The 288,358-nt window shown below is 32.2% G+C and overlaps 8 protein-coding genes and 4 long non-coding RNA genes across 19 annotated transcripts; 4 read left to right on the forward strand and 8 right to left on the reverse strand.

The window, feature by feature from the left end:
* Nucleotides 1-6,064: 6,064 nt before the first annotated feature.
* Nucleotides 6,065-8,396, reverse strand: LOC136272525 (uncharacterized). The gene is made up of 3 exons (XR_010710529.1): nt 7,508-8,396; nt 6,442-6,650; nt 6,065-6,286 (listed from the first exon to the last, which is right to left on the reverse strand). It is a non-coding gene; the product is annotated as an uncharacterized lncRNA (long non-coding RNA).
* A 2,474-nt stretch (nt 8,397-10,870) lies between these two features.
* Nucleotides 10,871-171,763, reverse strand: LOC105320971 (cyclic GMP-AMP synthase-like receptor). Of its 3 annotated transcripts, none has more exons than XM_066073640.1 (2): nt 171,165-171,763; nt 10,871-12,885 (listed from the first exon to the last, which is right to left on the reverse strand). In XM_066073640.1, exon 2 carries the CDS (start codon nt 12,686-12,688, stop codon nt 11,615-11,617), a length of 1,074 nt encoding a protein of 357 aa, XP_065929712.1. In that variant the 5' UTR covers nt 12,689-12,885; nt 171,165-171,763; the 3' UTR covers nt 10,871-11,614. The 3 variants fall into 3 exon arrangements, with proteins under 3 accessions (XP_065929712.1, XP_065929711.1, XP_065929710.1); XM_066073639.1 differs by lacking the exon at nt 171,165-171,763 and adding an exon at nt 14,651-14,844; XM_066073638.1 differs by lacking the exon at nt 10,871-12,885 and adding an exon at nt 163,760-165,887 and having other exon boundaries at nt 171,165-171,426.
* On the reverse strand, nt 29,636-120,108 carry LOC105338984 (uncharacterized). 3 transcript variants are annotated; one of them, XM_066073246.1, is made up of 14 exons: nt 119,732-120,108; nt 104,679-104,736; nt 99,381-99,579; nt 99,146-99,265; nt 98,733-98,811; nt 98,337-98,437; nt 88,207-88,254; nt 68,026-68,061; nt 61,460-61,495; nt 60,852-60,887; nt 48,257-48,525; nt 42,471-43,212; nt 39,823-40,680; nt 29,639-32,045 (listed from the first exon to the last, which is right to left on the reverse strand). In XM_066073246.1, the coding sequence occupies exons 1-14, from the start codon at nt 119,779-119,781 to the stop codon at nt 31,660-31,662; spliced, it is 3,018 nt and encodes a 1,005-aa protein (XP_065929318.1). In that variant the 5' UTR covers nt 119,782-120,108; the 3' UTR covers nt 29,639-31,659. The 3 variants fall into 3 exon arrangements, with proteins under 3 accessions (XP_065929319.1, XP_065929320.1, XP_065929318.1); XM_066073247.1 differs by lacking the exon at nt 88,207-88,254 and having other exon boundaries at nt 29,636-32,045; XM_066073248.1 differs by lacking the exons at nt 42,471-43,212; nt 48,257-48,525 and having other exon boundaries at nt 29,637-32,045; nt 119,732-120,104.
* Nucleotides 63,063-65,713, forward strand: LOC109618813 (uncharacterized). Its single transcript, XR_010710319.1, has 3 exons — nt 63,063-63,268; nt 64,445-64,531; nt 64,913-65,713. It is a non-coding gene; the product is annotated as an uncharacterized lncRNA (long non-coding RNA).
* Nucleotides 152,231-152,797, reverse strand: LOC136272437 (uncharacterized). Its single transcript, XR_010710441.1, has 2 exons — nt 152,579-152,797; nt 152,231-152,382 (listed from the first exon to the last, which is right to left on the reverse strand). It is a non-coding gene; the product is annotated as an uncharacterized lncRNA (long non-coding RNA).
* LOC136272476 (uncharacterized) lies at nt 155,488-162,867 on the forward strand. Of its 2 annotated transcripts, XR_010710489.1 has the most exons (5): nt 155,488-155,554; nt 156,526-156,588; nt 157,013-157,051; nt 157,354-157,398; nt 162,327-162,867. It is a non-coding gene; the product is annotated as an uncharacterized lncRNA (long non-coding RNA). The 2 variants fall into 2 exon arrangements; XR_010710488.1 differs by lacking the exon at nt 155,488-155,554 and having other exon boundaries at nt 155,634-156,588.
* Nucleotides 171,764-173,915: 2,152 nt separating the features above from the next.
* LOC105347716 (secernin-2) lies at nt 173,916-180,598 on the reverse strand. 3 transcript variants are annotated; one of them, XM_011456892.4, is made up of 7 exons: nt 180,509-180,598; nt 180,089-180,237; nt 179,269-179,456; nt 178,944-179,149; nt 178,286-178,507; nt 177,593-177,793; nt 173,916-176,840 (listed from the first exon to the last, which is right to left on the reverse strand). In XM_011456892.4, the coding sequence occupies exons 2-7, from the start codon at nt 180,233-180,235 to the stop codon at nt 176,542-176,544; spliced, it is 1,263 nt and encodes a 420-aa protein (XP_011455194.3). In that variant the 5' UTR covers nt 180,236-180,237; nt 180,509-180,598; the 3' UTR covers nt 173,916-176,541. The 3 variants fall into 3 exon arrangements, with proteins under 3 accessions (XP_011455194.3, XP_011455205.3, XP_011455210.3); XM_011456903.4 differs by having other exon boundaries at nt 180,530-180,584; XM_011456908.4 differs by lacking the exon at nt 180,509-180,598 and adding an exon at nt 180,329-180,456.
* Nucleotides 180,599-180,770: 172 nt separating this feature from the next.
* Nucleotides 180,771-184,283, forward strand: LOC105347733 (large ribosomal subunit protein eL27). Its single transcript, XM_011456917.4, has 5 exons — nt 180,771-180,821; nt 182,266-182,348; nt 182,602-182,771; nt 183,463-183,573; nt 184,203-184,283. Exons 2-5 carry the CDS (start codon nt 182,268-182,270, stop codon nt 184,249-184,251), a joined length of 411 nt encoding a protein of 136 aa, XP_011455219.1. The 5' UTR covers nt 180,771-180,821; nt 182,266-182,267; the 3' UTR covers nt 184,252-184,283.
* Nucleotides 184,284-186,489: 2,206 nt separating this feature from the next.
* LOC105347743 (MOB-like protein phocein) lies at nt 186,490-192,570 on the reverse strand. Its single transcript, XM_011456930.4, has 8 exons — nt 192,419-192,570; nt 192,076-192,138; nt 190,842-190,942; nt 190,430-190,472; nt 189,568-189,654; nt 188,766-188,845; nt 187,857-187,968; nt 186,490-186,783 (listed from the first exon to the last, which is right to left on the reverse strand). Exons 1-8 carry the CDS (start codon nt 192,485-192,487, stop codon nt 186,658-186,660), a joined length of 681 nt encoding a protein of 226 aa, XP_011455232.2. The 5' UTR covers nt 192,488-192,570; the 3' UTR covers nt 186,490-186,657.
* Nucleotides 192,571-196,872: 4,302 nt separating this feature from the next.
* Nucleotides 196,873-208,174, reverse strand: LOC136272467 (AAC-rich mRNA clone AAC4 protein-like). The gene is made up of 3 exons (XM_066074076.1): nt 207,844-208,174; nt 201,592-201,751; nt 196,873-197,493 (listed from the first exon to the last, which is right to left on the reverse strand). The coding sequence occupies exons 1-3, from the start codon at nt 208,096-208,098 to the stop codon at nt 197,123-197,125; spliced, it is 786 nt and encodes a 261-aa protein (XP_065930148.1). The 5' UTR covers nt 208,099-208,174; the 3' UTR covers nt 196,873-197,122.
* Nucleotides 208,175-211,366: 3,192 nt separating this feature from the next.
* On the forward strand, nt 211,367-214,096 carry LOC136271982 (uncharacterized). Its single transcript, XM_066072625.1, has 4 exons — nt 211,367-212,027; nt 212,468-212,572; nt 212,972-213,955; nt 214,092-214,096. The coding sequence occupies exons 1-4, from the start codon at nt 211,367-211,369 to the stop codon at nt 214,094-214,096; spliced, it is 1,755 nt and encodes a 584-aa protein (XP_065928697.1).
* Nucleotides 214,097-227,644: 13,548 nt separating this feature from the next.
* Nucleotides 227,645-241,853, reverse strand: LOC136271983 (uncharacterized). The gene is made up of 3 exons (XM_066072626.1): nt 241,755-241,853; nt 228,485-228,674; nt 227,645-227,853 (listed from the first exon to the last, which is right to left on the reverse strand). The coding sequence occupies exons 1-3, from the start codon at nt 241,851-241,853 to the stop codon at nt 227,645-227,647; spliced, it is 498 nt and encodes a 165-aa protein (XP_065928698.1).
* Between the last annotated feature and the right edge of the window lie 46,505 nt (nt 241,854-288,358).

A 288,358-nucleotide genomic window follows, 5' to 3' on the forward strand; every position in this document is an offset into this window, starting at 1 on the left:
AGTGGTCGTAATGAGCGGAAACATTTTCAATGCGATATCTATACTTATGGATTAAGACTTTTTGCCCTTAATCTAAAAATTCCGGAGTAATTGCTTACACCTTTGGTATTTAATTTAACCATTGGTTTTAGATTAATTAAGGTTTAAGTATGTTTGACGGAGGTATAAATTGATAAAAATCCTATATGACGTCATCATATTTCGTGTCGTGCCTTTTCATAAGCAAGTAAATTAAAATATTTATTTCAAAGCTGCAATTCGCCCAGTGCGCCGTATACGAAAATTTATTGAACAAGAATTGTAAAATCCTTTCGCGCATTCTATTGTGATACTAATTTCTTAACTTGTTAGATCAAAATTAATCAATATTACATGTAAATCATATCTGTAAGCATTAAAAATAAAAACTTAATGTAAACTATCGAAGTTCTTAGGAACAAGGTAACATATTTACCTGTATTTCGAATATATTAAATCGTACGCGAGTGTATACTTGCGTAAACATTAATTTCTATGCAATATAATGTGTGTTTTATGCAACATGTTTTACAGAAACAAAAGTACCGGTATTTATGATATAATTAATATTTAATTAAAACCAGAGTTGAACCCGTTATTTTCTGTGTGATAGTTGATTTTGGGCTGAAATGTTCTCGGCAATCGGCTAGGGTGTGTGGTAATGAAAACAATGATAGCAAATCGTACGCAGAATGTGAACCTGCGGAAATATTTATTTAACTTGTATGAAATATAATTCGTTTTTAATGCATCATTTTCTCACACAGAAAGAAATGTATTTATGACAGATTTTATATTTACTTAAGCAAGAGTTTGATTTTTATAATTGAACCCGCTATTTTCCGTGTATTTTGATCTCGGGCTGAAATATTCGCGGTGATCCGCTAGGGTGTTCGGTATTGAAAACATTGATAACAATTCATAAGATTTTTTGATTATTTAAGCTCATAATTTAAGTGAAAAAATTAACTGGTCATTTTTATACATTCTGTAAATAATGCAGCGATGACTAACAATTCGGCAATTATTACTAAATAGAATTTCCACGTAAATCTTTATTCGTGCGTGTTCTTTCTCAAATTCTGCCATTCGTGTAAACCGTTTAAAGCGATTATACGTTTATCATGAACATCGTTTATCCTTTCATTTCGTGTATCAATCCTATCCTATCGTGCGTGTATACTGTTCTATTGTGCGTTAATGCTATCCTATCGTGCGTGTATATTGTTCTATCGTGCGTTAATGCTATCATATCGTGCGTGAATCCTATCCTATCGTTTATCTTGTAAAAAATAACGTTGCGGGTACTGTACATACGAAAATGAAAAAAATATATATGATTTGACTTCGTTATAAGCGTAATTCGTTATATCCGTCAAGTTTACAACATGTTATATAGTCTCGGGGAATGAAAAATACTTCGCTGTAAGCGTCAATTCCTTGTAAGCGTGTTCGCTATAACCATGTTTTACTGTAATTTGTTCTGCCCTAGATATTTGAATGAAATTTTTAAGATAAAGAAAAAAGACATTTACCACAGCGTTTGTTTAAGGGGTCATCTCAAAGTTTGTTAATTTTTAACATAGGACCCTTCATATATAAAGCACAGATAAATTCACTTTTGTTGGAGCTCCACCTTCCGCCCCGACCGAGGCTTGAACTCACGACCTCTGGAACCCATTCTGCTAGCAGTGAGTGGCCACCGCGCTCACCACTCGGCCATCTAGGCACGACAAAAATCTTGCTTTTGATGACGAACGGAACCTAGCGCGCTGCACTTGCGATGCACTTGCGCATCGAGAAAATGCACACAAGGCTACATGTACATTGGGGCATTGACCGAATATTATGGAACGCCATAGCTGCCTTATGGTCAATTTCATATTATATGAATTGGTATATTTTTTTTATTATATGCAGTGCTCAAATCATTATATGCAGTGGTACAAATGTAACATCATTATATGCAGTGCTAACATCATTATATACAGTGGTAACATCATTATATACCTTTATTTTGCCATTATATTCAGGGGTAATGTATTTATATGAAGTGGTAACATCAATCCGTTATGTCGTAAGATCATTATGTGCAGTAGTTTATTCATTTTATGCTATGAATAAATTTTTATACGATGTGATAAACTCATTTCATACAGAGCTAAACTCATAATGAACTATTGTTCAATCGTTATGTTATATGGTATACTCTTCATGAGCAAAATCCTATTATGCAGTGCAACTTCTTGACATTAGGTGATAAGTTCATTATATGCAGTACTAACATCATTTTATGGTGTATTAAAACCGTTATATATGGTGGTAAAACCTTAATTAATGTATTGTGGTGAAAGCTTTACATGCAATTGTAAATCCTTTATATGATGTGACAATTTTATAATATGCCGTTGTTGAGTCATTATACATGTATTATCAGGTTAGTTCTTTACATGATGTGATTATTTCATTATATGGAGTGGTAACTTCTTTATATGCAGTCGTAACTCTTTATGATGAGGTTGTAAACTGGTTCTCGCTGAAAAGTTTTAATGGGGAGGAGGCCCAGTTTTAATTTGAAAAAGATGCCGCGTTCATTGTGACGATGCACATTTCCTGGTCAACTTGTCGTTTGTATTGGAGAGAGAGAGAGAGAGAGAGAGAGAGAGAGAGAGAGAGAGAGAGAGAGAGAGAGAGAGAGAGAGAGAGAGAGAGAGAGAGAGAGAGAGAGAGAGTTTCTCCGTTCTTGATACATCGATGTGTGATAAATCGAGTGAATTTTTAGTAGAGTACGCGTTTAATTTTAACAGTAAAATAAATTTCAAAAAATGATTGTACTTTGTAAAAATTTAATACCCCCCCCCCTCTGCTTCTAGATCCGCACATACAGTTAGGAAGATCCTTTTATGTATCTTGATATTAACATAGAACAATTTGATTTCTACTTGCTATCGTATTTTAAATAAACATGTAATTCTTTGGAGCTTTTTAAATTAATAAATCTAATTCTGTCTCTTCAAAAACGTTTAAATTGAGGAAGTACTTTGCTCTTGATTGTTATTTAAAATAATTTTAATAGCATCCATATAAACCGTAGTGCTTGGAACAAACTTATCCGTATTTTGCTGATTCATACATTATTGCACGGCTTGCTTTTAACGATGTCGAACAATATATGTATATATTTTGAAAACGACATATTCTACAAAAAAATACATTAACTTTATCGATTAATGCATTACTTCCTCGTTCAGCAGCAAATGTTTACAATTTATGTAAACAAAGTCGGTAACGTTGAAAAAATCAGCACACATGTAAAATATTACAATGACAAGCGTTTTGAAACTTATTTATCCCGACATCATTTATTTTCAAAACTATCGGAATAGGGGTATTACTTTTTCAACAAGAATAGAATTCCAGGGTCCCCCGCCGGTCAAGCAGTATACTAGTATCGACCAAGGCTGATTTAGGAACTTGACCAAGGTATTAGTGGTATAAACATTTGGTATAAATTTCATGAAAATCCGTCAAAATTTGTAGGCATGAGACGGCTTACAAGGTCAATTTTTTGGATACAACGGAGTCAATATTGTGGTCAAAGTCCCATAACTCCAACAAAAAGTATCGACCAATGCTGATTTTCAAACTTGACTAAGGTAATAGTAGTATAAACATTTGGTATAAATTTAATGCAAATCCGTCAAAATTTGTAGGCATGAGAGCGCTAACAAAAAAGTGGGACGGACGGAAACACAGACGCACGGACACACGGACCCAGGGACCCACGGACACACGGACCCACGGACACACGGACCCAGGGACCCACGGACAAACGGACCCACGGACGGACGCCCGGCATTTCTATGTCCCCGCTCCGCGTTGCGGCGGGGGACACAAAATTAATTTAAAAAATCCCAAGCAGTTAGTCTCGGTGATTATTCGGACATCCTGCGTAACCACTCGGCTATACTAGACACGATGAAGTTTGCTAAGATTTAAAACACCGTTTTTTTTAACTGCAGAGGTTTCTTTTTCGAAGTTTAATCTTTTAAAATATGCCTGTTTGAAACAAAAATCGGATATGCCATGAAACCAATCACATTTTCCAGTAAAAACCATTTTACAATTTGTTTAATGCATGGGGGTCTTGAACGGGGGTGGGGGTGGGTCCCGGGGAGGATCCCGCCCCAGAAAAATTCAAATTTCTCAAATTTCCATGAAGTTACCAAAAATTTGCCTCGGACCCACCTCCCCCCACCCCTTAGGCAAACTTCAGTATTCATCGCACCCCCCCCCCCCCCCGAAAACATTTTCTGGATCCGCGTAAAAAATGGTCCTATAAAAATGATATGAAGATATCTGCAACAGCTTTATGGAAAATAGCACAGGAACTGAAACACCTTTTTTGTAGGACTTAAAATACAAAAATGCATGCCCGGTGGGCTTAAAGTGGATGAAACAACCATAAAAAGAGGTTAAGACCAGCCAATTTCTATATTATTTCTTAAAAATCAAATTAATTTTTAAAAAAATGAAAAATAATTTTTTAATATGTCTATGAATAAAAATCTGTCTATTCCTTTTGTGTTGGAGGCATTGTTCAGCTAGGAATAGCACCTACCTGGTACATTGAAACAAAGGTCTATTGACTTTGATTTTAAAACGCTTGCTTCATTTTTTGTAATTTCTTTTACTCTTAAATTAAAAGCATACACTACTAATAATATATTCGATTTTTCACACAAAATTGGTTCAATGATTGATATTATGATATCGATGTTAAAGGACATATTCTCTCTCTCTCTCTCTCTCTCTCTCTCTCTCTCTCTCTCTCTCTCTCTCTCTCTCTCTCTCTCTCTCTTCAAAACAAATGACAAGTTGACCAGGAAATGTGCATCGTCACAACGAACGCGGCATCTTTTTTTAAAATAAAACTGGACCTCTTCCCCATTAAAACTTTTCAGCAAGAACCAGTTTACAACCTCATTATAAAGAGTTACGACTTCATATAAAGAAGTTACCACTCCATATAATGAAATGATCACATCATTTAAAGAACTAACCTCATAATAGTACGACTCAACAACGGCATATTATAAAATTGTCACATCATATAAAGGATTTTCAATTGCATGTAAAGCTTTCACCACAATACATAAAGGTTTTACCACCATACATAATGGTTTTAATACACCATAACATGATGTTAGTACTGCATATAATGAACTTATCACATAATGTCAAGAAGTTGCACTGCAAAAAGGGATTTTGCAACTGCACATGAAGAGTGTACCATATAACATAACGATTGAACAATAGTTCTTTATGAGTTTAGTCTGTATGAAATGAGTATATCATATCATTTTATATTTATATAATATTTATTCATAGCATAAAATGAATAAACTACTGCACATAATGATCTTACGACATAACGTAATGATGTTACCACTTCATATAAAGATTTTACCCCTGAATATAATGGTAAAATAACAGTATATAATGATGTTAGCACTCCATATAATGATGTTAGCACTGCATATAATTATGTTACCACTGCATGTAATGATATTACCACTGTATATAATGATATTACTATTGCATATAAATGAAATACCAGTTCATATGATATGAAATTGACAATAAGGTTGTCAATGAGATTAAGCGTATTCCGGGTAATAAAAATCCGCCTTAAAACATACGGGAATCCGGCTTAATCGTAGGTGGAATCCACCTTATAATAAATTGGAATCCGCCTTAATATAAGGCGGATTTCGCAAAATCCCGCCCTAAAATAAGGTGGAATCCACCTAATTAAAAGGTGGAATCCGCCTTAATACAAGGTTGCGTCCGAATCTGCCTTAGGGTAAATATGAACACTTTTTACAACGGACAGAAAAACTTCTTTTCATTTATTCTTTTGAATTCGGTGACTAAATCCTTTTAAATTTGCACCGGATGGGGTGGAATCAATGCCTTCATTTCTTTTATAAATCACTGGCCAGAATTAAAACATAAAACCATCTACAATCCCTGTGTATTTCCTTTTTTAAACACATCATAATACAAATATTACATCCAGAATATCTTTCTATTTTCCTAATGTTTGCCTTCCACTTTAAAATATATTAAAATTGAACTTTTTGATTTACAGTCCACGTTTTCACTCTTTTGTACAGGTAGTTCCTTGAAAAGTTTCTAGAGTAGCTCAGATCTTCCTAGAATCTTTTCGGTAATTGCATCACTAAAAATACTTCTCTCACATAATCTGAAAAAATACACGTAATTTGATAAAGCATTACTTATAACCAAACACTCGATCAAATATAAATATATCAATATACATATATACCTTTTTGTTATTATCATGATAAAGAATACCTTTCAACAATGTGAACAAATAAAAAGAGATCCAATCCTTACCTTTCAAACCTTTGATTTTGGTAGGGTTCATGTAAATGGTATGACTGACATTCTACTTTTTAATGTCCCATGTCCATTGTCCATCTGCTTTTGAGCTAGTTTTTGGGAGTTGGTTTTAATCAACTCTCCTATGCAGTCACTCTGGCAAACCGAAAGTGAAACAGTGTTTGGACCTAAGCACAAATCATCACCGCTGACAAGTCTTAGTTCTAAAAAAATATAAAAGAAAAATTCGATGTAATGTATGCTGAAGCATTGTTTTTTCAAGGAAACTTATCTATAAACACTTTAAAAATAATAAGATTTTATATAATACGAACAATTTAGATATTTTATATAGTCTCATGTATTCCTACGCCAGAGTTTAATATAGTCTCGTTCAACCAGACGCTCGGCTGTCTCCGTAAACGCTTGTCGGAAATTAACGGAGACAGCTGAGCGTCTGGTTGAACGTGCTGGAGTTTAATATCAATAGTGCTTGGATCCATACAATTTTTTGAATTGTTTCGATTACTAATACATAGTTTGAAATATATCTTTAAATATTACACAACATGATTCATATGGGGTTTCTCTAAATTCTAGTCTGAAAAGTCTAATTAAAATTCATATTAATATTATAAAAAAGTGCGTTATTTAAATACAGACTAGAAACTTATTGCCACGCAAGATAAGTTGATTTTAAAATAAATGATAATCGATAAAATCAACTCCCGTCAGTAAAGCAGTACTTTGATTATTTTTATCAGGCAGTTTCTCAATGCTCATACTAGGACAGCGTAAATATAAGAAGGCAGCTTTCCACCCTCCCAATGACTTGTTGGTATTGTTGCTTTCCTTGTTTTTTAATTGTTTAGCATAATGTCAGTTGTTTTTAACAGCTTTCAAATCTAAAGGAATGAAGGGATTTCTATAGTTTATACATTGTGTGACATTTACGCACTCACGGTCTTAATGACAAATAGTTTAAACCTATTTTTTTCACATACAATTAGCACAATTTTAACTGTACTTTAGTACTATTATTGATAAAGCATGAACTTAATTGAAATTTATATTGACTTACTTTCGATATTAACATTATAAGGTTCCTGTGTTCTTGTCTTTTAGTCCATGCACATAACGCGCACACTTTGCTTAACTTCATAAGACTTGGTTTACATCAAATAGCGGTAAATAATTTCCGCTGTATTTCCCCCAAAATAATCCTCATAACGGTTTACACATGTCTAAATTTTGTAACACAAAGATGATCAGGAAAGTTAGGTGTGACCGTTGTTGCCCTGAAATTCAAAACTCACAAAGCGCGAGCCTCTGAGGCCAGAAATATGATAAGGGGTAACGCTGATTTTATGTTTACAAGTGCTTGATGGCCATAGTAAAACAATGTTTAGTAGCAATTTAAAAGTACAATAAATATGCTAACGTGTTCATAATTCATTCCTGTCTTTATATTGATTAAACATTGCGGCTAAAATAGTATGTACATGTTTAAAATTATAATAGAAAAAAGATTTTCCCTGTTGACGCCCCTTTGCAATACAGGGAGAGGCTGCGGCTCTTGCCTGTTTACAAATGGCAGCCTGTGTATTGAGGTCAAGATAAAATTAACCAGCCTGTGTGTAGAACATACATATATAACCTGTTTCATATAGTGTCATCGGATTATCAATTTGAATTTAAGGTTACAAACCATTGTTTCAAATTGTATGTTTGTGTCATTTGAAGATTTTAAATAAGAATGAGCTATTTATAGCACATAAAATGAACTGTTGTGCGCCTTTAACACGATTTGGCCAAGTTATAGCCGTAAATTTTAAATTATAACTTGCAAAGAATTGCCAATTAGCTAGGTTAAGGCGGAATATTTTATGATGGTAAGGGGGGAAACGGGCAGTGAGAAATATTACAGTTAACTTTAACAGAAAACGGCTAGATGCTGAAAATACGGCTAAGGTTTGAGGCTAGGTCCGGTTATGAATAAGATGGAATCCGTCTAACATTCAACGCGTTTTCCATGTACACCTTTGATACTCCTAAGTACGGCTACATTTTAACCGGAATACGTCTAAGTTTACCCTGAGTCCAGCCGGAAAACGGCCAACATTTTCGTACGTATGAAGACTCAATGTCTTGCTTCACACAGGAATTTGAATCAGAACACAATAATATTGTTTTAACATCTTAAAGTACTGTAACCCTTTTTAATCTATTTATCTACAATTTCTCCAGCTCTGGTCAACTTTTTATCCCTGTAATGTATTATGACTTGAAAAAGTTGTAGAGCAAAGTACAGAACGAAATCTGTATAGTTTCAAATTTTGTGTGATCACGAAATTTTACTCGATCCTTTTTAATAATTCTAAACTTTGTGAATTGAATACTAAATTACTAAATAACTTGAAAGTCTTTAGTGGATTTTTTTTTTCATGTAAAGATTATTTTTGTGTAAGTCAAAGCTGTAACTTGTAGTTTAAGGAAGGAGTCTTTTTATTATCAAACATACTTCTTATAATAAGAAATGCATGAAATTTTGACACAGTCAAACGGATCATACTACTTAATGATTCTATCAGTTTAATTAAATTTGACCTTTTTGTTTTCGGATAAAGGTCAGGTCAAGGTCACTACCTTTTTCCTCAACGTAAAGAGTGATAAAAATAAGTGTAGCTCTTTATACTTCTGTAGACATTTGTTTAAGATTTGAAGATTCAAATCTTCAATGAAATCCTAGACCATGAGAGTGTCTATCAGTTATACTACTAAATTGGAATAAATATTTTTACTAAAATTGATATTGCTTAGCCCGCATTTCCTCTCATTTTCTTAAATTTTGAAGAAATTTTGATTATTTTTTTATGCTTCCAATAATAAAATATTTCTAATTTTTATGTATTATGAAGACTTTATATAAAGATATAAATTGACAGAAAAGCTAATATATTGACCGTTTCATAAGAGAGAAAAACTGATTTTAGTGATTTTTTCACAAAAATCAATGTATAGAATGGGCGCTTTAAAAAGCTTATAAAAATGTTATTTGATAGGCAAATCATATTTTAAAAACATATTCTGAAACCCAAGTATCATATTATTAGTTCACATTAGTAAAAAAAAATCCAACATTATTGTTATTGTTTTTAAAATGATAAAACAGACTCATTATATATATATAATCTGCTGCAATTCTGAATTGCGCAACATGTGATATTTTCCTACGCCAAAAATATAGTCCTTGTTCCATACTAAACATTGATTACATTTTTCTATGCCAAGTTGTATGATAGTAAAAAAGAAAGAAAAATATACTATTTTAATTTCCTTTCATCTTGATTTAATGGACAATTAATCAAATTTACGTTTGACAAGTCGAAAACCAGAAAAGACTCCTTCCTTAACTATATAAAACTATGATATAATATATATGATAGCTTTATTTTTTGCATCTTATTTCTGATTCTAACGTACTTTGCATACTAGTATGTTCACATTCTTTGACTCGAGAAATCTGTCATACTAAATCTTATCTTTTAAATCATGAAATTTTATAAACATGTCTTCAAACACATCCAGTTCCAATTTTAAGACACTGATGTCTTTGTAACCTTAGTAACGTGAACCTTCCAACAGATTTTGCCTATGTGAAAATATCAAACTAAAATTAACATCGGGCAATAAATGAGATAGCTGTGTAAAGCAACACTATCACAAAATCCTTATCCAGCGCCACATTACACAAGTGAGATTCCTGTGTCCAATGCATAGTTTAAAATCCACTTTCAGAGGGAAGAGGGCAAGAATATTTAGTTATTAACGTTGGAAGTCCATTTGAGAGAACTTTAATAACAAATGTTATTTCATGTTTTGATTAGAGTTGTCTTGAAATATGCTTTGACATACGTTTTTAAGAGATTCAAATTAAAAAAACCACATCAAGCGAGATTTCCAATCCAAACGTAGTAACCAGATACTTTCTAACTGTATTTTTGTAAAAATTGCTGGATAGTAACTGGTTTTAGGGGAATATATGCATGGTGACATTCAGGCGTTGAAAGTTTAAAACACTTCCTGCTTTGATAGTTTTAAACCCCTTATCAATCTCATGTGTGTATTTGTCAAGGTACTTGTTACCTGATAAATCAAATATTGCGAATTTTAAATCCAATTTACGCTATAAAAAGCGGTTTGACAGAAAACAAATCGATGTTAAGTTTGAAGATTAAAACTCCCTTACTTGCTCTTAAGGATTTAAAAAAAAGGAAAAAGAAACAAAAGTAATATTCTTTATTATGATAAGGATCTATTATTCCTTTACCTGTTTGTCAATTTAGAATACTGTTCATGCATAATTACTCTCAATGAAAAGAATAACAAGCAAGATGTTCTCTAAAAAAAGAATCTTGAATCAAAACTGATGTTCATCTCTGCAAAAAAATCATAATTTTGGACATATATTATTGTCAGTTTACCTATATTCCGACTGCACAGAATTTAATATTGTTTGATGTCTCTTTCTTTATGCACATGTAGGACGTCCTCTCATATTCAGAAATTGCAAGTGTCAGACTTTGAATTTTGAGGTTCAAACTTTGTAGTTGCCGTTTTGCAATATTCATAGTGTTGACGTGGTCATTGAATGTGCCCTTTATCTTCATTACAATGGAAGCTGCTTTAATTTAGAGGTCAAGGGTCATTACAGAAGATTCTGAATCAGTTCTCAGTAACTGAATGAACATTCGTTCTTTTGCATATAAGAATGCAGCAATTCTATTGATATTGCAGTTTTTGAAATGCTACCGATTGTTGTAAACCTGGCGTAATAATAAGGCATCGCTTTTACATGAGGACGTGTGTGGCATAAATACATTAGAGTGTCTACGAACATCGAGATTGATAAACGTATTATTTCCTGCCTCAAATGCATACTGATTATTTAAAACCAAACTGTTCAAGGCCCTCATATCAAAAGTTTATATTTTTGCAGCTCGTCCACCAATTCCGTGTACACGGGAATGTCGAGAGCTCATATCACCTTCCTGTGATATTTTCTTAATGTCATCACATCAAACTGAGGCGCTGCTACCAGCCAATTAATCTTCCAGTCTTTCAGCCTTTCCATATAAAATTGGTTACTTTTGGAGTGGACATTATTTATTAAACTGAAAGCAAAGTCTTAAGCCATGGATGACTCGGCTCTACAGAACAGTACTATAAACAGAATCATCATCCGACGCCAGAATTCCATGATTACTGCCACATTCCACGCAGGGGAGCAAGAGGGATCTTTGAGTTCATCTTTGTCAATACGCTCTATAATTTGTCTCTTCACATGGTAATAGTACAAGAATTTTGTGTCCCAAATATTTTGTGTGCGATGTTCAATGATGTTTTTCCACACGTTTGTTTTGGTCAAAAAGTAGGTTGGCATGCAAGTTTGATCAAAACACTTCGCAAAATGTATGAAAATGTACAAAAGAAAATCTAATTCATTGTTAAACTCTTTCTTGGACTTGTACATCATTGCATATTTCAGTGCATAGGATGTAAGAAATCCAGACTTGCCCAATAAGTCATCGGTAAACATCTGTTTTAAAACACGGTGGCATTTCTTTTTTCCTGCGTCCATCTTTCTAATCAATTCACTCTCCGCATGCGCAAATGAATTATGCCAACACTTTCCCTCGTAATAATGTTCACATGACCTCGGAATTAAGAAGCAAGCTTGATTAGGTCCAATCTCGTGCAATCTGGTGTCCGTGCAAGCCTCGTGCAATGTTGTTGGAAGATCTCTGTAGATCACAGGAAAAGCCGGCATAATGTCCACTGCAATGTCAATTTTAAAACCATCTGCATCTTTCCAATACAAATCGAATGTTCTCTTTCTCCTCTTCCAGCCATGCAATGTTCCTGATGGTGTGGTGATTGGTTCGATGTCTGCTATTTGTGATGGAAGCAAGCTTTCAAATTTCCTCATACAAATGTGTGGGGACAGATAAAGTCCTTGGCAGCAGTCTAACCACTCTTTAGAAATTTCCTTTACACGGATTTTGGTAAAACCAGGCCGACACCCGGGTTCTAAACCAAATATTTGTTCACCAATAACATCATAATCAAACACTGCAAAAAAGTCGAACTCGTTGGGTACCGAAATCTTCGTTTCTTCGTACATGCTTCCTATCAACTGTAGAGACCTGATTTTAAAGCGATGATCTTTTTCAGAGGATTGTATGATGATATTCTCAACCATACGAGTAACGGCTTGAGTAATGTTATACGCCTCGGTTTTAAACAGAGTTTTGTCGTGTTTGAAATCGATAAAGTCCGAGACAGCCCGGACGGTCCTCTGTGTGAAACGTCTTGTGCCGAAGAATTTGGTATGTTGGTAAATTGCTTATATCTAGAAACTGAAACGCGGAGCATTGACGTTCTCCGGTATAACTTGGCCTGCAAATTAAAAACAAAAGACTGAGATTGAAGATTTTCATAATTAAGTAAGTCTGTGTAATCCAAATTAGTATTTTAAGGTACATCACTACTCCTCGACTGAAACTTTTTAAGATACCAATTTGAATATTTTGTTAAATTATTTGTGTAAATCAATTTGTTTGAACATCGTCATGGCTCAGAGGTTTAAATTATCGGGGTTATGAATCGCAGACCATGAGTTCAAATCCGTATGGTTTTTTGTTCACATTTATTGATTAAATTTTTTTATCCTAAAATTGCTCCTATTTCGCCTATTTGACTTACAAAGTAACCCCTTATCCACCATGCTATCTTACATTTATCAACTTATTCTCTGTGCTGATCTATAAAAACTAGTTCAATGTGTATAGTGAACCACCTATAAAACATTCTTAGAGAGGTATTTGCCATATTTTTCTGATCAAAGTTTCGCCATATGCCTTAACATATAACTTATCTGAAAACTACACATTTGAATTCAAGAATGATATCGTGTTCCCTAGCTTTTAATAATTTATTTTGTTCGAACCCCCCCCCCCCCCCCTAAATTATGAGGATTTTATTATAATTGTTTTCCGCTTGAATCGCCATTTGGGTCGCCATTTGGGTCTTTATTTTTCTTAATAACGGCTAACAACCCCATGAAATGACTAAAACAAGTGATGATATTAGTAATAAGGATTTTATTATAATTGTTTTCCACTTTAATCGCCATTTGGGTCCATTTGGATCCATTTGGGTAAATCGACGCACCCGAGATCTCGCTACTAGGTAAACATGGCTGTCATAAGGCGAGTTTTTTATTTCGATGACATTCCAAGGCGAAGGATGGCCGTTGTGAACCATTGAAAGGAAAACAAAGTTAGCAGAGTTAGGGTAAACTATATGTTTAATTAATAAATCCAATTTTTTAGGCGGTTGAATGCTTTTAAAGTTGGATATAATTCCCGAAGCGAGCGACACAAAAACGGCGGCGTAAATCGGAGGTTTTTACAACGCTTGGAACTGTAGCTCTCTGGTTTGTCTATCCGAATTTTTTCAACCAGAGAGCTACAGATCTGCAGCTAACAATATGCAGTCATATGTGTTTAAAGGGACCTAGACTCGAATTCAAATGAAAGCTTTTTATAAATCTCTATGTATAAAATGATTTGCTTGTGTATTTTGAGCGATTCACCAAAGTTTGTATGTTAGAAGTCAAGTTAAAAGCGAGACACAGTCATAAAAGAAAATGTTGTGATGAAACGAGACTCGATCGAGTCTTATATTTGTTTACAAATAATGTCAAGTAAAAAATTTACTTTTTTTTTTTGGACAAAATATCTAATTGTGGTAGACAAGAGAACCTGATTAATAAGTTCATAAATGCTGTTATCGACAACCAACGAAAAACACATTAGATTGAAATGTTATTTTAACCAATACAAGACATATGTAAATAATAACAGGACGAGCTTACTTTACAAAATAAAAAAAAAATACAACCTCTTTAACGTTCTTTTTACTCGATATTTCAATTGAAAATTTTGGCAAAGCACTAAAAACATACATGTTGATTACATTAGACATTAAAATGAGAAAAAAAATTAAGATGAATTTTTTTTTTTTAAGCTTTAATCGTATCTAGGTCCCCTTAAAGGCTTAAACATAAAAAGTCTCTCTCTCTCTCTCTCTCTTTCTCTCTCTCTCTCTCTCTCTCTCTCTCTCTCTCTCTCTCTCTCTCTCTCTCTCTTAAGATATTTACCTTTAAAGTGTATCGTCAGGGTAAAGACGTTGTTTTCCTAAATTCTGTAAGTGCTTTTTTCGGCTTTATTTTTATTTAAAACGCAAGATTTGGTAACGCATCTATTTCACTCCACCAAAATCCAATTTTTTACGATATTAAAACATTGAGTTACAAACGTCTTTTCCGCTATACAAGAAAAAATAAATAAAATGAAAGTCAATGGGATTTCCTTTATTCTATAAATAACAAAATAGATTTCACCATAGCGCAACATTATTCATTGCCACGCGAAATAAATTCAAGGGATTTATTTTTCAATTCAGGTCATTTAAATATTTCGATTATTTTTCTAAATCGCAAAGCATACAATCTATCGCAAATGAGTCACTAAAAAACGTAGTTTTCATAAGTACTCTAGACTACAGAAAATAAATTGACTAGATATGTGGAATATTTGTATTTAAAAGGAATATCTGACCAATGTTGTAATCGAGTTGAAAAAGAAACCATGAGGCGTGGTGTTTCTTTTTAAAAAATGAATCTCTGTGTAAAAACATTCATTAAGAAAATAACGGATTATGGTTTACCGGGAGTTTCAACGCGTCCACTCAGTGGCGTTGGAAGCAAATTGAAGTGTGTGTGTGGGGGGGGGGGAGAGACAAATTCTTAAAAATCTTGACAAGCAAAGGAAAAAACCCCAAAAAACTTTTTCCCAAAATCATGAAAATCCTAATCGGGGGGAGGGGGGGGGGGTATACCTATACATGTAGTTCCAACAAAAATTCTTACCTACCATAACCCCCCCCCCCCCCCCCCAAATCATGAAATTCATAATCCGTGGTGGTGGGGGGGGGGGGAGGCTAGTATACCTATGACTCCAACTTCTCAATATTTCCATCTTTTCACTTCTCAATATATCCATCTTTTCAAGGTAAATTAAGGAACAATTATCTTTGCTGCGAGAAAAAGTGTGTGTGTGTGTGGGGGGGGGGGGGGGGGGGGAGGGGGCTGAACCCTATATGATGCTATGTGCCTAATGGCTAGGTCTAAATTTGCAATAAAATTGGGATGGGAGGGGGGCTAAGCCCCACTAGCTCGCCCCCTTGTTCCGAAGCCTAAGCCACCTATAGCCCGTGTCGTCTCTAACAGTAGGGTACATATCAGTTTTCTATCAGATAATTCATAATTCTAAGAGAAATAGTGGATTTTTCTATCTATTGGAGAAGAAGAAAAATACAAACTATTTCCATTAATATTCGTTTAAAGAATTGAAATCAGATAATTTCGGCGGAATTTTATGATTGAAAGGGTGGATAATTTGTGTACGGAAACTTCCAAAATCTGATTTTATAGTCTCACAAAATTTTTTTTTTAAATTTTTTGAAAGAGAACCTGATTTTTTATGGGTAAAATCATTGATTTAAGCCAGAATCTGACATCATAGATGCAATATGCAATATTATGATAACATGCTTATTTATGTGAACATGTAAGTTAGTTATGTTAACATTCAGGGTATTTATGTGAACATGCGAAATTAATATGTTGACATGCGACTTATTCATGTTAACATGCAAATCATTATGTTAACATGCAAGATATTTATGTCAACATGCGAGATAATTATTCATATTTACATTCCACATATTTTTGCGTGTAAAGTGTGTTGAAAGCTACGGCAGTTATAACATTGTAATGCACACAGGGTACTCAAAGGTTAAAATGACGAGTTTTATTATGACGTCACAAACGTTGAACGCTGTAAACTGCAACGTCACAAGCGAAAATCAAAGTTCACACTTGTGGCTGTTACTGTGGCTCTTCCATTAATATAAACTTACCCTTAGGATACGATAGGAATTTTGAGGTATAAATCACATTTGGAGACAAGGCATGCAGTTAAAAAAATGTAAATATAATCATTTAATCATGAATTTTTGAAGTATACAGTCTCATAACTGCAGCGATGTGTGCATACAAATTTTCATAACGCGCTAACGCGCGTTACTCGATTTGTATGCACACACCGCTTCAGTTATGAGACTGTATACTTCAAAAAATCATGATTAAATGCTATAATATTTACATTCCGAATATTTTTGGCATGTAAAGTGTGTGAAAAGATACCGCAGTTATAAGACCGCAACACACACAGGGTACCCAAAGGTTAAAATGACTAGTTTTATAATGACGTCACAAACGTTGAACGCTTTAAAATGCAACGTCACAAGCGAGAATCAAAGTTCACGCTTTTAGCTGTTTCAATGGTTCTTCCATTAATTTGAACTTAGAATAAATCAGAAATTTTTTAATTAATTTGAACTTAGAATAAATCAGAAATTTTAACGTATAAATCACATTTGCAGACAAGGAAAGAAGTTTAAAAAATGTAAATATAAGCATTAAATCATTATTTTTTGAAAGATATAGTCTCATAACTGCAGCGGTTTGTGCATACAAATTTTTATAACGCGCTAACGCGCGTTACTCAATTTGTATGTACACACCGCTGCAGTTATGAGACCATATCTTTAAAAAAATAATGATTGAATGCTTAAATACCTGCAAGATATTTATAAACTAATTATTAACTTGCATTTGACATAAATATCTTGCACGATAACATAATTAACTGGCATGTTGACATAAATAAGTCGAATGTCGAAATAAATAAGTCGCATGTCGACATAATTAACTCGCATGGCAACATAAATACCTTGCGTGTTAACTTAATTTACTTGCATATTAACATAAGTCGCATGTGAACATAAATAAGTCGCATATTGTCATGATTATGTTGCATGAAGACATAATTGTCTTGCATGTTCAACTTGACATAATTCATCTTGCATGTAGGGGGCAGAAATATGCCACCATATATGTCAGGTACGGGCGCTAGTAAGTGACTTTTCCCGTATAAAAATCCGATTCCCTAAATAAATTTGTAACTTGCATGTCAACTTAATTATTTTGCATGTCGACATAATCATCTGGCATGTTTACATATTTTCATGCATGTTGACATATTTTATCTAGCATGCAGGGCGCAGAAATATGCCACCATAATTTTGCAAACACTATGCATATGCATAGTCTTTTTTGACAATTTTTTTAGTTTTCAATTCCATTAACTTCGTGTATATTTGAATTTGCATTGCATGTTTTTTCATAATAAAAATATATATACCTATATTCATTGATGATATAGGTGCATGTGATATTTGAAATCGGCCGATATTGAAGGGGTACTGGTTTTTAGGGGTACAGGTTTTGAGAAGTTTCACTAGTTTGGACACCGAAGTAATTGTGAAAATCAAATTATCAATGAAAATGAAAAGGACAAGAAAAACCAGGAGAGACTTAACTTGATAATACACTGGAATTATAATTTGAACTCAGTGTACTGCTTTTTATATTGTTAAATCAATGTTAAAAAGTTTGTCTTTATCGTTTATAAGCATTTTTCAACATTTTTGTACTGCGTGCCATACGATTATCTTCATGAATAAGTGAGATAACAGAAAATATGCAAAATTACATTGACTAACAAATAAAATCTTAACTTTTGATAAACTGCTGCCAAAAATGTTTTGCTGAAAACAAAGTCTGACAAAATTAGTCCTTAATTCCTCTGTTTGCTATGAATCCACTTTAAGCTCATCAAGACGAAGTCGGGGGAGCTTATGCTATACCCCCTGGCGTCGGCGTCCGGACCTGGTTAAGGTTTTGTTGCAGGTCCTGTGTCTAAGTTATTACTTCACCAAACGTGCATGGATGATGCATCTGGACCTACTTATGGACTTAAAAGACTTGGATGCTGAATATGGGCCATGAATGGCAGATGCCGAAGGAGGTTAATTTTTTGGAGCAGGTTTAAGTTTTTGGTGCAGGTGCTTTTTGATGACCATTTCTAAGTTACTACTGCTCGAGCTCCTAACTTCACCAAACTTGCATGGATGGTGCGTCTTATGGTACACGTGTACCTGACAGGCTTGAATGCTGAATTTGAGCCAATATTAGTTTTTACTGGTTTTGACTTCACTAAACTTGCATGGAAGGTGCGTTTTATGATACTAATGCACCTGACAGGTTTGAATGCTGAATCTGAGCCATAGGTTTCGGATCCTGCAGGGGTTAAGGTTCTAAGAGCTGGTTAAATTTTATAAAGCAGGTGCCCTCTGATGATTATATCTTAGTTATTACTGGTCCTAACTTCACTAAACTTGCATGGATGGTGCGACTCATGATACTGATGCACCTGAAAGACTTGAATGCCGAATCTGAGCCATAGGTGTTGGATGCTGGATGAGGTTTATTATTTTGGAACATGTCACATGTTTAATAGATAATTGTACTATTTCAAACTTGCATTGTTGATTAAACTATATTATGAATGAATCGCAGAGCTATCTTCAGATGCAGAGCCTAATCTCCGTTATCAAGGATGCTAAAAAAAGTCCCACCTTACGCAAACTTGTTTGATGGATGTGTTTGTTGTTAATTGATATAACATGATTCCTTTGATGTACATGTGTAGTATTTAAGAAATAATGTATCATTTTTTATGTATATCGGGATATAAATACGAGTTGGTCACGTAATCAAATCCCATAAAGAGGGCTTTATGGAAGATTTGATCACATACCAACCTGTATTTATTTCCCGATATACATCCAACAAATTTTAATGATACCTTATCTCTTATATTTACATTTGTTGCAAATTATGACAATAACAATGCTACATACTTTCATTTTTATGATGACCTAGAAAACCGCTTCGATAAAGATGACGTAACAAACAATAGTACAAAAATGTTGTAAGTATTTGATTATCATTATCAATAAATATGACACTACTTTTACAAGACAATTTTGTTTACTTTGATAAAGGGAAACAGAACAAAAAACTCGCTGGTAAAATGAAAAAAAATATATTTGCTGAAGTCGCAAAGCGGTTGGAAATTTGAAAACAAAGCGATTAAAAGTTGAGTAAGGGTCTACTTAGGCATTTTCAAGGGGAAAGTCTACCGCAGAATCAGATTCAAGAGCATAATGATTTTCCTCCGATATTATAGAGGAAAGCAAATTTAACTTCTAATTTCTTTTTACGGAAAAAAAACGAACAGAGAAGCACAAGGAGTTAAATTTGATAGTGATCCGTCAGTGGACTATAAACACAAAAGGTCTGTGATATTGCGAATGCAATTTTGATATTGTTTTGTTATAAAGTCAGAAATGAATTTTAACTGGATTAACTCCTTTGACAAATTTCGATTGTAATTAAATTTTCAAGAACGCCTCATTACGATATCGATCCATAAATATTATTCTGTTTACATGCCTATCATACATGAATCATTTACCCCCTCGCACTAATAATATTATATTTTTAAGAAAATGATTGAATAAAACTTTTAAACAAGATAAAGCTTCGAATAACAAAATTCAGATACGTTTATTTTTTTTTATGTCTAAATAATGTTTTCAATACGATATGCAATAGGTGTGTTTCAGCACGGTTAGTTTGGAGCACATAAAAAAAAGTAGTAACCTAGATTATTCATGCGCTACTTTGACTTCTTGACCCCTAATGATGTTATGCAGGAATAACAGCAGATAGCACAAACAGTGTAATATAGTATGTTATGCAACACCTTTGTTTTATGTAATACAAGATTACATTATATGTAATATTGTAAAATATTATATGATACAATATGATATTGTATCAAATTGTTTTGTATATTCTTATATGATATTGTATCATGATATTGTTATGTATCATGATAGTATTAATACTATGATAAAATATTGTATAATATGATATTTAGTTTTATACTATTGTATCACATAATATTGTTTCAAATGATATTGTGATATATCGTATTGAATAATACGATATGATTTTGTATATTGTACAATATTGTATTATATGATACAAAATTGTCTAATATCGTATCATATGTATAAATATTGCCTGTATCATATGACATGATATTGTAAAATATGATATTGTAATATATTTTAAATTATGACATTGTATTATGAAAAAATGACAATAACAAACCGTTAACCATCTCAAAAATCCATAAAACGAAATACAAATTCAAAGCAGAGCAACACAGACCTCCAAAAATATAGAGGTAGAATCAGGTGCCTAGGAGGAGTGAGCATCCTCTGCTGACCGGTCTCACCCGCCGTGTGCTCTTTGTCGTAATCGGGGAAAACCCAAAAAACCTAAAAAAAAAAAAAAAAAAACAACAACGGAAAAGTCCGTAGACCATTAGGTGATTAATTATGGTCTTACAATAAGTAAGAAAAAACGTCAGTCAGCATGCGACAAAGTGGAAGATTGTATTTGCTGACTAGGTCGTTGTATCGACCATAGAACTTACGAAAAGATGACTTCAAATAAGACTTTTGATAGTCCTATTTTATTAACTTGCTTGTCAGTAGCTTGCCTCGAAACTGTTTATACGAAGAGCATGCCCTTGCGTATCGAATTAACTGAGAGACATAAACACTATATGTAGATGATGAAGGTATATTGCTACATTAGTAAGGAACTTTGACTATAGAAAAATTGAAGTTATCGCGTTTATTATAAATTTTGGTTGTTAAGTTACCATCAATGCCCATTTCCGGTAAAATATCCAAATATGAAACAGATGACGCAGACTCTATGATATCTTTTATTTCAAATTCACTGGGATATATCGAGGTGACGTAAGAAATGAAATACAGTTATTTTTTACTCGATACAGTATCATATCATATTATAAGATACCATATAATATCATCTTACAATATCGTATTGTATCAATATATATTACAGTATATTATTGTATCATATGAGATATATTGTATGATATCATAGGATGCAACATCGTATTTTTCATTATTGTATTGATAAACATTGTATCTTACAATACCATATTTAATGAAAATATAATTATCAAACAATATATTTTTAACATATGATATACATGTACGATATTTTGTCAAAATAGTATCCATGAATATCCGAGATCATTAACTATGATTTTCATATAATATGATAAAGGTGGTTTTAAAAGAGATGATGCCCCGTCTAGATGAGCTTTGTAATCTGTGATCACCTATGTTTGATATTTGTTTGAGCCTTGTTCCATAATATAGTATTAATTTTGAATGTAATGTCAACGATAATTCATTTCATAAATACTTTTTGTGTTTTTTAGAATAAATTTTACTTATGACATTAAACTTTATAACAATCCGAATTAGAAAGATCAAACCCTGAGTAAACAACACCAGTTTAAGAAAAGATGTCGCGCTAATATAATTTGTGTAACACGCTAATAGAAAAGTAACAGTAACAAATGAAATTGGTGTTTTCCCTGTATTAATTAGCAACAAAGGAAGGTTAGATATTAATTATTTCTGTTCCGGATGGAATGATAATTGGTGAAATATATTCAAGTTGTGACGGTAGAAGGCTTTCAAATATTCTCATGCACTTATGGGGAGACAAATAAAATCCTTGGCAACAGTCAGACCACTGTTTGGAAATTTCGTTTACTCGGATTTTGGTAAAACCTGGCCGACATCCAGATTCCAAACTAATTCTTCTATCGCTATTGATGTCATCATCGAAGACTGCGAAAAAATCGAACTCATTCGGTGCCAAAATCTTCGTTTCTTCGTACATGCTTCCTATTAACTGCAAATGGTTGACCTTAATACGAACGTCTTTTTCTGATGAATTAGGATGTTCTTCATGTGAGAAACGGCTGGAATAAGGTGATTATCTTCAGTTTTGAACAATGTGTCATTGTGTTTAACTTCAATAAAATTTGATACAGCACGGGCTGTCTTTTCAGTGAATCCCCGCATGCCATGCTTTTTTGCAATTTTGCTGACCAGCCTAAATCTATAAGGTGTAATACGAATTATTGCCATGCTCAATCGGAATTGGTGTCTGTAAAACAAAAACAATAATTATTGTACTTTTTCTATCGTAATAAAAAAGAAGAGCAACATTTGTCAAGTAATCTGGGTAAAAACACAAATACCAACATGAATAATTATGACAATTTTAAATATTAAAAAGCGTCAAGCTACATCCATTTTATTCCAATTACCTTTTTACGATCAATTTATTAATTTTGTAAAAGAGAGATGTGAATGTAAAAAATAAAATGCATTCTTTGGTGATTAATGCGTGTTATGAAGGTAGCGACCATTGCAGAATTTTTTTCTACAATGTCGCTACCTTCAGTACGTCACAACATGGAGATGTTAGCGCATTGTGAAACAGGTTAAATCACCTTATTTTACTAGGTTTTATAACAAGGTAAAAAAAGTAGGTTTTTTTTTCTATATATACCATAAATAAACTTTTTGTTTACATTACAAAAAGTTCGTCGAAATGTGTACTGTTGAACATAATTAAAACAACACTTTTCTCATTATGTTCGTATGACCTCAAAATCAATTGAAAACCTTTCATGAAGACTACTGTAATGATAAGTGCGGTTTTTTACTACTAATACTTAGTCCTATGTTGAGTCACGTTATGTCCACCGTCACGTTATGTCCGCCGTCACGATATGTCCGCTACTTTTTTGAAAAAAATCGTTACGTTATGTCTGCCATCACGAAATGTCCGCCACTTTTTTGAAAAAATCGTCACGTTATGTCCGCCATCACGAAATGTCCGCTACCTTTTTGAAAAAATCGTCACGTTATGTCCGCCAACACGAAATGTGCGCCACTTTTTCGAAAAAATCATCACGTTATGTCCGCCTTTACAGAAATTCCGTATATTCCCCCAACAGTCATTACCATATGTCCGCCGCCTTCAAATTTCAGAGAAATTGTATCAAATGCATGCACGTCGCTAAAAATTCCAGCATTGTTTTTTTGAAAATGTATGGGCTAATGTCCGCCACCAGTTTTGAACACACTACTCTCTCTATTATTTCTAAATATAATATTTGCTATCCCATTGTGTAATATTATGTTTGCCATTTATTGATCTGAAATTATTTTCAGAATGAGAATTATATGCATGTATACACTTTCTTTTGTAATTTACATTGATCGTATTTAACAATATACATAAATGTACACACTATCTCCAAACGTTGAAACGTATGTCCGTCAACAATACGGAAAGATCGTATCATGTCCGACGCGAAAATTTATTGCATAATGTCTGCACATAGGAATGCACGTTCAAATCGTCAGTCGGAACATTATGTATGCCACATTATATAATCTATTATTTCGTTTAACGCACACGATGCACACGCTAAAAATTGTGAAAAATCGGGACAAAATGTCCGCAAACAGGAATGCATGTTTAAATCGCTAGTCGCAACTTTATGCCCGACATTATTTAGTGCACTCCAATTTTCTAAATGTCGTTTTAAAATGTCCGCCGCTTTAACTTTTGGAGAAAACGTATTCTGTCCACGCTAAAATCTGTGAAAAATTATGCAAACATGAAAAGTGTCGCAACATTATGTCTGCCATTAAAAAAAAAGGTCACTTATATCTTTAAAAAGTCGTAAATTTTTGTTTGTCGCCTTTAAATTGAAAAAAAAATCGTTTGTATGCCTACGTTATAAATTGTGGTATAATGTCCGCCATCATGAATGCATGTTTAAATCGTAAGTCGTTATGTCGGACATAAAAATGTGTTATCAAAGTGTTGTCAAACTTTTTAAAAAGATGCACACGTATCACTAAGATTCTTCCATTTTAAATCCCCATAATACCTTTTTTTTAAAATTACAAATTATCCAGAGATAAACTGGTCGGGGTGTGGGGGGCGGGGGGGGGGGGGGTGTCAATAAAATAAGAAAACTTTCTGTATTTTATAACCAATATTGATGGTGATTGTATGGTAGCTTCTAATCAAGATGCATGAATTGTGACAAAGGAGTACCACAAACCGGTACCTTAAACTTGCTAAATATAACAAGAGGACAATAGACCTAAACTGTCACCTGAGTAGCATATTACCCATACATAAACCTGTCTAGGAGTCTCATATATTCATTTAATTGGGTTTCATTCCTGAGTAGTAAAATTATAAATTTGTAATGATGACCACCTACCTGCCTGAGATCTTTAAAAAAGAACTATAACCCAGGGGCCATGAATTTCACAATTTTGGTAGAGGGCTTCATGTACATCATAACCATGCAACCAGTTTTTTCCTCACACGTGTGGAAGTAGAGAAGAAGATTTAAAAAAAAAATAGACTTTTTTTTTGCATATTTGGCCCCACTTGCTGTGCCCCGGGGGTGGTAGAGCCACGAATTTAACAATTTAGATTCCCCTTACCATAGAGGTGCCTCACACCAAAAATGATAACAATTAGCCTTTTTATAAGAAGAAGTTAAAAATGTAAAATGTTAACGCACGACGCACGACGCACGACGCACGTCGCACGACGCACGATGACGGACGAAAATGGATAGCAATTGGTCACTTGAGTTTACTCAAGTGACCTAAAAAGTAATAAATTTGTACTCTTATCGGCTTCTGAAGGTGAATGAATCACAATCATGATATATCTCCATCTTCTTTTTTTTTTTTTATTGTAGAATATTATTAATTATTCATGGTTTGATAAATTATGATGTAGATATTTAAAAATCCATTATTAAGGACACATTTTAATAGAATAAAATGAACAGGTGTAAGGTATGGTATAGTAGTGGTAGCTTAGAGAAAGCTGACTGTTGAAAAAAACTTACTTGAGAAACTTTCTTTTTATTTGTAAACAGGTAATACTGCATGCGTTCACAATAATATTTTTTGTTAGATGTAGATCAAATACTAAACAATTATTTAATGCCTAAGCAGTCTATTGACTAGATTTTTTTCCCTTGGTTCAGGAAACAGCTCAATGTGTTCTTCTGCCGATGGCCTCGGACAATAGATCATACTGATACTGAGATGTTCTACGCACCTCGGGAAAACTTTTCTGGTCTATTGACTGTTAAGGCATTTTATAAAAATAATTGTTTACTTTGCCTAGCAAAATGCATCAAAAGGTAGCAGAAAAATTAATTAGTCAGAACGAGATCTCGGTTGAATATACAAATGAATTTTAGTGTTACAGTAGTACATTTTAGAAATTATCCTTACTATATCTTATCTTTGGTTTTTGTTCTGTTAAATGGATCGAATAAAAAATACCAAACAAACAAACTAATCAAATCAATGAATCTGTCACTTAAACCTGTTGGTACGAGTCACGAGTCCAAATTCATTACTTATAAACAAAAATGCAACTTTTTCATTCAATTTTTGTATAATCATATAAATGTAAATGCATCAAAGTATGGATCAAAGAAATATTAGCAAGAAAAAGAGATTGTTTACTAATATTACTGTTTTATTTTCCTGTTTGCATTCAAACTTGTTCACTTTTTAACAAACTTTACATAACAGTCGTTTAAATAAGTTAACAAAAGACATGAAGAAAAGTGTGTTGATAAGACAATGTCTCATAGTTGATATACACACAATAAACAGGTGTCTATATATAAAATCATATTGTCATATAAAATCGATCTTTCTACAGCGCCTTATAAAAAATAATGAATGCGTTGTATCAATTAATGAATATACATCAACGTTTCTCTTACAAAATGTGCATTTCTTCATTCAGCATTGGATTAATTTTTAACCGTTGCAGATAATACAATTTTTTTTCTCAGAACAACGATTAAAAAATACCCTTTATAAGGCATGTAAAGGTTGCCTATATAGAAAAGATACATTTACAGACACATGAACAAAAATTTCCATTGATAATCCATCAATTAGTTACTCACATCATTAACAATTAAACTCATTTCATAAACAAATGAATATCAGGTTTCATTATGTAATTTCGCTATTTAAATCTATTTAAATTTACGATCAAAAACATTAAATTTTAAGTTAATGTCTTCTAGTATTTAATGTCGTTGATAATATTTGAAGACGAACGTTTGAATTACATGAATAAAAAAAAAATTAAAAAAAGCGAACTCAATATGAAGTTTTCAAATATACACAAATGTTTACAACATAGCAAACAATCTACAACCCCATTCAAAAGTTAATAATAGGTGTATATATCTAACATTCTGTCGGCCAACATTTATCAGCAGCCTACTGTTACAATAATAAATAACAATGGTGAATAAAGTTTTTCGCTTTCCTGATAAATGAGACAAATTACCGGTTTTTCCTGAAAATGTGTGTATCATAATAAAATTTAAAAGGTAGAAGTAGACCCATTCCAGTATCTATAACTAAATTTCCGCTCGGAGACATTCTCGTAACATTCCGGATAATACCTAGCGGAAGGTCCTTTATTATTAAGTCGATCACAGGAATTTCGGACCAGGTCCGACAAACTTTCGCTCGGTTTCACCCAGAGAATGGCCATTAGAATTTTCGCCGCTACGGTGGGCTGCATAAGTCTTGCACTTAGCTCTGACTCCTTTTCCTTGGATAAGCAATTTCGAGGTCCTACAGCCGGAAGTAAGTGTCTTTTAATATTGGATGGACTTTTGTACAGACGACCAACGACTTTGCTGACGTCATTTGATGAGAAAGCCCCGAAAGCTAGTGCTGGATGAATTTGTGTTTGGGTGCGAATTGGGCGCTGACCGATTCCTGTAGAAACACACAAGTCCGAGAGAACGTTGGGTCCTCGGATTTTATGCAAGGATCTTCGAGTTCTGAAAGGCAACGGTCTAGATTCGTGTACATGTTGGAAATTATAATCCTGAATTTTCCGGTATGTCACATTAAAAACCATCTTGGTGTGCGTTAAATTCAAGAGAAACCACCAACTATCAAGAGTTTTCAATGGCAGAGCACGGGAATAAATAAAAAATAATCCCAAAGGGGCCCTTTATATCCCTTATCGAGTGCAGGAAGTTTTTACTCTTGCCTTTTATCTGATAGAATTGTTTGAACATTTACACAGACAGACATCTTAGACACAGATAAGGTGTACCCAATAAGATTCCTCAGACAACCTCCCTGCCAATCAGATAAAACCCCCAAAACCAAAAAACTAGGTCTATTTAACAATACCGGGGATAGACGTCCACCAAGGTTTGTTTTGGGATATATGATGCCACTTGTATGGGGAACCTCACGCCAGTTTCACCCGCGTTTACCGTTTTAAAACCCTTGACAGGTCTCTTATTATTTGGACAGTTGATTGCTCTTACAATGACCATTTATCTTCAGTCAAACACGGAAACACTCCAAATTCCACGCAACGCTGTAGAAGCAGGAAGACAAATTGGCCAGGTAGAAAAATTAAGTAAACCTGTCTCACCTGAGTTCGTTTTTTTTTTATTAGAAGATAAAAGTGAAGTGGTACACAATATTCTATTTAGTTTTTATGGGAAAATTTTGTCTCTGTTTTTATAGTGGATTGATCGTCTACAAATTAGCCGAAGAAGTAAAATAAAATTTAATATTTTGATATAACGATATCCTCGTAATGTAAATATTGCATTAAAAAGGCTGGATGGTCTACCTCTTAACCATGAAATTTACCTTGGAATACTCGATATGATATTTTTTGCCTTTAACTGCCATTAAGAATAGGTAAACTCCAAATATTTTAGATTTAAGATTTGGATATTTTTTCCTTAAATCTTTTTTTCGAGCTTTTCTTATCAAGGAAATTAGTATAGTTTTGAAATCCAGTCCTTTTAGATAAAAATCTATTGTAACATATGAAATATGATATGTAAGGGGCATGATTATGTTTTACAGATAGTAAGTATTGGCTTTTTTTAACGGACCAGCCTTAGTATACTATTGAATAAACGTGGTTCAACATTCAAGGTCTACGATAAGTGATAACTCGTTATTTTGTCATGCTATGAAGATGTAAATAGGAACAGGAACAACCAATTAAAATCCTAAGTGAAAATATGGATCATATTAATTACGGAAACAGTGGTAATTTCAAGTCAAACTTTTCCTCATTTATTATAACTGAATCATAATAATACTATTAAAAAAATTTTTTTTTTTAAATTCAAAATAGTGATAGACCTTATGATATTTCAAAACGTTTCAGAGCACATTCTTCCTAAATTGAAACCATCAAATTTAGATAAGAGTTAAACCGTTGGTTTAAAATATTATACATGATATTCAAATATGAAGAATGTTTGGTAGACCATCATATCAGCCAAGAGATTTGACTTTTATGGCATTATTTCTTTACAGGTTTACGTTTTTTAGTATCTTGAGTTTCGACCTCTGTCACCTGCGCTAATCATCATATCTAAATCTTTGATATGACCATTTCGTGATTTGATTGAATGTATGAGATACTAATTCTTCTATAGGACTTGGTTTTAATGCTCCCTTCAATAGAGAAGGTATATTCACATGTAGAAAACGTAACGTAATGCTTAATACAGCAGTATAGTTTAATTATATATACATGCATGCACTTAAAAATATATATCATTACGATAATGATGTGCTGATACTGTATATGCAGTATTTCTAAACAAAAAAAGTGCAGAGGATGTATACATTGGAGTCACTTTGAACATTTAGATTTATACAACGTTCGATCATTTGCTTTATTTAATATAAAACTATTTAAAACCTCTCATCCAACATTTTACACTTTTGCAAGTTCAGGAGTACTTAGGCTCGGTATTAACGAGTACGTCAAATGCTCAGATATGCTTTTATCTTGGACACTTGAAACTGAGGCGACATTAAAAGTCAATTCAACTACCTGTTTTTAGTTGGTTCATGTAAAACCAATTGCTTTTGGAAAATGCATCGTAAATCAATGAAACGACGACGTAAGAAGTGATAGTTCTCGGCGACTTTGCCGTTGAAATCACTTGTATCTGCGGATCCGGAATTATTACTAGGGGACAAAACTTCTAGAACTATTGTGTCCTATTTTAAGCGATGTGTCTTCCCTCGAGAACAGAAGGATGGTTTTGTAATTGTCGCCACAAATAACAGCCGCACAGAAAATAGATCCAATTAGATATATGTTTGATATTCATGTAATACTATGTTTTCAATTCATTGTTTGATGGTTTGAACATATTTTATTGCATAAACATATACAAATGGTTCGAACACAAGTTCTTACAACTTACGAGGTTCTTACCAAGTATAACAATTTACAACTGTATAGTAGTTTAAAATGGAACGTACATAGAAATTGATATTACTAATATAGTTAAGTTATTGAACAAACGTACATGTAAAAACAGTTCTGTTTGAATTTGGTCTAGGCAGTAATATTGAAATTACAAGAATCTACCACAATCTCTTAAAATCTTTAAACAGCTAAACTTCATGTATAACAGTTTTCGAAAAAATATAGGTTGCCAAGCAGGTCAAAAACTAAAACCAAATTGGCAAAGTGAATGATAATGTACATAGATACTGTAATTCATATGCATATGTGAAACCCTATGTTTAAAAGATTTTCAAGTATAAAGAATGTTTGGTAGGCCATCAGATTTACCTAGATATTTCGACTTTTAAGGCATACCAACTTTTTTTTACTGTCTTGGTTTCCTCTAAAAACTTATGTTAAGGCCTTACCTGCGCTAGTCGCCATATTTTAATCTTTGAGAGGATTTTTTTTTACAGTGCATTTAAGTTTCCGGGTTGTTTTTAAAGAGTTTTTGTAGTGCTGAAACCTAATTCATAAACCGTTGCAGAAATGTATAGTAATACTTTTGTAATGACAAGAAAGAGTTCCAAATGCAGTTTTATTTGTTTTTTGTGAATTTTTCATAATGTACACTCATGCAAAAAGCTTATAATAGAGATGGAGAGAAAAATTCTAAAGAAGTTTATACTCTTAACATTCTACATAATTATACACCGATAGCTTATAGCTTCACTCTTTAAGCAATGCAAAAACAGAGTATATTTAGCATAAACACATCACATGTATATACACATTAAACAGGCCGCAGGATCATGAAACATTTTCAGACTTAAGTCCAAATTTCAATCATTGATGAAATGAATACATCTCATAAGATTATGTTTGGAATTAATAATTTTCAACGTAATATAGAGGCTTTTTTAAAAACTTTTTTTTATTTTTTCGATTTATTCAGCCCCAAGGAAATATGAGAGTGTACACGTTTTGACTTAAGTCCAAGACAGATTCATGATCCTGGAGCTAGAGTATAGCATACACAATTAAGATAACAACAATGAATAATTTTAAACAAAATTAAAAATATGATTAAACATGGTTGCTGGTTTTTCTATACAAATTACTAACATTAATTTTATGTCTATAAAATCTACACGGTTAATACAACTGTTTGGGGACGAAAATATAATGTTGGTTGATTTTAACAAATCAACGAATTTATCGAACAATGAACACACATATACTTGACTAAATGTGACTTAAGAGGTCTGGATGGTCGTGACCGATTTAGACTATATCAATTTCCTTGAGAAGAAGAGCTACAGTTAAAATTTTAGGAAAAACTGAAACGTCAAAACTAAAATACATTGCATTTTTCTTTACTAAATAATAACTAATAATTTAGACAAAAATATTACCCAACTCAAGGTAGATCTGATGCCATCCAGCCTCTTTAAATGATTTGATTTCCATCCAGAAATACATGCTACAATTGAGCGTATTAATCTAAATACATGTTATACATTGGCATACAGAATATACAATATCATTGTTTATTAAAGTTGTAACAACACATGAGGCTTCTCGATAAGATCCACTTACTACAATGGTGGAATAAAATTGTGCTTTCTTTCTTTCTTTCTTTCTAATTGCTTGAATATAGGCATCTTCTATGAAAATAAGTTCAACTTTGCTTTCTTTTTATTTTTATTTCTGTTGCGATGTGGATGCCAATAAATAAAAAAGAAGCGCAAATTCTGAGAACTAAACTTTACGGAATTGTTTAATGGACAAAGCAAATTCAGTCATAAGTTATTAATACTAGTCTTGTTTTATTTTCTATTTCATACTTCCATCGGTTCTTCATTTTGACATACACTCAGGCCAAAAGCTTCAGTAATTTTGTCGATTCTACAAACAGCCGTATTGTGATTAATCAAAAGTTTAGCAAACGCTATACCGAGAGGTTTTGTTGGTTTTCCGTTTTCCATCAAGAAGACCCCAGACCCTGAATCACCTTTCTCGAAAAAAGGACGATCGATACTTTCAATGGAAAAGCATCTGGCAAAATAATAAAATCCACCAAAACTAAAGTCTTTATCTACGCAAACGGATAATGTATTTCCTGTCAAAAGGCCCTCCGTTTCTCCTGTTGATCCTCCTCTTTTCATTACTCTGCTCACATTGAACTGAAGAATGCTTTCGTCCGCAATCTGCAATTCACTATATTCTACAACACAAGTAAAATAAATTACATTTAAGATTTATTATGTGTACACTGATAAAAGACAAATATTTAATGTTGTTGCTGTAAATATTTTTAGAATAAAACGGTGAAATAAACCATTTTTTCTCAGGCCAAACAAGAGGTCCATGGGCCACATCGCTCACCTGAACAACAGTACCTTGTAAATTCTATTACATAGCATATGCTATTTCTATTTTAAACTTTGAACCTCGTTCTGGGGCCCCATTATTGGTCCGGGGGTTGGCTTAAACAATTTAGAATTTACACTATTTGAGGAGGATTGCTTAGTAATCTAAATAAATGTAGTAGTAAAGTAGTTCTTGAGAAGATATTTGTAAAATATTTTCCCAATATACTTGAGATGAAGATTTTTAAAACATTTTTCTATATATGTTGAACTTTAATCCCCGTCTGGGGTCCCAGTTTTGGTCCAGGGGTCGCGATTTTTCCAATTTAGAATTTTCACTATACATACAAGCTTTCGTGTAAATATTGGCATTTTTGGTGCAGTGGTTCTTGAAAAGAAAATTTTTAAACATTTTTTCCTACGGAATTCTGTGTTAAACTTTGATCCCCGTTTAGGCTCTCGTTTTGATCCGGGGGTCACGATTTTTACAATTAAGAAACTTCACTATATATATATATATACAACATTTTTTGTACGAGCTTTTGTATGAATATTAGCATTTCTGGCGCAGTAGCTCTTGAGAAGAATATTTTTTAAAAACTCACGCTCTATAGTCACTGCTTCGCAATTATGTCCCTTTTAAAAAGGGTTTAGCCCTTTATTTTAATAATTTAGAATTCTCTTTCCAAAAGGATGATTTGTACAATGTTTGGTTTAAATTTTAAAAATCGGTTTTGAGAAGTCATAAATGTGAAGTTTACTGACAGACGGACGAACAACGGACAACGGGTGATCAGAAAAGCTCGTTTGAACCTTTGGTTCAGGTGAGCTAACAAGAAAACTTAACGACAAATAACCGGAAATGAAACGTAAATTCTGACATCACAATCACTTTCTAAAAGGGAGAAAGAACTCTATATGCACTGAAATAAACAAATTCGAAATAAATTGCACCTGATACAACTAATGATTAACCAAGTTTTCTTCATCAACCATTAACAAATTGTGGTAATGCACTTGTATGCTGGGACGGATAAATTATGAGTAAGTTATAAAAAGAAACAAGACAAAAATGTTCTTCTTGTTTTTTTTTTTATTTCGTTCCAATTTTTATCATTAAGGTCTTCCGTTTCCAACGGAAGACCTTACTATTATTGTGCTAATATTATTCTTATTAAGGTCTTCCGTTTTCAACGGAAGACCTTATTGTTTTCGTTCTGTTTCTTTTTCTTCGCTATTTTTCTTTTTTTTCCAACAAATTTTGTGCACGCGATTTCTCAGAAACGACTCAACCGATTTTCATTAAACTTTCAGATATGATGGATACTGATCTAAACTTTATACGTAATTTTTTATTTTGATGACGTCATTTCCGTTTTTGATATAGTGATGTTTTAGCGATTTTCAGAGGGTCGGCTTGTCCTGGGATCTTCTCCTTAACGATTGAAGTTATTGAGTTCAAACTTTCAGGGATTGTAGTCGAAAGATTGTAGATGTGTCTTTAGGCATTCATTTTTATCTGATTCAAAAAGCGCTGAAGCTCACCTGGTACCGAAAATTGAGAGTTTAGAAACGTCGTTTTTTTTTTTTTACTGGTTTTCGTTCTTTATCTCCTTTCCTGAAAATCTTTTACCATAACATATAGAGCAAATGAAATTTATATTTACCAGAGCTTTCGTTTGATAACAAGAAAAAGGGACTGGTCCCTCAAATTATGGGCCAAAAGGGCTCTAAAGTCTTTCTTCCATAGCACTTTACTGAGAAATATTTTGTAATATGTTTAAGAAGCAAAAATGTTCATCTTTCACTAATAAAACTATACATTATAAAAATTTTATTATGCGTTACGTAATTATGGGTTTTAAGGGGTCAGAAGTCCAAAATTTCGATCGAATATATTTAAAAAAGGACAAATATTTTAAAAAGCAATATAGAATAAAAGATGCTTAGAATGATCTTTTAAACAATAATCAATCATAAAATTTTCGTAATCTGGCCCCAAAAAGGAGATTAGGGGTCGGCCCCTAAAATGTCTTATCCCAGATAGCTCTTAAACGGCAAAGAATTTCTAAACACTTGTTGAACAAAATATGTTTAATATCAAAAGAACTTTCGTATGATGCCAAGAAAAAGGGGCTGGCCCTTCAATTTAGGGACCAAAAGGGCTCTAAAGTCTTTCTTTCATAGCACTTTCCTGAGAAATATTTTGTAATATGTTTAAGAAGCAAAAATGTTTATCTTTCACTAATAAAACTATACATTATAAAATTTTTATTATGCGTTACTTAATTAGGGGTTTTAAGGGGCCAGAAGTCCAAAACTTCGATCGAATATATCTCAAAAAGGACAAATATTTTGAAAAGCAATATAGAATAAAAGATGCTTAGAATGATGTTTTAAACAATAATCATTCATAAAATTTTCGTTATCTGGCCCCAATAAGGAGATTAGTGGTCGGCCCCTAAAATGTCCTATCCCAGATAGCTCTAAAACGGCAAAGAATTTCAAAACACTTGTTGAACAAAATATGTTTAATATCAAAAGAACTTTCGTATGATGCCAAGAAAAAGGGGCTGGTCCTTCAATTTAGGGACCAAAAGGGCTCTAAAGTCTTTCTTCCATAACAGTTTACTGAAAATTATTTTGTTATATGTTTAGGAAGCAATAATGTTCATCTCACATTTATTTAACAATATATTATAATTATTTTATCATGTGTTCCGTATTAAGGGTTTTTAATGGGTTTTAAGGGGCCAGAAGTACAAAACGTTGATAACATACCTCAAACAGAACAAATATTTTAAAAAGCATCATTTTGAAAATCAATATAGAATAAAATGCTGAGAATGATGTTCCTAACAAAATTCAACCATACATTTTTTGTTGTTGCCCTGATAAGGAGATAAAGGGTCAAATATCAAAGTCAAAGTCATATAACCTTCAAAAAGTCGCACGGAAGACCTCCTCGTTGCTTGCAACGAGGTCGTGTCTAGTTTTTTTCTTCTTCTTCCTAGACGCGAACTTTGAGGCTTCATATCTTGCTCATTTCTAAACGGTTTTTGCTCAAATTTTCAGGGCTTATAGACATTACAAAACACTATCTATAACATTTCATAAACTTCAAAATTCCTCTTCCGTTAACGAGTTATTCCCCTTTTAATTTCCCATTCCCTGCTATCATAGTCTCGGAGCCTTTGTCTGGAAACCAAAGGCCCCGAGACTATGATAGCAGGGAATGGGAATTTAGCGAATTTGAATAACAGAGACATTGAAGTTGTGCACATCGATTTTTGCTTTTGGATTACGTTTTTTATTTAGAAAAAATTAGGGGGTCAAAAAATAGGATTCCAAAAAGTGCAAAAATTTAGACATATCTTTCTTTGTATCTTTAAAAAAAAATATTTTGTTAAGACATGTAGAATAAAAGTTGTGCAGAATGTTAAGGGCTTTCATTTGACACCAATAAAAAAGGGCTGGCCCCTAAAATTAAGGGCCAATAGCGCTTGAAAGTTTTTGCTTAATAACTCAAAAACGGTAAGGATTTCGATATGGCTGTCGCTGGAAAAGTTGTTTGTTGGGATCTCATAAAGGTTGTTACAATGTTATTTTGTTGGTGAATTGTGTTGTCTGAGTGTAAAAAGCTTTATATGTTAAATTGTACCTCGTTTAATTTGGCAAGTTAACGAAAGTCTATGTGCATGCAACTGGCATAAAGTTACCACAGAAAGTATGCTGGTTTATACAGGAATTTTTTTTTTTTTTTTAGAACAGATTTTTTATTTAAGGAGTTTATCTCAGTTTTGTTAAGTTCTTGTAGTGCACAATCCCTAAAACGAGAATCGGAAAAAAATTCTTCTTCCTTTGTATTAAAACACAAAGTACGGATTTAAAATAAATCTATGTATTACATTTGAGTTTTCATAAAATCTACCTTGAATCTGAGCCGTGTGTGTACCGTTACTTAAGCTATCCCTTACCCGCGGCCTAGAAAATCGGTCACCATGGTCGCGACGGGGCTAACTAGCGGTCAGCGGTTATCTAATACACGAGAGTCGCGTCTCTCATATATGAGTTTATTTAGCCGCGAACTCTAGAATTGTTTTAGTTTATATACCCGTAAATAAAATACAAGATCTGGTTTAATTTCTTCATGTTATAAGAGTTTTTCTATCTTGTTTTTATTTAATTAAACATTAGAGTGTAAATTAAGAAGACGTTCTGAAAATTTATAAAGGCGATATTACTACAAATCGGAAAATCGTCAGACTTAAATTAATGGTTGGTTCGTAGGTCTAAAATGTTTTTGAAATCTGTACAAATATTGTTTTAAATCAACAAACAACCCACAAATATTAAAACTATTAAATGATGATCATCCTTCGCACATGGCCGAGAATATCCCGCGCGAGTGGATAGGTTTGTGTTTTTCTACATGTACCTAATCACGCGTGCATGTTTCAGACTTTTGTACGAACACAACTATTTTCTTTTATTATGATTTAAACTATGATATTGGTTTAAGATGAAAAGATAAATGTATTTTACATGTACAGTTGCTTTAGCAATGATTAATACGATTGCGCAGAGGGTAGTTTAATATAATCAAAGTTCCAAGTGGCGGTAGGTGCTGGCACGATAAAAGGACGTCCTGAATTGAGGCATTCGGATTTTTTTTAATTGGCAAAATGGTAATCAGATTTGACGAAAATCATTTTATGGCGACTTCTTCTTATGTGTAACATTTTCACTTTCCCACCCGTTTGTTTATTTTGTCAGTCTGTGTTAATTTAATCGCAGCGTGCGACCGAAAATCTTGTGACGTTTCAGCGCACACAGCTGAGAACATCTATAGCCCCAGCCGGGTTATGTTTATGGCTGCAGATCATCAATTGTTATGTAATTGAGTAACAATGTATCGAAGGTTATCGAATATTATTGAGTATCCAAGTGTGCTTTCACTACAGTGGTCAATTGTTAAACAATAAGGCTATTATTCGAAGTCAATCATCTTCACATTATACATGTAGGTGCGAAATCGTAATCGGATAATGTTGCAATAAATCAACCTGATGAACACGCTAAACTTCTACAGATATGAACGGAATAATATATTATACTTAAAAGTTTTAAGTCAAAGGAAAATTGTTCTCGGATTAAGAAGTTATGAAATACGACTACATTATGCAACGCAGTCGGTCGCCATAGAAATCATCAAAGTACTGCAAGTGTCAGCAGATTTCTTGTTTCTTTGAAATACATGTACCATGATAGTTCACTACCAGAGTCCAGCTAGCCAGCAATCGCAACTTCTCGGGCCTTTCCGGCAAGCTCGGAAAAACACCTCGAATGTATTAACATTACCGGATGTTAGAATTTTATACAAAATGGAGTCGCTTCCCATTGAAATAAGTATCGGCTAGACAGCCTTATAAGTCGCTTCTATGTTATATTTTAGGGTATATCATTTACTTTAATGAAGTCTAGCTTACATCTCAACAGATCGTAAATTGTGTTGTATTTATATTAAGTTTTATAAGAAGGGGGGTTGTCATGGACCCCTAGGTAATACATTCGAGGTGTTTTTCCGAGCTTGCCGGAAAGGCCCGAGAAGTTGCGATTGGCTAGCCATTACTAAATCCAACGCACTAACAAAAAATTAGTTAAAATTATCGACTATTTTTCAAGCGTTTTCCGATCCCGATGTAAAACAACTAAAATTACTAGGCCACCTTGCACCCAAACTAGGACTTGTGCTCATAAGGTGAGCCCGGATTCCTCGGGGACGGATGTATCCTCGAGGATTCCGGCGCCAAATTAGGCATTAGTAACAACGATTTCCGGCGCCAGGGCGCGGAGCAGACCTTAAGTGAAAAAATTATTTCTGTAATGTAGCGTTCTAAACAAGGCGCCCTGCGCCCAAACTAGGACTTGTGCTCATTTGGTGAGCCTGGATTCCTCCGGGGACTGGTAATCCCTTGAGGATTCCTGCGCCAAATTAGGCACTAGTGACACCGATTTCCGGCGGCAGGGCGCGGAGTATACCTTAAGTGAACAAATTATTTCTATAATGTAGCGTTCTAAACAAGGTGCCCTGCGCCCAAACTAGGACGTGCTCATTAGATGAACCCGGATTCCTTGGGGGACGGGTAATCCCATGAGGATTCCGGCGCCAAATTAGGCACTAGTTACACCTATTTCTAGTGACACCGATTTCCGGCGGCAGGGCGCGGAGTAGACCTTAAGTGAACAAATTATTTCTGTAATGTAGCGTTCTAAAGAAGGCGTCCTCCAAACATTGAAAGATCTTACTTTACACAAAGATTGCCTATGACCTGTGAAGTGTGTGTTATGATTTTGTTTCAAGGCTATTTTGTGAAGTTCAAGGACATTGGCAGAAATTCCTTAAGTTGTGTCAGCTTTATACTGTTTTTAAGGAGAAACATTGGATATTGCTTTTTCATTTAAAGATTGCTGATGACTTGAGGATGTGTCACGAACTTGACCCAGGGGCAGTTGTGCAATTTCAAGGTCGTTTGAAAAATAAATGCTTCTTTCTTGTCTGTCATATCTACATGTAATATACATGGAAATGATTAGAAGCTAAAATTTGACACAAAGATTGCTTCTGACATGTACTTAAATATGTCCCGACTTGAACGATAAGTTTGTTCCCCGAAGCAAAAACGATGCTGAGTGCTTGCTTGGCCAAACGTTATATGGAGAGTTGTCCCTCCCACTGAGCACCTCTCGTACAGCGCACCCTCAGGTTGGAGAAGCCGTCATCGTTTATTTTTGGTTTTCTGAACTTACTTTATCATATTGACAATCCTGTCTGATTAAACTACCACCCTTCTGCTTACACTCATCAGTGTCTGATAGGTATCTATAACAATTCATCTTCACATGAACTCTATATTTGCACACAACCTATATAAATATATACCTCAATTACCAAATACTTGACTTTATCTGTTAATGAGAGGTGCAACTCTTCAATACTCAGTCTGGGGGTTACAGAGAAAGCAGGATTAAAATAATTTGCCTGTCTCCATTTAAAAAATTCCAATACATTTTCTAAAGCCCTGATTGGTCAGAATTTTAGGTCGGGTGAAGATGACCCCCTATCAATACCTGTCAGACCCTGTAAGGAGAAGAGGGTGCTTTTAATCAGACTTATTGACAATCCTTTTCCGACAGGAAGCTGCAACGGAAGACCTATTCGTTGCTTTGCAACGAGCTCGTCTCTAGTGTTAATGTAATCTTTGGTAATTTTTGATATCTTATCATAATAACTTACGCCGCGTTCGCCCCAACGGTCGCACCATTAAACATGCCAAATAATAATATAGGAAAAATTTACATTTTGATATTTTTTATAAACAAAGATGGGGACTATAAATAACACGATACCCAGATATGATGTATGCATTTGTCTGAACACGCTCTCATACGAAATGAGAAAAATGAATTATTCGGCTCCGATTTAAAAAAAAACATATTTTGTAATAGTAATCCTCATATTTTAACAACATATTCTGAAAGTCATTTTGAATGAAATCTGAGTACTTTTATGCGAGCTATTAAAGTTACTAAAACCTAGAAGATCTTTAAGACTGTACAATTGTGAATTACCTCCATCTTGTGGTTGGAAATTTTGAACAAACGCAGCATCCATCCCAATACCTTCCTCTCCCCAATTTCCGCAAAACGATTCCTTGACTTTTCCGATGATTTTGTAGTCCGTGAACCCGGGAAGTAACGGATGGACTATCTCATCTCCACATTCCCCTGTGACTAAATTTGACAATAATTCATTAAAGTCGTATAAATCAGTCCAATTTTTAGCTGCAACATGAGCAGCTGTCAGAAAACCAGTGACTGGCGATACAGAGCCCTTTAACTTTGCCAAAAATCCAGCTGAACCAATTCCAAATGAAGGTAACCCAATGCAACAACCAGGATTAGGATAAAAAATTTGTCGGCAGTCGAAGCATGTTCCAAACATGACGATGTCTTCCCTAACATCACAATGCCAACCATCAATAGTCTTTGGTAGTGGGTCCTCGCCGTATGGTATCAAATCTTTGTCTAAGCTATATATAACTATACATGGTTGCATCTCACCTTCGATATACATGCTACCTGCATCAAGTCCTACAATACTTGAATATTTTGCATACAGTTTCTCTGCATGTTTGTTAATTATTTCACCTAGTTTTGTTCTAACACGGCTCTCGTCTAAAATTGAGCTGTAGTCCATATGTTCTTTTTCCGCTTCGAATATTTCTTTAGATTTTTCGGCTACATTAACAAACTCCAAACATGTTATTTCCGGAATCTGTTTGAAAACATTCATTGCCTCTGTGTCGTCATGACTAAGATATACTTTTATGGCTGGGTTATTATCCTTCTGACCAGCGATATATTTCAAAACTGAAGGGTGGCTCACAAGTCCATGTAATTCTTCTCTTTTTTTCCATGTTTTTACAGCTATCAAGACGAGAAGAATGATAAAGCATAAAATATCACATTACAGGTTTTAATTTGTAAAGTACTTTTCAGATTGTATAATAGTTTGATAAAAAATGCATTTAAAATTCTATTAAAGAAAAAATTATAAAACTAAAGCCTTAGCGGTTTCCATTTCAAGACTAGTGGATCAGTAGCTGACGCAAATTCCACTAGATACATGTATCAAAACTATGAAAGAAAATAAAACTAGAGCAAAGCTCGTTGAAAAGAAACGAGGAGATCTTTCGTTCAGGATCGTTTCGAAAAATGAATCTTATATTGGTGTGTATCATGATATACTATGGGATCAACATTGTTCGTGCGGGACCAATGTTTGTGTTCGTGTTCGTTAAGTTGTCTTTTCCTTTGGCCTAATCCAGTTTTGAATTTACCGGAAAATGTTAGGGTTGTGCAGTGCTCTTGAACTAAAATTGTTTTAAAGAAGAAATTTAGTTCAAAGCACAGGGACTATTTGAGATGGGATTTTTTGAGGTGTTCATAGTCTAGATGATGTATAAGTATAAACTAAACGGAACAGAAGTAGATCAAACTAAACTCTACAATTTTTTTAACCGCTCTGTCTTTCTCTCTCTTTGTGGCAAAAGATTATTATAATTTGGCCTTTGCTGTGAAACCATATTATTCTGTTATTAAGTTTGACACATGTATTCAATAATCAACGATTTATCTAATTAAAAGAACTGAAATCGGGAACTACGTGTTTAATTTGTCCGTGAATGCTCTTATCACTGGAGTAGGATCTAAACAAGCTGTATAATACTTCTGAGTCATTAAATGATACTGGTATATCTATCATGGCAATCCCTTTTTTGAAATGAAGCTGCAACCGAAGATTTTCTCGTTCCTTGTAAATTCTATTTATGGAGCTGGAAGTATCCAATACCTTTTTAAGAGATAGCTTTATTTTATATTTTAACTTTGCAACATAAATTAAAAAAAACTCATTCAAACGCTTTCATTCATAAATTGAGCTATGACCATTTATCGTTCAAATTGTAACAGAGGCGAAAACACTTAAATCGATGATAATCATAAGATATGACAGTTTTGTAAAACAGTTGTACGACTTTATGACAAAGTTCGGTCTTAAGACATGTATAGTCATAAAATAGTTTTGTAATACGGCTTCTTGGTTTGGGTATAAAATTTTCAATTCCAAATTCTAAATGTAGAATGAACATAGCTAACCTACTGGGCTTCCGTAAGGTTTATTAATGCAATTTTTGGTTGATTCTCAGCAAGTGGGGTGGGGGGTTCAAAAATCTGTGACCTGATAATCAAGATGTAATTATTTAGCATGGGTTCAATTTGTAATGTTCTTTTGCGAAGGCTATCTATCAATAAACTCTCAGTGATGGTGCATGTTTTTGAGATTAAGTTTAAAAATTTTGTTTTTGAATTAAATTTTAAAATGTTAAATTTCTTTTCATTATGAAAATATGACAGCTTTGATGATTTAACATTATTTAAAATACACAAGCTTAATATTAGTCTGTTTTTTTAATCACCTTGACAGTTACTACTTTCCAGTATTTTTTTCGCGAATTACACCTGGAATTAAAACAAAATTGTATACACCTCTTTTAAAAGAGTACAATTAATTACTGTATTTAAAACACACTGTATACACTAAAAGCCTGAAATGCTGTTCATACTAATATTTCAACAACTTATTCCAAATTCATTTTCCTTTTTTGGAAAAAGAGAAAAAAAAGATACGCCAAGTTTTGTTTTTTCATAATACTTACCCTCAATCTGATCGTTAAGTTTTAATTCACTTATAGCCGTATTAAGTTTCAATGATACATTCTTCAAATCATCATCAGTGGCTGCAATCGCAGATAAGACGTCTTTCAAAATGTCATTTTTCTTACTAGAAATGTCCCTTGCGACATTTTCCCGCATTTCCTCAGAATTAACATTCATATTCTTACTTTCTGACCACGACAAATTGGATATGAGTATATGAATCAATACTCCGTGTATCCTGCGTTTCAAATTTAGAAGATGTAACGAATTGATCTGCGATTCAAAATGCTTTGATATCTCAGAATAAATTGTTGATCCAAGTTCTTCTAAAGTTCTTTCTAAAGTACTCAATATAAATTCTTTATTTTCTCCTAATGTTGAAATTTCGGGGAAGTCAGAAAAAGTTCTAGTCTTTTGACTAGGTGTTAATATATTTTCTTCTGTCAAAACTCTGTCCATGTCTTCTTCTAGAATGGTATTTAGACAATCCAGATTATTCCTTAAATTTTGGACAACACTACAAAGCCAAGTCATCTTACTGTGTGCACTCAGTTTTGAAATTTCTTCATAATCGTCATATACATGTTGCAGGAATATTTTACCTGAATCAATGACAGTTTTGTATTCTTTATAAACCTTTAACTTGGCTTCTATTACGCGCAGAGATTTGCTGTGGATCAAGATAACTCTAACTTGGTTTTCACGGTTGTCTTGTAGAAATCTTTCCCAGTCATCAGAATCCTTAAAGATAAATGAATAGTTTTCGTGATTTGTGGGATTTTGTTTATTTGTGGGGATGTTATATCGTTGAAGCGTCAGTTTCCAGTTCCATTAAAAAACTTATTTTTTCAAATTGTTTTGTCGAAGATGGAAATTCGAATTCGTGGGGTAAGGCTACCCACCTCGCGAAGAGAGGATTAATGGTAACACGTATATATAAGAAAATCAGTGAAAAATGAATGTTTAATCAGGGGTACTAAGGCCAAAAAAAATTTCTTCCAGCCCTGGGCGCTGCCATATTGGCAGCCATTTTGTTTTTAAAAAGTTAGTTCGATCATTGATTGACTGGTACTTTTCGATGTTTATTGCCCCTAAACTTGCTTTAATAAGTTCCAGTGTTTCAATAGAAGTGAATTTGAATTAAAAGAAATTAAAAAGAAAACTGAATAAGTTTCAATAGTGCTTCAATAAAGAAACACGACTTGTTCTATGTATGTCTTATCAAATTATCAGATGGAAAATAAATACATTAACGTCAAGGAACTGATCTTTTAGATACATGTACTGAACAAAGTATGCACTTTTATTACAGCGGCATTCATATGAATTAAATTGATGAACAATAAAAGAAGAAATAAAAAAAATTTGAATCACGTAACTGTCCCCGGCTATTTCCGAAGACAAAACTTAAACGTTTTACGTCTGAAATATGACGTCATAATGTAGACTGAGCACGCGACGTTTAGTTTAACTTTGACGAATGGTATGAATAGGCAACCATGCAGGCGGATCCTACTGTGTGCGTTTTAAATAGACTTTATCATACATAAATCAAATTGCACTGTGTTAAATCTGCGCTCGGTCCAACGGTCACACCGTTTACATATTAATTCTACGACTGCAATCAATTTTTGATTGATCATTAAGGTCTTTCATTTCCAACAGAAGGCCCTCTTGTTTTTCTTCGGTTTCTTTTTATTATTTTTTTTTCTGACTCCTTCTCGGCTTATTTTATCTCAAAAAGTTTTCATCCGATTTCAATGAAATTTTTAAAGCTTTTGTAAAGTTACCGTGCCTCTAAAATCTTAAAGTTTCAGCATGAACGTCACTTCAGTTCAAATTTTACGGCCATTTTTAATTTTTTAAAAAGTGATTTTGTCCGGAGGAAATTTCGATAAACTTTAAAATATATCGCTTTGTAATTTTTACTGATGATAGATGTATCAATTCTATGTTGTACTGGGGGGTTTAAAATTTAATTCATCAATTTCGCATAAAACCGAAAGTAGTTCAAATTTTTGGAAATTTTCATTTTTATTTAACAAAATAAGACAATACTAAAGTGTTATAGAATTTGCCATGGTGAATTTAAATCTGATATCTTTTTTAAAATCAGACCATGCATTGCAGAGATATTGGGGATTAAATATATCGTTTTTTCCGGAAATTTTGATTCCGGGTCTTAGGTTTAAAAAATAGCGTTAAGTTCAAAATGAAATTAACTCGTACCAAAAATAATTCGATTTTTGTAAAGTCTTACTTTTACACGTTCGGATAATTTTGTTAAGTCGTTCTTGAAATCGTAAAGGTTTTTGTTAATTCTAACTCAGGATAATTCGGATTTTGTTAAGTCGTACCAAGAATTATTCGATTTTTTTTATGTGTAAGTTACCCTTGTTATTGGTTTCTCTGAACTCTGCTTCCTACAGGAACATCTAGCTTTACTCTCGACATTAACGGAAGACCCACTCGTTGCATGGCAACGAGCTTTGCTCTAGTTAGAATTGCATTTTTAAAGCATTATAAACACTAAAAACAGAAAAAGAAATTGACCAAAATCGTGATCACGCCTCCCCTTTTTTTTTTTTTTTTACAATTTGAAGGTTTAACACAACATCAGAGGCCGTTATACGTTTTAAACAGAAAAGATTTAGTCGCAGGTACTATTAATAAACTAAGTTTCATCTGCAAATAAAATGTATATGCAAGATTTGTTGACTTCGATGTAACGATAAAAATTTTCGCGTAAAAAAATGTTAAATAATGGATGAAAATGTTCTCAAAGTCTTCAAATGTATTTGATGAGAAAAAGTCATGGCAATTTGATACATTTTATTAGCGATTACTCGTACCAAATATTTAACTGAAAATGTGTTACATGTACTTGAAACCAAAACAGGTTTTTCACTATTCGTAAAAAAAAAAATACAAAAATGTGTCTAATAGAGAAGAAATATGAGAAAAAAGAAATTGAATCGAATATGGTGAAATCTAAGAAATGTTGGTTATTTTCACAATATGACCGATCCCGACTAAATTCAAATATTCCTAATTTAAAATGCAAAAATTTTTTTAAAAAACAACATTGCTTCATTTGCAGTCAAGAAGTCATTAGAATGTAATGGTTCAATTGATTTACAAACCATATTACAACCAATTATTATAGATTACAAATTGGGGTTAAATGTTATATATTTAAATTTTCCATCATTCAAGTCGAGATCATTTCAACTTCATTCGGGTGTGGTTCAACTCGAAAAATTTGCAATTTTTTTTTAAATTTCCTGATTTGATTCAATATTTTTTTTCTGAAAAAAACCCGCAAAAAAAAACTATTGTCTTACATTTCATCTCTACAAGACATTTCTCATTAAAAATATTTATACGTTAACAAAACTTTTAAAGAAAAGAAGTTTTTTTTTCATAAATAGTTTTCCATTCAAAAAATAAACAGTCACATTGAAATAACAGGACATGACTTATTAGATATAAATACCATGCATTTATTAGCTTCAAGTTTTAAAGTGTACAGTGTTTTACCTGTAACCAAAATATATTTTCTATTTTCAACTTTGTTTTGAATATTGTGAAGCATATACATGTACACAGTGCAGGAATGGAAGTGGGCAGTTTCGGGTAACGCTGTTCGTTGAAGCGAGCGAACAAGTTGTTCCACGTACAGTACTGTTGTTGTGGAAAGTAAATTTAATCGTTGTTAGTCTAAAATGAGACATAATTTTATCGTTCTTGTGTACTTTTTAAAGATAAACTATTTCTGAGTTTTCCGATTAAAAAAATATAACAATTTTATTAGGAATATTAATTATTGGTTTAAAACTGTTCCAAACTTTACACCAAACACATTTCTCAGACGCTTTCCTGATCTTGTTTTACAAGAAGACGTAGTCAGAATTTGAAATGTTCCAATCTTTATACCAAACAAAGTTTTCCGACGCTTTTTTGAGTTTGTTTTACAAAAAGAGGTACTTGTGATTTAAAAACATGGTTCCTTATGATGTAAGGTATTAGGCCGATAGCTTGGATCGCTAAGCATTTGTTTACTGTATGGGTAGCGTTGCTATATTGTTTTTCAATTGTACGCGTAATCAAAAGAAAATAAAACAACAGAGATTAAGTAGCATATAATACAGATATATAGAAATTAAATTGCATTTAAAACAGAGATTTTTTTCATCATAACAAATGGGTAAAAACTGCTGTTTTTGCCATGTTGCATATTTTAGCAATCTATATACAAATGAACACAATTCAGGCCAATAATTACGTTAACATTATACATGTATTTTACGGATAATGCATTCAAAATTTACGTGTGTTCGACACTAAATAATTATACTTCTTGATATTCCAAAATAAAATAATTTCAGTATACCTTTTATTCATTCCGTTTAGTGTTTATTTTTTTGTAAAAGTTAATTTTGATATTTTGTACTATTTGTTCGATAAAATGTTGAAGGAAAAGGAATAATATTACAAAAATAACTTTTAGGTTGATACATGTATAGTTGCAGTATATGCGTCTTTGTACATAATGAAACAAAAATTTATCAAATCTTAAATATTTTAGGTAAATTTTTGGAAATTGCTTGTTACTAAAAAACTGATCATATTTTCAATGCTACATACACTTGTACATAGCGACGCAATAGAAACAATTTTATGCATTTGCAATGCTGCGTTGTCGAGATCTAATGCAATAGATAAAGCCTTACGTTTACGCCTCTAGTTATGCAGCCTTATGAATTTCAAATAACGCCCGACTAAGTTTCGTTATAAGTCCTTGGCCTAGACTAAAGTTAAGTCCAAAACTTAGGCCTCTTTATGAAACGAGCCTCTGAGCTACAGGTTGAAGTGAATTTTTCCAGTTAGAATTTGCTCGGTGTCTGCATGTCATTGTCATCTGTGCCATGTGGCAACGCATTTTGATAAAATTACGCAATTCTAAAAGAAATTTCAAAGTGCGATAATTTTGGGTCCAAATCAACGCACTTTGAAAAATGATTTTTACAGTGCGTTATTTTTCAAAGTGCGTTGTAACTCTGCTTCGAAATATATACAATGTAATATAGATATTAAGTCTTAAATGTTATGCTTTGTATTACAGATAAAAATGATGTTGTAAATGCAATTTTAAATGAATTTTTTTCACAAAACCACCCTATAATTTATACTCAAATCTGATTGCAGGTTAGGATAGAATAGGAAAGGATATGATAGGATAAAATTTGACTTAAGAATTTCTATCATGTATCGTGTATCCTATCCTGTCATAGCTTGGTCAACTGTTTTGATAGCATCACTGTACATGGGTTTTGGGCTTTAAATATCGTCTAGGATTTTTTACATTTTTTAAAACCTTTGATTTCAGAAATATTCAGAATAAAAAAACATAAAATCTGGGACTATTCAAAAATAGTGCACACTTAACTTAAAAATATTTCAGTGTTAATAAATCTTTTTCATGTTCATTTAGAATCATCAAATGTGGCTCAATGACATTATTTAAAATTTGTAAACTGTGGAAATAAAAATGTGAAGCATGTAATCTAAAAGGTTTACACGGAAAGCATAAAGGTTTACATGAATAACTAAACGGTTTACACGAAAGTTTTCTCGCAAGGAAGTCGCATATATTTTTATGAACATTTAGTACTACGCTTCATTCTTTTTAAAAGTGAGTCTTTGACATCTTTTCAATACATTGCATACTTCAATATTTTGCTTCGTTGCGAACTTTGTTTTGAAACAAACAAAAAGATGATACCTTTGGCTTGACGATAAGTTGTTTTTTTTCACAGGTAACCGTGACGTCAGCAACATACACTTTCCCTGGTTCGTGACTTTCTGTTGTTGTCTTAAACGTGTAATTTAGAGTAACTTTTCTTGAAAGTGATTTTACTTCAAACATGATAACATGGAAATTAACACAGTGGAGGAGTTTTGTGGCAAATGAAAAATCTGAAGTTAGCTGGTGAATATACTCGATCAATGAACCAACCAACTTCTCTATTACTTCTAAATCAACGCTGTGACCTATAAATAAGAAAAACAAAATTCAAACATTCATATAAACATAAAAAATGAAAATAAACAACCAACGACTGTTATGGCAACAAGGACATGACACTTGAATTAATTTAATTTAAAAAATATTTTATTACGCAATATATCACGGATGGAATACCAGTGTTGCAACCACTATTGAAATAAAACTACTATTGAAATAAATTATTTCAATAGTGGTTGGGAATGCATTTCATTAGAAAAATCACTTTGCAACCACTATTGAAATAAAACCACTATTGAAATAAATTATTTCAATACTTGTTGGGTACGTATTTCATCGGAAGAATCACTTTACAACTACTATTGAAATACAACCACTACTAAAATAAAATATTTAAATAGTGTTCTGGGATGTATTCCATTTTGAAAATCAATTTAGAGACACTGTTGAAGTACAACTACAATTAAAATAATTTTTTCAATCGTAGCTTAGAATGAATTTCTCCATTAATTTTTCTTTGAAAATTTACATTTTTTTCTTTACATTTCTCTTTCTACAAACATATCATGTCCGATGATATTGTATATTATTTGCACAATTGTGAACATCTTGTATATTGCCAGAACTTCTATTCAAACCCCCTGTATATTGAATAATTATTTATTGATAAATATTATTATAAATATCACTATGAATATAAATTATTTCAATAGGGGTTGGGGGTTACTTCACGATGACCACTATTGAAATATACTATTTCAATAGTGGTTAAGGATGCGATTCATTTCAACCACTATTGAAAAAAATTATTTCAATAGTGGTTGTGGATACCTTTCATTTCAACCACTATTGAAATAAAGTATTTCAATAGTGGTTGATGATGCATTTCAGTTTTATGTCTATTATTATGTCTGTTTGCAACACTTTCCTTTCTGCTAGGGGAGTTTCTTAAGAAAAGAAGTATGCTTTAAGAGATGATGAATTCCTTTTTGATTATGATGTTCTTTGATTTACCTCAATATGGTCATGTTTCCCATACCACCTGTCATCTAGAACCGAAAGTGTTATGCACAGTCGAAATAATAGGCATTAGAATAACATCCTACCACTATTAAAATATTTTATTTCAATGATGGTTGCAATGAACCGCATCCTTAACCACAATTGAGATAAATTATTTCAATAGTGGTTGTAATAAAATGTATACCTAACCACTATTGAAATAATTTATTTCAATAGTGGTTATAATGAAATGCATACCCAACCACTATTGAAATAATTTATTTCATTCAATATTGGTCTTAATGAAGTACATCCCCAACCATCATTGAAATTATTTATCTTAATAGTGATATTCATTATTACATAAATTTATAATGATATATAAGCTATAAATTATTTTTTAATATTCAGGGGTTATGAATAGAAGTTCTGGCAATTTACAACGTTTTCTTCTAGTACAAATAATTTACAATTTCCATAAAACATGATATATCTATAGAAAGAGAAAGGTAAAGAAAAATATGAAAACAATTCTATATGTTAATCTGCGAGGATTGGTTATTTTGCACAACAGTGAAAATCCTAAAATAAGCACATTTACATCATAGTCTTGATTACTATTACCATAAAATATGCAAGTCTTTAGTAATAAATTGTGTATTTGAATTGTTTGTTAAATAAAAACAAATGTATATGCATGTCTATCTGCGAGAATTGGTTATTTACTTCTACCATATCATATAAAACTTCTTTCTTTCCAAATTTGTTACATAATAGTGATTACATTGTTCTGATTATAAGTAATTCATTCCCATCTACAATTAAAAAGCATAAATTTAATAGTAGTTGAACTTAAATGGTGTCTGTAAAGTAGTTCTTATCATGAAATACATCCCCAACCTCTATTAAATCATTACTTCAATAGTGGTTGTATTTCAATAGTGGTTTCAAAGTGATTTTTCTAATGAAATACGTCCCCAACCACTATTGAAATAAATTATTTCAATAGTGGTTTTATTTCAATAGTGGTTGCAAGGTGATTTTTCTAATGAAATACATTCCCAACCACTATTGAAATAAGTTATTTCAATAGTGGTTTTATTTCAATAGTGGTTGCAACATACCAGGCATTGCCTATATAAATATTCTCCGACATACAAAGTCAAGGTCATATATACACAAGATTTAGTGCAATACAATATTGACAATAATATTATAATGTATTTTCTATTGATAAATATATGCATATATATTTAAAATAAATGATCAGAATATATGATCAGAAATTACGATATGTATAATGATACTTATAATGAAATCATTATTGGTAGTAACTACATGTAGTAATAATGGTAATTAGAAAATATACAAACAAAAGGTTATATACACAGGTGTAGGCTCTGTGGTATAGTACAATAAGAACAACTAGATGGATAATTTAAACCTCTTTCTAGATTTGATAAATTTATGTACATTTTTAAATATTGCAATATTTTGTTCATAAGTTAGACGAATATCACCATTAAGAATGAGATGAACTGGAAAAGGTATTTGCAGTCTTAAGGAATCTATATTTTGGATTAGTAAATGTCTTTGAACACATTATTTTGGACATTCAATAACAGTGTAAACATGGCTCATAATTGTTTCCACACATTTCACAACTTGGGATGTCACTCAGAAAATGAGTATATAAATAACTAGCTGAGACTGAGTTACTAAGTTAACAATGTATTATATTTTCCTTTGAAATTCCAACACCATAATTAAAGTATTTTTTGGTTTAAGAACAATACATATCTTTTATGTCATGTGTGAATGATGAGAGTGTTGAAAGACTACGGCTATTATATGGGAGTTCATTCTGAATTCTAATTATTGAGGATAAAAAACTTTTCATGTAAGAGGTTGTTTCAGCTTAGGGCGAGGAGCCATGATTTCAGCAATAACTTTGTTTCTTAGATCACGATACTTTTCCCAATGATGAGGGTTCTGAGTCTTAACAGCTTTTTTATGTATGCAATTTCTTTTCCTCATAAGCTTTTTAATAGAATTGTTCATGAATGCTTTGTTTCTAGGTCGAATTGCATGATCTTTATTAGTAATATATCTTTTAAATGCATTAGATTATAATATTTGTATATATAATTTATTTCAATAATACTTTTAGTACTCAAAACTTATTCCTCTCAATTTGTTGCAGTTAAATCAATGTTGAGACAACCATAATTGACATTATTTTAATCTCTTAGTACCCTCTGATAAGCAAGCTGTTTCATAATATGAAATGTAACTTCCACCTCTGTTTTAGAATGGGTATTACAACATGGTGGAATGACAAAATTATCATAAACAATACTAGTGTTATTTGTTATGATAAGGTCTATACACGTACCTTGATGTATAGTAAAATTGGTTGACTCATGTATTAAATTTAATTTGAGAGACAAAACCTTTGTAAGAGTAGCTTTAACTGCAAAGTCTGATGATGATCAAGCAAACAATTGACATCAAAATCTCCCAGTAAAGAAAATGAACGTTGCATTCCAAGATTTTTGCAATATTTGAACAAACTATGTTCCAATAATCAACTAAGGAGTTAGGTGGCCTATACAGTACACCTACAAAGAACTTTTTATTGGTAAGATGTATCTTAGACCAGATAATTTAATTTCTAGATTATTACTTTGTGGATCTCTACGTTCATAGATTACAAAATTCATTAGAAATATACATTGCCACGCCACATCCATGCCTATTTTTATCAAGACGCATAGGTGGATGAAAGCCACGGATTACTAAGGAGTTATTATCAATGCTGCAATCATGGTGTGTTTCACTAATTGCAATAATATCAAATTTGGATAATTCTGCAGCAGTGATATCAACTTATGGCAGTAAACTACACACTTTAGTACATAGTTATGTACTATTTTCAAGGAATTTAGTCTTGAATGATTTGCAGGACCTGGGTTTGTTTCAATGCAACCAAGTATTTTAAGATATTGAACCATATTAAGATAATAATAAATATCAAAAACAAATAGCCAAGTAAATCATAACGTACAAGGAGAAAAGTATAAAGCTGAAAAATACCCATGGCTTACAACCAGACTTCATATGTTTAATCATTGGAATCAAAGATAAAGAAACTATTGTGAAAAATTATAAGCATAACCGTGGGTTGCAAGCTGTGTAATATCGGATATTTATAGATTAACGCTAAATACAGAACCAAATCCGTACTAGCAAAAAAAGTGTGCATAATGATAGGTGAGAAAATATATGTACAAGCAGAGACATCGGGAAAAAATATGTTACAAGGCAAATACACGATTATATGACACTTGAATATTGAAAACGGGAACAAAATTTTACTTTTCATTACTTATAGATTTGTTTGTATGTGACTTAAACACAGAATTTCCTATTATACTAAAATTACAATTATCTGATTGTAATCACTTTTCATATTTTGAGATTATGTTTTATTTTCAGCTTTAACATTGTTTGCACATGGTTTGAAATAATGCTAAAAAAGTCGTAATCTGAAGGACTAGTAACTATTTTCTTGTTTAAACAGAATATTAGGTACGACATTTATAACTGTCTAGCTAAGACAAATACTACAGCCCGGTGCATGTAAAACTAGCTGCAAAGAAACTACTAATTTAATCATAACTACTCAGACGCTTGATTGTTCGTTAACATATTTGTTATCACAATACTTTGCTATGTGTAAATCAACGTGTAAATGAACAATAAATATTCGAAAACTTTGCAAAAAATCAAAATTGCTATAAAATGAATAATATTCTTCTCAAATACATAATTCTAAACTAGTATAAGAATCTATAATATTAATGAATATTATCAGCGCACCCATACCCGATTAACGAAACTTCCTGCCAATTTAATATTAATATATAATTAGTATCTGCATGTGGGATAACAAGGTATGATTTCTCGTTATTGCATGAATATCACACGAAGAAAACTCGATCCAATCCCAGTTAGGAAAAATCGCACACCAATAATAAAACCAAGTACACACGGTCTAAATGTGAGCAACGAGGAGGTCTTCCGTTCGATTTTAGAAGGTGATACGACATCATCGACTTTGATTTTCGACATCAAACATGATCTGGAAAAATGAGGGTAATACTAATGCTTTTCTTTATCTAAGTTTTCCATTAGGGAAAAAGGATTAAAATTTTGGATTTCTAGTCCCTTAAAATCTCTCATTATGAAAAACATGTACATGACTAGAGAAAAAGCTGTGGAATAAAAAGTTTAGCCCCCCCCTTCCCAGTCTGTAACTTAAAGGAAGGGTCTCATTTTGTACATTAAATAATTTTTTTTATAATTTTCAACATATTTTGGTCAACATGTGTTTATAAATGTATTACTGTTATTGAGTTTCCAGGAAAGAACATTTTAGGGACTGGCCCCTTATCTCCTTATTAGAGCCATTTAACGAAATGTTGGTGGTTATATACACTGAAGAGCATCTTTCTTACATTGCTTTATCAAAAACATGCATTTCTTCCCATTCAAATAGAAAAGATTAAAGATTTTTACCTCTGGCCCCTTAAATCCATTTACAACGTAACACATGAGAAAATTATTATACACATAACTGTATTATAGCCAATTTTGCTTCAATAATCTATTGTAAAATAGGTCTCAGTATAGGGTTATACATGTAGATAGAAAATTTAGAGCCCCCTAGGTCACTTATCTGAGGGGCAAGCCCGTCTTTGTTGATATCAAATGAAAAGTCATTTTATTTTAAACACATTTTGGCAAACGAAGTGGTTAGAAATTCGTCACCGTTCTTGAAATATATGGGAAAAAACGCTTTTGGGGCCGATCCCTTATCTCCTTTTTAAAAATTTTGAAGGTTGTATATTGTTTAGCACATTCATTTTGAGCATCTTTTCTTTTATTGTGCATTTCATTTTTTTTTCTCTGAAATATAGGTGATCAAAGATATAGACCGTTTACCCCTAGAAACCATTAATTACGCAAAACATAAAATAATCATTAAATTGTTAAGGTTCGTAACTGTCAGATAAACATTTTTGCTTTCCCTACCTTTCACAAAATATCTCTAGATAAAGGGATGTAGATAAAAGACTTTAGAGCCCATGGTCCCCTAATTTGAAGGACCAGTCCTTTTCTCTTGCTATTAAACGATCGGTTCTCTCTAAATTAAACTTTTTTACATGTTCAAAAAATATTTTTTTTTAGAAAAGAGATAAAGAAAACCTAGAAAAATTACATCTTTTAAAATCTCAATTCCCGGGTCAAGCCGAGCTTCGGCGCTTTTAAAGCCAGTTCAAAATGAAACTAAAATTATAAATCTATGATCCTTAATATACATGTACTATCTTTGAAAGTTACACTCACTATCTTTTAAAGTTAGAGACATTTCCATGGGTAATAAAACAAACCCTCTAAAATCGCTAAGACGTCAATCTCTCAAAAACGGAAATGACGTCATCTATATTAAAAAATCTATAAGATCACTATCTATTAATTAGATAAGAAGGTTGCATGAAAATCAGCCGGGCCATTTTTTGAAAAATCGCGTGTACAAAAAATAAATAAGAAAAAAAAACAGATAAAGAAAAATAACTAGACATGAATAAATTGCGAGCAACAAGGAGGTCTTCTGTCCGATTTCAGAAGACGGGTAACATGTATAATCTTGAATTTGCTACAAAACAGCTAAACATAAGATTTCGTAGATCCTATCATCCGTGAATTAAATCCACAACGAACTATTTGTTATAGATAATCTGTTTATTAAACAAGGAATTCCGCGAAATGTTGTGCCCATGAACTTATGTAAAGAAAATAGCAGTCTATGAATATTGGCTCCAAGAAATTAAATCCACAGTAAAGGAATTTAATCAGACATTTCTTCTTATTGTCAAGCATCCAAATATCTGCATTTGTAATCGTAGTTAGTTGTGGTGGGCATGAGCAGTACTGTCCCACAATTATAACCATGATTCAATAATTATGTTGTTACAACTGTCTCCCATCGATGAGGCTTGTATTACTCTTCTGTCTTCAAATTGGTAATACATGATCTTAAAGCTATTCTATTTTATCTTGTTATACTTTCATGTTAAATACTGAAATCTGATTGCTTAAGACGCAGTTAATAAAATTTTCGATTACCCTCAGCGTTAGTAACGCACTTAGCAACGGGTAACATTAAAAAAATGTTACATGCGCGAAAATTATGCGCGTACGGTTCGCTTTAGAATTCACGTTATTGATATTTAGTGAACATAATGTCATGAATAGCACTTGCTCTGTTTGCATATTTCATGATGCGCGCTATAGTATATTACTTATATTTGCATTTTACAATTTGCAAATACTCTGTATCAGCCTAGACCTGAAATAATCATACAAATTCAAAACTTCCCTGACATTGGAGACAATGAGTTCTCCTCATCTTCTGACCAGGTAAAGAAAAGTGACATTAGTCAGACGTTAATATCATTACAACTATTTCTCGGTACAAAGAAATTATCATTCAACAATAATTAACATTTAAGAAATAAACAACGTTATTTAGTGAACATGGCATTATGAATAGCAGTGTCTCTGTAGACATATTCCATGATGTGCGCTAGCACATCATAGAAAATATGCCAGAAGAGCAATTGCTATTCATAACGCCATGTTCACTAAATACTTTATTACTTATATCTGCATTTTACCACTCGCAAATACTCTGTATTAGCCTAAACCTTGACATTTAGCTATCGCATCAAAAATAAACATTCTGACTGTAATGTATCTTTTTAATTCACATAGATTTGTTAATAGACTCAATGATATGTTATAACAGTAATTCCTTTTAAAATGTTTTTAAAAGACATGTTTTAATTAAATACATCAATTTTATGGAGTTGGAGAAAAATACATGATGTATCGTATAGTGGTTTAAATTTATAACGTCATGGAAAAGTATATGACCTCACCATTTTATGATGTCATAGTATACGGACAGAGCAATAGCGATTTTAGAAAAATAATTGCACCTCCTCTGTATGAACTTGTAGTAGGAAAAACCAATAGATATGCAAATATAAAATGATGAATATAATTGCAATTACAATGTACTGTAAACGTGTTATATTTGGTGTGTACGACATTAGACGGAAATTAGTTTTTGAACAAGTTGGAGTGGATCTGTGTTACGGCATTTATATTTGTGACTATTTCTATACATATATGCATGACATTTAGCAAAATACTTGAATAAGCTGAAGCTGCATTCCGCCAAAAGCGCTAAATAGAATACACAGCGAAATCTAGTACGTTTACAGTAATTTAAAGCGTTGTGTTTTCATCCACGGAACAAATAAATCCAAAATTTACCCGACAGTGAACAGCCATCATTAGATGGTGTGGTATTAACTTAACAGGTAAATAAAAGTAAGATCAGTCTAACGTTGTTATATTTAAGACATTTATTTAGAAATGGACAGTAAGGTTTTTCCCTTTTCCATAATGTTTTTGTTTTTGTAATCAATCTGTTATCGGTTAACCTAGCAGAAAGCAGAAAACCTCTTTCTCTGGTGGGCTCAATGTCTGAATTGTTGGAATAATGAATATTGTGATGAAGATGCATTTCGTTTATAACCATTTTGTTTCTGTAAATAGTTGTAATTTTGATTTAAGTTGTGCTCTATAGGATATGTTAAGCATAACTTGTTTGTGAGGAGGGTGGTACATGTAACATTGCCGAATTTGATGTACAGTTTGATATGTATTGGCAAAATCCAGAATTTTGTGTTGATAACTGGTTGTCAAAGAGTCTATTTATCTGTGTGGGCATTTGTTTTACCCCAAACTAATTTGGTCAGTGATAGACATTCGAGTCTTGGACTGGAAACCGATTTTTGGTGTATCCAATACCAAACATTTAGGCCAAAATTTCAACTTTATTAAATAAAGTTAATTAGATGCGTTATTAATAACAGAGAATACATTTTACAGCTTGCATGTTTGAAATAACAGATAATGGCATTGATCGTATTGATTTAAATTAATTTGGTTTATTCAGGTATCTATATATTGTTATAGTTATGCTTTACCTGGTTTTAAAGCTGCAATCTGTTAAAAATGACAATTTAGAGCATTCACTATGCGTGGCTATTTTATAAATGTACTGATCCCCTTTAGAAGAAGAACCTAGTCAAAAATATAAAAAATACCCAAACTTAAAAGTCATCATTCATTTTCATTTTTAGTCTATAGTAGTTTATATTTAAATAAATCATATCTTAAAATTTTAAATAGATCTGAATTGTTAACTTGCTGACCACCAAATTTCTCAAATGTATAAAAATTCAAATCTAATTCATCGACAGTTTTGTTTTTTTCATTTTCACCTAAAAGTTACTTTTTGATAGTGACACTGTGTGGGTGAAATGATTTGATATCACGTTATCATCAATTGATATTCTATAATTATAAATTTGTTATAAATTATCTTTTTTTATTTGTTAACAAAGAATGTTTTCTGTTAATTTTAATTGTAATCGTTTCTCAATGATCTTAACAAAACTACTCTCAGTATATTCGATACACAAGGACATGTTCTTCATATGCACAGTTTTTAAGGCGAGGCAAACTACTTATATTCAAGTTGATATACATGTTACATGACTATCAAGAGTCTCGTTTGAAGTCAGCTTTTTGTTAGTTCTATGGTCGATGCAACGACCTTGTCAGCAAATACAATCTTTCACTGGTCGCAACTGATGTTTATCATACTAATCGTTAGACTATAATTAGTCACCTAATAGTCTATGGACTTTTACGTTTTTTTTTTTTTCGATTACAATAAAGAGCAACGGCAGGTGTGACCGGTCAGCAGAGGATGCTCATTCCTTCTAGGCACCTGATCCTACCTCTATCTTTTTAGAGCTCCGTGTTTCTCTGCTTTGAATTTGTATTTCGTTTTATGGAATTTCAAGACAGTTGACAGTTTGTTATAATTGTCATTTTTCATGCAGATAACAATATTCAAGGTCTTTCCTTTTTAAATTAATTTTTAATCAAATGATTCCCAAAGCAAAAAAAATACATGCAAAGTACACTGCACACACGGTACATATATGCTCCAGTGTATTCACATTGTATTATCTCTCTAAAATTCCGTAAATACTCTTATCATAAATACAATAAGTATGATTAGTTTCAAGATGTTCTATCAGAATATTTACATTCCAAATATTTTTTGCATGTAAGGTGTGAAAAGGTACTGCAGTTGTAAGACCGTAACACACACAAGGTACTCAAAGGTTAAAATGACGAGTTTTATTATGACGTCACAAACGTTGAACGCTGTAAAATGCAACGTCACAAGCGAGAATCAAAGTTCACGCTTGCGGCTGTTACAGTGGCTCTTCCATTTATTTGAACTTACCCTTAGGATAAAACAGAAATTTTGACCTATAAATCACATTTGCAGACAAGACAAGAAGTTAAAAAAAATGTAAATATAAGCACAAAATCATTATTCTTTGAAAGATATAGTCTCATAACTGCAGCGGTGTGTGCATAGAAATTTTCATAACGCGCTTGCGCGCGTTACTCAATTTGTATGCACACACCGCTGCAGTTATGAGACTATATCTTTCAAAAAATAATGATTCAATGCTTAATTGAATTCAAGCAATAAACCCCTTTCTCTGAAGTGCTCAATGTTTGAATTGTTGGAGGTATTATGATAATGAAAACACATTCCTTAAAAATTTTCTTTAATAATCAATTTCTTCACATGAATAAGGCCTTTTTGACATTGCGGTGGTTCATAAACCGTATAGGTAAATACTACTCAGAATTGCGTTCGTACTAAGTATTCTTTAAGGTATATTTCATAAGTGATTGCCTTTTTGTTATATCTTAGGGGTTGGTACATGAAGCACTTTAAAAACACTATTCGGGTATTTATTTAGATTTATTAAAAATTTACATAAATTAAAAACTTACCTAAGCGTTGACTAGGTCTGAGAGATAACGGGGACTCTCCAGTACTATTTTTCATAAGCGAATTTTATGATCACTTTCATCATTTATCATCATTTTAAACAAAAAGTTTCCTCAAAAAAATGTTTACTAGTATATTGCTAGTAAATTAAAATATATCACTTTAAAGCATTCAATCTATTCATGTCCTAATACAGTTTTCATTATTGCTCCCATAGGAATAAGTGCATTAAACAATATTTTCTTCAATTATCCCTAAGGGGCTCTGTTTTTATAAAGATTACATGAATTTCTTCACAGAAATACGGCCTTTTTGACATTGCGGTGGCTCATAAACCTTATAATTGATACTACTTAGAATTATAAGAGTACTAAGTATTTTAAAAGGTATATTTCATAGTCCATCGCTGTTTTGCTGAATCTTAAGGGTTAGTATATGTAGCACTTAAAAACAATTCGGGTATTTTATGAAAAGATGTCTTATTCACTGAAAATTTTACATAAATTCAAAACGTATCTAAGCGGTGACAGGTTGTAAGATATACCAAGATCTCTCTATATCCTAAACGTGTGAATAAAAGAGACATTAGTGTGACGTTGTTATATTTAAAACAGAAACAAAACAGAAAAAAACCTACCGGTACTATTTTCATAATTAAAAAAAAATGAATCAATGTCAACATCTTCAGAACTTTAAACATAATTGTCGGCAATAGTTTCTTCATAAAAGTTATATAACTAGTTTATTTCTAATAAATTAAAGTATATTAGTTAAAAGCATTCAATCTATTAATGTCATAATACAGTTTTTATTGTTGCTCCCATTAGTATACATGTAAGTGCATTTAATATTAATGGAAAACACAATAACCTTAGCAATTAATTTACCAGTACAGAATTTTCATCACAATGATGATTACCCTTAGCTTCTGTTTCTACTTAAAGATATAAGTTTCAGTCCGTAAATACTCTTATCATTAATTCAATAAGTTTGATCACAAGACTTAAAACAATAAACCTCTGTCCATTGTGTGCTTAATGTTTGAATTGTTGGAGGTATTATGATAAGGAAAACACAACCTTAGATATTTTCTTCAATTATCTCTGAGGGGCTTTGAATTATGGAAACAACATTAATTTCTTTACATGAATAACGCCTTTTCAAAATTACGAAAGTAACTAGTGTTTTTAAAGGTATATTTCATAGTTCATCGCCGTCTTGCTTTATCTTAAGGGTTAGTACATGTAGCACTTTGAAACAATTCGGGGTTTTTATTTAGAAAAGTTTTATTCCCTGAAAAATTTACATGAATTCAATACTTACCTAATGTTCGACGAGGTCCTTTTTTTCGGTAGAAGTCTATAAACAGGTAAATAAAAGTAACATTTGGTGACATTAGTGTGACGTTGTAATATCAAATAAACAACAACAACCAAAAACAAAAACAAAACAAAAACCAGTACTATTTTTCATAAGCGAAACTTATGATGACTTTCAACATTTATCATCACTTTAAACAGAAAGTTTCTTCATAAAAGTAATAATTAGTATATTGCTAGTAAACTAAAATATATCACTTTAAAGCATTCAATCTATTCATGTCATAATACAGTCTTAATAATTGCTCCCATAGGAATAAGTGGACTTAACAATTTTTTCTTCAATTATCCCTAAGGGGCTCTGTTTTATAAAGATTACAGGAATTTCTTGACTGGAATAAGGCCTTTTTGACATTGCGGTGGCTCATAAACCTTATAATTGATACTACTTAGAATTATAAGAATACTAAGTATTCTGAAAGGTTTATTTCATAGCCCCTCGCCGTCTTGCTTTATCTTAAGGGTTAGTACATGTAGCACTTTGAAACAATTCCGGTTTTTTATTTAGAAATGTTTTATTCCCTGAAAAATTCACATGAATTCAATACTTACATAATGTTCGACGAGGTCCTTTTTTTCGGTAGAAGTCTATAAACAGGTAAATAAAAGTAACATTTGGTGACATTAGTGTGACGTTGTAATATTTAATAAACAACAACAACCAAAAACAAAAACAAAATAAAAACAAAAACCAGTACTATTTTTCATAAGCGAATTTTATGATCACTTTCATCATTTATAATCATTTTAAACAGAAAGATTCCTCAAAAAAGTGTTTACTAGTATATTGCTAGTAAATTAAAATATATCACTTTAAAGCATTCAATCTATTCATGTCCTAATACAGTTTTCATTATTGCTCCCATAGGAATAAGTGCATTAAACAATATTTTCTTCAATTATCCATAAGGGGCTCTGTTTTTATAAAGATTACATGAATTTCTTCACTGGAATACGGCCTTTTTGACATTGCGGTGGCTCATAAACCTTATAATTGATACTACTTAGAATTATAAGAGTACTAAGTATTTTAAAAGGTATATTTCATAGTCCATCGCTGTTTTGCTGAATCTTAAGGGTTAGTATATGTAGCACTTAAAAACAATTCGGGTATTTTATGAAAAGATGTCTTATTCACTGAAAAATTTACATAAATTCAAAACGTATCTAAGTGGTGACAGGTTGTAAGATATACCAAGATCTCTCTATATCCTAAACGTTTGAATAAAAGAGACATTAGTGTGACGTTGTTATATTTAAGAACAGAAACAAAACAGAAAAAAACCTATCGGTACTATTTTCATAATTAAAAAAAAATGAATCAATGTCAACATCTTCAGAACTTTAAACATAATTGTCGGCAATAGTTTCTTCATAAAAGTTATATAACTAGTTTATTGCTAATAAATTAAAGTATATTAGTTAAAAGCATTCAATCTATTAATGTCATAATACAGTTTTTATTGTTGCTCCCATTAGTATACATGTAAGTGCCTTTAATATTAATAAAAAACACAATAACCTTAGCAATTAATTTACCAGTACAGAATTTTCACCACAATGATGATTGTCCGTTACCCTTCGCTTAAGTTTCTACTTAAAGATATAAGTTTCAGTCCGTAAATACTCTTATCATTAATACAATAAGTTTGATCAGTTCCAAGATGTTGGATCACAAGACTTAAGAGAGGCTGTCAGGAATCATTGAGCATTTTCTTTTAAAAAGTGGAAAGTGCAAAAATCAAGAATTAGAACGAAACTTTCACACGTTTGTGTACAGTGACAATAAATTATAAAAAAGTGAAAATTTACAAAAACTGCGCGTGTGTTTCTATGGCAACACACCGTGTTACCGTGAAATTCATGAAATGTTGTATTTTCAACTTTTTCCCGAATATCTATGAGTAAACAATATCTAAACAATCTTTAGAGTGATAAAATTAAGGAAAACAATTAAATTATTTTATTTATCTTTAAAAAATACATAGTTCTCTCCTTCTTCATAGAAAATATTTCATTAAAATATATAAAAATTAGCAAAATGGACTTTTTTTCAGACGCTATTTTTTCTGAGGCGCAACAGGATTGACATTTTTTCTATATGCCGTATTTTAGACAAAAATGTATGCTATCGATATAGTGAATAAAAGAAGTTAAACAATTTACTGGTTTTCTGTAAAACCCGAAACACTATACACATGTTCTTCGCATTTCACGTAATGATTACCCCCCTTGATGCGAACTCTCTAGAATTGAAGGAAGAAATGAATGAACTCTAATATTAGAAGAAGATGGAATGAATCACTGATCATTTTGATTTACCAGTATCAATCGAACATCGAAATAGGGGTTACAGCAAAGGTAAGACAAACAATTTTTATATATAATCCTGTTTCCTTTCGCCCCTCCGACCCTAATAGAATTTTTATTTGATCGGTAATTGCCAGAATTTCCTCGGAGAAGTGGAAGTCGCTGTCTTCTAAGTTAACGATCGTGCAAATTTTCCTTATTGGCAAAAACATGATAGTAAACTAATTTGATAGACATTTTCACTGCATGAATTAACACTGAAGTGATTTTTAACTCGCAACTATCCTATTTTCAGCATGTTCAGAGGTTAAAATACGTTAATACGGGCAACATACCTGTGCATTGGAAATGACAAAAACGGTGTTTATTATTACTTTTAATCCTGATATTACAGATAGTCGATAACGTTACTAGTTAATAACTCTACAATAAATGCTAAAATTTCCAAAAAAACTGTTTAATTATCTCCAAAATTAAACAGATCCTTTACCATTTGTTTACATAACGATATTAAGTGTATCAAAAGATTAGACTAATACTCCAAATACACAGAAGGACAGTGACTAATTTTATGAATATTGTCATTGATCTAACACAATAAAGAAACATTGATCTATTAAATGTGTAAATACGTTAATAGATTAAATTTGAGAGATAAGATAAGGTTTTTTTCTAAAGTTTCAAATTTTTGTTTGATATTTTTGTTTGCCTATACATGTACATTGACTACACATTGAGGATACATTACATGCAATAACAACACAAAGACCTTGTGGGAAATTTTAAATCTTTATTATTATTATTAATGAACTTGTGTCGTACTATACTGTGAATATACTGCTTTCCTCATTATTGCGCACATGTTCTGAGATTTTAGAATTTAAAAAAAAAAAATTCCCTCCCTACCTATGGTTTTTTTTTGGTCAGGGCACAGGGAACAGGGATATACACTTTCTTATTATATTAATAATTGCACCATAACTCAACAATAGGGAAATCCTTTAATTATCCCAGACTTACATGGCTGTGCATTTAACTTTCAAACAATAAATTTAGCACTGCAAGTTAAACGAATGGCAAACATTAAAACTACATCTTTATGTAATTATCAAGAGGTTTTTTTTATTTGTGAATCTACAATGTAGGTAGGGGTCACCACAATTTCTGAAATCATACATGTATTAAAGTGAATTAAGAGTTAGAAATCTCTCTTTTACATCATTCCAGGCTGAGGAAATGTATTCTAGAGTAGAAATAGATGCTGAGAAAGGTTCTTCTCTCTTGGAGGAAGCTGAGAATGAACAGTCTAATCAGGTAAAAGAATGCAAACATCAGAACTTTACTTTATAGGGAATCATAGTTTTATAAGGGAGTGCCGGTATTTGGGAATTAAGAAATCTTTTCAAAAGTTGCAAGACCACACTAAATCATATAATGAACATCTGTGGATGGTCATATTTGATATTTCACTCAAGGAATTCCTATGATCAGGAACTATGTCAAACTTTAATATTAATATTAGCACATTCTTAAGGATTATTCTGGTAATTATGCTGAGGTTTCAATCATTTTTAGGGAACACCTCTGGTTTTATCCATCAAAATATGCATAAAGTTTCTACCCACTAGCCCTTTATAGTCTATTCACTTTGTGATTCTTTGTATAGTTTTGACAGTTTTTTTTTTCCTTTTTTAGGAACAAGTGCATATGAATAGTCAAGATCAGGATGGATTATCACATGCTGGAAACAGTTTCAGACTTTGCACAATTTTCTGAGTGGCAAGAGTCTCAGAAGAATTATTACATCAAAAAAGCAAAGCAAATCATGCACCATGTTCTAGAAATTCCGATCTCGAACAGGAAGGGAAACTAGAAATGCGTTTTATTCAGAGCCAGATAGAGAAAAGATTGAAAACTAAACTTTATTTATTTTACAACGATTGATAAACAAGTTTTACAACTTAAATTAATATCTCTCATTGGCACGGATGTTAGCGCGAGGGAGTCATTGATGTAGGAGGAAGCCGGAGTGCCCGGAGAATACCCACGTGTCCAGTTGGATGACCACCATACACTATCACATACAACCACTGTCGATCACGGGAATCAAACTCGGGTCGCAACAGAGAAGATGTTAGATACTACTGCATACAGTAGTATTGCAAGTTGGGGAGCTCAGAGGCAGATTCTCAGTTTGTTAGTGCAAGACTAAAGCTACAGTGGTTTGAAAATATATATCCCTGAGTTGACTCATTATAAGTATTCTGCTGTACATAAACATGCTGTTGCAAATCCTTTCCTTGATAAAATAAACAACTGCGAGAAGAAGTTTCAAATGAACAATTAGAACATTTCCTTTATTTTATAATGTCCCTATCCATTATGACAGATGCACCTTTAGTATTGTCATTTTATAAGCTTCATGTGTATCTAAACTGATATTTAATAAACTACAGTGGCAGTTTTGAAAATTTTAAGAAACCTGAATTGTTATATTTTAGTTCTTATTTCAATGAAATGGGGGCTTGGGAAAAAATAATAGAACTTGTCGAATCTGGACATCAGTGGTTCCATATAAATTGGCCAGATTAGGCAATATTTCGGATTGGACAAATCTTTTATTTACAAAAATTAAATAATAATGTTCTATCGGTTAATACTTCAAAATACACAAATCTGGATTAGATACATGTATTTTAGTTCTACTCAATTTTGGTAGAATTAACTTGCAATTATCATGATTATATATGACAACAAATTCTGATAATTGGAAAGACCTTGATTTTATTCTGATGAAGAGGTATAGGTTGGAAAGTTGGAAGCAGTATGCATATTTTAAAAAGAAATTTTTTTTAGTGAAGATCTTTGAAGGCAATATTTTTTTTCATTTAATTTATTTGTTCATTTAAAATTAGAAATGATCAAATACAGTTTATGTTTTCTTTGGGTTCCTCCTATAAAAGCTTTCAGTAGTCATGGACCCATTTCAAAGCTTTGAAGGAGCCCATGCCCATAATTTGGATTCTTAGCTTACCTGAACATAAGGCATGCTTAAATGCATAGATGTGCCAGATATGCCAAGAATATGTCATTATTATTATATAATAAGTTAAATTGGACAAGATTTAAAATCAACTTCATACCTGTATCTCTGATTTGTTGAAATTCCAATTTTGACCCTTACCATACCATGTTCTTTAAATTACCATGTACATACATGTATCTAAGATCAATTAGGCATAACCTTAAGGTCAAGATGAAAGTCATGGAAGTGCACAATTCCTTTTCTTTCCCAACTGTGCTATCGGGAACCATGGCACCGTAGAGGATACATTACTTGTTACATGTATAATATGTATATTTATAGGAAGTTATCTAAATTCTAAAAATTTCATATTTTTGATTTTCCATGAGACATTTTTTTTTCTACTTAAACATGTAATAACAAAATAATATTACAGAGTTAATACTGTAAGCAGTACGTTATATGCATTTTTTTTAATAAAATGCCTTTAATTCAGCGATGTTTCTGTACAAATCATTGCTGTTTTTCTGTTGCCATAGTACATGTAACGGTAAATATTAATCCTTCATATTTGTAAACAGTGGACCTAAATTGATGTTTTTTAAAAGTAATTCTAAATAATCTTGTAAACAACATATAAGGAGGACACATACTCTTATTATGCTAACAGTTGCTGGTTTTGAATGTAAAAATTCATTCTGGTAACTAAGAAGATGCTTTTCCTTAGATACCACAAATTGATTAAGTGTGGTTGAAATCTACATATTTGTATTTTCTTGTTATTGTTGAAGTAAATGAAATCTGTTGAAGTCTGTTCTCAAAAGAAATCATTTGATTTTACTTTTCATAATAAGCTCAAAGCCATGTAACCTTTCTTTTTAATATGAAAATATAGCTGAATATGGTGAAAAATGGGATTTTTCGTCGGGCCAGGAAAAAAATAAGAAAAGTTGTTTAACTGATTTTATTTTTTGAAATAAAAGTTTAAAATGTGTTTTTTCTTCCTATATGAAAGATTGTACCATATCAAGTTGTGCCATTGAAAAATCGCAGCTTAAAAATTGGTTGTTTTATTGAATTTTCAGTTGTACAAAATGTCAGGTTATTTTGGTTTCCATGGCAGCCAAGTTTGGAAAAATAATTAAATTGTTTTTTAATAAATCTTTTTTTAATAAGTTCTGTTCATTGACCTTAAACTTATAAAAAATAGATTTTACAATTCCAACTATAAATAATTTGGCATTTAATGTGACATATTTGACGGTTTTTTCCCAAGACTCTGGAGCCGTTACCATGGTAACAACAAAACGATACATAAAATTGTAAGGAACGAGTTTAAATGTCTCACACTTGTGTTTATATTGAATAATCAATAATGCTATATGTAATCATAGGATTTTTTGATAAAAAAAATTTGCACTTTCCAAAAATTTCTCGATGATTACTGACAGCCTCTCTTAAAACAATAAACCTCTGCCCATTGTGTGCTTAATGTTTGAATTGTTGGAGGTATTAATATTATGATAAGGAAAACACAACCTTAGATATTTTCTTCAATTATCTCTGAGGGGCTTTGAATTATGAAAACAACATTAATTTCTTTACATGAATAAGGCCTTTTCAAAATTACGAAAGTAACTAGTGTTTTTAAAGGTATAATTCATAGTTCACCGCCGTCTTGCTTTATCTTAAGGGTTAGTACATATAGCACTTTGAAACAATTCGGGGTTTTTAGTTAGAAAAGTTTTATTCCCTGAAAAATTTACATGAATTCAATACTTACCTAATGTTCGAGGAGGTTCTGCAGTGGTCTTCACGTCTATAAACAGGTAAATAAAAGTAACATTTGGTGACATTAGTGTGACGTTGTAATATTAAATAAACAACAACAACCAAAAACAAAAAATAAAACAAAAACCAGTACTATTTTTCATAAGCAAAACTTATGATGACTTTCATCATTTATCATCACTTTAAACAGAAAGTTTCCTCATAAAAGTAATAACTAGTATATTGCTAGTAAACTAAAGTATATCACTTTAAAGCATTCAATCTATTCATGTCATAACACAGTCTTAATAATTGCTCCCATAGGAATAAGTGGACTTAACAATTTTTTCTTCAATTATCCCTAAGGGGCTCTGTTTTATAAAGATGCATGCCTTAGTGACAGTTCACGACAAAAATTTAATGACAAAATGGCAATCTTTTCCTTTTAGGACAATAGTCAAAATTCTAAAAGCACAGAATGAAATAAATGTTTAATGTAAAATTACTATACAACAGAACACACCCTTCTTATGTATTTCTTCAATTTTCTTCAAGTTTGTATTATTTAAGCAATATTAGTTTATTCACATATATGACGAATACTTAACATAAACTTTATAACAAAATAATATTTAGAATTCTGATAGTGTCATTTGTATACGTATAAAAATCATCATTTAAAACATGTAGCACTTTCAGAAAAAAAAATATTTTTCGGATGTAGTACTTTCAAAAACAATGTTTCAAAGAAGATGTTTGGTTTCCTGAAATAATCATAAAAATTCAAAACTTTCCTGGCAAAAATTCCATCTCACCTTCAAACCAGGTAAAGAAAAGTGACATTAGTCAGACGTTAATGTATTTACAACTATTTTTCGGTACAAAGAAATTATCATTCAACAATTATTAACATTTAAGAAATAAACAACGTTATTTAGTGAACATGGCATTATGAATAGCAGTGTATCTGTTGACATATTTCATGATGTGCGCTAGCGCATCATGGAAAATATGCCAGCAGAACAATTTCTATTCATTACGCCATGTTCACTAAATAGTTTATTACTTTTATTTGCATTTTACCACTCGGAAATACTCTGTATTAGCCTAGACCTTGACATTTAGCTATCGCATCAAAAATAAACATTCAGACTGTAAGGTATCTTTTTAATTCACATAGATTTGTTAATAGACTCAATGATATGTTTTAACAGTAAATCCTTTAAAATATTTTATAAGACATGTTTTAATTAAATACATCAATTTTATGGAGTTGGAGAAAAACACATGATGTATCGTATAGTGGTTTAAATTTATAACGTCATGGAAAATTATATGACGTCACACCTTTATGACGTCATAGTATACGGACAGAGCAATTGCGATTTTAGAAAAATAATTGCAGTTCCTACGTATGGACTTACAGTAGGAAAAACAATGGATATGCAAATATGAAATAATGAATCAAATTGCAATTACAATGTACTGTAAACGTATTATATTTGGTGTGTACGATTCTGTGGAATCATTAAATTTGGTGGGGGCCAATTTTCGTGGATTGCGTAAATTTTTCAGGTCCGTCGGGACGTAATGTCGTGTATTCTATTAAACCTACAAAGGATATATGACTTTATTACTCTTAATTATTAATTCTTGGAGGATGTTAAATCGTCAATGCGAGGTACCCACGAATTCCACGAAAATTGATCCACCACGAAATCTAATGAATCCACAGTATTAGGCGGAAATTAGTTTTTGAACAAGTTAGAGTGGATCTGAATTACCGTTTTTCTGTATGTGACTATTCCTATACAAATATGCATGACATTTAGCAAAATACTTGATTTAGCTGAAGCCGCATTTCGCCAAATGCGCTAAATAGAATACACAGCCAAATGTAGTACGTTTACAGAAATTTAAAGTGTTGTGTTTTATTCAACGAAACAAATAAATCCAAAATTTACCCGACAGTGACAAGCCATCATTAGATTTGATTTGAACATATTTTATTGCATTATATATTACAATGGGATTGAGCACAAGTTATAAAAACCTAATTCGCCCTCTCCCTCATTAGATGGTGTGGTATTAGCTAAACAGGTAAATAAAAGTAATATCAGTCTAACGTTGTTATATTTAAGACATTTATTTAGAAATGGACAGTAAGGTTTTTTTCTTTTTCCATAATGCCTTTGTTTTTGTATTCAATCTGTTGTCGGTTAACCTATAATGAATATTGTGATGAAGATGAATTTCGTTTATATCCGTTTTGTTTCTTTGACTTGTTTTATTCAATGGAGGAGCCTTGGCTGCTAGTCAGGAGTGTGGTAACATTGCCGAAATTGCTCTACAGTTTGCAAAATCTAGAATTTTGTGTGGATAACTAGTTGTCAAAGGTTTTGTTTATCTGTTTGGGCATTTGTTTTACCCAAGACTTGCAAGACGGGTTATATCTATTAAACAAGGTTTTTTTACGTCAATTGAAGTTTGAACGTACACGCAGTTGAGGAGAAGGTAGAGATACACTGACGGAGCAGGACGAAATGAACGGGAGTTCGACGTACTGAATGTTGTGGTTTGGAATCCTACATGTTGATTTTTGGTCAGTGATAGACCTTCGCGTCTTGGACATGAAACCGATTTTTGGTGTGTAAGGTACTAAACATTTAAGCCCAACTTTCAACTAAACCATATTAAATAATTTTTTTTAATTGCGTTATTGATAACAGAGAATACATTTTACAGCTTGCATTTGTGAAATAACAGATAACGTCATTGATCGTAATGATTTCAATTCATTTGGTTTATTCAGGTATATATATATTGTTATAGTTATGCTTTAACTGGTTTTAAAGTAGTAATCTGTTTAAAAAATGACTTTTAAAAGCACTCGCTATGCTCGGCTATTTTATAAATGTACTGAACCCCTTTCAAAGAATAGCCCAGTAAAAAAAAAACCCAAACTTAAAAGTCATCATTAGTTTTAATTTTTAGTTTATAGTAGTTTATAGGTAAACAAATCATATCTTAAAATTTTAGGTAGATCTGAATGTTAATTTGCTGATCACCGAATTTTTCAAATGTATTAAAATTCAAATCTTATTCATCGACAGTTTTTTTTTCATTTTTAACTAAATGTCACTTTTTGTTAGTGACACTGTGTTGGTGAAATGTTTTGATAACACGTTGTTATCATTCGATATTCTATAATTATCAATTTGTTATATGTTATTTTTTTTTTTTTTTGTTTTGTTAACTTTAATAGTTATCGTTTTCTCAATGATCTTAACAAAATTACCAAAAAAAAAAAAAAAAAAAAAAAAAAAAAAAAAAAGAAAGAAAGAAAGAAATTAAAACAAAAACTTCATCCCAAGCATGTTATAATTTCAAGACAAAAATGTGAAAGATGTAATACCTCTAGAGTATTTGTTAATTGTGTACAATTAACACTTAAAAATATAATTGGCATTGTTTTTTCAACATGGTGAACATAATGAACAAACTATAGTGTTTATCTGCCAAGGATATACAGGTTTGCCCTGATGATAAAGTTATTGTAGTTTTTGTGACAATACAAAAAATATGTATCCTCGCCGTTCCTGATGTTAGCACCAGAGGGTTTTTTTTCTGCAATTACGCATGCTTAAAACTTTAAAAAATTCTTATCATTTTCTTATCTACCTAATAGGTATGTCGGGCATCTCAGTAATTATATATAATTTACTGCCACACGTCACATATATCAGCGCGGGGAACTTCGAAATGTCACAAAACATAGATTGTTTCTGTAATTGGCTAATTCTGCAAAGCACACCAAGATCGAGAAAGATGCCAAAATTTGTAATGGAAGGAGTAAAATAATTTATTACTGAGTTTTCTTAAAAGATCATGGTATTGATAAAAAACAAATGTGAACTACATTGTCTTTGTAAACGTCTATTAAGGTCATCCATATTTTATTTGATTAAACTGTTTTGTATGCAGAAAGTTGATAACTTTTGTTGTTTAATGGGAACATTTCTTTCTTTAAAATTTTCATTTACAACGACATCTATACCTTTAAGAACTCAACAACTTATCGGTTACATGTTAGAAAATATTCGATTACAATCGATTTAGGACAAAAATTAGTGAACACGATTAATTATTAATTGCACAGAATTCCTTCCATATAATAGTTTATTGTTTGATGGAATTTTGAAGCAACGGTACCCGTGCGTGTTTCAAACAATTGCAATATGAAATGCCATCACATTTATAACTTGGATCTGTTGAACAAGGATGGCATGCGTTAACCACTGTCATTTCTGATAATGAATTTCAAGTTAGGTGGAAACTAAATGATTGCAGATCTGATAAAATGAAGAACAAGAGCAATATGACACTTTTTGAACATTGTTCGAAAGAAAGAAAGAAAGAAAGAAAGAAAGAAAGAAAGAAAGCGTGTGTGTGTACATTGTACCGTGCTTGCTGTTTAGATAAGGGGAAATGGGCGTGTCTTATACACCAATTGACGTTCGATACAAAGTTAAGGTCAATATAAAGTTTAGAATATTCCATTTAAGCGAAAACTTTTACAACTTCAATGTGCTTCATTGTATCATTTTGAGATGACTTCTAAAATGTGAACTTAATAATCGCCATCATTACTTTAAGAAATGAAGATAATAATTTTTCTATTGATCGACGTATCAAAGAAAAAATTGACCGGAAAACTTCATCAATGCGAGTTTTCCGGTCAATTTTTTCTTTGATACGTCGATCAATAGAAAAATTATTATCTTCGTTTCTTATCATTTGATAAAACATTTTCAAATAAAAAAAAATGTGAAGTGTTATTGATCAAAAAGGTAAAAAATGTAAATGAAGCGTATGAATACAAAACAACAACAGTAACAATATTCAAAATGGATGCGCCTTCAGCTGATGCAGAGCTATTGAGCTGAATTAAAGGATTAAACACAAATAGTGAGTTAAAATCTGAACCAGCTGAATTGAAAACGAAAGGAAAATACATGTGATAGCTTGTGATATTATTCACTATGCAGAAAAACTCGTAATAAAAGCGAGATCGCTGGAATATGCAACTGGACATAACTATCCAAGGAAAGGCGATCGTGGATGAAAATAGATTATATGTCGACAGAGAATAGTATGTATAAGCGACTTTGGTAAACGTTGTGGTAACTAGATAGCCAGTGATGTACTTAAAGGTATATCTGTCGCTTGGAATGCGCCGAAGGAGTTGATGCATTACTCATAGCTTTTCTTTACGACGCTTATTCTGATGACCGATGATGTACGTGTGTAAATTTAAAAATCTTCGTTACCAAATTTGAACAGCAGTGTTACCGTGAAAGTTTACAGGCCTATATGTTCGTTATAATATTCCTGGAATAGGAACAGCCAGCCTCGCTGTAAATGTTGATTGATCTCAAGCAGACGAAATCGTGAGAAGACGCTTAATTTTCTATTTCGTGAATCAAATAATGTTTGTTTTTTTTTTAAGGTTAAACTTTCAAGTTTTTATATTCACAAGGTTGCATTTTGTTTGCTGACAATAAAACAGACACAACTTTACATTCTGTTGAAAGTGTTTATCTTGGAAATTCCCGTTCTATAAATAGTGTTAGATCAGAACAGTTGAGAAAAGTAGATCCGGCTAAAATTTTTATTGATGCAGGTATCAAGGAAATTTTTCGACAAATCAGAAGCGCCGATATCTCATCAAACGAATAAATATTAAATGATATTAGGGTCCAAAGCCTTTTTAAATTTTTCTGACGGATATCAGGGATATTTAATAGGACTCCCCCGGCGTTTCGCGTTTTTTTTAATCTTTGTGCAAAACTTCAACGAACGAAAATATATAAATAAACAGATTAAGTGTTGTTTTTAAAAAAAATTGTTTTTTTTAATAAATGAAAAGCATAGCTATTGCAATGCTAGTGCTATTAAGTCTAACAATGTATATTGTGAGGGCCGAACTGATACTGGTTCTGCTTCTTCTACAAATAGCGAATGTTAGACGAAGTATATGGATGTTATTTTAAACAAGTAATAATAGTTATCCTAAAAGCGTGAATGACTAAACAAAATCATTTCATTGGAAGCATATATTATATACAGTAAAACACGGTTATAGCGAACATGCTTATAATGAATTGACGCTTACAGCGAAGTGAATTTCATTCCCCAAGTCTCCATATCATGTTGTAAACTTGACGGATATAACGAATTACGCTTATAACGAAGGTAAATTGGCCGTCCCTGGGACTTCGTTATAAGCGTGTTTTACTGTAATTATCTTAGCTGCATAAAAGTAGCTTTTGTCTAAAAAAAAATTCAGATTGACTACCATCCGAATTTTTCCAGACCGGGGCTAGAGACTAACATTAGAGAGGTTTAGCAGACAAACGTGTATGTGCACTTGTACGTGAAGGTTACAAGTGAGAACTACGCGTACCAGCTCACATTACTTTTCCTGTTTAGCAGTTGTAACATGTACCTGTACTTGTATAAATGATTTCTTGTAATTCTAGTAATCCTCTCCTACTGAGCTGAGAATTTTAGTCACAGTCGAAAATTGAGAATTCTGCATGTGTTAATTTTATTATACATCATTGTTTATATATGTATATTTTTATTTATCACAGATGAATAAAATAACAGAGCAATTGCATGTTTTTAAGGTAGAGATACGTGTATTAAAACTCCAAACCAATATAAGATTTTAATGAAAATTTATGTTTGTAGATATCAGTATTCGCATTAAATATTCGGGCTTAAGAAACCCCCCCACATATTTGTTTAAATGAATAGCCAACAGGGAAACAGAAGCGCGACCTTACGGGTACTTTGCAATTTACACGTATGTTCATTCGGGTATATACGTGTAGAAATTCGTCATTACATAATCTGATGACATAATGCACATATTTTTCTTTTTTCACGTACGCGTACGCCTACACGTTGCTTTGCTAAACCTCTCTTCTCTCTTTAATAAAACATTTTAAAATGTGCCGCTGTTCATATATTCATTAAAACGACGTGCAGAGTAGTCAAGTAGTAAAAAATCGATTGACATAGGATTTATAACGTCCATTATATTTTTTTCATTAAAATTATTTCAATACTTCAAGCTTGTCGGTAAAATGAAAACAGTTTGACATGTTATATTGCATCTATAAAGGTACCACAGAGTCTGCGTCATCTGTTTCATATTTGGATATTTTACTGGGCATGGACATTGATGGTAATCTAACAACAAAACTATATGATACGCGCGATGACTTCAATTTTTCTATAGTAAACTTTCCTTATTTATGTAGTAAAATGCCTTCATCGTCTGCATATGAGGTTTTTGTCTCTCAGTTAATTCGATACGCAAGGGCATGCTCTTCGTATGAAAAATTTCTAAGACAAACATGTTGATATAACCGGACTATCAACAGTCTCATTTGAAGTCAGCCTTTCGTTAGTTCTATAGTCGATACAACGACCTTATAAACAAATACAATCTTCCACTGGGTCGCATGCTGACTGACGTTTTTCATTCAAGACCATAATCAATTACCTAATCGTCTACGACCTTTTACGTTTTTTTCTAAATGCGACAACTAGCACACGGCGGAACTGACCGGTCAGCAGAGGAAGCTCACTTCTCCTAGGCACCTGATCCTACCTCTATCTTTTTAGAGTTCCGTGTTGCTCTGCTTTGAATTTGTATTTCGTTTTATGGATTTTTTAGATAGTTGACAGTATGTTGTTGTCAGTTTTCATACAGATAACAATATTCAAGGTCTTTCCGTCATTTTCAATTAAAGGATTCTCAAAACAAAAAAACAAATGCAAAGTAAACTGCACGCATGGTACATGTATGCTCCAGTGTATTCACATTGTATTGTGTCTCAAACATTCCTATTTTGGACTCGTCTAGTATAACTGCGTAAAAATTAATGAATGAGATATTCTGGCATGAAGTCTTGTTTTACCGTTTGTATAAATTAAAGGACTATGTGCAGTATTATGCATTTTCTGACCTCAAAATCAAAGTTTTAGAAAGAGCTAAAAAAACAAGGTGAAAGACAGTTAAAATTATATTGGAAATAAAGGTGTAAAAGGTTATCACCACAATGAGGTCATAATGTCAAAATGTAGAAATGACGTCATGAAGATTGTATTATTTTTATAAATTGATGTTTTGTAGCGAAATATGGGTGTTTTCCGATGGTATTTCGACTTGGAAACATCGAGCATACCATTTTTTTTTAAAATAATGTGTATAACTATCTTAAGAAAAACATATATTAAAAATCTGCGCTCTATATTTCCGAATGCAAAATATAAAGCAAAAATGAGATTATTTTCATTTGTTTGCAAATTTGCGGGAATTAGGTCATTTAGGTGACGTCATTGATAAACAGCGAATGAGCAATGGTGACTAAAATCAACATTAAAGTTATGGGCATCCTCTTTACAATGATTTTTGAAGATTTGATACAATACTATTTAAAAATTGGTTGAAATCGGGGGCAAATATTTGACGATGCCGCACATACTCCTTTCCATGGGTTAAAATGGATTCTCATGGGGGTGGGGAAGGTATGAAATCAATTTAATCGTTCAAAGTTTTGAATTTGTTAACAACGATACATAAAGATCGAATGTTTTAGAAACGATTTAAAAAATTATACATACAGGCTTTTTTAATAGGTTGAATTGTGAGCGTGTACATTTAGTAAGACGGGCATCCTTTCACATATTTAAGACGAATAAAATCGTCCAGCAAATGGAGAAAACTTGGCTTTTGAAACAAAACTCACTGGCATTTATTTTCATCCTGTTAACTTTCCAGACTGTATATAATACTAAACGTATGATTTTATTTATTAATAATAATTCAACATCAATTATTCAATTATTAATTAACATTGTAAATTCTACATCACTAGTACACAATCTTTTGCAATAACATCACCGCCCCCCCCCCCCCATTATACATATTTGTTTTTACTAAGGATTACAAATGTGCTCTCATGTGGCAAAAGACAAGCTTGAGCTCAAAGTTAGCTATTAGTTACTAAAATAATATCTTTGGAAATGTATTTGTATTTCTACTTTAGTAACTTTGTAATTAGTGACTAATAATTATGAAAACCATAGATTAGTGCATGATCTGCGCATAAGAACTGCTTGATACAATGTTTTTATTCTTTCCAACATGCTTTTGGTCTATGATAATAAGAAAAACTGCTTGACTTCATATGCGAATTTACTCATTTTTTATTCCCCTATTCACTAAACAAAACATACTAACAAACAAAATTGATCCCGATAAATATAACAATCAAAAATAAACATACAAAACAAACTACACATTCATTCTACACCCACAATATTGCCTTTTCGATCATTGTCATAGATTCCTAATTTTACTTTTATCTTGATTAGAATAATTTTATTAACGGTATTTAGTAAATTTTCTCAATTAGGGCTGCAACTTCATTAATTGCATGATTACATGTACACCAGACTTATGCCCATTTAGTCTTGCCAGCAAACATGAGGTATGTGTTGTTTGAGCATTTTGAGGGAGAGAGAGAATGAGAGAGAGAGAGAGAGAGAGAGAGAGAGAGAGAGAGATTTTCTGTCCTTTTTACATTGATATCATAGCATCGATAACCCAGTTTGTGTACAAAATCTAATACATTACATGTATGAGAAGAATATATTTAAAATAAAATACATCCAAAAGAAGGATTTTGTATCAGGTAATTGCTGGTATGACAAAGAACCCCTTGCTAAACCATCTTTTCATTCGATCATAAAGAAAGTTTTTTTTTTCCTTAAATTTCATTGAATTAAATTTCTCTTTATTACAACGGCGTATAAGTGCCAATTGTCAGAACGATTTAGAAAATTATTTAAACGATTAAGAAATCGTTTGAACGATCTAGAAATTTGTTCGTACGATTTCAAAAATCTAAAAAAAATCATTTGTGCGTCAATCGTTTGTACCATTTAGAAAATCGTTTGAACGATTGTCAAATTCGTTTGTACAATAAACAAAAGTTTGTACAATTTAGAAATTCGTTTTTACAATTAAGAAAATCGTTTATTATAACGGTATTTTAAATTCGTTCGTACAATTTAGAAAAAAATCGTTTGTATAATTTAGAAAATCTTTTGTACGATTTTTAAAATCGTTTGTACGATGTAGAAAGCCGTTTGTACGGTTTAGATCGTACGAACGATTTTTTATAGTGTACAAACGAATTTAAAAAATCGCTCAAATCGTTTAATCGATTTAATTTTTTTTTTTAAATTAAAAACATTATTATAGCAAAAAAACATAAGATCTCTGATTTAGATCTTATCAAGTGATGCTGCTTTAAAAATAATCAAAGTGGTAGCGATATGTTTTCACATTTCTGAGCATGTATCGTTAAAGGTAAATATTTGCTGTTTTTATGGCATTTTTGTGATGTGGAAAATTACACCCAAAATTTTCAGCATGACAAGATTTATAAAAAGGGGTTTTTACAAAATGTCTTTATAAGTATTAACGAGGTACCAGCCATAATTGTAAATGATTAACGGCGATTTACCTGTGCATATTCATAAACGATTGACATATAAGGTTGATGTGCGCGGGAATAGTAATTCAGAAAAGCAGCAAGAACAAGTCAACATGGCAGGTTTGTTTACATTTGTTTTAATTGATATAAACAACTGCAGGTGTTTGTGTTGTAAAAAGAAAAATATCAGAAATTGTCATCCGCATTTCATGATGATGGCTTCGTATCGGTGTTAATGACAATGGATGATAGCTCTTTTTGCAAATTACCAATTATTTTCATACCTTTAACAACATATGATTATAAAATAGAACGTAAAAATTACCCCTCTCGAGGCCTCGACTGAAATCATACAATTTTTTTTTACAGATTTTAGGTATTCAGATGATAGCAATACAGGTTTTATTATATTCAGACAATCAATACTGTACCATACTTTTGAGCTTCTTTTCCTTTATAATCTCATTAAACATAGAAAACACACAATCTAAATTAGACCTTTCATCTCGCTGTCTGTTATGTATGGTTACCGCTCGTGAGCGGTAACCATACAAAACAGAGAGCTAGATGAAAGGTCTAATTTTAATTAGATTGAAAAAACACACATACCGCTGTGTGACTCATCTGTCTAGCAAGAAGCCGACAGGCTCATACTTAAATATGAAGATTAATTCATTTCTAACACATGTCCACCGCTCAAATTCGTCTCAATATAGGTTCTCATTTTCCAAAGTTTTCTGTCAAACTGTTTCTTTTGTTTTTCTTTTCTCTCAAAACGCGAATCTGCTGCCAACGGGCCGACAACTTTTTGGCGTCGACATCTTGTGTACGTTCTAAAATTAGCTCTTCATACAACGTGCTAATGAATACTTTAAAAAAAACAGCGATTTCTGACCAACCCAGTCAGAAAAAAAATAATTTGTATTTATATTTGGTAGTTTTATGTGCGTTTGATATAAACTGCAGAAAGTTAAAAACTTTATTTTTGTAGTTAATGGAAAAAAACACGCAAACATTTCTTACTTTTAAAATTTTGATTTAAAATGGCATATATACACGTACCATTAAAGAGATTACAAGAGAAAAATAATCGATACAAATTTTATAATTTGTATTTGTTACAGACGATCCCCGAAAAATTGATAAAAAATGACTAAGCCCTAAAAGACAATTGTCCTATAGCCAAGATATTTTCATCCAATTTAAGACTAAAAATACATGTTTTAGCCAAATAAGGCTTTATGCATTATTAGAACTATAATAACACAATATATCGATAGAATATCAATAAATTTTAATGTATATGACTCGATGGTGTTGTATTTTACAAAGAATTCTACATGAAACAACTCTCATGTATATCGAATGCATTTGCAATTGTCTCTTAAACTAAGGCTCCATACATTTTACAGTCTAACATGACCATGTATCAATTGTGTATTACGTCACAAATATGATGCAGTTGCGACGGACGGCCTTGTCGTTGCTTTGCAACAAGCTCGTATCTAGTTGTCACTTACTATCTTGGACATCTCCTTAGAGTTTTTGAAGAGTTTAAGTTTAACCCCTAATTTTCGGGCCTAAAATCTCAAATGCGCATTATACACCAGTGCCTAACATGCTTTTCTCATGTCACTTGCGCGAATAAGATTTTAACTTTACGTTATTTAAACGAAAATGATGTTAATGCATGATTGCATGTTCATTACTCATAAACTTTTTTTTAAAATCCGGATTAACTTTTTTATGATAAATTAATCGATTATCCGTCAAACTAAAAACATCGTAAAAAACTTACACAAAAATCGTAAAATCTTAGACAAGTGGAGGGAATTAAAGACATTTATTATCGAGGGTAATCGTGTTGAAAAATCCAGACATGTATACCTGTAAATCCGAACATGCAATCATGTTGGTGTATGAGCATTAGTATGAATGAATGTAATTTTGATCGTATAACCTATTAAAATCAGTTATAAACCCTTGAGAGATGACCCCGCAGTCCTTCAATCTAATTTTTCCTACAGATCCTTAACTGCAGCTGTAAAATGCTGTTTATTGTTTACATTTAACCTGTCACAATATTACATACTTTTTAAATGCAGTGTCTGCATTAGTATTCCGTTTTCTGAATTATCACGGCTATCATGTTACAAATCGACAAATGTAAATATCTACAAGTTTGTCGAATTTGGACCTGAGTATATAAGGAAATAAAACAGTGACGTAACCGATAGCTACAGGTAAAGGCATGTCGTAATCGCTGCAATAGGGATGAAATAAATGAAAGAAAATTAGGTAGGCCTATAGTTATATTATCTCTGGCTAACAACAATTCTTAGAAAGAATTACTTTTCGGAAAAAATAAATTATAAGATTGGTGTACATTTTATCAAGAGTGAAGAATCTGATCGGCTTCAGATATCTTCTTAAAACTGGAAAAAAATGACATATAATGACTTTGTTTGAATATGCATGTAGGCTATACAGATATACACACATTTTATAAAAATACAAGCGACAAATTGTTAAAGTATTGGGCTCGGATGAATTAAGAAAATATTATCTCTACCACAAAGTTAGGACTAGAATACCCCCACCCCACCCTCCCCTGCGAAAATTACACGGGGTCGGCCAGCTGGTCAATTAAATAGCTGAGTTGCAAAAACTATCGATTAAAAAAAACATATGATATGAGACATAAGAAGCGACACCCCCCTTTTAAAATAAAAAAAAAATTCCAAAGATAAGGTGAAATTAAAATGTACAAAATTATTTTTTAAAAAGTTTCATTTTGCATTGTCGGAAATATATAGGGAAAAAGCCTATCAAGCAGGTAAAAATTGGCATTTTTTAATTTCAAGCAAATATTACGGGATATGAGTATGAAGTCCTGAATGTCGATTCAATACAAACTTACGTTGTGAAGTTGGTTGATAAAAAATTTTCTGGAGAGCTATTATGATACAGCTTTACGGCCACGTGTGAACATGTACTGTTTACCATAAAATAGCTATTTGATTTTGTAAAATTATCGTCAATATAGTATATATTTTGAAATATTTCAGGCTTAAAACTCTACCAGTTCATATACGATCAAATTCATCTGACCCACACCGTTCCCGTCTTTCAAAAATCCAATTTCTGAAGAAAAAACATAATTACAAAAACATAAACATACTAGTATACTCTTATTTTTTTTTTTGAAACCTTTTATTTTTTAACAAAACTTGATGCTTTAATTTATAAATTTAAAACTTTTTTATTCTTTAACAGCTTTAGAATGTTTTATTATTTATCTTTCACTTGCACAACAAAATCATTTTGATATTTAAAAAGTATAAATACTTTTTAAGTAACATACATTTCTCCGCGAAAATTACCAAACTTTGCAGGTCGTTTATTCTAACTTATTGAGAAAAAACCAAAACCAACCAACCAACCAACCAAACAAACAAACAAAAAACAAAAGAGAGAGAGAGAGAGAGAGAGAGAGAGAGAGAGAGAGAGAGAGAAAGATGTCAATGTGGCAGCCAACCGTGTCTTCTTTTGAGGAACAGTATCCATAAAGCATTTGTCAATCCTGAATTGATAAATACTACCTATCCATGGGGTTTTCTATATACATTTTTTTCCTTCATAAATTATCGGAAATCAAAATTTTAGCAATTCGTATACCTCTGATATATGTATAATTGATCTGGGAAAAAAACTTTCCATCTTAAAGAGACAGTACAGCTGAAAACACATGTGTGAATAACTTCAGATTTACCTATTGCATCGTTAGGGAATAAGAAATAACGTTAATTGTAATAGTTGAAATACATGAAAATCCCTTTCACATATCTAATTAACGTAATTATGAGCTTCCGGAAATTCAAGGGCCGTACATACCGGAATAATCTTATATCGTTTATTTGTACCACGTGGACTTTGATTGACAGTAATTGGCACGTGCTGAAAACTACAAGATCTTCGTCCCACTATTGTCATCATGGAAAACGAGGTTAAAGAGATTCTCTAAATAAAACACATCCTTACTTACTCGATGATTTATAAATGGTTTACCAATTTAGGTTCATTTTAAAATGAATAGACATAAATATGTCAAATAACCCCTCTAGGGGCCTCATTTATAAAAATAGATTTAGGTTGTAGCAACTCCTATGAAAAACACGAGAAATACATTCTTACAAAATAATAAATGTTTGTTTAACAAACTTTGAACAGTTATTTCCTATGAGAAGTAGAAAAGACATATTTTTATCAGCAAACCTGTCCAGGAGATTCTTCGCGAGCCCTGCATGTGTTTTGTTTACAGTAAATACGCAAGCGTAATAGTATAGAAGACTATAGAAGGCTAAGGGTCCAAGTAGCATAGTGGAAAATGCACCCGCATTTCACCGCTGCGATCTGAATTCGATCCCCGTGGTCGACAGTGGTTGTATGTGATAGGGTATGGCGGTCGCCCGCTTGGACACGTGGGTTCTCTCCGGGTACTCCGGCTTCTTCCCACACCAATGACCCCCTCGCGCTAACACCCGTGCCAACGAGAGATATTAATATAAGTTGTAGAACTTGCTTATCAATTGTTGTAAAATAAATAAAGTTCAGGTTCATAGAAGGCTGAACCCCGAACACGTTGCGATGTATTTATGTGATAGGTTATTCGTAATTATTAATTTTAATGAAATAATTAGAATTATTGCATGGAGAACTTTGTAATTTTCTGAAAGTTTATACATTCATGAGTAGTACAAAAATACCGATTCCGATCGGAAAATTTTCTCAAGTCGGTTTTTCGATAAGATGCGCCGTACTGTCTCTTTAAAAACTGTGCGAGAAGATATCGGTACATTAAGGTACCTTTTTGGCAGCCACTCAACAGCCCGTCATTTTCACTATTTTAATAATCGGAAAACCCGGTTAAAAATTCTCTCTCAAAATTCTTAGAATTCAGAATCAATAGAGTTACATGTACATGGGACCTCAGGGCGGTTTCCGAACCCCATGCCGCTCAAAATATACATTGTATTTAATATCCACTTACGAAATTTCTTTATCCGTCTCATTTCTAGAAAAAAGTACGCATTAACTTATATTCCAGTTTAAATTACATTTCAAATTATTTCAAAGTAATAAGATATGAGGCATTTCTTTTTAATCGTTACCGTATAATACAACGAGAATTGTATTTCAGAAATTAGCGCATTCGTCACATCAGCAACGATTTTTATAAACATGAACCTCTTCCTGTCTGGTCCAGTTTCAATCCTACCTTTTTTTTTTTAAAATAATACCGGTGTTTTCCATACAAAAAGTGTCGTTCATTAAAAGATTATTGCAACAGTTCAGCTGAATATTATGTATGTTTATTGTTCGTCCATTTCGGTGATTACGACATGCCTTTTCCCTCAGCAAGGCAGTTGCCATATAAGGTCATGTCAAAATTCGACAAACTTGTAGACTTTACATTTGTCAATTTGTATCATGTCAGATGTGCTATTGCCGAACCTGAAAATAAAAATGCAGAAACTACGGATTGAAAGTGTGCAAAGTTGAAAGTTTAATTAAATAATGACAAGAATAGAATTCCAGGGTCCCCCGCCGGTCAAGCAGTATACTAGTATCGAGTCTATCGACCAAGGCTGATTTAGGAACTTGACCAAGGTATTAGAGGTATAAACATTTGGTATAAATTTAATGAAAATCCGTCAAAATTTGTAGGCATGAGAGCGCTTACAAGGTCAATTTTTCGATAAAACGGAGTCATGATTGTGGTCAAAGTCCCATAACGCCAACAAAAAGTATCGACTAACGCTGATTTTCGAACTTGACCAAGGTAATAGTGGTATAAACATTTGGTATAAATTTAATGAAAATCCGTCAAAATTTGTAGGCATGAGAGCGCTTACAAGGTCAATTTTTGGATAAAACGGAGTCATTACTGCAGTCAAAGTCCCATAACTCCAACAAAAAGGATTGACCAATGCTGATTTTCGAACTTGACCAAGGTTATAGTGGTATTAACATTTGGTATAAATATAATGAAAATCCGTCAAAATTTGTAGGCATGAGAGCGCTTACAAAAAAGTGTGACGGACGGACGCATGGACACACGGACGCACAGACACACGGACCCACGGACACACGGACCCACGGACACACGGACGGACGGACGCCCGGCATTTCTATGTCCCCGCTCCGCGTTGCGGCGGGGGACAAAAAACAATAAAGCTGCAAAATATGCATCACGCGAAGGAACTGAGTGAATTATGCCCGAGTTTTATACGTTAGACGATCAGAATTACACATATTCATAATCAGGCTCATAACCAACACGACTGTATATTCGGATTTACAAGTTTACATATATCTGGAATTTTGAACACGATTACCCTCTATAATTTACAGAATATACTGTGACGTTGTTATATTTACAACTTTTATTAGATAACAGGTAGTTGTTATTTTCAATTATTATCAAAATGGCATTGTTTCTCTGTTCAATATGTTGTATATAAAAAGTGTATGGTCACAATTTTGGTAAAAAAGGTCATTTTTCCGATTTTAATGTTTACAATGCGAGTCACAGAGCTTACAATTGTTTGCAATGTAAACGAAGCTTTTGTTTACATTTTGAATTTTGAAGTAAAAAATCCAGTTTTAGAACTAAAATGAATTTATAGAACGAAAGAAACTATTTATTAATGCTTAAATGTTTGAGAAAATAAACGAATCAGCTTTTAGAAGAAACTTTACTGGTATATTGAACCTATGTGAACAAAAACATGACACGAGCTTTGTTTACATTAAAAAGAATTTTGAAATCTGTATCTTACATCGAAGACTGACACTCAAATTTTGGTGGACTATTAGAAATGCATTACCTAAGCATGGTAAACAATGAAAATACAAATATTTAAATTGTCCAAAATCATGGCAATGCCCTTGTAAGGGTAAATACATGTAACGCGTTAAGAAAAAAATAAACTTCTAAATGCTTGCACCAGAGCAACTGCTTACACTTTGATATTTCAACACATGTGAGATGAAGTCCATAAGTTAAAGTTGAATTTTAACTGATAAAGAATTATTGTGAAATTAATTTAAATCATACTTTCATTTTAGATAAACATGCTCAAAAATGATAGTAAGGTAGTGGCCATGATTTGGCGGATCCAAATCAAGGGTACACATGTAGCTTGCATCAAAATATGTACTTATTACGTCGCGAGTGAATTTATTACTGGGACCTTATTTAGAGTATACATAGAAGTAAAGATCTGACAAATTTGGAATAAAGAAAACTAGCCAATTCGTTTCATAAACGCACAATTTAATTTTTAAATGGATATAACTTTCCAAAATTAGGTTACCAAGAAGGTGGATTGACTAATTCACGTGAATGCGTAAAGTTTAAAACAATTCATCATGCATCGCGGGCAGATAACTCTTCATCAATTTTTCTGTAATCACCTGAACAAGTAATAAAAGTGATACCAGTGTAACGTTGTTATATTTATTGCTTTTATTTGGTAAAATTTACATTTTCAAGTGTCTTTGTGAGAACATGACGACTCAATTTTGAAGCCTACAGCCCAACAATTTCATAAAAAATGAGCGACACGAAATGGGTGTGTCTTATAGCATAACCGTAAAATGGTATTGGCTGCGCCGCGTAGTAATACCTATCATGAAAAAATAGTGATTTGGAAATGTTGTTTAAACAGTACAAATTGGGAATAATATATATAAAGTAATAAGGAACCATTCTTTGCATATTATGAGGTGATAATTTCGGTCAGAGCGTAGTAAAATCTATCATAAAACCCTTTGGTCTTAATTGAATTTGACCATGCTCCGACCAAAATTATCACATCATTATACCCTAAGAATGATTCCTTATTAGTATTCCTTAAATAGGCATTTTTTTTCATAATACCTTTGGTTTTAATTAATATTTTTTTTGGTTCACCTGTAACAAATATTGCTAAAAAATAGATCTATTAATATTAGTAAACAAATCATACCGGAAAATTTTAGGTAGATCTAAAGGTTAATTATGCCGACACCAGTGAGCCTTCTAAAAAGTTTTGAAAATAGCTTATATCTTATTAATAACTCATCGACAGTTTTATATAATTAACAATTTAGAGTTACATTTTGCGTGGTGAAATTATTTTGATATTTTACAGCGTATTTTCAGAACTATTAACATTATAATTAATATCATCATTTAATATTTCATTACTATTATTTTTTTTAAAAATGATTTTGTTTGATATTTTTTTATTTTACTGGTTATCATTTTCTAAAATACATCAGCAAAAGTAAAAACTAAAAACTAAAATACAAGCACATAACTTTAAGACAAAATAAAAAAAAAAAATATTTCTAAAGCATTTGCAATTCTTTTCCATTTCAATTTAATTATAACAGGTATTCTTTTGTGTATATAGGAAACAAAATAAACAAACTATAAAATTCTCATCTACCAGAGATATACAGGTTTGCCTTTATGTAATAGTTCTGGTAGTTTTCATGACGTGATCAATAATATGTATGATAGCCATCCATGATGCTACCGCCAAAGATGGTAGCATCAAAGGTTTTGGTTTTTTTCTCTCTTTTTTCTGGAATCACGCATATTACGCATGCTTAAAAATTAAAGAAGGAATTTAGAATATTCTCGTACTTCACCTAACTCGTATACAGGTCGGACTTTTCAGTAATTTATCACCGCAGGTTACATATAGCGCAGAAAAACCTTATTACATCACAGAACAGAGATTGTTTCTCTGATTGGCTAATTCTGTAAAGACGGCTAAGATTGTCTAATTCGGAATGATGATAAACAAACATGATCTGGAGTCTGCTTTGAAATGCCAATCAGGTTATCTAAATTTAACCGATGGATATGCTAGCAGACAATTCACTGCAATATCTATGCTTGCTTTGTGTTTTAATGCTCTTTAGATGGGAACTGAATGGTCTGTTTTAGATATTCAGAAATTTTTAATGGTATTGCTGGATAAGATGAAAAAAAGTTTAATTAAGTTTTACAAATCATCCATGGTGGCATTAATTTTTGCTCATTTTTTTTTCAATGCAAGAATTTGGAACTGTAAATTTAAATTCTAATCTACTATTTAAGAACATTAGGAATTTTGGTTTGAACGACACTGTACACTGCCATTTTCACAAGATTTTTACAAATGTTACAAACATTTTAAAAAACTGAAGAGATGGCTTTTAAAACATTTTTTTCATATGAAAAGGTGGTTTTACATAATACTCGACTCAAGAAGTGAAACCTGCTGCAGTATCATAAAGCAATTAAGTTCTACTACATGTATGTTGATAATCAGTCTGATACTTTGTTATACATTAGTAATTTTCTTTAAGATTAGATTGTTTGCATTAATTTCTGTCAACACGAGAATCAGGAAATTGGATAGGGCTTTACAACAAAGTAATGATCAAGTAAATAAAAGTGATATCAGTGAGATGTTGTTATATTAACGACTTTTATTCGTTCATATGCAGTGAGGGTTTTTTTTCCATAATATATGATAATGATAACCAAAGATACAAACAAATTAAAAACTTACCCGGCAGTGAATGCAGTTCATAGATTTCATTAGATGCTCTTGCATAACCTGAACAAGTAAATAAAAGTGATATCAGTGAGACTTTGTTATATTTACGACTTTTATTCGTTCATATACAATAGGTTTTTTTTCATAATATATATTTTTCCAATTCAATCTGTTGTCAATGAACTATAACAAATATTGCTATGAAGACAAATTACGTTTATAGAAATTTTTATATGTGGCAATGTAAGAAGTTGTTATTTTGTTTTATGTTATGTTGCATAGTTTTTTTTTCGAGAGTGCTCGTATACCGGATATTTAAGCATAACCGGTTTGATCAATGGTAGAGTTGTAGCTGCTTGTCAAGAGTATGTAACGTTTCTGAATTTGTCCTACAGTTTGATATTTTTTGGCGAGTTCCAGATGTTAGTCTGTTAAACTAGTAGCCAGAGATTCTGTAAATCTGCTGAGTATAGGTTCTAGACTTCAGTTGAAGTTTCAAATACAAGTAGGTGAGGAATAAGCCGAGATAAATTAACGAATTAGAACGGGACGTACGGGAGCTCAAAGTAGTGAACTTAAGTGGTTTGGAAGCCTATATTTTAATATTTGGTCTGTATCAAACGTTTGAGTCTGGGACTGGAAAGCGATTTTTGGTGTGTACGATACTATAAATTCAAGCCCAGCTTTCAACTAAATTTTATGAAATAAACTTTATAAGATCACTTGTATAATCACAGTCAATTTATATACTAGTAATTATAGCTGTCAGTTAACAGGTAACAGTGTTAAACATTTGATTTAAATTTCCTTTAAATTCTATATATCGTTATAGATATATTTTAATTTGTGTTTAAAGTAGTAGTCTGTTTGAAAAATTGCAAAAAGAGGGTTCGATTGTTGTGGCCATTTATTAAGTGCATTTAGCTATCCTTTAGAAGAAAAGATTTACATAAAATCATATAAATACCCAAAATATGAATTTGCTCTTAGTTTATAATAGTTTATTAAAAACAAATCATATCTGAAAGTTTAAGGTATATTTAAGGTTGATTTGCTGACAATAAGCCTCCTTAATTAAAATTTAGAAAAAAATATTAAATAAAAAATTGAAAATTACTCTTAACTTAAGATATCAACAGTTGTATCCGATGTACAATTTAGAGTTACTTTTTGCATAGTAAATTTATTTTTATATTTTACAAAGTAATTTTATTAATATATTATGATCATTGTTTTTATCAATATTATAATAATCATCAATATTTCATTAAAAGTATCTTTTAAATAATAATTTTGTTAATATTTTTTTCCTTTATTACTAGTTATCATTTTCTCAAATACCCCAACAAAAGTAAAAAAAAAATCATTTCAAGCACAAAATGGAAAATTCTTTTCCTAAAGTATTTGTAAAATTTGTACCATTCATATGTGAAAAAAATATATTTACATTTGCAAATATGTCTCCTATAGAATAGCGAAGCCGTTCAGTTGTCTATGAACTATTTCATGACGTCAAAATAAGCATAGTACGCGCTTGTCGCGTGGATCATTGTAAAACATAAAATCTCGGTTATTTTAACAATTTTGAACAATTCTTTTTCAAATGTAAATATAAGTAATAAACAACAATGTTAAAAAGGTCACTGGGATATGAACTTGGTTGCTACGTGATCTTTGTGAGAAGCAATTCGTGCTTCAAAGGATTTGATCACGTGACCAACCAAGTTTATATCCTGGTAAAATTTTTAACAAAATGAAGTATAGATAAGGCTACTCATCTGTTTGATACGCTGAAGAAGGGATACAGTGATATGATGTCGTAATAAATGCCATGCTTTTGTGTTTCCATATATGTAAAAATTAGCAAAAACAAGAGTTTTAGCAAAAAATTCGGTTGATTTAATATTTCATGAGAAAAATAAAACACTAAAAAATGAAACATCATATTTGTATCAATAAATCAAATAAAACTTAAATTTCTTTAAATTCATACAATGCTTACATGTGGATTTATAACCAGTCCGTCAAAGCGGACAGTATTATAGTATCAACAAGTTGCTGTCCTTTAAAAAGGACTACAATACGTGGACCATTTGCATTTGTTTCCAACGAAAACGTGAAAGCCTTAAGATCATCAGAGATTCCACCCACTCTAGCCCCCTGCATTTAAACACTAAATTTGTCCGTTGGATAACCTATATGTTTAGCCCTGACTTTTTATCACAGAATTTAAAGAGTTCATACTTCTAAAAGTAATTATGATCTATTTATTAATGAAGTCTGCACGTATAGTATTAGGCATTCGGCGAATTCTATTATTTGCGCACACAAATATGATTCGCACTACTTTGTTAACTATGCAGTGACAGCTTTGTTTAAATTAATTTCATATTTTGATGCATTTTCTTGAGATTTAAACTTTTATACAGTGACATAATTATTCAATCACACTTAAATGCTTAAAAATTTTTGATCGGGAAGTACCCTAGCCCCGCCTACTATAAAAGTAAAGTTAAGTTACATGTGTATACGGAAAACAACAAAACATTGCAAATATATATGCTATTTGTTGCATGTAGTTTCGGCATAACATTAACTTATTTCATAATACTGACAGTTCATATCACATGCCGATTATTTCTTTAAAAGGAATACTTTGTACTGACTACTGTTTACCGACAACTTTACAATTACAGCGCCTTTGAACTTATGTGTGCATCTGGCATGGAATCCCGATCCCGATTCAGATAAACTTGTGCTATAGCCTTGTTCCCTGAGTTACCCATTACGCACAGGAACCAGGCTAGCTCATGCGCAGGCTGAATTTTCCTCATAGCATCCGGTTTAACCTCGCTTATATATTTTCTGCGTGGACCTCAGGGTCCATGCAAATAATTTTCCAAACAAACCATTTATCTTCTTGAAAGTTATGGACTTTCTCATATTTACACCAGCAAAATTGTCTAATTTCAATGTAAGAAATTTTCGAAGTAAATAAAGATAATTCATTTTTGGGTAAACGAAAAAAAACCCACCAAAATACATCATCGGTATGTTCAGAAAAGGGAACCACTTGGTTTTGTCATTCGAATGAATGGGGTTTATCAACCCGCATGCTATTCATCGATTGTACACAGAGCAAACTTCAGAAATATTAGCGAACAAAACGTACACAAATTTATTTGTAATTTGCCTGAACATTACGATCTTTATTAATATCGATATCAAAGTTCGAATACAACCATACCCGTCTCGACGATAGGGTGAATTTTGACATGAGGCGAAATAACGCATTACCCTTTCATGTCGTTTGCTTTGTTAACAAATTTTATTAATAATTTTTTAATAACATTTGGCTAAATTGACTGGGAAAACTACTATAATGTCGATTATTATAAATATACTCAGTATAACCATCGGTTTAAGCGTGCACAAAATTTGAAATAAAATCGGACCGAGCAGCTTTAAATTGTTCATCTTTTTATCAGGAACTAATTGATACGATCGAATCAAGTCATAAAATTTGTACTGACAATATTAAGCTTAATACAACTTTTTTTTAAATCTGTAAGCTTTTTGGATGGGAAGTGAATGGTCCGCTATCGATATTGACCTCGCTATTTATATTTGACACCAGCAGCACAATAATATTGGCAGTAAGTAGCAGTGTCAGTGGTATCATAGAAACTTGTAACGCAACGAACTTCCTACCTCTGTTACCAACTTCTTAAAATTCAAATATTGATACTGCTGTTTTAGTTATTCAGAAATTTTATGGTATTGTTGGTGCTTAAAATAAACATCCAACTGACGGCTACAATTTACAGACGGCTGCATTGCTGGGTTTTGTCAGGCTAATTATCTTACTTAATTTTTTAAATCTGTAAGCAAACAAAATGAGACTGTGTGTTTTTTCTGAAAATCTGTACGGTACTGGCTAAAGGATTAAATACAACTAATTTTTTTCGGATTATACATTAACATTGTTCTATGATAAAGTATATACTCCTTACTATTTGATTAATTTACATAAAGAGAAATTGGGCTTATGGATTAATTTTTTTATGATATTGTAAAAAATTCAAAATTTACGAATAAATGGTAGTATTACTTAAAAATATTTACATCAAGTATATAAAAAAAAAAGTACTTTAAAATTGACATGTTCACCATCTTTAGAGTGAATTCGCACAACAATATTTGTTTCTAGATATTAACACAATTGCTCTGTAGCAACTAACACCTTACAATCTTTTAAAGAAAATCCTGATGTCATGGAAACCATAGTACATTTGTACTGAAATTTTAGGCATTATATATTATTAATTCATTCAAGAAAAATTCAAATAACCTAGCATCTGTTTTTCTGAACATGCACGTTAATCACAAATTCTCATCATGTGTTTTTCTTTACCTGCACTGAATAAACAATGGAAGACATCAAATTCTGTTTTGTATGACCATCATTACAAACAGTCTTTTTCACTGAATTACTTGGGTTTGCATGCAAAAGATACGTGCCCAGTTGTTCAAATGCCTGATCACCTACTTTCACTTTGTATGATACAATGACCAAATTTTAGCAATCAGACATACAGAATTGGTCCGGATAATTTTGTGGAAACAGACATTTTAGTGAAAAAAAAATTCTAAGGGACGATAAAAGGGTCCTGTGAATTCTGCAAAATATTTCTTTAGAAAAAAAAAACAAATTTAACAAAGTTTTGCCAATCATCTATTGGGGAATTTATTTCCGCACAATTTATCTTTTTCAGCGCAAGAATTTAGTATTTAACAAGTAAGTTCCATAGGTTGATACTTTATATTCACTTGTAACAGTAAATTCTTTTGAGAAGAGTAGGTTTTGTGAGTTTATTGCTGAGAATTTGGAAATCTAATAAGGCTTGACAGCTAAGTGATGTTTATCATTTGTCCTCTAATCCTCACATTGCACAAAATTGATAATGTTTCTGAAAACAATGCGTAGAACAGCAGCACATTTGAAAGATGCATTGTTTAATTAAATAGCTATGCTAAAAAACTTAGATGCTGCACCTTTTTTATTATTCTGTCTGCAAATGATCAATGATTACCACTTGATTGAACTTTCAAAATACATCACTGTTGTTGTTTTTTTCAAAAGTTCACCTTAAATTGTAAAAAAAAATTCGTTGATGGCTACCATTTTTTTTTTTAAAAGCATTATCAAAACATGTGTAACTGTCTGGTGAACACCCATTGGTTGAAGTTATTGATTAGTTTGTCCCGGTAAACTTTTAGTCTCGTGGAAGTTCACATTTACAAAACATGCACCTTTTCTATTCTATTCAAGATGAATTTATTCAATGTCTATACTTACCACATTAACTAAACGAAATTCACATTATATCATTTGCATATTCATAGCCACCGGACTAATTATAACAAGAGGCCCAGGGGCCACATCGCTCACCTGAGCAACAATTGCCTTAATTCTGATCAAATTAGCATTACAGTATCAAAATATCTTGACAACTAAGTACAGTAGAGCTTGCTAAAAGAATTTTTATCCACATCTTTTTTTTGGGTAAATACCAAGCCCCTTTTGTTGTTGTACCTGTAAGAAGATTTTTCTCTATTCCTACATACCCCCCCCCCCATTTCGTGGCCCCACTTTTCTCTAGAGAATCATGATTTCATCAAACTTAAATCTGCATAACCTGTGCTTTCACACTAAGTACTGAGTTTTAGACCGAAAACTTTCCCAGAATATTTTTAAAGATTTTCTCTATGTAAAAATTCAAACCGCCATCAAGGCCCCACCCCACCACTAGGGACTGTGATTTTACAAACTTGAATTTACACTACCCGAGGATGCCTCTACAGTACCGATCAGACCCAACCTAACAGAAAGTAAACCCCAACTAAACCCTGGGTTAACTTTCTGGGTTTACTCTGGGTTTACTAGAGTGGACCAAGAGTAAACCCAAAGTAAACCCAGACTGGACACAGCGAGTAAACCCAGTAAGAAGTATACCCCTTTAAACAGACGGTAACTGTGTATTCAAAATATACAAGGGGCAGAAATTACAGGCAATAGGATGGTAAGATAAAAGACGGGTCTGCTTCACACTTCAGTGCGTACAGTCGACCTCAAAAGCAATATCCAAGTAAACCCAAAGTAAACCCCGAGTGGACCCAAATTTTCAAAAAGTAAACCCAGAGTAAAGCCAAAGTAAACCCAAAAAGTAAACCCGGGGTTTAGTTGGGGATTACTTTGGTGTTAGGTTGGGTCTGATCGGTACTGTACACAAGTTTAAGCTTTTCTGGCCAAATAGTCTTTAAATAAAGATTTTTAAAGATTTTCTCTATTTATTCCTATGTAAAAATTCATCCCCCATCGTGGCCTCACCCTACCCCTGGACTATTTTTTAAACAAACTTGAATCTATACGATCTGGGGATGCTTCCACTTAAATTTGGGCTTTCCTGACCTAATAGTTTTGAGAAGATTTTTAAAGATTTTCTCTATATATAAAAATGTATCCCACCAGCGTGACTTTAATTGTTACATAACATTGTAACACATTGCGTATAAAATAATATTTCGTATTACTACAATTGAAATTTGATTGAATTATGTCACAATTCTGCATTTGATCTTAATATGATGTAATTATAATTAATTTCCGAAAAGTAATTTATAATCATATACAAATATAAATTTTATTCGTTGGCTGTATTGATAAACTGAAATCGAAAATATCTTGACAACTAAGTACAGTAGATCTTGCTTCTCTATATATTCCTATGTAAAAATTCAAACCGCTATCACGACCCCGCCCAACCACTAGGGACTGTCATTTTGCAAACTTGCATTTACACTACCCGAGGATGCGTCTACACAAGTTAAAGCTTTGCTGGCCAAATAGTCTTTAAAAAGAAGATTTTTAAAGATTTTCTCTAAATATTCCTATGTAAAAAAATTCACCCCCCATTGTGGCCTCACCTTACCCCTGGACTATTATTTAAACAAACTTAAATTTATACGATCTGGGGATTCTTCCACTCAAATTTGGGCTTCCCTGGCCTAATAGTTTTGAGAAGAAGATTTTTAAAAATTTTCTCTATATATAAAAATTTATCCCCCATTGTGTCCCCACCCTACACCCGGGGATTATGATTTGAACAAACTTGAATCTACACTATCTGAGGATGCTTCCACTAAAATTTGAGCTTTCCTGGCCTAATCGTTTTTTAGAAGAAGATATTTAAAGATTTTCTCTAAATATTCCTATGTAATACTTGATCCCCCAATTGTGGCCCCACCCTACCCCTGGGGACCATCATTTGAACAAACTTGAATCTACACTATCTGAGGATGCGTCCACTCAAATTTGAGCTTTCCTGGCCTAATAGTTTTTGAGAAGAATATTTTTAAAGATTTTCTCTATATATTCCTATGTAAAACTTGATCCCCGTCTTGTATCCCAACCATACCCCTTGGGACCATGATTAGAACAAACTTGAATCTACACTACCTGAAGATGCTTCCTCTCAAATTGGAGCTTTTCTGGCATAATAGTTTTTGAGAAGAAGATTTTTAAAGAATTCCTCCATATATTTCTATGTAAAACATGATCCCCCAATTGTGGCCCAACACTACCCCCGAGGACCAAGACTTGAACAAATTTGAATCTACACTATCTGAGGATGCTCCTATTTTAATTTGAGCTTTTCTGGCCTGATAGTTTTTGAGACTAAGATTTTTAAAGATTTTCTCTATATATTCCTATGTAAAACTTGGTCCGTCTCTTGTGGCCCCACCCTACCCCTGGGGACCATCATTTGAACAAACTTGAATCTACACTACCTGAGAATGCTTCCACTCAAATTTGAGCTTTTCTAGCCTAATAGTTTTTGAGAAGAATATTTTTAAAGATTTTCTCTATATATTCCTATGTAAAACTTGATCCCCGTCTTGTGGCCCAACCCTACACCTTGGGACCATGATTTGAACAAACTTGAATCTACACTACCTGAGGATGCCTCCACACAATTTTTAAGCTTTTCAGGCCGAATAGTTTTTGAAAATAAGATTTTTGAAAAATACCAACACATTTTTAATAATTCTCAATCATCTCCTCTTTAAAGAGGGCGTGGCCCTTCATTTGAACAAGCTTGAATCCCCTTTACCTAGTGGTGCTTTGTGCCAAATTTAGTTAAAATGTGCCCAGTGGTTCTTGAGAAGAAGATGACAATGTGAAAAGTTTACAACAACGAAAAACAACGGAGCCTTTGGCTCAGGTGAGCTAAAAAGCAATCAGTAATAAATGCAGAGTTTCCTTCCTGAATAAAATTTATTTGAAATTGTAAACTCCATTATTGAAAATCTAAAAGTGTGGTTGTCTTGATTCCGGTTACATAGATTGTGCATCACTATCTGAAATGTAGACCCGTCAATGTGTAAGTTAAAACTTGTTTGTCTTTCATTGAATATTATTGCAATAGATGTATTTATAATACAGTCGTTTGAACAGTTCCGAATTTTGACCAGTTATATATTAAGCATAAGGTTTTCATTAAATCAAATTATTGCTTTTGCATAGACATCTGTACATTACAGAGGTTTTATCAACGTATTTCACTCATTTAAAAATCCCAAAATAGTATACACATTTTCTTATCTTATAACATGCCCATTTGTACTTGGTTAAGAGAGCATTAGGTAGTTAGTTTATGAAATTCATTTTATTTGAACATTTTTATTTATTTACTATCATAACTTTATACGCCGCTTGAAGTTATCATTTTCAGCAGAGTTTTCGTAAAAAAAAAATTTTATAACAGAGAATCAGCAGAGTTTTCGTAAAAAAAAAATTTTATAACAGAGAATTTTAATACATATTGAAAAAACTCAAAACCATGTGTCTGTTATTTCTTTTTATTTTATCATTCTGTCCTTTTAAAATATTTTATGGTGGATAATACTTCGATACGTTTTGAGGTATTTGTTCTTCTTTCTTTCATAGAATTATTAATTTTTTTCGATGAATATAATGAAGTCAGTTTATATTCAGTATTGACAGAAGTAAACAATTTACACATTATGTGCATAAAAATACTATGACCATTTTGGCCCCGGCGCCCTAGAATCAGAACTTCTACCTTAGAGGACATGAGATATATAATTTTTGCTGCGGACTTTATGGTCCTTCTTAAGATAGAGTAGAACATTTGGACCCAGCCCAAGAGTCAAACCCCTACCCCAGAGGACATGAAATAAACATTTCTGGACGGTAGAGGGCTTCCTTTCCTACATAGCTAGGAATGAAGTTTTTTTTTCTTTTAGATGTGCAGAGGAAGAGTGGAAAAATTGGACCATTTTGGTTTTGTCCTTAGAGTCCGTGTAGGACATGAGTCATGTAATTTTCAATGTATGGTCCTCTTACCTCAAAGATTCATCATAACTTATTTGAAAGCATTTGGCATGTCGTTTTAAAGAAAAAGTTTAAAAAGTTCAAATTTTAACTCTCAAGATCAACGGACGATGACGACAGACGAAAACATATTTTAACAGATCCCTTGAGTGACTAATGTAACATAAAAATGTTGTAAACTTGTATACAGTTTCACTATATGGCCTTTCCCAAGGGCCAGGTTTCCTGAAGTAAGGTTCATGAAGTTTACCATGTAGATAAAGCGCTTCACTAACTTTGAAACCATGCATTCAGTTTATTTGCTTTGAAAGTATGGAAACCCATTTTCTAAGGTACGAATGTAACGTAAATGGCTATATTGGCCCGCAAAAGGGTCTAAACCCCTTACTCAAGGTCCATGAATTTTTTCACAATTGCAGTAGAGGGCTTTAAAGAGATGTCTTTAGTTCTTTTTTTTTTTACATGCGTGGGAGAAGAGAAGAAGATGTTTGAAAATGTTTACTATTTGCATAATTGGCTCATAAAGCGTGGTAAGGCGAGATATTTCTCAGTTTAGAATCTTGTTATATTAGAGCTCCTTTAAACCAAAAATGGTTCCAGCTGAATGTAAAGTTTTTAAGAAGATACAATGTGAAATTGTTATTGGACGATGCAGGACGCAAAACGACGGACAAAGACTAATGGCATTAGCTCATCTGAGTGGCACAGGTGACTTGAAATATACCTTTGAATGTGCGACATTTATATCCTCGCTTTAATCTCGCTCTAATCAGAAAAAACAAGAGGAATATCAGGACTATGATAAACACTGTCAACGGGACGAACCTGTAAATAGAACATTGAAAATATATTAAAGATCTTTGATATTTAAGTTTTTAAGTAAAAGCTGGCAGGGAAAAGTTTACTAGCAATGCAAATAATTTGATAGATAAAGGTTGATGTATTCATAAGAAATAAAGTTTCAATTTTACAAATATTTTCCGAATATATTACATTTATGGCTCCAGTTACAGGAACAAAAGATTAGGCAACCATTTAACCGTAATGGTTTTAATTGTAGACGAAAGTTTCGTTTAAAAATCACTGATTTTATAAAATTAAAAACCCACAGAGAACTCACCATAATATGTATCCATCGATATTATCCTTTTTTGGTGGGTTTGATGTGCCGGTAATGTTTGTATTGATGCAAGCAGTATCTACCATAGCAAAATAATTAACAGATACGTCCAAACAAACCTTTTTTCAACTAAGTAAGTACTGGTCAATTGTTGAACAAAAAAAAAATATATATATATATATATATATATATATATATATATATATATATATATATATATATATATATATATATATATATATATATATATATATATATATATATATATATGTAAGGCGCAATAGAACAACACAAGTAATAATGCATTGCGTTTGAAGGTGACTGTATTTTAATTGTATCTGAAATTGCAAATAAAACTAAATTCAAGACTAAGCTATTTTTCTGTAAGTAAGATTTAAGTTAAACGCACTTACATTTGTAAACATCGGATGAATTGTACTTGATGGGGCAGGAAGTGTTTAACTGTATGCATTTTAAGTCCTGGTTTTCTTGAATTTTGCCTCTTCTTTCATCGTACTCCGGACAAAAGAACCCTTTAACAGATATTTAATTAATTGCATCTACTTATTTAGTAATTAGTCAAAGTCAACGTATTTTTGCCACAGCAAAAAATTACTGAAATTAACTTGTTTTAAATTTGTTCAGTACCAATTATGTCTGTATCTTCTCCACACAGTACAAAGGATTGATTTCTCCAATGGTTCAGAAGACAGTGGTACTTTAATGTTACGTTTATTGAGCTGCAGTTCTTTGCTTTTCTTTCTTCTATCCATTTCTCCTTCGTGACTGGACAAGATGAAACTTTTTGAACGACAATTATCTGAGTTGTATCCTGGTTCTCAGCCAACTAACAGGAATGATAACAGATAAAATATGATGTTGAATTCTTGTTACTAGAAATACGAAATTACCATTTTTTCACACAAAAAAACGAAAAAAATAAAAACGAAAAAAAAAACAAATCAAAAAACAAAATAAAAACAGACACAATTTTTTTTAAAACAGTCAACTTTAAATTCGTGTTTCCAGTGTGTTTTTCAACGTGGGTGCATCCACAGGTTATATCACTTAGGTGATCAAATATGACCCAGGAAGATAGCTACAGGAAAATGTTGCAACCAAAGATATGTGATGCAACTGCATTGGTCAACACAGCATGTGACTGCCTCATATATCTATATGTATGTTCGATGAGAATCAATATTCGGCAATATGACCGTCACTGGCCGGCGCTTCGCCTACTCAATTTGACATGTCATATTGTTTAATACCGGAACCGCATGCCGTAAGTTCTTAAAATATTTGGATTAGTTGCCCTTTAAAATTCTTAAAAATTAGAGTAGTTGCCATTTGAATATTGACGTCACATAGTTTTGTCTGGGGCAGAACAAAATAACAGCGTCGATATTTGCTCAAATCACTGAGAGAAAAAGGGAAAAAAAGTTTGAAATTGAATAGCATCAAAACATTTTAAGTAAACATTACTGAAGCGAAGATATTCAAAGAGTACTGGAAAGGTGAGATCGATAATTTTGAACGTTTTAATGAGTTAAATTGGACGATATGTTAGGCATCTTGTATACATGGGTTTGCGTAGATCATACCTTCCTGGGAATAAATGTGTCACGTGATAGTTCTCCGTAGAACAAAACATTTATTAGGTTTGCTTCGCCCCGCCATCTATGAGATTGATCAACCCGATATATTTCTGTTGTTAGTCAGAAACAAACACTATAAGTAATATTTTTCATCAATGTGAAACACCGGTTTCTTTCTATAGCTAATTGATGTTGCAAATGCCAGGAAATCTATTTTTAGATTGAATGTCCCTCTGATAAGAGAGATAACTACTGTAGAAAAAAATCTACTTTTTATGCTAACTCACAATTATTAAGAAATGTAGCAACAAAGGAGGTGGTACAGGTCCCCGATTTATGTTCGAAGGTGGCATCAACTTAAATTCAAATATGGAAAATGAAAATTTGTACGAAACCATCTCGAAACCAACTGAACCCAAACTAGCAGAGGGCAAAAAGGTAATGTGAACTTTTACAAAAAATTTCAAGAAGCGATTTATATTGTTCAAATTTCTATGAGGCATTAACGACATGTATACCCATCCCCTTCCCCTCCCCCCGATGGATTAATTCTTTTAATAATATTTATCCATAAATTGATTTCCGTTTGAAGGGGCTATAACTTATGTAGTTTACTTAACGTATGACCATCACCTCAATCTTTCGATACATAATACCACATAATCATATAAACAATTAAAACAAGACATGGTACATGTATATGTTGCTCTTTGCCATCAGCGTGACTTTAATTGTTACAATATTGTAACACATTGCGTAAAATTATCTAAAATAATAGTTCGCAATGCTACAATTGAAATTTGATTGAATTATGTCACAATTCTGCATTTGATCTTAATATAATGTAATTATTATAATAATTAATTTCCGAATAGTAATTTATTATTTGGCTGTATTGAGAAACTGAAATCGAAAATTGGTTACATACTATCGTCAAACAAATTCCTTGTGGTATGTACGTCTACAATAAAATACATGCATGAAAAAAAAAGAAATAATAATATAAAAGATTTAACACTGGAACGGTGGAGGGGAGGTGGTGGATTTTTAAAGAAATGGTCCAAAGGAACGGAATCAGAATTCAAAGGTGTTACCCGTGCGGTGTCCTGAAAAAAAAATGAATTAGCGCGTCTTTCTAAACAGAGAGAGTCGCTAGAATTCCCGCGTTTAATTTCATTTGTCAAATGATGACACCAACATGGCGTGTCCAAATAGAGCACTCTCTACTTCTTGATACTACACAATAAAAAGTGCGATAACTCGTAGGGCGAAAAATTGTAAAAATCAATATATATATATAAAGCATTTTTAAAAGTAAACTTAAAATTCCTAGCTAAATTTTATGTACTAGTTCATTACATGAACAGTACGTGTATGATGTTTTAGGCCAAAGAATATTTGAATGGTAATTTTTTATTTCTCAATTTATAGCTCGTTCACAGAGGTAATTGAATTATGGTTGGGAAAAACGTGACTATGACCATTGCAGACTCTAGACTTAGGATTTCAAACAAGAAAACATTTTTCTGATCAAATAATTTTATAAGAATCCAATTAAAGGACTGATTTTCTCTAATTCTGAAAACATCCTACTTTTCTGAACACTTCCATGAATCATTGTGTTGATTTTCACTAATTTGGTCGAAATTGACCAGTGGTCGAAATTATCCCGGTCTATCCTTGTTATCATCATTTGGAACTTATAACATTTAAATGTCTAAAATTGAATAAGAGTTCGAAACAAAAAACAATTAATATCACAGCTTATTCAAGACAACTAGACTTTGACCCGTGCGTGCACGGATTGACATTGCATATGATATCGGACATTTACGAAATAGATACATCGGCACTATGACATTTGCATAAGCAAACTTTAAGCCTACAATTATGCTTTTAATTTTACTACACTCTACTTAGTTAGAATAATCTAACTGTGTCTGGGGAAATGCCTTCACCACAGTAAAATGCCTCCCTGGTCCCATGTACCCGTAATGTAGCAAAAAATGGCAGAATCGCTCCAAAACGATTTTTTTTAGAGAAAACTAATTAAGTTGCATTGAAAATAACTTGTTTGTTCCACACAAACCATTTTGAAGCTGTGAATACCTTTCTTTGAAAAGTTTAATTCTATAATTGCAGAATTCAACATTTTTTTCAACAACGTTTTTTAGTCACTCCAAATTTACACACCATGTTGACATTCGAAACTCTCGGGATTTTTAAAAAAAGTAAATGCACTCTGTTAGAGGTAGCTCACGTATTTTCTTTGATGAACAGAAAAAAATTCCAATGAAAATTAACACGCATTTGTATTATCGTTTCTGAGTTTATCCATGCAAATGTGATATTGTGGAAACATAAAATATAAAAGAGCCTCCCATGATTTAGCGTAAAGGTTATGCGCATGCACAAGATTGTAACATTGAAAAAAAAGATAATTTCCGGAATTTTTTGAGGAATTTTCGTTGATTATTAATGAGCGAAGCAAAATCGGAAATCTTCAAGTACCAATGATGTTTAAAAAATATAAAACAAAAGACAGTACTCTTCCGATTTATCGGTATCAAAGCCAAAAAAATCGAGTCTATTATGTTAATAAAGTAGCATAGATATATCCCTATATATTGAGATCATACCAATTACTGGAAGTTCATTCATTTGATCCCTTTTTTTGTTTTATAACAAAATGCTCTGGTTTACATTTTTTAGCATCTCTAGAACAAATAAATCTAATTACTATTATTTTATCAAAATTTAAAAAACATGCATTTGAAAACTTTTTCACATTTTTCACTTTTTATCCAGAACCACTGGACCTTGTTTTACATGTACCAACTCAGTGCAAAGCGTTATTATGGGAGAAAAAATCCAAACTGCTGAAGTAAAGGACTTTTTTGCGAAACAGTAATAATATGTTTTTAAAATCCTCTTGTAAAGATCATTTGTAGATAAATGCCAAAGCTTGATGATGAAACATATCAAGAAAGTTGTAGATTCTTAAAACCATAACCCCAGAAACAATACTGAGGCCCCATGAGGGATTACAATAAAGAAACAAGTAGATATTTCTATGCACGTATCTTAAGATAGTGTTGATTTTAAATTGTATATACCGTGGTCCAAAGGCCATTAATTTGGCCCCACACCAACACCACTAGCCACCATTATACCATCCTCTAAATTCCTCCTCCTACATTGTACTTTTTAAACGCAAAAGAAGATCAATATTAGGAACATGCGGGATTGCGTTAATTATCGAACGTTGCAATTACTGATGCTAAATTAATGTTACTAGACCTAATCGCAAAACGTGTCAATACAGCATTACGTCAATCAAATTCAATTAGGTTTTTTGATATTCTTATTACATGTTGAAAAATGCGCAAAGGTATGGTTTGTTACTCCCAAATAATTAATTATATTTTATTAAGGACGTTGAAACCTGCAACCAACGGTTTTATTTTTTTTCAGTATTTTATTTAAGAATGTAAACACCAAAAACCGAAAATCAAAACAAAATTTACAGGTCTATAATTATGCTTCTTTTGGCGCTACAGTGTATTTGATGTGACCTTTCCGCACTGAACATGCAAATAGCAAACAAATCGCTTTTTCCTCTATAAGTTTTTTTTATTAAAATGAATCATTGCATCAAATACAAAAATGTACAATCTAAAAATAATAAAATTACTATTATCGTAAAAAAAAGTGTACAGTTTCTTCATCTAATTGATATTATGACCTTTTTGCACTAATAAAACGTTATTTAAGCGTTTAACGATTCAACTTGCAATGAAATTATATAAAAGTCTCAAACTTTTTCTCAAATTACAATAGACTTGTAAGAAAAATGTTATAAATATAGAAAATAAAACCAAAAATACAGGTCCATGAGGGAAATTTTGAGATATGACATGAAATTAGCTAATATTAAGCAAAGATTGAAGTTCATTTTTCTTGACTTGTAAGAAATGTAAGTCAAATATGCCAATTTATGTCAAAGAAATACTGAAAAGTTGTTAAAATTTGATTTTCGAAACAAAATGAAGTAATCACAATGCACAAATTATCTGGATATTTGGTATGCACTGAAAAAAATGAAGCTAAAGTTACGGTACTCCTAAACAATTGAGTTATGAGAAATGTTCATTTTCTTGTTATAAACCTTATTATAACTCTTATTTCCCTCAATATTCTATTCAATATTGTTTATTTAGCATCGTAAAATATGAAAATACAAGTAGAATTAATATATGATGCATAATTTCTAGACTAGAGGTGACCCAAAATGGCTACCAAAAAAGAGGAACGAACCTCTGTTGATAAATATTGGATTAAAAATTACCTGAGAAACACCGAAGAACGGAATCAACACAGCCAGAAACAATACCTTCCAAAAGATCCTAAAATAGAAAGAAAATGACATAATGAATTTCAACTTGCATTAAGATTTAGTTTACAGTAAAAACAGCGTGTGGTAAAAATAATCATATGTAAGAAAACTAAAAAATATAATTATATACGAACAGTTCAATTAAAGGGATTACATTTACATCTACCGACCATGATTCCCTATAATAAAGTTCACTCATGGCTCTACAGACAGCCAGATTGAAATATACAGGCCCCGTTTTTCGATTGGTCGAAACCTACAGGGAACTAAGAATCAAAGTACTGAGAGTACTGAAAGACGGGTTCTTGAAAGTTTGAATTTATAATTGACCTTGATTTTCTCGAATATGATTCCAAAAATTATGAATTTTAATTAGTTGTTTCAATCTACGTTAAATTGGCTTTTTGCAATTGTCTGATACTTTGTCTAAATTTTACTCAATCCCAGCCTTCATAATTGTAGAAAATTGACACAACGGTATTTTATGTAAAATAAGATCCCCCCAATTTTTTTTTAAATTACTACTAACTGGGAAAATCAAAACAACTATATCAAGGTAGATAATTTAAATCATTAGATTTATTCAATTTTGTGATCCAAGAGATAATCCACAAGTCGGACGGTATGCATTATACAAGGTTTATGAAAACCCCAAAAACTCTCAAACTGCTGAATTAATTAACAAAGTTAATAATTTTATACTGATAACAAACACAGGCACCTGACGTTAGAAATATTTCTTTTTACAATAAGATTCCAAGTACTCTAACAATAAAAAGGTTTGTTACTGTCGCCATTTTGATTTTTTAGACCGATTTATCTGACACGATTTTCTTGCAGCAATTCATGCAAAATTAATAGGTAAAAATAGATCCGTTCGGCACTTACTACTTTTTTGTGTAAACTCGTGCACCACCTACACGAAGTACGATACAACCGTTCCGTTCATTAAAAATCATACTCCGAAAATCAGAGACATAAATAACAGATTGGCAGCTCCGCCATTAGTGTGTAAATGTTACGGGTCCAACCTTACTTTGAGAACTACAAGTGCAACAACAATCTTGTATAAGTCATGAAATTTGAACCTGATAGTGAACACATACTTGTATATATGTTTAAGCATGTTTTATTTATGATACATTTACAAAAGGTTTAACTCTTAATTTAGCTTTTAAATTACTTTTTTAAAACTTATTGACTTTTCACAAAGTAATGGTAATGGTAATGCATTACTTTACCCATGTAATGGTATGTAATGCATTACTTCAAGAAAAATAAGTAATGATAATGGTAATTGAATGCCCTAATCCATGAAGAAATTGTAATGCAATGCATTACTTTACAATGTAATTCACTCCAAGCCTGATTCCAACTAAGCCGGACAACATGAACATGAACATTTAACTTGGTTATACAATCGGAAAGATTGTATATATTATTTGATGTATTGGTCACCCAACATGTATAATCTATATAGATTTTGCTAACAATGCATTGTTCAAAATATTAATTAAGTTTAATTAATTAAAGAGCCAATGAACGAAAAGGCGAATTCAGACTTGTTTTTATTTTCTATGTACAAAATTCCTTTAGAGACGAACAGCAGTCATACTGCAGGTAGACAGGAAGCCAATGAAACACCTATTTCTTTGTATAATCCGTCCTACATGTAATTTCAACTTCGGCCTGCGCAAGAAGTACGGTAGTATTCAGGTGAAAGATTGTCAAAATAAAATTCACAACTTTTCAAAAATGATACATTGCGTCTAGGAACATTACATTCGATTCAACCTTAAACCTCTTCTATTGATTAATGAGCTCGAACACTAGTCTAACTGAATCGTCAACGGCGTTGTGCATTCAGTTACGTACCTCATTCCACATTTGAGCCCGAGTAGGAATATTTTAATCAATAAAACTATTTTGTTAACTTCTAAATAGAATTAAGTTTATACACAGAGGACTTAAAAAGATTTAATGCGTGTTTTTATAATATATTTACTGATATGCATGAAAATTTTCTGCACTATTGTCTTACGCGTAGACTCAATGCATGTATTCTACGCGTGCCTTCCGGTTTGAGACTTTGGCTGACAGTAAACTAATAGACGGAGTCACGTGACCCCGTATAAAATCCACGGACTGCACGAACTAATCATCATGATGTCAGACTAAAATTTCCATAGGAAACGATTTGTCTTTTTTTTTTTATCTTTTAGCTAACGCGCTAATGTACATTAACAGTAATTAAGTAAAATTAAATGCTTTCTTTGATGGTCCATGCGGTTTATGAAGGTAGCGATCATTGCAGAAAAAAATTAGAAAACCCACTAAAAACCGGATAGATAGAAAAATGATTGAGACAGATGCATTTAAATCAAAAGATGTAGGATTAAAACACAGAAAACGCTTACTTTTTTCTGTGGCAAAAAAGCTTCACAATTTCCGAACATCGTATGTGTAAACTTACATGTATCGGTACCATTTCGTTTATTTTTACAGTAGCATCACTTAGGATCTTATAAATAACGATTATTATGTTTTTTTCCTATAATGCTATAATAAAGACATTTGTTATACCCCTGTAAAACAGTTACTATATAACTCTATACGAAAAAAAAGTCCAGCATTTTGACTGTTGGACTGGAACTGTTGGATTGGAACTGTCAAAATAGACTGTTAAAAAAGATTGTTGACCGGTGACGTCACATTCCGCGAAAACGTGTTATTGATTAGAAGGGCTATAACAAAACAGTTGTTGACTGTGTCTCGGTCAACAGTTGATCTGTCGGACCGGCTCGCAAACTGTTGCCCGCGGCCTTCGGCAACAGTTTGCGATCAATACTGTTGTTAACTACTTGAACCCTTCTCCCCCCAGTTTTTTCTTCGAACAACATTGCACATGTACCTATTTTTGTGCATCTTTGCCAAGGCGATTGATTATAAAACTATGTGTATTAAATGCACTGTACTGAATGACCAACTATAAAAAATCTTTAAAGGTTGTCTATATTTAGATTTTCCGCATGTTGGTTATTGTATGTGCAGTTTATTCTGAGAAACTGATTGAATCATCATTATTATCTAACTAAAGATAGAATAAAAGGGTAAGCCCATTTATGAATGTCAAATGACACAACATTTTTTCGCGCATTTTTTTTTAAACGCTGCAAGCGCAAAGTCATTTTTCTTTTAAAAAGACAGATATACTAGATGATATTCCGCGCAAGCTCGGGAAATAATAGTTTACATATTGATTGGCTTTGTATGTTGAGGCAGATCTTTTTCTTTATACATGTATTTCATCTGTCCGAATTTTTTCTAAATTTTATTCCTCAACTTATTTTTTTTTAATTGGAATTTAAAAACAAATGGCTGTACATTAAGAGGAGCGAAACATACTTTCTTGAAACTTACTTGAAACATACTTTCAAGACACAAATCACTTACTTGATTATGATTACTTGCATCTGCTTACTAAAAATCATCTATATATGTACATATATGTATATACATGTACATACCCTTGCTACATGTATAACTTACTTGAATATATTTACTTACTTACTTGACTACACTTACTTGAATATACTTAATTGACAGTACTTACCACAATAACATACTTAAACTAACATTCATTACTTCAGCAATCTTTGACTTATACTGAGGTGACTTTTCTAAACTTCTTTAGCCTAACACAGGAGGTACCATTAACACAGTGTTCAAACATTAGTGACACAGTATTCATAATTATGTTAGTTTTGTTGATGAACATCACTTCATTTTAACCCCAATATAACAATTAAATGATTCAAGACTGTCCTTTTTTGGATTATGGTTTAGTCGCCCTTTTAATACATGTAGGTTTCGCGACCCTGTTGTTACTTTTGAATATCATCGATTTTAAACCTTTAAATATGTTCAATACTTGGTATATGTTGACTTAAACAGGCGTATACGTATCAAAACCTGCAAACAATGTCATTTTTTAGAACTTAAAGGCATTTTCTTTTATAGAGTGGGTCTGGGCTCTATATTTTTCTCATAGTTTAATAAAGGTCTAATGGAAAACAAACCGATTTCAATCAACAAAAACGTGGAGAGATGACCCACTTTACCTTAAAAATATTATTTTGTATCCCAACAATTGAACGTTTTGAAAAAATAATACAAGTCCATAAATTCGTATGCATTCAGTCTCATATTAAGATTTTGGGTCCAATGTTACTGGAGGTATATCGCACTGATATTTTCACTGTTTACTGTTTTTTTTCATATTTTCATTCAGTTTCTTATAATGCATTTATTTCAATATTTCAAATGAAGAAAAGGAGGCTTTCATAACTCTAAATTTCCTTTAATTTAGAAAACTGTGTGAAATAATGTGAAATAATGTAATAATATATTAATTAGGTTTTATTATCTGCATTCTGTTTATTTCTAAAATCAATGGTTTACAGCCAAGACACACGTATTTAGCAAATTCTTTTCATTATGGCATTGTTTATTTAATCCTCAGTCAATTTTGTGCCTTCTTACACTCATTTTTCTTTGATGTCACTAATTTCTTTGTTATCCAAGTGTGAAGCAATTTACTGTCCAAACACCATTGTCTTACATAGACTTTTATTAACTTAAGTTAAGCCCCTTTAGCAAAAAGTAGTTTCTTACACAGTGTGAATTATTATCACGCGTTAATCGTCTTTCTACATACATTTTTCAAAACATACACTATTTTTACTGAGGTCATTATTCACATGTTTCAAGAACTATTTTTTTACGACAGGCGAGTGTTGGGCGAGTTGTTGCACATCACTTTCTCGACTGCTCTCTTTCAATAAACAACTGACAGGTACTTACTGCCCACTCCTTGCCTCTTTTGGAAGGTAAATAAAATTATGTTTTGTACTTTTTATATTGCTTAAACTATTTTATTTGATTTTATTATAAGTATCTCGATCTTATTTCTATTATCAGAAAACTCAATACCTTTGGAAATAATACATTTTTATTTTTTTACCCATTAATATATCGTGTACATTAAATTGTTTGAATTTATAGGTAGCGATATTGTTTTAGAGCTTTTTCTGATCGCACGCATTTTAAAATTATTTTTTAATTTTAAATTTATTTGTAATACTTATTTCCAAAAAAGGAATGAACTCTATTACCTTTAGAGCAACTCGGCACATCTTGGCGTTTGATGTACTTTACGGAATCAGCCGAGGTTTGACGAGTGCGTGCAGAACAATAAGAACTCTTTTATGTAGGAAGATAAGCTTTTTGTTATTTGTTTGCTAATCGTTTTCAAAGTTAAGAATGAAAGATGAAAGAAATCCTTTTCTTGATAATATGTAAGTGTTTAATTTTGTTAAATATGAGTATATGAGTAAGAGTATGAAAGTTATTGATTTAACGAGGCCGGGTTTTATTTGTTCTGCCCTAGATTTTTGAATGACATTTTTACATGAATTTTTACTGATATAATAATTATTTTAAGATAAAAAAAATAAGACATTAACCACACCGTTTGTTTAGGGGGTCATCTCAAAGTTTGTTAATTTTTAAGATATTCGATTGGTAATGCATCTTGGACCAGGAGCACGAATAACCTCAATTATACAGAAGCTAGACAGTATTTATGGCAAGTGTCTGAAAAAGAGGACATTCTGTCAGAGTTTTACAGTGCTATACAGAGGAATGTGCGAGATGGAGTTGTAGACTGGAGGATATTCTGAATAAGGCCATACAGGAAAACCTCATTGGCAGTAGTCAGTTCGAGGAGATGCTAAGAACCATGTTCTTTAAGGGACTTTGACCTTCACTAAGTCTTAAAGATATATATGGACATCTATATGATAAATGCAAATCATTCGATGAACTGAGAACATCTGTGAGAAAATTGGAAAATTGAAAATCATGCGCAGACTTCAGAAAAGAAATTAGCTACAGCAAAAGCTACAACAGTGAAGGATCAGTCAGCTGACAGATTCGATAGCTTAGAAGCTAAGATTAATCAGTTAACCACTGAGGTTAGAAGTATGAAAGAAAAAGAGTATTCTTATTCTCCTATTCCCTAGCCGTATAGGGCACCAAGACAGCCATATCAGAGAGGCAGACAGGAAATAGGATACAGAGAAGGATATAGGCAATATCCCAGATTTCCTCAGCCCCAAACTACAAGAGATGTTGCTAAGGAACCTCAGAGTTCCAGGGTAAGAGAACCCCCTGCTTGTTATAGATGTGGACAGTTAGCCCATATCGCTGTGGGATGCAGAGTTTTAGTCAACCAAAGGCGCCAGGCTTTAAACTACACCACGTCAGCACCTGGGGACAAGGGGTTGGCGAGAGGATCAATGGTCCCAGCGAAAAACAACTAATTGGAAAACCAAATGAAATATCAGTGGCCATCAATGATGTACAATGTACAGCTCTTCTAGATACGGGAGCTATGTTGCAACCACTATTGAAATAAAACCACTATTGAAATAAATTATTTCAATAGTGGTTGGGAATGTATTTCATTAGAAATATCACTTTGCAACCACTACTGAAATAAAACCACTATTGAAATAAATTATTTCAATACTGGTTGGGAATGTATTTCATTTGAAGAATCACTTTACAACCACTATTGAAATACAACCACTTTTAAAATAAAATATTTAAATAGTGTTCCGGGATGTATTCCATTTTGAAAATCACTTTACAGACACTGTTGAAGTACAACTACAATTAAAATTATTTTTTCAATCGTAGCTTAGAATGAATTTCTTCTTTAATATTTCTTTAAAAATTTACATTTTTTTTCTTTAGATTTCTCTTTCTACAAACATATCATGTCCTGTGAAATTATTGCAGTGAACATCTTGTAAATTGCCAGAACTATTATTCAAACCCCCTGTATATTGATTAATTATTTATTGATAAATATATTATAAATATCACTATTAATATAAATGATTTCAATAGGGGTTGGGGGTGTACTTCACTACGACCACTTTTGAAATAAATTATTTCAATAGTGGTTAAGGATGCGATTCAATTGAACCACTATTGAAATAATTTATTTCAATAGTGGTTGGGGATACCTTTCATTTCAACCACTAATGAAATAAAGTATTTCAATAGTGGTTGATGATGCATTTCAGTTTTATGTCTATTATTATGTCTGTTTGTAACACTTTCCATTCTGCTAGGGGAGTTTCTTAAGAAAAGAAGTATGTCTTATGAGATGATGAATTCCTTTTTGATTATGATGTTCTTTGATTTACCTCTATATGGTCATGTTTCCCATACCACCTATCATCTGGATCCGAAAGTGTTATACACAGTCGGAATAATAGGCAATAAAATAACATCCTACCACTATTGAAGTATTCTATTTCAATAATGGTTGTAATGAACCACATCCTTAACCACAATTGAAATAAATAATTTCAATAGTGGTTGTAATGAAATGCATACCTTACTACTATTGAAATAATTTATTTCAATAGTGGTTATAATGAAACGCATACTCAACCACTATTGAAATAATTTATTTCATTTAATATTGGTGTTAATGAAGTACATCCCCAACCATTATTGAAATTATTTATCTTAATAGTGATATTCAATGTTACATAAATCTTTAATGATATATAAGCTATAAATTATTTTTTTTAATATGCAGGGGTTTTGAATAGAAGTTCTGGCAATTTACAATGTTGTCTTCTAGTACAAATAATTAAAATTTCCATAAAACATGATATATCTATAGAAAGAGAAAGGTAAAGCAAAAATGTGTAAACAATTCAAATCTGCGAGGATTGGTTATTTCTGCACAGCAGTGAAAATCCTAAAATAAGTACATTTATATCATAGTCTTGATTACTATTGCCGTAAATTATGCAAGTCTTTAGTACCTTAATTGTGTATTTGAAATTGTTTGTTAGATAAAAACAAATGTATATGCATGTTTATCTGCGAGAATTGGTTATTTACTTCTACACAGCAGTGAAAATTGAAACATAATTGTGTATTTGATATTATTCGTTAGATTTCTTGCATTTCAAAATAGTTTGCAAGTATGATATACAACTTCTTTCTTTCCAAATGTGTTACATAATAGTGATTACATAGTTATGATTATGAGTAATGCATTCCCATCTACGATCTACTGTGAAATAGTTTTAAATCATGAAATACATCCCCAACCTCTTTTAAAATCATTACTTCATTAGTGGTTGTATTTCAATAATGGTTGCAAAGTGATTTTTATAATGAAATACGTCCCTAACCACTATTGAAATAATTTATTTCAATAGTGGTTTTATTTCAATAGTGGTTGCAAGGTGATTTTTCTAATGAAATACATTCCCAACCACTATTGAAATAATTTATTTCAATAGTGGTTTTATTTCAATAGTGGTTGCAACAGAGCTATTTCAAATGTAGAGCTTCATTCACTGGAAGACGTTATCAATATAGAGTGTGCGGATGGTCAACTGATGCCCTATCATGGCTATGTATGTGTTGATTTAACACCATTTGGTATTCCATCTTTGAACAAATGATTATCTGTTTTTAGTTGTTCCCAAGAGCAATTATAATGCACATGTACCAGTGCTTATAGGAACAACTATCTTACAGAACCTGATGGATGTGACAAAACTGGAGTTTGGCTCAAGATTTCTGCAGGATGCAGCCATTTACACACCATGGTATTAACCATTCAGATGCATTGCATTGAGAGAGAGGGAGTTACACATACATGACTCTGTATTAGGATTAGTAAAGAGTGCTGAGACAGATAGAGTTATCATCCCTCCGAACAGTCATGTTACCATTCACGGATACTTAGATAAGAAAATTCCTTATGATCAAGTAACTGTCATGATGCAGCAATCTGAAAAATCCTGCATTCCATCTGATGTAAACATAGCAGCTACATTGCATCAATATGTGTATGAAGAGTTTCAAACAATGCCTGTCACCATCAACATTATAACAACCAGGACTATCTCAGTATCCCCAAACGGATGATTTGCGAAATACAGCCTGTTCACCCCTGCGAATGTTATTGTTATTTAAATTTTAAACCACGTTGTTTTGTTTTACCCTTTCAGTTATGCAGTAAAAACCGTGCCTCATGGTTTTAGTCTATTTCATAGAATCTATGTACGTGTAGTCAAATATAAAATGTAAAGGTTTATTGATTTTAAACTTTATGTTCAGTAATTGGTGGGAAAAATGTGTTCTATAAATGAATATAAGAATACAAAAAATAGTTTTTGTCTGCTGTTACAACAATTAACATGCTTAGTAGAGATCCCCCTAAGGATTAATTTTTGATCCGCGCCTGACCTAGTAATTGCATCAATAGTAAAACAGAATATACTATTTTATGCAGAATGTTCCTTGAAAATGGCTCGATATCTTTTTATGCAAAACAGACACGCATTATTGTTTTTTGAAAACATGGTATTGCACACCAAAAGCATAAACAATTGCTAAGATTTTATTAAGTAACCGAATGTTTATATTTTTACCCACTCTACACGTGGTTGAACACGAACGATAACTCTGTTTTGAATATCATCGTTTAGTATAAACAACCGCTAGATGGTGAAATAAGACATACATCTTAAAAGATGTTCATGTTTTAACATAAATCTAAGTAGGATATGATATGAAAAACGACCAGTACTTACGTATTTTGAGAATATTATCCGAGCACTTTTACTTCCGCTCCAAATTTCACAGGAACTAAACAAATCTCAGTAAAGTCTCGTGAACTTTCATTCGAGCACCTCTGGATTTATTACATACTTAGCAACGATAAAGAAAAAATTCCGAACACATTCGCAGGGGTGTGTTGCTATTGAGGACACAACAGTTGAGAAATCCTCTTTGTCAAGCTCAAAACAAATTGAGGATATACTGTGGTTTCATTAATATTCAAGGGTATCAATTTTCGTGGATTAAGTGAAAATCACAGTTTCAAGGATACGTAAATTCGTGGCCAATGACTCTATCAATACAAAATGTTAATAGAAATTGCATTTCAATGAATACTTAATTTCAAGGATCAACTTAACAACGAAATACACGAAAATTAGTATTCAACGAATATTGATGAAACCACAGTATCCAAAATTCAACTCCAGATGATATTGGAGAAGATGAAAAACAGGCCTGTTTGAATTTAATGTTGAATTCTTACAGGGATATATTCTCAACAGGAGCTACAGACATTGGTACAACAGACAAAGTGAAGCACATAATTGAACTCCTTGATGAGACACCTTTTAAGGAGAAGTACAGGAGAGTACCACCAGCATTGGTTGAGGAAGTCCGTACTCACATCAAGGATTTACAAGCTGCAGGCATTATCAGACCATCTCATTCTCCGTTTTCATCTAACGTAGTCTTAGTTAGAAAGCATGATGGATCCTTGCGGCTATGTATAGACTATAGGTATCTTAATTTTAGGACTATCAAAGATAATTATGCTCTGCCTAGAATAAAAGAGATTTTAGATTCTCTTTCAGGTAACACATACTTCAGTGTATTAGACATGAAATCCGACTATCATCAGATAGAAATTGCAGAGGAGCATAAAGAGATAACTGCCTTCACTGTTGGTGCACTTGGGTTTTATGAATTCCACTGCATGCGTTTCGGCCTTGCAAACGCCCCTGCAACCTATCAGCATCTTCAAGAGGCGACCTTCATCTTAAAATTTGTTTTATATATTTAGATGATTTAATCATATTTTCTAAATCTTTCATGGAACATCTTAATTGCCTTCAGCAAATTTTCCAGAGAATTAGAGATTATGGGCTTATGCGTTCTCCCAAAAAGTGTTCATTACTTATGAAGAATGTTAAATATGTAGGGATTGTGTCCGAGAATGGGATTTAGTCAAACCCTGATAAACTTGCTAAAGTTAAAAACACAGAATCCTGAAGAGGTAAGACAATTTTTAGGGTTTGCAGGATACTATAGAAAATTTATTCATGATTTCTCTAAATGTCATTTGACCATCACCACCCGTCCTAGGTTACCCAGGGGCGCCTGTAAAGTGCGAAACGAAATCGAAACGAAATTGAACGAAACCAAACCAAACCAAACTAAACAAAACCAGAAATCAAAACGAAACGGAATGTAAACAAAACTTATATCAATTTTGACTACATAAAAGTGAGAAAAAAAATCATTGAAATAAATTGTTGAACCATAGAATATAACTATCTATATGTTTCACATTGCTGCTGTCAATTTGTAAGCCGATTATCCGAAAGGACACTATATGATAAGGGCCTAAAATGGCCCCCTAAAATGAACATCATCTTTTTTCTATCATTCTTTGTTTTCTTAGTACAGATATATATAAGATGTGTTTTACATAATATTCATTTTGGTTCAAGTGCCCACAATTTAGAAATACGACATTGTAAAGACAACATTTTCCCGCCATTTCTGCATTTTTAGCGTAAAACAGATTGTTTTCAAGCAGTGTTTCCTTCCGAAAACATAGAGCGCATTCTTGAACAAATAAAATATTTTAATTAGAGATGTATCTAGCCAAGACTAATATTTGACAAAAAAAAATTTCCTTCCGCTCTATATTTCCCATTCGTAAATAGATAAGAAAATGTCAATTTTTGGCAGATTTTGATTGAATTATAGAAATGGCGTCACTTCTGACGTCATTTACTGCCAGTGAGTGCAAATAAATCAAATAAATAGATGAAAAATATATTTTATATCAACTCTTCTAAAAAATAAGTAAACATTTTATTGTACCCGAAACACTTAAAAAATGGCGAATTATGGGGGCCAAATTTAACTCTTATCATATATAGTTCTTTGCAAAAATTATATAATTATGTAAATAAGTGATGTACATCCCTATACCTTTTAATGTTTCTAATTTGTTTCATTAAATGATATTCAGACGTTTAGAGAGAGAGAGAGAGAAAGAGAGAGAGAATGTCTTAAAACTTATTAGCGACATCACATAGCAAAGTATATACGCAAGTACTATAACAATTTATTAAAAAGTTTGTCGCGGTAGCCATTTTGATTTTTTTTTAGACCGTCTTACCTGTCATGATTTTCTTGCAGCGATTCATATTAAATTAATAGGTAAAAAATAAATTCGTTCGCCACTTACTACATTTTTGTGTAAACTCGTGCATCATTTACACGAATCACGATGCAACCGTTTCTGAAATTTCATTAAAAAGCATACTCCGAATTCAGTCATCTGCTTTTCAAATTGATAAAACTAGAAAATGGAGACCAAAAGTGAATGAATCACGTCATATTTCGGAGTAGACATTTCCTGATTGGCTGTTATATATAATAATTGTAAATTGTTAATTTTAGCTATTAATTCAGATTTAGGCTATTTGATTTTAAAATTTCTAAACTATGCAAAGTTAACGCTTTAAACAGTAAAATTAACAAATGTTGTAGGACATTGTCATTTCAGGGATCTTTGTCCATTCAATACATTCTCGTTTATTAAACGCACAATTTAATGCGTGTTTTGGAAAAATGAACTTAATTTCGAAAGCGATTTAATTTCAAATTTTTCGAAAGGCTAAAATAAAGGATTCGTAAATCAGATTTTAAAATTACGATAAAAACTTGTACTTGTTATTTTCTTAAAACTGAGATAAGTCCTATTCATTTACATGTACTACCATACGATAAATTAAGCATTTAAAACATAACAACCATGCAATATCTCTAAATTCATAGGTCTAATATTGGTGCGAGATATTTATCAATGAGAGAAAGATCAGCTGAGTTTCTGGTGAGAGGCATTAGGATATTGATGGAAAATTCCTTTAAATCATGAATATGACTGGTTTTGTCCATTATAAAGTATAGAAAATGTCTCATGACATTAACACAAAATACATAATTGTATATTCCAACTAAGCTGGACAACATGAAGATTAACATTTAACTTGGTTCTTCAATCGATAAGATTGTATATATCAATTGATCTATTGGTCACCCAAAATGTATAATCTATATAGATTTTGCTTACAATGCATTGTTCAAAATTTTAATTCAGTTTAATTAACTAAAGAGTCAATGAACGAGAAGGCAAATTCAGACTTGTTTTATGTACAAAATTTCTTTAGAAATGAACAGCAGTCATAACACGTGTTGACTGGAAGCCAATGAAACACCTATTTGATATGTAGTACAGCTGTGTATAACCCGTCCATATTTTAACTTCGGCTCGCGCGTGAAGTTCGGTATTAAAATTCAAAACATTTCAAAGATTGTACATTGCGTTTGGGAACTTTACTTTCGATTCAACCTTCAACTTCTTCTATTGATTGTATGAGCTCGTCCACCAACTGAATCATTGACGGCGTTGTGCATTCAGTTACGTAACTCCATTCCACAAAACACTACAACTATTGAACCCGAGCAAGAATATTTTGATCAATAAAGCTATTTCTTTCTGTTCTTTATAGAATTTGGTTTACACATAAAGGACTTAAAACGATTTAATGCGTGTTTTTATAATATATATTTACAGAAATGTATGAAAACTTTCTGCACTATTTTCTTACGCGTAGACTCAATTCATGTGTTCAACGCGTGCCATCCGGTTTGAGACTTCGGCCGACAATAAACTAATAGACGGGGTCACGTGACCCCTTCTAAAATAGGAAAATTCATTAATTAATAGGTATCCAAATGACATTGACCTTTGATCTTTATGTCATTTTGTTTGGCCAAGGTAGACGCTTCTATTCCAAGTGGTCTGAACTCTCTATGATAGATAGTAAAAAAAAGTTTGAATGACTTTATTGGAGTTTCAATACTATCAGGGTCAATAACTGCTAGAAGGGGCCTCAGATCCTTTCGGTATAAATAGATAGAAGAACCCTCTCAGTGTACTGAATACATTGGTAAAAGTTCCAAGTCTCTATCTCTTATGGTTCCAGAGGAGTAGCGATAACAAGTATTCAGTATAATAGGGGCAATAACTCTGCAAATATTCAAAAGTGTTTGCCAAGGGGCTTTATTTTTAAATGTCTTAAGGTGTCCTTCTACGTCCATGAAAAAGTTTTTTCTCTAGCACCCTAAACAAAAGAGATCTAAAAACCCGTTAATTAACAGATTTCCAAATGACCTTGACCTGTATGTCAATTTGTCAATTGGAAATTAAAATTCTTTCAAGGGCAACAACTACTAGAAGGGGGCCTCAGATCCTTTTGGTATGAATAGACTGAAGAACCCTTAAGTTTACTTAAGACATTGGTAAACGTTCCAATTCTCTATCTCTTATGGTTTCAGAGGAGTAGCGATAACAAGCATTTCTTTCTCAAAGGGCAATAACTCTGTAAGTTCTGGGAATTTTTTGACAGAGGGTCAACTGGTACCATAACTTTTAATGAGCAATTACATATATTGTACATAAAGTTTAAATTGTTTTTGATAACCCTAATAAAGAAAAAGTGACTCCGAGGAAAATAGAAATAAAGAAGAAGAAGAATAAAAAAAACATAAAGAAAACAAGAGGTCTTTCACCTGAAAGGTGGAAAGACCTAAATATGAAGTAACATGATGAGTTTGGTGAATTTTTGAACCCCAATAGCGCCTGCATGCCCGACCCTTGGGTCGTGCGTTTTCACCTTGAATTAAAAAAGAATCTTTTTTATGTGAATTGCTGGCTATTTGATTCACAAAAAGAAAGTTTAAACACATACATGTATTATCATATTTCTCTCTATTTCATAATTACACTTTCTGTACATTTTGTGTTTATTCCTTGCAAGTGATTTTTAAATATACAGTACTATCCATTTCTGTAGTCAAAATCAATTACATATTGAATGATTGATGCATCAAAATATCCATTTCCTGTTACAGCAACATGATAGTTCATTTCATGGTGGTGATATTGGGTTCATTTAACGGTAATAAACATTCAGATAATACTAACTAAAAGAATATCAAACTGTTTAAGATGTACTTACCTGCAAATATCAAATTCCAAAAGAGGAAACATTTTGAATTTTGTAAGCATGTACACGCGAATCTAGACGTCTACAATCTTGAGTAAAACCTGTTTTTGCTGAAATCAAAAGAAAGCCCGACACAGCTCTTGACCATCTCTTTCATTTCACAAATAATATCTTCGCTTTAGTTGTAACCATGCTAAAGGCGAATATTTCTTTAGAAAAATAACTTTCGATTTGTTAAAACGCCAGTCATGGCAAGCTCTAATTAGCGTGTGCATTATTCCAGCGTCCCAGAGCGTACTGCGCATTTAAAGACATCGGCAATATTCGATCAATATCGGTGAGTAAATTCGTGTTATATGATATCCCGTTAGATATTCGATGTTATGCAGGGTAATTGTGTTAAAAAATCTATACATTTAAACTTGCAGCCTGAAAACGCAATCGTATTGATTTGTGAGTCAGAGTATGAAATGGTGTATCTTTTGATACTCGGGCATAAAACTATTTTAACAAAGAGTTGGCTCTTAGCATAAGGGGTACATGTACTTTAAAATGTCTAAAACAGTGCTTCAGTAGGACTTGAATACATTCGCAGGCTGAATTCCGTAACTAGAAGAGTGTTTAGGCTAAAGCCTCAGTCACAACTCGCCGTACGTGTTTGGTGAACGTGCATGTGCTATGGGTTTTGCAAGTCGTGGCTCACGTGACTGATCATAGCATGAAAAATCGTGTTGAAGTGATTAAAAGTGCAGCGTAGGTGTCATGTACAATTTTGTTTGGAGACAGGCTATCACTTGCAACGTGCGATGACCGCAGGAACCGTACTTGTGTCTTACGATAATCGTGCAACAAACGTGCGTTTGCGTTACAAAAGACAGTATTAACATTAACGTCGTATAGGTCACTTGCACGTAAATTGTACCGACGTCTTTCTGTGCCTCACGATAGCTGCGCAGTTTTAACATTAAAAAAAAATTTTAACATTAAAAAAACTTCTTTTTCTTTAGACATGTACTGAAATAAATCTACCGTAAGCAAGTGAATATTGAACCGTCCAAAGAACTCCTAGAAAAAGAAGACTATTATTCTGTAATTTCTGCCTTTATGAATAGACTTGCTAACCTAGACGACACAAATAAAGAGCGTTTTGAACACATTATTCATCTTTCGTATCTACTACCACAAAAGGTAAAAAAAATTCTCCGACTTCTTGAAGAATTTCTGCGCAAAAATCTAATTTCATGATCAGCTATTTAATTATCAGATGATAATTTTCCTGGCCAATGTTATATCTTTGAATGCTGTTGCATTTTTGTTAATTATTTCCCGAACTTTACAATATCTTCGAAAAAAAAAACTTTGACGAAACTGTTAAATGAAAGTATAAATCTACAACGAATTACAGTGTACACTGCCTTTACAAATGTTAATATTAAAAGAGTGACACAATTAACACTTCAATCATTTTAAAAATCAATTTAATTTATGGAATTTAGATTTTAATATCATTATGAAAACAAATTTCAAAAAGTTTAATGGTCATAAGAGATGATATTCAATATTTCTAAAACGGAGAAAGTATGTTTTTAATTTACATGTCAAACAAAATTATCATGCTCACGAAAATTACTAGCATTATAGCTATCTGAGAGTTTCATTAAAACTGTGTGCCCAGTTTTTCCGCAAAGTCCTTCAACAACTTCCTTAAATAGGATGTGTTGGAGTTTAGTGAAGATGGTTCTTGTTTAAAGGGACATGGTCACGATTTTGGTCAAAAGTTATTTCTCCGATTTTAATGTTTACAATGCTTTAGTAAGGCATTTTTAATATGCAACCAAAATTTGAGTGTCATTTGTTGAGTTATAATCGTGTTACAGAGCTTACAATTCTTTGCTACGTAAACAAAGCCTTTGTTTACATTTTGAATGTTGAAGTGAAAATTACAGTTTTAGACCAAACATAATGTGTTAAACTTTAGTAACTGTTTGTTTATGCTTAAAATGAATAAGAAGATAGAAAAATCAGTTTGAAAAAGATTTTTACTGGTATATTTAACATATGTAAACAAAAACAGGGCACGAGCCTTGTTTACATTACAAAGAGTTGTGAGCTCTGTATTTTCCTTATAACTCTACGATTGACTCTCCAAATTCATTTGATCATTAGAAATGTATTCCTAAAGCATTGTAAATAATAAAAACAGAAAAATAAAATTTGACCAAAATCGTGACCATGCCCCTTTAAAATATCGTTCTGTGCGTTAATATTATTTGTCTTCTCCTCACTCCTAAAAGGTATATGATTCTTTCTTAGCAGGCTTGCGAGTCGAAGTAATTGGGAAATCTTCTGCCTTTTCTCTTCAATCTACTTATATCAGGTTCATTCTTGTCCTACTCTCCTTCTTTGACCTTCCACCTTTTTCAGTTTTCTCAAAAAATACGTATTTGTTTGTTTGGCTTTTGTTTTTAGAGGGGGATTAATAGAAGCTTTAATTGGATTTTGATGAATGGTAAAACTGTCGATTCTCTTAACCGTATGGGGATTTTTTAATTAACATTTTTATATCTATCATTTTTATGGGATATTCGCACGCACCACGAGCAGTAAGTATGACGTACGTGTACTGTACGTTTTATTTATATGTTGATGGTGAGCACATGCGACTTGCAATTAACCTAGGTGTAACTCAAGGGACAAGTGAGATCCCCTTACGTCATTCATGCAAGTCAAATCGTACGGTTATTTTACGGGTTCCTTGAGTGAAGCGCAAGTGCAACGTGCGTTTTCAGATTGTTATGCATGTCCAACAGCCACCGTGCGTGCTTACGGGAAGCGTACGTCCTTCCAAAACCGTAAGATGCACTTGCATGTGTCGCAAGATATTTATTAAATTCCGGCCGTAGACCACCCGTAGTAGCACGTGCGACGAGCTGTGACTAAGGCTTTAGTTATGACAATTTACGCAGCCGGTAAAAAGAGACTAACTTGGAACAATAAAGACGAACGATTTTCATTTTCATTTAAAAAAATTTTTTTTTGCTTGTAAGCATTGTTTTGGTCAAACATATGCTTAAATTCTGAAAACACGACAGATATGGGTTTCCAAATTAAGCTGCACAGTGTTTTATGCAAATATCTTCCATCATTTACTGTTTTGAATTGCAAATTGTAAGTATGAATGGGTCTTGAATCCATCCTAAAAGTACTTATATTTAAAGAATAAGTTTTTATTCATTCTTATTATTGATTTATTAAAATGGAGTGTAGAGCCTTAATGGGTCTTTTTATTTTCTTTTTATATGTACGTAAGCCATTTCAACATTTTGGTTGCGGGGGACTTGTCAGGCAATGTACGCTCTTGTACTTAACATAGTAAAATTATCGCAAATATGCCTCACCCCCCCCCCCCCCCTCCTTCGGCAAACGCCCTCCCCCACTCCACATCCCACCCCCATGGATTAGGAATTTCATGATTTTCGACTTTCAATTCGGATACCCTCTGGAAAAATTTTCTGGATCTTGTATATTGTACTATATTTATAAAATTGTTATTAAAATATAATGTAAACGCGCTTGCGAGCTCATCCTACAAAATATGTATTTGTTTTTTATTTTATAAATAATTTATGTTACGTTGAATTGGTGAATTAGAACGTAATGATTGATATTCTTGCTACATGTATATTAACGCATTTTATTTTTCAAACATGTCACAAATAATAAGGTATCTGCAGAAACGAGATATATCGATTAAGACAAGGGGGCAGTTATATGCAGTTCGTGGAAAAATGTTCTTATTTTCAGTGCTTGAAGTGGATATTCATGTATCATGTATTTTTCAGCTTTATAAAATGGAAAGTACAGCTGACACATGGGTGTTTAACTTCAGATTGACATAAAATAGGTGAAATACATAAAAATCCCAGCTATTAAATGTACATAATATGTATGTAATTATGAGCTTTCGGAAATTTATTGGTTGGGAAAACTGGATTAATCTTATATCATTTATTTGTACTAATTTTCGATTTTGATTGACAGTGATTTACTACGGTCATCATGGGTTACGACGTAAAAGGGACTCTTAAAACGGAACACATCATCACTTTGCCGATAATTTATATATGACTTACCAATTTCATTTCAAAGGGGCCTCACTTAGAGTACCGATCAGACCCAACCTAACAGAAAGCAAACTCCAACTAAACCCTGGGTTTACTTCCTGGGTTTACTCTGGGTTTACTAGGGTGGACCCAGAGTAAACCCAGAGTAAACCTAAAGTAAACCCAGATTGGACACAGAGAGTAAACCCAGTCAGAAATATACCCCTGAAAGCAGACGCTAGCTGTGTATTCGGAATATACAAAGGGTAGGAATTACAGGCAAGTAGGATGGTACATTGTAAGATAAAATACTAGTCTGCTTCACACTTCAGTGCATACAGTTGACCTTAAAAGCAATTTTAAAGTAAACCCAAAGTAAACCCAAAGTAAACCCCGAGTAAACCCAAAGTAAACCCCGAGTGGACCCAAATTTTTAAAAAGTAAACCCAGAGTAAACCCCAAGTAAACCCAAAAAGAAAACCTGGGGTTTAGTTGGGGTTTACTCTGGTGTTAGGTTGGGTCTGATCGGTACTGTACAAGTGAATTAATGTTGTAGCAACTCCTGTGACAAAAACGCAAAATGCAAACTTACAAAATCATAACATCACAAAATTGTATTTGGTATCCAATTATTAATTCATTTGATAACTCAAGGATAAAGAGCGAGTTTCCATTTGACTATTCTGAGCCTGTAAAGTTTACATTTATGGGAGTTGATTTTAATCAACTCTCCCATGCAGTTACTCTCTCAAACCAAAAGTGAAACAGTGTTTTGACCTAAGCACAAACCATCACGCTAACAATATCTAGTTCTTGAAAATATTTGGTTTATTCGATGCAATGTATGCTGAAGCATTCCTTTTCAAGGAAACGTATTTGTAAATACCTTGAAAATAGTCAGATTTTAAATGATACGAACAGTTTAGATATTTTTAGGTCGTATGTATTCCTACGCCAGAGTTCAAGATAGTCTATTCAACCCAATGCTCGACTGTCTCCGTAAATATCCGACAAGCAGGGAGTCATTCTATATTTAGAGGTCGCGTCATCGAGCTATCACGTGACCTGATGTACACATTGGCAGAGAGTTTCTCTAGCTCGCCGGAGATTAACAACGACAGCCGAGAGTATGGTTGAACAAGAATAGAGTCCAATATTGCGTGGCTCCGTATCATTTTCCAGAAAAATTTAACAACGACCAAGAAATAGTCACTGTGACCAAACTCCCCTTTTAGTGAATTCTGTGTTTAAAACAGTGTTGATTCAGAATACAATATAAACACTGTTTAAGAAGAGTCACAGTCTAATGGCACAAAAGTAATACACGTATCTTTAAAATCATAGAATGTTTGAACCATTTTCCATAACAACAAAATTTTTTTTTACCATTTCCTAATATGGTATAGATACAATATACCGGTGGCTTATTTACATGTATTCTATATAGTGACAACCTACAACAAAATCCCGGTCCAAAGACAGATTACATGTTTAAGTCAAATATGATTCTTGATGAGTGAACAGTGAGTGAATAGCAAAGGTATAAAGACCATTTTGGAATACACAATGTAGCATTATGCAGTGTTCATAAATGTACCAACCCCAACATAAGAAAGGTTATACGAAATAACTAGTAACTCTTTAAGTGGGGGCATTTTTCAATCTTGTTATTCAATTTTTATCAGCAGTTTTAGAAATCCAGAGTTCTGCCATCACTTGTCATAAAAGGTAAATGTTCTAGGGATGTCACTTTTCGTCTTTTCTTACCTTTTTTGCTACATCTTCAACAATTTTGACTGTTGTCATTAATTAATTATGCTGTTTAGTTTAAGAAATATTTATTCAAAAATATACATATATAAGTATATCAGTGAATCTGGATTGCACAGCAGCCAAAATAGCCTATATTAGTTCTCTCCATCTGAGATCAAGGTATAAATATTTATAATACTAATAGTACATATTTATATACTTTTCAAAGTTTTACATGGACGTTTTTTTTTTTACCCTTTTGGAGCTCCACCTCCGCCCCGGCCGGGGCTGGCTTGAACTCACGACCTCTGGAACCCATCCACCTGGAACCCATCCTCCTAGCAGTGAGCGACCACCGCGCTAACCACTGGGACATCTAGGCAATGTTACTAATTTTCTTTAACTAAAAAATAGTTCATGGCTATAAAATCATGTGTAAATTTTTAAGATAGATCTCATGGTTAATTTGGTAGCCATCCAGTTTCCTTCAATGGATATAGTTAGGACACCGAGGTAATTGTGAAAAGTAAAATTATCAATGAGAATAAAAAGGACAAGAGAAACTAAGACAGACTTTAGATGTGAACTTATCTGATCCAGGCTTGTCGTCATCGGTAGAAAATTTCAACTTATTTTATTATTCTGAATCATTTTTATCTTTTTTAATTCATTATGCATTTTTTTGTTCACATTTTTAGAAATTTTTATCTAGCCTTCTTCCAAGGGAGAAATTAATTTTCAAAAAATTCATAAGAAGGTATAGGACACTTCATTTTAGTTTTGTTGTCTTACAGTGTAACGTTTTTCGTTAAAGCATAGGCTTTTGACCTGAAAGTTATAAGTTCAAAACTGATACACAAAAGTTTTATTCATTTATTTTTTATTTTGATATTGCATATTATCGTCAAAATTGTAGAATTTGAAAACCCTGAAATTTGATTGCTATATTTTGAATATGATGAACTCCTACCCGCGTAAACAGTACAGTGTCCATTATTACAGATAGCTTCCTACATGTATATGTTGCTAGAATTGTGGGCACGTAGCGATAGAGGACACCTGGGAGGAAAGGGGAGGGCGGGCTGGTTGATGGCTGGCTTCCCACTTGATACAGTATTTTAAACAGACATTTATCGTTTATTTATGTTTATTTATATTAACTTGACCTTAAAAATGTTTAATTTCCTATTATATTTTCCTCTACTCTGATAATAACATATACACGGTTCGTAACGTTCGCCATTTTGATTTTTTTACCGGATGATCTGCCACTTTTTTTGTTGCAAAATTAAACATTACAAATAATTTCGTTCAAATCGCCACTTATTACTTTTATGTGTAAACCTTTCATAAAAAAAATCGTTAGATCTATCATAAGACATATCTTAAGATTTTCATAAAATCTATCACTTCCGTTTCACAAAACTATCTTAAAAATTAGAAATCTTAAGACAGTTTTTTAAACACACTTCATGCTTGCATATACTAATTTTTTTTATTGCGAATTGTTAGAGAAAAAAAAATATCCTTGCGCGGAGGCTGTTTATATTTTTGTTTATATTTATTTTTTAGATAGTGTATAATTTAAAATCTAATGAGATGTTTGCTCTGAAATTGATTCTGCACCAATTGAATGTCTTTAACCATGGGGGAATGTTGTTGCTATACAAAGTATTATGATGTCTAACATATGAAATTATTTTTTCATTAAATAAACAGAAATAAACATTATTTTCATTAATTAAATTAAAGTCTTATAGTATAAATCGATTAACCGCTGCATTTGCGTCTGTACAAACAATAGATTTGTTCGAATGCACTAAATTAGACCATTTAACAAGTGAAAACCTTTTAAAAATCCACGACCGCTTTCAAATATGCCAGCGAGTCATTTGATAATTTTTTCTTTGGTTTCATTCGTAGTTTACAACACCAACGCACGATGCTTTCTTTAGTGCCATTTGAGCATTTTATCCAATTAACGTCTTAAAAATTACATTTTTAAATACCTAACTGTTATTAATAATTTGACTAAAGAAAGTTAATATATATCTTCGTAGAAACGACTGCATGAAAAAAAGCTGCGACTAATATAATAACTCTCCTCTGCTTAACCAAAATATAGGTTGATGAAATGTAAAGTTTGGACTTAAGACATGTATCTGGTTGTTGTAAGATTAAAGGCAGATCTTAATATATGATAGTTTTGTGGAACATCGATGATAAAATCTTATGATAAATTTTGGTCTTATGACATATCTTAGTCATAAAATAGTTTTTTGTGTAACGGACCCGTGATGGTTTATTTTTCATCTAATTAAAAAATAATTGTAAGTCAGGAAAACTTTAATTTCGTTTTCTTTTGTTTTACATAAAAATTGGAAAAGAAAAATTTTTAAGTATGAATTTTGTGATAGGTATTAAGATATTCATTTATTTCATAAAAAATAATACAATTGAAATGATCTATGGTTCTTAGAACCATAAACCTATATATAATCTTTTATTTTCGCAATATTTTGAGTCATATCGCGTAACAGCACTCTGTGACACGCTTATAGAAAAGTAACAGTTACAAATGAAACTGATGTTTTCCTTTAATTAATCAGCACTTAAAGTAGATCCAGTGTTCTGTGACGTCACACTTTTTTGTAAAACTATGAATTCTTTAAAAATTGTGCAAGATAGTTTTATTTATTTTATGTGAATATAATCACATGGATGTAATTAGAATTATTGGTAGGTTAAAGATATTTTCGCACTTAATTTTATACTTAATTTCCAAATTTTTATATATTTTATCTATGCAAAGGGGAAATAACTCTTTTCTGACTTTTCTCTCAGTTGTATGTCTAAATGCTATAGTTTTTCTTATTCCAACGATTAATTTTAAAATATTTTTGTAATTTTAGTTTTCTGATAAAGTTGACATTAAAATTAAACAAGAAAAACAAATTTCTGCCTACAAGATTTTACTTTTGACAGAAAAAAATACATTTTTCTAATGCTAAAATATGCTTTAGTTTATGTTTATCTGGCATCTCAAAAAGTGCGACGACATGTATATTTTTTCTAACAATTGATGACATTTAAGTCTATTAAATCGAAATCAGTTCGGTTTTTCAACTTTCCTCAGAGAATTTTACGAGTATGGAGCTACCTTAAGAAAAAAAACATTAAATGTTTGATTATTTCTGTTTATCACCATTGTAGCTACTAATTCAGAACCTATGTCGGAACATCAAGAATATACAATACGATGGATTCATCATTAAAAATTTCGTGGGTCAATGAAATTTGAAACGCAACTGCTTAGATTGGAATTCTGCATGGCATTTATGTCATGCTTTTGAAATCGGAACAAAGAACACAGACATGCTACCAAAAAAATACTCGTGCAATCTATAAATATTGTTATATTTATTGTTAAATTTTTGTGCACATGTGCGGCTTTGCTTATATTGAAAGTGTGACAATAAAAGTGAAGTTTGCCAAAAACACTGTTCTCTATCTAACGAAGAAAGATATCTTACCTTATGTGTCCACATTTACACGTTTCAAGTTATATAATTAACGTCCATGTGTTTGTTGTTATCTTTGAGATAAGAAGAGGGTGAGAGGGAGAGGAGGGGAAGAGTGAGAGTGAAACATTCTCATTGACTGTCTCTTACCCCACTCATCTTTCATTTCTCTCCTTCTCTCTCTCCTTCTCTCTCTCTCTCTCTCTCTCTCTCTCTCTCTCTCTATCTCTCTCCCCATTTCACTTACCTTCTCGCTCAGCTTTCCCCTTTTCACTAAGGGTGAGAGAAGGAAAGAAGGGGTGAAAAAGGGATGAAAGATAGGGAGGATGGAGCAAGAGGAGAGGGAGGTGAGAGGAGAGAGAGAGGGGCGATATGAAAGAGAGTGGGACGAAAAAGAGAAAGGGGAGAGAAGAGAGAGGTTGGGGCGAAATGAAAGAGAGTGGGGCGAGAAGAAGAAAGGGGAGAGAGGAGAGAGAGTGGGGCGAGAGGAGAGTGTGTGTGTGTGTGTGGGGGGGGGGGGCATTAGAAAGATAGTGGGGAGAGTGACGTAGTTGGGCGAGAAGGTTGTACAAAGTTAAATCCATTACCATGTACGATTGATATTTAAAAACACGTTAACATGATTGTGTTATTTTTTTAAATTTATGCAATGTATATTAGGAACTGGTTAATCTAATAGAATTATCACAAATTCTGCGAAGCTTAATTATATTAAAGGCTATTTCCGAAGCAACTACTCGGTAGATTACTTGTGATGAATGATTCGGAGATAAAATGTGACGAGCTGAGAACTAACTCGAATATAAGTTGATTTCTTGATTTGACAAGATCCTATAACATGTAATAAATTCATCGATATTAAAAAATATTTTAATAAAATATTTAAAATTTGGTAGGGGACTCTAAGCAAACATTTTTACGTCCAAATGAATGCTCATTTAAGTTATTTCCAAAGCCCCAACATGCAATAAATAAATTAAATGATGTAAAACCTTTTTTTGTCATTTATGATTTTAAAACAATTGACTGTGTTTCAGTTAATTTTGTGAGGAAAGTTTATAAGCTGTAAAAATCCTATGAGATTTTAACCGAGTCAATACAAATTCTTTTAAAGGGATTTGGACACAATTTTAGATCAATATTTTATTTTCTATTTTTGATTGACCAAACTTGGAATGTTAGAATTCAAGTTATAGGAGAGACACATAGGTAAGAATTCATTGTTTTGTAAACAAAGCTCGAGTTTTTTTATATTTTTTTACAATGGTGAAAAGTATGGAAATACAATTTCATTGACAAAATGACTCTTAAAAACAAGGTTAACTTATTCAATGTGTTTATAAATAATATTATCAACAGAAGAAAGTAACATTAGATTGAAATTTATACTAATAAAACACATATGTAAGCAATAACAAGGCTTGAGCTTTGTTTACAAAGAATTTCAAACTTGCATCTTGCTTATAACTCAATATTTGACTTTCAAAAATTGACAAAGCATTAAAAATACTCATATTAACCATTCGAAACATCATTTCAAAACTTTTGAGCTTCAATCGCGTCTAAGTCCCTTAAATGCTGCAGTAAATGTTTTTTTTATTTTTAAACTACAATCTTAATTCAAGTGTAGAATTCGAATATAGAACTGAACATTTTATTCACAGTATACGTATATCAAAAGTGTTTAACAATATACATGTATATAGCGCACAACATATATAGGACAACTCCAATCCACAAATAAATTGTCGCTTTTACAATTTGAGATTTGCTGTCTGTTCAAAGAATTATATTCTTTCAAGTGTTAACGTAATATATGATTGTGCCCAAATCAAGAACGAGAACAAAAAACAAAACAAAAAACAAAAAAATCCAAAAAGAAAGCACTTAGCCTCTAACATTCGATCAGAACCACATAGTGAACCAGGACTATGAAGAAATGCTACTGATATAATGAATACACAAAGAAGCTTAAGACCTATAATTTTGATATCAAAACTTCTTATTGTTTTTACGGTCAGTGATCTTTAAATGTGCCCTCAATTTCCATCTGAGAGATTTTAATTTTTGAAACTTACAGTTTTCACTGAAGATTCAGTCTACATTTTGTAAAGATCCTGTCTTTTCTATAAGATTGATGCATCACTATATAGCTAACAATCCAATCAGTTTCTATAATGCTTTAATTCTTATCTGTGTTAAGCAGATCAGTACCGTACGGTATATTGCTGGCGTAACAAGGTATCACTTTTACACGAGGTCCTGTTAGGTATGTACACGTTGGTGTCTCTGCGGACTTCCAAATCGACAAACCGATCATTTCCCGCTTTAAATGTGTATCTATATTCTCTGATTAAACTGTTTAAAGCATCTATGTTCAACAATTTATATTTTTGCAACTCATTTGTCATTTCTGTATAAATGGGTATGTCAAGAGTACTTATCACTCTCCGGTAATCCGCTCTTATGTTTAGCACGTCATACTGAGACGCCGCGGGCAGCCAATTCAACTTCCTGTTTCTAAGTTGGTCCAAATAATAAAAGCTGCTATTGGAATGAGTATCGATAATCAGTTCAAAGACTTTTTCAATATTCTCTGATGACTCAACCGTGGAAAATACAACTATTAGCAAAATCATCATCCAGCGCCAAAATTCTAAAACTATTGCCGAATTCCAGTCTGGATATCGCCGTCTGAGCTCAAAATTTCCAATGTTTTCAACTGGTTGCCGCCTTACAATGATGTCACAAAGAAAGTGGGATCCCCAAATATAATGCGTTCTATGCTCAAGAATGTTTTTCCAAACGTTGATTTTTGTCAAGAAATAGGTTGGCATGCAAGTCTGATCAAAACTTTTGACAAAGTGAATAAAGATATAAAGAATGAACTGAAGCTCATGGTCAAAATCTATCAGGGATTTGTACATAATGGCAGATTTAAGTGCATAAGACGTCAAATATTCAGACTTGCCCATGTGATCGCTGGTAAACAACAGTTTAAGAACACGGTGGCATTTCTTTTTTCCACTGTCCATTTTCCTAATCATTTCGCTTTCTACATGTGCAAAGGAATTTTGCCAACAAATGCCCTCGTTATAATGTTCGCATGACCTTGGAATTAAGTAGCAAACTTGGTTATGGCCTATCTCGTCCATTCTATTGTCTGTGGAGTCTGCATGTAAAGTTTTATGGAGATCTTTGTAGATCACAGGAAAAGCCGTTAAATGTCGACTGCAATATTCATGCTACTGTCACCGTTTTTCTTCCAAACAAAGTCAAATGTCCTCTTTCTTCTCTCTTCCAGCCATACAATGTTCCGGATGGAGTGATGATTGGTGAAATATATTCAAGTTGTGACGGTAGAAGGGTTTCAAATATTCTCATGCATTTATGAGGAGACAAATAAAATCCTTGGCAACAGTCAGACCACTGTTTGGAAATTTCGTTTACTCGGATTTTGGTGAAACCTGGTCTACATCCAGATTCCAAACTAATTCCTCTATCGCTAGTGATGTCATAATCGAACACTGCGAAGAAATCGAACTCATTTGGTGCCAAAATCTTCGTCTCTTCGTACATGCTTCCTATTAGCTGTAAATCTTTGACTTTAAAACGAGCATCTGGTTTTGAGATTCTATTATGATATTCTTCATCATATGAGAAACGGCTTGATTAAGGTGATCATCTTTAGTTTTGAACAATGTGTCATTGTGTTTAAGTTCAATAAAATCTGATACAGCACGGGCTGTCTTTTCAGTGAATCCCCGCGTGCCACGAGGTTTTGCAATTTTGCTCACCAGTCTAAATCTATAAGATGGAATACGAATCATTGACATGCTCAATTGGAATTGGTGTCTGAAAAACAAGAAAAACACGTATTTTGTATTTGTTTTCTATCATAGTGTAAAAGAAAAATACCAACAACCAACATAATAATATTAATAATACTAGCCAAAAAAAGTCAAACAAAAAGCTTAATAAAAGATTTAACGTTATTTTTGTGATTTATTAATGTACACAAATTTAAGCGTAAAAAAGTTATATTTTTTCTTTTTGTTGCTTTACCTAAACCGAGAAATGAGTACGAGTGCTAAAACGTTTGTGTGTGTAATGTCTGCCTTGTATTATATTTATAAGACAAAGAAGCATTTGACATTATAATAATTATATTTATATCCACCAAGTATGATTCCTTCTATTGAAATTCCAAGCTCTGTAGAAACTGACAGGACTGAAATCTAAACGCCCCGTTTATCGATTGGTCGAAACCTTCAGCATCATGAGAAAAATCACAAACTGCACGAAATAATCATAATGCGACCCAGTGGAAGATTGAATTTGCTGACAAGGTCATCGTATCGCCCATAGAACTTACAAAAAGATGACTTCAATTGAGGCTCTCAGACTCCAATTTCCATAAGAGACGTTTTGGCTGTTTCTTTCGACTAACGTACTACTGTACATAAACAGTAGTTCAGTAAAGTTTACTAACTTTTTCGATCAATTAGTTAATTTGTCAAAAGGAAGATGTAAATATAAACAATAAAATGCTTTATTTGGTGATTCATGCGGGTTTTGAAGGTAGCGATCATTGCAAAAAAAAATATATAATCCCCTAACGCGGGTTATGTATTTTTTCAGCAATGTCGCCACCTTCATATCCCGAATGAATCACCAAAAATCGTTTTATTGTTTTAATGACAAGAATCTATCTTTTAATTGTGCTTCAGTGTTGGCGAATGTTCATTCTACAAATATATTATGCATAGTAACAGTGCAGATTTAAGACATGTGATATCGCAATTGAAAGTAATACTGTAAATTCCTATTTGAATGCGAGGAATAAATAGAAATATAAAGTATTTAAAATCTCCCTTTGATCTTTTAAACAAATGTAAATTAATTGAAAGTATGATAAGAGATTCGGCGTTTGCGACTTTATATTTTCGTGATTTGATGCAAAAAGGTTGAATCGCGGAATTAAGTATTTGCGTTTTTGCGTAAAATAAGGAATCTACAGTAAAAATCAAAACAGTAATAAAATATCATGTTTAAAAGGTTAAATTTTTCGGACATTATGGAAGATATTGCATTTGAGTATTTCTCTACTCTCCCGTGCCAGGACCAACACAAAGTCCGTATAGTATGAACGAGACTTTAATTTCTGAAAAAAGCCATTACAGTTACATTGATTGTAATTCATACTTCACACTGTAACTACATGCTGTGTCATGCTTGGGACGTGTAATCGGACCGATGCAACTAGTGTTACATATACATAATAAAGGTGACATCTGTTGGGGTTTTTTGCCAAATAATATTAAAATCAATACAACAGGTGACCAGAAGGTTCGAAGAAAGCCGCAACAAAACAAATTTCTTTTGTAAGTAATTTTGTTAACATGATTGATTTTGAATTAAAAGAAAATAAAAGTTACCACAAATCTGAAGTTTACAAAGGTAAAATATAATCCGTTGCGTATACCTAAGGTTAAATAAGTCATTGACGTTAAAACGCAGAGACTATTGGGTATTTTAAAATATAATACAACAGCGTAGGTCCATTTCCTGATTTTCTTAAAATCTTTAAAACATTTAAATTACACCCATTCTTGTTTTTGAGGCGTCATTCTCCGATCTTTTTGGTCACACTTTCTTCAAATTTGATTTTTTTTAAAGAAAATCTCTCTCTCTCTCTCTCTCTCTCTCTCTCTCTCTCTCTCTCTCTCTCTCAATTCAATGTTACAAATAATGTACTTACTTAAGCTTGTGTTTACAACCTTTTTATAAAAAAAACCCCAAAATGCTTCTACTATTTAATAGGTTTTAAATCAAGATAAAAAGAAAGTAGGGTTTTCCTTTATTCCATAAATAAACTTTTCGAATGTTCGTTAATATGTGTGTTGGACTCAATTTAAAGATTTGTTTTGTTAAATTCTAAAAAAACCCATATAGTTGTTGCACTTTATTAGAAAAAAAAACTTGAAGCATATATATAAAATAATTTTATAAATTTGTTTCCAAGAACTGTTTCTTGCATAAATACTTTAAAAACATTTGATGATAAAGGATGTAGGTTTTACATCTCCGTATATGTTTATTGAGCATGGAGTCCTATACTGGAGACTTGTTGACAACTCTGCTGTGCAGCTATGTTATGCTGTATTGTGCAAACAGCATAATAATCATCCGGAATCAAAACTCAAGAACGTCTTCCATATTTCATGCAAACAACCTTTTTGCAAGTTAAAAGTGGTTAATTTGGAATAACAGTTTGTTGCATCACATGGACGTCGCACAGGAAATTGAACCCCTAGTATATATTATGAGTTATGTGTTTAGTTCCGGTGTTTTATTTTTCGTAATTTTTTTACAAAAAAAATATTCTTATATTCTTATTCTTTTGCATAAAAGCCCGATCAAAACATTTTGCAAATAAATTGAAACTCATTATCTTATTCTTTATACATTATTTTCCTAATCAATTCATTTTCCACATGCGCAAATGAAATGATGTTCAAAATAACATTATATAATGTTAAGCTTGATAGTTTCCCCTCTCTCGCATGCTAGTGTGCAATAGTTCAGAAAAATCCCGGTGTATTATATAAAAGTTGGCATGATGACCATTGTAATGTTAAGAGTGTTAAACACCAACATTCCATGACTAAGAAAAATGTCCTCCATTTTCTCATCCCAGGCTTATAAATAAAGTCCACGGTTCAATACGCTGTGGTCATGACAAACATAACCGTTTATATGTAACTATACATAAGGATCCTGGCAACAAACCGACCACTCTTGGCATTTTTTATCATCTTGGATTTTTGTAAAATTAGTTTCTAAACTTAAACTGTCTTTATTGGAAATGATCATAATAAAACCTAAAGAGGGTTTTAATTCATTTGGTGCCAAGCTCTATGTTACCTTTGTTTCATGCTTTCTAAAATTGTAAAGCGATGTTGAAGCGATGGCCTTATTCCTATGATGGTATGAAAATATTCCTCATCAAACCGCTTGACTCATGCTATTCTTATAATATTATTCTTATTATATTATCATAAATTGTTTCTTTGTGTTTGATAATTAATAAAGTAAGACACGGCCTTTCCTGTAAAATTTCTTAAATCCGAATCTTGTAATTCGCTTACAGAAGATACCGTACAATTATTACACTGCATTCAATTTACGATTACATAACAAAAGCATAAGTAAAATACAATGAAGTGGCAAAACAAAAGAGTGTTTTACTGATAAATAGAAGCAACTTACCCCAATAGTCACGCGCTGATTTCAATGTAGAGGTTTCATGGTATTTGGCGTGCAGGTGTAGTGTATGTAATTGAAGAAGTCCAATTTTAAACGAGATGTATCGATTGTTCTAAACTTGTTAACAGACATAATGCATGGAGAATGTGTTTTAGATACATTTATATAAACTCAACCAATGAATTAATAATCGTTGGAATTTTATGTATATACACTGTGTGTACCACTGTGTGTACCATTGTATATTAATTTTGTTACATGCATACATATAGTGCAGTATTTCTTCTAATATTTTGCATTCTTCTTCTCTTTCTTTTTTCCTTTTTTTCGTATTAGTAAGGAAATTAACATTATGGAATGAAAAGAAAAATTTTGTGAATAGACATTTACATATTTTTATCAAGAACTAGATTGATAAAAATAATCTTGCGTATGCTTTTTTAATTTATCAAATAAGGTTAACCAAATGCCATTTTTACATCCATTTTCCGTCAACAAATACAGTGTATGTACGTTTAAAATCATTTTTTCTAGTAAATAAAATACCTCATAATATGTGTTTTCAAGCCGCATACTAGTAGACCCTCTCACGATAACTGTGGATAGCTTTGGTTTATTGGGTTACCTTTATTCGGTCAATGCAAGAGGTACTTGAAGGATAAATAAATACTTCTTGTGTCGAACTTGATAATAATCTTGTTTCGTATGATTTGATTATTGATAATTTCTATATGCAGTGTAATGGTGTCTTCGAAACTAGTCCATCTGTTAAGAAATACAGGATTTCTAAACTCAATGTCTTGCTTCGCACAGGATTTTGAATCGGTACACAATAATATATTTTTAACAGCTTTAAGTACTGTAACCCCTTTTAATCTCTGTCTCTACAATTTCCCCTGCTCTTGTCAAATGTTTATCCCTGTAATTTATTATGACTCGAGAAAGTTGTGGAGCAAAGTACAGAACAAAATCTGGAAAATTTCAAATTTTGTATGATCACGAAATTTTACTCAATCCCTTTTTATAATTCTAAACTTTGTGAATTGAATACCAAATTACTAAGTAACTTGCAGGTCTTTGGTGGGTTTTTGCATGTAAAGATAATTTTTTAATGAAAGCTATAACTTGTAGTTTAATTGTATAAAACTATGGTATTATGATAGCTTTCTTTTTTGCATCTTATTTCTGATTCTAAAGTACCATTCTTTTACTTGAGAAATCCGTCATACTTAAAATTATCATTTAATTATGAAATTAAAAAGTTTTCAAACACATCAAGTTTCGATGTCTTTGTTGCCTTAGTAACGTGAACATTCTAACAAATTTAGAATGTCTTATTCGGCCCAAGTGAAAGTATCAAACTGAAAAGAGTATTGTGGAAATAAATGACCCAGCTGTGAAAAACATCAATATCCAGCGCCACATTACAGGTGATATTCCTGTATCCAATGCATAATCTAAAAAACCGGCCTGAATTTTCCTCATATTTTTTTTCAATGAATGACATAACACTTCGGTAATTGTTCGATTGTGAATTCATATAGTCCGCGAAATCGTTGAATTTTAATTCATTTTTAGAGAAAACCCCATTATTCCTCTTAGAGTTATTTACAAAACTTAAGTTATTTTCATCAAGTTTCTGTCTTTAGGTTCTTATTTTTGTAAATATTAATAAGAGCGTTAGTAACCAACGTAATTTTATTAGTTCAGTGCACAGCTAAAAAAATTACTGTCCATTGTGTTTTGACAAAAGAATGCAGATTGTAAAGACTCCTTATAAGACTTTAAATATGTTTGTGATTGATTTGAAAAAAGGGCAGTAAAAATACTTTATAAAGCAAAACAACTTAGAAGTTTAATTTGGTATATGTTGTGGTAAAAGCGTTACAAATTGTATGATTTATTACCAGTTTCAGGTATTAAAGTAAAAGAATTTATAGAAAATGTCGACATCTTTTCTCTATTCGGAGGAAGTCTTTTGGAATACCTTGCACAATTGTTCAATGTTATAATCCGGGTCCGTTGTATTGCAATGCAATATCCCCGTAGATTCCCCTTTTCAGCCGTGCATTGAAACACTTTGAGCTACAGGGAGGATTTAAAGGAAAAACCTTTAAAAAAATCATACTTAAGAATAAACATCGTTTAAACCCTGATATATTTATAAACGTCGAGTTATTAAGCCAAATATGAATTGAGGATATGCTTGGGAAGAGTATAGTACACCTAAACATTATTTATAACTTTAAAGCCATCTCAGTTATTAAGGAGTCCTTAAACGGGCTAGGTGTTCATGACCATTTTAAGACTACGAATATTGATTTTCTAAGATGAAAAGCTTTGTAGAAAAATAGAGGGAAATATTTACAAACAAAATATAAAATATATGTATAATTTCTTAACTGGATAATAGTTAATAGTTAAAAGTATCATAATTAAAAGTTTAAGATGGATATGACGGACAATTTGTTGGTCACACAGTCTCTTTAATGATGAGATTATGAAGGTCAGACTAATATCGTTTTTAAAGAAAAATAAAACTCATCATCCTAAAAACTTCTTTTTTACTGAAAAAACAAAACAAAACCAAAAAGTATAAAATATAAAATTCATCTTATGGTCCCCTGACTTTTTTTATTTAGAGTGCTTTATCAACAGAGCTATCTTTTGATCAAACCGATCAGGATTTAAATTCCACGGTGTTCAATACATAATGATTGGATTGACAACAAGGAAGGCTGGGATTTCCATGTTCTTTTTTTTTTAGGAAATTGGAGTTTTCAATATAATATGGACTCCAGTATAACCTTGTAGATGTAAGTAAATTATGTTTTACTATGGTCTATTGTAACAAAACATAACTAATAATTGATTTATTCACAATCTCCAGAACTTTTCAGCAGTATGGCAGTTCAGAACATGTCAGAAGCAGTGTATGTGGGAATGTGTCACGAGATAGGGACCCCACAACTGGTGACCTCTAGGAGAGATATGCTGGATATAATGGAGCTCTTGCAAAATGAAAAAAGAAAATGTTCCATGGGTATTATGATGCACAGTGGAAGTTACAGAGAAGGTTTCAGATTAAGTGGTTCTGACATAGACTTTATGTTCTGGCCAACTAACTACCAAGTGATATTTGACTTCTCTCAGACTTTGTTTTACAACTTACACAGACAGGCACTGATTTTCTGTGACAGTTCTGAGAGTCCACCAGGATATACATTATTTTTTTTACTTTGGCTACCATTTGAAAACGCTACAATAGATGTGTTGTCATCATGTGTGAGATTGAATGGAAGGACCTATATATCAAGTTCTGAATACAGAGAGATAACATGTTTTATCTTTACACCTAATGCTAGAGTCCATGGACCATGTAGCCGTGGGACGTACGGTTCAGGAGATTACGATGATGCTCATTGTTTTGTAAGCGACTTTTGGCCTCCTTCTGCCTCCTCGTGGATAGGCAGATGTCACTCATGGCCTCCACCTTCTGTAGTCAGTGACATTGTCAGAAATGGATGTCACTTTGTAGCAATAGGACACAAACTAGGAAACCATGAAGAAGATGAATGGAGAATATCTTTCTCTCGGGCAGAATTCAAACTTGTGTACTCAATGAATCACACACAACTCCTCACTTACGGTTTGTTGAAATTGTTTTTAAAGGAAATAATTAACAATGAACTAAGAGATGAAGATAAACTGCTGTGTTCCTACCACATGAAAACAGCCATATTTTGGGTCATTCAACAAAACATACTACCCGATTGGTGTCCTCAGAGTCTTCTGGACAGTTTTTGGGTCTGCTTTAAACTCATTCTTAAATGGGTATATGAGGGAAGCTGTCAAAACTTTTTTATTCCAGAAAATAACATGTTTCTGGGCAAAATCCATGGTCAAGCACAAACAACTTTATTCAGGCGACTGTATGGTTTGTATGAGAAGGGTATAGCATTGCTGCTACACAGTCCCTCCATTAGGTCCTCTATTATTGATGTTCTCTGTAATCCCAGGCTCATAGTGTGTACTAATGAACATACTCTAATATCTGAGGCTGATTTTGATTTAGAATTATTTGATGAGATACTTTATGATAATGTAATGCACACACCAGACCTGCATAACTGTATAACGATATTGCACACATTAGTACAGTTAATTGGTTCACCCCTAACAAAGTATCAAACTTTAGGTTTACAATCACATACAGTAACTATCTTACAGTGTACTGCTTTTATATTACACAACATATACTCACATACCAGTGTAAACAAAAAGATGTATCTTGCAGATAAAATATCCTCTCGCATTCTGAAATTAACAGTTAAGTTTGGGTGTGTTTCTGACATGTTGTACGTTGCCATGTATTATTACAAGACACACAGATACAGAAAAGCTTTATCTGTAATAGAAATGACGAAAGTCAAGTTAGCACAGCCTTATTTGATACATTGTGGTCGTGGAGACAAAGAAATGTATACTGCGGCTGTAGGAGGACAGTCCTGGTCAAACAAAAGGAGACAGGCTATAGCAGATAATATAAAACTTTTAAAAGATATATGTTATATCAATGAGCTCCTGCCAGAACAACAGTATAGTAGTCAAAATTGGCGTCCTTTTTTGCGTATTCCACCATTTGTACTGTTACACATGTTAGAGTTTTTGTCTTATAGACATGTTGACATAATGAGAGCACGAACAGCTCTACGTGATCTAGAGGCCCATGTCCATATTGAGCATAGGCTGTATATTTCCTGGGAGATCCTTGGGATCTGTCAACATATGGCAGGGTATGTCCAAGCTTCCCTGTATTCATACCAACAATCACTAAGAGAAGATACATTCAACGAAATACAAAATGTTACAGCACAGAGAATCAATAGTTTACAATTATAGCCCTTAATCAGAAAATGTATCATTTTCTTTAAAAGAAAATTGTATGACATGGGTAATACATGTTTCATACTATATTCAGAATCTGACAATTTACAAAAACAATACCGGGCATAACACAAAGGTTGTAAGTAAAAAATAAAAAACCTCAAACTGTCCGTTCTGTGAGAAAAAGAAATATTCAAGGCCCGAAAGGCCAAGGACAGTTCTTTCTCTCACAAAATGGACAGTTTGAGGATTTTATCCTACTTAAATTATTTCTCTATTGTTAACTTAATAAACCGTCTCAGGCATGAATGGTTGTTAAGATAACGTAACACTATTGATTGTCCATTTTAAAAAACAAAAACAAAAGGTGTGAAAAGAATGGTGTATTGTTGAATTTAATAGACAAGACCAGGTAAGTTTATAAGATACCTAAGGTGATTTCTGGTTAAAGCTCAATGAGAAAAGATGTCTTCATCAGATGGAGAAAGTATATTTTGACGCATTCAAAATTTAGAGATCTAGAAGAAAATGTAAATACGAATAGCATTTTTGAGTGACATTTTAGACAAGAAAAAAGAAAAAAAGCAAACCACCGACACGGTTTGATTTATGACTGGATTTGTTCTCAGATGTATCTGAAGAAGAATTAATAGAAGTTAGTTAGGGTGTGGAGAATATGGAGAGATTTCTAAAACCAATTCAAGTGTTGCAAACGGGGGAAATTCAAGTGATGGCCAGTGTGAAATAAAGATGAAAATGTGCGATCCCTGTGATTCCAATAGCAGTGCACCTAGTAAAATTAATATTACCTTTGGAAATATGGCTTTCTCATTCAAATTATGATGTGTTTCTGGAGTCATATTTACAAAACCATTCATTGAAATGGTCAGCATATTTGTTGTACATATACTACCGGTATTATGCCTTTCTCCGGAATGGTAAATTCATATTCTTGTAAAATACTATTTAAAATACTAATGTTGGTATTTATGTTTATATTTGAATTAAAGTAAGTTTTCTTGACTGTTGAGGACTATGTGTGTGTATTGCTTTCAACATTTAAAATCTGTACATTAAGTTACCTGTTGCTGTACATTAAGTTGGAAAAGCTGTCGCTTAAGTTTAGAATCGGCAGTTTTTTCCACTTAATATAAAGCTACCAGGGTACATGTAACTTAATGAACAGGATTTGAAAATCCAAATTCATTACGCTATATAATGTACCAAAAATTATAAAGTATTACATAACAAAAAGGTTTTAAGAAATCAATACTATTTCTATTCTTTTTCGGTCTGTTTAGTTTTTTAATTATTTTGCTTCTGCAATAATGTTCATATGATCTCAAACTCAAGTGGAAAGCTTTCATGATGACAACTGTAATGATAGGGGCTTTTTTCTATTGATGTGTGACGTTAAGACCGGTTCAAATACCAGAGCCAGATAGCTCAGTCCTGACTAGAAATTCAGGGGGCCCGCGTTCGAATCCCAGTCTGGTCCGTCATTATTTCTCCCATCCCGTTACAAATGTTTAGCACTAAGAAAATGTACTCCATTTTCCCATCCAACAGGCTTATAAATGATAAAGTCCCTGAATACATGTATACTTGTTTAGTAGGACACGGTCATATAAAAAAAACCTTTATATTTGTTTTTAAACAATGAAGACTACTCCTGGCATTTCTTGTCAGATTGGACCTTTCTTAATCTTGACTGACGATCCGTCTCTGACCTAACTCTGTCTTTATTAAAATAATCATAGTAAAACTCAAACGTCCAATTCTGTTGGTGCCAAAATTTGTGTTACCTTTTTATTCTTTGTTCAATGCCTCCTAAAATTGTTAAGTGCTGATTTTAGAGCGATAGTCTAACGATGGTATGATTACAGTGTATTTTATTCTTAAACCGCTTGATTCATGCGTCATGTTTCTTTATGTTTGATATTTTTGAAGTAAGACACGGCCTTTCATGTAAAAAATTTAAATTCCTAATATTGTCATTCGTTTACAGAAGTAGTCTTCGCTGACAATCGTACAATCATTACACTGCATTAAATTAACAGTTACACAACGAATTTAAAAGTAAACTACAATGACGTCGCAAAACAGAAGAGTGTTTTTACTGCACAATATACGAGCAACTTGCCTCATTAGTCACGCGCTGACTGCAGTGTGTAGATTTCATGGTATTTTGCTATTATGTAGCCCTCTCCCGATTTTTTTTTTTTGAAAGGGGGGGGGGGCTACAACTCCATAGGATCTCCGTAATGGTGCAAGTGCGGGACATAGGGAGAAATGGTGTACATTTTACTAATTTGCATAACGGCCATATTGTTATCACAATGGCGATTTTCATTACAATAGAATATATAGATAGGAGTGAGAAAAATCACAAATTTTAAAAAATAAGTATTTCGGAAATATTTTTTCCTCATTTGGTTCTGTCATTTACATCATCTTGGATTGGAATGTGCTTGTTTTGTTTACATTAGATATTGAGATGGCGGTTCCTTTTGAATCTGAAATATCGAAGTTGGGCGTTGTAGGAATAAAGTGTGTTTTAGTGACGAAAGGCGTCATGAAGGGATTTTGGAATTATTTTTAAAATACTCGCCTTTCATATAAAAAAATGAATTATATTTGAGTTGGCCCCCCTACCTTTTTTGAAGTTAGTAAAAAATTGATATGAAAATAAGGAAATGAGTAGTCAAATTGAATATTACCCCCCCCCCCCCCCCCCACCCACGGATAAGGAATTTCATGATTTGGAGGGAGAAAAAATTTGGTAGGGAAGATTTTTTTTTTTGGAAGTGTAGTTGAGTCCCCCCCCCCCTCCCCCCCCCCCCCCCCCCAGATTAGGATTTTGAAGATTTCTGGAAACTTCTAATTTCCCTTTTTTTTCGTTTGCTTGTCAAGATTTTTTGGATGGGTCTGCCCCCCCCCCCCCCCACTTTCAAAAACGATGCCACGTGCCTGATTTAGGCTTTATATTGAATCATTAGGCATATTGCATATTCCTGATAAAGAATTATCGTTATAAATTGAATGCAAATTTTCAGTTCATAATTTTATTTCAAGCTTATATTTTCAGCTTAGTATTTATTTATTTACTCATATTAGCCTAGCTGCAATAATGTAGCCCTCTCCGATTTTTTTATATCTGATGTTTACTGGAGAGGGCTACAATTCCACAGGATCTCCGTAATGGTGCAAATTTAATTTTTTAATGCGGCTGACTTCGGTCTGAAAAGATCGATTTTATATTTCACTTTCTTTAGATAAAATGATTTTTTTAATTCAGGTTGAACAAACTAACCGTATATAAATCAAAACCAGATAAAACGCATCAGCACGTTTACCAGTCGTCTTTTTCAGCAGCCATGACAGTTCTCGCGTGATTTTATGGGATGTATGCTTGGAGTTTTGATGGGCTTGATAACGTGAATGTCAGTGTAAATAATCGATCTTACCTCGTTATATCACTTAAACATCATTTAAAGAAATGGTATATAATGGAAAATTCATATTTACCGCGTTAATTATGTTTAAAATAGGGGAATTCCTATATTCAGTTCAAGATCCGCTCCTGAATTCTCATTGGCTGTCCCAAAATAAAACCGGTCAAGGTCAGTAAACATGGCGGACAACTTCAACTTTCGTTGTTGACATACACGAAAAATAACCGATATATGCCAAATATGGACTATACTTGATATTTTTGGATTAATTTATGCCATAGACATCTACAACGTTTGACTTCAGGTAAGAAATGCAAATGTTATAATTGTCATCTATAAACGATTTGAGACGAAATCGTTGCGGGAGTGAATCACTCCCGCACTTGCACCATTACGGAGATCCTATGGAGTTGTAGCCCTCTCCCCCCAAAAAAAAATCGGGAGAGGGCTACATTATTGCAGCTAATATCAGCCGGTATAGTCATATTTTTAGATTATCTATAATGGTTGGATAGAGAGGTATTCAAAGTGAATTTGAAGTGTGAATCACTGATTGTGGTGACAAAAACATACACAGATAATCTATGCATTGCCTAAACACATGTTCTCATTCCAAAAATGAAAGTTTTGACGTAATCACACAAATTTCATACATAAAAGGTATGTAATTTTCATTCGAAAGGGAGGCGATTTGAAGACATAAATATTAATGAGAACAGTGTAACGTGGCATTTAGCTCATGAATAAAGTGTACGTGATTCACTCCCGCAACTATTTCGTCTCAAATCGTATATAAATAACAATAACATCTGCATTTCTTACCTGAACTCAAACAGTGTAGATGTCTATGGCATAAATAAATCCAAAAATATCAGGTATAGTCCATATATCGGTCATTTGTTGAATTTGAAGTTGAATTTGTCCGCCATGTTTACTGACCTTGACCGGTTTTATTTTGGGACAGCCAATGAGAATTTAGGAGCGGATCTTGAATTGAAAATAGGAATTCCCCTATTTTAAACATAATTGACGCGGTAAATATGAATTTTCTATTATTTAGCATTTCCTGAAATGATGTTTTAGTGATAGAACGAGGTAAGATTGATTATTTACACTGATATTCACGTTATCAAGCCAAAGCGTAAATCCCTTAAAATCACGCGAGAACTGTCATGGCTGCTGAAAAAGACGTCTGGTACACATGCAGATGTGTTTTATCTGGTTTTGATTTATATACGGTTAGTTTGTTCAACCTGAATTAGATATCATTTTATCTAAAGGAAGTCAAATATAAAATCAATCTTTACAGACCGAAGTCAGTCGCATTAAAAAATTAATTTTGCACCATTACGGAAATCCTGTGGAATTGTAGCCCTCTCCCGTAAACATCAGATATAAAAAATCGGAGAGGGCTACATTATTGCAGCTAGGTATTTTGCGTGCAAGTGCATTTTATGTTATTGAGGAAGTCCGGTTTTAACGGAGATATACCGATTGCTCCTGTTAACAAACATATGTTTTAGATACATTTGAATAAACTCAAACAATGAATTAATTATCATTTGAATATGCGTGTACACCCCTGTATACTAATTATGTCACATGCATACCTGTAGTGCAGTGTTTCTTAAAAAATATTGCTTTTTTTCTCTCTTTATTTTTTCTCTCATATTGGTGATTAAATAAACATAGTATAGATATTTACATATTTTTATCAAGAATTTGATAAAAATAACCTTGTGTATGCTTTTTTGTTTATCAAAAAATGTTAACCAAACGCTATTTTTACGTGCTATTATTATTTCAACAAATATGTACGACTAAAATAATATTTTCTAGTAAAAATACTCAAAATTTGTGTTTTCAAGCCGAACAGACCCTTTTACGATAACTGTGGTACTCCTTTCTGGCAAAGAAAATTAGTAAATAGGGGCGATTTTTAATTTGTAGATAGTTACATGACGTATATTAAACAATTGATGTTACGTCATGTCTTTAGTTAACAATCTTGGTCTCTTTGCATTGCAAAAGAGCAGTGTCCCGCCTACCTGGAAGGGGGGGGGGGGTTAAATTATGCTCTTATGTTTTTGTAAACATGAATCGAGTTTAGTGATAGTCTTATTATATATTACATATAATAAATGATCATTTTATTTCTTGCGATTTAATTTTACGTGTTTGTAGGCGGATGAAAGATAATAAACATAAAACTGGATTTTATTAGGAAAGCACTACTGTTTAAAAAGTAATTACATGTACGAGAGAAAATACATTGTAACAGTTTCTGTCTTGCTATATAAGTTACGTGTATATTTGGGCGAAGGTAAGAAAACGTGTGAAAAGGGCGAAGCTAGTCGAGCCCTTTTTGCGTTTTCGACCCGATATCGCTCATGAATAATTCAGGATATTTATCGTGTATTTTGTCCTTCCTGTGACATAATATCACATTTTACGCCCCAAACAGGTCTTTTTGACAAACTTCGCTGTCTATCTATCTCTGCAGTTGAAACCATGACGCCATTGCGTAAATGAAGCAAGAGAGAAGACATCACAATGCACTTGAGCGTCGGAAAAGGGCAAATAGCTTCATTGGGGACATAGCTTTGGTTTATTGGGTTACCTTTATTCGGTCAATGCAAGGTGTAGTTGAAGGAAAAATCTGTACTTCTTGTGTCAAAGTTGATAAATTATAAATGATCTTGTTTCGCATGTTTTAATAAATAGTAATTTCTATATGCATTGTAATGGTGTCTTCGAAACTAGTCCATCTGTTAAGAAATACAAGATTTCTAAACTTATGAAGACTCAATGTTTTGCTTCACACAGAATTTTGAATCGGTACACAATAATATTGTTTTAACAGGTTAAAGTACTGTAACCCTTTTTAATCTATGTATCTCCCCGGCTCTTGTCAAATGTTTATCCCTGTATATTTACATTTTCAACTGTCTTTGTCTGTGATAACATTACAAATCAATTTTGAACCCTAAAACCGAATAACATCAAAAAATATGAGTGACACAAAATGGGCGTGTCTTATAGCAAAACCGAAAAACGGTATTGGCTGCACGGCGCGCGTAGTAATACATTGCATGTGCTAAATAAAAAAAGTAGTGGTTTTGAAATGTTTTCTTTTCGCACACAAAATGAATGAAAATTAAAATGAGCATGTAAAGGTTACCATTTAAAATAAAATTTATAGAAAAATATCTTAATATGCAATTTAAATATTTTATATAAACGGCTCGTCTGCTGATGAATAGATTTCTTATAATGATCGTCTGCTGATCACTTCATTTTTTATTTCGATCGAATGCAGCCACCATGAACGACGATATATCAGATGCGGTAAAATATGGCGATTTTGAAGTATTTAGTGGGGATAATTATGAAGCCCTCCTGCCAGAATTAGAATTAGAAGGTTTTGATTCTGATTTTGACAATTTTCTATCCGAAATGGTCGTTTCGGACTTCGATATAACATTAACCCAACAGGCATTTGCCGATTTGAAAAAAATCCGATCATCCCGGGTTGCCAGCCCCAGAAACGCCAACAAGTACTTGTTTTGCCAAGCTTTCCGACGACGAAATTAAAGGATTTCAGGAATTCACACAATCAAAGGCTACAAAACAAAGCACCAAATGGGGTTTAAAGATTCTTACAGGTACGCTTCTTTTTTTTTAAAAGTGAATATTAGTAAGCAGCAGTTAAACGCAAACAAAAACAGCCCATATTATGCAGTTACAGTTTTTTCTCAAATAACTGTCAAAACATGGATATCATTGTGCGTTTTCTATTACAGATTGGCATATTGAAACGTTTGGAGTCCCTCTAGATCTGGCTGAGATTTGCGAGGAGGATCTTGTGAAGCAAAACCCCAAAACCCGAAAAAGGAGCATACCTCCGAATATCATAAAAATACCATGAAAGCAATCAGAGCCGCTGTAATGAAGAATAATGACCCCCGTAGAATAATGACCGGGGGTCATTTTTCAACGTAGAAAAATGACCCCCCCCCCTAGCTGAAGAATAATTGGATTTTTCTGAAGAAAAAAGACCCAGTGGTTATTTTTCTTCATGTTAAACATGAAGAAAAATGACCCTCATAGAAAAATGACCCCCCTGTAAACATGAAAAGAAATAGGTTGTCCCATAAATAAATCGCTGTATATAGTTTAATATCCGTAGCAAGCACACGAAATGACACCAAAAAAAAGAAAGATTCATACACAATGATGGTATTGTGTGATAATTTACGAACAATAATCATGAAAGAATAATTGTTTTAATAACATATTTAGCAATATTCATTGGTGAATAAATTGTCAATCTTAGTTTGCTGGAGGAGGTAAAGGTTTTAATTGCTGGTGTCCTCTGATGATGATATCGTAGTTATTACTGGTCCTAACTTCACCAAATTTGCATGGATGGTGCGTCTTCTGATACTGATGCACCTGACAGGCTTGAATGCTGAATCTGAACCATAGGTTTATGATGCTTGATGAGGTTTAGTTTTTTGGAACAGGTCACATGTTTTATAGATGATAGCTTGAATAGTTGATTTAACTATACTATAAATGAAAGGCAGAGGTTGCTTCAGATGCAGAGCATGATCTCCATTATCAAGAATGCTATAGAAATCTCCTACCTCACTCAAACCTGCTTGATAGATAGATGAGGTTGTTGTTAAATGATATAACATGATTCCTATGATATAGTATTGTATGATATGAAACACTATTGTTTAATAGGAGAATATATAGTACCAAATGTTATATTGTAAAACGTTATATGATACGATATAATATTGTATTATTTTTTATATTTTATGATATGATATTGTATCATGATATTGTTATGTATAGTATTATATATTAAGGCGTAATATTGTATAATATTATATTGTATTATTAATAAATTATTTAATCACATGATACTATTACATATGATATTGCAATATATAATATTGCATCCTATGATATAATATTGTATATTCTATGATATTGTATCATACAGTATTGTATAATATGATATTGGTTTCTGTAATATAGAATTTTATCAAATGAAATTGTATATATGATATTGTAATATTATAAAATATTGTATCATACGATATTGTATAATATGGTATTGGTTTATATGATATGTTATGATATCACATGAAATTGTATTTTATGATGTTGTTATATATATTATTGTATCATATGATACAATATATATAATATAATTGTATTATATAATATTTTATTTTATCCCATGATATTGTATCATTTGATATGATATTATATAATATTTTATTTTATCCCATGATATTGTATCGTTCGATATGATACAATATTGTATCAAATTATATTGTATCATATAATACAATATCACATTATTTATCAAACATGATACAATATCATACAACACAATATCATACTATATTATACAATATTATTACTTATTAGGTAAGTTACTGACTTACTACGGAAATATATTGGGTTGATCAATCTCATAGATGGCGAGGCGAAAATCCATAAATATCCAAAATTATAAAGGATGGTTTTCATATAATATGATAAATGTGGTCTCATTAAGTTGATGCCTCATAAAGGTGATGCCTCGTCTTGGTGAGCTTTGTAATCTGTGATTACCTATATTTTATAATTGCGGAGCTCTCTATCGTTTTATAGGGTTCAGAGGCATATTTTGGAAATTTAATTTTTATAAAATTAATAAAATTAAATTATTTTTAAATTTTTTGATTAATTTTTTTTAAATTATCCTCTCCCCTTTTACTGCATGAAATTATTAATATTAAATTTTCCGGGGGACGGACCCCCTCTCCCCCTCTAGATCCATGCATGAGCAAGGAATGTCGCATAATGAAATTAGAATGTTACTGTGTTTGGTCCACAGTAAACAGACAGCTGGTAAGTGACACGAGTCTGGGAGTGCATATGTATACATTATGGTGGACATGAAATTTTATGTGGACTATATAATAATTAGGCATAGCCAGCACTGGTAAACATATATGTCACATGTACACATCAAAATATTTATAAACATTCATATTAAGCGCGATTGCCTAGCGCATGCGTACAAATAATAGCCTGGATTAATCAGAAAACCTTGGCAAGTACGGTGCGTGCATTAAATTCTATGTAATCGACCGAGACTTGCTGAATGCAATCAAAAAAGGCGAAGGCGAAAGTGCGAAGATGCGAAGGCCAAACTGCGAAGTTGGGAAGGAGCGATAGTAGCTAGTATCGCTCCTTCGTCTTCGCACCTTCGCACTTTAGGCATCACATCTTTGCGCTTCGTCGTCGCACTTTTGCTCCTTCGCCTTCACACAATCGCCTTTGCAACTTCGCATCTTCGCCCTAAGGTCGAAGTGGCCCTATCCATATATGTAAATGTAATTGTTAAAGGGTCATGGTCACGATTTTGGTCAAATTCTATTTTTCTGTATTCATTTTTTACAATGCTTAAGGAAAGCATTTCTACTGATCAAATGGAATTTTAGGGTCAGTTGTAAAGTTATAAGCAAGATACAGGGCTCACAATTCTTTGTCATGTAAACAAGGTTCGTGCCCTGTTGTCGTTTATATAGGTTCAATATACCAGTAAAAAATCTTTTTCAAGCTGATTTGTCTACCTTCTTATTCATTTTAAGCATATATAAACAGTTCCTTACGTTTAACACATTCATTAGGTCTAAAATTGGAATTTTTACTTCAACATTCAAAATGTAAACAAAAGCTTCGTTTACATAGCAAAGAATGGCAAGCTCTGTAACTTGGTTATAACTCAACGAATGACACTCAAATTTTGGTTGCCTATTAAAAATGCCTTACTGAAGCATTGTGAACATTAAAATCGGAAAAATAAGTTTTGGCTAAAATCGTGACCATGCCCCTTTAAGATGACAACCATACCCCGATGCAATACGTCAATGTCTTGTTATAACGGAAGGATTTTTATTTTCTAAGATATACCCCTTTTTCACTTTAAGTTTATTTAAATATGAATTATAATTTCTGTCACTTTCTGTAAACTGCAGCAGTAAAATTACAATAGTGTACAGACTATTTCTCAAATAATAAAAAAATATACTGAAAAACTTTAATCTACAAGGGGGTCATTATTCTACAGGGGTCACTTTTCTTCATGTGGAGTGTGCTCATTTTTATGAAAATGACACTTATTCTTCAGGCAAAGGGGTCATTTTTCTACGTAGAATAATGACCGGGGGGTCATTTTTCTGCGTAGAATAATGACCGGGGGGTCATTATTCTACGTAGAAAAATGACCCCCGGTCATTATTCTACGGGGGTCATTATTCTTCATTACACCGCCATAAACAGGCATTTATCCGACATCGGTCGAAATATAGACATTGTAAACGATAAAGCATTCAAAACTGCAAATAAAAGTTTGACCGGTCTCATGAAGCATAGAATGGTCACTGGAACTTCTCGCCCTACAACTCATAAGGAGATCATTCACAAATCAGATTTACAGAAAATTTCTGCTTACCTGGAGAGTGCATATTCTTCTCCAGTCAATCTGCGACTTGCAATGTGGTACATCATCGCGATACATTTTGTGTCTCGTGGTCTTGAATTCCATCATCAGCTTCGGGTAGATTCCTTCGATTTCAAAGTTGACGAAGAAGGCTCCATATATGCTTGTTTGAAGCATGAAACAAAACGAAAAAAAACTATCAAGGTGGCATTCACAAACTTGAAGCACTGAACGACAAAAGAATGTATGAAACTGGAAACGAAACTTGTCCTGTGAAGATGTTGAAGTTCTTCTTGTCTAAAACGGACCCAAATGCGTCTCATCTTTTCAATAAATGCGTTAAAGATGCCATTTCTTACCCGAAAGATTGCAACATATGGTACACAGCCGATCCCATGAAAAAGCGATCATATGTTAATTTCCTTCCGGATATTTGCAAGGCCGCCGGGTGCAAACGTTACACAGCTCACTGTCTAAGAGCGACAGCAATTCAGGCCATGAACGACGCTGGATTTGAAGCAAGACACATCATGTACTTCTCCGGGCATCGCAACGAAGCTTCCATACGTAGCTATAATCGTGAACTACCCCCCAAAAAAAGTGTGAGTGCAACTTTATCTACAATAACCACCGCAAGTGTCAAAATAAATGATCCATCTGAAGATTCATGTGTAATTTCCGGCCAACAATCACAGAATCTTCAAATCGTTCCCTATAATTCTGAAAATTCCAACTTACCTGTCAAAAATGAACTTAATTGTTCCACCATGTCCGACTCGAGCATTAAATCTGGAGTTTTGAATAACTCCCGCTTTGAGAACTGTTCCATTACCATCAAGTACAATCTCGACTGAGGTGTAGATCGACCGCCTTACCGCGCAGGAGGAAAGTACCTTCCGCTATCACGAAATAAACACTCTAGTTATTTACTATTTTGCAACCACACACATTTTTTTTAAAAATCAAATGATATTTGATTTGATATTTTGTTGTATCGACTTAATAAATTTGCAAATTTGACTCTTCAATACATGTCTGTGAGTTTTCATGTACAACACACGTGTGATGCAAGTGTCAAATGACGTATTCCTGGGGCGCCAGTGGGGTTTGCATAATTATACGAATTAAAACAACGGTAAAAATGTTATAATTATTAGATCTTTAATCGTGCACATTAGAAATAATATAAATAATATAAATATAAGTAATAAGGAATCATTCTTTGAATATTATGAGGTGATAATTTCGGTCGGAGCGTGGTCAAATCTATCATAAAGCCCTTCGGGCTTTATTTGATTTGACCACGCCCCGACCGAAATTATCACCTCATAATACTCAAAGAATGATTCCTTATTCCTTATATAATGACTTGAAAAAGTTGTGGAGCAAGTTTCAAATTTTGTGTGATCACGAAATTTTACTCAATCCTTTTTTATTATTTTAAACTTTGTGAATTGAATACCAAATTACTAAGTAACTTGCAAGTCTTTGGTGGGTTTTTGTATGTAAAGATACTTTTTTTTAATGAAAACTGTAAATTGTAGTTTAATTGTATAAATTATGATATAATGATAGCTTTATTTTTTGCATCGTATTTCTGATTCAAAAGTACTTTTCCTATGTTCCTATTCTTTGACTCGAGAAATCCCTCATACTAAAACTTACCATTTGAATCATGAAATTAGCAAGTCCTTAAATACATCGAGTTTCAATTTTAAGACGCTGATGTCTTTGCTACCTTAGTAACGTGAACCTTCCAACAAATTTTGAATTTCTTATTCGGCCCATATGAAAATATCAAACTAAAATTACATGTAACACCAGGCAATATATGACTTAGCTGTGTATAGCAACAAATTTTCCTCATAGTTTTTTTTTCAATGACATTACATTGGTGTGGTATAAATTTTTACAAGATTTATTATCAGTTTCAGAGATTAAAGTAAACATCCTGTTATCTCAGGTCCATGCTTTGTCACTGAACAATGTTATAGAATAATCATAGATTATATCAAGCGCATATGCGACAATAAAACTGTTTAACAGAATAAGGCCAAATTTTGATAATGGAAAGTTTATAATGTATTTGCTTGGGTATCAGTCGGTTAAATTTGGACTTTAATGGGTATTCCTTATCACTGAAAGTGGTTGTAAATGTTCTAAAACCGCGTCTTGAAGAAGTATTTGCCTCAAATAGAACATGTATCGGTCGATAAAGTGCATGCATGCCGAAAAACATGGACAAATTTTCATCTTTGAATAGATGTATATGGATAGAAAGTATCAATTGAAATAATAAAGAACTTAAATTGCTATACATAGATCAAGGATAAATACATGTATGAATTCGTGTCCACTTTAAGAGGGAAGGGGGCAAGAATATTTACTTAATAATGTTGGAAATCCATTTGAGAGAACTTTAATAACAAATGTTATTTCATGTTTTGATTAGAGTTGTCTTGAAATATGCTTTGACAGACATTTATAAGAGATTCAAATTAAATTAAGGAAAAACACATCACGTGAGATTTCCAATCTAACCAGATACTCTCTAACTGTATTTTTGTAAAAATTACTGGACAGTAACTGGTTTTAGGGTAATATATGCATGGTGACATTTAGGCGTTGAAAGTTTAAAACACTTCCTGCTTTGATAGTTTTAAACCCCTTATCAATCTCATCTGTGTATTTGTCAAGGAACTTGTTACCTGATAAATCAAACATTGCGAAATTTAAATCCAATTTACGCTATATAAAGCGTTTTGATAGAAAACAAATAGATGTAGTCTGAAGATAAAAACTCCCTCACTCGCTCTTAAGGATATAAAAAAATAAAAAGAAACAAAAGTAATACTCTTTATTTTGATAAGGATTCGTCATTCCGCGGGCATGTTTTAACATACTTACTATCTGCAACCTTAGGACTAGGCTAATGCGCATGCCTTCGCATATCTCTTCTACTTTCAACATGGCGCCAGCTATGAAGTTGCAAAGATTTGAAGTGATGATTTTTTTGATGGTTAGTTATTTATCTCAATTGTTTATAGATTTAATTGAACAAAAACATTAAAACAAGCTTTACACTATCTTTTAATGATGATAAATTGTACGTATATCAGTTAAACAATGTAGTTTCAATGAAATAAGTTTTACGAAGCGACCGTGGGTCTCGAGAAACATATAAATGGTATAGGCCTAGTCATATATATGTGAATCAGTGCAGGCAAACTTTAGAACATAGATATATGTATGCAAACATATACAATTACTTATGTATTACGTCATATATACGTATTTAAATGCAGAGAGTATATGCATCCAAGAAATCAATTAAGGTAATTAAACAATATAAGTATATTATGTACAGTTCATGTACATATAGTTTAATTGTACTACAGGCCTCTAAATTTCTATCAATAAGCTGCTTAATGTAGGAGAAGAGAAGTATTTATACCCTATCTGTATTTGTATTTATATATAGATAGGGTATATATGATTATCTTTCTCTTCTACATTTATCTGCTTATTTATAGAAATTAAGAGGCCTGTGATTGTACAGAGTATTTGTCTCTATACTCTGTCCCAAGATATTTTGGATTCACGTTTGGACGATTTTTAATAGAAATACACTTACCTGTGAAAGAAGTGCAATTGAAATAGTTGAAAGGGATATTTTCCAAGATAATTTCATTGACACATTATCATCTTTCACTCGGAAAAATTCACAGGAACGAAAACAGATTCCTTACGGAGATTTATAATGGGGAATGTTTACATCTTTTCTCCATTCGGAATACACTCGGAATACATCGCGCAAAATTTCAACGTTATCATCCGGGCTTGCTGCAATGCAAAATCTCCGTAGACATCACATTTTTTAGCATTGTATTGAAACCTGATAAGCTAACAGGGGCGTTTTGACTGAGAAATCTTGGAAATTGTTCATACTTTTGAATGAACATCGTTTGGATCCTGAGGTATTTATAAATATCAAACAATTAAGCCAAACGTGAATCCAAAATATCTTGGGACAGAGTATAGGAAGTTAATTACAATCAAAAGTGGCTTTCACTTCATAGTTTTATTATTCATTTATCATAATCATTTCACATTACTGGGAATCTCCTATCAATATGTAATTGTATAACATGGTATACATCAAACAGTTAATATATCTCTGAAGGGTTGCTGTCTCAAGTTCACAGTTATACGGTCTTGTAACCTGCCAAATAAAATGGGACCAGAGTGTGTTTGTGCCTCGTCACTTATTGTTGTCTTTAAATATTTAAAAAATACTGTTTAATAGGTAGTATTCCAGATAGTTACAGTGGACGGAATGATGGAAGGCAGTGGAGGCTTCTTTTTGCCTGTATGTATTAGAATTATTCAATACTAAATCTGTATATTCTTATTCCTTGTCATAACAAGTATAAAGTGTTCAAGTGGCCTCATATCTGCCAGTTTTATACTTAAATCTAGTCAGTAGTGTTCTAATACAAAATTAAAAGCTTCGTTTTCTGACAATAAACTGTCTGGTTAAAATAATATTATCATTAATAACATAATTAATTAACCTGATAGGATGACAGTTTACTGTCAAACATACCAGTAATTATAAGTTATAAATAATAATTTTAAACGTTTACATTGATAGTATTAACTTGACTTGTATCTTATCAAGTTTTTATCCAAGAGAATTTATTTACATTGGTTTTATTTCCTAAGGCTTAAAGTATGTGTGTCTCTCTTATTTTGTATCTATAACTCTACTACTTGGACTACTTTTATTACAGAATACTGGAATGGGGTCATTGCAGGAAATTCTACCAGAGGTTTGTTACATGCACCCCTATCCCATCAGCTAAAATTTAAAGTCATATAAACATAATCTGTGTAAATCTTTCTCCTGATTGAGTTTTAAATGTGTATTGTCTTGATTTCTATGCTGCATGTTAATATTGTATTGATATATTTTTATTTAGATTTTCTCTCCTTTACTAGTTCTTTCAAAACACTAGTTTACAAACAGATAAGATTTTTAAAAAAATTATTTTAAAAAATACAAATGAGTCATTGTGTAGCATAAACTACATGTATCCAGTATTCTTATTATTCTTCCATATTTACTTAATAGACAGATAGGCCTGCTGAAGATTTCCCTATGAATAGATCAACACAGGTGAGTATTACAGTTTTGCATGTTCATGATTTTATATCAGGATTATTGAAACAATGAAACTTGATGGAATAATTTGCTATTTTGCAAAAATGGCGTAGACATTAATGCAAAAATAACTTATTTCATTAAACAATTGTGATATCATCCTGATATATTTCAAAAACCATAGTCCAAATAAATCGTACATTGATATATATATATGTACAGTATACTTGTGACAAGGTTCTGTGGGCTTTCTGATCACTTTTTGTTCAGCGTTTGTTGCTCTTTTAAATTAAAATATTACCTGAGTCCCTCAGGTTATGTATTGTTACCAATGTTTTAATGCTCCTACAAACAAATTTTAGTGGAGTATATTGGAATCAACCTGTCTGTCTGTCTGTAGTCAATTTTTTTGTCATATAAAACTTGAAAACTTCTCCATAGAATCATAGACTTTAACCTCACCTGAGCTGTAAGCTCAACTGGGCTATTCTGATCGCTTTAGTTCTAGTATTTGTCCATCTGTCTGTCCTAACTCCTGACTTTGTTCACTTAAAACACATTGGCCTATTGTTTTATCCCAAATTACAATTTTTTTGTTGCTAATTTGACTTATAATACTTCTTATACATCATGATATAGTGATTTTCTGCTGTTTTAAGGAAGCTCATTGTCAACAAATTAATATTGATATAAGTTGCAGAACTTGCTCATCAATCATTGTAAAGTAAATAAAGTTTAGTTCTAAAAAAAAACCCAAAACAAAGAATTTTTTTCATCATAAAAATTATATTTTTCTTTCAACCTTTATATTGAAATGATATAAAATGAAATTTTTAGATGGTATCCATGCATTTTACAAAGTTATTGCAAATTTGCCTATTTAAGATATGGATATAATGGATTAAAGAAACAAGTTGAGTTTTAAAAATAGTAATAATGGCTAGAACTCTATACCAACAGGTTTATAAGTGGGAGTGCTCTGTGGATCTACTTCGCCATGCATGTAGTTGTGTGACTGATGGTTATATAAGCAGTAAAATACTAATTAAAATTGTCTGTATAAAAGTCAGATTTATGGTACAAATTAATTTAGAGTTATCGAACATTGCTGAGGATTGAAAATTGTTAAGTATCAATTAAAGAAAAAATCCATAAATTTTGACTATTTCATTAAGGTATTTTCCTATAGTTAGCTAACTTAGATGAAGTTGGGAGGAACTTATGCTATGCCCCTGGTGTCGGTGTCCGGACCTGATTAAACTTGTTGTTGTAGGTCTTGTATCTAAGTTATTACTTATCATATATCCACCAAGCTTGCATGGATGATGCATCTGGACCTACTTATGGACTTGGATGCTAAATCTGGGCCATGAATTTCAGATGCTGGAGGAGGTTAAGGTTTTTGAAGCAGGTTAAAGCATTTGGAGCAGGTGCCCTCTGATGATTATATCTTAGTTAATACTGGTCGTAACTTCACCAAACTTGCATGGATGGTGCATCTTATGACACTGATGTGCCTGACAGGCTTGAATGCTGAATCTGAGCCATAGGTTTCATATGATGGAGGAGGTTATGGTATTTAGAGCTGGTTAATCTTTTTGAAGCAGGTGCCCTCTGATGATTGTATCTGACTTATTACTCGTCCTAACTTCACCAAACTTGCATGGATGGTGTGTCTGATGATGCACCTGACAGGTTTTGGTAATAATAGCCCCTTAGTTCAGCAACATAGGCTAGATAACATAATTACAGCATTAGATCACATCATTTCTGCCAATAATGGATGTGAAAAACTTCCAAACTCTCTCAAAGAGTTTAAGAAAACAGAAAAAATGTCATCAGTAGCTAAAAATGTGTTACAGCCTCGTTTTAGGTCAACAAATAAAAATCCTGGGAGAAAAACTAAAAAACCACTGAGCAAACCATCTCAACAAGAAAAAGATCAGTTAATAGGAAAAATTAATCAAGAGATGGAACAAGAACCCAGTGATTCCCAAGGTCAAAGGTCAGGTCCCTCTGTAGCACCATATCCACCTTTAAGGCTAGTTCCAACTACTGAACCCACTGTTCTTCAACCACAAAGTCAAGGTCCAATTATAAATCCAACTACAGCTCAAGGTCTACCATCTTGGTTTAGAATTCCTCCTTTCTTATATAATAAGAAGATAACAATTAAACAAAGTGATGGCAAAACACAAGATATAGTTTTTACAGGTGGTCAAAACAGTACAAATGTAGAATAAAATCTTTGTTGGCTTTTAGGGATGACATAAGACTGATGTAGGTGACACGAAAATGACCTATAGTAGGTTTTTCTCTCTCCAGATTTTGTTGTTATCTCCTTTGTGGGCGGCAAGGTCTGGAGGATGACAAAACAATACTACAACAGACTAGAACTCTCTCTCTCTCTTCAGATTTGTCTATCATTTCATTTGTTTACCATTCTTGTTGTTTTGTTCTTGTGTTATTTTTGTTCAAATGTTGAAAATAATTACTTTATTTTCATTTCTAGTTACTTAACTGCAGGTGTTGACTTGAATAATATATGTGTATTGATCTTTCATGGTTTAAAAAGTTTGTGATAGATGGTTGACATCTGTAACCAGCATCATGTCAGTCCAGTAGCAGACTGGCAATGGTGAACAGACCAGTGCTGAGTTGCAGCTTGTTTTTCCAAATTTTAATGTGCTCCAAGTTAACAGTTAAAAACAAAAATAAGTTTCACCTGCCCGTATTTGGCATGCAGATTTGTTAGTTTACTAACATTGTTTTAGGTTTAATTTATGTAAATTCCCTACTAACCAGGCCCCTTATACAGTTCAAGACTACATGTAAAGATTCACTATTGTTGCTTCTTTTTTTCCAGAAGTTGATAAATGCTTTGACTTTATAACACAGATTGATACATGTATAAGTTTTAAGACGTCTATAGCCAAATGGAGATAAATACAGTTATTGGTGTGCACTTTTTGTGTATGTTTTCTGTCTGATAGATAAGAGTATGGGCCGAAACTTTCCTGGTTGCATAAAATCATTTTAAAGAGTAATGAATTTATTAAAATCTACCAATAAGTTTTATTATGATAATTTGATATGCATTTGGAATTGGGGGGGGGGGGGGGTTGTTTTTTTTAATATTATTAAACGGAACCAGGAAGGTATCAGGGAATTTTTGATAATTTTTAGTGTAACAGTTTGATCTCTTACCTGACTGATGAGGCCCAGAGAGACAAATTGTAACACACATATATTAACAGCTTTAATATTATAATCTATCTTTACTTTTTATATTAAAGATTAAAAGATGATTGGCAGTGTTGATAAAAACAAGAAGAATAGACATCTTCAGTGAAATTTTACCAAAAAAAATTGTTTTTAAGGTCAGACGACACGTTCCTCGAGAATCTTTTTGTATCTCCTCGTAATGAAGAGTTCCAATAAAAAATATTAATTTTATAACTACTTTTAAAATGATCAAAATTTACGTGGATTTGATTAAATATCTAGATGGTCGAGTGGTTAGAACCGTGGCCGCTCACTGCCAGTAGCGTAAAGGTTTTAGAGGTCGTGAGTTCAAAGCCCCGCCCTGGCGGAGATATAGTTCTAATATAGTGAATTTCGCTCTGCTGCAGATTTATTTATTTTTATATCAGCAATTCAAGTGTATTTTCAAGAAGATTATATAGGAAATTGCATACTCTAGTATTTTGCAGAAATGCCTGGTAAGGTACCCTAATTTTTTTGCAAGAAAGCTTGTCAAAGTAGTAGTAAACCATTAACAAATTCCTGGAAAAAGTTATCTAAAATTGAGGAACATGTCGTCTGACCTTAATTTATGGACGTTCATTTCGAAATCATAATTTCATTGTTCAAAGAAGGATATATGCTTTTAATTATTTTATACGAATCATTTTGTACTTTTTATGAGAGTGGAAAATATGTATTAGTTGCAAGTAAACCAATGTAGAGTTTAGAATTTGGTGTCAATAAATACATGATAATATGTAATAAATCATGTCCAGTAATGTCAATAAAACGTTTAATTTTTTTAATATAATTTTGGAAAATAAAAAACAACTTTTGTTCATGTTATTTAAACCTATAAGCTATAATTGTATAATTAAGTATTGAATCCTTATTTTTTGAAAGATATAGTCTCATAACTGCAACGGTGTGTGCATACAAATTGAATAACGCGCGTTAGCGCGTTATGAAAATTTGTTTGCACACACCGTTACAGTTATGAGACTATATCTTTCAAAAAATAAGGATTTAATGCTTATATTTACATTTTTTACCTTCTTGCCTTGTACGCAAATGCGAATTATACCTCAAAATTACTGTACTATCCTATGGGTAAGTTTCAATTAATGGAAGAGCCACTGTAACAGCCACAAGCGTGAACTTTGATTTTCGCTTGTGACGTTGTATTTATCAGCGTTCAACGTTTGTGACGTCACAATTAAAACTCGTGATTTAACCTTTTAGTACCATGTCTGTGTTATGGTGCTATATCTGCAGTAGCTTTACATGCAAAATATACGTGGAATGTAAATATTGTACAATACACATTTAACACTACAAAAAGTCAACATTGATGTGATGGTGCATTTTAAAAAAAAAATAGGTTAAGCTGAAAGTATTTGCAGAAAAATCATTCATTGATAATGCATATTAGGGTCATCAAAGCTGTATTTCCTATTATATGTATACATAAATGAATTAAATACAAATGCATGTTCATGTTTGTATATACATGTATTAGGCTATATGCAAGTATTCATAATTAAAGTTAGTGTCCATAGGTAATGGCCTTTAAAAAATATTATTTACCATGAATATGTCTTAACACGCATAAAAGATTAATTATACTTTGGGAAAATATAGGAAAGTCAAACTGTTCTACATGCATTCATTTATGTTTAAATAATTTCCTTCCACAGGCTACCATCAGACTCAGGTGAAAATATGGATCATCTCAATCATCTGAATAAAAAATATTGCATTGTGAAGAGTTACCCATAGTTTGTTTGAGAATAATGCCATACTTTGTCCTATTTATCATATGAATAAATTTATTGTTATGATATGCATATCATTATACATATCATATTGGTAATGTTCTCAGAATTGTATGTTCAGAGACAAGAGAAATAAACCAATCACAAGCTGTGATACATCATAACCACATCTTACTTTGAGAGGATCTGGATTATCCCGGCAAGATTAAAAGAAGAGATAATATATTTGATCAGAATGACAAAGTGTTGAATAAGTCTAATGAGTGCTCTTTGGAGGCTGATGATGTAATATCTGAAATTTTTAATCTTTTATGATCCAATGTGTCAGATATTCTGATACATCATCAAATTGTTATTTCAAATTCTTCTGCAGATAGAGAAAATAACAATATTAAAGAGTATGAAGGTGGCAATATATTGCAGAAAAAAATACATAGCCCACATTATTTTTTTCTGCAATGATTGCTACCTTTATAGCCCACATGAATCGTCAAAGAAAAAAATGTTTATTTATAGGTAGACTTAGGTAACTGCTATACTTTATACATATCGTCAAACATTGTTATACATGTTATATATTACTTTAATTTCTTTGCCAGAAAATATTTTTATTCTTGTAATACTTTTATTTTAAATTACAATGCCCAGCCCCCTTAATAAAATGGTGCGATATGCTACATGTATATCCATAACATTTTTTTAATAGATCATACATGTAAACAAACCGAGCACAATGTTTCTTTTTAATAAGTCAATGATATATTTGTAATGTCATCAAATTCCAAATATATTTTATGTTTGTTATACACCCTGTGGGTTCATTATTTGAAATAAATATCTTATTCTTCATTCTACTTGTTAATTTATAAGGAATGTATGTGTATGCACGAGTCCCTTATCAAAATTAAGCCTTATAAACATAATAATATTTCTTGCGATGCTTACGTTTATGCAAGGATGAATGTACCATGTATACGTCCCTGGTTTATGCTTACGTTATAAATATTACAAGTTCAGGGTCATTCGAGATCGAAAAGGGTACACTATATAGATCACGGTGTTACCAACAATGTTTATTTATTATTTAAGATAAGGTTTATGTGTAATATATCATTAAAATGGATGTAGCATAACATACCGACATACTCTCGATTCTATCTGAACAAACTCGAACTACAGGATGTTTACAAACTTTCGCGCATGCGCGGCAGGCCTAGTCCTAAGGTTTCAAATGTAACATAGATTTAAAGAAATACTCCCGGTAAAATTATTTTTGCCATGATTCAAATAATATCGTTTTCCAGCCGTATTTTAGCATCGGGACGCCTTAACAATGCTGCGGATCCTTTACCTGGTTGTAAATTTAGAATACTGTTCAATGACATGCATAACTACTTTCAATAAAAAGAATAACAAGCAAGATGTTCTCCAAAAAAGAATCTTGAATCAAAACTGAAGTTCATCTCTGCATATTTTTTAACAAATCATAATTTTGGACACCTATTATTGTCAGTTTACCTATTTTCCGACTGCACAGGATTTAATATTGTTTGATGTTTCTTTCTTTATGTACATGTAGGACGTCCTCTCATATTCAGAAATTGCAAGTGTCAGACTTTGAATTTTGAGGTTCAAACTTTGTAGTTGCCGTTTTGCAATATTCATAGTGTTGACGTGATCCTTGAATGTGCCCTTTATCTTCATTGCCAAGGAAGCTGCTTTAATTTAGAGATCAGGGGTCATTACAGAAGATACTGAATCAGTTCTCAGTAACTGAATGAACGTTCGTTCTTCTGCATATAAGAATGCAGTATCACTATTGACATTACAGTTTTTGCAATGCTACCGATTGGTGTAAACCTGGCGTAATAATAAGTTATCGCTTTTACATGCGGACGTGTAGGGCATGTATACATTAGAATGTCTATGAACATCGACTTTATTTCCTGCCTCAAATTCATACTGATTATTTAAAATCAAACTGTTTAAGGCCTCCATATCAAGAAGTTTATATTTGTGCAACTCGTCTACCAATTCCGTGTATACGGGAATGTCGAGAGCTATTATAACCTTTCTGTGATTTTTTCTTAATGTCATCACATCAAACTGAGGCGCTGCTACCAGCCAATTAATCTCCCAGTCTTTCAGCCTTTCCATATAAAATTGGTTACTTTTGGAGTGGATATCATTTATTAAACTGAAAGCAAAGTCTAAAGCCATGGATGACTCGGCTCTACAGAACAGTACTATAAACAGAATCATCATCCGACGCCAGAATTCCAGGATTACTGCCACATTCCACGCAGGGAAGCAAGAGGGATCTTTGAGTTCATCTTTATCAATACGCTCTATAATTTGTCTCTTCACATGGTAATCGTACAAGAATTTTGTGTCCCAAATATTTTGTGTGCGATGTTCAATGATGTTTTTCCACACGTTTGTTTTGGTCAAAAAGTAGGTTGGCATGCAAGTTTGATCAAAACACTTCGCAAAATGTACGAAAATGTACAAAAGAAAATCTATTTCATTGTTAAACTCTTTCTTGGACTTGTACATTATTGCAGATTTCAATGCATAGGATGTAAGAAATCCAGACTTGCCCATCAAGTCATCAGTAAACAACTTTTTTAAAACACGGTGGCATTTCTTTTTTCCTGCGTCCATCTTTCTAATCAATTCACTCTCCGCATGCGCAAATGAATTATGCCAACACTTCCCCTCGTAATAATGTTCACATGACCTCGGAATTAAGAAGCAAGCTTGATTAGGTCCAATCTCGTGCATTCTGGTGTCCGTGCAAGCCTCGCGCAATGTTGTTGGAAGATCTCTGTAGATCACAGGAAAAGCCGGCATAATGTCCACTGCAATGTCAATTTTAGAACCATCTGCATCTTTCCAATACAAATCGAATGTCCTCTTCCTCCTCTTCCAGCCATGCAATGTTCCTGATGGTGTGGTGATTGGTTCGATGTCTGCTATTTGTGATGGAAGCAAGCTTTCAAATTTTCTCATACAAATGTGCGGAGACAGATAAAGTCCTTGGCAGCAGTCTAACCACTCTTTAGAAATTTCCTTTACACGAATTTTGGTAAAACCCGGACGACACCCGGGTTCTAAACCAAATATTCGTTCGCCAATAACATCATAATCAAACACTGCGAAAAAGTCGAACTCGTTGGGCACCGAAATCTTCGTTTCTTCGTACATGCTTCCTATCAACTGTAGAGATCTTATTTTAAAGCGAGGATCTTTTTCAGAAGATTGTATGATGATATTCTCAACCATACGAGTAACGGCTTGAGTAATGTTATACGCCTCGGTTTTAAACAGAGTTTTGTCGTGTTTGAAATCGATAAAGTCCGAGACAGCCCGGACGGTCCTCTGTGTGAAACGTCTTGTGCCGAAGAATTTTGGTATGTTGGTAAATTGCTTGTATCTAGAAACTGGAACGCGGAATATTGACATTCTCCAGTATAAATTGGCCTGCAAATGAAAAACATAAGAGTGAGATTGAAGATTTTCATAAGTACAAGTCTGTGTCATCCAAATTAGTATCTTAAGGTACATTACTACTCCTCGACTTCAACTTTTTAAGACGCTACGTCACAAGATACCAATTTGAATATTTTGTTAAATTATTTGTGTAAATCAATTTGTTTGAATATCATCAAAGCTCAATGGTTTAAATTATGAGGGTTATGAATCGCTGATCATGAGTTCGAATCCGTAAGGGGCGTTTGTTTATATTTACTGAATTTAACTTTTGAAAATACAATTTTTAATCCTAAATTGCTCTTATTTCGCCTAATACATGTATATGACTTACATAGTTACTCCTTCAACGTTTTGCCATATGCCTTAATAATCAACTTATCTGAAAATTACACACTTGAATTGAAGAATGATATCGTGTTCCCTTTTTTTTTTTTGTTCGAACCCCCCCCCCCCCACCCCCCCCCCCCCCAAAAAATAGTTTACATGTAGAATAACTCCACCCGATTCCATTATCAAAAACAATAAAAACTTCAGAAGGAGATATGTTGTACATTGAATTCAAAGGGGTTTAACAATTTAAATCAAAACATATAATTACTAAGTAAATGTAAAAAAAAAAACCCGCCTGGGGCTGCATTTAAATTCTAATAAAAATGTTTTACCAAAATACAGTATGCATACATGTACCTTTAATAAACATGTATTGATTTACACTTTATGATATTGTTTACAAAAAAGGCAACACATGTTAAACCGAATCGATGATAAATTGTTTTTAGGCAATCGTCCGCTTTGGTGAGAGGGGCAATCACAAAAGATATTAAGTCACATGTATTTAAAGGGAGCTCTAGACTCGAATTTAAATGAAAGCTTTTTTAAAAATTTCTACAGTACAAAATGATTTGCTTGTGTATTTTGAGCGATTCACCAAAATTTGTATTTTAGAAGTCAAGTTAAAAGCGACTGTGTCAGTCATGAAAGAAAACGTTGTAAATAATTTATAAAACGAGACTCTAGTCTTATATTTGTTTACAAATAATGTCAAGTAAAGAATTTACTATTTCTTTGACAAAATAACTAATTGTGGTAAACAAGAGAAACAGATTATATTAAATGTGTTCATAAATGATGTTAACGACAACCAACGAAAACCACAACATTAGACTGAAATGTTATTTTAACCAATACAACACAAATGTAAATAATAACTAGAGCAGAGCTCGTGGCAAAGCCCCGAGTAGGTCTTCCGTTGTTGCTGCGAGTTGAAAATATATGTTATATGGTGTCAAATGATTATAATGACTATACTTTCAGTTCTGCTTTTGTTATAAAAACGTGTTGTGATTGAAAGCCTGTATATAAAACGTGTTTTGAAACAAAGAAAGGAAGAAAATATTTTAGGAAAACTATTTGTCGAGCAGAGTTTATGTAATTGTTTCAAACATTCTTTAAAAAGTGAGATGTTTAACGGCGAGTTAAATTTTCAAGGGTAGCAAGCATTGTTATAAACAGTATGTACTCATTATTCATGTCAGGAATTGTATTTCTTTTTTAAACTGAACCCGTCTACAAAACACGTAAACCTTTCTCAAAGATAACTTCTATATTAAAATATTTCTAAATTTTTGAAGACTATGTGCAAGTTTAGAATTGCGTGCTGACAAAATTTACAGACCATAAAACGTACTACTACACCAAAAAAGCGTGCGGCCTACGTGCGAGAAACGTTTCGTGTAAACCTTTTAAAGTTTCATGTAAACCGTTTAGCGTTTCGGGCAAAGCGTGTAAATCGTTTCGAGCAAAGCGTGCGAGAACCGTGTGAAACGTTCATCAGATTTCATTTGGAACTCTCTGACAAGTTAATTGTTTCAAAATGGCGCCCGTGTTTTACATTACTTTAACAAAATTGAGCGAATTTTTAACAAACAAAAGAAAGGTATATATATCAAAAGACGACTAGTAACAGATAATTACATGTATATTTAACGTTTTCATGCGATGTTTCAGTACTGAAACAATATTAAAATTCGCTATACATAAAAAATATTAAATACAGTTAGCGAAACATGATTTCTATTGGAACAAATCTAAATCAACTTTAACTTGCACGATCATGTTTTGATAAGCATGTATTTTTATTATTTATTTACATCGATAACTCTTACTGAGACCATTCGGCTGTGTACAAGCAGCACACATAACCTCGGACATCGGGTGAGACCTGCACCTGGCTAAACCTGTCAATCAAACTCTGTGTATTTGTTTTCATTGGATGGTCAGGCGTCTCTCTTTTGTCAAAAGCCAATGGAAAAATAATGACTTCAAGGTAATCGGAATACGTAATTGATGAAGCACACAATTTAAATGATAGAAAATTTATTAATTATTTGAACAAAATTAAATGTAAACATAGAAAGGTTATAAAAAAAATTAATTATTATGGGAATCTATACGCATGGTACTCAATTCAAATAGATTATATTATGATTTTATTATTTTATGTAGTAAAATCACCCTTCCAACTGTTACTCAATTACATAACAATTGATGACCTGGGGCTATAAATGTTCTGAGCTGTGTGCGCTGAAGCGACACAAGATTCTCGGTCGCATGCGGCAATTGAATTAACACAGACTGGCCGAATAAACAAAGGGGTGGGAAAGTGAAACAAAATATTACACATAAGAAACCACCAAAAATGATTTTCGACAGATCTTGCTATCTTTTCTCCAATTAAAAAAAAAATCCAGCGCGAGCACCTGTCAGCGGGGCGGGAGGAGGGGGGGGGGGCAGCAATGAGTTCGCTTCCACAATGAAACTACAGTAGTGACCGATAGAATCTAATCTAAAGTTGTTTAAACTCATGTGAATATTTTTTAAAATAATCATCGAATGCCTCAATTCAGGGCATTCCTTTATCGTGCTAGCACCTACCGCAAACATGTAACATGGAACTTTGATTATAATTTGATTTGATTTTTAAACTACCTTATATGCTATCGTATAAATCAATGCTTAATCAACTGTACAAGTAAAATAAATTTATCTTTTCATTTCAAACCAATATAATAGTTGAAAACATAATAAAATATAGTTGTGTCCGTGCAAAATATGAAACATAAACGCGTCATAAGGTACATGTAGAAGAACACGAACCGACCGCGGATCACTTATCCACTCGCGCCGGATCTCCTCAGCCATGTGCGAGGGATGATCATCATTATTTGAATGGGGGGTGTTGTTGATTTAAAACATTAATTGTACAGTTTTTAAAGTAGTTTACATAAACAAACCAACCATTAGTTTATGTCTAACGATTTTTCCGATTTGGAGTAATATCGTTCATTAATATTCATTTACACTCAAATATTTAATTAAATATATACAAGTAGGACAAACTTTTATAACATAAAATTAAAACAGTTCTTGTATATACGGCTATATTAACTCAAACACGTTCATATGCATGTAAGTGTAAGTCGCGGTGTGCGAATCTTGTGTATTAAATAACCGCTTACCGCTAGGTAATGCAGCCGTCGCTGATCTCCTCGGCCGTGGGCAAAGAATATATTTCGTAAAGGTACAACGCACAGAAACGCACAGCTCACAACCAAGGAAGATTTGAAAAGTTTGCAATATAATGACCTTACTCTATCAAATAGAAGTTATATATTTTAAACTTAAACCCCACAATTGATCTATGTCTATTATTGCTTTAGAGAATGACATTGCTTTTATTAATTAAATGAACTATTTCTTACTTGACATCCAATCGTTTAATCCACAAAAGATTTTGTGTAATCAGAACTAAAACAATTCTTGAGTTCGCGGCTAAATAAACTCATATATGAGAGACGCAACTCTCGTGTATTAGATAACCGCTGACCGCTAGGTAGTCCAGCCGCGAGCATGGTGACCGATTTTCTCGGCCGGGGGCGAGGGAGAGCTTACGTAATGGTACACACACACACAGCTCTGATTCAAGGTAGATTTTAAATGCATGGAGTTAATAAATAAAATGTAATGCATAGAGTTTTTGAATTCCATATTTTGTGGTTAAAAAGTAAAGAAAAAGAATGTTTTGTTTTCCAATTGCCGTTTTTAATGATTGTGCACTATAAGAACTTAACAACAATGACTTAAACTCCTAAAAAAAAAAAGCATGTACTCCAACAAAAAAAAAATTCTGATAAATTAATGCCTCCTGTATAAACCAGCATACTTTCTGCGGCAACTTTATGCCAGTTGTACGCACAAAGACTTTCGTTAACTTGTCAAATGAAAACAGGTACATGTCAACATATAAAGCTTTTTACACTCATACTACACAAATCACTTACAAAATAATATTGTTACGACCTTTATGAGATCCCAACAAACAACTTTTCCAGCAACATCCATATCAAAATCCAAACCGTTTTTGAGTTATTAAGCAAAAACTTTTAGGGGATATTGGCCCTTAATTTAAGGGGCCAGCCCTTTTTTATTGGTGTCAAATGAAAGCCCTTGATATTCTGCACAACTTTTATTCTACATGTCTTAACAAAATATTTTTCGTTAAAAAGATATAAAGGAAAATATGTCTAAATTTTTGCACTTTTTGGAATCCTGTTTTTTGACCCCCTACCTTTTCCTAAATAAGGAACGTAATCCAAAAACAAAAACCGATGTATACAACTTCAATGTCTTTGTTATTCAAATTCGTTGAATTCCTTTTCCCTGCTATCATAGTCTCGGAGCCTTTGTCTGGAAACCAAAGGCCCTAAAAATTTTTAAAAGGGGAATAACTCGTTAACAGAAAGGGAATTCTAACTTTTATGAATTGATGAAGATAGTGTTTTGTAAAGTCCATTAGCCCTGAAAATTTGAGCAAAATCCGTTCAGAAATGAGCACGATATCAAGCCTCAAAGTTCGCGTCTAGGAAGAAAAAAAAAAAAAAGAAAAATAAGAATAATCTTAACCCGCACAATAATAGAAAGGTCTTCCGTTGGAAACGGAAGACCTTAACAATTAAGACGAGCTTAGTTTACAAAAAAAATTCTAACCTCTGTAACGTACTTTTTACTCAATATTTTAATTGAAAATTTTGACAAAGCACTAAAAACATACATGTTGATTACATTAGACATTAAAAATGAAAAAAAAAATAAGATGGAAAAAAAAAGCTTTAATCGTGTCTAGGTACCTTTAAACATAAATTTAAAAACTCTCTCTCTCTCTCTCTCTCTCTCTCTCTCTCTCTCTCTCTCTCTTAAAATATTTACCTTTAAAGTGTATCGTCACGGTAAAGAAGTTGTTTTCCTAAATTCTGTAAGTGCTTTTCCGGCTTTATTTTTATTTTAAACGCAAGATATGGTAACGCATCTATTTCACTCCAACAAAATCTAAGTTTTTACGATTTCAAAACATTGAGCTACAAGCGTCTTTTTCGCTATATACAAGAAAAAGTAAATAAAATAAAATGAAAGTTGGGCTTTCCTGTATTCTATAAATAACAAAATAGATTTCACCATAGCGCAACATATCCATTGTCACGCAAAATAAATTCAAGGGATTTATTTTTCAATTCAGGTCATTTAAATATTTCGATTATTTTTCTAAATCGCAAAGTATACAATCTGTCGCAAATGAGTCACTAAAAAACGTAGCTTTCATAAGTACTCTAGACTATAGCTAGCTACAGAAAATAAATTGACCAGATCTGTGGAATATCGGTATTTAAAAGGAATATCTGACCAATGTTGTAATCGAGTTAAAAAGAAACCATGAGGCGTGGTGTTTCTTTTTAAAAATGGATCTCTGTGTAAAAGCATTTATTAAGAAAATAACGGATAATGGTTTACCGGGAGTTTCAACGTGTCCACTTATAACCCTAGGTCTAACTTTGCAAAAAAAGTGGAGGGGGGGGGGCGTAAAGCCCCCCTCCCCCTCTCCCGGTTCCGACGCCTATGCCGTGTCGTCTCTGTAACAGTAGGGTACATATCAGGTTTTTTTTTTATCAGATAATTCTTAATTATAAGAGAAATAGTGGATTTTTCTATCTGTTGGAGAAGAAAATAATTACATACTATGTCCATTAATATTCGTTTAAAGAATTGAAATCAGATAATTTCGGCGGAATATTATTATTGAAAGGATGGATAATTTGTGTACGGAAACTTCCAAAATCTGATTTTAGAGTCTCACAAAATTTAATTTTTAGAATAATTTGTCAAGCGAAACCCTTTCGTAGATTACAAAAAAATACTTTTAAATTATTACACTATCATCTGTCAGAAAATAAGTTTCTCATCTCTATTTATATACGATTGTTTTTCTCAACAATCTCAAAATATGTATGCGATTATGCAATTTTCTGTAGTGGTAACTTTCGGGATAAATGTTCAGTAGTAAAATGATTGGCTATCGCCCAGCTGCGACATTCAACTCACGCAACACCAATATAATTCCTTGTTCGTCGGATCCCGCGCGCCCGTATTTAAATGAAACAATACAAATAACATTATTAATTTTTTAAATTCCGCATCAAGGAAATTCTGCACTGTTTTCTCCTCTATTTCCGCTCTACTTTTCCGCATTTTAGATAGTTTTACTTTATAAATCGGAAACAAATGGAAAAAAATATAACCGTCCGCACAAAATTATTTATAACCGACTAAAAATTTTGGCTACAAAAAATGATAATTCTATTATTAAATCGCTCGCCCGCTTGTACCTTTTTTCACTGGATGTCCGGTGAACAAGAAATTATATTTGAGCGGCCTCACATGCTGCACCTTAATTTTTTAATATGTCGATATGAATTTCACCTGATATGTTGACATGAAGTTTGATAACATTACAATATCATACATAATTAAGTGCCTCTAATTTATCCGGACATGCAGTTTGTAAAAAATATATTATAGATTTGCGAAAACTTACATGGGTCGATTTCAAAATATTCAAAATAAGGATATTAACTCAATATAAATACAAACAAATGTATGTTAAAAAAATACAAAACAAATACCAACAAAACAACGAAATGAGATGATGCATACCTTAACGGGAAAATCATATCCCATTATAATTTGAGCATTCCTTTCATCCATGTATTAATTATCTCAATTTTTCCATATTTACATGATATGTACTTTACCAATTTTAAAAATGCCTTAAGGTAGCTCCATACTCGTAAAATTCTCTGAGGAAAGTTGAAAAACCGAACTGATTTCGACTTAATAGACTTAAATGTCATCAATTGTTAGAAAAAATATACATGTCATCACACTTTTTGAGATGCCAGACAAACATAAACTAAAGCATATTTTAGCACTAGAAAAATGTATTTTTTTCTGTGAAAAGTAAAATCTTGTAGGCAGAAATTTGTTTTTCTTGTTTAATTTTAATGTCAACTTTATCAGAAAACTAAAATTACAAAAATATTTTAAAATTAATCGTTGGAATAAGAAAAACTATAGCATTTAGACATACAACTGAGAGAAAAGTCAGAAAAAGAGTTATTTCCCCTTTGCATATATAAAATATATAAAGATTTGGAAATTTAGTGTAAAATTAAGTGCGAAAATATCTTTAACCTACCAATAATTCTAATTACATCCATGTAATTATATTCACATAAAATAAATAAAACTATCTTGCACAATTTTTAAAGAATTCAAAGTTTTACAAAAAAGTGTGACGTCACGGAACACTGGATCTACTTTAAGTTTGTACATATAGATTTTTTACACAAACAAAGAGTACTGTAAATTCTGATTCCTTTTTCCGTTCCGATTTCATTATTTGGATAAAAATAATTTTTGGGGAGTCTATATTGTCATGATCAAACACTATTTGTCCTATTTGTGTTAAGATATTGAAAAGGAGACGTGTATACATCAATAGCCAAACTTTGTTTTATTTTTTAATTATTTCAAAGAGACATAACTTTATGTTAGGGCTAGGGTAAGGGCCACAATGATACATGTGTCCATATTTTGGCATGTACTCTCAAAGTAAAAAAATACTCACAGAATTGGTCAATTTATTTCACAGGGTACAACATGAAAGTACACATATGCATTCAAATTACAAGACATATTGATAGGGTAGTATTTCATACTAGTAAATTTTACACAGAATTAATACATACATGTACGAACGTAACAATCATTTTGCTTAAATACAGAATATATTATCAACTTTACATACAAGCAGTCATACTCTTATATTGCATAAAAAAGAATGAGGCGGGCAAGGCAGATAAGGTTATAGAAATGTCTACAGCTAACAAAGTTACATGTATATAGTAACAGATTGCTGGTTAACATGAAAGCTTGTTGCAGTTACTACAAGCCTTTAGCCCTGGAATTTCTGCACATTTTACTACAGCATTGTGTCTTTTCTTTATTTCAATCTAAATCAAACGTATTTGCGATACTAGTTTTACTTGAACCATTCTTACATGTCTATAACATTTTTAACATAACAACAGGATTGAGCAAAGAACAATAATTATGTTAAGTTTCAAAAAAAAAATTATTAAATAGTTTTTTTCTTCTTTTATAGTTATTTTTTTTAAATATAATTTTAATACATTGTCTTTTTACGAGAAACAAATTCTGAATGATATTGTTTGAGTATGTATCCTAGTCTTGTTGACTGAATACTGAGAACTATGGAATGTTTATATCTGAATCCATTTGATAAGTTTATATAACGTATAGATTCTAACTTTAACTAAAAAATAAAATAAATGTTGCCTGAAATATAACAATCCTATGGTTTTTATTACAGTTGAATTGGTTGCTTTCAGGGGATGAGTGCAAAATTAGAATTCACCGACTGACTAGAATCCAGTATTTATTTCATATAGTCTGTCATACTTCAAACATGGTAAAAACATATAGACAAGAGCACCTGAAAAAAAAACGAGTTACTTATAACAAATTAGAATGGACATTGTAGTTAACACTTAAAGAACACTGACAGGGTTTGACCTTAAGTTTATATTTTTTTCATTTTTAATGATTGATATTGACTTTGATAATGCTTGACTTAAATTTGAATGTAATGATCAGAAGTCTAGTCACAAGTGAGATAAAAAAAAAACCCAGGGATGTCATTGTTAATACGAAAACAAAGTTCTAGTCATGTTAACTTTTGTTCACAAATAATATACATGCGCTATAAAGAAAATGCCATATCTTTAACAAAATGACACCTGAAAAATTTGTGTTGGTGTCCAAAAACAACTTTATAAACTTAACAAGAAAAAACATGAAATTATGAAAAACTTTTACCTGACTTTAATAAGTATAAAATCATTCTTAAGCCGAAAAAAATAGCATTCAATTAGCTTTGTTTTCAAATGAGAAAAATTTTTGTCCTGTAAATCTCACTTTCGACTCAAATTAAGACATTTAAATTTATGTGAGGCATAAAAAATACTAAAGTAACCATTGAAAACTATAAGAATTGAAAAACAAAGTTTCTGAACTTAAATCGTGTTGTTGTCCCTTTGATTGGAATGAATCGAACAATTAAATATAACATGTTCAACATAAATAAAACAAATCATATAATTATATAACAAAAATAGTTTAACAGGTCCAATAAAATATCAATTGAAACATCAAACTTATTATTTAAAATTAAAACAAATGATCACAGTAATTAATAGCAGTCTTTCAAAAATATAATATAAAAATCATAAAAATATATCTTAAATAAAATATCATCATCAATTACAAAGAGGCAAAGAAGTATGATTTGGAATCAATCATAATATCAAAAATAACTTATATTGCACTTCATCTTGTGAACAAAATAAAATCTGTAAATAATGCATTTCTTACAGCAACAAAAAAAAAAAAATAAGTATTGAACTTCCCCTTTTACATTAAACAAAAAATATTGGCTTTTATCACAATACATGTACACTACAAAATCAATCATAATTTCAAAAATAACTTATATTGCACTTCATCTTGAGAACTAAATAAATAAAATCTGTAATGCATTCCTTACAGCAACAACAAAAAGATAAAATGTATTGCACTTTAACTAATAAACTTTTTAAAAATATTGGCTTTCATAACAACATTTGAATTCATTCTAATACACTACAATGAGTATTTACTATAATTGACTAGTTTAACATTTCCATCATTCAAAATCCTATTAGGACACCATCATCTCCAGAAACAATGTCCATGCAGAATTTGAACCATTTCTTATAAAAAGAACCATTTTAACAGGAGCGTGGACTTTGAGTAGTTGTGTCAAACAGCAATGTGACGTAAGCCTGTCTGTTTCATTGCTGGCCACTCAGCCATGGGTCTTTGAAATCAACAAGATTTGTCTGGCTTTTTGAGCGAAGATTACCAACTTGTGTATATTTCACTTGAAACCAGCATCATTTTTAACTTGTTTTGATGCAAGAAAAAGATAGTTACATCCTACTGAAAGTCCAAGGTCTGTTAAAATGATCTATCTCTTTATAATAAAAGCACAGCATTGACTAGCAAACGCCTATAATATAGCACTCGTTTTAAAATGTCTAGCAAAAGCCTATAATAATTTTTTTTTATAGCACTCATTTAAAAAAAAATCATAAACCATACTGGTATAGACCAAAAACCATGGTCAACAGAGTTAAATTTTGTAAAAGTTCATCTCAATATCACACATGTGACTAAACATGTTGGCCACTTTGACGTAGCTCTGCTCGCTGAACTGTGACAGGACCTCCTTGATGTCCTCCAGGCAGTTCTGCTCTAGTTCTCTCAGATTCTCCTTAATCATGTGACCTTGTAGCTCGTCACGCTCCAGTAAATTTAGGAATTTTTGGTGACCTTTGACCAGGGGGTGGGCGCGGTCCACATGTTCTTGGAATCTAGGCTTTATTTTAACTGGATCCTTTTCTCCAAAGTCAGGAGACTGAGTCAAATTACCTAGTGTCATAAAGGTATTTTTTGTGTATAAATATATACAAAAAACCACATGAACTTCCTTTATATGTTTATTTTTAATTATTCATATTAGTGTCATTGAACTCTTGTAGAATAATTTACCGAGCAAGAAAATTGGCATCACTTTTAATCAAATATTTAGGAAACATACTGGTAGAAACTTCATGAGAAATACCATGCAGTACTAGCTGTTGCTTATGTAATTAATTGCTCAATCATTTTTTTTTCTTTTTTAATAAATTTAGAAGCCGGGGGGGGGGGGGGGGGGGGAGGGAATAAAAAGGTTTCTGACTAAATAATAATGTTAATACTGAATCATAAAAAAAAACATTCAATTGTTTAATAGACATGGGGAGGTTGGTTGTAGATGAAATACTGGTAAAAAGATTGTTGAACAAAGTCAGTGAAGTTTAAGGAATCATAAATTTTGAAAAACCATAAACCCTGTCACATTCACTTTAGTAATGCCTTTTTTGCGGGGTTTTTTTCTTCATAAAATATAATAATAAAACAGCAACTAACATTATATAATTGCATATTAGCTATAACGTCACCAAACCATTTCTATTTACATTGAAAAATAGCATGAGAACCTCAATTATTGTGAAAGGGTCAATTACTGTCATAATTGATAATAAAACAGATTTAAAGTGATTCTTTTGTTTTGAAAAGCTTCTCTTTCAATGGTGCATACATGTACATGTACCAATTTTCCATAATACTGGTTTACTCACCAACACTGTTGTTGGGACAGAAGATGAAAGGCTTGAAGAAGCTGGCCGCTGGATTCGGAGTGGCAGTCAGCCAGTGGCATGTTGGGACATCAGGGGAGATAACTGATATCATACTTCCTGTTGTCATGAATGGTCCAGACATACAGATGTTGCTCTCTTGGTCTCGTAATATCTCCATCATCTCAGCAATCCCAAACTCTTCTACAACCAGAATACCAGAAATATTTAAGATTATCTTAAATCAGGCTAGCATAAAGCATACAGCAAAAACTACTCCAGGAAAGTATTAATTTCCATACATTATGCAAAATACCATATATCCGGCAATTTTCATAATGATCTAATTTTTGCTTTTTTCGCGATCTAGTTTAAATTGCAAATTATTAAATATGCAGACATTATATTCCGTATAATTTTTTCTATAAGAAACTTTTTAAATCGCAAAAAAACCTGGATATATGGTATATCTTCCTGCATGGTACATCTGTCTATTGACTTCCATATACATGACTATACAGACTGAGGGACATGCAATTTAGACTTCAGGCAACCCCTACCTCCCGTTTTTTTGTAAAAAGGACGCTGATATTTATCACAATACATGTGCATGTACTTAAGGAACTTAGTCAGATGAAACAGACTGCAATACCATCTCAATGTGAATAGTTGTATGTAGAATGCAATAATAATTACTCTTGGCTGTGAGTTTTTCCATCAGTTGTTTCCCTTTCTCCCTGCGGTCTGCTTGGTCCCCTTCCTCTTCCCACTGTGGCACAGAAAACGTGGCCGCAAAATCAAAAGGTCCGCTGTCTGGCTGATACAGCCCCTCCCCCTTTGCTTTCTCCACCAGTCCCTCAGAACTCATATCAAAGTCGGAGCCCAATGTCAAGGTAGTAGAAATGTTATGATATCCATCTGCAATAGAGTTTGCAACATTGAGCTGCAGTTTGTTACATTTGCTATACCTATCTACAGTTATTTAGTTACAGTGATGTACAACCACTATAAGGGCAAATTTCCTACTTCACAAAATATAACATACATGTATATTGAGAAATAAAGAGAAGACAATAAGGAAACAATTACGGATTTATATTTCAGTTCCTCAATTATAGAGGTCGATCTGCTTAATAGTAAATCTGCAACTACATTTAATACATGTATTTAGATGATTTATATAAAGTACAAAACATGTATTTCTACTCATAGATTTTATAATTGTATTGTAAAATGCTGCATACAAGTTCCATTGGATACAATCTAATCTTAATCATACTGCATTGAACAGATCACTTTCTTTGTTGTATCAAAGTTTTTCTTCTCAACAAACTAACCAGTACATTAGCTTTACCTTTGATGATTTTGGCCACCCAGTAACTGCCGGCCGTTTCCAGGATCCACCCTTCGGATTTATCTGCTATCAGGAAGCTGTTGTGGTGTGCCCATTTCTGTGGGCCGCTCTCCTCTGCCCCGGGCCCACCCTGCCCATATTGAGACATCAGACCAGTGATTACCATCACTGCCTCTTTAGCTGTACAAGCTCGCTCTAAAGCTAGTCTAAATGTAGAGTATTAAACATGACTGTTCATGGCTCTCAATACTAGTAATTTCGAAGTGAAGAGATGAGTTCAGAGCTTTTATGTACATGTAGTCTTCATTCACTAAACTCGTAGTACCTTGCTAAATCCTGTCCCAGCAGCCTCTCCTCTAGATCGCTGGGTCCGTTCAGCTTGGTCCACACTGGCGCCATGACTACAGAGACCCCTTGGTCGTTGGCCCCCATTTCAGCACCCCACATCCAGGCTGGCTTACTCAGAACTACAGCATGAGTCTTCTTAACCTGGTCCACTTCAATGTATGTGCACTTCAATAAAAAGAAGTTATATAATCACATTAACTTAATGAACGTTGGTGTTCAACACATTACATGCAAACATCATTTTGCATTATTTCCCAGATTATTTAGAGCAACCATATTTTCATGACCAAACCAATGTACATGTAGATTATCTTACTAAAACATATAGAAATAAAGAACTGGTTTTCGCAGTAACTTGAAACAATTATCTGATTCAAGAACAGCCCCCCATCATTTAATGACATGCTACATGTATATACCATTATAAACACTAAAATTTTGTTCATGTATAGTGATTGAGCCTTCAACTTTTTTCTAAAATTTGTGGCGAACATGATAAATGTGTAGTGGGAATGGAGGAATGAGCATATAAATACAATAAAATATATGGCAGGACGGAGAATTGAACCCGGGACCCCTGCAACTCTAGATAGTCAGGAGCTCTATACCACTGAGCTACCCAGGCTGATATCCAGTCCATGTAGCCCAATCTACTACAAATACATTACAGTCCTAAAATAAAATGCAGGGTTAAAGTACAGTAATCAAAACAACCTGTGTTAAGCCTATGCATGCAGCTGAGGTTTATAACTATCATGCTTCTTAAAACCAACAAATTGGTGCTATGAACATGATACCTGTAGTTTTACGTTGTCTGAGTAGCTTTCAGCTCGTTTATAAACCACTTCCTGGACCTCAGTGGTTGGCCTCTGAGAATTTTTCCCTAATATAACAGCGTTATCTTTGGTCAGTGGAGGCAAAACCAAGAAACAATCCGCCATCATGTCTGCAAAACAAGGATTGTACTGAAAATGATCTAGTATCAGCATAAAATATTCAAAAAGAAACCAAATTTAATTAGCATGATTACATGTTACCTCATTTGACCATGATCAGTGCATGCCAAACTGTGATCATGGTATTCAAACGAAATAAATGCAGAATTAATTTAAATCGTCAAGCCCGTGATGCGCTTTCAGAAATACCAACACTCTCAATATGAATTGATGGTCTTTGACTGAAATAAACATATTAACATAAAATTTAGATAACCATACATAAATATAGTACGTCTTTACTCTTGGGTCTTTCAGTATGTATGAGGAAATTCGTGCTAAGTGGAAGCGCCTATAAAATCTTGGTCACTGCCTTCCCATGGTCCGGATATTAAAATAACTAATATTTTTTAAGAGTTTATTTTTTTATATAGATACATATGCATGATTAATAAAACACAGTAGCAATATTGTTAACGTACGCCAAAAAATTATATGCAACAAATATAAACGTAAACCTTTTGCTAAACCCGGATATCCTGTATTTTTCGAATTGGATCTTTCTTTTACTTTTAACGTCGTCCATCGGTTTCAGGTATGAGAAGAAGTGATGAATAAATCTGCAATCATCGCCTCATTGATAAACACTATAATAAAATTTCTTTTACATTTGCTTTGATTACTATCTTAGGTTTGATATTTTACATGTTATAGTGCCCTATCAGAAAAATTAAAAGATATATGGATTAGTAAAGTACCACGTTGAGAGTGAATGTTTACAAAAGTTGGCCGATTTTCGTTTATTACTAATACAGTGTAGTATTTTTCAAACTCATACCATATGCACCTTCATCACAGTAATAATACTGTTTCCTGACTATTCATTGCGTGTCAGCTTCATGTAGTCAGTGATAAAACGATTGCAATTGTATTGGACCTGACTTCCGAATTTGCTCTAATCGACTTGTGATAATTGAAACCCAATCCTATCATTTAGCTTCACAGTATGACAACATTCATTGAAAACTCAAAGCGTTTTAAATGATCGCCAAGTAAAACTTTGGGGTTGATCGCCTGATTGATGTAAATTATATTTATTGTTAAGTGTAAAAGTAGTCATATTTATTATAATCTGTCCCAAGTTATGGCTTCCGTCACTTTTTGATGATTTTTAATAAAAATACACATACCTGTGAAAGAAATACAGTTGAAATCGATAAAAGGGAATATATCCAAGATATCTTCATTGAACAATTATCAGTACTCGGGATCCCTTGCACAATTTTTCAACATTATCATCCGGGGGCTTATTAATGGCTGATGCAATGCAAAATCCCCGTAGACTTTCTATTTTTGGATGTGTATTGAAACCTGAAGCGGTAGAGAGGGCGTTTCAAAAAAGATAATCTGGACATTTTTCATATTAGTGGATGAATGTAGATTTAGCCCAAAGGTATTTATGATTATCAAAATATCAAGCCAAAAGTGGTGGAATCAAAAACTCGGGACAGAGTATAAGTGTTGAAGTAGAGTCATACACAGGTTCTCTCCATATCTAAAATATATTTTTAGTACACATTTTGGACATTCTTTTTATAAATGCTTGTTAAGTATATTTAAATCATTCATAAAGTTGAATCTTTAACTTTTTTTTTATTACAAATTAAGAATTAAGCATATAATATTAAATAACAGATCATATGATCTTTGAAGGATTCAAAAGTTGTATTTGAACAGTGATGTGAATAATTCAATATGAACTGTACAGGCCTAAGGCCAACTCTCCTTGAGTACATATATACCAGATCTCACTACAACAAAACTTTATTTGTTGAAATTGCACTAGCAAGAAATATACTTGTGAAGAATTAGTCAAAGGCCACTGAACATTCTTTATTTCATTGTATGAATATAACTTGACTGTCTTTCGATCATTCAGTAATCAGTACTATAAACAAGCAGGATTACAATGCACACTTATTAAAGGAGTAAGATCTGTGGAATATGATGATAATAATGGTGTGTTTTTAAATTTTCAGCCATGGGCAAGTTTATGAAACCAGGCAAAGTGGTGCTTGTGTTAAGTGGACGATTTGCCGGGAGAAAGGCAGTCATTGTTAAGGTGGGTATATTTTTTGTGAATGATTTTTTTTCTATTCAAGAATGAAATGGCCAAGATTTAATCCAATGTTTATTAAAAAAAACCAAAACCCATTGCCAGGTATCTTTTTTCAGATGTAGAAAGACTAGAGTTTTATATGATTGATGGTCTAATGATTCATATTAGTTAAAAATAATAATCATGAAACTTGTTTAATTTGAATAGATTCCTTTTTGAAGTGTACTATCATGCTAATTTTCATTTTCAACTACAGAACCATGACGATGGTACACAAGACAAACCTTACGGACACGCCCTTGTAGCAGGAATCGACCGCTACCCACGTAAAGTCACCAGGAAGATGGGCAAGAAGAAGATGAAGGACAGGTCCAAGCTCAAGGCTTTCTTACGGGTGTACAACTACAACCACCTTATGCCCACAAGGTACTTTGAAATAGTAGTGGAGGCACAACAGTTGTAGAAATTTTACTGTTTGCAAAGTGCCTCTTTTACTTTTGACTTTAATTTCATGACCACCTTAATTTCACAATTTACCAGGGATAAACTGGTTCATGGTGACTAATTATTTGCTAATTAAATTGTAGATTATATGGAAATAGAATATCAGAAATAATTTAAGAACTGGTTCATGGCGAGAAATATTTGCGACGTCAAGAACCTTGCGAAAGACTCGCACATACAAATGAATTAAAGTTGGTTTATAATAATTCCAACTAATTGTCTCATAATAAATAAAGAAAAGTTATGAAGTATGATTTTTTGTTGTAAGCGTTGCACATGATTCCACAGAAATAAAATTGAATGTTGTTAAGAGTAAAGACCTACCAAAATATATTTAGTCTCTTCTTTTTGGCATCAAAAAGAATGAAAGCAGTAGTGGCTGTTATTTTTGTGCTAGCCAACTTTGCAAGAAAATTATTGATATTTACCCAGACATAGGGTGTTTAAAGAAAAAAAACAATTTAAGACTTTAAAATTCGCCCAGACTTAAATTCGTCCATTGACAACAAGGGGGAAGAGGTGAAAATATTAATTAATTGGGGATGATATTTCCCTGTATACAGTTTGTGGTTTTTTTAATGGTCAGCTAATGCTGTTATTGAACTATCTTTAGATACTCAGTGGATGTTAACCTAGACAAATCTGCTGTCAACAAAGATGCTTTCAGGGACCCAGCTCTGAAACGTAAAGCAAGGAGGGATGTCAAAGCTAAATTTGAAGAAAGGTGGGTGTGAAAGCTGAAAAATGTTGTCACTGTCTTGAAATATAAGCATTATTTTGGCAAGAGTAAGAAAAATTGAATAATAGGGGAGGCCTGCAGTCTCCCCCTCCCTCAAGTTTTTTTTACCCAAGCCCAAATATTGACATTTCAAGAGAGTTTCTTGATTTTGATTTGATTATTATGTAACATTGTATGTCAGTTGATATCCAAACAAGCAGTTTTTGATAAACCAATAAATATTAGCAATTGAATCAATGAGACCATGTTGCAAATGAAGCATTAAAAATAAAGTCATTCAAAAACATAAAAGAATGCCAGTTATTTATGCAAGACTATACTGTGGCATTGACCAATTGTATAGCTTTATAGTAGTTAATTGGGTAACCTATATTTGGTCATTGCAAGGGGCACTTGCAGAATATTTTTGATCAGTTTATTTGGTGTATCACAGTGTGTGTATTGTTTTCAAACATTCTTAAATGATGATTTGTCATGGGAGGTTTGCATGACCTCTTGGTTAGACATCTTTTTACATTAACAAGCCTAACTCTAATAAGTGTACATACTGCACTAATTAAAAGAAAACACAAGAAGTCATAATATTGCTGATTTCTTTGTTTTGTATTTTTCAGGTACAAGACAGGAAAAAACAAATGGTTTTTCCAGAAGTTACGGTTCTAAACAGACAATAAATTATAAAAAAAAAAAAAGAAGCTGTTTCTCTTTTGTATGTATAGATGAGAACTAGTTCAGTATATTACTGATTGACAGAGAACAAGCAAAAGCCTCATGACCCAATTTATATTGAATTTACTCATAACATTTTTTTTTTTCAACTGTTGGTTGATACATGAATTACTGCACATTAAATAAATGGTAGATCATTTATTTACAACGTTAGTCAGACAAATCAAAAAATAATTTTCCTGTTGTATTAGTTTACTGTGGAATCATTTAATTTTGTGGGAGCCAATTTCCGTGGATTGCTTAAAATTTTCACCAGGTTCTGGTGGATGTAATTTGGTAAAGTTCTCTTATACCTCCAAAAGAAAATATGACTAAATCCATAATTTATTAATGCATGAAGGATGTTAATTCATAGATGAGAGGTGCCCATAAATTCCACAAAAGTTGAGTCACTGCAAAATCTAATGATGCTGGTCTTGAGGCCTTGGTTATATAACAGTATGTCTGTTTTGTGCAGAGAAAAAACATTGGGTAAAAAAAGAATTGTCGCACCTACAGAATAATTACGGTGCTTTCCAACGTGCCAATTACATGTTCTAAATTACATTTCTATAAACTTAAAGAGAACACTTCCGGCCATTGCAGAGGAAAGAGTTCTGCTAAAGGGATCTACCCTATGACATGTAGAGTGCAGGTAATAAATATTGCAGTATTTAATAGTACTATAAGTGATTTCAAGTGATGCCTACTTACAAAGGATAATCAGAAGTCTGCATTTTGCTTTGATCCTTGACCTGTTAATGATAAATGCGTTTCTTTTTTGCCCGATAATGAAGTTATACAATGCACAACGACATGAATCAGTTTTATCCATTTTTATTTCAGGATATTGATAAATACACTGTACATCTTATGTGAAATACATATAATTATATAGCTGATTTAGTTCTTTACAACTCCCATGATGTGGGTATAACAGTCCGTTAAAAATGAACACTATAAATAAAAGAAACAAAAAAATTATGATATGATAATTCTGTGTGCATGAATTGTACACAATTTCCTGTGCATTGTTACACATAGCAAGTTGTCCTAGCTTGGTCAACTGAAATATCAAAAGAGATTTTTTCAATAATCAATACTTTCTTGTATTTATGAATACAAGTTAAACATTAATATCCTATTGTCATCCATTATTTACTACTTATTCCCCAATGATTATCATTCTTCCTGACAAGTAATAAAACAAACGTACATGTGTATTACAAATCTTGAATAACACTGAATGATGGATTAATTGAGTTGTCAGGCAGATAAATGTGTAATACTACCAGTATTGGACACGTTGAGTAAACAAAAGATTTAAAGTGTTTAAAGTTTTCACATTTCATTCAAAATCTGCTCTTAAAATGACAGTCATTTTGTTTATGTCTACATACAAAACAAAACTCTTTATTTATATATGATATTGCATGTACATGATTTTATAAATACCTTTTATTCCTGGCAATGATGGTTTCTAATCTATATACATATAGAGTTTAGACAATAAGAGTACTGTACCTGGCTCGTTATAACTATCTAATTTAAATGTTCATGTATTTTCACACCCAATTCTTTCTATTTGATTTGGTAACTTAATCAGATTCTCACTACAGTAACTGCAGATGGCACATAAGTACACACTATACCGGTATATCAAATATTAATACAATTGTCATTACATGTACATCATACTACAGATATTAAATATTTCAACCTCTATTACAAATATGTTTAAAAATGCATATGTTCTTAACCACTCCTGGAGAAATACTGTTTATACATGAACAATCATAATGTTGATTAATTAATGCAGTACTGTAAATTCCTTATTTTACGCAAGTATTTAATTCCGCTGTTTTGTATCAAAGCGCGACAATATAAAATAGTGATCACCAATTTTTTGTTATTATTTCCCATAGTTCAAAACCGTCTGAAACATAAAATAGAGATTTTAATATCTGTGAGGGTTGCTTCACACGATTTTATGCTGAAATTAATTCCTTGTGATTGATTAGGAATCTACAGTAATAAGATGACTCTACATGTCAGTTGATGGTCATTTAAATTCTTTTACAATTTACTGTCGGAACCAACAAGTTTTCTCTCCTTTACACTCCTTTGAATGCAGTTTAATACAATGGAGAGAAAAGCCGTGGGTTCTGACAATGTCCAATATTATGAAAAAAATTTTTGCTGACTTCAGATGCTCAAAGAACACTAATTAAAAGAGAACAGCCAAAATAGCCCTCTCTCAAACTGCCCATAACTTAAGCAAGTCCATGAAAATAAATTGCAACTAACTGTATAAATTTGATTTAAAGAACATTCTCCTAAACATCCAGACTATTTTTCAGTTCATGCTTCACTCTCGCCATCTATCGCATTCTGGTCCTCCAAGATGGGAACGATTAAATTGTCTTTGGACATGAGGTTGTACTTTGTCACAAACTTTGTGAATCTTCGACACAGGTAGGTTTCATTCTGAAGAACAGGAAAAATGTTCTTAATGTAAGAATTTGAAAGCTAGTCACAAACTGAAAAAAATACTATTATTGATCCATAATTAAAAAAGTAAAAATATATCACACCCATTTCAATGCCCTTTACTTCATATATTTAATTACAGTGGAATCATATTGTTTTGGGGGAGCAAACAATAATCTGTTGACATAAAATTCCAAAACCAATACAGTGAATTATTACAGAACTTGCTAAAACATATTTAAATTAAGATTATGTGTAGTTTTAAGTCTATTAAACATTAAATATTTTTATTAAAAATATTCAATCTAAGATGAATACTAAGAACATGCATTTCCTGTACTCCAAAGAGTGTTAGTATGGATGAATCAATTACATAGTGTTGAAACACACAAACTTTTTAAATATTAAATGCTTGAAATGACCATTATATAAATAGTGCCTGTTTGGGAGGGTAACAGTTGAAAATGACACCTAAAGGAAACCATTTTCAACCGACACGAAGCGCAGGTTGACAATGGTTTTCGAGGGGAGTCAATTTCAACTGTTATCCTCCCAAACAGGCACTATTTATTTTATTATACTGAATGTCTTAATTTTATAGCTTTTACTGCTTTTATTTAGAAATGACGTGAATTCCACGCCGAACCATACGCGCATAATTTACGCGCATGTAACAATACGTTGTGTTACCCGTTGCTAAGTGTGTTGCTAATGCTGAGGGTAATAGAACAGATTATCAACTGCATCTAAACCAATCAGATTTCAGTATTTAACATGAAAATATAATAATATATAAATAGTGCCTATTTGGGAGGGCAACAGTTGTAATTGACATACCGAGAAAAACATTGTCAACCGACACAATTTTTTTTATATGAATTCTACGTCGAATTGTACATGCATAATTTACGCACATGTAACAATTTTTTGTGTTAACCGTTGCCAAGTGTGTTGTTAACACTGAGGGTAACCGAACGGATTATAAACTGCGTGAAAAACAATCACATTTCAGTATTTAACATGAAAGTATAATTTAAAAAATGGTTATAAATCTCAGTATAATGGCGTACCTCATATTCATCAAACAGAGTTCTGTGGTGGAAGTAGGCATGAGAAAATATCCTATAAACTCTTCTGCAGACTGAGCCAAGCTTGTTCACTGAGGATTCTTTTATACACACCCTGAAAAAGTCAACATAAAATGACAACCATTAGGAAAGAACTACCTTAAATTAGTGTCTATGTCTTGAAACACAGAGTTTTATGTGTTCAAAAACAATGGAAAAACATTTTATCATTTCCAAGACAGGGAATTTGGATAACAATGTAACTATTTTGTAAAGTTATGAGGTCAATAAGCATTTGATATCAGATAAACATTCATGCATTAAAGACATAATCATATTCTTGAAGTCTATCATCGCTACCATTAACATTCAGAAAAGGAGAATTCTGCAAATAAATATCTTGATTGTACCAAGTTTTCTGCATTAGTCTCTGTATAGGATACATGTTCTGTTACAGTTACACAGTAAACCATAGTTCTGTTACATGTTCTGTTACAGTTACAACGTAAACCATAGTTCTGTTACAGTTACACAGTAAACCATAGTTCTGTTACATGTTCAGTTACAGTTACACAGTAAACCATAGTTTTGTTACATGTTCTGTTACAGTTACACATTAAACCATAGTTCTGTTACATGTTCTGTTACAGTTACACAGTAAACCATAGTTCTGTTACAGTTACACAGTAAACCATAGTTCTGTTACATGTTCAGTTACAGTTACACAGTAAACCATAGTTTTGTTACATGTTCTGTTACAGTTACACAGTAAACCATAGTTCTGTTACATGTTCTGTTACAGTTACACAGTAAACCATAGTTCTGTTACAGTTACACAGTAAACCATAGTTCTGTTACAGTTACACAGTAAACCATAGTTCTGTTACAGTTACACAGTAAACCATCGCTTACCTGCTTGGGAAATATTTGTTACTATTGAGTAGACACGCTGCTCCGTCTAGTGTGTGTCTGGTGTAATCAATGGCTGGACACTGCAAAAGAACAATATTCTCTGTGAAATTTAGAGTAATCTCCCTTAAGTTATTTCTTGTTTAAAATACATGTACTCTAGATCATTAAAATCATTTTTTTTAAAAATCATTAAATTGTACATATATTAAAGTACTTATGCATGCATGAACATGCAAACTGTGGAATCATTTTTATTTGTGGGGGTGTCAATGTTCGAGGTCAGCCGAAATGTTCCTAGTTCGTGGGGACGCTTATGTAATTTCGTTGGTAGTGTAATCAGGGTAATTTTAATAAATAATAAACAAATGATTGTGTATAGGTTTGTGGGGATGTAAATTCTTGGGCAAATGTTACCTACGAAAGCCACGGATATTGGTCCCCCACGAACAATGATGATTCCAGAGTACCAGTATGTAACTTCGCATCAATTTTAATGGTACTTCTCTGAATATCATTTTGAAAATTGATTTTCACAATTTTTTTTTTTTTTTAAACACATATTTCTATTTTTGTCTTTAAATTTTAGTGTATATACAGTTTTCTACATTACGATATCATTGTGCACTATCTTTTCTAGATATCAATTTGTCCTACTTTATTTTGTGCATTTTTTACAATATTCAATTTTTCATATTATCTCCCCCCCCCCCCCCCCCCCAATGACTGGTAACTTTCAAGATACCCCGACACATTTATCGATAAGCCTTTCAAAATGAAAAGCAATCGACTCAAAAATACCCACCTCTTTGGGGGTTTTATGTGCTGCACATAGAAATATCCACTGCTCTGTGGCCGTCATTTGTGAACACTGCTCAGGGTGGCACTCTGTCTATAACACAGAAAACAGGCTCTAGTGTAGGGAACTAATCATGTTGTAAAAATCAATAAGTAATCACATGCAATATAATATGTCCAAAGCATTCAGTCAAAACAGGATTGGAAATGAACGTGTAGAAAGCACTGAGCAAGAACAAATATTGAGGACTGTAATGTTTGGTAAATAGTTACCTACTGGTAAGTAAGTTAAAGCAATATGAGCTGTATTTTTTAGAATTTTATTTTGCTGCAAAAACCTGCTAGTATGATAAGTCTGCATATAACTTAAACTTTTATGATAAATAAGATTTGAAAAAGTCATTAATTTTTGTCAAAGGAAATATTTCTCTTCTAAGGAATATATAGCAAATCAATTTTTGTACAGGACGACAATAATTCAATTTTGCTCAAAATAAGGCTTTTTGACGGCTTATTCCACAAAATATGGCAAACAGAATTTAAAAAACCATGATATTTTTGTCATTTTAGTAGAAAAGAACATTTAAGTAAAAAAAAAAAAATCAACATAAAAAATGCAGCTCATATTGCTTTAAGTAATATATATCCAGTAAGAACTTGTGAAATTACTGTTTTAAAGTATTTTTTTACACAGGAATAAAGAGGTCTTCTTTTTAATACTTGCCTTGTTTTATAAGTTTTAAAACTTATCTTGACCCATTAAGAGTTTTAAAATATTGGCTCTTTTTTTTTTTTTTAGAAATCATACACTGCATTAACGTAAATCGCTAGTGTATAAAATTGTGGTATACAAAAAATGACATACTCACTTGTAATTTAACACAGAGGCCGTTCAGCTCCATACAAAATTGTCTGCAAAACATGAATAAAAAATATGTGCAACATAGATCATATTGTACAGGTATTTTATATTCTGTGCCATCTTTAATAAAGTAGAGATTATGTATCAGTACTGCTAATTCTGGTAATGACCACCAGTTGATTTGTCAGAAAAAAACAACACATATTTTTTATTACAAATTGAATATAATTTGCCTGTATTTAACCACATGAAAACCATTTTTTTCTTTATCATTTATTCATACTTACTTGTACATATCTTATATATTAAGGGTACTGACAATTTCATCAGTTTTTATATTATTTTTTCAATTTTGCAAACCCTTCAGGGCAAACAATCAGCATGCCCTGAATTAATTAATTAGAATTTGAAATACTGACCGTAAATGTTCATACTTCCATACGCCTTCCTCCACCCCCTCTGGAGGAGTCAGGATTTCTTCAATGTTTGTAAAATCCTTCCTGATTGCCTGTTGAATGAACTGTAGGAAAAAGAATAGAATATAGTGAACATGGTAAAAAAAAAATCATATTGATAAATTAATTAAACTGTATGTGGCAAATTAATCAAATTGAATTTTGAACTTTTAATACATAAAATAAGCATTATTTTTCATTTTAATTTTAAGATACCTAATTTAAGATTATACTTTGAACTCAAATGATGCAAGATGGTCGGGGAAAAAAATGAAGGACAAGACTGAGATTCAAACCTGAGGCCAAATCTCTAGTCAGGTGCTCTGCCAAATGAGCTATTGAACACTAAATATAGTTAACGATTCAGCTCAGATTTGTTATTTGGACTGATGCCAACACCAAATTTTGGGAGAGTCCTTCATAATTAATGTCTTTAAATTCTATCACAGGAATGTCACAGTTATAATTGAAATTCTAAAATCTGTCTCGATCACTGCAACACCAATTTTTTTCATGCTTTTTTTTTTATATGGACCGTGGCCATAATAAATTTAAGTCATGATTATATCTCCATGAAATGAAAAAAGTTCTTTTATACTTTTAACATAAAGGTTTCAACAAACTAGATAGAATGTTCTATCGTTAAAATGACAGATGTCCTATGGACCGGTTTAACGATAGAATTCGTCCCATATACTCACTTCGTAGCAAATAAAAAAATTATATCGCGCTGTATCTCGCCTAAATTTTCATATGATTGGTCTCAAATACCTACAATGTTGCTCTTTTATAATTCCATATTACCACATTAACTGTTTCTGCAACGAAATCGCTGCCACTTTTAACATCACATTTGAAAATTCGCTGTTTATGGTCGCCATATTAACAATAAAATCCGAGACATTCCGAGTACGATTTCTGACAATATGGCAGGCAAACTCAAACGCATATTTTGAAAAAATGCCATGGTACGACTCATTAAATGGATCTTTTGTGGACTAAACTACATATGCATGTTCAAAAAGGTTTGAAATGTATAAAAATGTGTTTTTCGAATGCAGATTATTTTTAACGGACTTAAAATGAACGCGAAGCTGATCTGCTTCACGGCTGCTACATTGCAAGTATATGGGACGAATTCTTACTGTGACCTGAGCATAGCCTGGTCACGGTAAGATTATTCTTTCTATCAACAAACCTGCTGTACGGCGAGGGTGCTATCCATTTCTTCAAAAGCCTCATCACTCCAATTACACCAGTCCTTCAATCATGAACAAATTTTATCTTAATCATTCATTTTAGTTTCGTTTGTTGGAATATCTGATATACTCAACCAGGCAAAAGAAGGGGGAAACTTATCAAATGATAGGCTACATAAAAAAAACCCCAAATATTAACTAAGGAAATTCGAAATGTACACTGTCACTGTCAGAAAAAAATAATCAAAGAGATTTGATCTGTTATGATCATTTAAACAACATTGCATGGTTACTAGATTTCTTTAGTTATTAAGGAGATGTTTAGTATCGTCATCTACTCACTTCAGCCTTTGTTCCAGGACGATTTCGTCGCAGAACAGCAGAATTACCGTCAGCCATCTTCATTTTCATTGCAGCAATCTGACGGTTGAATGAAATTTCGCCCCCATTGCATTTCAGCCCCAGACCACCCCAACCCTGTCTCAGCCGGAGTAAGGAAGAATCTTAACCCGTGTAAACATGGGAATCGTTTTAAAAATAGTATGCCATTGTGTTTATACTTTCAAATATTTTCGATGTTTTCTGTTCCCATTAGTTGTTTTTCAAAATAATCTGTTCTTTTATTAACCAAAGATATGAATTCTGTTACGTATAACACCACTAAGAATCGCTTTATATATCTACAAGAATTTACCAATCGGGGAGGTCGATTTCCGGAAAAAAAATCACTTTTAAAAATCAAAGTTCATTTGATCAGAGACATAAATAACATGTTATTTATGTCTCTGATTTGATATTTTTCTTCTGCCATTATTTAAATAAAATTTTTAAAATTTTCATTTCGAACCTAGCATATTGCAAAATTAATTACTAGCGTGTAATTAAAAAATTTATTTTGAATTATCATGTTTAAAACTGAATGAGGTATAAGAAAAATAAATACCCGAATTAACGTCATTGTGGACACGGCATATGTGATAATTTAGACATCGTAATTAATTGTGATCCTATACGGAACACATTCCTTATTTATTTAAAAGACTAAATGATATATAAAAACACAGGGGACAAGCCCGTTTTAACATTAATTTCAATGGCCCCTGTGTATAAAAAGGAAAAATGTAACTTCCCAAAATTTTGGAAATCCTATTCTGGTGGGGAGGGGGGGGGGGGGAGGGTTGACCATCGTTGACCAATAATGACGTACACGTATAAATATGAGATGGTGATCCTATCTAAATATGTTTCGTTAAATGCTTAGCTGCAGATCTGTAGCTCTCTGGTTGAAAAAATTCGGATAGACAAACCAGAGAGCTACAGTTCCAAGCGTTGTAAAAACCTCCGATTTACGCCGCCGTTTTTGTGTCGCTCGCTTCGAGAATTATATCCGACTTTAAAAGCATTCAACCGCCTAAAAAATTGGATTTATTAATTAAACATATAGTTTACCCTAACTCTGCTAACTTTGTTTTCCTTTCAATGGTTCACAACGGCCATCCTTCGCCTTGGAATGTCATCGTTTTAAAAAACTCGCCTTATGACAACCATGTTTACCTAGTAGCGAGATCTCGGGTGCGTCGATTTACCCAAATGGACCCAAATGAACCCAAATGGCGATTAAAGTGGAAAACAATTATAATAAAATCCTCATAATTTAGGGAAATTTGGAAAAATAAAAGCCGAAGGTCCATAACAATAATTAAAATTATTTTAAAAAGTTGTTTTATTTCTATATAATATATATATTTATATTATTTGAATATAATTACATACATTATATACTTTTACAAATTGAGATAAAATGCTCATCTTTATTTTTCAAAAACAATTTTTAAAGATATACTGAAATAATTTTAATTATTGTTTTGGACCTTCGGCTTTTATTTTTCCAAATTTCCCTAAATTATGAGGATTTTATTATAATTGTTTTCCACTTTTATCGCCCTTTGGGTTCATTTGAGTTCATTTGGGTAAATCGACGCACCCGAGATCTCGCTACTAGGTAAACATGGTTGTCATAAGGCGAGTTTTTTAAAACGATGACATTCCAAGGCGAAGGATGGCCGTTGTGAACCATTGAAAGGAAAACAAAGTTAGCAGAGTTAGGGTAAACTATATGTTTGATTAATAAATCCAATTTTTTAGGCGGTTGAATGCTTTTAAAGTCGGATATAATTCTCGAAGCGAGCGACACAAAAACGGCGGCGTAAATCGGAGGTTTTTACAACGCTTGGAACTGTAGCTCTCTGGTTTGTCTATCCGAATTTTTTCAACCAGAGAGCTACAGATCTGCAGCTAGTTAAATGCTATAGTTACAGCTGTTATTTTTTTTAAAGCTACATGTGCCAGATGGCTTGCACGGGAATTACAGAACACTTTACACTTTGAAGATGGCTTAATTGCACGGGAATTAACACTTTACACTTTGAAATAATACGATGCTTAATACGTAGAACCATATATTTTTTGTTCATTTTTGTATACAATGAATCCACAAATTTCTTAACTTCTTGACATATTCTTTAAAGTGAAATAAAAAAAAAACCATAGGCTGGATATTTAGAAGAGCGAGCTGGGAAGAAATTCTTAAGTGGATGATATATAAACATGTATGTGGCCCTATTTCTTTGTTGCCGCTGATTGCAAAATAATTGCAATTCTCCCTTATTTTTTTCAAACCATCGAGAAGGTACAGTACAGAATTTATTCAAAATTTCTATATTTTTTTTTGTCTCTTATGTAAAATTTCACTATAATATTTTTATTACTGTTCCAAATAAGAATTTAACATTAAAGGCTGTTTTGAAAAAAATAATTGGGGAGCCCCCCCCCCTCCCGATTCAACTTCCCCGTTCTGTACACATCATTCACACACATCATTCACACACACACACAGTTTTTTTTATCTGGGTCAGAGTTCGACCCCTTTATTAATGTTAAAACGGGCTTGGCCCCTGTGCGTCTATCCAACAAAACTAAAGTCGCGCATTCAAGAAACAAATTGGCCTATTTTATGTCAAGTCTTGATTTCTGTGTATACCATAAATATATGTAAGTTCCCAGTAAATATATTCACTCTGCGTAATCATTCCATATTATTTCATTGCAAAAATATAATATATTGATGCAAGCCATTGAACTCCAACTGACTTGGATCTGCCAATGCGTGTCCACCACCTCGATCACTCTCATTTTTGCTATTTTGGGCTGGTTTATCGAAAATGAAGGTAGGTTTTTGATTTTGTTCTCAATAATTTTTTTTTCAGGTAAAATTCAATTATATATAGCCTACGGACATTATATCACACGTGTTGAAGAACCAAAGGTTTTAGCAGTTATTCTGGTGCAGGCGTTTTGTAGCTTATTGACAAACTATGATATCTTAATTTATCAGTATTGTAAAAATTGGGGTTAATAATAAAGTATACTCTGAATTCTAACTTTAAGAAATAAAGTCAGATACACTATTGTTCGGGTGACTAAGCCCATGTTGACATGTATACAAAATATGCGTTTGCATCGTTTATAAAGTTCTACTTATACTTATTTCTATATTTTAAATAAGGATGTCAACGGGTATTTGACTCGACTATCGTTCGGTCACAACGACCATCGACAAAAATTTTCTTAGTTGACTACTCGTTATTAAGTAAATAGAAATACAAAACGATTTTTTTTTTCTAATCGCGGTAGTTTGTGGGTTACAAGTGAAAATAACAGTTTTCTTTTCTTGGCAAATTTGATCCATAAGATACACTCTATTCCATCTAACGGGTGCCCCCCCCCCCCCCCCCCGTATAATTTTTAGGTGGCTAAAATCGCTTGATTTTTGTAGATCAAATTATTGTTTTTAAAAGCAGTACCTCGGCAGACATGTACTTGACATTTGACTTGCCTAAAATGTAAGAGCTCAGTGATGTGTAAGCGTTACAAGAAAAGGGAAAAGCTATAAAACATTTTTAACGGATTATCGATAATACCCTCGGGGTCTGACGTATTATGCTATATTTTATACACAGGAAAAGCAATGTGTGTATAAATAAGCTTGCATTTGATTTTTTTTTAAAAATATAAGTCGAGGTGAATGCATGCAATGGAATGTACAGGTCCCTTCGTATTCTGTGATGCAAAATCATTACCGCGCACATGAATATTTTCTTATCATATAAAGAATAACGATTAAGAGTGTCAACTTAAAAGGCAAAGAATAATACACCAAGCAAGTAAGATTAAATGGTAAAATATCACAAATAGATAGTTTTTATTCTTATCCCTACCTAACTATAATGCCAATATCTATAAATGTCCACGTGACCTGGGCCATATCCCGCTTTGCGAATATTCTTAAATTTTTATCGCACCATTTTAATAGAAAACCTTGCACATGAACATGCAAATTGAGATAAGTTGATGCTTACATGTACAAAATACATATATAACCAATATAATATCAAAGATGTACTTTTTTTTAGGATTGCAAACTGGCTAGTTGTTGAAGGAAAGTTGATCCTGCATATACATGTACACGTTTTTTTTTGTTTATACTAGGGGGATCATTTTATTCATAACCATTCATCACCTGGAATTAATCGTCAAACCGCTTTGATGATAACTGAAGCACTTGTCTAATTTTTTGTGTGGGGAGCGCGGAACATACGGGATGGATGATTTTTGTACTGTATAACCTAAGCCTTTGAAATAAAAAAAAAACTTGGTCTATGTTCATTGCCCACCCTTCAAAAGACCCTCTGTTGATGCATAGTATGAGCCAAATTGGCAAAGAAAGAGCAAAAATGTTTAGAACAAGAAAAGTTTATTAAAAGTTTATAAAAAGAGATGTTAAAATTTATTTGAAAGGCCTAGATATGAAATTTGGAGAATATAAAAGAGATATGTCCGATATATGTCTAAAATAAGTTTGAAAAGATTATATATTGTTCATGTCAGATTGGTTTTCACAACTAAATAAAGAGTTGTTGTTGCAGACTAAGCCCTCTGGTGAGAGGAAGGCACGGAGCATCTTTTCTCGGGTTATGATTTTCTTCTTTATTTTTTTGTTTTTTGTTTTTTTGTTTTTTTTGGGCTTTGTTTTTGTCTTTTTGGGCTTTGTTTTTGGGGAGTTTCCTGTTCTTGTGCTTTTCTTTTTTGTGTTTTTCTTGCTTCGCTTGTAGAGCTTGCCCCCTCCGATGCTTTGTGTTTGGGAGATTGTAACTCGTTTATGTCGTTGCTGAAGATGAAGGGTAGACCCTCGGCCTTAGAGATGACCGCCAATGTGTCGTAGCCATTTTCCTCTAGTAGTTGGGTAACAGCTTCGGATACTTTTTTGACTGTCTCCTTATATTGGACGAAGACATGAAGAATCTTCCTTTCCCATTTTGAATCATCGGGAAAGTCTTTTTCATGTTTTTTAGTTGCAGCTGAAAGTATTAAACAAAAATCCTATTCAGTTACATAACTTTCTTAATATGATGTGGGTTTCCTTTTGGTCTATTTTTTGTCACTGGTGGTAATAAAGCAAAGAGTTTCATTTTTCCACCTAGATAAGGTTTTTCAATTTGATATATTCTATTTGGTTGTTACTCAGTTTCTGTTCCATTGAAATTTTTATACCTTTGTGGTATTTTCTTTAATTAGACCCTCTATATGAAAAGTAAAAACTGAAAACGTGCTTCTTTGTAACATAGGCAATATTGTTTTGGGTACTCTTGTGCATGTTTGAAAATGAAATTGTTTTCTTTCCTGTGTTTTTCCGGAAAACATGTCATTTAATGTCATTTAAAATATCTCTGATTTTTTTTCCATTTTGTCGATGTCAGTTGTATTTAATTGGAAGTGATATTCATTTTCATTACAATCGTCCAATTGTTGCGGAAAAAATAACTTGAGACAGACTCTGAACGTTTAATCATGTCAGTCTTTAACTTAAGTCAAATTGCGTGTTTTGTATAAAAAAAAAACTTTACAAATTTTGTTGACTTTTACATGAATGAACAAGCATATGTTCAAACACACCATCTTATGACATCACAAGAACATGTTAAATGTACATGTATTCACTGTTTGAAAAACTGGTGCAAGACAAACAGATACTAGTATCAAATACATAAACAATTTGATATAGAGTAAAGTGGGAGAGTAAGATGATTTATATAATCACTGCACAAATCACTGCAGAAATAAGACAAACCTATAACAGTCTTTGTAGCCTAATTTATCTGTATTTTCTATAAAAAATAACAAATTGATTCTTGCCAATTGTGTGCACTTATATTATCAATAAATTAATTGTTAATATAGCATTGAATGATTTATTTTTGACGTCGTGTCAATAACTGCCGTTAGATGAGCAGACAAATTAAATAACGCGCGTAATAAATCATTTAATGCTCATATTTACATTCCCTTACTGATGAAATTATTTACTTAATAAATATATAAGTAAATTAGTAACAGCAAGAACAGTTCTTTTATAAAACCGGTTTTAACTGGTTACCACATAGACTGTTGAGTTGAGATCGATGGGCATGAAAATATAATCCATGAAAAATAACTCTTGAAATTTTGTGTTTAACAATAAAATCAATTTTTTTGTTTAATAATTGTAAAACATGGTGCTTTGACAATATTTAAGGTCTTCCGTTTCTAACGGAAGACCTTATAGTGATTATAATGTTTCATCTTATTTTTTTTTTCATTTTTTTTGTCCACAAGATTTCTCAGAGATGGCTGGATAGATTTTCTTGAAATTTTCAGGACTAATAGAGAGTGATAATATCTCGAGGATTTTTTTCATTTTTTTAAAATTCACTTCCTGTCGTCCGTTTCCTGTCCCGCGTCAAAAAACCTTGTTCCCTCGAGATCTCAGAATCGGCAAATACTTGAACATTGAAACTTTGTGGGATGATAGACCTATATCTGTAAATGTGTTTAAATTATTTTGTTTTGTTCGTCGACAACAACTTACGGTTGTCACCGGCAGCACTTAAAAAATAATAACTTTTACGCAATATTTTTTTTCTTCATAGAATAAATATATAAGTATAAATCTATACATAGGTTATGTATGCGATGATATATCAACCAAAAAAATCTACTTCCGGTGAGATATCTCAGGTATCTTTTTTGAAACACATTTTGTACCCACGAGATCTCAGAAACTATTAATGATCAAGCCCAAAAACTTTCATGGATGGTAGACATTTGATTGAAGATGTGTTTAACCAGTTTCATTTTTTCTTCCGTCACTTCCGGTCCACACAGGAAGAGTTCAAACAAATCGAGTTGTTTATCAATTTAACTGTTTGTCTTTGATATTTGTTGTTAGCTCAATGCACAATAATGTACAAAGGGCAAGTATACAAGAAATATTTAATACCATTTACATTGAGCACTTCCGTTTGTCCGTTTCCTGTCCCGCAACAAAAAACATTGTCACCTGTAGATATCAGAAACGATAAAGACTTGAACATCCAAACTTTGAGGGATGATAGACCTTTAGTTGTAGATGTCTTTAAACATATTTATTTTGTTCGGCATAACTTCCGGTCGTCACCGGAAGCACTTCAATTTTTTTTATTTTTATTTTTTTTAATTAATTAATTTTAATTTAATTAATTTTCCGTAGAATAAAGATTTTAGTATAATTCCTTACATATGTCATCTATGCAATGTTAAATAAACAAAAAAATCTACTTCTGGTGAAATATCTCGATTATCTCAGTAAGCTTCTATAAAACATATTTTGTACCCGCAGGATCTCAAAAACTATAAGTGATCAAGACACGAAACTTTCATGGATGATAGACATTTGATTGAAGATATGTTTAAACAGTTTCATTTTGTCGTCCGTCACTTCCGGTTTACACCGAAAGAATTCAATCAATTCAAGCTGTTTATCTGTTTAACTGTTTTCACTCGATAGTTTAAGCTACTTCGATAAATAATAATGTAAAATAGGCAAGTAAACAAGTAAATAACAAATTTAATTTTCATTTAGCACTTCCGTTTGCCCGTTTCCTGCCCCGAGACAAAAATCCTTATTTCGACGAGATCTCAAAAATGGTGAAGACTTGAACAACCAAATTTTGTGGGATTATAGACCTACATGTATGTATGTACATGTGTTCACATTATTTCGTTTTATCCGGCGTAACTTCCGGACGTCACAGGAAGTACACCAAATTTTGATTTTTTTAAAAATATGTTGGTTATTTAGCAAGGAAGTAACATTTTAGCTATAAAAACACAAAAGGTCATCTACACATGATAAAAACGTAAAAAAGATCTACTTCCGGTTAGACATCTCAAATATCTCAGGTAGCCTTTTTTGTTTAAAAACAAACTACCCACAAGATCTCAGAAACTGTGAGAGATCTTAGAAATAATTTATTCCGTATTCTTTTACAGTATATATTGTATCCATTTTCTTTTAAAAGAGAAATGGATTTTTTTTTATACCGATAAAGACACAAGGAACGGAATACCTTTTTGTTGCTTTTGCAACAAGAGTCTAGTTATGAAATATATATTTTCCACCAAAAACATAGAAATCACTGTTTAGGAACTACTTAATAATATGTTAATTCATACGCATTGATTAGTTGTTGCATTTAGATATATTCAAAGACCACAAAATTTAATGGAAAAACACAAATTATACGAAATAAAATGGGTTGGACAGTTTACGCTTTATCAACAGCGAAGCAGTTTATAAAAAAGCGTAAACTGTTCCAAACCACTTTATATCATATAAAACTAATAAATATTGAATTCAATATAATTTAATTTTTTGCTATTAATGGTAGATAAAAACGGTCATTTGACCTCTAAAATGACATCAGCATGTACAAAATTCAAACGTAACGTCAATATAATTTAATTTTTTGCTATTAATGGTAGATAAAAACGGTCATTTGACCTCTAAAATGACATCAGCATGTACAAAATTCAAACGTAACGTCAGGTGGATTGATATGTTTTTGACGTTAGTCTTACTATGCCGTAAGTAACATTATTTATACGATTTAAAAATTCTTTTTATAAATTAGCCCATCAGAAAGCGCGTTACATCCAAAATTAATTTATTAGTGCATAACATAAAGGTTCGGCCATGCGATGCGACTTTTTTCATTCGAATTTCAATCGATTTGCTCAGGTAATTCGACTTGAGTCGATTGTTGAGGTGGTTACATGATACGATTTTACAATCGAATTTCGATTAATAAAACCTATTCAATATTTTTGTTGTATGGGACAATTCTCACCAGAGGGTCGATTGAAAATCGGACGCACATTAGATTTTCAATCGAATTTCAGACTTAGCTTTCGACTAAGGTTTTCACACGGTACGATTATAGTGTAGAGCGACTCGAAAGAGAAAATCGGATGGAAATTGTATCGTGTGACCGCACATTTATTGAAAACTCGGTAAAAGACATCAGATACGATTGATAATATCATTTATACATTTAAGTAGCTCATGTGCATACAATCGCTCAATCATATCATTGACTCACCTGCAATACCGTCCAATTTCTCTTTTATCTTTTTCTTTAAGTCTTTTTCATTTTTCTTCATGACACGAGTGACTGATACTGCCACTACTATGCTATAAATTTTACAAACGTAATCAACGAGTGGTCCACCTTTCAGAAGTTCTTCAATCTCCTTCTCTGTCTAAGAAAAAAAGTATTCTTTTTACTAGATGTCATGCACAAAGTTATCATAATTTCTCAATATTTACCCAAATAGAATGCTAAAAAACTAAAATAAAGAAAAAAAAGATATATATAGCTATCATCACACAATTGATTACTAATGAAATGGCTTACATTAAAATTTCAAAACCACAAACTTAAAAAATTAATATTTTATTTTAAATAATTAAACATAGGTACAATAAATTTCCCTTATCTTTAATGGATCCGCATATCATCAATTCAATTAAAGTTAGTTCAATTGAATGTATACCTATCCCTTATACATTTGAAGATAGGTATGTTTAATTTCAAGATATAAAATAATGAAGACAGGTACAATTTGAACATATCCGCAAAGAATATGAATATTCAAATTCAAATATACCTAGGTTTAATTCGTTTTTGTTATTGAAAATAATGAAGGCTTCCTCGAAAATTGAATATGGACAGAAAAGCGCAGAATATGATAAGCAACGACGACGCGAATAAAAGCCTAAAATAAAATATGCAAATAGCATAATGTATGAAAAAAATACCTGTAATGAAAAAATTGATAGAGAAATATACACTAAAAGTAAAGAAAATTAAATAAGTTTAATAGGCTTTAATTTTTTTTTTTTATTTTCCTGATTTACTCGGTTGCGATATTAAATTGTAGACCTTTTTTGTAAGCCTAGTGCTACTATCCACTTTCGAATGACTACATCAATTGTCTATTTTATGACTTGTATAACGTTTGAGTAATTCTATAAAATAGAAACTAATTATTTTTCACTATGATTACCATGATTAAAATTACTCATATTATTTTATATATTTATTCAAGATATATTCATGAAATACTAAATGTAGTTTGTTTTATTATTTCGTATAGGCGTATGTATATTTTTCAAAATAGTTTTCACACACCGGGAAGAAACGCCGGTTGTCTTACTAAAAAGGACCCTATAAGAACTTAGGAGAATCTAAAAAAAATCTAAATAGTTTTAATCTGTAAATCCAAAATAATAATGTATGATTGAATGAAAAATCTTAATTTGATTAATAACAAAAATTTTAATGACTTTTTTCTTAAATATACTTGAAAAACGTAAAACATACGTATTCAAAATTTTTATAGGGAATAGTTGTTAGTGTCAATATCGTGATAACTAAAAACAGATTAATTCAATTGCACCTATCTTAAAATCAATTATACCAATCTTTTATTCGTTGCTTTTGTACCTATCTTCAAATTAATTTATACTATTCTCACACGAATAAAGACAGGTATAACTGAATTAAACATATCTGCAATTCTTTTGGAGATAGGTACAATTGATTTTAAGATAGGTACCATCAATTTTAAGATAAGTCATTATGTGAAGATGGAAAAAAATATTTGCATATATGTTAATTTGGCGTTTTATACAAGTAAGGGGAGTAATGAGGTAATTTGAAGTTGAACTACCTCGCATTATCATACGACGGATACAATGTTGGCAAAACCACCCCTATATCCTTAGTTTATATACGTCCCGGTTGCATGTGTTTGTTAACATATTTTAACCCCCCCCCCCCCTACCAATAAAAAAAAGAAGAAGAAGAAGAAGAAACAAGGCCCATGGGCCTTATCGGTCACCTGAGTAACTGTAGTGTGGTTTTTGCAATGTAAATTCGTGTGCATTACAGGGCTAATGAAATTATTTTTGTAGCTTTATGGTGCAGTGGACTTCTCTCTGAAGTGTATAAGGCTTGACCAACTTTAGCCTTTTTAAGATACTAGTATGACCTAGGGTTCTGTACATTTCTGATAGATGTACTATTGATGTGCAAAATGAGTTTCATCTTAAAAATTGTGCGATGAGTTACTAGTATCCAGACAAATGGTGTACACTTTATGATATATTTTGCAAAGAAATGATTTAAAAAACCAAATTCTTTTTTCTTAGAATTTTTTTCTAACAAATTATATTTAAAAAAACAAACAAAGTACAAGTACTATGCGTATCTCTGATAAATGTTTAGTTTGAAAAAAAGAAAGAATTTCCTTACATGAAAACTTTGTAGAAGGTATCCAGACGAGTGTGTCCAGTACAACAGCTTATATTTGTCTCACAGATTAACAAAAATCAAAACCCAAGCACTATGAATTTTTGATATCTGCACTCTTCCTCATCATAACTATGTACTTATAGTTTATCTGCTTAAAATTCAGGGGCAAATGAGAAGATTTTCAAATAATTAATGTATTTTAACTATATAATCATTAGAGCCCTACCCTTACACAAGAACCACTGACTCAGGGGCCATGAAATTCACAATTTTGGAAGAGACACTCTTCCAAAATTGTTACTTTGTACTTCGTTTATCTGCTTAATATCCAGGAGCAGAGAAGATTTTAAAAGAATTAATTCATTTTCACTATATAATCATTAGAGTCCCACCCAAGCGCCGAAGCCCCTGACTCTGGAGCAATGAATTTCACAATTTTGGTAAAAAGCTCAATGCTTATAACAATAAAAGCCAGCAGTTTGACTGCTTGATTTCCAGAAGTAAAGAACAAGATTTTTTTTAAAGATTGCAATTATATTTATGGTTTAACCCCACCCCTCAGGCCTCAGGATCCTTTTACCAATAGATGTAATATTTGGTTGAAAGTGGTTTAATGGTTTTAGAGAAAAAGCTAAGATGTTCAAAGGTTTACGACGGACAAAAACAGATAGCAGTAGGTTAACTAAGTAACTTATATGACCTAAAAACAAAACAAAAACAAACAAACGTTTTAACAAGTTTCATGTGTGTGACTGAAAATTGTATTTTCGAAAAGAATGCGATGTGCAGAGAGGGAATGTATATTTTGCTGTTTGTCTTTGTTATATGAAAAAAAACCCTCAACCTGCAAATGCAAAGCTTATGCGTTTAATCAAAGAAACCGTTAGTGCGATGACCTACAGAGAGAGAGAGAGAGAGAGAGAGAGAGAGAGAGAGAGAGAGAGAGAGAGAGTGTGTGTGTTATAAGATGTGTATGGAGGGTAATCGTGTTTAAAAATCCAGACATGTAAACATGTAAATCCTAATATGCAATCGTGTTATATCAAGAGAATGTATAAAAAATGCCAGTGAAGAATTCGATCGGCCTCAGATATCTTCAAAGAACTGGAAAAAATTACATATAATGACTTTGTTTGAATATACGTGTATATAGTTATACACACATTTTTATTGGAGAATAAGCGACAAATTGTTAACGTAAAGAGCTCGGTAAAATTAAGAAAATATCTCCAAAAGCCTTAATTTGCTACCACAAAGTTGGGACAAGAACCCCCCATCCCCCGCGAAAAATTACACGGGGTCGGCCAGTTGGTCAATTAAGTAACTGCAAAGTTATCGATAAGAAAAAAAACTATACTTAAGGACATTTGTTTTGAGATTTTGATTAATATGAGACATAAGAAGCGACACCCTATTTAAAAATACTAGTAAATAAAAATTCCAAAGATAAGATTAACTGTCGTGAAATTAAAATGTGTATAAATTAAGCAATTATTACGGGATATATTTAAGAAATAAACAACGTTATTTAGTGAACATGGCGTTATGAATAGCAATTGCTCTGTTGGCATATTCCATGATGCGCGCTAGCGCATCATGGAAAATATGCCAGCAGAGCAGTTGCTATTCATAATGCCATGTTCACTAAATAATCGTTGTTTATAACTTATATTTGCATTTTACCACTCGCAAATACCCTGTATTAGCCTAGACCTTGACATTTAGCTATTGCATCAAAAGTAAACATTCAGACTGTAATATATCTTTTTAATTCACATAGATTTGTTAACAGAATCAATGATATGTTATAACGGCAATTCCTTTAAAATGTTATCAAAAACATGTTTTAATATTACATGTAAATACGTCAATTCTAATGGAGTTGGAGAAAAACACATGATGTATCGTATATTGGTTTAAATCTATAACGTCATGGAAAAGTATATAATAACGTTACACCTTTATGACGTCATAGTATACTGACAGAGCAATTGCGATTATAGAGAAATTAATTGCAGCTCCTCCGTATGGGCTTATAGTGGGAAAGAACAATGGAAATGCAAATATATGATTATGACGTCCTGAATGTCGGTTCAATACAGAGTTACTTTGTGAAGTTGGTTGATAAAAATTTTCAAAAGAGCTATTATAATATAGCTTTACAGCTATTTGTGAACATGTACTGTTTACCATAAAGCAGCTACTTAATTTTGTAAAATTATCGCCAATACAGTATAAATTTAAAATACTAGTATTTAATAATTAAAACTCTACCAGTTCATATACCATCAAATTCATCTGACCCACCCCGTTCCTTACTTTCAGAAATCCAATTTCCGAAGAAAAAAACATTTTTACAAAAACATAAACATACTAGTATACCCGTACTATTTCTTCAAAACCTTTCAATTTTTAACAAAACTTGATGCTTTATTTATTGATTATATAACTTCTTTTTATTTATTCATAACAGTTTTAGATTGTTTAATATTTATCTTTCACTTGCACAACAAAATCATTTTGATATTTTGAAAAAAGTATAAATACATTTAATTATAGTTACATACATTTTTCCGCAAAAATTTACAAAATCTTTGCAGGTCGTTTATTCTAAATAATTCAAAAAATAACAAAAATAACAAGAGAAAATCTGTCAATGTAACATCAAAACGGGTTTTCTTTTGTGTTAACAGTATACATAATCCATCTGTCAATCCTGAATTGATAAATACTACCTATCCAAAGAAATAGGATACTCTATATGCAATGTTTTTGCCAAAAAATGACTAAGTTCGAAAACTGATATTTTTCAAAATTTATCAGAAATCAAAATCCTACCGATTTGCATACCTATTATTATATATGTATTTAACTGATCTACAAAAGAACAATTACTTCGTATCTTGAAATCTGTATGAGGTGTTATCGGTACAATAAGGGTACTTTTTTGGCAGCCACTCGCACGCCCGCCATTTTTAGTATTTCAATATCCGGAAAACCCGGTTAAACATTCTGTCTAAAAATTCTTAGAATTCAGAAGCAATGGAGCTACAGACTGTACATGGGAAAAGTGTCGTCCATTAAAAGCTTATTGCAACATTTTAACTGAATATTATGTTTATTTTTCGTCCATTTCGGCGATTACGCATGCCTTTTCCCACAGTTAATTAACTAATGAGAACAATAAAGCTGCAAAATGTGCATCATGCGACGGAACTGAGTGAAATCTTACATGTGTTTATGCCCGAGTTTAATATGTTACACGATCAGAATTACACACTGTTATCCCATAGGCGTCGGAACCGGGGGGGGGGGGGGGGGGGGGGGCTACACTTTTTTTGCAAAGTTATACCTAACCATTAGAAACATAGCATGATAGAGGGTTCAGCCCCCCCCCCCCCCCCACACACTTTTTCTCGCAGGAAAGATTATTGTTCCTAAATTTACCTTGAAAGATTGAGAGGTTAGATTCAGAAGCATACTAGCCCCCCCCCGCCCCCCCCCCCCCCCCCCCCCCCCACGGATTAGGATTTCCATGATTTTGGGAATTACCTTTTTCTCAATATTCCTGAGGATTAGTCTAGCCCCCCCAACTTTCAATTTGCTTCCGACGCCTATGTATCCTCAGACTTGCACACCACCATCATTGCATATTCGGATTTACAAGTTTACATGTCAGGATTTTTAAAGAAGATTACCCTCCATATATGTGTTGTATGGAACTTCTATTATTAATTCTCTTAATTAAAAAGACAGCAAAACTACACACTTCCGTAAAACCGTAAAATGTTGATCCGCCCCTTTAACTAAAATGTATGTGAAGCAGAAGCTTAATGCGCAGTTCGCCTGTCTTTCAGCTTTGACATCGGATCACATTTCTTAATATAAATTGCAACAAGTACTAGTGATTGCAGTTCTGCAGATTCAGATTTCGCTTGGTGTGGAATTCATTATGTATTAATTAAAAAATTATCTACCTATGTCTTCGGTCAGGCCATCGGCAAGTCTGAGCAACAATAAGAATACTTTACTTACCATTACAAGTTCAGCGCCATATCTATAAAATATCTCATAAGAAATCGCCTCCGAAATCTCCGAATTCCCTCCAGCATTGGTGCCCTGAATAATTTGCCGTGCATCATCCGAGAGAGAGGCTTCGTGATAGTTTGCTGTTTCGACAAGATCAATAAAGACTATCCCTCGTTCATTTTTTTCCAACTTTTCTAAAACATCTTCGTTATTGATATCAAAGATTTCACCAGAATAGCGTTTGCGCTTGTTGCGTATCATTTTTGCAATTTTGAATTTCCCGACATTTAAGCATTGAGTCCAGAGGAAGTTGCGCGTTTTTCACACGGCACGCAACCTTGGACTATACTATAAAAAAAAAATTATATCAGAGCGGTCATTTTTAAAGAAAACCAGTCAATCCGTACCCAAATCAAACCGTCCCGGTCAATCCGTCCCCTATAATCTGGCTAATCCGTCCTCAAAATTTGGTCAAACCGTCCCATCGTATAATTATATAGGCAATGCAAATCCGCCCCTTAGTTTTGGTCAAACCATCCCCAACTTTGGTCAAACTGTCCCCTGGTATAATGTTAACTTACACATTTTTTGGTCGATCCGTCCCCATGCTTTGGTCAATCCGCCCCCGGTAGATTTATCATTTTTGTTTTGTTTTTTATTTAAATGATTTCATTTTTAATTGGCTAAATAAATGATGTTTAAATTAATAAAAAAAAAAATCAAAAAAACCCCCCAAAAACTAGTAGACTAATTGTTCACGGAACAATTATAGAGGCCTTTCCACCTTTCATAATGATTTTAAAAAATCCCCCAAAATGTTGATAATTATTGAGTAATTAGAGAAAAATCAATATCCGAGGCAAGAAAAAAAAATGGCGGTCAGAGTGGTAACATCGACGAGTAAATCACAGGGGTTCGTCACGAAGTTTTTCAACCTTTATATCTACCACCTCTATACAATAAAATACACTGTATTTTATTGTATAGAGGTGGTAGATATAAAAGGTTGAAAAACTTCGCGACGAGCCCCTGTGAGTAAATGGTTAGATTGCGACGAATTGTGGGTTTTTTGTGTTGAACAGGACGTGTGCTGTAGTGTTGCATTCCAATGAGAGACTGTCCAAGTGTCAGCGTTTTAGCACGTGCAATCAAATAATGCATGGGATACGGTGATGCAGTTTTATAAAAATGTTTTGTTAAATGCCAGTGACAGCTGTTCATTTGAGAAAAGAAATATTTTCCACATCTAAAAAATTGGAGTTCTATCATTAAAGGTTGATAATGAAGTTTACATTGTACTTTCCTTTTGATAAATATATACAATATACTTCTGATCGGGAGACTGAACTCATGTAAATATGAATACAAAGTTGTGCCTTGGTACCTTTCCTGTTTTTAATATTTAAACATGTAATAACATACAATGTACTTTCATACAGTAAGATAACGTTGAATGTTTGAAGTTGCAAACAGTTTTCCTTTTAAACTAGCTAGTTCGGTGCAAGCTTTGGAGAAGACATGTAAAATTGTTTCATTGATTGTCAACAAGTTTCTTTTCAGATAATTTATGCCTTACAATCATTCATATAATATTTTTGACGATCAACTTTTTATTGGTAAAGCAAAATTCCAATATTATAGATTTAACATTTTAACATTTTCCTATCAATATATATATATATATATATATATATATATATATATATATATATATATATATATATATATATATATATATTGATAGAAAAATGTTAAAATGTATTTATACAGATATCTTCGTCAAAGGGAGATAAGTATAGTACAAAATGGTCAAATCAATTAAGACCTCTATCCTAAAAACCAAACTCCAAAGTCGTCCGTCGGTATAGCATAAGCTTTACAAGAGTTATAGATAATGACAGATTTTTTTTAACTGCACTACTCATTTTTTACAAGGGGTTGTCTCTATCACTATATTCCCATTCTCTCTTATCAGAATAATCTGTTTTTCCCACAGTGTTTTCTTTTATACAGTACATTATACTGGCAAATTTTTGATCAGGTTTTCAACATAGCAAAAAGCCTTAAAACGGGAGGCATACACAACTTTAAGTTTGATCACGTATTAACATTGCATTTCAAGATATTGTTTTACGTTTTGTTTAAATGTATACCATTTAATATTAAATCACATGTTAATACAATATCAATCATATTACATAAATGAAAATAGTGTATTAGGTTACAATGTCGTATTTCATAGTGGAATTATAACAATAAGTGATTCAATATCATAAAATATTAATGGATAACAACACAATACGAATTTATTTTCGATAATATGAGTTTACATTGTGTAATGGTTAAAATTATACGTGGTATTTGCGCGAATCGCGTACCGTATATTTTACCTGTGTTTATTCTATTTATAGAGTTTCTGTTCAGCGCAAATTCTTTTTTTTAGAGATTATGTTTCTTTAAACTTATTAAAAATATCTTTTGAACATTTATCTAGTTGTTTTCGATTCTATTATGATAATCAGCAAAGTGAGACTAATTTGTGAAATTATTTATTTACTTATTATAATATTTGAGATTTAAACTAGTTTAACAAGTTTATACGGAGTGTCACTTCGCTGACGCCCTTGAGAGTGTTCAGGTGTGAAACGGGTGAAACGTGTGAGTGATACTAGTACCTTACATTATTTACGGTAAGAGAGTTATTTTCATGTTTGGAATAACTATTCATTTGTATTATATTCCATACACAGTAATTTAAATATCATTTATGTGAGAATAATAAAATTGTTTTATATGCAGACTGTTTAGAGAAATGTATAGCGATTTGAGATAACTTCTAATAAGTCTGTAGTATTTTTAGATTTAAGCATAAATATATGTGGTGGTTTTTTTATTATATACAGTCATACCTGTTGCAAGTGAGTGCGCTAGTCTACTAATTGACTGTGTGTGGCACCGCCGCCATATATTGGAGGTTCGTTGATGTCATATTTTGAAGTAAATGCACATTGTGTATTATTAATTTTTTAGTGTTTCTGTGTGTGTCTATTTGTAATATGAGTTATTTTGTTTATATAGTAGCTCATTGCCAATAAATTTAATATTTAATTGAAATAAAGAACTTGAAAAGAATAAGCGATTTTATTCTATTACAAAATGGCGTCGTGGACAGGATTTCAAACATTTTAATTGGCAATGAGTTACGGTTAGGGTCCATACACTGTGAAGACGCTCAACGTTGTGATCTGATGTGGCTGTGGCAATTTTGGCTGAAGACCCTGTTATTGTGTTGACAATACTTCGATGATCATCATAGACTAACGGTCAACTGATATCAAGAACTACGTACAAACACCGTTCTCAACGCAACGATACATTGTCAAGGACCTTGGACATTCCATCCTCATTACAGTGCGCGTGTTCCAATCAACAATCAACGCCCATTGAGGTGATAAACAACAATTGCACCTATTATTAACTGTAAACTCACTTATAACATTGTTTTTTGTGCATTGATTTGTATTTGAAAATGCCTACTAAAAACGAAATCAAAGAATTATTTGACCGTGAAAGAGAAAAGTCTGACCAGTTAGAAAGTGAGGTATTATTACTACATCGAAGGTTAAAGAAAGCAGAGCATGAATTAAGTTTGAAAGATGAAGAAATGAAACAAAAGAGTGATTCAAATCCAAATAAAACTGTGTTTGTTGCGAGAGAGAAGATTGCAAGGTTGTGTGGGAGACCTGTGAAAGAGAGTGACCCTGATGTAGCAGAATGGCTTGATGATGCTAGGCAACATTTGAAAGTTATCAATGACAATGATGCTAGGATAGATTTTTTAATGGATAACTTAGGTGGTCAAGCTAAAGATGAAATAAGGTTGAGACCAAGACTAGAGAGAGATACAGCAGAGAAAATCTTAGAAATCATTAAGAGTGTTTTTGCAAGTACAGAAACTCTCGGAGCGCTGCAACAACAATTCTATCAACGAGATCAAAAACACGGCGAGTCGCTGCAAAATTATTCGTTAGCCTTAATGAAACTTCTTGATAAGATCGTGGCAAAAGATGAAAACGCGGTTACCGATTTTGATGAAATGTTGAAAGAACGGTTTGTTGAGGGCATTAGAGATTCATCTCTCCGAAGAGAGATACGACGGTTCTCATTCGAAAAGAAGGCTATGTCATTTGGTGAGTTTAGACAAAAAGTGTTACAATGGTCTGAAGACTATAAAAATGAACCACTTAGCAAATCATTTTCTGCACATGAAATCACTTCACAGGAAAGTGTTAAATCAAAGGTTGTTAAAGATCAGAGTGAAGATCAATTGTCAGAAATTTTAAAAATATTGAAACTTCAGCAAACGCAAATTGATGAAAATCAGAAAGAATTGAAAAAATTGTCTGAAGCCATGAAAACAAGTAAACCACAGTATGAAAATAAGTATTTGCAAGGTAGACAATTTCCAAATGTTAGACAGTCCCATTTAACATGTTTTCGTTGTGGTGGGAAGGGGCATAAAGAGCAAGACTGTAGTACTCAGTTAGACACCAGTAGTTTTTCGCGCAAAGGTAAGTCACAGGGGGCATCGTTCTCTAATCTTCCTTTAAACGAGAAGCGTCTGTTGTAGAGAGTCGCCCAGCGGACGAGAGAGCAGAGACGAAAGACTCAATTGATCAGAGAATCATAGATAGAGCTATAGGACAATGTCCTGTCGTAACGGTACAGATTGAAGGTAAGCCAATTTCGTGTCTAATTGACACTGGTTCACAGGTATCTACAATAACCGAGTCTTACTTTCGAGATCTGTTAAAATCTGAACCCAAATTGATTGACGTAACAAAATGGATGAAAGTGTCTGGCGCCAATCACTTGCCTATACCATACATTGGTTATATTGAGGTAGTGATAGACACTGCGCATGGTTCTGTGCCAAATGTTGGTGTACTGGTTGTCAATGATACCACAGACCAATACGGTAAGCAGAAAAAGTTGCAAGTTCCCGGAGTACTCGGAAGTAATTTCTTCCGTATTTTAAAGGAACAGGTTGAGCAAAATTTATATTCAGTCACTGAACATAACGATCAGTTGTTGAATACGTTGTCGATATTTGAAATGAGTACGTCAATTTCAGGTTCCAAAAAGTTGAGTTTTGTCAAAGTTGCAGGTCAAGATCCTATAAAAATACCAGCCAATTCAATGAAAGTTGTTATAGGTACTACACGTCAGAATTCTAGAAACTTTAGTGGTTTGGTACAAGCAGTACACGGTAATTATGGCACTCTTCCTAAAAACACCTTATTGATTGATACCTACGCAGATGTAGAGAACGGCAAGATCCCAGTCAGAGTCGTTAACATAGGAGACGAAGATGTTTGGTTGAATCCGAAATCCAGGCTTGGTATACTTCATGATGTAGAGGTTGAGTTTGCTAGCCAGCCGAACTGTCATGCAGAAATAGAGGTAAGGAATCAAGAGATCAATGTGTCTATAGAAAGTATTCAAAAAGGGAAAGATCATGATGTCAAAGCAGTTGTCAGTACAAAGAATGCGATTCAGATTCATGGTGTAGAAGTAGATGTTGGAGAAAATTTATCAGTTGAGGAGAAAGAAAGATTAATTTCAATTCTAAATACTCACCAAGATGTTTTTTCTAAGAACAGTGACGATTTAGGGTTTACTGATACTGTCAAACATAAGATTCTTACATCAGATGAAGTCCCTATCAAACTACCACATAGACGCATCCCTCCTAATCAGATCGAGGAAGTGAAGTCGCACATCCAGACTCTCCTGAAGCAAGGCATAATCCGACCAACCACAAGTCCCTATGGTGCTGCCGTTGTCCTGGTGCGCAAGAAAGACGGAAGTTTACGACTTTGCGTTGACTATCGACGACTCAATCTTAAGACGATAAAAGATGCGTTTCCTATCCCAAGGATTGAAGAAGCATTGGATGCACTTCATGGAGCAAAGTTCTTTTCTACTTTAGATCTGGCACAGGGTTTCTATCAGGTACAGATGGATGAGCATGACTGTCACAAAACAGCTTTTAGAGTTGGTCCTTTGGGTTTGTATGAGTTTGTTCGCATGCCTTTTGGTCTTTGCAATAGTCCAAGTACGTTCCAAAGGTTAATGGAAGCTTGTTTGGGTGACAAGAATTTTGAAATTCTTCTTTTGTACCTCGATGATATTCTCATTTTTTCTCAGTCTTTCGATGAACATTTAGAACGGCTTGTATTTGTGTTTGACAGGTTAAGAGCTCACAATCTAAAAATCAAACCGTCAAAGTGTCATTTTTTTCACAAGGAGGTGAATTATTTAGGTCATGTTGTCAGTGAAGATGGTGTCAAAGTTAACCCTGATAAAATTGCTGTTATTAAAGACTGGAAAACACCTCAGACAGAAAAAGAATTTGCGCTGAACAGAAACTCTATAAATAGAATAAACACAGGTAAAATATACGGTACGCGATTCGCGCAAATACCACGTATAATTTTAACCATTACATTAAAATATGATATATAATAATTGATTACAATATCATTTGATGAATAGTTTTAAAAATAATTTAATGATAATATATACTACTAACATATATACTACAACTGATAGCTTTCCAAAAAAATTGCCCGAGTAAACAAAATTATTTCACTGGAAACATGATTTAATTATTTTATAAGAAATAAAGTTGAATTTTCGCTGATATTCATAAAATCATGAATCGAACGTGCATTTTAAAAATCAATACTTCTTTTTCTTTTGATGTAAGTGCATACATTTAACTTGCATTTAAATTATTTCATTATTTCAAATGATTTCAGAAAAGTGCATGTATGAAATAATTGTAAGCTGGAAAGCAGAAAAAACCCCGCAGTTTTTAGATTTGATAAGAATTGTATTTGGGATATTAAGATACACATATCACATTAAAGGCCTTTCTGTAATTTTAAAGCAAAGGTTTCTAATAACAGCAAATTTATAGGAAAGTTTGGGATTTTTTTCAAATAAAGCCGCATGTGTACACACGGGAATCTCAATACAGGAGAGTTCTTTCTGAAGATCCCATTTTGACTTGTCCACTACATACGTATGTACAAATTATAAATGTGAAATTTTGGCGCAAAGTCCTGCTTTAAAGGACAATGTCTTTAAAGCTTTGAATAAACTCATCCATGGATCCATGGGGAGGGGGCCAAATCGATTTTATAACATTTCGAAACAACGATATAAATTATACTTTAGCTGTTCTATGAGGAATCTATCACTCATTGCTTAGGACATGCATATACATGTTACACCTTTTTGAAAATGAGTGCAATCGCCCCATATTGATTGAAAAATCAGGGCATGAAACAAAACGCTCTGCTTCAGCGATTTAGTTTCTCCAGGAAATATATCAGCTACTTGAATTTATCTTAAAAGTTTACTTAAATGCAAACTGATGATTTTGTTTAATAACAACATCAATTCTTACTCACAATCTACCAGCAGACAATATGTATTTACTTGTGACCCCCTTTCCATCGTTTAAACATGGCTATCTCACAGGATGAATCTCTGCCATTCAGTCAACTGAATGGTCTGGAAAGATGGCATAGCTTTGCCATTCAGCCACCTTTAAGTTACCTTTCAGTCACATTTTAGTTGACTGAATGGCAAAGATTCATCCTGTGTCTATTTTTAATCAGGATTACACAGTTGAATAAGTGAACCTCCTCTTACTTGAAAACCCCTGCTCGCTGTAGCTTAATACATCCAATATAACATTTTCATTAATTGCGAATTCAAATGTTAACACATTACAACATGCATCGGTTTGTCATTTTTAAGAATTATAAGAATTCCTTAAATATATTATGAATATTGAAAATTTCTGTTAAGTTCGCGAGAGTTATGTTTCCTGCGATATCGTTTAAGTTATACAGCATCTTCATATATGGACACAACATCAACGTCGCCGGATGTAACCAATGGATTTGTTTCGCGGTAAAATTGTGGGAGCATCATTTTAATAGCGTGGGTTCTCACTTTCTTTGAGGACGCCGATAGCTAAGCACTGAAAATTTTCAAAGGGACCTGTAAACCACCTCCACCCTTCTTTGTTATGTACATGTGTATAAAACAAATTGTCCGGTACTTTTTTTTATTTAGCATGCGCTTTCAGACCACAAAGATTACGTTTTTCATAAATTATCTAATCAACCACCACTTTGATTACATTAGTAACGGGACGTTTTGATTATTTAATTGTAAATTATTATGACATAAAGAATCAACTATTTCTTAATTTTATGATCAATTTCATAAATTTATTGTTACATAATCATGTATTGTAAATTTGCTTGTTCCAATTGTTTACACTGTTTCGACGAATGCAACTTTCAAACCTTAGATATGCCTGACGAAATATGTCAGGCAACAATGCAATGTCAATAGAGTGGTATCATACGAAAAATAACGTTATCATCATTCACATTGACTAAGCAAAGTTGATTAAAGTACAAAGTTTAAATAGCATCAAGAAAACCATTTAAGATCAGGGTTTCTATCAAAAGCTTGCTTAATGCATTAAATTTAAACAGAAAACAGATAATCATCAGGTGTATGGTTAATGGGATTTTTCTTGCTGTTGTGTTTGTTGTTTGTTAATAAAAATCGATAATCAAGTTCAGACAAACCTTATGTTTAAAATTCATAGTTACACAAATAGATTAGTCTTAAATCATAATGACATGTATGTGCTTGAAAATGTAACATTATAACTTTCTTTTACCAATTTTCAATATAAAACTTCAGCACATCCTAGCATGAAGATAATTGAAATATAACCATTGGCTGATGCTACCACTGTGTTACATATCCATTCTAACAGTTAACATGCATGTTGTAATGAGTTAGGAAAAGAATTTACTCAAAATTTATCCATTTCAAGATCAAATTCACTTGCCTCTGCTTCCAAAACTAAACCTTCTTAGCATTCAGATTGAGAGAAAGCTACGTATTATCTGAAGTGTTAAAGTCAGGATTAAAAATTAATAAAATATGTTACCAAAAAACTAAAGTTCCTGCTTTAAACACTTTAACCTGTTCAAACATTTAACTTAGATGTAGCATCCAAGGCTGTTTATATAGTGCTTATCAATAATATATCAAAGCAGGTTTTTGTGAAGGTATGACGACTACTTGAAAATGAGATTAAGGAACTTTTCCTTAAAGCTTTAAGCTTTAGAGGTTGACATTTACTCCGATGATATGACAAATGTATCTCCTGAATGTGTCCCAGTAAAATTTAATACACGGAACAAAAAACAAAAGGTAGACAATGTTTTCATAATGCTTGTATTTTTTCTTAACTCGAAGTATAGAAATTGTAAATACATATCCAAGTATCGATGCACTTTCAACGCAGTCATGTTAGTGTCAAATGCAAATAACAGTCTACAAACTTTATAATTTTCAAAAAGAAACCTCTCTCTTTCTTATCGTACAATAATTTATACCTGCTAAAAGTTCTATAACACAGGCCAAAAAAATTACTAACCAAACTTGTTACTTTTGAAAATATTAATTCTGCTACGTATAACACTAAAGAATAGCTTGTATATAACACAAGAATTTACCTATAGAAAAGGTCGATTCCCCCCCCCCCCCCCCCAAAAAAAAAAACCACTTTTAGAAATCAAAGTTCATTTGATATTTTTCTGTAATTATAAATATATATATATATATATATATATATATATATATATATATATATATATATATATATATATATATATATATATATATATATATATATATATAAATATATATATATATATATATATCCTTCCACTTTCAAGGTCCACATTTAGTAAAACATACGTACCAACGAGAGGCATTTATATATAATGTCAGAACTTTCTTGTCAAACATTTTGATATAGATACATGTAAGTTCAAATTTAAAACAAATCTTGTACAAACATTGCTTCTGAAAAAGCAAATAAATGTGTACTTTTTGCTTACGTTTATTCTATTTGACATGTTCTTTTGTCCCAAATTATTTGAAATGAGTGGATAAACTAAACTTGTATAAAATAAGTGCTATTACTCGTAATTAATAGAATATTGTTTCATGAAATATTATTATCATATAGTAACCTCTTATGATACTTTACTCTAAACTTGCAATTATAGTCAGAACATGACCCTTAATTACTGGTGAATTTTATCACTAACGTACTACCTGCAAGTTATATCACAAATGGTCATGCATATTTACATTAACTAAGTTTATGAAAGTAAAAAGAAAAACCGAATGATATAATTTATATTGCATTATAAGATGAATATTAACCATTAATGAATCAAACAATTGTTTTGAAATAAAAATGCAGTATACAGTTTTGAAAAGACTTTAAATTGACATCCTTTTTCGCATGCCCTTCTACCTATTACCCTGTTGTGTAAGAAGAGTATATCAGATAAATTATCAACGAAGTAAACAATTATAAATAAGTACACTATTGACGAAATGAATGCTAATATGGTGTAAAATGCTAAAAAACAAAAATATCTACATTGCTATGTGTTATTTACCTCCTAAAAACAGTGTTTTTTTATGAACATCTTAATATTGATACCTGTATATTCCAATTATTAGAGGAGTCAATAAGTAAATATAAAAATATGGGTTCTGTATATGTTACAGGAAATTTAAATGCAAGAACGGGTGCCAGAAATGATTACATAACTGATGATTTTTTGAAATATGTTGTATCTGATGGAAATCTACCATTTCTATATGAAGACATCGAAGTTCTTTGTGAAAGAAAGAACCAAGATAAACACATCAATAATTATGGTAGAAAATTATTAGAATTATGTAAGTCATCAGGTCTACGAATTGTTAATGGTAGACATCCTGGGGATGTACCTGGTGACTATACTTATTTCTGTTCTAGAGGAAATAAGTGTTATTGATTATCTGTTGACCGAAAGTTCATTGTTTTTTAGTATAGGCCATTTTTCTACTGGTATATTTAATATTTTTTCTGACCATTCACCAATAAGTTTTACCATCAATGGTATTTGCCTAGAAACACACCTGCATAGAACGAGTGTATCTTTGGGTAGAACTAATAGCAAATCAGTAAAGTGGATCGATGACAATGCGGAATTTATCTTGACTGAAATTACACGAAATCAAAATTTTCTACTCGGTGAATTAGATATTGATTTCAAAAATTCTTCTTATCTCAATACTTGTATCAACAATATTTGCAGTATATTGAATGACTGTGTCTTATCTTACATGGATGTTAAAGTATCCAAAGCACAACATACCATACATAAAAATAACACATGTGGGAATATGAAACAGGACAAACCCTGGTTTGACGAACTTGTAAAAAACTATTGAAAGAATACAAAGGGCTACTCCATACATACAATAATGAAAAATCATATGAAAACAAAGAAACACTTTTAGTTGCCAAGAAAAAATACTAAAAATACATGAAAAAATCAAAAGATAAATACACACGATATGAGGGGGACATGTTTGATTTTTTGAGAAAACACAACCCAAAACACTTTTACAATTTATTCTCTAAGGGGAAAAGCAAGTCTGGAAAATGTAGCCTAACGAATGACGACTTCCAAGCATATTTTAAAAGACTTATTGAAGGTAACAGCGTTGACCACACAGAAAGTACTTGTGACTGTGAATTATAATGCCGTATATGAAGAGTTAGATAAAGAAATTACCTATGATGAAATTAGTAAGGCTATTAAAAAACTAAAATGTAACAAAAGTTGTAGTGAGGACTACATTGTAAATGAGTTATTTATAAGATGTAATGATATTTTGATGCCTGTGTTACATAAACTTTTTAACAATATACTAATGTCAGGTTTATTCCCTGATCTGTGGACAAAAAGTTGTATTGTACCTGTACACAAAAAGGTGACATTGATGATGTAAACAACTACAGGGGTATCTCTATTGTCAGTTGTTTTGGAAAACTATTTACAAGTGTTTTAAATAATAGAATCCTAGAATGGGATAACAAATACGATATTTTGACTGATGCTCAGTTTGGGTTTCGACCAGGACTTAGTACAGTAGATGCTATATTTGTTTTACAATCACTTATTAACAAAACTCTATGTAACAAAAAACGTCTATATTGTTGTTTTGTGGATTTTCAAAAGGCATTTGACTCTATTAACAGATGCAAGTTACGGGATAAAATATATAAAGTTGGTATCCATTGAATTACAAATGATTAATATTTTCCTGCTAATGTTTGCAGATGACATGGTATTGATTGCTGAAACCCCTGCTGGGTTACTGAGTATGTTAAATACACTTAATGAATATACTATAGAATGGGATCTGAAAGTAAATGTGTCTAAAACCAAGGTTGTCATTTATAGAAATGGTGGGAAAATATCAGATCTTGAAAGCTGGTCATACAATGAACAAAAACTAGAAGTTGTGAATACTTTTAAGTATCTTGGTATGTTATTTAACTTCAATGGAAATTTTTTACAAACACAAACATATGTAGCATATCAAGGAAGGAAAGCACTTTTTGCAATATCAAACACTATGAAAAATTATTCTTTTAATGTTGAAACTCAATGTTCTGTATTTGATACGTATGTACATGGTATTCTTTCATATGCCTGTGAAATTTGGGGTTTCCACAAAGCACCAGATATAGAAAAGGTACATCTCAATTTTTGTAAGAGAAATCTTGGGGTCAACAAAAAAACTACAAATAATTTAGTGTATTATGAACTGGGTAGATTTCCTATGTATATTAGAAGAAAACTACGAATTTTCAAATACTGGTTAAAAATTAAAAATACAAATAACATTATCTTGAAGGAGGCATACGAAAGCATGCTTGTCAATAACGATAGCTGGATGGTTTCCATACAAAGCGAGTTATCTAGCATGGGTCTAAAATATTTGTTTGACGAAACTTGTTCAAATCAATGTAAAACCTACAAGATAATTGAGTGTAGAATATTAGATATTTATAAACAAAGTTTGATGTCATCTTTTTCGACATCTCCGAAGAGTAGGTTATATCACCACCTTGTGGTTTGCAAACTTATCTTAGGAGACCGATTAATTATACTTCAAAAACAATTATAAGTATTTTTCGAACTTCATCACACTCTTTAAATATTGAAAAAGGTCGACACAAGGTGCCAAGAAATGAAAGAATATGTCCACTCACTTACTGCACATTGCACATTTGTACATAATTTTAAATGTATTATAATTTGTATTCCGATGAGTTGTAAAGCTCAAGGATAATAAATTGAATTGAATTGAATTGAATTGACGAAATGAATGCTGATAAATCTTCATATTGCAGTATGGTCCAGTGAATGGTCTTGCCTAGTGGATTAACAAGGTTAGAAGTTAACACTTATAATTACAGCAATACGTCATAATGATGTAATTATTCAGAAAGAGGTACATGTGCATGCAAAAATGCAAATTTTAAAACTCACAGTACTATTTCATCCATACTTATAACATAAGTGGTTGTAGTCGATCATCTTATACATATCATTAAATGTTAGCAATGTACTTAATATGTTATACTTAAAAGCGTTGTTCTCTTATATCATTAGTGAATGTGAATTTGGAGCATTAATGATATATTTTTTTTTCAACCTGGTATAATAACTGAACGGCTAGATCGTTCGTTGATGAAAAATTAGTATGATTTATGGTCAGTGTTTTGACCACTACTGAGGTTTTTTATCATTATTGGATATTACATCATTAGAGGTTGCCACAAAACCTTCTTAAAACATTGAACCTTATATCTTATTCACAGTAGCGCACAAACAAAATATTTTGCTTGTAAATTATTATTATATATATATTAATATATCCTACAGATTTTCAGGACCTAAAAATCTAACAATGGATATGTATACCTCAAAGTAACTCAGATCAATCGTAATCGTTAATTATTTTATGCAGAAAATTGGTTGTTGCTTTAGACATGAAAAGAAAAAAATCGTATTTTTTGTGTTTTGTTAGTTCACTCAATAATTTATTGTTTCCATCAATTTTTGATGATTTTTAATAGAAATACACATACATGTGAAAGAAATACAATTGAAATCGATGACAGGGAATATATCCAAGATATCTTCATTGAACAATTCTCCCTTTTCACTCATAAAATTTCACAGGAACGAAAACAATTTTCTTACGGAGATTTATAATGGAAAATGTTTACATCTTTTCTCTATTCGGAATACACTCGGAATACATCGCGCAATTTTTTAACGTTATCATCCGGGCTGATGCGGTGCAAAATCTACGTAGACTTTCAATTTTGGGATGTGTATTGAAAACTGAAGCGGTAGAGGGGGCGTTTCAATACAGATAATCTGGACATTTTTCATAAAAGTGGATGAACGTAGTTTGAGCACAAAGGTATTTACTATTATTGAAATATCAAGTAAAAAGTGGTGGAAGCAAAAACTCGGGACAGAGTATAGGTAAATATTTGTCTAGCGCTATAATAGCAAGAGCTAAGCATTGTAACGATACACCAGTATAGGCTATACTCTACCAATCATACATGTACGTCAATGTATATTTTATGTTGTGTTTTTGTATAATCAAAGTTAAACAAGATACAATAAATTGTTTTTCATAATCATCGGTAGAATTTTATTTTTTCATTCTAAATAAACATGTACACTGTCCCTTAGGGGGTCCTAACATTGGAAAATCCAGAAAATTGAGAACATACGAAAGAAAGAAAATATAATTTAAAGAAAAGCATATCAATGGCAGATACTTTATCTTGTGAGGTAAAGAACTACATGTAATTTTGAGCATGCACATGGCGACTTCTGTAGAAGATCGTGCAGTATTTAGTATCACTAGATACGACCTCGTTACGAGTAACGAGAAGGTCTTCCGTCAATTTTTTTTTTACTAATTTAAATGATACCATGAAATATCGATACGATTTCAAAATTAACACCCCCCCCCCCCCGAAATGTTAAGATAATAAATAAAAATGCCTAATTACGTCAAACATGGGCCTGACGATGACTTCTTCAAACAGATATTGTAGCGATCAACAACTTTGATTCTATAATGCATAACAAAATATTTATCGTTTTGAAGTTATGCGTAATAGATTTTACGAGTTTCTTGGTCCCTAAATATAGGGGCCAGCCCCCTTTTCTTGATTTTGTTAGATAGAACGTTTAATTCTCTTCTACTTTTGTTCTATATATCTTAACAAAATATCAACCGATAAAAAGATACTGATCAAAACGTTTGAAAATGTTTGATTCAAAATCTGTACTCCATTTTCGAGCCGAAGCGAGCTCCAAGGAATTGCGACACTGGTACAAAACAACTACATAGTGCACAACTTCAAACCATGGTCTACCTATCCTGAAAATTTCAAAGTCATATCTCTAATAGTTTTTAAGATCAGCTCTGCACAAAATTGGTGGTTGTGCTGCTGTGTACCTTTTGCCATTCAACTTGCACTTTCGTATTGCCAACATGACTTTGTCTTGTATTTGTTTAATTTGCAGTTTTTTCAACTTGTAAAATAAATTTTGAATGTATGTAGCACAACGTCTATCAATATTTCTCAGTTCCCATTTACAAATTGTGCTGTAATGCAATGGTACAAGTCTCAAAGAATTGTCAGCTCTTGTTTGACCACAGTATATAGCAGGAAAAGCAAAAAACTCATAGTATTTATCCTGGAAAATGCTCAGAGGAATGTTATTTTCTCCTGGAGCAACACTCAAAATCTGGTTAAATTCACGAAAGTCAACACTTTGAAGCATAGTATCTGTATTGCCAGTTGCTCAGTCTTCAATATTAGTTTCCTCAGGCCATGTTTCAACAATGTTTTCTTCCTCTGAAAAATTAATGTTCTCTTCCGGATGCTGATCATCATTTTCTTGATCAAAAGCTTCAAAATCCCACTCTTGATTTAATTCAACCCCCTCACTTATATATAAAGGACTATAAAGGACTATTCTGTATCAACCACTTTGTTGCTTCAGTAACTTTGCTCGGGCGAATTCTTTCAATTGCAACACAATGTTTAAAGCATGCTTAATTCAATCACACGATGTGATTCGACGCATCTTTTAGGGCGTGTAGTCAACCATATATTATATAACTTTCACTCAATAACAAGGAATGGCAACCATTTAACATACTGTACTAACCAACTGATATACAAGAACACCATATAAATGTAATAGTGACCAAATGGTTTTACGCTATGACTCATTGCTTTATTTTTCTAACCGTATAATATAAGTAAAGCACCAGCTATGTCATTATTACCACCATATAACATGCTTTTGCAATCATGTAAAAATAGCTGTAAACAGTTTAATGTATTTTAGACACTTTTAAATATGTGTTACCCACCATACGTAAGATACTTTTCACCATATAACAAAGGCTGATGACCATTTAACACACGGAAACGATCTTTTATTTTATGATTCTCACCTTGTGATATGACGTTCCACACCTTAAGGCAGCTCTGGCGTTAAATAAAAGTATGTTGTTACCAAGTAATTTGTTTTCATAAGCGGGGGTCATTACGATATCTTTGATAGTGAGAACATCCACTTTTATACTGACTTCATACACAGTCAGCGCATTTTTGTTTATTGCTCTCCGTTTAACAGTACTTGTATATTTGCATTATATAAGTTTTATCAACGGGATATTAATAGGACAATTCCCGCCTTTTAAAAAAAATAAGGAAAAGATCATCAGATTTTCTTCATATTACATGTAATCAGTAAAAAATATAAAGCGCATCGATGCTCCAAAACTATTTTCATCTATATCATTGTTCATATTATATTTACATATTATATTATATTACAATATGGTGTTGAAACAAACATGCACTCGATATGTGCTCTTTAAAAACTTATAGGAAATACCTATATTTAATTGAATATGTACTTTCACTCGACGTTTGCTCTTTAAAAACTGATAGGAAACACCCATTTTACTTTAATATGTACTTTTTGTGGAATAAGATCACCAGTTATATGTCACATCGATTAGACTTCTAAAAGCCTTTTCATAGTTTTGAATTATGGAGCATAAAACACTTCATTAAGCACTAGACGTTTATTAAAAAGGCCAAAACATAAAATATATATAAGATTTTTTTTAAAGAGGTGCGTAGAAAAGATGTCCAAAAATAAGTTTCCAAAGAGTATTGCTCTTGTCATTTGGTTTTCACAGTCGATTACAATGTTGTTGCAGCAGACTGAACCAAGTCCTTTGATGGAAAACAGACACGTAGCATCGGTTATATTTGGCAGAATACATATTTCTTATATTTAAATATAAAAGGTTGAATTTCAATGAAGTCTTCTACCTGTTTTTGTGTTTTTGAAATCATGTAAAAATTGAATTTAAAATAAGGAAATAAACAATGAAATTGTAGTAAAAGGTATGTTTGAAAATTTTATATTTTGTAATTTTTTTTTTTGGCCGTTTAAGGTTTTTTGGATGACTGAACCCTTTTTCAAAAGCGATTCTACGTGCCAGGGAGTTATTGGAAGTTGTTGGTGAAGATGAAATCCGATTCATCGGCCTTAAAGATGACCATCAATGTGTTCGAATAATGGTCGTTCAGTATTGTGTCAGCAACTTTCGAAACGATGTTGGCTGTGTCCTGATTTTGGACCCATACATGGAGAATTTTCTTTTCCCATAACTGGTTGTGTTTGATGTTTACTTGTATCTGAAATTATTTTGAAAATAATTCTGTTCAGTTAAGTAATGTAGTTTTTCTTGTGTCTTACTTTTTGCCACTGGAGGTTATAAAAAAGATGTTTCATGTTCTACCTAGTATTTAAAATGTTTTTTAATTGATAATATTCTATCTGGTACTTATTCAATTTCTCTGAAATTGAAACTTATGTACATATAATGTTCTTTTATTTCGATTTTCTCTGATTTGACACACTGTATGGAAAGTGAATATAAAAAACGTGCTTGTTTATATCACTGAAAATATTGTTTTGAGCACTTTTGTATATGTTTAAAAATGAATTTGTTTTCATTCCTTTAATTTTCTCCGGGAAAACACAGATGTAATGTCAATGATGATATCTTGGATGTTTCTCCTTTTTATCAATTTTAATTTTACTGATTGACAGGTATGTGTTTTCATAAAAATTCAATTTTTGACAGGAATCTTAACTTGGGACAGATTACAGACGTGTTGTTTTGAGATGTGTCATACTATTACAGTATATTGTATAAGGGAAACTCGGTAAAATGCATCAGTTACGATTGCATAATCTTAATTACACACTTTAAGTAAGTCGTTTACTCATTAGCGTAAAATCGCTTATTTGTAGTCTAAACTAACCTTTCATATCTTTCAATTTCTTTTCTAGTAATTCTCGTGTATCTTCCTCTGCAAAGCTCCCAGAGAAATTATTGATGTTATAATTATTTAGATAGCCCTTGCGGAACTTAATAAAAAAGCAATTGTATGTATAATGTAATCCACAAACATATTTGCTCAATGAGTATAAAACAAAATATGTCATTGTAAATAACTATGTTACCTTGCCACAAAACTGAAAAAAAATTATAAAATGAAAATAACATATAAAGCTAACAGCACACTATTGTTCTCTAATCAAGTGGCTAACCATAAAATTCCAAAAATTTGTAAATTTATCTATTGAAAAAGTGAAGTCATATTGTTATGTTTTTTTAAGATTTATTGAGACGAAACATTCTTTCTCGTGAAGAGGGTAAAAAACTACAACAAAACAAATGACACATTACACTGACTTTCCAAACACACAGTATAGTAATGGACACTGACATAAATGGTTTCAACTGAACAGACCGATAGTTTTGCAACAGACTATTCAAATATTAAATTTAGCTTTATCTTATGTATAAAACAGTTTAAAGTACTTTTTACTTAATTTACAATCAATTTCTAAATTTAATGATAATTACTAACTCTTTTTTTTTTTGGGGGGGGGGGGGCTTAAAAGACAAGAGATAACAAATAGCACACGTACTTCTGCTTGGGCGGAAATATCAACAAAACACATAATATCAAAACCCGGAACGTGTAAATTTCCGGATCGGGAACACATCACCACACCCCCGTCTGATTTTAACAAAAATCACCAAAACCGACAAGAATGGTAAACTGCACACACATATCATTTAACAATGCGTACTTCACAAAGTCTTACAATATAAAAGAATGAGCACTCGTGAACTTCCAACAGCGCACAAGGTCTGCTATCGGTCTTATCCACACAACTGGTTTATAAAACACTTCATCAAGCACATCGGTTTTATTATAAAGGCCAAAACATAAAATATATAAATACTTTCTAAAGAGGTGGGTAGAAAAGATGTCCAAAATAAGTTTCCAAAGAGTAATGCTCTTGTCATTTGGTTTTCACAGTCGATTACAATGTTGTTGCAGCAGACTGAACCAAGTTCTTTGATGGGAAACAGGCACGTAGCATCGGTTATATTTGGCAGAATACATACATTGTATTTCTTATATTTAAATATGAAAAAAATGAAATTCCATGAACTCCTCCACCTGTTCTGTGTTTCTGAAATCATGTAAAAATTGAATTAAAAATAAGGAAATAAACAATGAAATTGAAGTATAAGGTATTTTTAAAAATTTTATATTTTGTATATTGTATTTTTTCTTGCCGTTTAAGATTTTTTTGGATGACTGAATCCTTTTTTCAAAAGGATTCTACGTGCCATGGAGTTGTTGGAAGTTGTTGGTGAAGATGAAATCCCATTCCTCGGCCTTAGAGATGACCACCAATGTGTTCAAATAATCATGGTCTTTCAGTATTTTGGCTGCAACTTCTGAAACGATGTTGGCTGTTTCCTGATTTTGGACCCATACATGGAGAATTTTCTTTTCCCATAACTTGTTGTTTTGATGTTTACTTGTATCTGAAATTATTTTGAAAATACTTCTGCTCAGTTAAGCAATGTCGTCTTTCTTGTGGCTTACTTTTTGCCGCTGGAGGTTATAAAAAAGATGTTTCATGTTCTACCTAGTATTTAAAATGTTTCAATTGATAATATTCTATCTGGTAGTTATTCAATTTCTCTGAAATTGAAACTTATGTACATATAATGTTCTTTTATTTCGATTTTCTCTGATTTGACACACTGTATGGGAAGTGAATATAAAAAACGTGTTGGTTTATATCACTGAAAATATTGTTTTGAGCACTTTTGTATATGTTTAAAAATGAATTTGTTTTCATTCCTTTAATTTTCTCCGAGAAAACACAGATGTAATGTCAATGACGATATCTTGGATGTTTCTCCTTTTTATCAATTTTAATTTTACTGATTGACAGGTATGTGTTTTCATAAAAATTCAATTTTTGACAGGAATCTTAACTTGGGACAGATTACAGACGTGTTGTTTTGAGATGTGTCATACTATTACAGTATATTGTTTAAGGGAAACTCGGTAAAATGCATCAGTTTCGATTGCATAATCTTAATTATACACTTTAAGTAACTCGTTTACTTATTTGCATAAAATCTTCCATTTGTAGTCTTAACTCACCTTTAAGATCCTTCAACTTCTTTTCTAGTAATTTTTGTACATCTTCCTTTGCAAAGCTCCCAGAGAAACTATTGGTGCCGAACCTAATAGCTCGGGTGACGGACACTCCCACTGACACGCCATAAATTTTGCACACGTAATCTACAGCTATTTTGGCTGGACCCAACAGATCCAATAGCTCCTTCTCGTTCTGAAAAAAGCAAGTGTATGTATAATGTAATCCACAAACATATTTGCTCAATGAGTATAAAACAAACTAGATGCTGTCATTAGACAGTAATACCCGCACCAAGTGTTTGCCCCTAAATAACACTGTTTAGTACCATTTTAATTAAAAATGAAGGCCACATGCAAGTTCCGGTAATACATTTAAAAATTATAATTTGCAGAACTGAAGGATGAGATCCCTTCCAATATGATAATACACATGAGCAGCACTTGATGTGCAAATTGGGGTTGAAGTGTTTGCATGTGAATTTTTAGTTAATCAATAATCTTAACATTTCATGTCATAGAAAGTATAATGGTCTATATAATTATTACAAACAAAATTAAATTATGCCCCCTCTCCGCGGTTGTTGCCGGCTTTAGATTTTCTTCTGTGTACCTACATATACATAATCATGTTCACGGATTTAGAAAAGTGGTGGGAGTGAGGGGTCAAGACCCTCTCCCCCCTCCCCCATGAAAATTCATTTATATCGATATTAAAATTACCAAAAATACACCTCGGACTCCAATGCCCTTGCAGACATGTAATTGATCTAACACATTACGCTTCAATGTAAGGTAACATTATTTTGGGGGAAAATATTTAAAATATACTTATAAGTATATTAGTTATAACTGTTTATTTAAATAGGAATTATACATCACAATATGCAGGTGCCCTGTACCACCTTAAAGCTGTTATTTATCTAATAAAATAGTGCAAGGGGTTTTGAAGAATAGGTCATTAAAATACATGTATAATATAAAATAACTGATCTTTGTCTGACGTTACATACACAACACATATCTACAGGTCTCAATAGTGAGTACTAGTTTAACCAGCTCTTCGATTAGATGGGTGTCATGTGGTGTATACAGACATGTATGTGTTTTTCATATACAGAAAAGGATTAGTTAACACGCATAAACATTTCTTTTGTGACGATCAGCTAAAGGGATTCATATTGTGCTATAATTGGATTATCATTATGATGTTGACCAATATAGGTAAGCATAATACATGTATAGTAGCACAATATTATGAGACACCGGTATGCATACATAAGTATTACTTTCACTTTCTAATTAAGTAAGTGATCTCCCTTTGCTAGCATACTGTATCATCATCTTTTAATATTTAAATAAGCTTATCATCGTTACCTATCCTATCGCATTTGTAAAATTTATGTCATTTTAATTGCAAAAGTTATTTTTTTATATGTCAGACTTACACTATTGAGTTGACCCCAAATTGACCCTGTAACAATTTCGTATTAAATTTGTGTATTACAAGTATAAGTAAGTGTAGAGATTCATCATTTTATATGATTTATAATAGAAAGGAAGGGGTCTTTCTTTCTTAAAGTATTGTATTATAATGCATCAAATACAACGTAGGCCATGACCCTATGAGATGGTTCTGACCCCATGAAACAGAAAAATACAAAATATCTTCTTAAGTCATTTTGATGCATCAAATGGTGTAAAGTACATGACCACCAGGTGTTGTCTTTAACCCCCCCCCCCCCCCCCTTATGAAATAGGAAATGATGATACACTGTATATTTTGATGACTTTTGAGATCCTCATCCCTAAACAATAATTATGATTTATTCTCGCTCTTTGTGTCATTTGCGCATCAAATTGTATATAGGTTTTGCCCCCTTGGAGACACACCAGAACTAGAAATAATAAAGTATTTTATCTAGTGTTTGATCCATGTGGGTAATTCCTAGCCTAATGATGACACTGCTTTTTTAGGAGACTTTACAATTGCCCCAAATAGGCGAATACACATGCATATAACATTTTGTTTATAAATCTAAAAAAAAAAATTAAGCAATTTCATAAATGTTAATGTGCACTAGGAGAGAAAAAGTAATCAAGAAATGATTTAAAATTTGCTACTGTACACATGTAAGAATGTAAGAAGTTAGAACCGGGGGGGGGGGGGGGGGCTGGGGGATGTGGATGTGGAGTATAAACATTTATAATTTGAATCATTTAATGTTATTAATTTTAACTTGTCAATGAATATTAGTTATTGATCCCAAGGTAGAAGTATGACTTTTGATCATATCTCAATAGATCATTTGTCAATTATGCACGGTGTAATGTGATTTTTTAAGAATAACTTTTTTACCAGTTTATAAAACTTTTTAGACCCAAAATTATATTTTGATTCTCATAGATCATTCGATAACGAAAAAAAGTGTAAATGTTAAGTTATTTTCATTTTAAACATAAATAATTGCAAGTTTTTAATTTCATTTTATCCATAGTTTGAGGAGGACTACATGCTCGGATCCAGATAATTTTCCAAGGGGAAGGGGGGGGCAGTTTATATTTGAATTTGTTTGGGGGTGGGATTCCAAGTCATATATTTGACAATTTTTTGATGCAAAATAAGACTAAGCCATACTACAGTCATGAACATAAATAGTATAGAACAAAACACAAACTAATGTAACTGGCTACGAGAAGTAAGAAAACCTAGCCACTAGTAACTGGCTACGAGATAAAATCAAAGTTGGCTACTCGTAACTGGCTACTAGTAATTGGATTCGAGAAGTAAGAAAAGCTAGCTACTAGTAACTGGCTACGAGATGAAAGAAACTTGGCTTCTAGTTACTTGTTAGTGTCCATGTGAGAACACATACCTAGGATTTCTATTTGTGTTCTTAAGATGTACATTGCTCTATATCACTGTCAATTGTCAATAGATCTTAAGTAGCTGTATATATGAATTGAAGATTTTTGCCAGATATGCTATTATCAATATTCCTTTAAGTCATCCACATTATATTACGACACAATTACTCAGATTTCTCTCTTAATGTAGTCAGCTACTAGTGCATTTGTACAAATATCTTTTTTTTTTGGCGGTTTTGGCAAAATATCTCAAGTAGCTGTATATAAAAATTGAAGATATATGCCAGACCTGCTAATATCAACATTCTGTCAAGTCGTCCACATAATATTACTACACAATTACTCAGATATTCATCGGTTTTGAACCATTTTTTGTGATACATTTTTGCGCCGAACAAATAAACATACTTCGGGACGCTTGCAGACAAGATGATTGCTACTTGTACTTCGATGCAACAGGTTTATCTATGAAAAGACTGATGAACCAACCAGAACGAATTTACATTTATTCGAGTTGCAGAGATGCTGACAAATGACCATACAACTCCATCAATTACCAATTTTCTTTTGCGCATAAGACATGCAATTACCACAGGCAGTCTTTATCGAGCCCCAAGAAAAATTGAGACTGATTTTAGCTTTGCCATGATTTAACGCTGCATGCCGGGCTCTTAATTCTTGCAGTTTGGTTAATTATTTAATAGATTGTTGGAACAGCTTAACGTCATCCACGTATATGTCATCAAAATATAATCCTCTGCACATTTGCGCTGCGCACATGCTGAAAATCTTTCAAAATATAATTGTTCAATCCACAAATATAAAAGATGTAAGAAAATTTTGGTTGTATGTATTGGCAAGACTGCAGACATCAACTTCATTAGAGATTGCGTCACAATTAGTCGAAGATCTTTCAACAATATGAAAGAGCAAGCTTCTAAGCAAGCCAGCGAACCGCGTTTTGAAACGCCTAAACAATGCAATACAGATGCAGGATCCAATTGTTGAAGAATGTTTATGATGTTGGCAAAACATGTACCTCAGAGAAAATTTTCGGAGATAAAACTTTAAGGGCGCAATCTCATATCTACAATCACTTAAAGCATATTGTGGAAAATGCTTATGTTTCAAATGCATTAGGTGACAAAAATCCGTCTTATATTCCAGAGCTTGCCGAGAAAATACTGAAACAATACATGCCCTTCTTTCCTCTGTGGTCAGGCGTTTTGCTGCAAGAACCAGACAGAAATGTAACTGAAAGATCAAATCAAGATTTAAACGCTGTTGTTGAGCGTCATTTTGCGACCATAAAAAAATATTGCATAATGAGAAAAATATCAATCCAGTAAAAGCCTGTCGTCTTCTCTACATCTCAGCAAAAGGCTTGGCAAAGGCATCCCTTGCCTCCACAAAAAAACAGAGAGTCAAAGATGACACTCAAGGAGAGAAAAAGTGGCAAAGACCAGGCCAGCGTAATGACATTAAGAAAAAAAATTCCAAAATATTTTTCAAGCCCCTCCAACCAAATATTTATGAAAGTAAACTCTGAAGAAAATGATGAAAAAAAGCAATCGGAATCGGAAAAATCTTCAAAGAAATCGTTCTTCAAAACTTCAAAACGACCACTTTCAAAATCAAACAAAGGTGAGAAAGAACAAAAGAAAGAGGAAGATTGTACGAGTTCAGGAAAATCATCATTTGACTTCATAGACGAAAAGACGGGTGGCTTTGACAAAGATTGCACAGGCATTGTTGCACTATTGACAACATACTTACTGCTTTGCACTTAATCTTAGTTTCTCGTTCAGATGTTAAGCAAAAGCTTTCTCAGTGTAAAGACACTGCGGTCCAGTTAGTGTTGGAGATTTGTCTAGATGACATGCAAAATACGGCAGTGGATCATGGCAAAAGTAAAGTTTGTGAAAGACCTGCTACGGAAACATGGCTCGAATGTAGATTTGTTTGGCTCTGAATTTGAAATGGCAGTGAAACACTTAGTTAGCCCACAACGACACATTACTCCAAGAAAATGTATTGAGTGTTCTGAAAGAAGGTCCTTCCGACATGACCTTATCAAATTAGGGCTGGGAAGGAGTAACCAAAATACAATCCAAAACCTTTATTTGATTGGGAACATGGAACATCGTCCCGTTGGCCGGTAAGTTGCGGTGGCAATACAGAAACGATTCAACATTTTGAATCGATACCTGTATTATTATTTGTATCAGTTGACTTGGCGTCTGCTGAAGACAGACTGATACTCAGTTCCTTAGAAGATCACATCAACGTTGTTGACCAGCAGTACGATTTGTATGCAGCAACGCTGAAGAGACATGGCCACTTCTGTTTGTTGGTGAGGTCTAAACCCGATGAGCCATGGTATTGTTATGATGGTGTTCGAAATAAAACAGATTTGTAAAACTTGAACGTTTTAGATGTAGATCAAATGAAACAGTTGTCCATTTAATATATGTCAAAAGTAAGAGCAACTGAGATAATCAGTTTTCAGGTGTTATATAAAATGACAGGCATCGACAGAATTGATAGAAAAGAAATGGATTTTTATTTGATGACTTGGAAATTTCTGTAATCAAGTTTTGATCAAACACGTTCATTTATAAATAAAACAGAACATACACCATGTAAATACATTTTTGTGACTTGTAGCAATATGTCTGTTCTTTTCTTTATTAGGCATATCATATGATCTAGTTTATATAAATTGGATTAATAGATAACAAGCATTGATCTGTTATGTTTATCTATTTTGGCTAGGAAGCTCTGATATGTTTATTCATTGTAACTTAGTCTTTAGTTGGCTGGTTGTTTGTTATGCTAGTCATTTTATTCATTTGTATGTGCATATAATAAATGCTAAGTCCTGTATATCATAATACTTGCTTTCTCATTATGAATTTAAGGTCTATTGGCTCTTTTTCTGGACTTCGTACATTATGTATGTAATAAACACCACATGATATCCTTATATGATAGAGGTGTATTTCATAGTAGGAACAGGAATTCAGGAAATAAACCAAGTTTTGTCTTTGAAACGAAGGAACTTGAATAAACATCAAAACCCTACGTTGTGAAGTTACAGATGATTTTTTTTAGAAAATGTTGTAAAGTTATATAAACAATACGGCTAACTTTTTTTTCATTTCCTTGTCAGTTACTAGTAGCTAGCTTTACCTATCTGTTCAGGGCCATACTTTTTATGTTTTGTATGTAGGGGGTCAGATGCTACATTATATGTTGCATAATATTTTGAAAATGTATCAGCAGTGGTTTTCTAGTCCCGTCTGACTCCCTCAATATTTACTGTTTTTCATTTTTTACATCTTTGCCATTTATTTGAATATATGGTCTATTTCTATCTTCATATATGTTATGTGTTTCTATTTTCATAAAAAAAGCCTAGTACAGTCACATTCCCTCTTAAAAACAAAGGAACTTAAAGATATTTGTAACAAAATGTTTAAGTAGCTGACGAGATTTAAAGAGATATCTGAGTAATTGTGTCATACTATCATATAGGTGACCTTATAGAATGTTCAAATTAACCACAGTTGTAGATATCTTGAATCTAAGTATACAGGTACCTGAGATATAATGACAAAACCACCAAATATAAAGATATTTTTAGCAAAATGCTCTAGTAGATATTAAACGAGATATCTGAGTAATTGTGTCGTAATATTATGTGGATGACTTGAAGGAATGTTGATATTAGCAAGAGTGGCATATATTTTCAATTGATTAATACAGCTACTTGAAATATATAGACAAAACCGTCCAAAAATAGAGATATTTGTAACAAAATACACTACATAAAGAGAGATATCTGAGTAATTGTTTCGTAATAATATGTGGATGATTTGAAGGAATTTAAGCATGTCTGGCATATATCTTCAATTATATCTACAGCTACTTGAGATATATTGCCTTAACCGCCAAAAAATAAAGATATTTGTAACAAAATGCACTAGTAGCTGACTACATTAAAAGAGATATCTAAGTAATTGTGTCGTAATATTAGGTGGATGACTTGAAGGAATGTTGATTTAAGCATGTCTGGCATATATCTTTAATTTATATCTACAGCTACAGTCATTTCATGCATATCTTTTACAATTTAATGTTATGCTATGGTATGCGATTTTAATGATATGCTATGAGATTTGCATTGTATGCTATGAGATTTGTATGCTATGCTATGAGAAATTGAAATGAAGGGCTTAATGATATGGTATGCTATGCTATGCTATGGTATGATATGAGATTTGAACAAAAACGCCTCCATACACAGAAGAGTTCCACACATTTCGAAGTGAAATAATAAGAAGTCAGAGTTTACCACAAATCTATCATGTAAAGATTTATTTTTTCAAATAAAAACATTTAAATTGAATTAAAATAATGTTGTATGCTATGCTATTATATGCTATGGTATGATATGGCGAATGCGATTCTATGAGATTGTATGCTATGGTATGAGATTCCAATGCTATGCTATGAGATTCCAATGCTATGCTATAAGATTTCAATGCTATTAATGCTATGGTGTATGTTGTAAAAGATATGCTTGAACTGACTGTACTTGAGATATATTGATAAAACCTCCGAAAAAAAAAGATATTTGTTACAAAATGCACTAGTAGCTGACTACATAAAGAGAGATATCTGGGCAATTGTGTCGTAATATTATGTGGATGACTTGAAGGAATGTTGATTTAAGCATGTCTGGCAGATATCTTCAATTTATATCTACAGCTACTTGAGATATATTGCCAAAACCGCCAAAAGATAAAGATATTTGTAACAAAATGCAGTAGTAGCTTACTACATAAAGAGAGATATCTGAGTACCTGTGTCGTAATATGATGTGGATGACTTGACAGAATGTTGATGTAAGCATGTCTGGCATATATCGTCAATTTAAATATAAAGCTACTTATGATATATTGCCAAAACCGCTAAAAGATAAAGATATTTGTAACAAAATGCAGTAGTAGCTGCCTACATAAAGAGAGATATCTGAGTAATTGTGTCGTAATATGATGTGGATGACTTGACAGAATGTTGATGTAAGCATGTCTGGTATATATCGTCAATTTAAATATAAAGCTACTTGAGATATATTGACAAAACCGCCAAAAAATAAAGATAGTTGTAACAAAATGCACTAGTAGCTGACTTCATAAAGAGACATATCTGAGTAATTGTGTTGTGATATTATGTTGATGACTTGAAGCAATGTTGCTTTAGCAAAACTGGCATATATTTTGAATTTATATATACAGTTGCTCGATATATATTGCCAAAACCGCCAAAAGATAAAGATATTTGTAACAAGATACACCAGTAACTGACTACATTAAGAGAGATATCTGAGTAATTGTGTCGTAATATTATGTGGATGACTTGAAGGAATATTGATATTAGCAAGACAGGCATATGTATTCAATTTATATACTGCTACTTGAGATATATTGCCAAAATCGCCAAAAAATAAAGATATTTGTAACAAAATACATTGTTATATTCAGTAGTATACTCTCACTATATAACTTTATATAGACAAATAGTCAATTATAATTGTAATATTAGCTCGTCCGAAAAATATTGACCAGTCAATATTTTTTTGATATTGACCGGCTAGGAATGATATCTAGAGAACATTCCCTCTATTTCAAATAATCGCCTCTGATTAGTTGAATTGTAAACGATGACGTAAATAACTCTTCGCGACTTCAAAACAAGGTGACGTCATAATAGACAGTCAGTCAAGGCAAGTAAACAACGGACGCGCAATGCGACGGTTTGCTATGATACCTGATATAAGGATTTGCGAATTACTGTGAAGTAAAATCAGGTAGAACATCTGTAAATTAATTCTTTCGGTCGGCTGAATATCAGCGGTTTGATGCTGAGGATATTTTGGAAATGAACTTTGCACAGAATTGAATTCGTGAATTCTTTGTTGAGTCGAGAAAATTACGGCGATCTGTTTTCAATTACTTTCTTAATTTTGGTTTGTTTCTTCATATAACAAAACAAATGTTGACTGTGTTTTCGGGCAACATTGATTATATTAGCTCCCTTGGAACGAAAATATTGCCTTCCGCTTCGTGTCGGGCAATATTTCGTCCCTCGGGGGCTAACAAAATAAATGTTGCCCTCAACCCCAGTCAATATTTGTATACTAGTAGCTGACTACATAAAGAGAGATATCTGAGTAATTGTGTCGTAATATATGTAGATGACTTGAAGGAATGTTGATCTTACTAAGACTTGCATATATCTTTAATTTATATATACAGCTACTTGAGATATATTGACAAAACCTCCGAAAAATAAAGATATTGGTTACAAAATGCAGTAGTAGCTGACTACATAAAGAGAGATATCTGAGTACCTGTGCCGTAACATTATGTGGGTGACTTGACAGAATGTTAATATTAGCATGTCTGGCATATATCTTTAATTTAATTATACTACTTTACATATATTGCCAAAACCGCCAAAAAATAAAGATATTTGTAACAAAACGCACTAGTAGCTGACTACATAAAGAGAGCTATCTGGGCAATTGTGTCGTAATATTATGTGGGTGACTTGAAGGAATGTTGATTTAAGCATGTCTGGTATAGATCTTCAATTTATGTCTACAGCTACTTGAGATAAATTGACAAAACCGCCAAAAAATAAAGATATTTGTAACAAAATGCACTAGTAGCTGCTTACATTAACAAAGATATCTGAGTAATTGTGTCGTAATATTTTGTGGAAAACTTGAAGGAATGTTAATTTTACCAAGACTGGCATATATCTTTAATTTATATATACGGCTTCTAGAGTTTTATGGACAAAACCACCGAAAAATAAAGATATTTGTTACAAAATGCAGTAGTAGCTGCCTACATAAAGAGAGATATCTGAGTACCTGTGTCGTAATATTATGTGGGTGACTTGACAGAATGTTGATATTAGCATGTCTGGCATATATCTTTAATTTAAATATACAGCTACTTGAGATATATTGCCAAACCGCCAAAAAATAAAGATATTTGTAACAAAATGCACTGGTAGCTGACTACATAAAGAGAGAGATCTGAGTAATTGTGTCGTAATACTATTTGGGTGACTTGAAGCAATGTTAATTTTACCAAGACTGGCATATATCTTTAATTTATATATACAGCTACTTGAGATATATTGACAAAACCTCCGAAAAATAAAGATATTTGTTACAAAATGCACTAGTAGCTGACTACATAAAGAGAGATATCTGAGTACCTGTGTCGTAATACTATTTGGAAGACTTGAAGGAATATTGCTTTAGCAAGACTGGCATATGTCTTCAATTTATATATACAGCTACTTGAGATATATTGCCAAAACCACCTAAAGATAAACATATTTGTAACAAAATGCACTAGTACATGTAGCTGACTACATAAAGAGAGATATCTGAGTAATTGTGTCGTAATGTTTTGTGGATGACTTGAAGGACTGTTTATATTAGCAGGTCTGGCATATATCTTCAATTTATATATATACAGCTACTTGAGATATATTGACAATTGACAGTGGTATAGTACAATGTACATCTTAAGAACACAAATAGAAATCCTAGGTATGTGTTCTCACATGGACACTAACAAGTAACTAGAAGCCAAGTTTCTGTCATCTTGTAGCCAGTTGCTAGTTGTAACTTGGGATCATGACCTACATACCATCTGAAATACCATTCAGAACACGAATACATACATAGCTAGCTTTTCTTACTTCTCGAAGCCAGTTACTCGTAGCCAGTTACTAGTAGCTATCTATCTATCTATCTATCTATCGATCGATCGATCGATCGATCGATCGATCGATCGATCGATCGATCTATCTATCTATCTATCTATCTATCTATCTATCTATCTATCTATCTATCTATACACGTGTACATAGGAAGTATTACAAAACATAGATGATAGATCTATATCTGGGTTCTTATATTGAATCATATATCAAGTACTTATCTTTAGATTATTGATGTTTGATGATCCTACCTCTGTTAGGCCAGCATATCTAGTTGTACACCCTAGTTTGATTTTTCTCATTTGGGGTTAGACAACCACTTTTCGGTGGCGGGGGGGGGGGGGGTCAAAAGGGTCTAACATTGAACCTGATGGGAAGAATCGTATCCTCTATTGTAAATTGTTACTTGAAAATGGAAAAAGATAATAATATAGGGGTTTCATGATCATATACTGACTGTTACTGGCAATATATAGGGTTTATTTGATCTGACCCCTGGGGTCATCCCCCCCCCCCACCCCCAGGAATTGGAAATTACCATGTATCTCAGAAACTGTTATAATCATGTGACCCTGAACCATATATATTCTTGTTCCTTATATCAAGGGGCATCAAATCTTATGTAGGTCATGGGCCCTGTGGGTGGTCCTGACCCCCCTCGAACAGCAAGTCCCTTAATATCTTCAAAACAGTTGAGATCCCCACCCTTAAACCATATATATTCTTGTTCCTTGTGTCAAGGGGCATCAAACAGTATGTAGGTAATGGGCCGCGGGGGTTGTCGTGACCCCCTAGAACAGGAAGTGCACACATATCTCGAAAACAGTTGAGATCCCCACCCCTTAACCATATGTATTTTTGATCCTTAAAGGGCATCAAACGGTATGTAGGTAATGGGCCTCAGGGTTAAATTTAATTTTTTCAAAACTGTAATGCACATCTGTAGAACAGTCCCTATCATATCCCAAGATACGATGTGTATATCTATTAAATCATAAGAGGAGTTCTGGTATCTATGGGTTTTTTTAGTGATAAACGTCAATTTTCTGCTACTATTTGACTCCCTGGATGAAATTTAAATTTGTAAAACCTTACTACACATCTATAGAACAGTCCCTATCATATCCCAAGATATGATGTGTCTATTAAATCATAAGAGGAGTTCTGGTATCTATGGGTGTCTTTGAGTGATAAACGTCAATTGTTTGCTACTATTTGACTCCCTGGATGAAATTTAATTGTTTACTATTTTATTATTAAACCTTATTGCACATCTATAGGACAGCCCCAATTATATCCCAAGAGATGACGTAGCTACTTCAAAAGTTGTAAGAGGAGTTCTGGGAACCATACTTTTATTGTCATTTTTTGTTGCCCACTGATCCCCTTAATAACAAAATAATTCTGGAACCTGATCACACCTCAACATGACATCCCAATCATATTCTATGTCATTTGGCTACTGCCAAAAAAGTACATTTTTGAAATTAGTTTTTTTTGTAACATAAAACGTCATTTTTAAGCCATTAAGACATATTCCAAGAGATAATTTGTCTACTGTTGAAAATGTAGGAGGAGTTCGAGGAAGATGGTTTTTCGTGAAAAAACGTCATTTTTTTTACCAATTATTTGACCCCCAGGACTACCAGAGAATTTTTGAAACCTTTTTACAAAACAACATGACACCCCCAATCAAACTGCAAGAGTTCAGTTTGTTGGTTATAAGATGTAAGAGCAGTTTGAGAAAGTAAAACGTGACAGCCGGACGGACGGACGGAACAGGGTAACAACAAGATACCCGAAATTTCTTTAGAAAGTGCGGGTATAAATATGTCAAAGTAAATAACTATGTTACCTTGTCACAAAACTAAAAAAAAACCTCATAAAATGAAAATGACATAAAAGATAACAGCACACTATTGATCACTAATCAAATGGCTAACCATAAAATTCCTTAAAAAATTGTTTACACAAAAACCCAGTACAGTCAGTTCAAACATATCTTTTACAACATACACCATAGCATAGCGTAGCATAGCATTGAGATCTCATAGCATAGCATTGGAACCTCATACCATTGAATACCATAGCATACCATACGACATTATTCATATTTGGTTTAAATTGATTTTATTTGAAGAAAAAAAATGTTCACATTGCAGATTTGTGGTAGACGTTGGCTTCTAAGTTTTTATTCAAATCTCATAGCATACCATTGCATCATTAAGCTCTTCGTTTCAATTTCTCATAGCATAGCACACAAATCTCATAGAATATCATTAAAATCGAATAGTATAGCATAGCATAAAATTGTTAAAGATATGTATGAAATGACTGTCCATGAATCGCTTAATAGAAATCAAATCTGCTTTATATAACGCCCCCCCCCCCCTCCCTCGGGTAAGCACAGCACAGAAAGGTTCAATTATATTATTTTAAGGTTAGAAATAGTGTATTATTAACATGACAAATAATTTTCTATCTGTTCTGCGTAATGTCAGTAACTAAGCAACGGTTCCAACAGAAGATTGGTATTTAAATACGTTACCCAAGAGAACACGTTACAGTTTATAACACTGGACCAAACTCTGCTTACCTTGTCTGGTTCAGTGTATCCCCATCGTGCAAAAAGCTCATAAGAAAAGGCCTCCGAAATCTGCGAATTCCCTACAACATTGTTGCCAGGCTGACACATTTTTATTGCCTCCTCGGAGAGAGACTTAAAGTAAAATTCTGAAGTTTTGACAAGATTAATATTAATTCTCCCGTGCCCATCTCCATATAAAAAGTCATCTAAAACTTTTTCATTTCCTATTTCAAATATTTTGCCAAAAGGGCGCATGTCTACTTTATCATTTGTAGAATTTCCCGACATACACAAGTTGTATAGTAGGGATATTTCGATCCCCTTTACTGGCGCCAAAACCACGCCAAGAATACCGCTCTTCCGCTTACGGTGTGACGTAGATTTTTTTTGGGGGGGAGAGGGCTACAACTTTGGAAGAGGGCTAAAAATCGTTTTAGAGGTCTTTGGCATAAATAAATCCAAAAATATCAAGTATAGTCCATATATCGGTTATTTATCGTGTATGTCAACAACAAAAGTTGAATTTGTCCGCCATGTTTACTGACTTAGACAGGTTTTATTTTGGGACAGCCAATGAGAATTCAGGAGCGGATTTTGAACTGAATATAGGAATTCCTCTATTTTAAACATAATTAACGCGGAAAATATGAATTTTCCATTAAATACCATTTTCTTAAATGATGTTTTAGTGATATAACAAGGTAAGATCGATTATTTACACTGACAGTCACGTTATCAAGCCCATCGAAACTCCAAGCGTACATCTCATAAAATCACGCGAGAACTGTCATGGCTGCTGATAAAGACGACTGGTAAACATGCTGATGTGTTTTATCTGGTTTTGATTTATATACGGTTAATTTGTTCAACCTGAATTAAAAAATCATTTTATCTAAAGGAAGTCAAATATAAAATCGATCTTTCAGACCGAAGTCAGCCGCATTAAAAAATTAATTTTGCACCATTACGGAGATCCTGTGGAATTGTAGCCCTCTCTAGTAAACATCAGATATAAAAAATCGGAGAGGGCCACATTATTGCAGCAACGTAGAATAATGACCCCCAGTCATCATTCTACGTAGAAAAACTACCATTTTGTCTGAAGAATAAGTGTCATTTTCATAAAAATGAGCAGACTTTACATGAAGAAAAGTGACCCCTGTAGAATAATGATCCCCTTAGACATAAACGTTTTTCAGTATATTTTTTTATTGTTTGTGAAATAGTCTTTTCAATATTGTAATTTTTACTGCAGTTTGCAGAAAGTAACAAAAAATATAATTCATTTTCAAATAAACTTAAAGTGAAAGAGGGGGTATATCTTAGAAAACAAAAATCCTTCCGTTATAACAAGATACTGACGTATTGTATAGGGGTATGGTTTTCATCTTAACGAGTTTAATTTACATATATATATATATATCTTGTTATAACACATTAGAATTATTTTGAGACACAAGACACTTTAAAACAAAACTCTGTTTAAAGGCGATATAGGTGCTTGAGGACAGGGCCAATGTCGGAAACATAGACCTATCTAAGAATAGATGTAGTGAAATCCATTATTTGGTTTGATATTTAATTATAAACACTAGAATATAAGGACGATGGGTCCCGGTTACCCTATAGTCTTACATTTGTGAAAATTATTTAAAAATGAAATTGTATGGAATGACATTAGATTCTAATTAATTCATTATGAATGTCTTTCGTCTTGAATTTTTGGATGATTCACAGTTAATCATAAGATTGCCGGTATAAAAATGATTATACTTTCATTTATCATAACACGCGTGAAAGAAATTAATGGTGAGAGGGATAGAGAGAGAGGAAGAGAGAGAGAGAGTTTGAAAGACACCGTTAATAGCTACATTCCAATAAAAAAAAAATTAAAATCTACGCACCCACCCTAAACGCCTTCGCCATAATCACAGTCATTCATCTTTTTATCTTTGTTTTCCAATAACCTAAAATTTATTTAGCATGATACATTTCACCTTTCAATTATAATACTCACATTTTCACACTTGTTAAAATATGTATATATATTTTTGTTTTTCTTTATAAATATTTCATAATTGTTGTATTATATGCATGTTTGATTTTGATCAATAACATACATCTCATGTACTCTCTGAAAAGAGGAATAAAATATTGAATGAATGAATGAATGTATTTAGGGCTAAAAGGTAAAATAAAAATATGTAGGTGCAAACATATCCATGCTTGCAAATAAAACTAAATGCTGTCTTTAGACAGTAATACCCGCACCAAGTGTTTCCCCCTAAATAACACTGTTTTGTACCAGTTTAATAAAAAAAATGAAGGCCACATGCAAGCTCCGGTAATACATTTAAAAATTATAATTTTCATAACTGAAGGATGAGATCCCTTCCCATATGATAATACACATGAGCAGTACTTTATGTGCAATTTGGGATTTAACTGTTTGCAGTGAATTTTTAAGTTAATCAAAAATCTTAACATTTCATGTCATATAAAGTATAATGGTCTATATAATTATTACAAACAAAATTAAAAATTAAATTATGTCCCTTCCCCGTGTCGGTTGCCGGTTTTAGATTTGCTTCTGTGTGCCTACATGTACACCATCGTGTGCACAGATTTAGAAAAGGGGTGGGAGTGAGGGGTCAAGACCCCCCCCCCCCTCCCCATGAAAATTCATTTATATCAATAGTAAAATTACCAAAAATACACCTTGAACCCCATTGCTCTTATAGACATGTAAACGCTCTAACCCATTGCGCTTCAATGTTAGGGAACATCATTTTGGGGGTAATTATTTAATTAATATCTATACTTTATTGTTCATCTCAATAGGAAGTTTACATCACAATATGCAGGTGTCCTGCACCACCGTTAAGCTGTTATTTACCTAAAAAAATAGTGTAAGGGGTTTTGAAGAATAGGTCATAAAAATACATGCATGTTACAAATAACTGATCTTTGTCTGAAGTTACGTACACAACACAGGTCTGCAGGTCTCATTAGCGGGTACTAGTTTTACCCAGCTCTTCGATTAGATGGTTTCACATTTATACATACATGTATGTGTTTTCCATTTGCAGAAACGGATTAGTTAAGATCAGCTAAAGGAATTCATTATTGTGCTTTAATTGGATTATCATTATGATGTTGACCAATATATGTAAGCATTATGCATGTAGTAGCAGTAGCACAATATAATGAGATGCCAGCACACATAAGTTTTACTTTCACTTTCTAAATGTGATCTTGAGTTTACAACAAATGATGTTTCAATTTCTGTATTATAATAAACTATTTAAATAATATACTAAATTCATCTTTGTTCAGATCTAAAACAATCAAAGAAATAGTAAGTGGTGCGTTATCAATTTTGCCTAGTGTATATGTAGTGTTTGATCCATGTAGGTAATTCCTAGTCTAATGCTGACACGTGTACTGCTTTACAATTGCCCAAAATAGGCGAATACACATGCATATAACATATTGTTTATAAATCTTAAAAATTGAATTAAGCAATTTCCAAAATGTTTATGTGCATCAGGAGAGAAAAAGCAATCAAGAAATGATTAAAAATTAGCTACTGTACACATATGAGAATGTATTAAGAAGACTGAATCTTTAGAACCAGGTTAGATGGGGGGGGGGGGGGTGGATGTGGAGTATAAACATTTATAATTTGAATCATTTATTGTTATTAATTTTAACTTGTCAATTAATACAAGTTATTGATCCCAAGGTAGAAATATGACCTCTGATCATATCTCAATAGATCATTTGTCAAGTATACAAGGTGTAATGTAATTATTTTTAAGAATAACATTTTTTACTAGTTTATAAAAGTTTTTAGACACACAAATTTTATTTTGATTTTAATAGATCATTCGACAATTAAGGGGGGGTCGAGAAGAACAGTTTATATTTGAGTTTGTTTGGAGGTGGGTTCCAAGTCATATTTTTGACAATTTTTTAATGTAATTCAAAATAAACTATAAGCCATACTACAGTCATGAACATGAATAGTATAGAACAAAACACAAACTAATACATGTACATGTATATATACAGAGGAAGTATTACAAACATAGATGATTGGTTTATATCTGGGTTCTTAAATTGAATCATATATCAGGTACATATTATATTATTGTTTCTTTGTTCAAGGCATTTCAGATGGTATGTAGGTCATGATCCCAAGTGTCCTTCCTGAAATTTTCAAATATCATAAAAACCATTGAGATCCCCACCTTAATCCAAAGATATTATTCCTCCTTAGGTTATGGCGCATCAGATCATTATGGCATGTAAGTCATGACCCTAAGGGGTCAAGATTATCCTGACCCCCTTAGAATCAGAAACTGTGATTTATCTTTAGATATATTGATAGATAGATTGATGTTTGATTATCTTATCTCTATTTAATCTTTATTATTAAGTCTCCCGAATGAAATTTGGAGACTTATTGTTTTGTACGGTTCTTAAAACATGTATTATTATTCTTCGTCTTCTTTCCCGCTCTGAGCTTGTTTCTCATAATTGTACCAAACTCTAGGATATGATAGGCCTGCATATCTAGCTGTGCATCCTGGTTTGATTTTTCTCATTTTGGGTTTGACAACCAATTTTCAGGGGGGGGGGGGTCAAAACGGTGTGGGGTCTAACATTAAACCTTGTAGGAAGAATAGTAGACTTGAATGGTAACTTGAAAACGGACAAAGATAATAATAAAGGGTTTTCATAATCATATATTGACTGTTACTGGCAATATATAGAGTTTATTTGATCTGATCCCTGGGGTCATCCCCACTCCCCAGGAATTTGAAATTACCATATATATCAGAAACTGTTACAATCATGACCCCTAAATCATATATATTCATGGTTCTGATGTCAAGGAACATCAAATGTTATGTAGGTCATGGGCCCTGTGGGTGGTCCTGACCCCCTCAAACAGCAAGTCCCTTAAAATCTTCAAAACAGTTGAGATCCCTACCCTTAAACCATATATATTCTTGTTCCTTGTGTCAAGGGTCATCAAACAGTATGTAGGTCATGGGCCCCGGGGGTGGCCGTGACCCCCCTCGAACAGGAAGTACACGAATATCTCGAAAATATCTCGAAAACCATATACATTCTTGATCCTTAATGAAAGGGCATCAAAAGGTATGTAGGTAATGGGCCTCAGGGTTAAATTTTAATTTTTTCAAAACTGTAATGCACATCTGTAGAACAGTCCCTATCATATCCCAAGATATGATATCTCTATCCATTAAATCATAAGAGGAGCTCTTGGATCTATGTTTTTTTTTTTTAGTGATAAACGTCAATTTTCTGCTACTATATGACTCCCTGGATGAAATTTAAATTTTTAAAACCTTACTGCACATCTATAGGACAGTCTCTATCATATCCCAAGATATGATGTGTCTATCCATTTAATCATAAAGGAGTTTTAGGATCTATAGTTTTTGTTTAGTGATAAACGTCAATTTTTTGCTACTATTTGACTCCCTGGATGAATTTAAATTTTTAAACATTATTGCACATTTAAAGGACAGCCTCAATTATATCTCAAGAGATGACGTAGCTACTCCAAAAGTTGTAAGAGGAGTTCTGGGAACCATACTTTTTTTGCCAAAAAAACCCCATCCTTTTTTGTTGCCCACTGATCCCCTTAATAAAAAAAATCCTGGAACCTGATCACACTTCAAAATGACACCCCCAATCATATTCTAGAAGATCATTTCGCTACTGACCAAAAAAATGACGTTTTTGAAACCAGTTTTTTTGTAAAAAAAAAAAGAAAAGAAACGAAACGTCATTTTTCAGCCATTAAATGACCCCTAGGACAAAATTGAAAATTCCGAAACCTTATTGCGCATCTATAGGATACCCTAAAAACATATTCCAAAAGATGATTTGTCTACTGTTGAAAATGTAGGAGGAGTTTGAGGAAGAAGGTCTTTTGTGAAAAAAACTTCATTTTTTACCAATTATTTCACCCCCAGGACTAACAGAGAATTTTTGAAACCTTTTAACAAAACAACATGATACCCCAAATCAAACTGCAAGAGTTCAGTTTGCTGGTTTATAAGATGTAAGAGCAGTTTGAGAGAGTAAAACGTGACACACGGACGGACGGACGGAACAGGGTAACAACAATATACCCGAACTTTCTTTAGAAAGTGCGGGTATAAAAAGAGCACTTGAACGTGTATAATTTGCGTTACATTTTGTTGATAACAAATCCAAAATAAATGTGCAGTTTGCGTATATGCGAAGATTGTTTGCAGATTTATCGTGCTTGATCTTAAAAATACGAGATCAGAAAATTATTACAAAGCAGGCGCTTTCAACCGTACAAGACTACAATAGCGCCAAATCCGACACTGTCTCGTGTTGTTGAACTAAGATGAAATGATAAATCGTTATTTGTACATATCAACGAATGATGCATTATACACATCAAATTAAAAGAACAATTTTGTCAGACAAAAAAGAAATTAAAACAACTTACTTGTATTAGTTGAGAAACCGCACGTCAGGAAGGCGTTAATTATTTGTTTGTTTCAAATCACGAGGATGAATGATCAGAAAAGAGATTTCCAGATAATCAGAAAGAAGATGACGTCCGTTATCTTAAACCACTTGATATTCATATATATTTATCCAAATAGGGACACACAGTCCGTACAAAGTTGATATCCATTGTGCATCGACGATAACAATATACTATAGGAATAATTATAACAAACATATAGGCCTTTACACTTTCACTGTAACACTGCTGTTAAAATTTGGTAACGATGAGTTTTGAATCAACACATGAACATGATCGGTCATTATAATGAGCATCGTAAAGCAAAGCTATGAGCAAAGCATCAACTCCTTCGGCGTATTCCAGGTGAGAGATATACCATTTAAGTACCTCACTGACTATCTTGTTACCACAACGTTTACAAAAGTCGCTTATACATACTATTCTTTGTCGACACGTCAACTATTTTCGCTTCTCCTTGCATGTTTCCAGTTGCATTTCCCAGCGACCTCACATGTAAACCAGTTTTAACGATTCCTTCTGCACAGTGAATAATATCACAAGCTATTGCATGTATTTTCCTTTCGTTTTTAATTCAGCCGGCTCAGATTTTAACTCACTATTTGTGTTTAATCCATTAATTCCGCTCAATAGCTCTGCACCAGCTGAAGGTGCATCTATTTTGAATATTGTTGCTGTTATTTTGTATTCATACGCGCCGCTTCATTGGCATTATTTACATTTTTCAATGATACTTCAGATTTTATGATTTGAAAATGTTTTATTAAATGATAAGAAATGAAGACAATGATTTGTCTATTGATTGTGCATTGATGAAGTTTTCCGGTCATTTTTTTCTTTGATACGTCGATCAATAGAAACATTATCATCTTTATTTCTTAAATGATGTCATAATTGATTCGATAAATTTTTCCCCGTATGTTACGGCTTCAAAGGATTAGGTAGTAAATAAAACAACATTTTAGATTTTCCTGCATATCTGCAGTTGAAAACATGGTGCCATGGCGTTAATGGAGCAAGAAAGAAGACGTCACAATGAATTTGAACGTCGGTCAAATGCACCAGGCTATATTGAGGCATTGACCGAATATGGCTATGGTTTAATGTGTTACATTTATTCGAGCAATGCAACAGAACAGTGTTAACTGTTTTATCTTACTACAGTCCTTACCAATCAAACCCTGATACTTTTAATCATTAAATCTAGAAACAAATACCATGCGACAAAATGGTTGTTACACGGTTGCCTCAAGCCGTGTAACAATCCTTACTTATATGTTAATACTTATTCACTATATGCTGATAATTAGAACACATTACTGATAATTTCAGATTGCATGTTGATACATTTGCATTACAAGCAAAGTCTAATACTAAACATAACATGCTGATACTTCATTGTTATATTACAAATTTTCATAACATGTTGATAATCTGTAATTTCATACTGATACTTCTTCATTACATGATGATAATTTGTGTTGTATATGATGATGATTTTAGAAGGACTATCAGCATAAAAGAGGTGAATGATCAGCATAAACATACAAAATTTCAGCATGTAATGCTACAGTTATTTCAGCATGTAATGAAAATTTTAGACATTTTGCCAATAAATAAAAATGCCTGCACCAGAGTAACTGCTTAGACATTTAAAAGGTTAATGAACTTTTATTAAATTTACCTAATAATTGGTAATAATTGAAAGCATACTTTCATTTTCGATAAACCAACCCCAAATAGCAAATATGAGTGGTGGACACGCTTTGGGAGATCAAAGTCACTGGGTTTCAAAATATTGACTTACAATGAAGTAATATGATTTCAAATAGTAAATATATGTACTGAAAACTAACTTAGAATATACATTGAAGTTAAGATTTGACAAATGGTGAATAAATACATGTTACTTGAGGCAATTCGTTTGTTGAATGCGCGATTTTAGTTTTGACGTTTAGAAATCGGAATAGAACTTTCCAGAACCATACAATCGCAACCTATCGAGCCTTTTTTGTTTTAACATTACCGGATAATATAATTTTCACAATGTGAGTCGATTGCTATCAATTAAAATATCGGCTAGACAGCTTTGTAATAAATAAATTTCACCATATAATGAATATCATGATATAATGAAGAAGTGTAATTATAATTATGTATTATAATATCAATATAATGGTAAAGTATTAGCTTTTAACAAGAAGCATCATCTTAACTTGAATGCCATCTATATAAAACAGTTGAGCCCTTACCAAAATATTGACCTTCTGGCAACACTTTTTGGCATTATTGCAGCAATATTGCAGCTACTTTCTGACAATACATTGCGGCAATGTTCCTGCTATATCGTTTTTCGTATGCAAATGAGATTGCGGCAATATTGCCAGAAAGATGTTGCCGCAAAAGTTTTGCTGCAACATATTGTTGCGACAACACCTTTCTGACAATACATTGCGGCAATATTGCTGCTGTATCGTTTTTCGTATGCAAATGAGATTGCGGCAATATTGCCAGAAGCCTTACTTTTAATCCAAGACTTAAGATTAATATTGTTAACATGGAATCCTTCTGCCATTTCCTAGGTATCACAGGTTGTTGTTTCTACCTCATTTTCAATATAGTCTAGTCCGATTTAGTCGAAAAAAAACCTTTTAACTGCAAATAAATTTTATTTGGTCCAATTTTGTCAAACAAATGATTCCAAAAAAATATGCTGGCCTTCATGAAAATGGCGTTAAGTAGCTCAAAATGGCGATTCATAATGGCGGTCAACCAAATTTTATATTTTTTCTTAAAGTCTTTTCATTATTGACAAACAATAATGAAATGATCCAGCTTAGTATTTTATCATATCTAAAGTGTGCTAAGTTTAAAAAAAATTGCTGGCCTTCCCCAAAAAGCGTTAATTAGGTCAAAAATTTAAACTAGGGAGAACGCATTAAAAACAATAATAATTCAGTCCAGCAAAGTTATTTTTGCATTTTGATTAAGGCGTGCTTAGTCTGAAAAATATGCTCGCTATGACAAAAATGGCGCTAATTAGGTCAAAATGGCGGTCAAAATGGTCCTAATAGGCAAATGCTATAATTCTTTTAAGTCTTAAAATTTGAGGTAACAAACGATTATAAATTGGTTCAACATAGCATTTTATTATAACTGAGGTGTGCTGAGTCCAACAAAATATGTTGATTGCGATAAATAGTTAAAAATAGTGGACAACCAGATTTCATAATTTGTCGTCTCGTAGTCTCTTCAATGGAAAAAAAATAACAATACAAAATCACAAATTGGTCTAGCAAACATATTTATCATAATTAGGTTGTGTCAAGTTTGATGAAATGTGTTGGTCTTCATGAAAATGACATTAATTTTGTGAAAATGGCAACTCAAGTTGGTGTATATTAGTAACCAAATTTCATTAATATCTATATAGACTACTAAAGGCCTCCTAAATGGAGAAAATGTTTGAATATCATAATTTTAATACTAATGCTGTAACTGACAAATTTGAACGCTTGTATTAATAGGAAAAACTCCACCAGCTTTTTATTTGGAAAAAAATATGTTTTCCTTTATTAAGATACAGTATATAATCATGTTATTTATAAAATCTTTTTTTGAATGATAAGATTGTGATTTGAAATTTGCAAATGTCTTTACAAAGGTAGTAGGCACGGTTACATTCACACATAAAGGTTCTGCAATATGTGGGGCAGTTGCAAGCAATCAAATCTAAGAAAGCTTTAGGTATAAGATCTTCAGATCAATAGTTCCAGCAACAAACAACCATCACTTAATTTGTTATCCCAACTCGGATGGGCATGGTAATATGGGCATGCTTATATATGCCTGTCTCCCTATCATTACCTTGGTGTGTGTCTGTTTCATAAGCAACGTAAGCCAAACAAAATCCTAAGTTTGGACATACTCCCGGGCTTTGATTTTTAGGAAGAAAGCAAATTAAACCGTGTCAGTGGGCAATGTGTCTTGGATATCCATATAACTAATATTAAAGAACTTCTCGAACTCTTTGATTTTCTGGTCAGTTAATTCCCCTTTTCATAATTATGTCCATTTTCTCGACATGCTGTAGAAATAAGAAGTTGTGTCACACTATATCAGTGAATTAAATGAACCAAGTGCTAATTCAAAGTTCTATAAAAGGGGAACATTTACTCTTTATTAACATTGACAGGGATGTTTATCGGCTTTAAAGAGGTTCATTCATCTATCAGCAACCTTAGTTGTGAGGATATGCTGCAAATTAAAACTGGCATGGTCTAGCATAAAAAAAAAAATCTAAACTTTTCTTCTGAATATGGACACACATTGCAAAACTTCCTCAGCACATTTGGTCAAACACATGTAAACAATTTTGCAAGAGGTTCTTTTATTTTTTATCTTTAACGAAGACACATAAAGCTTGATTCCTTATACAATAATTATATAAATTGTCCCTAATAATGTTAAAAAGAGTAAAATTCCTTGGGTTGCCTAAAACATATTGCGCATACTTATTACTATTTTATAAAGCTAGACGATATGTTGATCTTGGCTCATTTTGAATCACGAGCTTTTCCAGTGTTTATGGTGATTTATTGGATTTATTTGCTGGAAAGGTATTAAAGGAGGAGACAGACATATACTAGAATAGTTCTGCATGTCTTACACTGTTCCTGATTACCTGATTGTATCTCTGTTATCATATAAGCTTATGACATCGATGTCTTTAAAGCCTATAAACACCAGTTTTATACTGCAGAAATATTTCTTCTCTCTCAAACTTTGCTTTGTAAGCAGAAAGAAATCGGTACATGAAGTATAATAAAAAAACCCAGAAAGGTTTAGGAACAAGACGAATATTAAGAAGCATGAACACAAAATGTTTGAATAAGATACCGGTATACACCTTAAAAAGACAAAACGGAAAACGTAATTTTGACCCAAATAACACCATTTTTGTAAAAGTAAGCATATATCGTCAAACTCAATTTACCCTAATTGTGAATAAAAACTTTTTGTTGGACCGGACTATAACTGTTTTAATGCTTTGTTTCTTGTTAAAAACTTAAATAGAAAGTGATGAAATCTGGCTTTAGGCCATTTTAAATCGCCATTTTGAAGGCCAAAATAAACTTGTTGGTCTTAAGCTTTTTTCCGTTTTAAAAACTTTAAAGAAAAAAATATGAAATCTAGCTGTCCGCCATTTTAACATAAAAAGCATCGCTTTAGTGGAAACCAACATGATTCCTCAGACTTAGCACGTCTTATTATTATTTGATAATTTATTTAAAAAAATATAATTGTCTGTTTATCGCTTTTTCACCATTTAAGAAACTAAAGGGAAAAAATATAAAATCTGGATGTCCACCGTTTTTTTTTTTACAGATAATTTACAATATTTTCTTGAAAATTGCATATTATTCCAGACTATCCACACCTAAGTTATGATTAAAAACTTTGCTGGAATAAATATTCATTGTTTGTCTCACGTTTTATGTCCATTTCAGAAATATAAGAAAAATTAACAAAATTTTGTTATCTGCCATTTTAAATCGCCACTTTGACCTAATTAACCACATCTGTGGAAAGCCAGCATAATGTTTAAGACCAAACACACATTGGATATGATGAAATACTATTTTGGATCAATTCACTAGTGTTTGTCATTATTTTGTCCCATGAAGAGACTTTAAGAAAAAAATTTGAAGATTGGATGTCTGCCATTTTGATTCACCATTTTGAGCTACTTAACGCCATTTTCATGAAGGTCAGCATATTTTTTCTCAGCATTCTTTAATTATGATAAAAAACCCATGCTGGACCAAATAATAATTATTTGCCGTTAAAACGTACTTCTAGAGCTCTTTTTAGAAATTAGGACTAGACTAATATCTTTTTGTTGATTATTATCTGCCGAAACCATGTGATAAAATTGAATTAAATTGTTTATTACTTATCAGTTTCTGTAACATATATTCTGTCTAAGTGTGTAAATTATCAAATATACATGTACATGAAATTTATATGTATACCAAAGAATTCTTGCTTTTTTCTCGGACTGTTTTGGGGTAATGTCCTCTAATGCATGTCGTCGTTTTGGTGCTGGGCGACTTGGTGTAGTAATGTTATGGGGTAATTCTGATACAGGGTCTGGGAACTTTTCAGATGGTTCATCATCAATGAAGTGCTACAAATGATTAAATTTTATAAAATATTTAATGGATATTAGCTGATTATACAGTCCAGAATAAAATATAAATATTAAATGATAATTATGAATTTATTGTTTTACATTTAATAGACATACATATTAGTTTGTTCTTGTTTTGCGTTATTAATTTAATGTATGTATACTCTTTGTAGTATAAACTCTACAGTCTATATGTACCAACATGAAAGAAATGTCTATAAACAAATCAAGAATTTATATGAATCAAGCTGAATTTAATATTTTACCTTGTTGCACACATAAAAGTGCTTTGATTTATTTCTATCTCGAAGAACTTCCTCGTTTAGTTGATATGCCGGTCTGCCATACAAGCGTATCCATCGTTTACATTTTTCAATATTAGTTGCCGGTTTGGAAAAGGGATGAATTTAATCCCACCAGTTAATCTCTGGGGATACATACTTTCTGTGTTGCATATTCCCCAGCTACACCTTTTCACCGTTTTTCTCTACAGGGCAATATTGTCCACTGCTACACAGGAAAAATGACCACATGTGTAAAATATGTGTATAATTTTACACATGTTTTGCACATATAATGGATGTGTACAACACATGTTTTAAAATTTATATGTTGAACACATATATTATACACGTGTGTAACATATACATTTTACATATGTTTAACACATATATAAAATAATATATGTTCAATACATGTTTCAGAGAACATATACACGAAAAAAAAAGTTCAATCTATTAATCATTTTCATGACTTTCACCATTATTTATGCATTTATTAGTAAATACTTGTAAAATAAAATTTATTTAACAAACTTTGTCGACTAACTTACAGAAAATTTATTTGTTAACAAATTCCGGATTTAAATCTCGATTGGCTTTAATTTTGTCGTTTGCAATCATACGTCTTTTTCTTACGTCACGGAAGCAGAAGATGTTGAATCATTTGCAGCTGCAGATATTCAATTTGAGGCTATATATGTTTACTTTGTTTGTCGACGCATATGGCGGAGCAACAGAGTACAGCTCCGGAGTAAATCGACGCAATTATTTCATTGGCTGAAAAATTACTGTGATTGACATACGGTGATACGTTAATTGCAATTGATATCTATTTACAAAAACTTACTATTCTACACAGAACTCATCTCAAATGGAAAGCAATAGACCAACAAAGAAAAAATATTACTGGGGAAATGTTTACTCTAACATTGTGGAAACTAACCTACGACAAGACATATGGCACTGGCGCGATTATCTGCATTAAAAGCCGCAATCTTGTTCAATTTAAGACATTTAAAATGTAATTTGTTTCAAATGATGCTGACTAAGTCTAGAGTTTGTAATTGTCTTAGGGTGCAAAACACAGTTATATATGTAACGTTATAAGGACGTTTTCAGATGAGGGGCAAGCAAAACTGACCCCTAAAAAAATTAATTGTAGAAACATGTTACATATATATCTATATATCAATAGAAAGATAAAATCGTGAATTTTCTAAATATTTTGAAATAATACATATGTAACATAATGCTAGAATTTATTTGGCACTCAAAACATGCGAAAAATAGACAAAAGGATGCCTCTAAATGCAGTACACCCATGCATTTTAGGCTCCCCCTAAAAACAGAATGCAACCAAATAAGCCATTTTAATTGCTGTACATTTTCAAGAACAAGTCCTTAGGCATCATTTCATAGTATTTTCAGGGTACATTTGCCAGCTTTTTAAAGAGTTACGTTACCCGCTAAAAAAATCATGAAATTCTGCATGTGTAAAATCCGGATGTTTTTGGAGATACCTCACTTTATTTTAGAGTCTCACAAAATTAATTTTTAAAAATTATCTACATACTTTTTTCATGTATTCGAAAGATAATCCAATGTATTATGCAACTGAGAATTTAAAGAATTAATTTTCATGTATACTGCATAAAAATAGCAGGAATTACCTACGCGGGGGTGTTAAGGAAGCATATGGAATCTGAGCTACATGTAATTCCGTAAAATCACAAATCTTAGTTATTATGTACATATTCAAATATCAAAGCGACGAAACGAAGATCAAAAATAAATAAAAAATACTGAAGACAATTTTTTTCCAGAAATTAGTTTGTATTACGTAGATTTACACATTGATGACGTAATGACTAAAAGTTGAATGTCGTTTGAATTTGATCGGAAAGCTTTGTAAACATATTCAAAATATAACTAATCTAAGAACTCTAATAAAGAATTGTTGTGTGATTTATTGAGAATTAAACTTAAGAATACGGGGGGAGATGTTAGTTTTATCAATCATGCGCTAAAAGGTATGTAAACCTGCTTTTATTTCTCGGCCAGGCTTTCCTCTGTCGTTGTTTACGATTAAAAAATCCGACTAGAACAACACAACCCCGTATATACTGAACTTGAAATTTTATACGTATCGTTAGTTTGATCAATGCTTAAATTGAAAAGTGCTGCTAGAATCCCATGTGTGTTGTTTTGATGCAATTTGCCGTTTTCCATGCAAACTATATAAAAGTGGGAAGATTTTACGAGAACCGGAAAAATAACTTTTTAATAAGGAAAAACATAGGATTCTAGCAACGGTTTTGATTAAACTGAGATGTTTTGCTTTCATTTCGTATGTTTATTTTATTTTTGAAACCGCGGGGTAGTGTTGTTCTCTCTCATTTTATGTTAAGGAATATACATAAGTTATATTTAGTTGTCACGTGATAATGCACCTGTGTGGCAGTAATGTACCACCCGATTTTTTTTGCACTGACATCTATTTTAAAGGATATACTAAGTTTTTGATCTCATTCAAAATAATTATTGAATTTTACGATTTTGAATATAACAGTCAAAATAAGACGCTAAATTGCCCATATGCTTTCTTAACACCCCCGCGTACCCATCATGTTTTTCCCCAGAGAAAACCCCCCTGGATTTTATACGAAACTGTGTTTTAGCTACCTTAATTAAAGGAAATTAAAAAAAATTGTATGCCACTTTTTAATGCTTTGATGCAAAGAGAAGAATATTACAAACATTTTGGTGTACACAAAGTTGAATTGTGTGACAAAATGGTCGAGATATTGCCATTTAGGTAGGATGTGTCAAATACAAAATTAGACCTTTCGAACACGACTGCGCAGTTCTTCAAAACTGACTTTCCATTTACTAATTCCACTTTATTTAATGAAATGAACATAACCTATGGTACTGCGCACTTGATACTGATGATACACTAATTAAAAGAAAGTAATTACACCCCCCCCCCCCCGCCCGTCAAATACAATTTCGGATACTTTACACATTTGTCTATTTGAATTATGCACACATGTGTAATCATTTCATATGAAATTTTGTTGAATTAATAGAGCGGATCAAAAGTCCATAACCGGATACTCATTTTAGCACATAATTAAATACAAATACACATGAAATTAGTGTGTCATATTCTCTCTATTCTATTATTGGAACTAAAAGTTATGAACTCATGATCGAAGCGGCTTTATTAAAATGACGTCACACTTAAAAATGTCACAATCTTAATGCATCACAATGTAAACAACACGTCACAATACACAATCATACAACAAACGTCATAAAACGAGAAATGAAACATGCACAAAGCATGTTATACATTTATTTAATGCTTGAGGGTCAAAATAAAACTCTACTGACTAAACAAAAATGCTAACGAAGCAATTTTGTAAGAAAAAGACAGATCAACGTTATATTATGTGTTCCCTTAAGGGTGCAAAACACAGTTTTATATGTAACGTTATAAGGAAGTTTTCAGATGAGGGGCAAGCAAAACTGACCCCTAAAAAAATAATTGTAAAACATGTTACATATATATATCTATATATCAATAGAAAGATAAATCGTGAATGTTTTAAATTTTTAAAAATAATGCACATGTAACTTAATGCTACAATTTATTTGGCACTCAAAACATGCGAAATATAGGCAAAAGGATGCCTCTAAATGCAGTACACCCATGCATTTTAGCCCCCCCCCCCCCTCTAAAAGCAGAATGCAACCAAATCAGCCATTTTAATTTCTGTACATTTTCAAGAACTAGTCCTTAGGCATCATTTCATAGTATTTTCAGAGTACATTCGTCAGCTTTTTAAAGAGCTATGTTACCCGCTAAAAAATCATGAAATTCTGCATGTGTAAAATCCGGATGTTTTTGGAGTTATCTCCCTTTATTTTGGAGTCTCACAAAATTAATTTTTAAAAATTATCTACATACTTTTTTCATGTATATAAAAGATAATCCGCTATATTATGCAACTGAGAATTTACAGAATTAATTTTCATGTAACCGCATAAAAATAGCAGGAAAATCCCTACCCATCATGATCCCCCCCCCCCCCCCCCCTGGATTTTATACGAAACTGTGTTTAGCTACCTTAATCTCGTTTTCCCCAATTATAATCAATTCACCTCTGTGAACCAACTCAAAAGAAAAAAAATGAAAATTTTCCATCCAAAGATGTTCTAATCAAAAACATCTAACACATATTGTTTATGTACTACACTATTATATACAATTAATTCTGTTTGAAAACAGAACTAATGCGTGGGAAGGGGGATATAGATATTGCCTGAAATCTATTGATCAATGCGATTAGTTTCTTGCATTCTTTTATAAAAGTTTTGCCTCATGCTGAAGTTTGGGGTTCTGCTTGTTTCGTCCAAATTTCATTTTTCTAAATGTAAATGTAAATGAATGTCGCTTTCAAACATAAAGGTCCAGCAACGCCCCACTAGTTGCTACTCGCATAAATAATTGTGAGTTAACATGTTATGTTCCACTAAAGTTGTCGTCTCTTTAAGGGACATTCCACCTTAAAATTGAGTCTTTGAACGAATGTCATTGAATTCGTACTACAATCTAGGTGAAAAGGTTGACAATATTTTATTGTTAATTTTGTTTTGTTATCCAACTAATTAAAAAAGATAAAATAAAATTTAGGACTTATGAAAAAACATGCAAACAATCGTTTTAAAAAAAATTCTAGTTGATATATGTCTTTATTATGACGTTACACGCTGTACGGAACCGAATGTAAAGATACGTTCAAATACATTATGATATACAATAAGTTGATTACTATTGTTTGTAAATTTCAATATCAAAAGTCCAATGGCAAACACAGAACAGGAGCAGAACAAATACTGTTAACCAGTCACTCCAGGCGAGCGCTCTTTGTCGTAATCGTGGATATAATTAAGGGAGATGTGCGACAATCTTGTAAATTTGAGGATAAGAATGCAAACATTTCTTGAACTAGCGTGTTTCTGTCCGAAGCTGTTCAAAACTGTTTCCAAAAGATACAAAAGCAATACATATGAATCCTTTATGTCATTTTGTTTGAAAAGTATGCATAAAAGAACAAGACGATGCCTTTTTAATCTCTTAGAACAGTTGTCGAACTGCGCAATTTAAATTTAAGACTATCACTTTTTTGGACCCCTATCCGACTTCTTAAAAGAGTTTCATACTCATAGAACTGAATAAAATCAACATAAAATAAAAATGGGACAGGTATAGAGATGTATATCAAATTCAAAATGGATTGTATAGAAATAACATTTTTTTTCTATGAATATATAACGTCATTGTGTCACCAAAGACACAGGAGTTCCAACTATAAAGTGGATTTTTTGTTCTTAAAATAGATTCCATACCGACTGATAAAAATAGGGTACCCTAATTTGAGGCAAAGTTACAACTTAAATTTGCAAGTTCAAACATTTTTTTAACAAATGGTTGTAGATAGGACACTAATAAACCCCATTCATATTTTTTCTAAGTTTTTAAAATTATCAAAATAGGTTTGTAGCTGCGCAGTTCGACAGCTGTTCTAAGCTATTAAAAAGGCATTGTCCTGTTCTTGTATGCATACCTTTCAAACACAATGACATGTAGGACTTCATATGTATTGCTTTTGTATCTTTTGGCAACAGTTTTGGCCAGTTTCGGGCAGAAACAAACCAGTTCAAGAAATGCTTACATTCTTATTCTCAAATGTACAAGATGGTCGCACAGCCCCCTTTACGCCATAAAACTATATTACGCAGTTTAAACAGTGATCGAATGTTTCAGAAAAATTATATCCAAGCAATTTCTTTACAAACAAATAATATCAATAGAGTCTGTAGTTTGTTACAAAATATTTATGCAGCACATCTGGACGAACTTTTATACAAAAGCACATTCCTTTTAACGAAGTACAATCGCAATTGATAAAAAGGAGAATATCCAAAATCTCTTCATTGACCTATTATCATTTTCATTCAGAAAATTTCACATGAATGAAAACAGAACTGAGATTTATAATGGGAAATGTTTACATCTCTACATTTAGAAGTTACTCGGAATACCTCTCACAATTTTTCAACGCTATTATATGGGTACTTTTATCATTTTTGCAATGCAAAACCCTTTTAAATTTTAATTTTTATAGTCGAGTATCAAAATCTGACGAGCTAGAAGGGGCGATTCAAAAGAGAAATCTCGGGATTTTTCCATCCTATTGAATGAACATTGTTTGAACCAAGAGGCAGTTATAAATGTCGAACTACTTTTGAAAATGTGCAGCATAAATATTTTGGGACAAAATATGGTAAACAGCAGTACAGCTTCTATCTTTAGAATGGATAATCTGCCCTTGATTCCAAACGTTAGCGCTGTAGAAATGGAATTTTGGTATCGATGACAACAAACTAGTATTATTGAACTCTGGAGTATTAATAAATACGATTATAAAACTACCAATATTTTTCGTATCATTTAAATTTTGAATGTTTTCATGGTATTTATAGATACGTTTCCTGAATAACAACGCTTCTGAATACATCACTTCGAATTACCGATTAATTTTAAGAACTTAATCTTGACAGCGGTGATTTTTTTTCCTATTTATGATTTGTGCTAAGGTCCAAACACTGATTAGCTTCTGTTTTCCTAGAGTAACTGCATAGAAGAGTTGATTAAAATCAACTCCCAAAAATGCAATAACATGTACTGTCATTAGATATTTTATGTTATTACAAAATAACACCTATGTATATTTATAATCAACAAAATAATCATCTGCAAGGATGCACTATAGGTGTCTTTAATCTGCACCTCTTTGATTGAAAAATTGGTACTTAATTTCGAAATTTAACCAAAAGCTATTTTTGGAGTGAAAGGGAAACATTAAACATTCATGCAGTGTAGGACAAAAGTGCCCAATGAAAACAAAATACACAACATATTTTTTGAACTCATGAACGTAGAGAGCGGAAGATATATTCAAAGGCATAGTTATATGACACTGTTAAATCAATATATTAAAGAATCAAATTTATCAAAAATTGTAAACCATTGCAAACTTTGATAGAAATACAATATTGGCGATAGTATCAAAAATACATATTAATACAAATCATCACGTTCACTGATAGTTGAAACAACACAAAATGTCAGAAAGTGAAATTTCAGTGTCTACAGCCTCTGTTTAGGTATATAAGGCATAAACCTAAAAAAGCAAAGCTAAAAAAACCAAAATTAATCGAATAGCAAAATAACAGACAAATGATAAAGCATCAACTCAAAACAATACAAGAATATATAAAAAAGAATGTAGATAAAATCAAGATATTTTTTAGGCTTAGCCCTGTCAAAAAAATCAGGCAACACAAAAAAACCCGCAAGTATAAACATATATCTTACAGATACAATATGATACAACATAATGATAGAATGTTATACAATATCATAAAATACAATATGATTATGTACTTACTAAATTAAAAGAGGCATTTGATTTTTTTGAATACTAATCTTTGTTAAGAACACAACCATTTTTTTAATTCTGGGTGATAAATCATCGCTGTGATTTTTGTTTCTGATTTCTTCGAAAGTTCGATGTGACTGTCAAAAACGATAACAGTTCACAATATGTAAATATATCTGTGTTAAAGTGGCACATTTGATTCGCCAAAATTAATATTTACGTTATACAAATAGGCAGAAACACTATTGACTTTTACAGTATACAATCAATACAGATAATTTTTTGATGAGTCAAAAACAATCTAATTAAAATTAGACTTGTAATTCCGTTCCTCTACGATACGCTATACTAGATCCGATCGTGTATAGCGTATCGTAGAGGAGCGGAATTACTTGTCTAATTTTAAATAGATTGAGTCAAAAAAGACATAAATATGTTTGGAAACATATTTTTTAAGATTATTTTTGGATGATAGATATCACTATCTAAATATACCCAAGTTCAATGATATCTAGACAAAACCAATTTGACTTTTAGATTTAGGGTTCATACGAACCAGATTTGAGATATGTGTAAGTAAAAGATCTAAGACTTTGATAATATATGCATGCCTCAATGAGAAGACCTTTATTAGAATAATCAAAACCAACACTACTTAGACGATTAAAAATAATGAATCTGTACATACCCATATAGGGCTTATTCATCAACTAAGGTTCGAAGCTAAATCTTCAGTGTAATCATGAATTTTAGATAACTTGTAATTCAACGCTTTGTGTTTAAATTCTTGAATTTCATGAAGGCACTTAAGACCAACTACTACAATGTTTATTTGTTGTTGTTTACGTTTCTAACATATTTTAATTCATGAGAGCTTTATGGATTGCTGAAAAAAGAACAATAAAGCAACTTTAACATAAATAAAAAATTACATGTCCATGTATACATAATTGTTTGATTTGTAAGCAAATTCAAAGATATTGTCTGGGCTATACCTTATTATATTGATTTCCTCCTTTTTATTATTCTGACGTTTGATTTGAGCTTCCAAAAGAACTCTAAGAAATCCAAACCAGTGTGGAATCGGTAAAAAATTGTAAGAGGCAAAATTATTTTAATGATAAAAGACCAAACCCCTGGTTCATATGCTCTGTACATTGCAATGGTAAATACGGGAAACTGTCCTTCCCCTATGCTGTCACTGGCCCAAAACCCTAAATTCAGCACCCCTAAAACTGAACAGGCAAAGCATACAAATTTTTCATAAAAATATTTTTCGCATTTTTTGGTGGAATTAAAGTACAAAAAGTTTTCATTATTCTTTGGCGAATGAAACCCTAATATAAAAAGTGTTTGAGATGAAGCCAATATTATACTTATAATGTTTTCGGTCCAATCAACATTTAAGAATTCTTTTTTTATATTGGTATCTTTATCTGTGTGGTTTTTACTACCCTTGCTACTCTCATAATGTAGAGCAAAACAATAAAGCATATGATAGACAATATTTCCGAAGCAAGTTATGATTAATACAAATGCCCAAACGTTAAATCGGAAAGTCAGACGTTGCCATTCAATAAACAGACAAAAGAAGGTTAATATGATCATGACCAGTTTTATGCTCAGCTTCAATGAAATGTAAAAATAAAAATCGTCTGGAATTTCTATCAAATTGTTGTATGAGTCATTTGTTAAGACTACGGTGAAAGTAAAAGCAAAAAAAGTAAATGCAGCCAGAGAAAAGAAAATTTGGACAGTTTTTTTAACCAAAGGTGCTATGGGCTTTGATTTATTTGATTCGGGGTTTAAGTTTTTTAAATTAATTGAAAGCTTTGACAAAACAGCATCTCTGTCATGTCGATCTTCTTTAGAATCATCTGGGAGGGAACTTTTCGAGGCATCATCAGTTGTTGCAAACAGCATGTCGATAGCCATCAATGAAAATTCTATCATTGCAGGAGATAAGAATGGATCGGTTTTCTCAATAGCACCCATTGCTTGGTCTATAGACTGACTAGACTCAGTTAAGTTTATTAACTGTGAAGAATTACTTTGGATCCAGTGTCTTGTAAACAGAAAATCGGACTCGGAAAATAATGTGTCTAACCAAATAAACAGGTTAGCTAAAAGTACTCCTAGTGAAGCAAAGTTCTCCAATACAGTATTATTTCGTTTACGGACATAGAATAAAGCAAAATAAATAAAAAGAAGAAATGTGTACAGCAGACTAAGCAAATTATAACAGATGCCTAATACTTCGATTGCATCATTTTCTTCAGCGATTGAGCAATCATTTGGATTTGAATGTTTCCATAAGTATAAGCCACAGTGAAAAAAATACCCAAGTCCAAAAATATACATTGAAATCAATTTGATTTTCAGAAATGTGTTTCTCGTCGTAAGATACATATCGTTAGGGTTTAAACGCGAGCATATAAGGAACACAACAGAAACAAGTCCTATGGTATTAAAAATGCTCAAAACCGCAAGGACCATGATTTTGGATTCGCATTTCGGATAAATCAGCTTTGCCCAATTGACTATCATTATTGAACCGACTATGGCTAGTACAGTTACACCCAGCACCACAAAATGTGGCAAACCTGAAACAAAATATGGAAAAATATTGTTATAAAACCAATTTCATTGAATTGCAATTACTATTTTCAAAGACATTTACTTTCTAAAGAATGGTTTATTGTTTATTTGATGATAAATTAAAAGAAAAGGTAGATTGCTTTAACTTAAGAAAGATAGAAACAAAATCTATACTTTGTAGAATGATTTTGGTTTAAATGCAGATTATACATAATCTGGTAATTATAATAGATGACGTTTGATATTACAAAAAGAAAAATCATCGATTCAAAGGACATATTTTTTAGCAAAGCACTAAAATTATATTTATTAAAGACAAATGTTAGAAATTACAATCTCAACCTTCAAATATATTAATCTCTGTTAAGTATGTTCAAAATGACTTTTTAAAGCTCATTTCAAATTAATAAACCACAAATTTTCAGATAAATGTCTAAGTTATTACAAAAATATGCAAAACACTTATGAAAATTTATGAAAAAAAAATTGTTTGTTTTGAAAACCCTAAATACTATACATTTGGTGAAAAAATATATTTTATCGTTTTTGAGATTAGAAATACAATATATTGTAATTTGAAGCCAAAATTGGCCGTTTTGAAAAATATATGATGGTCTGGTCCAAGGCGTGTTAATGTCAAAGACAGTACATTATCTAACATATGTTGCTGGCTGATGCTTATAACTTACTTAAAGCAGCCTGTTTATTACTCATTGTCGCTTTTGGCGATTGTTTCTTTCACTTCATCTATATATACCTAGCATTATCAAATAAAATACTAGTAAGGCCGGAATAAATGTTTCACGTTTGGGTTTGCAACTATCATTGATATTATAAATATTTAAAACGTGTTAAATAATAAATGCCTGTTTGACACGTTTTTCATTTCTAATTTAGGCAAACAAATTGTGTGACATAAAATACATGTCATTTTGCACAATAAATATTTAAAACGTGTTAAATAATAAATGCCTGTTTGACACGTTTTTCATTTCTAATTTAGGCAAACAAATTGTGTGACATAAATACATGTCATTTTGCACAAAGGTTTGTGCAGTTTGAATTGATGAGGATTGAATGATTCTGCGAATTTATTTGTAAATTGAAAATATGAATGCTCAATTATATCTTCCAACCAGATGTAATACTTAAACGATGAAGCTAAATGAACTTCTCCGAGTTTGTGGATAGAGTTTGGAAATATTCGTGCAACGAATTTTACATCAAAATACACTCAAGTTAGCATTTTTTTCAAACTCATTGAAACAATTGCAAACGTTTCTGGCGTCCTTAACTCTTTATTCTTTAAAATCCCTTTAAAATCTTTAAAGATCCCTTTTCTAAGCATAATTATGGTGTATTGGTATAAAAAAAAGTATGAAATTATCTTTGAATACAGCTTTATTATTATTATTATTATTATTATTATTATTATTATTATTATTATTATCATTATTTCTTAATCTAATATTCAAGATTAGATTATATTAGGAAAATAATTTTGATTTCTTTTTTATTAAAAGATGATTTACAATTCCTACTCTATGGAGATATGTATATATATACCTGGTTTTATCTTGAGTGCACAATATCGTTTATTGTTATCTGCAATTCAAATTAAACACATTTGTTATAAAATAAATACAGTGGTTTTATCAATATTCGTTGAATACCATTTTTGTGAATCTCGTTGTTAAGTAGACCCACAATAATAAATGTTCATAGAAGTGCAATATTTATTTCTTCATTTTGTATTGATAGGATCATTGGCCACGCATTTACGTTTATTGAATCCATTAAAATTAATACCCACGAATATTAATGAGAACACAGTACGTTATTTCTTGTGAATAAAACCTAGCTAACCACTGGGCTACTGATGAGACTTAATACATTGATTAACAGTGAAATGTGCTTGATGAATGTAACCTTTACTCTAACAAGTCATCCCTTAGCCAAACCCATCCCGAGTTAGACCCAAATGATGATTCGCTCTCCTTTTGTTAGAAATACATTTATGAACATATTTTAAATTTCTAAATCTAAAAAATAAACAAATGACATTTTTTTTTATTTATCCCCTTTTTAATATTAAAAGTATAAATAATACATAATTTATAACTAATAGAATGCCACTACAGATTGCAACTATACCGATAATTTTCATGTTGAAATATAAATGTAGGAAACTAAAACGTTTGTAATACTCCTAATAAATAGCAAATCAGTGTTCATTTTGATTTTCTAAAATACTCAGATTACAGTTTCTTTCATAAAAGGTAGAAAAATGCATGCATTCATTCAATCAAAAACAATTTGTGTGTTAAAATGTAATGTAATATGTAAATGTACATGTAATACCATAGCTACCATTATTATCATTTACGTTGAAACACAGTACACACCAAATATTAATTGCAATGCACCCAAAAAGTTTTTTTGTGGAATTCTTAAATATTAATTTTTGCACCATTAACCATTGGTTGAAAAATTCCTTTCAGCCAAAGATTGTTGTTTTCTAAAGGATAATTTTTGTAGAAGTAAAATATCAATTTAAGCTTAATCTACGCACTGAAAATCACCGATCATTAACAGTTATTGTTAAGGTAAAGCATAAACAAGTTTTCAAGTAGAAAAAAAGGACAGAAAACAAAATGGAAAACAATCTTTTGTACGGCAATATATTGTGGCATTATTAAAATTCGTGATGACTCAATTTTTCGCGCCATTTGAAAATTCTTGGGTAGCCCTCTCAAAATATGTTCATACTCGACGAAAACAAAGTTTGGAACAGTTCTCCTTTTTTGCTTTCACTCAAAACCATGGAATTATATACCCACGAATAAGCAAAACACTCCCACTATACGAAAACTGACCCGCACGAATTTAAATAATTCCCCCAAAACGTTCAAATCATATTGACTTTCTCTTTGCGCCAATGGAAATAATTTACATATAAAGTACTTTGGAAATGGTATACAACCATTCGTCTTTGATTATTAGAGACTATTTGTTTTTTATCCAAAAGAAATCATTTATAATGCACTGCACATGTCATTTGGTATTTATTATTATTATCATGTTTACATGTATCAGGATTTGCCTAATATAGATTTTAAAAAAGGATTTTTTTCTAAACATGGCTTTCAATTAACTCTACACATATGAATGTTTACATTCTGAACTATCAGTTAACTCATAGTGTTGTGTTTTGTCGTTTGCTGGTTCACTATCATGTATTAAATCCTGATTATTGTTAACACCTGGTGCATGCAAATCACAACACTATTGGTATTTTAATTCTGTCTGATATATAATAATGTGCCAAAAAGATATTTTTATGTTTGATTTTAGTACAGTAACTGTTGTCTAGTCGATAAATACAAAATTCCATTCAAATTGTAGATATCCATAAAAATGATATTTTCTAATGTGTTTGTCATAATAGTTACAGCGGTCGGTTTTCTTTAAAGGGGAATGATCACGATTTTGGTCAAAATTATTTTTCCGATTTTAATATTTACAATGCTTTACAAAGGCAATAATAGGCAACCGCAATTTGAGTGTCATTTGTTGAGTTAAAAGCAAGTTATAGAGCTTGAAATTCTTTGCTATATAAACAAAGCGTTAACTTTGTTTACATTTTGAACGTTGAAGTAAAAAAAAAAAACAACGAATGTTTTAAACGTTAGGAACTGTTTATCTATGCTTAAAGTAAATAAAAAGACAGACAAATAAGCTGGATTTTTTTTACTGGTTTATTGAACCTATGTAAACAAAAACAGGGCACGAGCCTTGTTTACATGTTAAAGAATTGTGAGCTCTGTATCTTGCTTATAACTCTACGAATGACTCTCAAATTTAATTTGATTAGACATGCATTTCTAAAGCATTTTAAAAAATAAAACAAAAATAAAACTTGACCAAAATCGTGACCATGTCCCTTTAAAGCTATTAAATAACTAAAAGGTAAAACACACGTTTTACCTTTTGATATCTTTTTTTCTTGTGTTTCATCGGCTTCTATAAAAAAAAAGATTCGTATTTATTGATGGAATAATGTGCATAAGAAATGACAATGCAAAAACGCAGCACTGTTAAGGTTTACCTTGTGATCGCGCCGACCAGAAAGTACGGGAAATGTTAACTATGATATCATACAAACACCAAGTCGTCAAAAAAGCTAATAAATAAAGTAATTTTCGATTGTTATGGGTACGAAAACATTACATTACAAATTACTTATGGGTGCAACTTTGTAGTTTGATAATTCCAACAACGATAGATATAAACAACAGACTGATCGCAGTGAACTTGTTGATGTGACGTCATATTGTAAATTTTGACGCATATTATTTGTAGAGAGAGGCGGATAAATCAATTTTTTAACATGAGAAAATCATTTTATAAATGAACGGAGCAGAATCATCAAACAATTATTATACAATTAAATCCCATCTACTAAGCTTGTTTGATTCGGCATGTAATTATTTTTTAGAACGTGTATTATTTCTTTTCTAGTGTATTTTATGTACAAGATCGATATGTTTGACATCGGAAAGCCTATTTAAAGGACATACGCTTAACAGATCATTTCGATCTTTTGAATATAAGTTAAATGAATGTTAATTTATTAAAAAAGTGCTGCTGCTTCAATGATATACACAGAATGAATTAATAAATACGTAAAATATTAAACGAAGGACATGTTAATTCCAACCGGAGCTCATTTCTTTGATATTTATTTTAATAAAAGATAAACTATATACAAAGCAGCAACACTTTTCAGAATCCACCAGAAATTTATTTATGATTTAAACTAATTTAAGTAAGGGTATGCCCTTGTATTATTAAAATTTGTTTATGACCTCCATTTGGGAGAATTTTCAACACATATCACGTGACAATCAATTCAGGGGACCACACTAAGTGTCATACAAAGTAGCATTTACTGTACTGTTTCATTTAATATTACAATTATATCATTGTAAAATAACTTTACATAAATATTTTGTAATAATAGATACATCGTTTTATGAACGTTTAAATCCGCTAATATTTTCATAATAAGCCTTAACAGTGCTGCGTATGTGTACAACATATTTACGTAGTTATTTCATTGTTTTTATTAAAATTTCTACCATAATTTAGTTTATTTCATCATTTTACAGTCTGTTCAGATTTTCCCATAAATCAAAAACTTTCAATAAAATAGCCTGATTTGTTTTGAAAAAAAAACCTGTCAACTGTTAATAAAATTGACCTTTATCTTCAATGTCCTCTTGCTGAATGGAGAGTTTCTGAAAACCTGGAACAAAACTTAAGATATTAACTTTAAGTTAATAAATGACGTCATAGATAATTGATGCTTAAAGGAAACAAATATTGTTCTATATTATGTCCCAACTTTTTGCAAAATACTTCGATAATCATAAATAGCTACATCCATCCACAAGAATGAAAAAAAGTATGTTCTGAAACGCCACATCTACCGCTTCAGGTTTCAATATACAACCAAAAATGTAAATTCAACGGAGATTTTGTTTTCAAAACAATATTAAGGATCTCGAATAATAACTTTCAAAAATATTGCGATGTGCCCCACATACTTCCGAATTGAGGCAAAATGTAAACATTTCATATCTTTAATCTCCGTAGGATGTTTTGTTTTATGTGAAATTATCCTATCAATGAAAAAATCTTGTATTTTCTTTTCTCTTTCGATTTAAATTAAACCTGATTGACAGGTATGTTTATTTCAATTTAAAAAATCTTTAAAAAGTGACTGAAGCAATAACCTGGAACAGACCTGAGACAAAATCATTCTACAAGCTATCCATTTAAACACAATTTTTGATTTGAAGTTATAGGTATATTTTTAATTCAATTTTTAAAACTTTCAAATATAGCGCAGAGTTAAAATTTGACAAATTTTGTAGGTTAACAGTGTGCCCTTCCACAAGTTACTGGTATCTTCTTTGTCATTTAATCTTGGAAGGTTCTCCATTAAAGTACATGTATCAAGGTTTATCAAGTTCATGCAAAATGAAACAGATACTTCGAAATTTTGCCAATCTACGAATGGCCATTTGTCACAATTGCACGATCATCATACATTGTGTATAATCTTTTAGCTTGTACATGTAACACGATATTTGATTGGCTAACAAGCCAGGTTTAAACTTTCGTACACCCGCCTTAAGCCGGTGTAAGTAAAATGTGACGTCACAATGTAATTCTTGTTAACTTTACAAGTGCACCTATAAATCTCTGCGCAAAATAATGTAATGTTTAAAGGGGCATGGTCACGATTTTGGTAAAAAATTGTTTTCCCAAGTAAGGTATTCTTAATAGGCAAACAAATTTTGGGTATCATCCGTTGAGTTATAAGCGAGTTACAGATCTAACAATTCTTGTGAATTCTATGTAAACAAATCTTTTGTTCACATGTTGAAGTGATGTACGTGTTAAAAGTTAGAAACTGTTTATCTTTGCTTAGAATGAATAGAAAAATAGACATATCATCTTGAAAAAGATTTTTTACTGGTATATTGAACCTACGAAAAAAAAAACAGGACACGAGCCTTGTTTACATGACAAAGAATTGTGAGCCTTGTATCTTGCTCATAGCTCTACGCCCTACTCTCAAATTTCACATGATCATTTTTAAAGCATTGTAAATAATAAAACAAGTAAAATAGAACTTGACCAAAATCGTGACCATGCCCCTTTAATGGGGTAAATGAATAAATCATTTGTCAAAATCCCTCTTTGTCAATATTCTATTGATAGGAATAAATAGTTTTCAGCCTATTTTAAATAAGTATTAATTGATTTTCAAGTTGTAAAGCACTAGTGAAACATTTTAATTCTAAAATTTGTATAACATAGGAAATGAATTCGTTTTCTATGTCCAATCAAGGGTGTACAGGAATTTACCTCGTGTTGTATTCCATACCCCCTGAAGCTTGTGGCCTCAGGGTATATGGAATACAACCCGGGGTAAATCCTCGAATATCCTTGGTTAGACCTGAATAACTAAATGAATATTGTTTTATGTTTGGAAAGGAATATAAAATAACAGAATGGCTAAAAATATCTAAGGAGTTTTTTTAGGTAGTTTTTTTTTTATTTCTAGTTACCTATTGTACATATGTAACCAACAGAGGATGCAAAATGTAAAAGCAATGTAGAGGATGTACAAACAGAAAATAGTCAGAGTTCCTGGAATTTTCACAACTCCAACATTCTAGATGATATCAAAGTTAAACCATTTAAAAAAACTGCAGTATGTATTTCAGGTCAGATAGACAAACTTGGCACTGAATATACTTTGTTTTTTTTAATAAAGGATTTAAGTTCCAGGAATACTAATGAAGAAGCACCAAAAATGGCTGACGCCATTAACAATTGATTGTCAAATTTTTGGGACAATCAGTCTTAGGGAAGGTTTCGGCAATGTGGCCGATCGCTCTAAAGAAATCGATCGACTGGCAACTTCACGCCTAATTAAGCACCAAAAATGGCTGACGCCATTAACAATTGATTGTCAAATTTTTGGGACAATCAGTCCCTTCTTCAGGACAAAGTAAAAAAAAATACAAGGGTCAAAATAAAGAAAATAAAATCTAGCTCTACATCTTACACTTCTAAAGAAACTATATACAGAACAACTATATTTTAAACAATTTTGGATCACAGTCTTAGGGAAGGTTTCGGCAATGTGGCCGATCGCTCTAAAGTAATCGATCGACTGGCAACTTCACGTCTAATTAAGTTAACTATATATATATATATATATATATATATATATATATATATATATATATATATATATATATATATATATATATATATATATATATTAGTAGTGATACATTTCCACAATTACGAAGTAATCTGTACAAAATATTAAGTTATATTACTCTGATAATTGTCGATCGATATTAATGTACCTTTTTTAGTCATCTTGCAACACAAACACCACCCCACATTGCAACACCAATATGCTTCGATTTCTGCAAAAAAATGAGGATGTCAAGGTCTTAAATGATAGCATTCCTTTCACAAAGCAAATCACTTATTAATCTCCCTTATTGGAAAGAGGCATCAAGTTCAGACAGATATATCAGATATATTGTTTTTAAGATACAGATAAGATACATATAAAAGACATTAAATTTTCAGTTGAAGAAGCATAAAGCGATATACTTCTACATTGCGTTAGAAATGCATGTTTTAAAGCATACACATTGCAAAAACTCAAAAAATAACATAAAACCCAGATTACTGGTTTTGCTTCTATTACCTCTCTCTTTCTCTCTCTATCCCTCTCTCTATCTCGCTCTCTATCTATCTATCTATCTATCTATCTATCTATCTATCTATCTATCTATATACTTTGATATTTTAATGCCAGAACTTATATGTGAGATATTCCAGATTACTTATTTGTAACAAATGCTAACTATGACTGCATTAAACTTTTATTCATTTATTTATATCAGATTTTTTTATTTTGTGGAAAGGATTAAATCATTTGCTTCCAATTTACAGCTACACAAATCAGAACTTCTCCGTAAAGACTAATTAAGTAAATTTTGATTTTTTTTAGTATTCTCAGTTGTTCCAATTTCTACATATTTTCTTTATATTTCCCTCATAGTTGAAGATCTCTTAAACGCCTATGGTGATGAAGTGGGCAGAAAATTTCTAATTTTGTTTTTCCATTGACATATTTATATTTTTAGTTGGATGATTCCTACGCTTGAAGAAAATATGATTGTTCGTTGTTGAGTAGACATCGAGATACAAAGCTTAGAAGTCCTTTTTCATATATAATACAATGTTTTGTGCCTTTTTATACATTGATAAATTTAACTGGTAAAATTTTGTTCATGAACACAAATGAACAGTTTTATAAATGATTGCATATTCAATTATGTTTTGATTATGGCATTTTTTGTTCAGCACTCAATATACAAACCAATATTTACCGGAGGCTTGTTTAGAAATCAAAGAACAATGAGCTTTGTATCCCATTAGGCCCTATAGTTTGACGACATACACTCAAAGGTTGACCATTGTAAATATCTTGTAAAAGCATATAAATCATCATAAATGAAAAAAAAACCCAAACAAACAAACAAGAGGCAAATATGCCTTAACGGTCACCTGAGTACCATAGCCCATACAATAAGTTGTCGAGGAGTCTCATACATGTATATGCATAAAACTTAGTTTCATTCTAGAGTAACAAATAGCTGATAATTTAATAACGACCACCTTCCTACCTGAAATCCTTCATGAAGGACTATGAAACATGTAATTTTAGCAGAAAACATAAAGATCATTTCAAAGTACACGATCTAATATTTTAAAGGTGCAAGACTCTGATAGATAATCATTTACTCATCTTTGATAACTTTCAATGCAGGTTTTATGTTTTTAAGTTTTCATAGATACACTAAAACAAGGTGACTAGTATGCTAGTTATTACTTTACTATAAACAAGTCTACCTGTTCATTTAAAAAAAAATTAAAAACTGTATAGTTTCAAATGATAAAAATACTTGCATAACTCTTTTGATCATACAACTTCTTAATTATACTATATTCAATGATTTATTTATAGATATGATCAAGCAAAGGAAAATTATTCCATTATGAAGAAGCAAGGGAAGATAACTCCATTGACTGTTATAACTCCACCCACCCCGAACTCTTTTTATATGCTTTCACAATATCCTAACTTTGATAGGCAGTTTCATTCTTTTTCTTTTCTAAATATTTGAATTAAGTCATTTTGTCATTGAAGTTCCTGAGCAGAGTAAAATAATAGAATAAATATATACCCCTCTCAGCCACAAAGTGCACGATATGTATGTCTTATATGTAGGTGACATGAATTTTTTTTAAAAATGTCTGCTTAATGTTATGTTTTTTATTTTTGTTTCTTTTTTCAAATATGCAGTCAGTTTATATTCTGTGTCTGAAGATATCTTTAAACATTATATACATTTACACTAAATGACCATTTGGCACCGCCCTAAATTCAAACCCTTGTTTTGGAATCCATGAAATTTAAAACTTTGGTAAATGGCTTTATTTTCTTTCTTTATGTGCAGTCGGTTTTTATTCAGCATCAGCAGAAGTAAAGAAGATTTTTTTTTTAAATATTAAACTAGACTTAACCCAGCACATGCACGGGTTGACATTGCATATTGCATATGATATCGGACATTTACGGAAGAGATACATCGACGCACCGTATATTGTTGACATTTGCATAACCAAGCTTTAAGCCAACAATAATGCTACTAATTTAACTACAATCTCTTTAGTTAGAATAATCCAATTGTGTCTCGGGACAGGCCTTCACCACCGTTAAAATGCCTCTCATATACCCGTAATGTAGCAGAAAATTGCAGAATCGCTCCAAAACGCTTTTGAAGAAAATTAATGAAAATAAATTGAGAATAACAGACAAATTGTTCCTAACAAACCATTGTGAGGCTGTAAATACCTTTCATCGAAAATTTTAATTCTATTATTGCAGAATTAAACATTATTCATCAACGTTTTTCACTTGCTTCAAATTTCCACACCATGTTGACACTCGAAACTCTCGGGATTTTTTATAGTTAATGTACTGTGTAAGAGTTATCTCCTTTATTTTCTTTGATGAACAAATATATAGGAAATTTCAAATGAAAACTTACACGTATTTGTATCATCGTTTCTGAGTTTATCTATGCAAATTAGATATTGTGGAAACATAAACTAAAGAGCCTTCCGTGATTTAGCGTAAATGTGAAGCGCATTTGTAAGATTGTAGAATCCAAAAAATTCAGATAATTTCAAGAAATTTTTGAGGAATTTTCGTTGATTATTAATAAGTGAGGCTTGATTGTGAAAAAAATAAAAACAAATTGGTAGTTTTCAAGTACCATGATGGTTAAAATATATAAAACAATAGACAATACTCTTCCGATTTATCGGTATTAAACGCCAAAAATTCAAGTCTATTATTTTGATATACATATAGTAGCATAGATGCATTAACATTATATGACTCTTTTGGACTCACTCTAGAGTCATAACCCCTCTCTTGGGACATGAAATTAATCATATTGGTAAAGGGCTTCCTGGTCTACAAAATTATGAATTCAGTTTTCCTTACTGATGTGTGGAAGAAGAGAATACAATTTTTAAACAATATATACTTTAACACTGTACATCTATTTAGGCCCCGCCCTAGAGTCAAAACCCATACTCGAGGGGACATGAAATTGACAATTTTAGCAGAGGACTTTCTAATTAACATAATGATGAAGTCAGTTTTTCCAACATATATGTGTGAGAGCAGAGAAGAAGATTTTTAAACATTATATGCATTAACACTATATGACCATAATACCCCCCCCCCCTTCTACGGCCTGAGCCCCTGACCCAAGGGCGATGAATTTAACAATTTAGTTAGAGATTTTCGTAAACATCATAACCATGCATTCATTTTTTTCCACATGATTGGGAGTAAAGAAGAAGATTTTCTATGATTTAAGACATTTTCACTATCACAGGATGAATGACCATCTTTAAGTCCTCCTTAAAGATAGCTTAAAGGTGTTTAAAGGTAGCTTAAAGACGATCTTTAAGCCACCTTTAAGCTATATGTGTTGCTTAAAGGTGGCTTAAAGAAAGCGTAAAGATGGCTTAAAGGCAGCTTAAAGACTATCTTTAAGCCACCTTTAAGCCACCTTTAAGGCCAACTTATAGGTCCTTAATGTCCAAACTTCTTTAAGCCACCTTTAAGCCACCTTTAAGCTACCTTTAAGCCACCTTTAAGCCATTAAACATTTTTTTTTTCAATATTGTGCTTAATTTCCAACAAAATGTATTAACTTTATGAAAGAAAAGGTATTAAAACGGTTTTTGTTCTAGAAAGAAAAATGAAAAAAAAAAAAAAATCCGGCCACGGCGAGAATTGAACACGGGACCCTTAGTTTACTAGCATCACCACACTTCCTCTGCGCCAAGGCAACTCACATATATATGAGCGTTTTTATATCCTATATATCAGTGGATATTGAATCACTCTATTGAATGTGTTTACTTGAAAAGATTTTGACAAACCATTCAGTTTGTAACAATCAATTATATCTAATTTATAAATTACATGCATGCATGTATTTAGAATGAAATACGGAACTTGGTCTTCAGTGAATAAAAATATATTATACCTAAATGGAAACCGTTAGGTTCACTATAGTAATCTTCCTTAGTTAATAAATTTAAACCGAGTAGATATACGTTCATCTAATTTATAGCTATAGAAATGCAAGAAAGAAAATGAAATCATTTCTTTTATTAAATGCATTGATACTATTAGGGTATTTGTTCAATTTCCCGCAATTTCCCGGTTTTCATGATCGCGGCGCCGTTCCAATATGTTTAAATATTTACATGTTATTGTATGTACATGATTTTTAAACTATCAATTCTATAACAAACAAAATTACCAATTACCGGTGACGTATTTACTGCATGTGGCAATTGCAAATGACTTGTACCTACAATTGTATGATGTGCCAGGCCGGGTATATTTGACATATTTACCCTTATACATATATTTAAATAATCAACCCCTATTTATGATCACCGGTACATTAATTGATTAGCCTCAAGATTTTACTCTTACATACATGTATCGTTTATTTGTAGACGTAACATTTTTGAAACCCAGAGCTAGGAAATAATACTTTGAAAATGAATTACAAATGTAAATTAACTTTTATTCACTAGACTTATCGTATACTCGTACATACTAAGATTCAACGCCTTTAGAAACCCCGACGTGCACCTGGGCACACGACACACCTGTTGTGTATATCTTGTATATTTTGTGTTAGTTCCAGGGGTTTTCTTAAGTTGGACAAACAATAGACTCTAATTAGATATACACAAACATGCACCTGGGCACACGACACAACTGTTGTGTATATCTTGTATATTCTGTGTTAGTTCCAGGGGTTTTCTTAAGTTGGACAAACAATAGACTCTAATTAGATATACACAAACGAACAAAACTATGTCTAGACAAACAAAGCAGTAATATCCTGCCCGATATAACAAAGGCAGTTGAGAGTCTTTTCATCTTTAACATGTATCTAGCAGATCTAGAGTTAGAAATAATGAAAATTGAAAAAAAATATACAAACCTTAAACCGATTATTAAATTAAATCATGCATTTTTTTGGTTCATTATCTTTATTTTGTTTAATAACCGGATGAACTGAGAGAGAGAGAGAGAGAGAGAGAGAGAGAGAGAGAGAGAGAGAGAGAGAGAGAGATTTTTTTCACCGATTAATTTATAATAGGAAACAAACATACTTTAATTAGTTTTATGCACATATTAAGATACAGAGACTGCGCTCATCCCTACAATAATTTTGAAACCCCCCAAAAATTACAAAGAATTTTATAACGGCAATCTGTGTCCATCGGAGCGGTGCTGATGATAGCAATCTGTGTTTAATGGAGCGACGATTAAAACCGCCTGGAACACCCCCCCCCCCCTTCCTTGGAAATTATATTATCACTCGGATGACCCCCTCCCATCCCTATAAAAGAGCTTTAAATTTGCATTTAATATATGTTTTTATTGTTCAGCTTGATCAATATTGACTTAAAGGTCACTTAAAGACATTGTAAAGGCAGTGTAAAGAGAGCGTAAATGCCACTTAAAGATGCTTAAAGGTGGCTTAAAGGTGGCTTAAAGGTTGTATAGCCTTTAAGCTCCTTTAAGTCACCTTTAAGCCACCTTTAAGGACTTGCTTAAAGATGGTTTTTCGCCCTGTGTATAACGCTATATTTGCCCCACCCTTGGGTCTGACCCCCTGTCCAAGAGGTCATGAATTTCACAATTAAGGTAGAAAGCTTCATGTGCTTTATAACCATGCATTTAGTTTTAATTAAATATATATGGGAGTAGAGAAGAAGATTTTCTATGATTTAATACATTTTTATTATGTGACCTTATTTGCCCAACCCTCAAGCCTGAACCCTTGCTCAGCGGCCATGAATTTCACAATTTTGGTTAAGGGCTTCACAATGCAACCAATTTTTTCCTCACATTCGTGGAAATAAAGAATAAGATTTTTAAAAAGGTTACTTTCTTTTACACACTTGGCTCCGTCTGTGGTGTTTTGGGGTTGTAGAACGGTAACCATGAATTTAACAATTTAAATTCCTTTAACCTGCTCTACACCAAAACAATTGGTTATGAGTTTTTAGGAGTTAAAAATGTAAAATTGATAACGCACGACGTACACTTCACGAAGGACGACGGACGACGTACGACAACGGACGAAGACCAATTACAATAGTTCACCTGAGTAACTCATGTGACCTAAAAAAAGGACCTTGATTTATTGGGGCTAGATATTTTAAATTAAATCATTGTATGTCACTGGTTCCTATTTCTTTCGAAATACATATAGTTTTTCTTCTTTAAACTTAGCATTACATTGTATATAAATTGCAGTTTTACTTTCACATACTATGGCGCAGAATACTTGATGATAAAGTTATGCACTTTTGAAAATTGGTTTATATTATTTACATTTATATTTAGAAATCAGAAGTTAATTTTTAAAAAGGTAATTTATCAAGATAATTGCTATTAATTTCTCATGAATAAGCATATCTTTACTTTGCTTTTATTGTATTACAATAAACTGATTCCTATGAAAACTTACTCTCATTTCTGTTAGTCGCAGCTCCTAAAAATATGAAGAAGAAAAACTCATGAAAAAAACCATCAAGATTTTTTCAAAACTTTTCAATTAAATCATGTAATGGACATTTACAAAATATCTTTTGAAATGTTATTACTTTCTGGTCCTTGATCGTATAAAACTTCAATCCTATCATCCATTTTTCTTTATCCTTGAAGAAATAAATTTCAAAATCAGTGCATGAGTCCTGGCACGGTTACTGAAAAAATATAAATTATGTGAACCCATGTTTATTTTCATTTAAATCATTAATAATATCATTAATTTTCTCATTTCCTTCTTAACTCCTTGAAATTTATTTAAGATAAGGTTAGCTGTTTGCATTTCTTTTTTGCACATTTTATTTTTAAGAAGTCCTTTTTCCTGTTATATTTCCAATGATTTTCCTGGCCCCGTTTTGTAACTAAAAGAGTCATTTTGATGAAATTTACACAATCCCGTTAAAATATGAACATTTTATATGTAATAAGAATAGTGGTTATTTAAGCTTAATTAATGTCATGATTTGTTTTTACTATAAATTTTAATGAACTTTAAAAAAAAAAATAAAACGAAACAAATGTCAAAATTTTTGGACAACTACATGTATAATGTAAACAAAAACACCTCATTTGAAATCATTCTAAATCCACCGACTTCAAGAAAAACTTCTATAAGCATATGTTGCGGACTTCATTTCTGCAGAAATTGATAATAGTGATTGTGTACTATCATTTTTTCTGTAAATTATAAAACCTCGGAAAAAAAACGAAGTAAATCTTCACATCATATTTGAAATAAAGGGTAGAAAGTAAGGAAAAAAAAGATTATCGTTAAGCTTCTGTTATATATATATAATATAATATATATATATATATATATATATATATATATATATATATATATATATATATATATGAGCATTTAATCATTATTTTTTGAAAGATGTTGTGAAAATAACGCGTTATGAAAATTTGTTTGCACGCACCGTGGCAGCTATGAGACCATGAGAGACACTGTGACAGCCAAATTATGCTGACAAAAATACTCCACAACGTTTTAAATCATTGTAGCACAATTTTACTGTTCATTCTGTAATTTGGTGAATTTACTTTTGGAATACTAAAAAAATAATCAACTGAAGTCAATTCACTGTTAGAAAATGTTCACAATAATGAAATATTAATCAGCGTAAGTGTAATATTAGGTCGTAATCCAGTTTGAAGTCGCACAAAGCAGACGTCCATCAGAGATCAAAAAATTTATTAACATAATGAAAACTATATGCATGTTAAAGTATTTTAAAACCAAACAAATTTGGTTTTAAAGGAGAGCAAATAACATTTTTATCAGAAATTTTGATAGCTGCATAAATATAAAATCTGCATTTAATCACAATCATATTAATGCAAAATAGTTAAAACTAAAATATTTTCGCAGGATGATAAGGATTGATACTTGATATCTTATCACAAAAATATTTTGAGAATTACTTAACAAAAACGGCCAAGCTTTTCAGATTTAAAGATAGCAATTTTAAAACCGCTGCATGCATCCTTATCAACCAAGAAAACTAAACAAAACACTTAGTCAGAAAAAGACAAAGTGTCTAACACTGACCTTATTTCTATTTGTAATTATGACCAGCTACGCAAGTTTGCGTTACATCAAATAATAGCGCGTGGACCAGAACATTTTTATAAAGTTCAGATCACTTTAGTTCCTCTAAATGAAAGTAAACTAGATATCCTTTTAAGGGAATAATTTTACTTATATATTTGCTTTAAAAAAAAACAAATAGTAGTTATACTTATAAAACACGATAACAGATGAAACGAGACACTTTACAACCAGACATGTGTATGGTAAATTAAAAACCCAAATTTTGGTAAAAATGCTTAGGATGGGTAGTTATTACAATAAAGAACTTTTGAATCTGATGACGATGCATGTATTTTAATTTTATTGATTTTATAGGTGTTTTAATTGATTTTGGAATAATCTGAATCACAGAAGAAATTTATTTGCCACCGCTTCCTGTTCTCTTTCATCCCACGAGCGTCATACGTCTTTTGCCATCTTTTACTTCTTTTTGTATTACAGCATTAAAACATTAAAAATTCTACAGTGATCAAACGGATAGAACGTCTTCATAATTTAATCGATGTTAAAACTCTCTTCATACGTTCTGATTTTACAGCAAATAAAAAAAAAATTATCGTTTTAATCACCGCCTTGGCTCCGACCAAAGTCGAAATCTATGGCCTCTTGGTCAAAAATTCTGGGCTTATCGCAAATTGTTCTCTAAATAATCAGAAAACATTCTGAGCCTGTGAATCCTTAAAAACATTAACCCATTATCCCTACATCGAATATTTGGATCATCATATAAATATTCTATTCTTTTAATACATTAGAATAGACAACTATTTCAATAGTCCAGAGATTTTTCCTATTTCATTTTAAAGGCAGACTGTTACACTCTGAAACAAAATTATCATCTTTATTTCTTGCATGTGTTAAACTTAAAAACGTTGGAGAAAAAATAACTTGTAAAATTCAATGTTATTCATGAAAACAAATACCCTGCAATACTCAAATGTGTGCATGGATGTCATCATTTAATTTGGTTTATGTTATAATATTAATACAAATGTACTGAAAATGCAACTCATTTTGATATATCTTTTTATCTAATGCATGTATTTTATTTTGAAGCAAATGGAATAATACAGAAGTTTCAAAAATCTGTTTTGATGTAGCCTGAAGATATTGTAATGAATGATCTAGGATCTAAAAGTCTTCTTGAGTTCAAGGACAGTTGCAATGTGGTTGCTAATTTATTGACAGATTAAGGTAATTCAATTTAGATAAGGATTAATACAGGCATGTATCCAGTCACACCCTCCCCCCTCCACATCCCCTATTTTTTTTTTTTGGTTGCAGCAAAGATTTTTCTTAAATTTACATATTAAATGTAAATCATAAAGGAGTTGCCCCCCCCCCTCCCATGCATGCACACACACAAACTTTTTTGGGGACTATGTGAAACTATGTGTAAGTGTACTTTAGAATATTATTTCACCCAAATGATTCAAGCTTATTGACATAAGAAAATATTTACCTGTATACATTGTTTTCCGCTTACATGTATAAATTATATTTTTTAATCATGTTGTATTTAAAAAATCTAATGATTGTATGTACTTAAGTTTGTATTAATATTTTAGAAAGAAGTTCAAACAAGCATTGCCATGGGAAAACATTAAAAAGGAAAAAGCTGCAGTTGGACAGAATCAGGATGAATATACTAGAGGTAAAAATTTATTTTGTTAAATTAATACTTGTGATTGACTTTCTATTTTGCCTCCCTCCCTCTCTCTCTCTCTCTCTCTCTCTCTCTCTCTCTCTCTCTCTCTCTCTCTCTCTCTCTCTCTCTCTCTCTCTCTCTGAGAGCCTGCAAATAAAAGACAAAATTATACACAATTGTAAGCTTTAATTTTTCATGTTGTATTTGCAATAAAATCTAAATGGATCCTGCTATTTTTTAACAATATTGTTGAATAAAAAAGCAACTGAGGCATTTGTAAATTTAACTTTATCATAAAATAAAATTTAACATTAAGTTCTTTGTTTTTCTTTTTCAGAAACTATTAAAGCACAGAAGAGTTACAACAATATAAATCTAAATGTAATCATTCAAGGAATTAAACTCATTTTTAATCTCGGAACTGTCTTTTTTCTCTAGCTCTAATTTTAGATTAACAAGTAGCTGGAAATGCAAAATTAATGTTTCAAAAGATCCATTGAAGTTACTGAGTAATCAATTGAAGTGATTCAAGCAGCAAGATGATGTATATCAAGAATAAACTGAAAAATTAAAAAAATATTCAAGTAATTTAGTTTTAAGCAATTTACATGTGATACGTATGTAATTCATATAAAAAACGTTTGTGGGATCCACATACGTAAAACGCATGGCATGTATCACGTATGTCTAACACACGTGTAACATACGTTTCGCATATGTTCATTAACGTACGTTAAACACACGTAATACTTAAATCACGTTAAACGTACGTGAGGTCACATACGTATCACATATGTTTAGCGTATGTGAAACATATTTGGCACATTTAGCTGTGTATAACCTAGAAGAATTAGACCCAAATGCTGACAATTTTGTGTTCTTTGCAATGGGCTTTTAACAGTACAAGCCGCTCTTGATTGTGGATTGATCGAGGAAGTTTTAATTGTTTAAATAACACTAATTAGTGTATACCTAGAGCTTCATAGTTTAGGTTTTATCTGTTTTTCCACTTTATTGATATAATTTAAGGAAACATTTATTCGTTTTGACCCCTTTTGTCGTGTTACACATTATTTTTGTTTTTATTCTCACTATACTACGACGAAAGTCACGATAGATTTTACAAAAAATATCGGACAGGTTATTATAGTATAAAACAGGTGTTAATAAGTTTATAATAAAAATATTATAACCAGTGCCAATATATTTTAAAATAAGTATAAGCCTATTTAACCTATAAGATCATGTACAATTTAATTTCCTTTTACTATCTCTTTTCTTCTATATGACGTTTATGTTTATTATGTGATTATAGAAGATCCTTAAATAACAAAAATTTTGCAAAATTCGAAAGCGTTTGATTCCATTTCAATACTACGAATAAAAGAAATGATTTTTGTAGATTGAAAATGCGAAAAATTGGAACATAAGTTATGTGCATTTTGTTTAGATTTCTCTTTTCAAACTCACAATTATATATTAAATCACATGTGTAAAAAACGAACATGCAAAAATTTAAAGCAGTAAGTTTGCCTATTAATTCTTTAAAAAACAGCAGTGAAAATAACCCGTTTTTGGTATATTTTCGAAGAAACTATGATATCTTGACATTTTTTCACCTTTAAGAGTTAGTTAATTAACAACACACAAAGTAACGTTAAAAGCAGTCTTTACCTGTACCTTTGGTTTTCATGCAGGAACAGTGTTAGCGAGAATAAACACTCTTAAACGACTTTAGGATGCACTCGAATTTATAATTTCTGTAGTAGAACTGACAATTGAACCTTGTCCTTTTTCTTCTCAAATTCCTGATTTAAAAAGATTGGTGCCTGGACAAGCACTTGTTTAGTTGATAAGGAAAGACCCGATGAAAATTTTTGGAGCGAAATGGGTCGTTTAAAACTGATTACACAACAAATTCAGTGCAGTCTCAAGCTTCCTATGACCTTGTTTTGTTATCATGTTCTTAACACTGACAAAGTTGATTTAAAATATTTTTGATTTTTGCAATACTTGTATTAGTCGTAAGAGAATCTGAGTTTAAATAACAGACGTTCATTCTACTAATGCATAAACATTCAGCTATCAGAACATATCGTATTTCTAGATAAAACTTCTAAAAGGGTTTCCTGTTTTGCGCCTATTATATACAACTCTTAAATTACATAACTGATCGCTTTCTAAAGCCAGTGTAATTTGCTAACGCTACACTTTGTATTTACTTGTTTTTCTGACACCATGTACTTTTATTGGCAAGTACCAACCCAAATATAAGTAAATAAAATAAAGACTCTGCTGTAAAACTCCACAAGTAATTGATTACACATTCTGTCAACCTTTTCTTGCAAGATAGCAAAGAAATTAATATTAAGTAAAAACAATTTGAATAATCTCTATCCCTTTATTTTCACTCAAATAATTTTAGACTTTTAGTTAATTCACAACAACCTTAATTAATATGTCAATAGTATGATTCAGATAAAATTCTTGTGACTTTACTGAATTTACCTAACCTACTCTAGCCATATACACTAATAAATTCCTCAATTGAAGTTTATACAGTCTGATTCGGATATATATCTGTATGTGTGACCTTCTTTAATTTTATTTCACTAATTGCTTTAATTTGATGAATTGATCAAATTTCTAAATTATGGAAATATATGATCAAAACTTTATTTAATCTCCTAAAAACCAATTAAATTCCCAATAAAATAAATCACTTACATTTCTAAAACACCAAAACTTTTAGACTATCGAAAATTAACAGTTTTGTGCTATACATACTCCATTCATATCTGTTAATATCACTTCAAAACTTCGTCCACTAACAAAAGATTTCGTTAACATTAAGGAGAATACGTCCCATATAACATTCATGTACTTATACGTGTATTAAGGAGGCTGGATGGTCAGCAAATTAACCATCGGATCCACCTATAGTTTCAAAATATTATTTGGTTACTTAAGGTAGTCCATCCATAGCTAAGGTGAATTTAACAATTTTGATTGATCTATACTACATCAAATACATATTTTAAGAATTGTGTTTACTCAGGGGCGAAAAACTACTTATTGTTCATTGTAGCCCCACTATTGTGGTGCTATTTTTCACTTTCAAATAACTAGGTCAATGACCTACTTTTTCTGCTAAAGCCCTCTAAATGTTTTTTGAAAAAATTGTCAAAATTTGTCAATATTGTCCACCATTTTCAAAGTTTTCTTTTTTTTTAATTATTAAGAATAATAAAACAATTTGTAGGTTGGGAAATGATAAAATACGAATAGCTTTACTAAATTGATATTTGAATGAATCGTTTTAAGCTCATATTTTAAATTTAATTTAGTCCGAATTTTCTCTATCATTTTCCAAAATTGTACCCATTTTTGATCGATTTTTACAAAAAAAAACTGACTAATAGGAGCTCCAAACCATTGATTGCCTAAAACTGTTTTTATTGTCTGTATTATGTTGTCATTAACATTATATAAGGTCAATGATCAAAATTTCGAGATATTTTATTTTGAATCGATTTTATATTATGTATTTTAAAGTTTTTTCCAATCGCGTGCCAGCCAGTGATATAAATTCATTGACGAGTAAATACAACCATAGAATATGTAAAATGATATGAAAAATCACATAAAAACTTAACTTTTGCAATTACTCTGCAACAGAAAGTTTTGAAGAGAAAATAAGAAAATGAAAAAAATAGTCCGAATTTCCTCTGTTTCAATTCTAATCTACCTTTGTCGGAGCATATGTTCCTCAAATAAAAAAAAATAATGGATATAAATATCTATATTTGTAAATAACATTGTTATTTTGTTTTTTAAAAACAACCATGGACTTCAGATATTGAACTTTGTAAACTTATTTTTTTAAATCTCAAACCCTGAGTAAACGTAATCCTTAAAGCTATTATAAGGCTGACATAGACCAAACTTGGATGTATGTATGCAGTCAATTAAATGAACTTTGTGCACTTAAAACTTTTTTAAAGAGTTGTCTGCCCTTTCGGAAAATTGATAAAATCATTTTCTGAAAATATGTATGGTAAACTATGAATCATTTTCGCATATTCGAATAGGGAGAAAGCTTTTGCAACTTTTTACCAAGAGAAATATGAGAAAATTACTTGTACTAGAGAAATATATTTAAAAATACATTTTTCCCATAGACTTCGATGTTAACTTCAACATTGGATAAATTTATTAAAATCATTTTTTTATTAAAGATTTCAAAGGTGAAACTTAAAAAAAGTCTATTATCTAATAAACCCTTTAAAATCACACTAACATTTTAGTGATCAAGCTTGCAATCTATTAGATATGAAATATGATAGTTATGGATGGACTACCTTAATATAAACTATTATTTAGTAAAGAAATATCCCACGTAATTTGCCTTTGAATTTTGAGATGTTCTTATGTTTTAATATAAAGCCTTTTTAAGGAGATTGATGCAGTCTAAAACTGACCACAACCTATATACAAGCCCTCCTAATAATCAAAGTACTAAAAAATGGTTAGGAAGCTTGTTTTCATGTTGTTGGAATACATGAGTTAAGATTTAATTTTGGGGCATTATAGAGTTCCAATACGAGTTTCACCATTAAAATTTAAGCTTGACGTTTTTATCGAGAAGCTGTTGTTAATCAGGTAGAATACATATCGGCTTTCTACTGAAATACTACTTTCGACATTTCGAACAATTCTCGAACGTTTCTTGTATTTGATTTATATTGTAAATAATAATGTAAATGTAATCAATTTATATGATGAATTAAGCACAATGTGTTATATTCCCCTAGGTAAACGCTAAATAAATACTCAAAAAAACGAATAAAAAATCAATAAATGGTATTTAAAAAACGGCACTTTTAAGCACGATTATCTTACTTATATGCCCATAGCAGCTAGTACATTTTATATCTAAAATTCAGTTACGTTAAGAAATGTCTTTAATGTAACACAAGCTCAGAAAAGATAATATTTTTTGTTACACAAGTCAATATCACCACACAATGTACATGTACCTATAAATTTATCCCTATGATTTAGTACTCTCAGTACTTTGATTTATCATAGGCAGCGCCTTATCGATTTGGTTTTGGTTTCATGACATAACGCACTTACCATACCCTAACCGTTTAAATATAATAAACAATTAAAGTTAAACTTTTAAACACTACTTTTCATTCAACATATCTAATATCAATAAAAGAACACAATTGTGTTAACTTGCAATGACACTTGCGATAAAATTCACTGGGTATGAATATTGATAAAGGTAAACTCTAAGAAGAAAAGCTTGATCAGGAAGTAGAGGTCAACTTCAGAATAGTTAACAGAAATGCATACATGTGCAAGAAAAA

This window comes from Magallana gigas, chromosome 10 (genome assembly GCF_963853765.1).
Source record: "Magallana gigas chromosome 10, xbMagGiga1.1, whole genome shotgun sequence".
In the NCBI taxonomy this organism is placed as follows: domain Eukaryota; kingdom Metazoa; phylum Mollusca; class Bivalvia; order Ostreida; family Ostreidae; genus Magallana; species Magallana gigas.

Excerpts from the sequence above, each read along its gene's own strand:
- LOC105347716 (XM_011456892.4), bottom strand. The coding sequence starts at position 180,235 with ATGATGGCGGATTGTTTCTTGGTTTTGCCTCCACTGACCAAAGATAAC. Across the intron at positions 179,150-179,268 it reads CTGGGACAGGATTTAGCAAG|ACTAGCTTTAGAGCGAGCTT; the intron begins GTACTACGAGTT and ends CTCTACATTTAG. Across the intron at positions 176,841-177,592 it reads CTGTCCCAACAACAGTGTTG|GTAATTTGACTCAGTCTCCT; the intron begins GTGAGTAAACCA and ends TTATGACACTAG.
- LOC105347733 (XM_011456917.4), top strand. The coding sequence starts at position 182,268 with ATGGGCAAGTTTATGAAACCAGGCAAAGTGGTGCTTGTGTTAAGTGGA. Across the intron at positions 182,772-183,462 it reads AACCACCTTATGCCCACAAG|ATACTCAGTGGATGTTAACC; the intron begins GTACTTTGAAAT and ends AACTATCTTTAG. Across the intron at positions 183,574-184,202 it reads AAAGCTAAATTTGAAGAAAG|GTACAAGACAGGAAAAAACA; the intron begins GTGGGTGTGAAA and ends TGTATTTTTCAG.
- LOC105347743 (XM_011456930.4), bottom strand. The coding sequence starts at position 192,487 with ATGAAAATGAAGATGGCTGACGGTAATTCTGCTGTTCTGCGACGAAAT. Across the intron at positions 187,969-188,765 it reads AACAAATATTTCCCAAGCAG|GGTGTGTATAAAAGAATCCT; the intron begins GTAAGCGATGGT and ends TGACTTTTTCAG. Across the intron at positions 186,784-187,856 it reads CTCTGTTTGATGAATATGAG|AATGAAACCTACCTGTGTCG; the intron begins GTACGCCATTAT and ends CCTGTTCTTCAG.
- LOC105338984 (XM_066073246.1), bottom strand. The coding sequence starts at position 119,781 with ATGCTTACAAAATTCAAAATGTTTCCTCTTTTGGAATTTGATATTTGC. Across the intron at positions 88,255-98,336 it reads TAAATGTCGCACATTCAAAG|GTTATGCAAGAGCATCTAAT; the intron begins GTATATTTCAAG and ends TTACTTGTTCAG. Across the intron at positions 40,681-42,470 it reads ACTTAACGATCAGATTGAGG|CTGTAAAAACATGGAAAAAA; the intron begins GTAAGTATTATG and ends TCGTCTTGATAG.
- LOC136272467 (XM_066074076.1), bottom strand. The coding sequence starts at position 208,098 with ATGATACGCAACAAGCGCAAACGCTATTCTGGTGAAATCTTTGATATC. Across the intron at positions 201,752-207,843 it reads ATGGCGCTGAACTTGTAATG|ACAGAGAAGGAGATTGAAGA; the intron begins GTAAGTAAAGTA and ends TTTTTTTCTTAG. Across the intron at positions 197,494-201,591 it reads GAAATTGGACGGTATTGCAG|CTGCAACTAAAAAACATGAA; the intron begins GTGAGTCAATGA and ends TAATACTTTCAG.
- LOC136271983 (XM_066072626.1), bottom strand. The coding sequence starts at position 241,853 with ATGTGTCAGCCTGGCAACAATGTTGTAGGGAATTCGCAGATTTCGGAG. Across the intron at positions 228,675-241,754 it reads GATACACTGAACCAGACAAG|AACGAGAAGGAGCTATTGGA; the intron begins GTAAGCAGAGTT and ends TGCTTTTTTCAG. Across the intron at positions 227,854-228,484 it reads GAAGTTGAAGGATCTTAAAG|ATACAAGTAAACATCAAAAC; the intron begins GTGAGTTAAGAC and ends AAATAATTTCAG.
- LOC136271982 (XM_066072625.1), top strand. The coding sequence starts at position 211,367 with ATGCCTACTAAAAACGAAATCAAAGAATTATTTGACCGTGAAAGAGAA. Across the intron at positions 212,028-212,467 it reads AAAGAAGGCTATGTCATTTG|AGAGTCGCCCAGCGGACGAG; the intron begins GTGAGTTTAGAC and ends CGTCTGTTGTAG. Across the intron at positions 212,573-212,971 it reads CGTAACGGTACAGATTGAAG|GTTCCAAAAAGTTGAGTTTT; the intron begins GTAAGCCAATTT and ends CGTCAATTTCAG.
- LOC105320971 (XM_066073638.1), bottom strand. The coding sequence starts at position 165,869 with ATGTCAATATTCCGCGTTCCAGTTTCTAGATACAAGCAATTTACCAAC.